Source organism: Bufo gargarizans, chromosome 8 (genome assembly GCF_014858855.1).
Source record: "Bufo gargarizans isolate SCDJY-AF-19 chromosome 8, ASM1485885v1, whole genome shotgun sequence".
Taxonomy (NCBI): Eukaryota; Metazoa; Chordata; class Amphibia; order Anura; family Bufonidae; genus Bufo; species Bufo gargarizans.
In genome coordinates this window covers 46,456,574-46,744,931 of record NC_058087.1, presented here as the reverse complement: position 1 = coordinate 46,744,931, position 288,358 = coordinate 46,456,574, and the positions used below count along the sequence as shown (strand labels likewise).

General features: G+C 43.1%; 2 protein-coding genes across 2 annotated transcripts; both read right to left on the bottom strand.

Annotated features, from left to right (window-relative positions):
• Positions 1-32,544: 32,544 nt before the first annotated feature.
• LOC122945372 lies at positions 32,545-45,984 on the bottom strand. Its single transcript, XM_044304446.1, has 3 exons — positions 45,362-45,984; positions 42,098-42,865; positions 32,545-32,657 (listed from the first exon to the last, which is right to left on the bottom strand). Exons 1-3 carry the CDS (start codon positions 45,849-45,851, stop codon positions 32,545-32,547), a joined length of 1,371 nt encoding a protein of 456 aa, XP_044160381.1. The 5' UTR covers positions 45,852-45,984.
• Positions 45,985-65,415: 19,431 nt separating this feature from the next.
• ZNF804A (zinc finger protein 804A) lies at positions 65,416-240,476 on the bottom strand. Its single transcript, XM_044304445.1, has 4 exons — positions 240,369-240,476; positions 103,857-104,000; positions 84,405-84,535; positions 65,416-68,365 (listed from the first exon to the last, which is right to left on the bottom strand). The coding sequence occupies exons 1-4, from the start codon at positions 240,474-240,476 to the stop codon at positions 65,455-65,457; spliced, it is 3,294 nt and encodes a 1,097-aa protein (XP_044160380.1). The 3' UTR covers positions 65,416-65,454.
• Between the last annotated feature and the right edge of the window lie 47,882 nt (positions 240,477-288,358).

Genomic DNA, 288,358 nt, shown 5'->3' with positions numbered 1-288,358 from the left:
CTTCCAGCTCTTCGTTATGCTCAAATTTACTTTTTCCAGCCTCTTATTGCTACTTGTCCCAACATTTTTGGGATTTGTTGACACCGTGAAATTTTGAATCAACGTATTTTTCCGTTAAAATGATACATTTACTCGGATTAAACGTTTGATCTGTCATCTACGTTCTATTACAAATAAAATATTGACATTTGCCATCTCCACATCATTGCATTCAGTTTTTATTCACGATTTGTATAGTGTCCCAACTTTTTTGGAATCCGGTTTGTACATATTAATTAGATCTCCTCTCAGTCGTCTTTTTTCTAAAGTGAATAACCCTAATTTTGATAATCTTTCAGGGTACTGTAGTTGCCCCATTCCAGTTATTACTTTAGTTGCCCTCCTCTGGACCCTTTCCAGCTCTGCTATGTCTGCCTTGTTTACAGGAGCCCAGAACTGTACACAGTACTCCATGTGTGGTCTGACTAGCGATTTGTAAAATGGTAGGACTATGTTCTTATCACGGGCATCTATACCCCTTCTGATGCAACCCATTATTTTATTGGCCTTGGCAATAGTTGCCTGACACTGTTTTTTGCAGCTTAGTTTGCTGTTTATAAAAATTCCTAGATCCTTTTCCATGTCAGTGTTACCGAGTGTTTTACCATTTAGTATGTACGGGTGACTTGCATTATTCCTTCCCATGTGCATAACTTTTCATTTGTCAGTGTTAAACCTCATCTGCCACTTATCTGCCCAAGTTTCCAAACTATCCAGATCCCTCTGTAGCAGTATACTGTCCTCTTCAGTGTTAATTACTTTACACAGTTTAGTGTCATCTGCGAAAATTGATACTTTACTATGCAAGCCTTCTACAAGATCATTAATAAATATATTGAAGAGAATAGGGCCCAATACTGACCCCCTGAGGTACCCCACTAGTGACAGTGACCCAATATGAGTGTGTATTGTTAATAACCACCCTCTGTTTTCTATCATTGAGCCAGTTACTTACCCACATATAGACGTTTTCTCCTAGTGCAATACTTCTCCTTCACTCTTTGGCCCCCAATGTCAGACTAAGTTCTGCACCTTTTTCACATGTTGCAGTGCTTACAGTTAGGGTCCATTCACACGTCTGTAGTGTATTGCGGATCCGCAATACACCCGGCCGGCACCCCCCCATAGAACTGCCTATTCTTGTCCACAATTGCGGACAAGAATAGGACATGTTCTATTTTTTGCGGAGCTGCGGACCGGACGTTCGGTGCCGAAGCCCGGAAGTTCGGGGCTGCGGCACGAAAATGCAAATGCGGACAGCACATTGTGTGCTGTCTGCATTTTTTCTGTCCCCATAGACAATGAATGGGTCCGCACCCATTCCGCAAAATTGCGGAACGGATGCGGACCCATTTGCGGACGTGTGAATGGAGCCTAAAAGGTACTACAGATTTCCACAGTGGGATGTAGTATAGTGAGCATATCTGGATTCTTCTTCTGAACAATGTCTGCTATGAAGTCTATAAGTTTCTTTATAATAATTATAGTGGATGGCACTCCTTGTATAGCTGTTGGTGCTCAGTGGAAATAATCAATCTGAAATAGGAAGAGACCACGACACTCGTTTTCAAGTAATCAGAAGTAGTTCATTTATTGTCCATCCCAAAATTGGATGGATTGGCCATTGTTAAAAAGATCCAATTTTGGGATGGACAATAAATGAACAGATGACCCCATGCTGGGTATAATTACCAGATGTTGATTCAGTTACATATTTATTCCCAGAGAATTCTTGTACAGTCACTCAGAATTGAGAAAGCTCGTTGAAAGAACGAGTGAAACGTTTTCAAGAAATCTACAGAACGCCCAGTTGCCTTGATTTATTCTTTACAGATAATAAATGAACTACTTCTGATTACTTGAAAACGAGTGCCGTGGTCTCTTCCTATAAGTTTCTTTAGACAGTTCATCTCCACAGAGTTTATACACACCTCCCCTCAACACTGAAATGCTTTTCAATGTTTTCTCTGTCTCTTTCTCCACATTTCATCTATATATTTGCATCTTGGGCTGGTTTTGTCCCAGGGCTCCGTCCTTCTGCATCTGCTGAATTCACATTCAAGACATCCACTATGTCACACTACGTTCTCTATCTCTATCGCCCATTAACTCCATTAGCAGCATACATAAAGGCAATGCAGATCTCACATTAAAACATTTTTTAACCCCTTCTTGCAGTGTACCACTACCGTAGTAGTAGGATGCTGCACAGGTGCCCGTTGCAGCATGATCTCTCTGCTGTGGCCACTTTGCATACAAGCAGCCAAAGCTAGCAGTAAGTGTTCAATTTGCCTGCAGCACCACCACAGGTGAAATGAAGAATTTCTCATTGTTAACTCAAATGAATGAATTGTCTGTGTGATACAGTACAGGGCAAGTCAACCACAGTGAGGAGGATGTCCGATACCAGTATACTAACAATCTGACAATCTTTATGGGGAAGCTTAGGCACAGTTATATGATGGAGTCATTTTTACTGCAACTAAATATAACTTAGGTAGTCCAAGTAGACACAGACAACAGACAAGCCTCTAAAACTTCCGACAAGTCTCCTCAGGACACTTATTACAACATTGGAAAAGTTGACTAGATTTTTATAATAGTTCTTTTCTTTACTTTTGATCTTTATCCAAGATATTTTCTTTTGATAAATAATGCAGAACTGTTGGGCCATATAAGAAGCAAATACATAATTTCCCAGTTCTATTTCCATTAAAGGTGTTTATACCGATGTTTGGCATGTCATCAAGTTTAGGCCTCAGGGTTTAAATTATTCAAGTGACCTTAATAAAAAGTACTGTAACTTTTAAAGTATGATCAGTCTGCAGATGGTCTAATTAATCAGATAAGTAGATTTGTTGTGTTGAAGATATGCAAGAGACGAGTGCATTTCAGGTTTTTCTTAAAGGGGGTTTCCAGGATTTAAATAATGATTACCCTCTCCTCAGTCTAAAGATGCACCAAATTTATCACAGTGGCTCAGGCTGGATGATACATTTTGTGTATGGCTAATTTAATACCACCTATTGGTTGTCTGACTTTGTGAAATGTTGCATCTTAGCTGCACCCTTTCTGCTATGCCATGCACCCTTGTCTATCTAGTTTCTGTGGACTTTTAAAAATTGCACCAAAAGTGACCCAAAATACGCTAAAGTGCATAAGCATTGGAATGTGTTTTGATAAGGTCTGAACACACTTACATTAGTAAGCAGACCCCAAAGTATATTAGATAATAGTAGGACTTTTCATTTATACAGAGAATAACCTTTATTTACCTAAAACTCTATATTAAACTGGAAACTGCATTTATGGAACTATTATCCTGAAATGAAAAATTAGCTATGCCAATAGAGGCATTTAGCAAACCTACTGAACTGATGAGATACCGGTAACATGTCCAGAAAACTGCGCATCCACTGTCAGACTTAGTGCTTGTCAGGCAACAAGCCTATAAATACAGGGGCCCTGCCTACAGTTGAATAACCACCACAATAAGGGCAATCCCACTCAGGAACCTATCAAGTTAACCCTGAGCAGTTCCTGTGGGTGGTATGAAATTCTTTCTTGCATTCACTGGGTAGCTGCCAGCAGGTGGAGCGGACAGCTCGAATAGTCTTATTAGCAAGGGTCAAAAGCAAAGCTGCCAAACATCAAAGCTAAAGCAGTATCCAACAGCAATAACAGAAAACAAACTGAATCAGAACCAATAGATACAGATGCCCTAAAGGTGGGAGAATGGTTGCAATCTTACAGCAGAAATTAAGAAGAGCACAGATCTAACCGATTGGTGCTCAAGCCAATGTCCCTCCTGCCTCTCTGGTTCATGTCAGAAGCCAGAACAGGTTGGTTTGTCAGAACTCTCCTGGCTCTTTGCCTGACTTCTGGAGCAGAGATTGTTACAGCTACAGGTGTACAACCGAATGGTAATATAATAAGGTAATAATTAGAGATGAGCAGAGTTATCAAAAAATCGATTCGCTGCTTCGTTAAATAAAATAAAAAATAACTTTGCGACAAATTGCTTCTTTGCAAAGCGCATTTCTTGGTAAATAGCGGATGCAATAATGGGGAACGGTGATTGCGCATCCCCCGTTATTGAACCCCTCAGATGCCACGTTCATCATGGTTGCAGCATCTGAGATGAATATTAAGGCCTTTCAGGGGTTGATCAACAACAACAACAACAAAAAGTTTAATCAAACTTAGCTCATCCATTTGAGTGTGAAGTGGCCGCCGTGGCCATCTTGCTTGAAGATCTAGCGAGAAATCTCACACGGCACGTGATGACATCATCATGTCGGCCAGTGTAGTTATGTCATACGTCACTGTGCACAAAATTTTGCGCAAGATCTTCACGCAAGATGGCTGCTGCTGCCTCTTTGTGCTCAAATGGATGAGGTAAGCATGATTTTTGGGGGAAAATTGATTTGCTGCCACGAAGCACGAGGAAATTCGGCTTTGCGGTGAATCCAATTTTTCCTGAAAAACGGATTGAAGTTCACTTCATGAACTTCGATTCGATGAACACTAGTAATAATGAAAAAAGTGTTCGTCTAAATTAATATTACTCTCTGTTTTAAATAACATGAAAACTATTTGTAATTTTTCTTAGTAAATAGAGTTTGGGCACATTGTTATTATAGAGTTGCAGAATTATAGGCATCATAGAGTTGAAGAGACTGCAAGACTATAGAAATGTATAAAGAGGTTCTACACTATGGACTAATGTTAAGAACTGGACAATGGATTGTTCATGAGTTATGGTGTAGGTAGGGATGGACTGTGGGATTTGCTCACATCTAACTGAATACAGATGTGTCTAGACAATGAGCTCTATTCTGTGGTATCCAGGCTCAACCCTCACCTGTTATATCGAATGAAACCTTCTAAACCATCTGTTCATTTAAACATAGGTTAAAGTAGATACTTCCTATTATTTCACACTAAATTTCTTATTTTTTCAATTAGTCCAGTGCTCAAGGGGCCAACATGTAATGCATATTGTTAGAAAATAACATTTTCATATTGCAATGAAATGGAAAATTTTTGAGGTAGTTGCATGAGTATCATATAGCTTATTTGACAACGGACCTTGAAAACCAATCCAAAGCAAATATCCAATTGTAATTACAAATTATATGTCATTATTACATTCAAGCAATGCTAACCTGCCTTTTATTTTTATAGCATTGGCTGTTTGGTCACTGTGTATATGTCCAGAAGTTCCTGGACGATTTAAAAGCTCAGTCTTCTTCTCTTTAGGCTACTTTCACACTAGCGTTCGGATGTCCGCTTGTGAGCTCCGTTTGAAGGGGCTCACAAGCGGACCCGAACGCTTCCGTCCAGCCCTAATGCATTCTGAGTGGACGCGGATCCACTCAGAATGCATCAGTCTGGCGGCGTTCAGCCTCCGCTCCGCTCAGCAGGCGGACACCTGAACGCTGCTTGCAGCGTTCGGGTGTCCGCCTGGCCGTGCGGAGGCGTGCGGATCCGTCCAGACTTACAATGTAAGTCAATGGGGACGGATCCGTTTGAAGATGACACACTATGGCTCAATCTTCAAACGGATCCGTCCACCATTGACTTTCAATGTAAAAGTCTGGACGGATCCGCTCAGGCTACTTTCACACTTAGAAAATTGTATACAATATAATGCAGAGGGATCCGTTCTGAACGGAGCCACCGTCTGCATTATATGAGCGGATCCGTTCAGAACGGATCCGCTCTGAACGCAAGTGTGAAAGTAGCCTTACTTCTCCTGTGTTTTAGACTGCAGCGCTGTCTATTCATATTGACTGCTATATGTAAGAAAACACTGATAAAAGCTGTACTGGATGTAGTGCATGGATTGATGATTTCTAAACAGTAAGTCAAGACACAATAAGTATTCCATATATATACAGTATCACTGTTTGTGACTGTATTGAAAGGAAACTTAAAGAACATGGTTAAGGAAATTATCATAATTGTAGGAATAGTGATAATAGGTAAGCTAGCCATACACATTTTTTAGCTGTCAGCTGACAGCTATGTCTCTCCACTCCCTCTCAACTCTTCCGTATACATGCACATTTGGTTTTGCTGAGCGTTTATGTGTTGTCGATGCAGAGGCAGAAGCCGCTGTCAGACACTACTTGTGGTGGTTGATCTCCTGGGAGAACAAAAAGATCATGTGAAAATATTTGCTTCAACTAAACCCTTCTCTTCCCCCAAATCATCTGTAAAAGAACAGTCAGCTCCCCATGCACATTAGACATTCAGCTCAACCTGCCATCCTTGGCGGGTTTGGCCAACCATACATTAGTGTGTATAGGGGGCTTTAGATGGGGTAAACATAGTCTTAACCCCTTTAGGACCTCCGCCATATATGTATAGCAGAAGTCCGGGCCCCAAACATGGCGCCCGCTCGCGCGTGCTGCGGGCGCCATGGCCGCAGGGTTTCTGCTATTTTACCCTATTTTACCCTTCAGATGCCGTGGTCAAATGTGACCACAGCATCTGATCAGTCCGAAGTCGCGCTCTTCCGCTCTGGTAACAGCATTCCCCGACTGAGATCGGGGAACCTGTTACATTGCTGAAATACACTGAAGCCTCAAGCATGCTTTGGTGTCTATTTCAGGATTATGGCTCATGCACACGACTGTATGCATTTTGCGGTCCGCAAAAAAACAGATCCGCAAAAAATACAGATGACATCCATATGCATTCCGTATTTTGCGGAATGGAACAGGTGGCCCCTAATAAAACAGTACTATCCTTGTCCGCAATGCGGACAATAATAGGACATGTTCTATATTTTTGTGGAACAGAAATATTGACATACGGAAACGGAATGCACACGGAGTAACTTCAGGTTTTCTTTGCGGACCCATTGAAGTGAATGGTTCCGTATACGGTCAGCAAAAAAACCCTGAACCCCTTATACCAATACGTGCCACTAGGTTGCAGCATTGTATTGGCATAGTGCAAATGAAGTGTTCAATGATGGCTATTTAGCAATCAATAAACACAATGGACAATCTAATGATTGCCAGTTATTGTCACCCAAGGAGACTTAAAAAAAAGTAAAAAAAAAGTTTTTACAAATTTTAAAAATAAATTTAAAAAAACAAAGTTCAACTCACCCCCCTTTCCTTAAAATAAAAATACTTGACCGATGAAAAAATAAAACATCATGGGCATCGCCGCGTGCGAAAATGGCCATGCAATAAAAAAATAACAATATTAATGGCATACGGCAAATGGCGTAACGGGAAAAAAAAAAAAAAACTGCCAATTTGCCATTTTTTGTCACTTCAACTACCCAACAATTGTTTTTTAATAAAAAGTGATCAAAAAGTCACACACACTTCAAATTAGTATTACTGAAAAGAACAGATCATCCTGCAAAAGATGAGCCCTCACACAGCCCCGCACACATAAGTACAAAAAAGTTATAGGGGTCAGAATATGGTTATAAAAAAATAATTTTTTCCTCAAAAGTAAAAAAAAATCAGTATTAAAACGCAAGAAAAATTATACGTAGTGGTATTTTTGTAACCGTACTGACCTGGAGAATAAAGATAACAGGTAAATTTTATCGTATCGTGTACAGTGTAAAAAAAGTTAAAATAAAAACCTTTATCAGAATTGCGTTTTTTTCACCATTCTACCCCATTTGAATTTTCTTTTTCCGCTTCCTAGTACATGGTATGCAACCATGAATGGTGCCATTAGAAAGTGCAACTTGTTCTGCAAAAAATAAGCCCTCATAATAAGGCTAAGTGAATGTAAAAATAAAATTGTTAAAACTATGGGAAGGCGGGCAGAGTGAAAAACGAAAATGCAAAAATGGAAAATCTCAGGGTCCTGAAGGGGTTAAACTGTGCCAGATTTTTCTTTCTGATGTTGGATGATAAAACACCATGTTTTTGACCTGAAAAAAGTGTTCGTCCAAACCTGTATGTGCATCTATTAAAGTGAAGATAATCGCGCAAGTTGCTGCAATTTCATCCACTGGGACAGCACAGACAACAGCCATACATTTACCCATAGCCATGCATGTCACTGTTACTTTGACATTACTAATGATGTCTTGGCTTGAAACGAGTTGCACACAGTCCTAGAAGACCCCAGACTGTCATCCACAACTTGTCAGTGCAATTAGGGCATTTTGGGTTGGGGTCAAATTAATGAGGACCTGAATTGAAGTGGCCATTAATTCTGCTGAATCAAATGCCAATCGAATGTCAGGAAATGTGCTTATCACTAGTTTTAACGTTGAAAAGATGCACATTTAATGTGTAACAATAATCAATTTGTTAGTTTTTTTTACATTGCTTGTTTAGCTGATGCCTGCCGTAATGCTAAATGGTAATGTTTAGGACTTTATGAAAGATACCATCAATGAAAAATGAGCGAGTTCTTGCTGACAGCCACTGAACATATTGACATTGCACAATGATTGGGAACGTTTTCTCGATATAATACATTTTTTACACGATATTCGCCCTGTGTTAAAGGCCTTTAAATTGCACAAAACAAGCTCTTCCTTTCAGGCTTAGCAATCCATTAAACACTTTAGTAAAGGATTTTAAAATTGTAAAAGAGTTCATGAACAAAGGGCCGGTAAGAGACAGCTAGACAGTGGAGCAGGACTGATCAAGGTGCAGTTTCTTGAGGATCAGAGTAATCCATAGAAGAGAGGTAGATGAAATAGCGGCATGAAGACAGGAGGAATAGTGGTAAAAGGCAATGATCTAATCCTCTGTTCCAGGATCAAACAGAGAAGGTACAAGAGAGAGAGAGAGTGTAAGAAGTATAGCCACTTATAGTTCTAAAATTTCTTGGGAAGAGTTAAGATCACAGAAAAAATGCACCACACGGATATGCCACTGACTATACTGGCTAGTCATAAAAGCAGATATTAAAAGCTGAGACTTTTGCCAATATATTCCTGTCAGGAAGATATCGGAGCCCCAAGCACCACGTCACGGTTCTCAGCATGGCAAGGGGTCCTACCACTACGCTACCTATGGTGTGAACAAGGTCTGAAGGTGATGTAATCCAGCTCACAGCCAAGCTTCCACACAACCGCCTAGCAGGACAACTAGTGCAATGTGAACAAAGCCAGACTGTAAGCCACACCCATATCAGACCATGTAATGGAGGCTACCAGGTGCAAAGAGTGTTTGAATGCCAAGTGAAGGCACATACACTACATGTAAAACAAGACAAAAACACAGAAATATAGTGGCAAATCTGGGGGAGCTGCTCAACCCCTAACACTGTAGCGTGTTTTTCATTGGGGGAGCAGCCCCACCGCATGTGGACCGCAGCAAACGACTATCCCCAGCAAAAAATATTTTGCATACGGTGGAGGATGTCGGCGCGGTCCACATGCACCACAAAGGCATCCTACACAAAACGGAGCATTGTGCGGATGAAAATATAATCATAAATCACAGAAAAAATGCACCACACGGATATGCCACTGACTATACTGGCTAGTCATAAAAGCAGATATTAAAAGCTGAGACTTTTGCCAATATATTCCTGTCAGGAAGATATCGGAGCCCCAAGCACCACGTCACGGTTCTCAGCATGGCAAGGGGTCCTACCACTACGCTACCTATGGTGTGAACAAGGTCTGAAGGTGATGTAATCCAGCTCACAGCCAAGCTTCCACACAACCGCCTAGCAGGACAACTAGTGCAATGTGAACAAAGCCAGACTGTAAGCCACACCCATATCAGACCATGTAATGGAGGCTACCAGGTGCAAAGAGTGTTTGAATGCCAAGTGAAGGCACATACACTACATGTAAAACAAGACAAAAACACAGAAATATAGTGGCAAATCTGGGGGAGCTGCTCAACCCCTAACACTGTAGCGTGTTTTTCATTGGGGGAGCAGCCCCGCCGCATGTGGACCGCAGCAAACGACTATCCCCAGCAAAAAATATTTTGCATACGGTGGAGGATGTCGGCGCGGTCCACATGCACCACAAAGGCATCCTACACAAAACGGAGCATTGTGCGGATGAAAATATAATCATAAATCACAGAAAAAATGCACCACACGGATATGCCACTGACTATACTGGCTAGTCATAAAAGCAGATATTAAAAGCTGAGACTTTTGCCAATATATTCCTGTCAGGAAGATATCGGAGCCCCAAGCACCACGTCACGGTTCTCAGCATGGCAAGGGGTCCTACCACTACGCTACCTATGGTGTGAACAAGGTCTGAAGGTGATGTAATCCAGCTCACAGCCAAGCTTCCACACAACCGCCTAGCAGGACAACTAGTGCAATGTGAACAAAGCCAGACTGTAAGCCACACCCATATCAGACCATGTAATGGAGGCTACCAGGTGCAAAGAGTGTTTGAATGCCAAGTGAAGGCACATACACTACATGTAAAACAAGACAAAAACACAGAAATATAGTGGCAAATCTGGGGGAGCTGCTCAACCCCTAACACTGTAGCGTGTTTTTCATTGGGGGAGCAGCCCCACCGCATGTGGACCGCAGCAAACGACTATCCCCAGCAAAAAATATTTTGCATACGGTGGAGGATGTCGGCGCGGTCCACATGCACCACAAAGGCATCCTACACAAAACGGAGCATTGTGCGGATGAAAATATAATCATAAATCACAGAAAAAATGCACCACACGGATATGCCACTGACTATACTGGCTAGTCATAAATGCAGATATTAAAAGCTGAGACTTTTGCCAATATATTCCTGTCAGGAAGATATCGGAGCCCCAAGCACCACGTCACGGTTCTCAGCATGGCAAGGGGTCCTACCACTACGCTACCTATGGTGTGAACAAGGTCTGAAGGTGATGTAATCCAGCTCACAGCCAAGCTTCCACACAACCGCCTAGCAGGACAACTAGTGCAATGTGAACAAAGCCAGACTGTAAGCCACACCCATATCAGACCATGTAATGGAGGCTACCAGGTGCAAAGAGTGTTTGAATGCCAAGTGAAGGCACATACACTACATGTAAAACAAGACAAAAACACAGAAATATAGTGGCAAATCTGGGGGAGCTGCTCAACCCCTAACACTGTAGCGTGTTTTTCATTGGGGGAGCAGCCCCGCCGCATGTGGACCGCAGCAAACGACTATCCCCAGCAAAAAATATTTTGCATACGGTGGAGGATGTCGGCGCGGTCCACATGCACCACAAAGGCATCCTACACAAAACGGAGCATTGTGCGGATGAAAATATAATCATAAATCACAGAAAAAATGCACCACACGGATATGCCACTGACTATACTGGCTAGTCATAAAAGCAGATATTAAAAGCTGAGACTTTTGCCAATATATTCCTGTCAGGAAGATATCGGAGCCCCAAGCACCACGTCACGGTTCTCAGCATGGCAAGGGGTCCTACCACTACGCTACCTATGGTGTGAACAAGGTCTGAAGGTGATGTAATCCAGCTCACAGCCAAGCTTCCACACAACCGCCTAGCAGGACAACTAGTGCAATGTGAACAAAGCCAGACTGTAAGCCACACCCATATCAGACCATGTAATGGAGGCTACCAGGTGCAAAGAGTGTTTGAATGCCAAGTGAAGGCACATACACTACATGTAAAACAAGACAAAAACACAGAAATATAGTGGCAAATCTGGGGGAGCTGCTCAACCCCTAACACTGTAGCGTGTTTTTCATTGGGGGAGCAGCCCCACCGCATGTGGACCGCAGCAAACGACTATCCCCAGCAAAAAATATTTTGCATACGGTGGAGGATGTCGGCGCGGTCCACATGCACCACAAAGGCATCCTACACAAAACGGAGCATTGTGCGGATGAAAATATAATCATAAATCACAGAAAAAATGCACCACACGGATATGCCACTGACTATACTGGCTAGTCATAAAAGCAGATATTAAAAGCTGAGACTTTTGCCAATATATTCCTGTCAGGAAGATATCGGAGCCCCAAGCACCACGTCACGGTTCTCAGCATGGCAAGGGGTCCTACCACTACGCTACCTATGGTGTGAACAAGGTCTGAAGGTGATGTAATCCAGCTCACAGCCAAGCTTCCACACAACCGCCTAGCAGGACAACTAGTGCAATGTGAACAAAGCCAGACTGTAAGCCACACCCATATCAGACCATGTAATGGAGGCTACCAGGTGCAAAGAGTGTTTGAATGCCAAATGAAGGCACATACACTACATGTAAAACAAGACAAAAACACAGAAATATAGTGGCAAATCTGGGGGAGCTGCTCAACCCCTAACACTGTAGCGTGTTTTTCATTGGGGGAGCAGCCCCACCGCATGTGGACCGCAGCAAACGACTATCCCCAGCAATAAATATTTTGCATACGGTGGAGGATGTCGGCGCGGTCCACATGCACCACAAAGGCATCCTACACAAAACGGAGCATTGTGCGGATGAAAATATAATCATAAATCACAGAAAAAATGCACCACACGGATATGCCACTGACTATACTGGCTAGTCATAAAAGCAGATATTAAAAGCTGAGACTTTTGCCAATATATTCCTGTCAGGAAGATATCGGAGCCCCAAGCACCACGTCACGGTTCTCAGCATGGCAAGGGGTCCTACCACTACGCTACCTATGGTGTGAACAAGGTCTGAAGGTGATGTAATCCAGCTCACAGCCAAGCTTCCACACAACCGCCTAGCAGGACAACTAGTGCAATGTGAACAAAGCCAGACTGTAAGCCACACCCATATCAGACCATGTAATGGAGGCTACCAGGTGCAAAGAGTGTTTGAATGCCAAGTGAAGGCACATACACTACATGTAAAACAAGACAAAAACACAGAAATATAGTGGCAAATCTGGGGGAGCTGCTCAACCCCTAACACTGTAGCGTGTTTTTCATTGGGGGAGCAGCCCCACCGCATGTGGACCGCAAAGTCTCAGCTTTTAATATCTGCTTTTATGACTAGCCAGTATAGTCAGTGGCATATCCGTGTGGTGCATTTTTTCTGTGATTTATGATTATATTTTCATCCGCACAATGCTCCGTTTTGTGTAGGATGCCTTTGTGGTGCATGTGGACCGCGCCGACATCCTCCACCGTATGCAAAATATTTTTTGCTGGGGATAGTCGTTTGCTGCGGTCCACATGCGGTGGGGCTGCTCCCCCAATGAAAAACACGCTACAGTGTTAGGGGTTGAGCAGCTCCCCCAGATTTGCCACTATATTTCTGTGTTTTTGTCTTGTTTTACATGTAGTGTATGTGCCTTCACTTGGCATTCAAACACTCTTTGCACCTGGTAGCCTCCATTACATGGTCTGATATGGGTGTGGCTTACAGTCTGGCTTTGTTCACATTGCACTAGTTGTCCTGCTAGGCGGTTGTGTGGAAGCTTGGCTGTGAGCTGGATTACATCACCTTCAGACCTTGTTCACACCATAGGTAGCGTAGTGGTAGGACCCCTTGCCATGCTGAGAACCGTGACGTGGTGCTTGGTGCTCCGATATCTTCCTGACAGGAATATATTGGCAAAAGTCTCAGCTTTTAATATCTGCTTTTATGACTAGCCAGTATAGTCAGTGGCATATCCGTGTGGTGCATTTTTTCTGTGATTTATGATTATATTTTCATCCGCACAATGCTCCGTTTTGTGTAGGATGCCTTTGTGGTGCATGTGGACCGCGCCGACATCCTCCACCGTATGCAAAATATTTTTTGCTGGGGATAGTCGTTTGCTGCGGTCCACATGCGGTGGGGCTGCTCCCCCAATGAAAAACACGCTACAGTGTTAGGGGTTGAGCAGCTCCCCCAGATTTGCCACTATATTTCTGTGTTTTTGTCTTGTTTTACATGTAGTGTATGTGCCTTCACTTGGCATTCAAACACTCTTTGCACCTGGTAGCCTCCATTACATGGTCTGATATGGGTGTGGCTTACAGTCTGGCTTTGTTCACATTGCACTAGTTGTCCTGCTAGGCGGTTGTGTGGAAGCTTGGCTGTGAGCTGGATTACATCACCTTCAGACCTTGTTCACACCATAGGTAGCGTAGTGGTAGGACCCCTTGCCATGCTGAGAACCGTGACGTGGTGCTTGGGGCTCCGATATCTTCCTGACAGGAATATATTGGCAAAAGTCTCAGCTTTTAATATCTGCTTTTATGACTAGCCAGTATAGTCAGTGGCATATCCGTGTGGTGCATTTTTTCTGTGATTTATGATTATATTTTCATCCGCACAATGCTCCGTTTTGTGTAGGATGCCTTTGTGGTGCATGTGGACCGCGCCGACATCCTCCACCGTATGCAAAATATTTTTTGCTGGGGATAGTCGTTTGCTGCGGTCCACATGCGGTGGGGCTGCTCCCCCAATGAAAAACACGCTACAGTGTTAGGGGTTGAGCAGCTCCCCCAGATTTGCCACTATATTTCTGTGTTTTTGTCTTGTTTTACATGTAGTGTATGTGCCTTCACTTGGCATTCAAACACTCTTTGCACCTGGTAGCCTCCATTACATGGTCTGATATGGGTGTGGCTTACAGTCTGGCTTTGTTCACATTGCACTAGTTGTCCTGCTAGGCGGTTGTGTGGAAGCTTGGCTGTGAGCTGGATTACATCACCTTCAGACCTTGTTCACACCATAGGTAGCGTAGTGGTAGGACCCCTTGCCATGCTGAGAACCGTGACGTGGTGCTTGGGGCTCCGATATCTTCCTGACAGGAATATATTGGCAAAAGTCTCAGCTTTTAATATCTGCTTTTATGACTAGCCAGTATAGTCAGTGGCATATCCGTGTGGTGCATTTTTTCTGTGATTTATGATTATATTTTCATCCGCACAATGCTCCGTTTTGTGTAGGATGCCTTTGTGGTGCATGTGGACCGCGCCGACATCCTCCACCATATGCAAAATATTTTTTGCTGGGGATAGTCGTTTGCTGCGGTCCACATGCGGTGGGGCTGCTCCCCCAATGAAAAACACGCTACAGTGTTAGGGGTTGAGCAGCTGTCACTACCAGAGCTTTGAGAAGTTCTCACAGCTCTGTGTCTCCACCCCTGCGATGATGTCACTTAGAGCTTGGAGGTGTTCTCACTGTTCTGTTTCTCCGCCCCTGTGATGAGGTCTTTACTCTCAGCTGTTTCTCCTGCAGTTGATTTTCCTGCCTTTAAATCACCCCTCCTCCTGTTGCAGGGCGTGGATTATATTTCTCATTTCAGTTGTAGCTCTGGCTTGAGTAACTTCACTTGTAAGCTATCAGTTCACTGGACCTGGTTTCTGCTGCAGCAAGCAATCCGGATATTGCCAGCTGTCCTTGGATCCGTCTTCTCTGCGGCTGCATCTCCTTCAGCTAAGTGTGCAGATATTGTTGTTTACCTGGTTATTTTCTGACTGGATCTGAGGTGGCCACGGTTCCCTCCATATACTGAGTAGGGCACCGGTGGCCGTGCCCCTTCCACTATTGTAGGGGTTACAGTGGCCATCAGTCTGAGGTACGCGGGCATGCCTCCTTCCACCATTTGGATCCAGGCATGTGCTTTAGCAGCATAGGGAGAGCTTTGAGGGTCTGACAGGGGTCACCCCTTATCTTCCCTAGTTTGGGTCCGGTCAGTAGCTCTTTTCACTGTGTTTGCTCTTGTTACCCTCAAACAGCCGTGACATTATAATCCACCAAAACCGTCCTTTTTTGACATGGATCCGCTTTCTGGCCTGGTTGACCGCATGCAGGGTCTTTCTTTGGAAGTAGCGGATCTCCGTCAATCTATGACTCAGTTACAAGCATTAGGCTCTGCTCCGGCTCATGGAGTCTGTTGCGAGCCAAAGGTCTCACTTCCGGAGACGTTCTCCGGGGGCAGTGAGAATTTTGTTCGCTTCAGAGAGGCATGCAAACTCCATTTTTGCTTGTGTCCCCTTTCCTCTGGTAATGAGGAACAGAGGGTGAGGATTGTCATCTCCCTGCTCAGGGGCAATGCTCAGACTTGGGCTTTTTCGCTGCCATCAGGGGATCCCTCCCTTCGATCCGTGGAAAGATTTTTTGTGGCCCTGGGGCAAATATATGATGACCCGGATCGTGTTGCTCTGGCCGAATCGAACTTACGTGCTTTATGCCAGAACAAACTGTCTGCGGAGCTTTATTGTTCTGAATTTCGGAGATGGGCAGCTGATTCAGGTTGGAATGATGCTGCACTCCGGAGTCAGTTCTGTCATGGTCTCTCAGAGAGATTGAAAGATGCGTTTGCTTTCCATGAGAGACCAACGTCCTTAGAGTCTGCCATGTCATTGGCGGTACGCCTTGACAGACGTCTAAGAGAAAGAAACAAGACCTCTCTGTCCACCCATTGTCAGTCTTGGGGCAATGGTGCGGACTCATTCAGTGTGCGGGGGCCACATCCTGTCTCGCTCCTCTCTGAGGAGGAGCCCATGCAGCTAGGCCGACTTGCCCCTGATAAAAGAGGATTTAGTCCTCAGAATATGGTGTGTTTTTGTTGTGGGGGCATAGGTCATTTGGCAAATGTTTGTCCGTCTAGGAGATTCCTGAACTGTACTAAGAGTGATAAGAAGAGAAAAACCTCAAAAGGCGAATCATCAAGTTCTACTTCATCTGCTACTTTGGGCAAACTTGATGTAGGAATTGATGCTTTTCCTCTGACCTGCAGTTCCCGTTTTCTCCTGTCTGCCAGGGTGGCACTAGAGAGCAAAGTCATTTCTTGTGAGATTTTTGTCGATAGTGGAGCGGCCGTCAATCTTATTGACACTCAATTTGTAGCCATGCATGGTTTTCAGGTTTGCACATTGGAAAAGGATATACCTGTTTTTGCCATTGACTCTGCTCCACTCTCGCAGAGATCTCTGAAAGGCATTGTTCACAATATCCGGCTAGCTGTAGGTGACACTCATGTGGAGGAGATATCTTGTTTTGTCCTTAACGGATTGCCTTCTCCTCTAGTTTTGGGGTTACCCTGGCTCACGAGACATAACCCCACTATTGATTGGCAAGGAAGGCAAATAAATGAGTGGAGTGACTTTTGTAGAGAGAATTGTCTCACAGCGACTTTTGCAGAGGTGTCTACTAAAACTGTGCCATCATTTCTCTCTGATTTCTCGGACGTGTTTTCCGAGAGCGGTGTTCAGGAGCTACCTCCTCACCGGGAGTTTGACTGTCCCATTAACCTCATTCCCGGCGCCAAGCTGCCAAAAGCACGCCTCTACAATCTCTCACAACCGGAAAGAATCGCAATGCGAACCTATATCTCCGAGAGTCTCGATAAGGGGCATATTCGTCCCTCAAAGTCACCTGTTGCCGCGGGTTTTTTTTTTGTTAAAAAAAAAGATGGCTCTCTGAGACCTTGCTTAGATTTTAGGGAGCTGAACCGTATCACGATTCGCGATCCCTATCCCCTTCCTCTGATCCCGGACCTCTTCAACCAAATTGTTGGAGCCAAGGTGTTTTCCAAATTGGATTTGAGAGGCGCGTACAACCTGGTCAGGGTCAGAGAGGGGGATGAATGGAAAACGGCTTTTAATACCCCTAACGGGCATTTCGAGAATCTCGTTATGCCTTTCGGCCTGATGAATGCTCCGGCCGTCTTTCAGCATTTTGTTAATAGTATTTTCTACCACTTAATGGGGAAATTTGTTTTGGTGTATCTTGACGATATTTTGATTTTTTCCCCTGATGTTCAGACCCATCAGGATCATCTTTTTCAGGTTCTGCAGATACTGCGGGAGAATAAACTGTATGCCAAGCTGGAGAAATGTCTTTTTATGGTATCGGAGATTCAATTTCTGGGTTTTCTCCTCTCTGCTTCTGGTTTTCGCATGGATCCTGAGAAGGTCCGTGCCGTGCTGGAGTGGGAGCTTCCTGAAAATCAGAAGGCATTGATGCGCTTTCTGGGTTTTGCTAACTACTACAGAAAGTTCATTTTGAATTATTCCTCTGTTGTCAAACCCCTTACTGACATGACAAAAAAGGGGGCGGATTTTTCCTCTTGGTCGGAGGAGGCGCTTGCAGCCTTTTCTAAGATTAAAGAGAGTTTTGCGTCTGCTCCCATCTTGGTGCATCCCGATGTTTCCTTACCTTTTATTGTTGAGGTGGATGCTTCCGAGGTGGGTGTGGGTGCAGTTTTGTCCCAGGGGCCTTCTCCTGCCAAATGGCGACCCTGTGCCTTTTTCTCTAAAAAACTCTCCCCGGCAGAGAGAAACTATGATGTGGGAGATAGGGAGTTGTTGGCCATCAAGTTGGCTTTCGAGGAATGGCGTCATTGGTTGGAGGGGGCCAGGCACCCTGTCACCGTTTTTACCGACCATAAGAATCTGGCATACTTGGAGTCGGCCAGGCGTATGAATCCGAGACAGGCCAGATGGTCTCTGTTCTTCTCCAGATTCAATTTTGTCGTTACATTCCGCCCTGGGATCAAAAATGTGAAGGCTGATGCTCTCTCTCGCTGTTTTCCGGGAGGAGGAAACTCCGAGGACCCAGGTCCCATTTTGGCGGAGGGGGTAGTTGTTTCTGCTCTTTATTCCGATTTGGAGGCCGAGGTCCAGGCTGCCCAGACTGAGGCACCTGCCCGTTGTCCTTCCGGGAAGTTGTTTGTGCCTCCTGAGCTACGTCACAAACTCTTTAAGGAGCATCATGATACGGTTCTTGCTGGTCACCCCGGGAGTAGAGCCACGGTTGATCTCATTGCTCGGAGATTTTGGTGGCCGGCTCTTCGTAAGTCGGTGGAGGGTTTTGTGGCTGCTTGTGAGACGTGCGCTCGCGCTAAGGTCCCTCGTTCACGACCTTCAGGTTCCCTTCTCCCGTTACCCATACCTTCCCGTCCTTGGACACACCTGTCCATGGACTTTATCACGGATCTTCCTCGTTCCTCGGGGAAGTCGGTGATCCTGGTGGTCGTGGACCGTTTTAGCAAGATGGCTCATTTCGTTCCTTTCCCTGGTTTACCCAATGCTAAAACGTTGGCGCAAGCTTTTATCGACCATATTGTTAAATTGCATGGCATTCCCTCTGATATTGTTTCCGATATAGGCTCGCAGTTTGTGTCCAGGTTCTGGAAGGCTTTCTGTTCTCGCCTGGGGGTTCGGCTGTCCTTCTCTTCTGCTTTTCACCCGCAGTCGAATGGTCAGACTGAGCGCCTCAATCAGAATCTGGAGACATATTTGCGCTGTTTTGGATTGGTGTTCTTTTCTCCCTCTTGCTGAGTTTGCTTTGAACAACCGTCGTCAGGAATCTTCTGATAAGTCACCATTCTTTGGTGCATATGGGTTCCATCCGCAGTTTGGGACATTCTCGGGAGGGGCTCTTTCGGGTTTACCTGAGGAGGAGAGATTTTCCTCGTCTTTGTCTACCATTTGGCAAAAGATTCAGAGTAATCTTAGAAAGATGAGTGAGAAGTATAAGCGTGTGGCTGATAAGAGACGTGTGCCTGGTCCGGACCTGAATGTGGGTGATCTGGTGTGGTTGTCTACTAAAAATATTAAACTGAAGGTTCCCTCCTGGAAATTGGGTCCCAAGTTTATTGGGCCTTATAAAATTTTGTCAGTCATCAATCCGGTTGCCTTCCGTCTTGATCTTCCACGGGTTTGGAAGATACATAATGTATTTCACAGATCTCTCTTAAAACCATATGTCCAGCCCCCGGTACCCTCCTCTTTGCCTCCTCCTCCGATTTTGGTTGATGGCAATCTGGAGTTTGAGGTTTCCAGAATTGTGGACTCTCGCATTGTCCGCGGTTCTCTTCAGTACCTCGTTCATTGGAAGGGTTATGGTCCTGAGGAGAGGATGTGGGTTCCGGTGTCGGACATTAAAGCCACTCGCCTCATCAGGGCATTTCATAGGGCTCATCCTGGGAAGGTGAGTCCTGGGTGTCCGGAGTCCACCCGTAGAGGGGGGGTACTGTCACTACCAGAGCTTTGAGAAGTTCTCACAGCTCTGTGTCTCCACCCCTGCGATGATGTCACTTAGAGCTTGGAGGTGTTCTCACTGTTCTGTTTCTCCGCCCCTGTGATGAGGTCTTTACTCTCAGCTGTTTCTCCTGCAGTTGATTTTCCTGCCTTTAAATCACCCCTCCTCCTGTTGCAGGGCGTGGATTATATTTCTCATTTCAGTTGTAGCTCTGGCTTGAGTAACTTCACTTGTAAGCTATCAGTTCACTGGACCTGGTTTCTGCTGCAGCAAGCAATCCGGATATTGCCAGCTGTCCTTGGATCCGTCTTCTCTGCGGCTGCATCTTCTTCAGCTAAGTGTGCAGATATTGTTGTTTACCTGGTTATTTTCTGACTGGATCTGAGGTGGCCACGGTTCCCTCCATATACTGAGTAGGGCACCGGTGGCCGTGCCCCTTCCACTATTGTAGGGGTTACAGTGGCCATCAGTCTGAGGTACGCGGGCATGCCTCCTTCCACCATTTGGATCCAGGCATGTGCTTTAGCAGCATAGGGAGAGCTTTGAGGGTCTGACAGGGGTCACCCCTTATCTTCCCTAGTTTGGGTCCGGTCAGTAGCTCTTTTCACTGTGTTTGCTCTTGTTACCCTCAAACAGCCGTGACAGCAGCTCCCCCAGATTTGCCACTATATTTCAGTGTTTTTGTCTTGTTTTACATGTAGTGTATGTGCCTTCACTTGGCATTCAAACACTCTTTGCACCTGGTAGCCTCCATTACATGGTCTGATATGGGTGTGGCTTACAGTCTGGCTTTGTTCACATTGCACTAGTTGTCCTGCTAGGCGGTTGTGTGGAAGCTTGGCTGTGAGCTGGATTACATCACCTTCAGACCTTGTTCACACCATAGGTAGCGTAGTGGTAGGACCCCTTGCCATGCTGAGAACCGTGACGTGGTGCTTGGGGCTCCGATATCTTCCTGACAGGAATATATTGGCAAAAGTCTCAGCTTTTAATATCTGCTTTTATGACTAGCCAGTATAGTCAGTGGCATATCCGTGTGGTGCATTTTTTCTGTGATTTATGATTATATTTTCATCCGCACAATGCTCCGTTTTGTGTAGGATGCCTTTGTGGTGCATGTGGACCGCGCCGACATCCTCCACCGTATGCAAAATATTTTTTGCTGGGGATAGTCGTTTGCTGCGGTCCACATGCGGTGGGGCTGCTCCCCCAATGAAAAACACGCTACAGTGTTAGGGGTTGAGCAGCTCCCCCAGATTTGCCACTATATTTCTGTGTTTTTGAAGAGTTAAGATGCTGAAGGACTTCAGACAGAACCATTGTTTAGGTTATTTATAAAATTTCTGAAAAAAGGCAATTAAAAAAATGGATATATTTATGTAAGAGGTGGCGACTTCCTCATCACATTAGAGGGCTCGGCCATGGTAATGAATCCCTAGAGTCACAGGATTGGGGAACATTAGCCATGTGCAGTGTCAGACTGGACCACCAGAGTACCAGAGGATCCTCAGGTGGGCCTAGGGTCTGATATCTTAGTGGACCCCAAAAGTACAGAAGAAAAAAAGCATTTGGAGCTGCCACTGGAGACGATAAATTTCCACTAGGGTCTATTTCTTTGATTCAAATTTTTATTTGACTTTATTATTATATTATTAATAATATGGGGGTTGGGTCTCAACAAAATTCCTATGATGGGCCCAAGGAACCTCAGTCAGACCCTGGCCATATGCTGTCTTCTAGATGGACTTTGAAAAAGGGCACTGTCTCATGAGAGGAGCCCTATAATTACAAAAATTATAAAAAGGATCACAGAAATTAGGAGTCAAAGAAGAGATTAGGATTGATGGAGCACAAAAGTCTATCCCTGAATATTAGTCCAATTCTGGGGAGCATTTTTTTAAAATTGTCATTCAATAACACATTAACATCAATGCAAGTTCCATTCAAAGTGTCCCCCATTTCAAAACTGACTCACAAAGAATTTGCGCATGTACATTTGCCATCAAGGCAGAGGTCATCTGACTGAACTGACAAACACATTTAATTGAGCTCTTCATATAAAAATCTATGTGCCTGTAAATATAAGCTTTTCACTTGTCATCTTCTGTTGCGCCATAAAATTGAAGTCAAGACTATACTAGAAAACGAATGACTGGGCTGAGAGAAGGGAGTGATTGGACGTAGGGAAATTTAGGTAGGGAAGTGAGGGGGGTTGTGGACAGAGTCTCAAAAAAATATTATTGTAAAGTGATCGGTGTATATATATATTATAACATTGTATATAACTATGTACAACTAGTATTAAGGCTGGTTACAGCCTGTATTTGTGGGCGGGGCTGCTGGCTATATCTTCTCACGCGACCTCACCCTGAGGACGGTCGCTTCATGCAGTCTTTCTCGGTCCGTTCCGTCACTTCCGGTTTCACTGCCACGTCACTTCCGGGGCTGCAGTACCATCTGATATCCAGTCTTCCCGTTCAGCCAAGTAGCTGCTCAGCTTCCCGAATTTCTTCAGGTATCACGCACACGTCTTTTTGTCTGTTTTCCATGCTTCTTATCTCGTTCTCACACATCATCCGTAGTCTTCCTCTGTCTTCCTGGATCGCCCAAGCTCTCTCTGTTTCAGTTATCCTGGCTGGCCCAGGCTCGCTCTGTCTCTGTCATACTGGTTTGCCCAGTCTCGCTCTACCTCTGTCACCCAGGATCGCCCTGGCTCGTTCTGTCATCCAGGATCGCCCTGGCTCGTTCTGACATCCAGGATCGCCCTGGCTCATTCTGACATCCAGGATCGCCCTGGCTCGTTCTGACATCCTGGATCGCCCAGGCTCGCTCTGCGCCTGTCATCCTGGATCGCCCAGGCTCGCTCTGCGCCTGTCATCCTGGATCGCCCAGGCTCGCTCTGCCTCTGTCATCCTGGATCGCCCAGGCTCGCTCTGCTCCTGTCATCCTGGATCGCCCAGGCTCGCTCTGCTCCTGTCATCCTGGATCGCCCAGGCTCGCTCTGCTCCTGTCATCCTTGATCGCTCAGGCTCGATCTGCTCCTGTCATCCTGGATCGCCCAGGCTCGCTCTGCTCCTGTCATCCTGGATCGCCCAGGCTCGCTCTGCTCCTGTCATCCTGGATCGCCCAGGCTCGCTCTGCTCCTGTCATCCTGGATCGCCCAGGCTCGCTCTGCTCCTGTCATCCTGGATCGCCCAGGCTCGCTCTGCTCCTGTCATCCTGGATCGCCCAGGCTCGCTCTGCTCCTGTCATCCTGGATCGCCCAGGCTCGCTCTGCTCCTGTCATCCTGGGTCGCCCAGGCTCGCTCTGCTCCTGTCATCCTGGATCGCCCAGGCTCGCTCTGCTCCTGTCATCCTGGGTCGCCCAGGCTCGCTCTGCTCCTGTCATCCTGGATTGCCCAAGCTCGCCCTGTCTCTGTCATCCTGGATCGCCCAGGCTCGTTCGGTCTCTATCATTCGGCATCGCCCAGGCTCACTCTACCTCTGTCATCCTGGTTCGCCCAGGCTCGCTCTGCCTCTGTCATCCAGGATCTCCCAGGCTCGCCCTACCTCTGTCTTCCTGGATCGCCCAGGCTCGCTCTGTTTCGGTTATTCTGGATTGCCCAGGCTCGCTCTGTCTCTGTCATTCTGGATCGCCCAGGCTCGCTCTGTCTCTGTCATTCTGGATCGCCCAGGCTCGCTCTGTCTCTGTCATTCTGGATCGCTAAGGCTCGCTCTGTCTCTGTCATCCTGGATCACCCAGGCTCGCCCTACCTCTGTCTTCCTGGATCGCCCAGGCTCGCTCTGTCTCTGTCATTCTGGATCGCCCAGGCTCGCTCTGTCTCTGTCATTCTGGATCGCCCAGGCTCGCTCTGTCTCTGTCATTCTGGATCGCCCAGGCTCGCTCTGTCTCTGTCATTCTGGATCGCCCAGGCTCGCTCTGTCTCTGTCATTCTGGATCGCCCAGGCTCGCTCTGTCTCTGTCATCCTGGATCACCCAGGCTCGCTCTGCCTCTCTCATCCTGGATTGCCCAGGCCCACGTTGCCTCTCTCATTCCGGATCGCCCAGGCTCGCTCTTCCTCTGTCATCCTGGACCGTCTATTTACTAACTACCCAGTGCCTTCCTGAATCGCTCAGGTCATTTAACAGCCCAGCTCCTGCCTGAATCGCTCAGGCCCTTGTTACCTCCCGTGTCGTTCGGTTCAAATAACTTTTTCCCTCCTAACAGTGTGGGTAGTCTTTTTGCCCACTTATTCAGGCCTACCCCGCACTGGCTCCGGGCACAGTTCAGCCAGATAGATCATGGAGGGTGATAGGCATCCCTCCGAACTCCACGCCAATGTACACCTCAGCCCCTACCACAACTAAAGTATGTATCTTTTCAATAACTTTACTGAAATAAAAATTGTTTTAAAAAATAAATAAAATTAAGGTCAGTCAATTGTGTCATATTTCCGTCAAAGGGGTACTTCAGCACTAGTGTTAAGCGAATTAACTTCGGATGAGGGATCCGAAGTCGATTCGTTCAAACACTTTGGTCTTAATGCTGTCTCCGTACAGCATTAAAATGTATTGCCTCCGTGGAGACAAAATTAGTTTCATCTGAAGTCGCATGAGTTTTGCCTACACGGATCTCTGATCCGAAGTGGATTCGCTCAACACTATTCAGCACCATAAAAGTGTTCAGATATTATGCCCACCTCACTGATCGCCTCCTGCTGCTGCAGTTCTGATGGTGCATGGAGCCCGCTGTGCGCCCATTCCTGCTCCTGTAAGGACACCGCACAAAGTGGCTGGGATTGTCGATCACTTGCTGGAGCAATTTCAGCTGTAATCACAGCAAAAGGTGGTCCTACAAAGTATTCACTACATTTTCCAGATTTTTATTTATTAAAATTTTTTTAAAACCACGTATCATTTCCTTTTCACCCAAACTTGCTACTTTGTGTTGGTCACATAAATCACATAAAATCCCAATATTGTGAATGTAGCTTAAAAAATGTGTAAAAGTTCAAGAGGTACGAATACTGTTTCAAGGCACTGTAATATTGACCTGTAGCTAGAATATGGTTCCCTTGCATATTAAGCTGAAAGATCCACGCTAGGTCGGCACTCACTTAAAGGGGTTGTCCAGGATCAAATGTATTATTATTATTATTTTTAAAGTGTACTCACTATCAACAGCTGATTAAAGTTCCCCCCATATGTTTTTAGGTATTTTCGTTACTTCTACAGGGATCCGACAGTCCCCCACGCATTGTAACATCTATGTTTATCTTTGCCTAACTATCTGCCGCACTGCCCTGTGTGTCCCAGCACAGCGCGGCATCACGTGGTTACAGCTGACTATCATCTCCACCATAATTCCGCCCCCTCATTAATATTCTGCCTCCTTCATTCATTAGAAGGTGCCATGCCCGGTGACATCACCGGAGGGGCGTGGCTTAGCACAATGTCTTCCAGCCAAGTCACCACCCCTCCCTGCGATCTGCATAATTACTAAGGCTGATGGTGACATCACCGGGCTGGAGGAGCGTGGCTCATGCACCTCTGTACTTCCATAACATTTATTACCTTTGACAGTTTTTATTTGATGTAAACTCATCAGGATGTCTGCTATCTGTCTGAGAATAATTAACCCCCTTCAAGAACCTGTCATTTTCCATTCTTGGGTTTTCATTTTTTACTCCCTGTCTTCCGAAAGCCATAACTTTTTTTTTTTTTTTTTTACTTTTTGTTTCTTGTGGGACAAGTTGCACTTTCTAATGGCACAATATAGTTGGAAGCTGAAAAGGGATGGAAATGGAAAAAAAACTAAATTCTATCAGTTTTATACGTTTCGTTTTTACGGCGTCCCCTATGCAATAAAACCGGTTTGTTACCTTCATTCTCCGGATCAGTAGGATTACAGCGATAAAAATAAATACTTTTTTTTTTTTGCATCACATTTTCTGAACCCTATGACTTTTTTTACATTTCTGTTTATAGAGCTTAGAGAAGGCTGCACAGCGATCAGTATTTTTTATTTTATTTTTTGGGGGGTGAAGCAAAATAAAAATACAAGGAATCCGTCATTAAAAAAAAAAAATTCTTCACTGTAGAGGATGTTTATATTTTAATAGTATGACCATTTTGAGATGCTAATAATCTTTTTTTTTTTTATATTGTTGTTTTTAATATGGTGAAAGGGGAGTATTTAGAATTTTTTTAAAATGTATTTTATAGAGCATGGCTCCATAGGAACATCGCTGTGGCAGGCCTTGGATCCTTAAGATGGCCTGAGGCTTCCACAGCAAACAAAGTCCGTCATTGATGTATGGGAGAGATCGGGAAGGGGTTAACCAGGAGAATCATTCTCATCCTCAATGTGGACCAGAATAGGGCATGTTCTGTCTTTTGTGGAACGGACATACAGATGCAGAATGCACACGGAAGACATTGGTCTGCTTTCCGCATCCGTATTGCTCTGCAAAAGATAGAACATCTCCTATTATTGGCTGCAAATGCAGAGGGATCCACTGAAGTCAATGCGTCTGCAAAAATGTGGACGTCACATGGACGGTATCCATGTTTTATGGATCTGCGGTTTGCGGACTGCAAAATACATACGGTCGTATGAATTTACCCTAACCTAGCTATGTAGTGCAATACAAATACGGGTACATACTCTTTCATAGCATTCTAAACAATTAAAAGCCAATTCGGACTTAACTTTTTTTAAGTTAATTTTAATGAAGTGAGCTATGTATTCACATTTCAAGGAGCATTCCATCCTAATCCTAAAAGCTTACACTCTTTGGTTTCCAGTCAGAGCATATTTACAGTAGATGATGAATAGCCATGACACTGAGCCAGGAACTAACTTTTAAATGTATACTTCTGCTGAACTCATTAGTATTAATATTAATGTCTAATGTTATTTTTTGATATTTATATTTAAACGTACAGATATGCAGGTAACTGTGAAGATGTTTCGTTTTACAGAAAATATTTAGCATTTCTTAAATATTTTCTATGTTTGTAACAAATTAATTGATTCTACTAAAATTTTGTTTGCCAATTATGCTGAGAATGTCAGAGATATTTAAGAAAAGAAAGTAGACTTCCAGGTCCGGCGCCGCCATGTGAGGAAGCAATGCTCAGAGCTCCCGATTCCAGCGATCACTTAGTAGCACGGGGAGGCGATTATACCCCCCGAGGGAAGTGTGGCGGACATCACTTACTTACTCCTGGATGCTGATGGAACGATATTTACTCTGGAGTGGCCAGAAACTTACAGGTGCGCAGCAGGCAGCTTCACAGGATGCGGCAAAGATGGCGGATAGCCAGCCGCCGCTGATTCAAGATGAGAGCTCCCAGAATCTCCAGGGAGATATGACTCCCCTGGGTAGCCCTGACCCACAGGATTACAAAAAGCTGGCCATAGAGGTGGCGCTGCGCATTAAGCCGGACATCGAGAAGACACTGGAGACAACTATAATGGCCTCCTTTAACTCCCTGAGAGAGGAGGTGAATCAGACCAGTCTGCAAGTAGGGAACATGGAAAAATAGCTGTGCTCTCTCCAGCAACAAGTTGGGGACTCTGGTTCTGTCATTCAATCGCAGCAGCATGCCCTGGAATACTTGAGCTACAAGGTGGACGACCTAGAGAACAGGTCCCGCCGCAATAATCTGAGGGTGGTGGGTCTGCCCGAATCTATAAAGCAACCTGTGCTTCTGGACTTATGTGAAAGAGAACTACCCTCGGCCAAAAAAAATTCTGCAGGGTGGAACGCGCCCACAGGATAGGCCTGGAAAAAAAAAAACCCGGCCAGGGACTCTGTAGCAGCGGGGATGGAAACTGCGTCAAGTTATCTTTAAGTTGCTGGACTTTAACGATAAGGTGGCCCTGCTCCGTAGCTTTCGCAAGAGACAGCACCAAATCACTATTAGAGGTCACAGAATCTTGCTCTTTGAGGACTTCTCGGCAGATGTCGCGAAAAAACACAATTTTTTTTTGCCCTATTTGCACCAAGCTTTATCATAAGGACATTCACTTTCAGCTCCTTTTTCCGGCGGTGCTAAGGATTCACCGCGCACAAGGAGGTACTGTCACTTTTAGATCCCCCTCAGAGGCGGAGGAGGCTATCGGCGGGATCTTAGATTCGGAGCTGCGGGACGTCACCCTATCTCCTCAGCGGACTACACCGAAGCTGTCGGCAGAACCAACGGCCCGCCGGGGGAATGACCGTTCACGGAACAGCTCGGGAAGGCACTCCAGAAGGGGACGCTAAAATGCATTAGTCTTAAGCGGGACTCACTTTCAGGGACTACCACGCTTGCCCATGAGCTACGGGGGCGGCACCCGGACCTGAGCAGATCTTGCCTTTTTGGCAAGGAGTTTATTTATTTTGTGGGGTCTTGATAATTTAGCCTCACTGGTTGTTATTGCTTAGGCAGAGTATACGGGAGTTCTGCCATAGCGGAAAAAAGAGAACTCAACACCTAGATTCAGGAAAGGCTAATACCATCTAGCCTAGGTGCCTGGCGGATATCATCCGCTATATCTACAGGCAGTGTTATACATTGTTTTTTCATTTTTTAGTGTGTTCTTCCCCCTTTTCCTCCCATCCTTTTCCGCTACCCATCCGCTGCTCTCTCTGTCCGGGGATCAGTGATTATCAGAGCTGAAATGCGAATCATCTTCTGGAATGTCAAGGGGTTACGCTCACCACAGAAGCGCTCCAAAATTTTGCGTCATTTAAAACGTCTTCAGCCTGACATAGTTCTCCTACAGGAGACCCATCTAGAAGACAAGGATTTCTTTTGATTGAAGAAATATTGGGTGGGCTCTGTTTACGGATCCTTGGCCAGGGAGCGCAGGGCAGGAGTGCTTTCACTGCTCCATAAGAATTTATCAGGGACAGTGTTATCAGAATCCCATGATAGCGAGGGCAGATGGCATAGGTTGTTGCTTGAATTTGAGGGGACATCATATAGTATCCACAACGTATATGCCCCGAATGACACTAATGTGCCTTTTTACGCTCTTCTTGAGAACAGACTGCATGCGGATGGAACCCATAACAGAATTGTGGGTGGCGACTTTAACTTGGTTGCATCTGTTCTGGAAGATCGGAAGAGAGCTGAAGGGGTTGTAGGTACACAGAGGCTTTCTGACAAGGTCATACCGCCTCTCTTGGCCTCTACGGGCTTATATGATACCTGGCGCTCTCTACCCTGATGATAGGGAGTACACACACTTTTCCCATGCGCACAATGCTTGGTCTCGTATAGACTATCTCTTTGTATCCTCACATATGTCTTCCAAGGTAGTCTCCTCTGAAATCCATGATTTACTTATTTCTGATGACTCACCCGTTTGCATCTATCTGCAGAATACATACCCTAGTAGAGGGACAGATTTTCTGTGGCGTTTTCCTTCATTCCTGGCCAAGGATGACAACTTCAAGGATACAATACGAGGTTGGTGGTGGGAGTTCCAGGGGGACAATCTTCGAGGTGCATCAGATGTTTCGATCCATTGGGAGACTGCTAAAGCGGTCCTGAGGGGTCGGATACTTAGCTATGTGAGCAACTTGCGCAAAGTGGTGGCTAAACAACATCAGGAAGCTAGCATGGCCCTTCGACTAGCATACACTAGGTTTCTTCAGGTGGCCTTGGCTCAGCACAAAGGTGCCTGGATGGCAGGTAGAAGTAATTTTGAATTGTGGGTGGATAGACGGGAAGCCATGTATAGATCAGAATATCAGTCGGATCTTTTCCGATTTGGGAATAAGTCGGGCAAAATGCTAGCAAATCTAGCTAAGGGAAGGAGGGCTCCCACGGTTATTACGTCATTGAAAGGTGAGGATGGAGCGATTCACACGAACCCTAAGCTGATAAATAAACTGCTAGGAAAGTATTATGAGCGGCTTTATAGGGACACCCCAGGGGAACAGGAGGAGGGCGAAAGTTTTTTATCAGCAATCAAGCTACCATCCCTGAGGGAGGAACAGCGGGGGATCCTGAATGCCGAAATATCGGCTGAGGAAGTCCTACATATTATACGTTCTCTACATAATGGGAAAGCGCCAGGCCCTGACGGGTTTTCAGGGGAATTCTATAAGATGCTACAAGATAACCTCGCCGCCACCCTAGTTGAATACTTCAATCACCTCCTGCACACAGGCAGTTTCCCCGCCCACGTTAATGTGGCCTACATTAAATTGCTACTGAAGCCTAACAAGTACCCGCAGGATCCGGGTTCATATCGCCCGATTTCGCTCATCAATCAGGATCTTAAGATTTTGACTAAAATCATGGCTGATAGACTGAGCTTTCTAATGCCCGCCCTGATAGGCCCCTCACAAGTGGGTTTCATAAAGGGGAGGTCGGGGGTAGCAAAGTGCTGGCAACCTTGGATTGGGTTCGACACCGCCCCCAGCCGGACACAGCCCCTATCTTGTTGTTTTTGGACGCGGAAAAAGCTTTTGATTCGCTACGGTGGGACTGGCTGGGGGTGGTACTAGACAGATTTAAGATATATGGGGATATCTGCACCTTTCCTACAGGGACTCTATACCTAGCCCCGTGGCACGCATCCACACGAGAGGTTTCCTATCCCCCATTTTTCCCCTCAAGAGAGGACCAGGCAGGGGTGCCCGCTCTCCCCCCTCCTTTTTGACCTGGCCATTGAACCTCTAGCTAGATTTTTAGAAGACTCTGAGCTGTACTCGGGAATCACTATAGGCAAAAAGGAGGTCAAGCTGGCTTTATATGCTGATGACCTTTGATCTTTAAGGCTAGGCCTCAGCGACATTTAGGTCCCTTAATGGAGTTTCCTTCGTCTTTTCGGGTCTTTTTCGGGATAAAAATCAATTCTCCAAAAGTGAGGTCCTGGAGTTGCACTCCACGACCCCCCCCCCCCCCCATTTCTGGACTGCCTTCGGGTTTCTCCCTAACAGCTATAAAGCGACATATCACTTACTTGGGGGTGAAGATTGGTAAGCTCCCTGGGTCACTGTATCAGCTAAACTACCCACCCCTCATAGCAAAAATAATATCTGAATTACAGAGATGGCACTCGCTTCCCTTGTCTCTCCTCGGCAGATGTCAGCTCATCAAAATGATGAGCTGCTCTAAATTACTTTACCCCTGCCAAACGCTCCCGATTCTACTGAAACATGCTGATGTTACTGCTTTGAATAGGGCATTTACCACCTTCCTGTGGTCTGGCCGACGACCCCGCATCTCTCTCTCAAAGCTCATGTTATGGAAACCAGAGGGAGGGGTGAAATTCCCGAACATACGGGGATACAATTTATCTTGCCTTCTGAGACATATCTCGGATTGGGTACACAATACCGACCACTTTTCAAATAGAGAGCTGGAACAAAACCTAGTGACCCCTTGGAATCTAGTGGCATGCCTCCATTCCAATCTGGCCTCGCTTCCCAATGATATCAAAACCTCACTCTTATTAAGGGATACGGTGGCAGCTTGGAAGGCGATTAGGAAAACAGCTGGCTTGCCTCATTCGATCTCTAAGTGGATGCCACTGTGGGAACATCCTGAGTTCCTCCAGGGGAATTGCACAGGACTCTCTGAGCTGTGGGTGTCTAGAGGGTTGGTCAGGGCGGAACATCTGATGCACCGAGAGGAGAAACGATGGCTGACCCCTTACGAAATGCCTGATTCCCATTTCCTGCTGATTATGCAGACTCTGGGTTTCTGTACACACAGCTTACGAGACTTGTCAAAGGAGGCGATTAAGAACTCCTTTGACGATATTCTCAGTTTCTCTCCTCAAACAGTATCTCTTTCAAGGTTATATGGGGCACTCTCAGGCAACTTCAGGAAGGCCAAGCCATCCACTCTGTTTAAGAAGTGGGAACGCATCACCATGGATGATGAGATCGGGGGAAAAATTCTGGTGGGTTGGGGCAAGGTCGGCCAGTGTGTGATAAGCGAAACGTTGCGTGAAACATATTTTAAAATGATGCACCATGCAATTTTTGGTTTTAATTTTCCAGCCTCTCCTCAATTCCCGGATTGCATCACTCATTGTCCTAATTGCAGAGTCTCGGCAACTGACTTCTGGCATGGTATATGGACGTGTATCAAGGTTGCAAACTTCTGGGTCACCGTGGTCGCTTATATAAAAAAAACACTGGCTTTTAGATTTGCCTATGGAGCCCAAGGCTCTGATTTTTCACTACATACGTCTTGATGGGGGGCAGTCTGGCTGTCCGACTAAGATCCCGATCATCTTACATTCTATACTGCTGATAGCCAAAAGAGTTCTGCTGCAACGTTGGCTCATAGAAACCATGCCAGACATTTCTGTTGTGATCTCTGAGTCAAAGGTGCTGATGGCTTTTGAAACAATAGAGGCAGTAAGACACAAGGAGTGCTCAAAAATTTTCAGCAAATGGCGAACCTTCATCATTGCCCACTTTAGCCCCGCGGATATTACGGAGCTGGTCAAACCCTTCCAGCATACCTCCTGGTACCTTAAATCCTCTTTATGTGACACATTGGGTCCTCTAGCAGTGTAGCCCTGCCCTTTCCTTTCCCCATGACCCCCTCTCCTTCCCCTTTTCCCTTCCCCGTTTCTTGTTCACTGTTTCATCTATTTAAAAATGCAGTCAGATGTGCATGTGTAAGGCTCATGATCCTTTAAATGCCATTCCGACTCCTTTGTTCTCGTAGTGGGAACATGAGGGATTCATTGTGGTATGATTTGTCTGTACTTGACCCTCGTTCTTGTCATTTTGCTGATCTGCTTTCAATAAACAGAATTTAAAAAAAGAAGAAAATAAAGTATGTGGAAATTTACAATGGCAAAAAATAAATATGCATAGTAAGCCAACAATATATATAGATTTTTTGCATAGTTTTTTTTTCAATTCAAATGGTCCTTTTTCAGTTTTTTTTGAGGCCTTGTTCTTTTAGACTCCCTTTTAGGGTACACAAGTACTACAATCTAAAAGAGATTGTCTGAAATTTTGATATTGATAACCTATCTGACATACAGGTCATCAATATCTATGATCGATGGGGATCTGACTCCCAGCCCCCCCTGCTGGTCAGCTGTTTGAAGCACTACATCCTCTTCCTAGACCAGTGATGTCATATACATCGGTCACATGGTCTATGTGCAGCTTAGTCTCCTTCAAGTGAATGAGCTTGAGCCACAATAGTAAGTACAGCCACTATACAATGCTCTGTGGTCTCGCCAAACAGCTAATCAGCAGAGAGTCACATCCCCTACCAATCAGATATTGATGATGCTATACTGACAACCCCTTCAATTTATATTGTTGGGTTAAAGCATGTATATGGATATATCAAATATTTTTATTTGTTGCAACATGATCTATATGCAATAATATCTGTCCGCAGGATCAATGCTCTTAAACCAGGCATAATGTTTGGTAGGGCTGATCATAGTGTTGGCGCATGCACAGTATTCATCTGTTTCAGTGGGGAAAGCAAAATCAAATGTAGCTGATGCTGGGCTGTACGGCACAGACGTGGGACTACAGGGCTAGACAAGTGGACGATGCTGATGCATGTCCCTATCACCGTCAAGCCAAAGGAGGAGGGAGTGAACAGAGCATAAAAGAGGAGAACCTAAGGTGCATCCAGACCCTGCGGCACACCCCTTGGTTTACTGAAGCCCTTATTTGCATAAACCAGGGGCCTTTCTGCTGCCTGAGGTGAAAACTGAAACGGTGCCCCCCCAATTCCAATTTCTTAACCTAACCCCTTTGCCACAATTAAAGTGCTCATTGCCCATGGCCCTTCCACTGCCCCCCTTTTGCCCCTACCTGGTGCTGCCTGAGGCGATTACATCACCTGGCTTCATTGGTGGTGCACCCCTGGCATAAACAAGCAAATGTTTTTTTTATTGAAAAAAGCACTAAATACAGACCAAGTGCAGACCACCTAAACAGATTCCGACACCAAAGCTCCTAAATACAGACCTTATACTAGACCTCCTAAACTAATGCAAAACCCAGACCAGACCCTAACAGCTTACTGTATTCAGCTCATACTGATTTCCTCTGCACGATTCTCCCCTCTTACTTCAGGACCTGCAGAGATATGGTCATGTGACCATGCGCAGGTCCTTATGCAAGTTTTGTAGTTTATTTGTTGTGGTTTTTGTGTCAATTTGTGACAACTTGATAAAAACACAATGTGCATCAAATCTTTGGGTCAGTGATTATTGCACATAGCAGTTTTACCATGTTTTTTTTTACAACTTGTTGCAAAATTTGCAAATAAACACAATGCATTTAGGCAGCCATGACCCTCCCTGGAGGCTTTGGCTGACGCCTGCTGGCCACCCAAACCACCTACATTATTACTGCAAAGCTGCAGTTGTGTAAGCTGCTTTAGCCTGATGCGTGTCCAATAGTAGGTGTTCTACTTTTTTCAGATGTGTGTAAAAATTTTATAGTACTGTGCCAGTAATAGAAGTGTTAATATTTTATTTTTATCAATTAACAAAATGCAAAGTGAATGATAAACGAGAAATCTAAATCAAATCAATATTTGGTGTGACAACCCTTTGCCTTCACAACAGCATCAATTCTCCTAGGTACATTTGCAGACAGTTTTTTAAAGGAACTTGGAAGGGAGGTTGTTCCAACCATCTACAACTAACCACAGATCTTCTGTGGATATAAGCTTGTTCAAAATCTTCTCTCTTCGTGTAATCCCAGACAGACTCTATGAGGTTGAGATCAGGGCTCTGTGGGGGGCCATATTATCAGTTTCAGGACTCCTTGTTCTTCTTTATTCTGAAAATAGTTCTTAGTGACATTGGCTGTATGTTTGGGGTTATTGTCCGGATGCAGACAAAATTTGGAGCCAATCATATGCCTCCCTAATGGCTTCACATGATGGAAAAGTGTCTGCCTATATTCCTCAGTATCAAATACACCATTAATCCTGACCAAATCCCCAGCTCCATTTGCTGAAATCAGTGGCGTAGCGTGGGGGGAGGGCGGGGCATTTCCCAGGGTGCAAAATTTCAGGGGGCGCTAGCAGGGCTGCACCGCCAATTAGGCAAAGTGAGGCAATTGCCCCAGACGGCACGGCTCTGGTGACAAGTGGGGGGCAGCGGCAGAGCACAGGGAGATTAGCACTTCTATTGTGGAAGCGCTCATCTCCATAGTCATCTGTATCGCTGTCCTCGCAGTTATTTTAGGGCAGTGTGCGCCAATAATTATTGAAGGGGGCATTATCTGTGTGGTACTAGTATTGTCAGGGGGTTTATTGGTTTCTGCAGTATAATATTGGGGAGCACAGCGCAGTGGCGTACACACAATCCATGGGGCCCCGGTGCGAAACTGATCTATGGGGCCCCCTCCCCGTCGCCCCCCCCCCAACCTGCCTCCTAGCCCCCCCCCCCCACTACCTCCCCTACCAGTGGTGTAACTATAGTGTTATGGGCCACAGTGCAAACATTTTTTCAAAGAACCGGCAGATTTTTTTTACTAAGGGCTCTTTCCGTGCGGCTAATCCGCGGCGTGACTGAGTGCCAAGCCCCATTCTAGACAGCAGAGACACGGAGCAGTGACATGATTGACTGTGATCTTTTTACTACAAAATCACGGTGACAACTTTATGTCTCTGTGATTTTGTAGTAAAGAGATCACAGAGAGGCACGGAGCATAATCAGTCATGTTAATGCTCTGTGTCTCTGCTGTCCGGAACGGGGCTTGGCTCTCATTTACGCAGCGGATTCCTCGCACGGGATCCGCTTGTGTTAAAGAGCCCTAAGCCCAATGCATGGCTACACTCACCTAGTCCTAATAAAATCTGGTCCTACCTCATCCAGGGTGTCGCTGGCGTCGGCGTGATGTCCGCTGGATCCAGAACAAGGTCCCTGTGGTGAGAAAAAAAGAATAATCACATAAGGAAGGGATGGTGACTGCCCCTGTGAAATCACCAGCTGGCCTGTAAGACTGAGCCATGCCAATGTGTAGCAGGGTAATCTAGGACATTTCCCCTAAGTGCAACCACACAGTACTAATGCCCACCTTGTGGCCCCTCACAGTAGTTATGCCCACCTTTGTTCCCGTCACAGTAATTATGCCCAGATATGTGCCCCCTCATAGTAGTTATGCCAAATATGTGTCCCCTTACAGTAGTAATGCCAGATTATGTGCCACCTCACAGTATTAATGCCAGACTATGTGCCCCTCACCTAGTAACGCCAGATTATATGCCCCTTACAGTAGTAATGCCAGATTATGTGCCCCTCACAGTATTTATGCCTAGTTATGTGCCCCCTCAAAGTAAATATGCCCACATATGTGCCCCCTCAGAGTGGTTATGCCAGATTACGTGTCCTCTCACAGTAATAATGCCAGATTATGTGCCCCTTCACAGTATTTATGCCCGGTTATGTGCCCCCTCAAAAAAAATTTGCCCAGATATGTGTCCCCTCAGAGTGGTTATGCCAGATTATGTGCCCCTCACATTAGATATGCTCACATATGTGCCCCTCACATTGGTTATGCCAGATTACATGCCCCGTCACAGTAGTTATGCCTTCATATGTGCCCCCTCATAGTTATGCCTTTATATGTGCCCCCTCACAGTAGTTATGCCACATTAGGTGCCCCCTCAAATTAGTTATGGCAGATTAGGTGCCCCTCAGTAGAGATGCCAACTTTTGTGCCCCCTCACTCTAGTTGTTCCCATCAATCCCCCCCCCTCTGCCCCTCTGCCCCTCTGCCCCCTGCCCCTCTGCCCCCTGCCCCTCTGCCTCTCTGCCCCTTTGCCCCCCTGCCCCCAGTCTGCAGCATTAGAAAAAAAAATTCTTACATACTTACCTTCTTCCCTGAGGAGAGTAGGCAGCTTGCCGGGTTTTTAGGTCTCCTCCCACAGTGACAGGCAGCAGCGCGATCTGGGGCCAGCAGGGGGAGCTCCTGAGCTCTGAAGATCAGTGAAGCAGGGAGCAGAGAGGTTTCCCTGCTTCACTATAGAAACGGAACTGCCGGCCCTGTGTGTGTGAGTGCGTGCCCCCCCCCCCCCCTCCCTTACTTGACCCTCCGGCCCCCCCACCCCCCATATTATACATGTAATGGTGGCATGGAGCGCTCTGATGGGGCCCGAAATTGCCACTGTACTTCATGCCGGGCCCCACCAGAGCGCTCCATTACATCTGAGTACAGCGGGAGCCCTGCCAGCAGCCTGGGGGGGGTCCACAGGCGGCCGGGCCCCCTGGAGTGCCGGGCCCGGTCGCAACTGCGACCCCTGCGACCCTGGTATGTACGCCACTGGCACAGCGGCACTGTATTGGGGGTGGTAGGATGATTTGTCCAGAAGATGGGACGATGATGAAAAAGTAGTAAACTAAGATTTTGTTTGTCAAACTGCAGAGACGAGAAATGGCTGAAAAATGGTGGTCTGGTCTGAAGGTCTGAAAAAGGAGACACCACTGGATGTAAGAGATATGGGGCGATGTATTACCCTGTATGTTCTGTAGTGATGGAAGGTTGGATATAAAATTTGGCAGCCTTGCCCAAGACTTCAGGTCACATTGTGCGTGTTCTGAATTCTGGGGTTTCACACCCATCTACTACATTATCTGTACCCAGAGAGTTATCACTGGGTTATCTGTGGTGTTACGTATGACTTCAAGGGATATCTACTACATTATCTGTAAAAAGGGGCGTGGCCACATGTGTGTTTGGGGGGGGGGGGGGGCAATACTTGGCTTGCCCCGGGTGCTGGCAACCCACGCTGCTCCACTGGCTGAAATGCAGCACTAATCTCAACGTCATTGAGTCTGTTTGGGATTACATGAACAGTCAGAAGATTTGAGCAAGCCTACATCCACAGAAAATCTGTGGGTAGCTCTTCAAGGTGTTGGGAACAACCACTCTTCAAAAACTGTGTGCAGTTGTACCTAGAAGAACTGATGCTGTTTTGAAGGTGGTCTCACACCAAATATTGATCTGATTTATATTTGTTTATTCACTTGGCATTTTGTTAATTGATCAAAATAAACTATTAAACGCTTTTAAAACCATTTTTAAAAGCATTTTTACTTTGCAGAATTTTTTCTACACCAACCTAAAACTTTTGCACATTACTGTATGTATGTACAGTATATTACTAGATAGATTGATTTCACAGTGACATTTTGCTGTTGCATATTTGTATAGAGTAGAATAAATATTGATATGTCAGCTCTGAAATTTAGAGTTAAAAAATTCTCATGTTTGTCTAGAGAACTGAAGCTTCTCTTAGTACCACCTCCGCAATCATTATGGTATCTGGAACCATTAGCATAACTTGACAGGTCTCTGGAGGGTAAATCGAGAGAGCACAGTAATGATAAAATATGTTTTCTAAATTATTTTATTGTGGGAGTTTGGGAAGGATACCAGATACTCTACTTAATCTCTCTTACAACTATGCCTGTCAGAGCTCCCCTGAAGAACTCAAATGGTGCATGTTAACAGTTAGAATATTTAAAAACCCATGTATACAGAATATTTGTAAATTGATAGATAGGTAAACAGACAGCTACACCTTTGTCAGATATCTGAAGCTGATAAAAACAATGTTGCTAATAGATAATAGGAAGATCGCGGTTTATAAGTAAGAGTATAAAATATGATCAAAGAGCAGCAGATAACCAAGAACATTGGCTACAATGGAATGGCAGGAAAATAATTTGGCCATGATAATAAAAAAATTTGTATTATACTGTTTTTGCTTATTTAACCCTTTTAAAGGAAATATGTCGTCTCCTGCAAGCCTTATTAAATACATGTATAGATCTGCCATTGACCTGATAAGTAACTTGTATGTTGATACTCACCACCTTCCCTCTGTCTGCGGCTCCAAACTGGCCATGGAATGAATGGAGAGGACTTCTCTTGCAGTCCTCTCCATTATATGCATGAGTCCTCTCGACACATGAGTAAGAGGGCGTGACCCCCTGAAACGTCGCGCTTGAATGTGGTTTACAACTAGGCAAATTCTGAACAAGTGGGCCTGAGAGCCATGCAATACTTTTTAATTGTGAAAAATAAAGTAAAGAAAGAACCAAGAAGGTCTTCTGAAGCATGAGTAGTATCCTTCTCATCTAACAACAAATATTCTAAATGTTATATGGTTGAATTGCATATGAAGTCCTCTCGACACATTCTAGAGATGCTTTGAAGAAAATGGAGGTCACGTTTAAAGGTGCAGTTACACACACTGGATGAGCAGACAATTGTCCGGAAGGAACCATTCCTTCCCGATATTTGTCTGCTCATCAGTGGAGGAAAGACTTGCATTTAAATGCAGCAATCTCCTCCACTTTACAGCGCCGAATTATGGCTACTGCCATCACCTGTCTTCATACAGATTCATTGTTTCTGGGCAGCAGGTCACTATATTTTTTTTCCAAGCTGAACAAACCCTAATTTTAAACCTCTTATTATAAGAGAGACCTTCCATTTCACTTAATAATCTGGTTGCTCACCTCTGAACCCTTTCTATAGCTCTCATATATCCTTTAAAGTATGTGAAGCCTAAAATCAAATCCCATATTTAAGATTAGCCTTAGAAAAGATTTACAGACGGGTAATATTACCCTGGGTTCTCTTTTTATGAACTTTTATTTGCTTTTGCAGCTGCTGCTTGACATTGAGTGCTGCTGCTTAGCTGACTTGTAACCAGAATACCCAAATCCTTCTCTTGTTCTGTTGTCTCCAGTTTTATTCCATTTATTGTATATGTAGTTATATTATTACTGTGGCCTAGATGCATTATAGAAATTGAATAAGCCTTTCAGTATGTTTTTGAAGTGCGTGAGAAATCCCATGCAAACACAAAGACACCATACAAATGCATGCAGATAATACTCTTGCTTAGATTGGAACTTAGGACTTCAGTCCAGCTCTACTGGTTTATAAGTGATTTTATATTTGTAAGTTTAATTGAAGGTTTAGTAAAAACGGTTCTTATAACATTTTCAAACAGGTTTTCTCAGGTAATTTTACAAATAACAGTGTTCTAAATGATAGAATATCCTATATGTTTTCTACAAGACCTTCTTTTTGTCTTGTTAACCAGGTGCTTAGACATGACGGGGTATTGGTTATTACCCGCTCGCCCCTCATGATCAGTCACTTACTAACCCTTGACTCACTTACCACAAGCCCTAACCTTCTAAACTGGCCCCGTCAGAACCCCAATAAGACACGGACACCAAGTTGGATTATATCGGCCACAGCAGCCGTTTATTGAAAACATATACATAAATAATTAACCTTTTTATTTCCCACAAAAACATCCCCATAAGATATAACCAACTTAATTCACCTGAGTAACACGGGGGAGGTCCTGGAAGCCCCAAACCTCGGAATTTTCCCAGTATCCTTTTTGAGCCGACTTGCCCCCAGCCGTTAAGCACCAGCTCGGAGGCACCACTGACGGCTCGCCCAAATTCCGCCACAACCGACCACCAGCCATAGGAGTCCAGCCCCAACCGTGGAGCCCTCCCATCCTCGTCACCTGAATCTCTCCAACTTCAAGGACCTCCCACCGCCACAGCCGCCGTGACAAAATAATTAACATTTTATTTCACTTATACATTACACGATCACCCCACTCCGTCCCCTCCCCATCCCCCACCATCCAACCCAGGCTCTGGAACATGAACAAGGGGTGGGTGGGTGGGAGCTCCGTTCTCTCCACAAAATGGCCTCCTTCATCCCGGGCCCTCACCTATTTAACCCCTCGTTCCACCGCCCCCATAACTTAAACTGACCAATCCCTCCCCAGGGGCTCCCTCAAACCAGCCCCCCGTCATGGTCGCCTCCCCTAAAGGCTGCGCCCCCCAGTCCGGCTCTGTCTTGACGGGGTATTGGTTATTACCCGCTCGCCCCTCATGATCAGTCACTTACTAACCCTTGACTCACTTACCACAAGCCCTAACCTTCTAAACTGGCCCCGTCAGAACCCCAATAAGACACGGACACCAAGTTGGATTATATCGGCCACAGCAGCCGTTTATTGAAAACATATACATAAATAATTAACCTTTTTATTTCCCACAAAAACATCCCCATAAGATATAACCAACTTAATTCACCTGAGTAACACGGGGGAGGTCCTGGAAGCCCCAAACCTCGGAATTTTCCCAGTATCCTTTTTGAGCCGACTTGCCCCCAGCCATTAAGCACCAGCTCGGAGGCACCACTGACGGCTCGCCCAAATTCCGCCACAACCGACCACCAGCCATAGGAGTCCAGCCCCAACCGTGGAGCCCTCCCATCCTCGTCACCTGAATCTCTCCAACTTCAAGGACCTCCCACCGCCATGAACGCACATGCTTGACACCTTAAGCCTGTGCGTCCCTCCACATCCGCAAAGCTGTCTCAATGCCTTCCTGTATTGCCAGACACCACATGTCAATCCCCACTGCATTCAAGTGAACGCCGTCCGACCGCCAAAAAGCTCCAACCCCTTTTTCCAGTTCGGTATGCCGTACTACCACTGCCCCATTCCTTGCCATAAACCGCCCTATGGCCCGGTTAGCCTTTATCCTAGCCTTATTTACCCCTCCACCGAACGCGCCCCCCTCCACACTTTGCGGGGAACAATGTCCGACCAAACGGAAATAAGACCCGGGAACAGCGCCCACAACCGGAGTAGGTCGAATTTAACGTCCTTCACCAATTCCCGCAACGGCCGCGCCCCCAAATCGTTGCCCCCCACGTGCAACACCAACACATCCGGCACTCTATCCAACCTAACAAACTTGTGGACCTCAGGTAACACGCCCCCCCACACCATACCCCTACGCCCCAACCATCTTACCACCGCCACCGACCGGTCAATCCCCAACTGTTGTCCATCCGGCCGAACCGCTGCCCGGATGGCTCCCCAGAAAACATAGGAGTGACCCATTATCCAGATTAGCGCTGGGTCCGAACCTGCAACGAAATAACAATAACAAAAGCATACCGTGCGGGATGAGACAGAATACAATGCAATATCACAACCGATCCAGACGAATATATGATCTAAAGCGAATCGATTCCCACCTTCCTATCCGCATGATAACATCCTGCCCCAATCCACGTCTGGCCGCCTCCGTTGCAGCCCCAATTCTGAAAGAATGGCTAGAGTAACCCCCAAGCGCTAAGCCCAACAGCCCTAAACACCGCTTAAAGACCGCCGTGAACTGGAAACGGGAAAGGAAAGACCCGTCCGCATGCACTAAGAGAGGGGAATTCGTCCCCACCACCGCAACCCCGTACTCCCTCAAGCAAAATACCGGACACATTGCGCAACCCGGGACCGCAAACAAAACAACCTTCCGACCTCTCCCTTCCACATCAGTTTTTGACCGCCTAATACGAAACTCCACCCTGTCCTGAAAAAGGTCTACGTCGTCCCTAAACAAACCACCTTGTCTCTTAACCGACGGAGAAACCAACTCGCCCAAACGCAAGGCCCCAAAAAATGCCAGCGAAAAAGCCAACCGAAACAAACGTAACTCCCACGGCGAGGCACAAACGTCGACTAATTGATCCCCCAGCCTCAACAGCAAAGCAAAGGACACCGGCCTACGGTCATCCTGGCCTGACTGAGAACGCCGCCAACCCTTCAAAGCCCTCACCACCAGAAAAGACTTGGTGACGTCCGGCAGATGTCTAAGACGAAAACCGAACGCCAATCCTGAAACACAACTATTAATCCTAGAGACAGACCACCCCTCCTCCCTACAATGCCCAATGAACAATAGCAAGGGAATCTCAAAGTCATCCGACACAACAGCCAACCTGGTCTTCCAATCCTCCCAGCATTGCCATGCCCTCTCATATGTCTCCCACGTACCGGGTGCAAGTGAAGCCCGTATGAGACCAGCTACGGTGTCTCCAGAAGTTCCCACAGGCCACTCGGGCAGTCCAGCCCGCGCTCCTCTGCCCCCGGGGCCAGCTGGCGGAAACGCTCCCACTGTGAACGAGAGAGAGCGTCAGCGATACAGTTATCAACCCCTGGTACATGCACTGCTACCACCCACGCATTGAGTGACAAGCACTCCAGCACCAGCCTCTGCAACAGACGCACCACCAACGGCGAAGAAGCTGACAACCCGTTAATCGCTTGCACCACCCCCAAGTTGTCACAATGGAAACGAACCTTCTTGTTCCTAAACTCCTCCCCCCATAACATCACCGCCACCACAATGGGGAACAATTCCAGCAACGCTAAATTCTTGACCCAGCCCCTCTCCACCCAGGTATCAGGCCAACCCCCCGCACACCACTGCCCCCCGCAATAGACCCCGAAACCGCCTCCTCCCGCCGCGTCAGAGAAAAGGTCAAAATCAAAGGAGTCTACCGCCTCACCCATAAACAGACCTCTCCCATTATAACACTCCAGAAACGATGCCCAAACTTGCAAATCCGCCCTAAGCTCCTTCCCCAATCTAATAAAATGGTGCGGCGCCGCCACCCCCGCCGTTGCCGCCGCCAAACGCCTACTAAATACCCTACCCATGGGGATAATCCTACAGGCGAAATTCAGCTTCCCCAGGAGTGACTGTAGGCTCCGCAATTGGATTTTCTGCAGTCGCCTTGCCCTGTCGACCTCCCGTTTCAAGTCCTCAACCTTGTCCAAGGGCAGCCTACATTCCATCCTCACTGAGTCAATCACTATGCCTAGGAAACTCAATTCCGTGGTCGGCCCCACCGTTTTTTCTGCCGCCAAGGGAACCCCAAAGGAATCAAACAACGCCTCCATCGTGTGCAACAGTAAAGAGCACACCCTGGATCCCGGGGGGCCAATACATAAGAAATCATCCAGATAGTGAATAAGCGATTCACATCCGGAGGAATCCACCACCGCCCATTCTAGAAAAGAACTGAACTTTTCAAAATACGCGCAGGACAAAGAACACCCCATTGGCAGACAACGATCAACAAAAAACTTACCCTCCCAAAAACATCCCAACAAATGCAGGCTCTCTGGGTGCACCGGCAACAACCTAAAAGCTGACTCAATATCTGTTTTCGCCATCAACGCACCCCTCCCAAACTTCCTAACCCACTTCACTGCCGCATCAAACGAGGTATAAACTACCGAGCACAGCGTCGGGTCAATACCATCGTTGACCGACGATCCCTTAGGAAAGGATAGATGTTGAATCAGGCGAAACGTATTCGCCTCCTTCTTTGGGACCACCCCCAGAGGCGACACACGCAAGTTCTGCAAAGGTGGTTCCAAAAAAGGGCCAGCCATCCTTCCAAGTCTAACTTCCTTCTCTAATTTTGTAGTCACCACATCAGGGTGCTCCCTTGCCGACTGCAAATTCTTCCTATGCAACACAGGCCCCGATGGAACAAAAGGAATTTTAAACCCCCCCGAAAAACCGTCCCGCAACAATTGCGCAGCCCCCTTATCCGGATATCTAGCGAGAAACCGGTCCATCTCTTCCAACCGCACTGGCGTCTCCCCCTTTTCCAGAACTCTCGCCCCCCTTCTGTCTTGCCCCTCTAAAGCAGCGCGTGGCTCCGTGAGACCCGCCACAGGTGGAACATTCGTGCTTAAATTTGCACTTGGCTCCAAATTTACACCCCCCTTCATTGAATAAAAAACACAACCCCTTCGCAGCTGCTGCCGCGAATCCGGATTGCCCCCCCGCCCCTGATTCGCTCCGAAAGGGCTGACCTGACCGAACCGGCGCCGTCACTTTGAGCCACAAAGCGATATCCTTGTGGTCCCATTTGATGCTAGGGCGTACCGCCTTCCGCTGCCTAAACTGTTCGTCGTAACGCAGCCAGGCCATACCCCCATACACCCGGTAAGCTTCCCCAATAGCATCCAGGTAACAAAAAAGCGCGGAGCAGCACTCCGGCGCCTTCTCCCCTATCACACTGGCCAATATCGCGAACGCCTGCAACCAGTTAGGGAACGTCCGCGGTATCAGTCGGTGCCTACGCTTCTCCTCGTCCTCCCGCTTACCCTCATCCTTTCGCGCCCTATCCAAATTGAACCTGTCCAAAGGGAGTAAGGAAAATATATCCACATACTCCCCTTTCCAAATGCGCTCCCTAACCTCCTGCTTCAAATGTGCCCCCAACGGGCCCTCGAAACAAACATAAACTTCCCCTTTAGCCCTATCATCTAACCGCATTCCATCCTCCTGATCAGACCCACCTACCTGCGTCTGAACGGACGCCGAAGTCCCACATGAAACCACCGTGGGTGTATCCGAAGCTGGCGGCCCCCCAGCGACCGCCCCCACACCCCACGCCGGCAATGGCCCTGACGCTACCGCCCCGCCGACGCCACCCCCCAACGGTAACACAGGATTCCCTGCCGCCCCCAAATTTGCTAACAACCCCACCAAACCCCCCAAGAGCTGGCCCAGTCCCTTACTCAAATCCGACTGAGACCCCCCAGCCCCCCCAGACACTAACTGACATAAAGGTCCCCAAGGTGCCTCACCTGGCTGCCTGGGTGCTGTGACCCCATCAGCCGAAGGTCCTGACTCCCGCCGCTCGGTCCTCTGAGACGGTCCTGGCACAGCGAGCTCCCACGGATGTCCCCTGGCCGGGCTGGGGCCAGGGACGTGATCTTCCGGATCCTCTCTGGAAACGACTTGCGAGGCGACGACTCCCTCCCCGACTTGCCTGGCCGACGAGGGCCTGCTGCCAAGGTCCGCAGCAGCCCCGTGCCCTCTGGAAGACTGCTCATGCTGAGGGGCCTCATCCACATCAGGATCCTGGAGAGAGCCCGCCGTTCCCGGTCCCGACCACAAGGTGGCGCTGCTGCACTGCTGATGAGGCCTGCTGAGGCCTGCCCGAGAGCTCCGCCTACTGGCTGGATTCCTTCCACGTCTGGACGCCCGGGAAGGAACTGCACCCGGCGCCTGCAGGCGTGAAGGGTCCTGAGAAGCAGGGCTCCGTCTGCGGCGCTGAGCCCGAGGGGAGGCCATATCTGGGCTGAGGCGCGCCGGCGGCCGGGCCCGCCGCGGCCGGGATGCCCGTGGCTGAGGCGAAACGGGAGCCTCAGCCGCCCCTCTGAGCAGCTGCTGGACCTGCTCCTGGAGCCAGCCGGGTCCCCGAGCAGCTGCTGCCGACCTGAGATCCGCCAGAAGCGACTCTACATCCATGATAGAAGGTAAGTGAGGAGTGCACGTGTACGCAGCTCCGTTCTCTCCACAAAATGGCCTCCTTCATCCCGGGCCCTCACCTATTTAACCCCTCGTTCCACCGCCCCCATAACTTAAACTGACCAATCCCTCCCCAGGGGCTCCCTCAAACCAGCCCCCCGTCATGGTCGCCTCCCCTAAAGGCTGCGCCCCCCAGTCCGGCTCTGTCTAGATGAATGTAGTTGGCTGAAGGGGGCAGGCTAATGTAAAGAGTTTCTCTACTTCAGTCATGGATCGTTTTAGCAGCTAGTAATATTTTTGGATTTCAAATAAATCACACGATAAAGTGGTTATTCCATAAATACAACCAAGGTTTCTTTTGCAGGGAGCAGTCATTTTATCAGATTTGAAAGGGTTTAGCTAACAAAAAACATTCATAAATTGAGGGGGAAGTTCCAGTCTACTGAGGCAGAGAAAGGAGAAGAAAGAGACTTTAGATAGCAGGCGAGTGTGGAAGCACATGTCAGAGCTCCCACTCACAAGAACCATATCTTATTCTCCTGTGAGACCAACACTCCAGAGAGAAACTCGGGGTCCAGATATTCTTCTCCTGTGAGAACAACTTAATCTTGCCTCAAGAAAACATCTCAAAGACAAGACAGCAGAGTGATCGGTAAATTACAGCTTTATAGACACTGCTGCAAGGTGAGGGACAACAGATCAGACACCACCACCTACCTAAACCATCGCTAGGCCAGACTAATATTAAGCCTGTATTACAGTAGACACCTATTTCCACAAGTGCTTACTAGTGCCAACCTATTGACATACATCCAGCTATGATACCTCCTCTTCTAGTGCCAGAGAAACTGCACTTTGTATTTATTGCTGCTAGATGTACACTAAGTAAAGAGAGACTGTTGTATACTTACTTCTGGCCTGTTTCTTTAAACTATCCTATCAGTGCACTTAACCCCCAGGAGCAACAGCCCGAGGGAGTATACCATGACACAATATCTCATCGGGGCCACTACCACTCTCATCCTCTGCACCGACTCCTCAGGGGCTTGCTGTACTTTGGGGGTAATTTACAAAGACCAGCTTTTACACCAGTCTGTGATTCTCCTCTGCACTATTGAAGGATTTGCCTAATTTATGACGATGCCTGGGCCCTGTCATAGATGCCCTGCGCATCTAAGGCAGTCTGTGTGCCTGGAGTGAAAAACTACTCCACTCCCAGACTTGAGTAGTTTTTTTGCCAATATTTACTCCTGTTTTCAGGTAAATGGTGTAGGTCTGCCCACTGCCGTGCCCTTGTCACTCCCAAGTGGCAAAATCAGCATTTAAAAAGTCGCAAAAGGGGTCTTGCAACTTTTTAATGCCAAAAACTTTTGAAAAAATGTTCGTTAATGACCCTCATTATGTCTGTTGAACACATGATTAGGGCTACTTCTTTTCATGATAGGGAGGCCTTGAGAGCAGCAAACTGCTAGGCCCTAGTAAAAAAAAAAAAAAACAGGAACTCTCTATATTCACTCTCTACAGAGGTTATTCACAAAATAATTTATGCTCTCTTTCAAGAAAGAAAATCAATGCTCAACATGACTACTCCCCATGTTCCAGGCCGGGTTTTGCCAGGCATAAAAACCAGCCAGCACTTCCAGGTGGAGAGGATTACCTCTGTCTGACAGTGGAGCTCATACCCTGAGTTCACACCTGAGCGTTTTACAGCGCGTTCAAACGCGCTGTAAAACGCTCAACACGTGAAAACCAATGCTTCCCTATGGCCCTGGTTCACACTTGAGCGTTTTACAGCGCGTTTGAACGTGCTGTAAAACGCCCGACGCATAAACAAGTTCTTGAGCTTTTTTGGGGGCGTTTGTCGCGCGTTTTGGCCCATAGACTCATTGGACAACACTGCAGTCAATCACACAAACGCGCGTCAAACGCGCGTTTACTATTGCAAAAAACGCGCATAAAAACGCGCGACAAATACGCGCGTAAAACGTGCGTCTCAGAAACGCTCAGGTGTGAACCCAGGGATAAGGTCTGTGTGCTGTGATCTGAGAACTGTGTTGGGATCCGCGGCTTGAGCCGGGCTGGAGGGCTCAGACCCCTGTGAGGGTGAACAGGCCGCCTAACGCCTGCCTGTGGACTTGACAAGGCAGAACTTCCAACAGGGTGTGAAGTAACACCCAGGAGAAAAGGTGACTGTTTTGTATATGAGCTTTTCATGTGTGTGAATGATCATCTAGGAACTTGCGGTTTTTGTTTTGATTTCACGTGTGAATAAACACTGATGTTTTGAACCAAGAACTTGTACTTTGCCTCTGTGCTGCACCCGCTTATACTAACTACCAGAGTGAATCCCCACAGGGACCGCAGCAATTTTTTTTATATTCCCCCCTCCCCCCAGCAACTTCTTTGCAACTCCTTCCTCCCATGCAACTCTCGCTCCTTCAGGTAGTCAAGATAGCTCCATCAGACCAGGCTGCTCCATCCATTTCCTACACATATATACTATATGTGATGTCACTGTATATGCTGTCAATCTATATAGTGTCATTGTATAAGGGTGCATTCATAGGGCAGTATGTATTTTGCTGTCCACAAAAAATACAGATGATTTCCGTTTTGCAGCCTTTTTTTGTGTGGACCCATTGTAACAATGCCTCTTGTTTGCAAAATGGACAAGTATAGGAATGTTTTATTTTGTTTGCAGGGCCACGGAACAGGCATACAGATGTGGATGGGCGTAAATGAAAACTGTTCTTACGCTGGGTTCACACCTGAGCGTTCGCGATGGAGCGCTCTGTATGCGCGATTGTACCTGCATTTGCAATCGCGCATACAGAGACAAGCGAACGCCCATTGTCGCGCGTTCCCGAAAGTCTATGTACGGGAACGCGCGACAAGACGCCCCAAAGAAGCTCATGTACTTCTTGGGGCGTCGGGCGTTTTACAGCGCGATCGTACGCTCTGTAAAACGCCCAGGTGGGAACCATGCCGATAGGGAAGCATTGGTTTCTCCTTGTTGAGCGTTTTACAGCGCGTAGGAACGCGCTGTAAAACGCTCAGGTGTGAACCCAGCCTTAGGGTACTTTCACACTTGCGGCAGAGGATTCCAGCAGGCAGTGCCTGAAAAGTCCTGAAAAGTCAAAAAGACTGAACTGAAGACATCCTGATGCATCCTGAACGGATTTCTTTCTATTCAGAATGCATTAGGATAAAACTGATCAGTTCTTTTCCGGTATTGAGCTTCTAGGACGGAACTCTATACCAGAAAAAAATAACGCTAGTGTGAAAGTACCCTTAGTTGCCCATAGCAGACAATCAGATTCCACCTTTCATTTTGTAAAGGAGATCTAAGAAATGAAAGGCGGAATCTGATTTGTTGCTCTAGCCAAATAAGAACAGTTTTCTTTTACTCAGGTTTTGCTAAATCTCCCCCATAGTGTTCACTCTACACAAGACTATGTAACTATTTACTAGACCAGGCATCCTCAAACTGCGGCCCTCCAGCTGTTGCAAAACTACAACTCCCAGCATGCCCGAACAGCCTACAGGTATCAGCCTACAGCAGGGCATTGTGGGAGTTGTAGTTTTACAACAGCTGGAGGGCCGCAGTTTGAGGATGCCTGTACTAGACCTATGTTTTCCAGCCCAGGTTCCTAGTAACGCTGGGGTCCCTTGAATCCTAAGGCATTCCCTAGAACCCAGTGACAGGACCTGTCATTTTTCTAGTCACACTGATTTTATCCTTCTAAAAAGATACTGTGCAGAGCAAATTATAGCACTGGCCAAAAATTATAGAATGCTTTAGCATTTCCAACCCCAGGCTTATCTAAGGCATTGAGGTACCCCAGGAGTGGAAATATTTTCCATGGGTTCTCTTCAGGTGCAGACTGGCCATAGACCTTACAGGGAAATTTCCCGGTGGCCCAATGCCCAGGGGGCCACCCTGGGGCAGCAGTATTTTGGGTCTGCTGGGGCTGTATTTTGTGCTACACTACAGTATTGTTGGCCTGTCATACTTCTGTTGTCCCTGCCCATTAGTATTGCCTTACCTTAAGTCAATCTGGACCCGCCTGCAACATGGGGCCACTTTAAAAAAAATTCCATGGCCACTTTAAGTTCCCAATTCACCCCTGGTTTCCTTGCAGTTATGAGGTTGGGAATCTTTGCACTAGAACAAAGGTTGTAATTCTACAAAAGCCACAGATAAATTATTCTCTAGGCATATGCCTCATAGCATTTCTAGGGCAGAAGGTTACAGTCACCTTGGGTGTGGCTGATTTTTAGTCTTTCACTCCTGAGATGGAAAGACTGTTCAAGGTGTCTGTGATATGAAAATCACCTTAAACTGAAAAAAGCTTTACATTTTAAAAGCTCAGAAAGACCTGGAGGCTAGAGGCCCACGTGTAGACAGAACGAGCTCCAGAGATGAGGTCAGATCTTTGCCTGGACATGCCTAGCTTGAATGTAGGTGATTTTTCAAGCTTTGTATAGTCTGGTTAATGTTGATATGCTAAGCAATCAACACTGCTTGAAATCTATAAAGTCAAATGCAAATATCAGGTTTTTGGGTTGACATGCTACTTTCCTAGACTCCAATTTTTTTTTTTTGGGGGGGGGGGGGGGGTGAGTGAATCGTTGTGTCTCGTTGAATAGACCCTTCTTTACATAACAAAGAGGATTATGGTCAATGACCCTGAGCTGATCCCACAGTGCCAGCTCATTGAGAAAGGACTCTTGGGATTAGCTCAACTAATATTAAAGTCCATCCTGGGATCCCACACACACTTTAAACCTTCTTGGGGTATTTCCTGGTCTACTTGAAGATGTCAAACTTCAGAGAAAGAAGACTAAGACTATACGCCATTAAGAGCTCTTCACAAAAATCCTGACGCTCTGCAATACAGAATATTTATTAGTATTTCTTCTATCCCAGTGCTTTTATATTCATTTGTGATGTTTTCCATCTTTTTAATCTAATGTATCTCCTATGTTATATATCACTGCCGAAATGTCTTATTTTTTGATACTTGCCTGTCTCATGACTGTACAGGCAACTGAGGACCTCACATAGTCTCTTTTGTCAGGCATGCCCTGCTGATTCCTTATTGTCTCTGTTATTTTGGACTGAGTGGACACCCACACAGAGCTACATTATATATGTATAGCGTAAAGAGGACCTGTCACCACTCCTGACATGTCTGTTTTAGTAACTACCTGCATTCCCCATGTAATAACAATTCTGGAACAACTTTTCATATACAGCTATGTTGAGCCATTGCTCAATCATTGCTACTAGAAGTTTCTTAAAGGGTTTATCCAATGACTAGTGTAAAAATGAAAATCAGACATCATATAGTACATGACAATCTCTTTCTAACAAAGCTAGAACCAGCCCTGTACCTGACATGGATCCAGAGATCTCCCCATTCATTGCTCTGCTAGATTTATATCAAGCTGGCAGCTCAGGGGAGTGTCTTTTCTGCTGTAGCTTAGGGGGTGTGTCCTTTATGCTTCAGCTCTCCCTATCACAGCTCAGGAGGCAGTTGAAGGATGAAACTGAGCATGTGCGGCCATCTCAGTGAGCTGGATAATGAAATAAGAAAAAAAAAACAGCAGGTGGCGCTATACAGATACATTTTATTAAATAACTCAGCGGCTTCTCTAAATGTTTAATGACATGCAATTACAAAAGGATTCCGATCCAGTTGCTGGTTGGAAAACTGTAGATTATTATTTATGGGACAATCCCTTTAATGTTCGGCTTTTTGGTGTTATCAGTTGGGGATGTGTCCCTTCACAGTTGGGGATGTGTCCCTTCACATTCAGACACTGTCCAATCAGTGTTGCCAGTGTTGGACAGTGCAAGGAAACACTCTCAATTGGTAACACCCAGTTGTACATTAAACTACTAGCAGGAATAATAGAGGAATTGACTGGTACACAGGGGTAGAGGACTTTGCCCGCAAGAGTTTACAATCTATTAAGCAAAACAGATATACCCCGAGTGGTGATAGTATATCTTTAAAGGACTTTTCCAGCCTTATTCCCCTTTTTTAAGGTCTAGGACCATGTTTTACCTGAAGTATGAAATGCACTCATCTGCATCATACCACTGGGATCAGAGGCTTCTTTCAAGATCCTTCCAGTCCATGGCCTGTAAACTGTTGGATGAGGTTATATGCACCACTGCAACCATTCACTGGTCTCAGTGGTGATATGTCCCTAAGTGGCACATGACCCAGCAGTGACTTGACATTTAGGGACATGTCCCTGCTGAGGCCAGTGAATAGCAGCGCTTACTTCAGGTAGTACATGGTCCTGGGCCAAACTCAAAAGGGGTGTAAGGTTCGAAAACCATTTTAATGTCTCCATACACATTAGTGAATTTCCGGACGAATCTGCCATTTTTGGTTGTGACTGCCCAATAAATATGGGAAGTTCTCGAATCTCCCCTGACATAATTTGAAAGGAGAAAAGGATTGGGCATGTTGAATTTCAACACCAGATCTTTTTGTTCTCCAAAGAGATGAGAGGTGTCTGACAGCAGCAGTCTGGAGGAAGAGTACGGCTACATGGTCAGGTTTGGAAACCAAAATCAGGAGTGTAGCATAAAAAGAGGCAACGTATAAGGCCCCTTTCACACGAGTGAGGGTGCAATGATTGATGCGAACGCATAGCACCCGCACTGAATCCGGACCCATTCATTTCAATGGGTCTGTGTACATGAGCGTTGGTTTTCACGCATCACTTGTGCGTTGCATGAAAATCGCAGCATGTTATATATTTTGCGTTTTTCACGCAATGCAGACCCCATAGAAGTAAATAGGGGCGACGTGAAAATCGCATCGCATCTGGAAGCAGGTGCAGATTTGATGCGTTTTTCACGGATGGTTGCTAAGAGATGTTGTTTGTATACCTTCAGGTTTTTATCATGCGCGTGCAAAATGCATTAAATCGCATTGCACCCGCGCAATAAAAACTGAACAACTGAACGCGATCGCATACAAAACTGAATGAACTTGCTTGCGAAAGCACACATTTTTTACTGAACGCATTCGCAATGCATCAGGACCTATTCTTCTCATGCTTGTCTGCAAGGGGTCTAAAAGACAGATATGACCTCTCCTCTTTTTTGAATTCACTCGTGGTTTTGACTTCCAAAACTGCATGCAGAAACCTGACCATGTGGCCATACCTGAATAGCTGTTAAACCACCTTATGGGGTGGACCGTATAGTCCAATTAATTTCAATTTAAAAAAAAACAGAGTTTGCCATTCCTCCTCACCCACATGAGTGCAGTGAGGAAGAATGTGAATAGCGTCTGGGACAAGCATGAATGCTGCAGCTCCATTCAGACTCCTTCTCACCACGGCAGGTGAGGAGAAGCAGGGAACCTAGAGCCCTATGTAAGGTCCCTGAATTAGGAGTTCCAATGATCATACATGTATCACCTAACTTGTGGACTGGTGATGACTGTATTCCTTCTGAAAAAAAGTCAAATTAGGATTATGATAAATGTACATACAAATTACTTTTATAACGTTTCCAACTGATTCCTTAAAGGGGTTCTGCACTTTGTTTTAACTGATGATCTATCCTCTGGATAGATCATCAGCATCTGATCGGCTGGGGTCCGACACCCGGGACCTCCACGATCAGCTGCTTGGGAAGGCAGCGGCGCTCCAGAAGCGCCACAGCCTTCTCACTGTTTACCGCAGGCCCAGTGACGTCACAACTAGTATCACTGGCCTGGGCGGGGCTAAGCTCCGTTCACTTGAATAGAGCTTAGCCCCGCCCAGGCCAGTGATACTAGTTGTGACGTCACTCGGCCAGTGGTAAACAGTGAGAAGGCCGCGGTGCTCCTGGAGCGCCTCTGCCTTCTCAAACAGCTGATCAGCGGGGTCCCGGCGGTCGAGATAGATCATCACTTGTAACAAAGTGCAGAACCCCTTTAACCATGGTAATGATAAAAATGAGGAACAGGATTGAGAACGCTGCCTGTTGCTGCTGGATGGAGATGCAAAGATTAAGAAATTAGCTGGAAGGAGAGAAAAGTAAGAATAAGCTTAAAGGAAAGGGGATGGGTATTTGGAGAATATTAACCTTGGCCTTAGGTACTATAAATGTTAGGAATGCCCCTCCAGCTAATAACATTTAAGACATAGTTAAAGGTTTTGCAGGCGTGCACAAGAGCTGAAGACATGTGAGGTGAAATGGTAATATGGGTAAATTGTAAGCATCATATTATCCAACTGCAACATCATTGTACTAAATAAGGTCAATACCAGGAGTGAAATCGGGCAGTGACCTATGAGCCAGACAGTACACAGACTGTTGCTGATCACTTCTGAAACATATTTACCAGCATGTCTGACGAGGAGAACTGAGCTGTATTGTATTCAGTGAGTGAAGCTAGCTTTATATACACAGCTCGGACGTCTTCAGTATTTCAAAGTGACCTTCCCGAGTTCTGTTCTGAGAAATATCTGCTATAGTAAATGACATATGTGGCATCATATATGGTCAGTGACAATAGGAAATATTGTTTTAGAGTACTTCTAGTGAATTTTCATGCCGTCTACTGCATTGACTGGCCAGAACTTTAAAGGGGTTCTCAGGTTTCATAATTACATATTTTTTTATCTGCCCAGAATACCTCAAACATTGCATATTTTCCCCAAATGCCTGTTTTCCATGTCTGCACTTTCTTTCCCCTGTTCTCGGCATCACTGCATCCTGGCAGGATGTTTACATGGCTTATTTCCTGTTTTTACCAGTTTCTGCTGTGCTTTCTAACCAAACCCAGAATTCTTTGCTCTGTAATATTTCACATTTGCGTCACCTAGCTAACATGAAGAAGGGGTGGTGTAGGGAGTGCAGAGAGAGCAGTGTGGCAGGCACAGCAAGTCTAGAGAAACTTCACAGAGCAAAGCATGCTGGGAGAGGTTAGAAAACCCAACAGGAAGCTGATGGAAGCAGAAAGTTGTGATTGTAAACATCCTGCCAGAATGCAGTGAGGCTGAGAAATGGGAAGGGGCAGATAAAAATTGACTATAAAACTGTAAAATCCATTTAAAGAGAGCCAGTCTCATCCTCCAACAACAGCAGCCAACTTTATCTTCCTGTGGCCATTGGTCCAAAGATTCCTTAACAGTACCCCCATGCAGTGCTTGCCACAGTTGCCCCTAGAGTGGCTGCCATTAATGCCCTCAAATGTCACAATATAGCTGTTGTGGTGATCAAAGTAGCAGAAAGAATTCTAAAGTAGCAGAGACCCTTTTGTCTGAAATGACTTAGCAGTTTAGCTATTCTAGAGAGGGCAAAGGAGCTTTGTAGCAATTCTTCATCTTACTTTGCAATATTAATTCATTTTTTCTAAAAAGGAGGGTTCTTTTTTAGAGTATGTGAATTTATTTATGTTGCACATTTATATGGCACTGCTATATTCTGCAGCACTTTACAGACATTAGCATTGGGCTGTCCCCAATGGGGCTCACAATCTAAGTTCCCTATCCGTATGTCTTTGGAGTGAAGGAGGAAACTGGAGTAAACCCACACAAACAAGGGGAGAACATACAAACTCCATGAAGATGTTGTCCTTGGTCAGATTCAAACCTAGGACTCCATTGCTGCAAGGCACCAGTGCTAACCACTGAGCCACCGTGCTTGGAGTAATAACAAAATAAACAGTATACTATTCACTAATATAATATGCTCAAGTACCGAGCATGCATGTGTGAGTGGAGAGAGCTCCCTGAGAATGATTGTATCTGTCAGTTGAAATCGTCGGTGACTGGCTCCCCTTACGTCAGGACAAATGGTCATATGATGCAAGAGGATCTGGTCTCTGCTGTGGACAGTGATTCGCTGCGGTGATATCAAACAAGATGTTTACATTGAGGGAGCCCAGCAGAATATCGCAAGGGAAGGTCCAGTAAAATGGGGTGTTTTGCTGAAACCACACCCATTCTTGCACAACCCCTTTAAAGGCTGTCCCTTGCAAAGTTAGACTCCTGTTTTTCTACAACTTTAGGCTTTATGCACAAGGCTGTGTCCATATTTTGGTTCGCAAACAACAGATCCCAAAAATACAAATATGTTTATTTTTCTCACTCCCATCAATAGGAGGGAGTATTCCCATCTGCAATATAAACTATTAGACTTGATTACTTCACCGGAGGAAAAAAAAAACCCCATCAAGATACGTAAATTGAGGACAGACTGCCATCTAGAGGCTTCCTTTTGTAATGGAGGAAACTAGAAATGAGGAATGAACTTTAAAGGGGTTGCCCATGATTGACATGTTTTATTTTAAATACCACCCCCTCCCTTTCAGACCTGTAAAGGGAAACATACTTACCTGCCCCCTGCTGCTTGGTTCTAGCTCCGGTTATGGTTCTTACATATAAACCTATGGCACGGACAAGCTCGCTTCCCCCTCAGAGCCGGTCTAAGGTACTGTTATGCGGCCGCACTGGTCGCATGACATCTGTTGGATATTTTGCGACTCACACTGCAATCCCATTAATTTCTATGAGATCACAGCTACTCTGTCACGCGACCAGTGCCGCCATCTACCGTACCTTTAGTGATCTCACAGAGAATCCTTCATTCCTACTTCTATTTTCATAGAGATATACAGCTATAGCTCTGTGTAGACAGTGGAGAAGGAAATTATTGGGGCATTACATGCCATACATATCTCTGGAACAATATATCAGGGAATATTTTGTATGCAGGGGAGGAAGGGGTTAACAAGAACTAATTGCAATGCATCCTGGAAGATATTGGTGCTTGATAAGCTGCTGGATAGATCATCAGCATCTGATCGGCGGACCCCCACTGATCAGCTTTCTTGGAAAGAAAGTCCTCCGGATAAGCAGATAACTGAGATTTTTTTTTTTTACATTTTGTGGGTTAACCCCTTTAAAGACAGCAGCCATGGTGGTATTGTGAACAGACTGAGGTGTAATGTGAAGCTCCTGGGTCCCTTTGCAAAATCTTCAGCAGAGCCTCCACCTGTTATGTGTAATTTTTCATACTGGTGTCTTTTTACATGGCAGAGGGGGCTTTCAGTGTACATAGATACCAGGATCTAGATGGGATTGCTACCTCAGTGCTCCCTATTAGTGATGAGCGGCAGGGGCAATATTCGAATTTGCAATATTTCGCGAATATGTGGTAGAATATTCGTCATATATTCGCGAATATTCGTATTCGAGATTATTTTCGTGATTCCGAAAAAATCTTCAATGTAAAAATCGCGTAATGCGAAGTAGGTCAAAAACAAATATATAGCACTATAGAATATAGTGCTATATATTCGTTTTTTAGAATATTCGTCATTTTTTTCCATCTGAAGTGAGCAGTCATTGGCCCACAAGCAACTTAAGCAGGGGGGAATCATGACTTCAGATGGAAAAAAATTACGAATATTCTAAAAAACGAATATACAGCACTATAGAATACAAAGCTATATATTAGTTTTTAGAATATTCGTCATAATTTTTTATCTGAAAAATTATTCCTCCCTGCTTCTTGCTTGTGAGCCAACGAGTCATTGGCCCACAAGCAACTTAAAGGGGTTCTGCAGTTTATTTAAACTGATGATCTATCCTCTGGATAGATCATCAGCATCTGATCGGCGGGGGTCCGACACCCGGGACCCCCGACGATCAGCTGTTTAAGAAGGCAGCGGCGCCCCAGGCGCACCGCGGCCTTCTCACTGTTTACCGCAGTCCCAGTGACGTCACTACTAGTATCAACTGGCCTGGGTGCGGCTAAGCTCTGTTCACTTGAATGGAGCTTAGCCGCGCCCAGGCCAGTTGATACTAGTCGTGACATCACTGGGCCTGTGGTAAACAGTGAGAAGGCCGCGGCTCTCCTGGAGCGCCGCTGCCTTCTCAAACAGCTGTTCGGTGGGGGTCCCAGGTGTCGGACCCCCGCCGATCAGATGCTGACGATCTATCCAGAGGATAGATCATCAGTTTAAACAAACTGCAGAACCCCTTTAAGCAGGGAGGAATCCTTACTTCAGATGGAAAAAAATGACGAATATTCTAAAAAACAAATATATAGCACTATATTGAATACTATATATATGTTTTTTAGAATATTCGTCATTTTTTTCCATCTGAAGTCTTGATACCTCCCTGCTTAAGTTGCTTGTGGGCTAATGGCTCATTGGCCCACAAGCAAGAAGCAGGGAGGAATCATGTTTTCAGGCGGAAAAAAATGACGAATATTTGATATAACGAATATATAGCACTATATTCGAAATATTAGCGAATTCTCAAATTTGTGATATTCGCAATAAATATTCGTAATTCGAATATTCGCACTCAACACTACTCCCTATATCTACAGCCATGTGAACTGAGCTTAGAGTTGCAAACCAAATATAGTTGAGTTATACCTTAGCACACGAGTAGGAATGACTTAATAATTAGAATTGGTCATGGAGTTTAATATGATTAGTGTTGGAAAACAAAAAATATTATACTTACCTGATCCATCTGCTCGCAACAATCCAGCCGCCGCCATCTTGCTTCAAGATCTCGCACAGAATCCCATGCACGGTAACATATGACGTCACCACGCCAGTCGGCTTGATGATATCATCACGGGCCGGCCGAGATTTCGCGCCAGATTTTCAAGCAAGATGGAGGCCATCGGCCAGTTGTCAGCAAATGGATCAGGCAAGTATAATTTATTATAATTTTTTTTTATTTGACACCCTGTTATTTATATCACATCATGTATGGATGCGGCATCTAAGGGGTACCCCTGTCATTGCACCCACTACTTACAAAGAAATTCGCTTTGCAACGAAGCAATTCGTCACAAAGCAAATTTTTTTGTAAAATTTGGCGAAGTAGCCAAATCAAACTTTTGAATAATTCGCTCATCACTAATTATCACAAAGAAAACCTATTTATTTATTTTTACCCAAATGTTCCATTTATTAGTAACTAAAACCACATGTTTAACAAATAGCGTTTCCTTTTATATCTAAAAGGGTATTGCCCTTTGGAAATGTGTACAAGTATGTAAGGTTCACACAATTCATAAATGAATACAAGCCTCTCAGATTTGCTATTAACAAAATACCTTCTGTATAACATGGTAGTTGTGACATTCCTTACATTCCAATCTCTTTTTTCCCTTGGGAATGAATGACAATGCTTCTCATTTTCATTCCAGGAGAGAGTTAAGTTATATCAGTAATTAGTACCCTGAGCTTCCTGAGCTGTTCCCATATATTTAGCCCTGACATCTGAGATTGTAAAATACTCCTATATTATTTCTATGATTAGTACTTGAAGGGGGGATGACATGATGAATAGTTTATACTACTGACTGTGCAAAAAAGATCCCTGCTTCTGTGCTTTGTGCTTGGTGGAAATCTTTCTTGATTGGTAACAAGTTTTTTCTTTATAAATCGGCGGCAGAAACACATTTATGTTTTTCTTTATAGAGCTGTGAAAGTTCGGTGCCTCCATAGGAATGTAAAATACACATGAACATCATAAATCAAAAAGTGTCTACTCTTTTTCTAATTTGCCTCATTTTCCAGTAACTACCTCCCCATTTAGGGCACGGCATTGGAGAAAACATCAATATTTCAGCTGTTTGTCAGAGCAGGATCTATTGTAAGCTTTGAAGTATTGGGTTTAATGCATACCTGTGTCTCAACAGGTTCACAAAGGCATAACAGGCACAGACAGGGGAGAGCGCGCAAGATTTAAGGGGCTTGACAGGTGAGAGGATTGGGAAGAAAGGAGGATTTCTTTCCTTCTTGGTTGCTGCAATGAGCTGCTTTTTATGTGGGACATCTCCATATAGGGCGGTAATGGCTGCCTGTGGTGGTCAGTAGGCTTGAACGACTCGAGCTTCTGATCATAGATCCGAAGTCGATTTGTTCAAACACTTTGTTTTCTCCGTACAGCAATTAATGTATTGTCTCCATGTAGGCAAGATTCGGTGAATGAATTCGATATCCATTTCTGCATCTTTAAAAACATTTAAAATTCGGAATACGAAGTCGGGTTTGGTACCGGCTAGTACCTCGTTACCAAACCCGACTTCGAATTCCAAATTTTAAATGTTTTTTAAATATGAAGAAATGATTACCGAAGTCATTTACCGAAGTCTCGCGCGACTTTAGCCGAAACGACAATTACCTCCAAGGAGGCAATACATTTTAATGCTGTACAGAGACAGGGACAACGAAGTGTTAGAACAAATCGACTTCAGATCTATGAACCGAAGCTCGATTCGCTCAACACTAGTGGTCAGCTTTGAATGTCATTGTAAGTAGGAATATAATAAACCCCTATTTAAAAAAAAACTGCAGAATTTATATTAAACAGACAGACAGAGATATGTCACCGCCAGACATCTGAGAAGCTCTGTCAGATGCCTTTCAGAACCTCCTCCTTGAGCTTCCTTTGTTTTGCTTTCAGTTCCTCATCTCGTTAGCCTCTCTCAGCTGTCATGTAGTTGTACTGATTGCATACCTTTAAATCCCTCCCCATAGTGCATCAGTTTGCGGTTTATATTACTTCCTGGAGTGTGTGTGCATGCTGATCCTACTTCCCATTCTTCTACAAGATAAGTGTTGTGCATTCATTTGTGTTTTTCTGTTTGCTGGATCCCAGGTGACCCTGACTCCCTCTGTATCTAGTGTAGGGAGCCGGTGGTCGTGTCCCCTCACTATTATAGGGTTTTCAGGTGTTATACAGTCGAGGTACGAGGATATGCGATCATCTACCATTGGGATTTTTGCATAGGCTGAGCAGTCAGGGAGAGTGCCAGGTCTGATGCAGGGGTCTCCCTTTTTGTTCCTTAGTTTTGGATCCAGTGAGTCGTATATTCATTTTGTGTTGTCTTGTTTCATGTACACCTTCCGTGACAATATATTAGACATACGGGAAAGAAAGTCAGTATATAAATTGCAAACATTCATTTTTTTTTTTTACTGCCGGGGTAAGGTCTCTTTCACGTGTCAGTCAACCACGGATGTGTGCGTACACCTATACATTGACACATGTATCCATAGACTTTAATGTAAGTGTTCACACATCAGTGGTTTTCCATGGGTCATGGGTGACACAACGGAACCATACTCTCCATTTTGTCTGTGATTATGGATCCTTCACCCACATTATAGTCTATGGGTCCCTGAAAACCACAGACATAACAGATGTCATCCGTGTTTGGTATGTAGTTTTCACGGACCAGTGGAAGGAGATGCTCTGGAAAATAATCTTCAGACTATCAGTGTCTAGGGAATACAGATGACACGCGGAGAGCAAAAAAAATAAACACATGAACTAAACACAGATTCTTCACAGGCACTTTCACGGATGAACCGCTGACCATCTTGTGGATGTCATCACGGATTAGTGAATGAGGCCTAAATAGAGATAACACAGTGAACTTGATTTTGACAAAGCAACATTTTTGTAAATGAATTGACAACCTCTAGTAAGCCATATGAATGTCCCAGAGGGGAATTCATAGCAAAAGTGAAGAGCCATCGAGCAAGAATGGCGATACTTCTCCGGCAATGTATGGCATGGACCACCTATCCATTTGTATGGGTGTCATAAAATACTACATGCAGCAAAATGGGGAATCTTCCTCTGGCAGAGTGGTTTCCATTAGCTAGACCTGTGGTGATCAGCTGACGTTTTAAAGACAATAATATTACAATTATTAATATTCCAAATCCATTCATTTATTTGGTGACATATTTGAATACTTAACACAGAGAATTGCAGGATGTCTTAGCAATAACTTTACAACTTTATAAGAACATTGTACAAAATGCAGTGCAATTTGAAAGCACAAAATAAGTGCACATTTTGTTAATAAATCAAAGGCATACAGTATTTATAAAATAATAACATTTCCTATAAACATTATTAAATATCACACGCTGATAGATACTTGAAATATAACCAGTATTGAGTTCAAAGCCTAAATTAATACAGATAAACATAACGAAAACGTAGGTAGACAGGAAACCAGGGAAAAAACGCTAAAATCACAGGTTTAGTTTTACAGCTCTGTTAGGCTTTTTTCACAGTAGTGCTAAAATCTTCCTGCAGAGGAACATCCTGTCGGGGTTCAGCACATCCGGCATAGCCAGAAACTATCTCTTCCTGCCGGAGCCCATTAACTATAAAGGGACTCGGCGAGGATCCAGGCTGTTTCCGACCTTAGTGCAGGGATTTTGCAAAAAAATGACTAAAACGCTGCTTGCCAGATCCCTGCCGGGTCCTATTATAGTCAATGGAGCCTGGCGGTGCTATGGCAGTTTCCCGCAATGACGAATGCAATGAAGTCTGGCAGACTGTTCTTCTGCCTGAACAGCCTGCCGAAACATTTTAGTGCTAGTGTGAAACTAGCCTTACCTTCAAATATCTTTGTAGCTATCAGTACATTTTTCAGGATTTGGAGTGAACTGTCTCACGTCAGAACGATTTCATTACTGACAGTAGTGCACAATGCAGTCAGGAAATGGATTTATACGAGAGCTGCTTCAATGTGATATTTTTTCAGTAATAAAAGAAGCCACAACCCCTATTGTTTAGTGAGGTGTAGAGAATGGTGTCACAATTCTAATGTGCGATACGGACCAGAATAGGACATGTTCTATTATTTGCGGAACAGACATATGTATACGGACAGCGGACATCTGCACAAATTGTCAATGTTTTTTCAGTCATGTCACAATTCCAGACAATGAAAGAACTCACTGTACATTATTTGTAAATTAAATGCAATTATAAAAGTATTAAGATCCAGGTACTGGTTTGAAAAATGTAGAATAGTAGAATAGTTTTCATGGCGCAACCTCTTTAAGCAAGCAAAGGTTACTTTCCTAAGTTATTTTTAATATAGGGTTAATGACTGAGTTTAAAGGGGTTGTTCCACAAAAAAATATTTGATATTTTTCAGTCCAACATCTGGATCTGAATACTTTTGTAGTTGCATGTAGTTAAAATATAGTATAGACACTGAGCTATTCAATCAAATGTATCTGTATAGTGCCACCTGCTGTTTGTTCTACTCCTTATTTCTCTGTTCACCTCAGTGACATTGCTGAGGTGGACGCACATGTTCAGTTCCATCCTTCAACTGCCACCAGCCTGATCTACTGTTAGAAGTAGTAACAGTTACAAGGAGAAAGCTGCAGCAGAAAGGATACACCCCCTGAGCTGCCAGCTTGAAATAAATAAGTGGGCAGATCTCTGGATCCATGTGAGGTACAGGGCTGGTTCTTATTTTTTTTACATGAGATAACTCCTTTAATTGTAAGCAATATTCTATTAAATGCTATATAAACAACAGGAAACAGGTCACATGTATGTGACATTATCACAGAGAGAAACTAAAATGCTACTAAAAGGCAAAATAATAAACTAGAACATTAGGTGAGACTTATTACATATGATTTAGTAAAAATGATTGTTCTATAACTAAGAATTGCCTTAAAGGGGTTGTCCGGGTTCAGAGCTGAACCCGGACATACCCATAATTTCACCCAGGCAGCCCCACTGATGTTAGCATTTCATGCTCCGATGCTCTCCCTTGCCCTGCGCTGGATCGCGCAGGTCAAGGGCTCTTTTATTTACCATAACACACTGCCGAGCGGAGGCTTCTGCCCAGCAATGTGTTCGGTGACGTCACCGGCTCTGATAGACAGGCTTTAGCGCTGCCCTAGCCGTTTTACAGGTTAGGGCAGCACTAAAGCCCGCCCATCAGTGCCGGTGACGTCACCGGGCTCACTGCTGGGCGGAAGCCTCCGCCTGGCAGCCCTATGGAGAGCCCGGTACGTCACCGGAACTCCAGAAAATGTCTTTGCCCTGCTCGATTTAGCGCAGGACAAAGGAGAGCATCGGAGCATGAACTGCTCCAATGCTCAAGTCAGAAGGGCTGCCTGGGTGAAAATGGGGATATGTTTAGCTCTGAACCTGGATAACCCCTTTAAAGACATGTGTACGTCCATTTGACCTCGATTTTCTAATATAGTGTAGTGTTGTACTCACAGTTTTGCTGGTTGCCAGTGGAAAAAGTTGAGAAACTTGTCAGCTTCATTAAGCCTTTTTAACTTATTCTCTTAACTGGATATACTATTACATCCTAATAGCCATGTTATAACTGCAGCAGGACTTAATAGTATGTCTACTGGATGACATGAGCTGTGCCTGTGCCATCAGCAGCGGGTACTAGCTGTTGTACACAGCCAAGATCCTCATGTAATGGTTAGGATCAGAGTTATCTCGATCCTGGATATTTAGGAGTTTAAAATATTTTATTTTTTGGAAGAAAATAGTAATATATATACACACCACACACACACAAAAAATAGCAGCACTAAATCCGCCCAAAAAATGACAAGTGTAGACACTATCCAAACCTTGATCAAAAGTCAACGTAACGAAAATAGCAGCATTCCAAAAATAGATGAAAAATAGAAGAATAGAGCTTTTCTAGGTGGGAACTCAAAGGTTGCTATGGAGACAGGTGAATAAAGTGCTGTGACCGTTTCTTTCATAAAATCTCTCTCTCTCTATATATATATATATATGTGTGTGTGTGTATATATATATAGATATATATATATATATGTATATGTATATATACAGGCGAAACTCGAAAAATTTGAATATCGTGCAAAAGTCCATTTATTTCAGTTATGCAAATTAAAAGGAATTGCATTAATGCAGCTTAAAATTAGAATTTTGTGAAAAGGTTCAATATTCTAGGCTCAAAGTGTCACACTCCAGTCAGCTAATTAGTCCATACCCCCTGAGCAAAGGGTACCTCAAAATTGTGACTTTGGGGTTTCATAAGCTGTAAGCCATAATCATCCAAATTATAACAAATAAAGTCTTGAAATATCTCGCTTTGCCTGTAATGAGTCTCATATGTTAGTTTCACCTTTTAAGTTGCATTACTGAAATAAATGAACTTTGCACGATATTCAAATTTTTGGAGTTTCACCTGTATATATAAATTATTTCTAATTGCAATGTGCATGACGTAAAAAAAAGAAAAATTATTGATAGAGTTGCATCTGAAAACAGCTGGGTGGCCATCAACATTTACAGAGTAAAAAAATGGAATTTTGAATTTTCTTTGTAATCGGTTTTGTATTTTCAGGTATAAGAGCTAAACCACACATTTCCATTAATACGATTGTATTATACTATTTAAAAAGAATCTAAGATGGACACTGTAAATAAGGACTTCTTTTAGATGCACATAGTGGGTTAAACGGATAGGCGCTAGCAGAGTTGTACACAGTTTTGTATCCAGTCCCCAACCGACAATAAAACTGGCTCTCCCTGTGTCTTTGATCTTGCAAACCTATCACCCATGATGCTTATGCTTTACCTAAAGACATAACATTTTTCAGAAAAGAGAATGTAGAGGAATGAGATTTGGCAAGTGGGAGTGGATCGGTGTAAAAACTGCTGCATGTGGAGGCTGTGGAAGAGGCACAGGGATGTGACAAAGCACAGTATTTGTAATAATGGGGATTTGTGGTGAAGAACCAAAGGCATCCCTAGTACACAAGTTGGGCTCCATTGTCATATGGTAGAATGGAGTTCTGGAAATACCTTCACTTTGTGGACACAGAAATTGCTGCTGAGGAGCTACAAGTTTGACACAGTCAACAGAGGCAGCTGGAAAGGGAGCGGTTAGGTGCTGAGGTAAGGCAGCTAAAGAAGAGGGACATAATGGTGTCTCTAATAGAACTGGATATACTGTGGTACAAGTTTGAATCGCTCCTGCTGGAAATATTAATTTAAACCTGGTGGGAAATGGTTGAGGCTGCAATGTTGGGCCATGCCTGGCACACTGATGATACTTAAGTTTCTTAGAGTATGTTCCTTGAAGATGAGTTTGTTGGTAAGGGATAGTGACATGTGACAATAGTTGTTCTGTCATATTTTTTTTAGCAGTCACACGTGTTTCATCCATGGGCATTCCTTGACTTTTTCTATTCTTTAGTTTATCTTGTCCATCGTTGTTCCTTACACCATTACAAGCTTTTATGGCCCAAGGAGCTGACTGTCCACCGTGACACTGTGGTAGGTCACTGCTGAACAAAAGTTGATCTCCATTTTGTTTATTGTGTTTTTTTACTGACGGTAATATATCTTTTTCAGCTTCCATACCAAGGTCTTTAATGGACGAGGAAAGGAGAGGTTTATTATTGTGTTTGAAAGCAAGCAAATTCTTACATAACTGATCCAGCTTGTTTTCTACAACTTTTTTTATTTTAACTATTTTCTTAAGAAACTCCTTTGCTCTGAGGGATTCTTTTGCTATTTTGTAGCAGTTTTGACGAACAAATGTCTTGGCTTTTTGGAAAGCCATGTTATTTTTGATTAGTTTACAGTTTTTGTTGCTGCTTGTGTTATTAGTCCTCTTGTTAAGACGTTCTGCACTTTTGAAATATATAGGTTTACACAAAATAGAAAGGTTTTTCTCTGGGAAGAAGGCAGGCTGGGAAGCTGAGATGGGTCTGCAGAGTCTGGGTCTTTTAAAAGACAATTCTATTTCATCTATGGCAGTTCTTCGGGTTCTTTTGAACGTATAACTATGGTTTAAGAAGTTTTCATGATTTCCATGATTAGACCTTATTTTGTTAGAGCTCCAGCTACAAAATGTGTTAGAATAAGCTAGATTTTGAGAGCAGTGATCAAGTTGCAAGATTTGTGATTGGTAGTTGAAAGAGCCTGTGTTCTTGCCAACTTCATTTTCTGTTTGATTGGCAAAACCTCTTTTCTGATCTACGTTCCAAACTTCACACTCATGTTTGATCTTTAGTGTTGGTCTTTTTAACAATTCTCTTTCTGTGTGATCACTCTCAGCACATGGCAATGGATGAGAAAATGTTATATTTTTTAATGAGCAAATTGAGTCTGTTGATCCGACATGTTGTTGGTTTAAATTTTTAAATCCACTCTGGATATCTTCATTTAGGTGACATTTTTGTCTATATCTTATTCTAGGTTCATGGACCTTACATTTTCGTCTTCTTTCTTTTCGACTTGTGTGAAGAAAGTTTCTACTGCTCTTTCTCTTTCTAAAGTCAAAATCATCATTCAGAAGATACTTTGAGATATTGTGCTTTTGATCTTCTTTAATGCTGCAAATTAAGCTATAACATTTCAGTTTACCTGAAGACTGTGACATATTGTGACATGTGTTTATTGTATTATTATTGTCTTCTGAGACAACTGTTTCACAATTTAGTTTGAGCATGGTATTTCGATCATTTTCTGAGAAAGCACTGTCTTGGCAAAAAGGTTTATGTTTTTGATTTATTGCTTTTGATGACCGAAAGTCGAAATGTAGTGGGTTGCAACTGTAGGAAAGTGATGGTTGTGTGCGGGTATACCTTATCATTTCAGAAGGCCATTGAAGAACTTTTGATCCATCTCTGTTTTGGACTGGATGAAAAGCGTTATTTAACCTCTTACTTGGCTCCTCAATTTTTTTAATTATTTTTCTGTGTTTGTTGACTGATAAATTTGACATGTCTGTGGCACTGTCATCAGTTTTATTGCTAGTTCTTGATTCTCTATTTTGTAATACAGGTTGGTCATCATGAATGTCACTGTTTGTTGTTTCTGGGCAAGGCATCTTCAATTTTAGGCATCCTATGGCCAGTTTATTGTAATCAGTTTTGTGGTCACCTAAATGTTGTTTTGAGTGAATAAGGGTATCTGAGTTCACATGTGCTTGGACCTCAAATTCTAAAGGCACTTCTAAATTACAAATATCTGAGGTTAAGAAACTAGTCAACTCTTCTTCAGGTAGTTGTTTCTGATCTGCATCTTGGGCAGTGTCTCCCCTCCTAGGCAAAGGTTTTTCAGAACTTGAGATAGATTTTCCTTCCTCATCATTTAGGCATGACACTGTATCTATTGGCACAGATGATTGAACACTGAAAGACCCTGGTAAAAATCTCCTTCTTTTCTTGAACCCATGACCACTTGAAATGTCTTCATTGATTTCATAGAAAACTGCAGCTGAAGCTTCAAGCTTAACTGGGGTCTTTTTTGGAAAAGAGAAAGAGAAGCTTATTTTATGTTCGCCATCTTTTTGAATCTTGTTATCATTTTGTGAACTCTCTGGACTTGGTAAAAGTATGGATGCTCTATTTGTGCTGTTATGATGATTTGCGATAGATGCAAGCTGTGGTGTTTCTCTTTCCGCAGTGTGGACAATAGTACTTTGAAGACTTCCATGAATATGATCGTGAACGGTCACTGTTGTTGATTTGAACATTGGCCCACTTCCTGGAGCACTTGGAACAAAAAAAAGAAAAAAGAAATGCGATATGTAAAATAGTATTCAATTAAGATCTATTATTTCAATGTAAATATATCTATTTTATATTAAAGCTAACTAAAACTGTCAAGGTGTGATCTGATGTAGATTTACGCTAATTGCCAGGCCACATTTCTACTTGATATTGTTTCAAGTAGCAAGTACAGGTACAGCCTGACAGTTAGCGGTAATCCACTTGCTGATCATCCAGCTGGACCACATCATGTTCTGGCACCCTAACATAAAGCATGTTCTTGCTCTGTGCCAACAGTATGATAAGATTAAAGCTGCAAGCATTAAAGATTTTCCTCTGATTTGGCAATGGGATTTAAGGATTAGGTACAAACAGATAGAAATTAAAAGGGTTTTCCAAGACGTTATAACCGATGACCTATCCTCTGAATAGGTGTCACGGTAAGTAGCGATAAGAGGAACACCAAGTAAACAAACAGCAACAGGTTAACAGACTAGGCCCCAAAGCTAGGGAGGAAGGAATGGTAACCTCCTAAAAATCCCTGAGCCTCTACCTGACTGCTGACAGTATGGTGATGGTGAATGAACTCATACGCTGCAACCTAAACCCTGCTGACACTGAAGCAAACCCTAACTTAGGGAGCGAAGAATAAGAAAGCCAGTACCTTCCACCGTTAAGGGACCAGCATCTCCCTGAGACCTAGAAGCAACACACGCACCAAGGGGAGAACAGGGGGACTTAGCTGAGATGAGCGGGAAGTAGATGATCCTCAAACAACCCGTATAGAATTCCAGAAGGAAAATTACCACAAAGTCATTAGTAAGAGGTGGACTTAAATAGAGCCTCTAAAACAGCTAACGAGCAGAACCTGTGGAGAGGGTGGGATCCTGCCGACAACAACAAACAGAAGGGAAACACAGAAAGACCTGTCAGATAGACTCACGTGTTGCAAGTCTATCCGATTTTCTCAGATCTCTCGCAGGGCAGGCAGTGACAATAGGTCATCAGTATCTAATCATCTGGGCCCCCCCAGATCAGCTGTTTGAGAAGGCACTGGAGCTCACAGGAGCGCCACGGCTTTCTCACAGCTTACCTGTCACGACCATGGTCATGGTCGTGACTCAGGATCCGCATGCAGTTGCCTGGGGTTTGGTTTTATTGTCAACCACATGGTGAGGGCTGCTGTTGGTTGCCTCACGTGTGGTTGCCGCAGGTAACATGGTTGTACTTGGCAGTATAGCAGCCTTAGCTGTTGCTGGGCAGCTTGCTGTCAAGTGCATGCAGTAACTCCTGGTTGGGTGTGTGTGTATGTTATGCACTTTGTATGTCTGGTGTGCACTAGGTGTTATGTTAGGTGTGCACTGTGACACTTCCCTTCACTGTGGCTGCCCGTGGCAACGTTTGGTATGGTGTACATGTGGTGGCAGTGTCTCGGCCTTCTGGCTGACTCCCAGGACATGGTTGCCACGCATGTCGTTGCCTGCGGTAACAGCTGCAGTGTGATGTTCATTTGGACACTTCCCCTTTAAGTGGTTTCACTTCCCTGGTTAGTGTTGGAAGGGTTAATTCCCTCTCCTGTGTGTGTCTGTGTGGGTGTGGCCACTTTGGGCTATAAAGCCTCTTTGGAGATCTGAAGCTGAGGGGTTCTTCAGCCATGCTTTGCTGGAGACATCCTCCTGGTAATTCCATCTGCCAGTGGGGGCCACCCTTGTGGTCATAAATTGTTATAAATTGTTATATATTGTTATACACGATGTTATGAGGATGTGTTTGTGTGTCATGTCTATTTATTGCAGCGTATGGTTTCCTGGCGTCCTGTGTGGTGTGTGTGCTCTGTCTATTGTGTTGTTGTGGACAGCAGCACTTATACTTGGGTCCCAGGCTCTGTGTCTGTGGCAGGTAGGTGTTAGTACTAGTGGCACTTACCTGCCATTGCCATATGACTGTTCCTGTTCCCCTTTCTTTATAGTTTGGCCGTCTTTAGACTCCTATTTCTCCATGTCCAGGAGGAACAGGTAGTCTACCCAGCTCCTAGCTTAGGGACCTGCGGAGGGTTAGTAGGGACCCGAGGTTCCAGAGCATGAGTCCTCCTACCTTCAAGGTCGGCTCATGTCACTAGGAGTTAGGGTCAGATTAGGGAAGCAATAGGAGGTGACCTGCTCCCTAATTCTGTCTTCCTGGCCGTGACATTACCAAGCACAGTGTCGACCATTATATAGAGGTTGTGCTTAGAATCGTGCTCAGCCCTATTCACTTCTATGGGCCTGAGCTGTGCCTAGGCTATGTGACCAAAGAACATGTCGTTACTGGTTTAGGGAAAGCTAAGAGAAGGCCAGATGATCAGCAGTGGTCCCGGGGGTCAGACTCCAACCAATTAGCTACTTAGGATTTATCCTGATGATAGGTCATCAGTTACAAAGTCTCGAAAAACCTCTTCAATTTTAAAGAAAATAGGAAGGATAATTTCTCTAACTTTTATCTGCAATTTTACGTTCAAAGGAAAAAAAATCTGAAATGACCAAAACCAGCCAGCTAATCTCATTAATGTTACAGCTCTGTACTAGCAAGGGTCAGAAATTTAAAAACAGATGTCTACAGGTGGATCTCCTTATATAATGATTCAGGTGTGAAATAACAAGATTTTTAACCCGGCTAATTGAAGTGTTGATAAGCCAGAATACCTCCACCATGATGCACACATTGTCTCATCATTACTGGGAAACTTGGCTATTAATGAGTCATCTGCTTGTCCTTCTGCTAGTGTCTCAAGTCCAGCAGGGGTCTGCTTGTCCTTTTTTGCTTCATCAAATAATCACGCAGAGAATTTGAAACAAGTCCATTCTGACCAGCAGGCAGGAAGCCATGGCCATTGCTATTTATTTAAACATTTCCAACAAATGTAGTTATATAAGAATATGTTTAAAAAACTACTTTAGCCTGCAAAATTTGCCTTGGAAAATAAGCTACTATGCAAGTAAATCTAGGTTCTGCAGCTGGTACAAGTACCATCTCCCTAGCTGATGGAATATGTTCACACATGCCCCATTCATCGTAGATTTTTTTTTATGTGGATTTTTCTTCCCGTACAAGGCACAACAAAAATATCTGAGATCATGATGTGGGTTTTTGATAAACCTAGCCTAAAACAGATCTACAAAAAAATGTGGGTTGACACATAAAGATTGGAGTTTAAAAGTTCTCTGCCAGGCCCTCTTTAGATTCTTTAAATCTGTTCTCTTTTATATCTTTTGAAGAAAAAAAAGGAAGATCTGATTGCAACATAAAGAAAAGTAGAAACATTCCCCATCATGTTTCCCTCTTCCTTAGGCCTCCTGCACACGACCGATGTTTGGGTCCGCACCCGAACCGCATTTTTTGCAACTCAGATTTAGACCCATTCACTTCAACGGGTCCGCTAAAGATGGAGGTTTTTTTCATTTTGCGTTTGCATTTTTCTCTCTCTGCCTTTCTGGGGCCATACCTTTTTTTTTTTTCGTTCACTTAGGCTTATGAGCGCCATTTAGACTTTTTTTCGTTTCACCATTTTCCATATGAGATAAATATTTGTATATTTTAATAGTATGGGCATTTTTGCACATGGCTATGCCAATGACATATTTTATTTTATTTTTCATTTTGGGGAAAACGGTTGATTTAAATGTTAATTTTTTTTATATATTTATTTATTTATTTTTTATACTTTTTTTTTTTTAGTTCCCATAGGGAACTATAACAAGTAATCTTTCATAGACTCTAACACATTAGCACTGTAGTCTATGGGGATTATGCTATGTTCCTATAGAGCCCTGCCACAGGCAGGGGCCCTATGGAAACTAATGTGCAGAAGATTCCTGTTATACAGGAGGACAGGAGCTGCCTCACACACACTACGGCTCCCCCAATCCCCACCGGCATCTGAAGGGTTAAAAGTCTCCGATTGGCATTACTGCTAGAGAAGAGCGAATCGAAGTTAATGAAGTGGAATTCTATCCGAATTTCAGGAAAAATTCGATTTGCACTAAATTCGAATTTCATCACGCTTCGTGGTAACAAATCACATTTTTCCTAATATGGCTGTTGCATGTGTTAGGACATGGAGAAAGGAACTCTGGGAACAAGGGATCACCCACAATGCCATGCATGCAGCCAATCAGCAGCGAGCTAGCCCTTTGATGTGACAGCCCTATAAATTGCCTCAGCCATCTTGGATTCTGCCATTTTCCAGTGTACTTAGTGCAGGGAGCACAGCAGGTGCTAGGGACAGTGGTAGAAAAGACTTTAAAACTTTTATTTTGCTGTATAGAAGTTCAGGAAAAGGATAGGGAGGAATCATTCCAAAGTATTGAAGCAGAACAGGGTTCAGTAGGGGAGTTTACAGACTGGGTAATAGGAACAATCCTATTACACCTTGCTGCACTGACTGGGGATCTAAATTGCCATTATACAGCTCTGTAATTCCAGCAAACCGTTCTTGTTATTGCGGTGAAAGTGCTGTTTGATACAGCTATTAACAGGTTTATTACAAGGAAATATTTCTACGTCTTATTTACCCTTGTGCGGTGCAGTTATATGTTCTAAAGCATTTTTTGGCTTTTATTGGTGGGAAAAAAGGGGCTTATTAGCTGTTGTGTAGTGAAGTGAGAAAAATACAGTCCTTTTTGACGTGTATTAGTGGCAAAAAAATATATATATTTGGCGTTCAGCAGTGCAGTTATATGCTCTAAAACCCTTTTTGGCGTTTATTAGTGGCACAAAATATATATTATTTGCTGTTCAGCGGTGCAGTTATATATTCTAAAGCCTTTTGTGGCATGTATAAGTGGAAAAAAGTAAGGGCCTATTTGCCATTCGGCATGTAGTTATATGTTCTAAAGCCTTCTTTGGCATGAATTAGTGGAAATAAAAGGGCTTATTAGAAAATTATAAAACACTTTTTTGGGGTGTTTTTTTTATTTCCTTTTTATTTATTTGATCTAACAGTATGTCAGACAGAGAAGTGCCAGACCCTTCACAGGGGAGTGGCAGAGGCCTAAATGTTTCTGGCCCAGGTACAGGTCGAAGCAGAGTAAGGGGGCGTGGCAGCAGGAGTCGCAGAGAGAGGCCTGAGCTCCCGGTGTCATCTAGCGGTCGTGTCTTGACCAGCAACCCAGCGGTTCTTGAATGGTTGACTTGGTCACTCACTTCGTCCCAAGTGACATCAGACACCCCCAGCCAAGAGTCGGTGGGTTCGTCAGACACAACCCTTAGTTGGCATGGCCTGTGAGCAGGCCCTGTGCCCTCACCTGTCCTCAACCTGCCTCTGTCGTTTTTTGTTCCCTCAGCCAGACAAGTGTTATAGGCTGTGGGCTCAGCTCCACTATACAGCGAGGACGAGCTACTAGAGGACAGTCAGCAGCTACTGGACAGCCAAGATGTGGAGACATCTTCCACATCCTTCGGTAGGCAGGCAAGTAGTGATGAGGAGAGTGATGTGGGAGCGGGTGTTGCGAGCTGTCAGGCTCTTGATCCAGAGACTGTTGAGGAGGACATCAGTTATGTACAGACAGCATTCAATGATGATGATGTAGCTGATCGCACTTTGGAGCTGGGTGAATTAGGGGCTTTATCATCATCGGGAGAAGGGGGTGGCAGCTTGCCCGTGAGGCAGCGGCGGAGCCAGCAAGTCGCTAGCGTGACCGGTATTCAGCAAGGTGGCAGTAGTGGGAGGTCGGGAGCCAAACGTGCCCGGGGTAGACGACCTGCTTCGCAGGAGCCTACCTGCCCGGAAAGTAGTGGTGCAGGGGTAACGGAAGCAGAGGCGGTAGCAGTCAGTCAGTGCGGAGTGTTGGGGGTAAAATCACCTACTAGGCGGTGTGGCAGTTTTTTGTTAAGCCGCCGGAGGAGGTGAACATGGCCCTTTGTAGAATCTGTGGGCAGAAGATGAAGCATGACCAGTGTGCCAATGTTGACACCACAATATACAGATGACTGGATCTCAGATTGGCGCAAAACAAAATCTTCTTCTTTATTGCATATTCTTTTTGCCAAATAAAAACAACGCGTTTCAGGGGTCTAGAGCCCCCTTCATCAGGTTAGAAAGGCTTAATAAACAAGAGAACATGTATAACAGGTATTTAAAAGCAAAAAACCCGCCAAAAGGAACTTCCCTTGGCGGTCCAGTGGGGGTGGTGCTGTCCCTGGGTGTTTCCTCATTAGCATATAATTACAAGTATATTAGCATCAGAAATAAATAATCACCCCTATCTATGTGGATGAGGATGCATAGTAATATTGATTATTTATTTATTTCTGATGCTAATATACTTTTAATTATATGCTAATGAGGAAACACCCAGTGACAGCACCACTCCCACTGGACCTTCTAGGGAAGTTCCTTTTGGTGGGTTTTTTGGTTTTAAATACCTGTCATACATGTTCTCTTGTTTATTAAGCCTTTTTAACCTGATGAAGGGGACTCTAGACCCCTGAAACCCATTGTTTTTACTTGGCAAAAAGAATATGCAATAAAGAAGAAGATTTTTTACTCTTCACACGAGTGTCATGAGGAGGTGTGTTTTGCGTGAATCTGAGATCTAGTCATCTGTATATTGCAAGTTCCTTTGGAGAAGGCTGGACCCCATCTCTTGAAGCTTCTGGATACAACGGCAGCATACCCTTTCATCGGACACATTTTATCTACATACGCACGGTAGAGTTGTGCCTATTTATAGCACAACTCTATAATGTGATCCTCCCCTTTTTACCTTTTTAATATGCTCCATTAATTTGGAACCTACTACCCTATGTTGCTCTTTCTGTTTTTGCTTTCCTATCAAAATTCACCCGATTATAGAAATGTTGACACCACGGCCCTGCGTCACTATATGCAGTGTCACCATAAAGTGTGCTGGGAGAACTGTGGCTCCGATGTGGTGGTCCAGCATGCCGCAGCAACCACTGCATCATCCAGTGGCACGCACCCGATTTCAGGCAGTCAAGGCTCCACCACCTCAGCCGAAGGAAGCTGTCTGTCCTTTCCATCATCTGATGCTCCTGCTCCTCCTCCTACCCCTTGTCATTCATTCTGTCAGCAATCAATCACAAAGCGATTGCCAAAAGACAACAGTATGCATGCACTCATCCAACGGCGCAGAAGCTGAATGTGCTCCTGGCCAAGTTGCTGGTGCTGAAGTCCCTCCCTTTCCAAATGGTGGACTCTGCACCTTTCAGAGAACTGATGGCTTGTGCCGAGCCGAGGTGGAGAGTCCCAAGCAGTCATTTCTTTGCCAAAAAAGCAGTACCAGCCCTGCACACATATGTAGAACAGAAGGTGGGCCAGTCCTTGAGCCTGTCGGTGTCTGCCAAAGTGCACGGCAGCGCCGACGTGTGGAGCTGTAACTACGGTCAGGGACAATACATGACTTTGACAGCCTACTGGGTGAATGTGGTTCCTGCACAGCTACACCAGCAACTTGGCCAGGTGACGCCGCTTCTGCCTTCACGTTCTCATGCTGTTAGTCCTGCGACAATGTCCGCCTCTGCCTCCTCATCCTCCACCATGTCCTCAGCTTCCACTACAGGGACAATTCACAGTGCCCCTCCAGCATACCATATGTGCAGAGCACGGTGGTGTCATGCTGTTCTGCACCTCGTTTGCCTGGGTGAACTGAGTCACACAGGGGAGGAACTGCTCCGTTTCCTGGCTTTCTCCAAGACAACTTAAAATTGGAACCATAGTGACCAACAATGGGAAGAAAATGGTGTCGGCGCTGCGTCAAGGAGGGCTGAGCCATTCGCCCTGCTTGGCACACGTGTTCAATCTGGTTGTAAAGCGGTTCCTGAAGTCTCCCACCCATTTGCAAGACATCCTAAAAATGGGCAGGAAACTTTGCATGCACTTTAGCCACTCGTACACCGCAAAGCACACCCTCCTTGAGTTGCAGCGGCAGAACGGCATCCCCCAACATAGGCTGATATGCGACGTTTCCACACGTTGGAATTCCATCCTCCATATTTTGGACCAACTATATGAACAGAGAAAGGCCATAAACGATTTCTTGATTATGCAAGCGGACAGAAGTACTCCCCTGTGTAACTTTGATGTCAGCCAGTGGCAGATCATGCGTGACACCTGCCGTTTGCTCAAGCCCTTTGAGGAGGCCACGGTATTTGCCAGTCGCCAGGACTACGGGATGAACAATGTCATTCAACTGCTTCATGTCCTGGAAAAGATGCTGGTAAATCTGGCTGGTCAGGGGACTGGAGACGTGACGCCTAGATCTCATGGCCACAGGGGGCTGAACTGGAGGAGGAGGACATTGGAACACAAACAATGTGTAGCGTAATGGGTGGTTTTTATACACAGGTGACAGGAGATCAGAAGCAGCCAGAGGAGCTACAGGGCGATGAGGAAAACAGAGGACCCAGACACACCATGGTAGTATGCAGTCGAGATGGAGGCAGGGAGTACCTCCAAGTCACTTGCACAAATGGCCCGATGCATGCTCACTTGCTTGAGTAGTCACAGCCGAATTGTCAGCATTCAGCAGAGGGATGACTTCTGGCTCTCCACCTTGTTGGACCCTCGCTACCGATCCAAAATGGGGGCCTTTTTTACACCCACTGAGAGGGAGGACAAACTGAACTACTATAGAGAAATCCTATGTAGTCAGTTGGCCACTGTCTATCTGCGCCATCGTCCATCCTCTCACAGGTCTGACTGGGGGGCCCTCTGCGCTCCCGTTCCTCTGCCATGGCTGCTGTGGCAGGATGGGTGGGTTGGAGCAGTTCCAGCTCCATCAGCAGCAACTTAAGTTTAGAGTCGCTGATGAGCAGCTTTCTTCACCTGCCTAGTGAAGAAACTACTCACCAGCAGCAGCTAGACCTGGAGGAGGACCTGAACCAGCAGGTGGTGGCATACGTGGACAGCACCCTGCCATCCCACATTGAAGATCCGCTGGACTACTGGGCAGCCAAACTGTATTTGTGGCCGCAACTCGCAGAGTTTGCTCTGGAAAAGCTGTCCTGCCTGGCCAGTAGTGTGGCATCAGAGCAGGTGTTTAGTGCAGCTAGGGCCATAGTTGCCCCAAGGAGAACTCGGCTGTCTACCCAAAATGTGGAGAGACTGACCTTTGTCAAGATGAATCAGGCGTGGATCAGCCAGGATTTCCACCCTTCAATGCCTAATGCATCAGACTAGATCATCCATGGTGCCACACCAACACTTTGACAAAAGACACCAGTTTCTTCTGGCTACCTGCCTCAGCCAGTGGCGTTGCGAGGGGGGTGCGGGGGGTGCGGGCCGCACCGGGTGACACCAGTCTGATGGGGTGTCACCCGCCGGCCGCCGGAGTTCTCCTTAACTAACTAACTTTAGGCAGGGCCGGCGCTTCCATAGAGGCAGGGGGGGGCTCTCTCCCTCCCCCTGTGCTGCTGCTGCCGCTGCCTCCGCCAGTGAGAAGAGGGATGGGAGGAGGAGGGGAGGGGCTGTGGCCACTGCGCCACCAATGAAGAAAACTGACCTGTAATACAAATACAGGAGGCGGGTGCCGGAATCAAATAGCCGGCACCCGCCCTCTATGACAGGGAGCGGCACCTGAGGGGTTAACTGCCACTGATCGCAGCCCCCTATCATAGAGGTCGGGTGCCGGCTATTTCATTCCGGCCCCCGCCTCCTGTATTTGTATTAACATTGAGTGCGCCCCCCCCCCCAGTATAATAAACATTTTGTGCACCCCCCCAGTATAATAAACATTGGTGGCGCAGTGGGAAGTGCCAATGAGGGTTAAAAAAATAAATAAAAAATGAACTCACCTCCTCCAGTTGATCGCATAGCTGCCGGTCTCCTGTTCTATCTTCAGGATCTGTGGTGACATCACTGAGCTAATCACATGGTCCATTACCATGGTGATGGATCATATGATGTACCATGTGATGACCACAGTGTTGTCACCACAGGTCCTTTCACAGGTCCTGAAGAAAGAACAGGAGACCGGCAGCTGCGCGATCAATTGGTGGAGGTGAGTTAATTTTTATTTATTTTTTTAACCCTCGTTGGCACTTCCCACTGCGCCACCAATGTTTATTATACTGGGAGGGGGCTGCACTCAATGTATATTATACTGGGGGGGGGGGCGCACTCAATGTATATTATACTGGGGGGGGGGCGCTCTCAAAGTATATTATACTGGGGGGGGCGCTCTCAATGTTTATTATACTGGGGGGGTGGCTGCACTCAATGTTTATTATACTGGGGGGGGCGCTCTCAATGTTTATTATACTGGGGGGGTGGCTGCACTCAATGTTTATTATACTGGGGGGGGCGCTCTCAATGTATATTATACTGGGGGGGTGGCCGCACTCAATGTTTATTATACTGGGGGGGGGCGCTCTCAATGTATATTATACTGGGGGGGGTGGCCGCACTCAATGTTTATTATACTGGGGGGGGGCTCTCTCAAAGTATATTATACTGGGGGGGGCGCCCTCAATGTTTATTATACTGGGGGGGTGGCTGCACTCAATGTTTATTATACTGGGGGGGGGGCGCTCTCAATGTATATTATACTGGGGGGGTGGCCGCACTCAATGTTTATTATACTGGGGGGGGGGGCGCTCTCAATGTATATTATACTGGGGGGGTGGCCGCACTCAATGTTTATTATACTGGGGGGGCGCTCTCAATGTATATTATACTGGGGGGGGCGCTCTCAATGTATATTATACTGGGGGGGCGCTCTCAATGTTTGATATACTGGGGGGGGCGCTCTCAATGTTTGATATACTGGGGGGGGCGCTCTCAATGTATATTATACTGGGGGGGTGGCCGCACTCAATGTTTATTATACTGTGGGGGGGGCGCTCTCAATGTATATTATACTGGGGGGGCGCTCTCAATGTTTGATATACTGGGGGGGGTGGCCGCACTCAATGTTTATTATACTGGGGGGGCGCTCTCAATGTATATTATACTGGGGGGGGCGCTCTCAATGTTTGATATACTGGGGGGGGGGCGCTCTCAATGTTTGATATACTGGGGGGGGCGCTCTCAATGTATATTATACTGGGGGGGTGGCCGCACTCAATGTTTATTATACTGTGGGGGGGGCGCTCTCAATGTATATTATACTGGGGGGGGGCGCTCTCAATGTTTGATATACTGGGGGGGGCGCTCTCAATGTATATTATACTGGGGGGGGGGCGCTCTCAATGTTTGATATACTGGGGGGGCACTCTCAATGTTTATTATACTGGGGGGGGCGCTCTCAATGTTTATTATACTGGGGGGGGCGCTCTCAATGTTTATTATACTGGGGGGGCGCTCTCAATGTTTATTATACTGGGGGGGCGCTCTCAATGTTTATTATACTGGGGGGGCGCTCTCAATGTTTATTATACTGGGGGGGGGTGCTCTCAATGTTTATTATACTGGGGGGGGGCGCTCTCAATGTATATTATACTGGGGGGGGTGGCCGCACTCAATGTATATTATACTGGGGGGGCCGCACTCAATGTATATTATACTGGGGGGGGGGTGGCCGCACTCAATGTTTATTATACTGGGGGGGGCGCTCTCAAAGTATATTATACTGGGGGGGGGGCGCTCTCAATGTTTATTATACTGGGGGGGTGGCTGCACTCAATGTTTATTATACTGGGGGGGGGGGGCGCTCTCAATGTATATTATACTGGGGGGGTGGCCGCACTCAATGTTTATTATACTGGGGGGGGGGGGGGCGCTCTCAATGTATATTATACTGGGGGGGTGGCCGCACTCAATGTTATTATACTGGGGGGGGCGCTCTCAATGTATATTATACTGGGGGGGGCGCTCTCAATGTTTGATATACTGGGGGGGGGGCGCTCTCAATGTTTGATATACTGGGGGGGGGCGCTCTCAATGTATATTATACTGGGGGGGTGGCCGCACTCAATGTTTATTATACTGTGGGGGGGGCGCTCTCAATGTATATTATACTGGGGGGGCGCTCTCAATGTTTGATATACTGGGGGGGTGGCCGCACTCAATGTTTATTATACTGGGGGGGCGCTCTCAATGTATATTATACTGGGGGGGGGGCGCTCTCAATGTTTGATATACTGGGGGGGGGGCGCTCTCAATGTTTGATATACTGGGGGGGGCGCTCTCAATGTTTATTATACTGGGGGGGGCGCTCTCAATGTTTATTATACTGGGGAGGGGCGCTCTCAATGTTTATTATACTGGGGGGCGCTCTCAATGTTTATTATACTGGGGGGGCGCTCTCAATGTTTATTATACTGGGGGGGCGCTCTCAATGTTTATTATACTGGGGGGGGTGCTCTCAATGTTTATTATACTGGGGGGGGCGCTCTCAATGTTTATTATATTGACCTTCTACTAAGCATTCTGTATTCAGAATGCTATTATTTTCCCTTATAACCATGTTATAAGGGAAAATAACACAGTGAATAGACTTTCATCTTAGCAACCAAGCGTGAAAATCGCACCGCATCCACACTTGCTTGCGGATACAATGCGATTTTCACGCAGCCCCATTAACTTCTATGGGGCCTGCGTTGCATGAAAACGCACAACATAAAGCATGTTGCGATTTTCACGCAGCGCACAAGTGATGCGTGAAAATCACCGCTCATCTGCACAGCCCCATAGAAGTGAATGGGTCCGGATTCAGTGCGGGTGCAATGCGTTCACCTCACGCATTGTACCCGCGCAGAAATCTCACCCATGTGAAAGGGGCCTAAGGGTGAATAGGACAAGGGTTCCAGCCCCTAAGGGGGCTAATAGTAAGTGAAAATAAAACACAAACACTAAGGCTACTTTCACACTTGCGGTAGTGTGATGCGGCAAGCAGTTCCGTTGTCAGAACTGCCTGCCAGTAGTGATGAGCGGGAGGTGCCATATTCGATTTCGCGATATTTCGCGAATATTCGAATGAATATTCGTGTTATATTCGTCGAAATCGAATATTCGTAATTATTCCAATTATCGCGAATAATATACGAATTTTTTTTCGCGTATTGCGATTATTTATCTTGATAGTATAAGGCAACGTTCCTATGCTAATTGACTATGGCTAGGCTAATATGTGTATTTTACGAAATTTCGTGATTTGCTCTAACTTCGTCTCTTAGAATATTACGAATATTCTAAAAGACGAAGTTAGAGCAATATTACGAAATTTCGTAAAATACACATATAGATTGTAATTTAGCTAATATACTGCTATAATCCCTTTTTTTGCCTCTAATTTTTTTTTTGCCTCTTCTGAACTTAAGTTTTGTAAATTATGTACACTATTAAAAAATAATACTATAGCAGTATATTAGCTTAAATACAATCTATGTGTATTTTACGAAATTTCGTAATATTGCTCTAACTTCGTCTTTTAGAATATTCGTAATATTCTAAAAGACGAAGTTAGAGCAATATTAAGAACATTTGCAAAAGCCGAAATTGCGATGCGAGTAATATAATACGAAATAATCGCATGAAGATTTCAACTTAGCACTGCTATATTCCATATTCTAGCCTAATATGGAATATAGCTGTGCTAAGTTAGCACTGCTATATTCCATACTAGGCTAGAATATGGAATATAGCAGTGCTAAGTTGAAATCTTCATGCGATTATTTCGTATTATATTACTCGCATCGCAATTTCGGCTTTTGCAAATGTTCTTAATATTGCTCTAACTTCGTCTTTTAGAATATTACGAATATTCTAAAAGACGAAGTTAGAGCAATATTACGAAATTTCTAAAAGACGAAGTTAGAGCAATATTACGAAATTTCGTAAAATACACATAGATTGTATTTAAGCTAATATACTGCTATAGTAATATTTTTTAACAGTGTACATATTTTACAAAACTTAAGTTCAGAAGAGGCAAAAAAAATTAGAGGAAAAAAAAGGGATTATAGCACTATATAAGCTAAATTACAATCTATATGTGTATTTTACGAAATTTCGTAATATTGCTCTAACTTCGTCTTTTAGAATATTCGTAATATTCTAAAAGACGAAGTTAGAGCAATATTAAGAACATTTGCAAATTTCGCAAGTTGCGATGCGAGTAATATAACACGAAATAATCGCATGAAGATTTCAACTTAGCACTGCTATATTCCATATTCTAGCCTAGTATGGAATACAGCAGTGCTAACTTAGCACAGCTATATTCCATATTAGGCTAGAATATGGAATATAGCAGTGCTAAATTGAAATCTTCATGCGATTATTTCGTGTTATATTACTCGCATCGCAACTTGCGAAATTTCGTAAAATACACATATAGATTAGATTGTAATTTAGCTAATATGGAATATAGCAGTAAGTTGAAAACGCCACTGACTGGAGCAGCCAGGAAGCCAGGAATCCAAAGGACAGGTAAGAACAACTTTAGAGAAGTGGGAAAGAAAAAAAATATTATAATAAAAAAAAAAAAATACGAATATTCGAATTCGCGAATATATAGAACGATATTCTAAATATTCGCGAAATCTCGAAATTGCGATATTCGAGAAAAAAATTCGTAATTCGAATATTCGCGCTCAACACTACCTGCCAGATCCGCCGATCTTGATGTGACTGAAAGCATTTATGAGATGCATCCGGATGCGGATCCATCTCACAAATGCATTGCAAGAATTAATCCATGTCTCCGCTTGTCATGCAGACAGACGGATCCGTCTTGTATCTTTTTACACATTTTTACCGGCATGCGCAGACCGAAAGGACGGATCCTGCATGCCGGTATTTTGAATGCCGGATCTGGCACTAATACGTTCCTATGGGAAAAAATGCCAGATCCGGCATTCAGGCAAGTCTTCAGTTTTTTTCGCCGGAGATAAAACCGTAGCACGCTGCGGTTTTATCTTTTGCCTGATCAGTCAAAATGACTGAACTGAAGACATCCTGATGCATCCTGAACGGATTACTCCATTCAGAATGCGATGGGGATATGACGGATCAGTTCTTTTCCAGTATTGAGCCCCTGTGACGGAACTCTATGCCGAAAAAGAAAAACGCTAGTGTGAAAGTACTCTAAAATATTAAGTTTAAATCCCCCCTTTCCCTTATTGTAGGAAGAAAACCGATTATGAACCAGTGTAAGTATAAGCGTTTAATAGAACAGGTTCTGTAGAAATCTATGTGGAATCAGAGAATTGGTGTAAAAGGAGTGCACTCTTTCACGCTATAGTAGGATCTTGGGCCTTTGCACGGTTCTTTATACCTGGCGCTAACATTGACCTGTAAGGCTAAGTTCATTCTTGAGTTATTTGATCAGTTTTGGCCCTTTAAGTGCCCAAATAAGTGAAGTGTGCAGTGATTCTTAGAGCAACGCCTGTCATCTACATGTTATACTGACTCACAGTATTGTTTCCCTACCACAGCAGACTTCCTATGCGTGTTACTGCAAGGCACAGTGTTCTACACCACTATAAAGGCTCTCTGCAAACAGGAAATAGCAGTTTTTTAACGCTATTCACCACCAAAAAATTCGGATCGAACCACATTTTTTCAGAAAATTTGGCGAACCGGCAAAATCAAATTTTGGAGAAATTCGCTCATCTCTAATTACTGCGTTGTCTAGTTATAAAGGACTTTCCCAGCACGGCCATTAAAGAGTTAAAGTGATACTTTCATTCGCTTTTGTAGCTGTTTTTATTCATTTGCATGTAGTACAGAGTTGTGTCCACCAGAGGAGGCTGTGCATCTACAAAGTGCATTGCAATTTTCTAGTTTTGAGCCTACTGGTAAGTGACAGAGTGCTGTGGCAATGTGCTTTGCTGTCTGAATGCAGTTCCCCTCTGTGACGGTCAGGGTTGACAACTGTCCTCACATTCCTGCAAAGTCCGTAAAAATAAATAACTTTTTTGAAGTGTCCATCGAACAAATTGAAGTATCATGGGTGATCCATATACTCAGGACTGTCGCCTGTTCAGCTAGCTTTGTCCTTTTTAAAGATTGGCACTGTCATGTATGTTTAATAGCTAAATCTTAAAATTTGGGGTTTTATCTATCATTTTATAGCACACACTTTGATGCCTCGTTGCTCACCAAGTTGGTTCTCTCTTATCTTCAGCCAGTTTGTGGACCCTTTGAAGATACTTTTTTTGTTTTCTTTCATTCCTTCTTAATTTTGATGCCACATTCCTGGAGAATTCCCTCTGTTTCAGCTCTTTGAGCCGCTGTCGAAAATGAAAGAACACATGACAATAAGTGCATCTGAGTATAAAATACCAGTCTTAGATTTGGACACACTTACACATAGAAAAGGGTTTTTGTTATTTTCCTTTTTTACACATTTTAGAATAACCCACCAGAAGTACTGTATATAGTGAAGAAGAAAAAAGGGAATACAATTCAAAACTCTCTTAGCTTCTACAATATAGCCACCCTTTTATCTTGCTAACAGCCTGGCACTCTCGTGGCATTCTTTCAACTAACGTCTTGAAGGTGTTCTCATGTATGGCAGGCATTTGACTGCTCCTTGATTTCTTTTTCTTGGCTTAGAGGAGCTGTGTTTGACCTATTGTTGATTGCTGCCAATATTTAAGTGCCACCCTGCCTTGTTGACTAGAACTCCAGAAAAAAAATATCCAAACGTGAGAAAAAAATAAAATTTTCTTCTTCAATCCCCTGCCGATCCAGCACAAAAGCTTCAACGGTCTGCCTGGTATTTGCTTAAAGGGGTTCTGGTTATAGAAAGTTATCCCCTATCCACTCTAAATTTCCAGTGCCTGGTTCTGGTGCTGGAACTTCTGAAAATAGTGGATCAGACGGTTTGCTGAAAGTCTGAACCCCGCCGTCAGACATCCTCCTCCACCCGAACGAAGCCGAGTGTTTCCTCTTCCAGGTAGAGGATCAGAGGATCAGAGGATTGAACATAGGCTGGTTGAGGTGCTGTACATTGAATATATGTATGTAGTACAGTCTTCTATGTTATGTGCCACTCGTGCAGGGGTGGGAGACTAGGGGCCCACCTTGCTCACGGGCCCACCGGGAGATTCCCCTGTACCCCTGTGGGCCAGTATGAGCCTGTACAGGATGTAACATTGGCACATGAGCAGTAGTCATCTGCAATGCATGGGAAGCACATCTACTGCAGATGCACTATTTGTGTACTCTACAGCACAGGCATTAAAGTACAGGGCCAAACTAGCTGCCTCGCCCTGTCAATCGAGGCACATGGGGGTGACAATGAGTGGAGAGTGGAGGAGCTCTCAGGGAAAGTGCCTGCCCCTCAGTTCACAGATGACCTCATTGACACACTTACAAAAAGTGATATAAGGCTCTGCATAATTGAGATATTGTTTACTCAGCAGGATCTAGCTTACCAGGTATTGTTCCTGAATCCTAATTTAATAGGGTTGATCCTGCCAACAGATCGATTTTAGTCCATAAGCCTATAGATCACAATGTTTCTAAATCAAGCAAACCCAACATTCAGTCTTGTGCGTCCAAACTTTTGGCTGTTCTGTATATGTACCATACTGCATATACTGTCCATCATACAGGTGGAGCTTTTTGTTCCATAATATCAAGCTTTGCTTTTACCATGAGTTTATTAATGGGAGAGCCTAAGGGTGTATACAATTTTAGAAGCCCAAATCAGTATTATAAAATGTATAAAGGACAGATCTGACTTCTCTTTTCAATTCAGTCTTGGTTTTGGCTCCCAAAACTGCATGCAGAAACCTGACCGTGTCGCCATACCCTTAAGTATAAGGCATTTTGTGTCTACAATTGTAAACACAGTAGAAGACTTATCAGTTTTTTTGTTTTTGTTTTTAGATAAGCAATTCTCTACGGGGAAGTTATATCCCTGAAACGCGTTGTATCTGATCCCTTTTTTCAAACTAGATTAATAAAGGAAGATTTCCTATACACTTTGGGCCATGAGGATTTTTGCGCAATATCCCAATACAATATTATAAGTTATCCTCCTGGAAGAAGGGCATTTCCTGTGCGGAGATTCCTCTGCGGCTGCATATACAAAGGACCAAAACGATTACATGTAAACACCTACAATAGCGTTGTGCCTATACATAGCACATAGCACAACCCAATAAGGTAAGCCTCCATTTGGAAACCATAGAAACAATAACCAATTTGAACATACTACCCTATGGTGCTCCTTTACAGCACATTGCCTAAATATAACGCAGCAAAGGTTTTTGGAAGACTTGTGTTTCAGTCTGTGTTCCTGAAGTTTAGCTTTCAGTGCAAGTTCTCCAAGTCTGTCCACCCTGTCTGCAGGGCCGGTTTTATGCACAAACACACTCTCGTGCGGAGAAACTGCAGCGTCATACAGAACCAGCAAGGTCTATAAGATTAGACAAATCTCATGTACATTTTGCTTCTTTGTTGCTTCTGCAATATGACCTGCCATATGGATTTAGAAATCTGCAGAATGTCCTGTATATATAGTAATTTTCAAATAATACTACTTTACCAGGACCAATTGTTACCACTATAATTGATGAAATATAAATGAATTAGTTGTGTAGTTGATAGGATTGAAAAATAAGGTTTATCTAGTCCAACATTCACACTAAAAATGAACAAAACAAACTGTACAAAGGCCAGTATAACCAATAATACCACTATATGGGGCATCATAACCACTACCATACCATTAAAACTACTGAATAGTATAAGCAAGGGGGTGCAGAGGATCAACACTCTTTAATGCTCTGACACCTCTGGGCACAAACACGACCACAATAGGATGGAATAGATTTTTCTTTATTGGTAACAAAATAAAAAATAGGAAAAATCTATTCCATCCTATTGTGGTCTTGTTTGCACCCAGAGGTGTCAGAGCATTGCACAGTGTCGACCGTTTGCAGCCCCTTGCTTATACTATTCACTTTCCTCCGGAGGGTTGGCTAGCCCTTGTGTTGGGGACCTAACGACACTGGCAGCACCGACCAATTGCACCGACATACCTTTCACTAGTGTTGTGCCTATGATTGCACAACACCTAAAGGTGAGCATAATCATCTAGTTTTTATCCTAATTTATCATACATATCACCCTATAAGTGCCTTTCCCCTTTTTATTTTGCCACAGTTTACATTACCACTAGTAACTGAATAATATTACTGTAGTCTTACTGAATAAAAATCACTACACAAAGACCAATATTACCACCATACAGTGACCATAAAGTGTAGATACTAGTTCTACACAGGAGCTCAGAAGAACAACGTGTTATCTGGGGATTCAATATTGATGGTCTATCTTTAGGATAGGTAATCAATATCAGATCGGCTGGCGTCCTTCTCCCGGGACACTTGCCGATCAACTGTTGGGAGGCCAGTGATGTCACCGTATATCAGTCACATGGCCTAGTTGCAGTTCAGTCCCATTCAAGTGAAAGGACATGAGCTGCAATACCAAGCACGTCTGCTGTCTGGTGTACGGCGCTGGGCTTGGTAAGCTATAAAGGGGCCGCAGGGCTCACCGAAGCTCTGGTGAGTGCCGTGGCCTCTTCAAACACCTGATCAGCGGGAGTGTCAGGAGTCAGATCCCCACTGATCTGATACTGTGACCTATGCTGAGGATAGACCATCCATATCAAATTCCCAGGTAAACCTTTTAAGTGAAAAAACAAGAAGCAGGTTGGAAAGACAAACGTAACTCTCCTCCAATTTTGGAAATCAGGGTATTGAGATCCTGCTTGAACAAGAAGGCAGAAATGCTCAGCCTTGTACTGTCCCTCCTCACTAACAAAAGACCGGATCACAGACTTTCTATAAGACCTCATGCACATGACAGTATCTATGGTCTGCATGCATTCCACATTTTTAGCAGTTCGTATGCGGACACTTTCATTTAAAAGGGGCCACAAAATATGCGGACAGCACACTGTGTACTGTCCGCATCCGTACTTCCGTTCTATGGCCTCACATAAAAACAGAACTGGGAAAAAAAGATGGCATGCTCATGGCCAAGATCCGTGTTTTGCAGACGGCTAAGCACATTGGTTGTGTGCATGAGACCTTACTAAGTCTTCAGCTAGCGAGGAGGGACAACACCTGACTGAGCACTTCTGCCTCCTTGTTTTATCAGACTGCAGGCAGCGTTTTGGTGTCCATCTCCAGAGTGGAATGGGGACTGAACTGATGCAAACTGAGCGGATCCTTTTCCATTCAGAATGCATTACAATGCAAACTGATCCGTTTTGGATTGCTTCTGAGAGCCCTGAAAAGGATCTCACAAACAGAAAGCCAAAACGCAAGTGTGAAAGTAGACTAGGGCAGACTTATTCCGGTTCACCTCTGCTCCCGACTCCAGAGCCTCATAGCATTGTTTTCTGTAAAGATAGGAGGAAGACCACCTGGAGGGGGCTCCTTTGGTGATAGGGGCCCAGAGCAATTGTCCATTCTCCCCCCCCTAACGCCGATCACTGCCATGATGTCATTGCGTGCCTGTGTCGGGATGCAGCACAGTGACGTGTGCACGCCTACCATCGCGCGCCTGGACATAGGTGAGTATTTAGCTTTCTGTTTTTTTTTTTTGTTTTGTTTTTTATGTTATGTGCCAACTTTGAAGGACGTGGGGAGAGGACACAGGAGGACATATTAGTGAAGGGACAGTACATCGGGGGCAAATCACTATATTGGGGCTGGCTGTGTGGGGGCAAATTACTATGTGTGGGAAAATTATTATAAGGGAATTACTATGTGGGGGCAAATTGCTATATTGGGGCAGCGTGGCGGAAATTACTGTGTGGGGGCAAATAACTATATGGGGCTGTGTGGGGGAAAATTAATATATGGGGGAAGTGTGGCGGAAATTACTATGTGGGGGCAGTGTGGGACAAATTACTGTATGGGGAAATTACTGTGTAGGGGGAAATTACTATATGGGGCAGTGTGGTGGAAATTACTATGTGGTAAAAATTACTGTGTGGGGCAAATTACTCTGTGGAGGCAGTGTAGTGGAAATTTCAGTGTGGGGCAGTGTGGGACAAATTACTATATGGGGAAATTACTGTGTGGGGACAAATTACTATATGGGGTAGTGTGGGACAAATTACTGTGTGGGTGTAGTGTGGTGGAAATTTCAGTGTGGGGCATTGTGGAGCAAATTACTATATGGGGAAATTACTGTGTGGGGGCAAATTACTATAGGGGATTACTATGTGGGGCAGTGCAGGGGAAATTGCTGTATGGGGCAGCATGAGGGGCATTGCTATTAGGGAGGCACTTTAGGGGCAATTCTATTATTTTTGGGGACACTATACAGGGATTATTACCTGGAGCACTTTATAGGGTGTTGTTATTATTACTGGGGGCACTCTAGGGGACATTACAACTGCTGTAGACACTATAGGGACATTTGGGGTAATTTATAAAACTGGATTAAAGTAGAACTGGCTTAGTTGCCCATGGCAATCAATCAGATTCCACCTTTCATGTTTGATAGCTCCTTTGGAAATCCAGTTCTACTTTACACTAGTTTGATAAATGACCCCAATTATGTCTATTAGGGTCACTATTTTTTCTGTAGTATAGTACCTGGGGCATTGGGGAGCACAACGAGCACAGTATTGGGAGTGGCAGCAGGATGACACTGTCAGGGCACCAGGATGGGGCGGTTGATGGACCTGTTAAAATGTGAAGTTGCACATATTGCGCCAGAATATTTGCATCATTAGTGCCGATTTCGCAATCGCGAATATATTGGAGCACTCTATCTGCATATAAAGCTATTGTAATGTTTTTACATACCAACCATTTTCTCCAGTCTCAGGAAACTTCTAGCAGGAAACTTCTAGCAATATTCGCAAATTCGAATTTTGCCCCTGCCACTCATCACTAATTGACAGTATGTTAGTGACATGAGTGGTTATTTTATTTCCTGTCTGCCCCTTGCTTTATTTTGCTACATACACTGCATCTTTTGTATGAAGGTAACCAGGTACCCACTTTGAACACAGACCTCTGCTTTATTTTTGCTGAAAACACTTTAAAGGGGTATTCCCATCACATACAATAGGGGAATATCGCTAGGATATGCCCCCATTGTCTGATAGGTGCGGGTCCCACTTCTGGGACCCGCACCTACAGGGAGAACGGAGCAGGGAGAGCTGTGGCTGGAGGACCCCGGGTTTCCCAGAGTCCGTCCACCACCAAGCGCTGCTCCCCGCTGCTCCCATACAAGTGAATTGGAGTGCACCACACACAGACCCTGCTACCATTCATTTCTTTTTTTAACTTTCAGATTTTTTTTCGATATTACAGTACAGACCATTACAACAATCAATGAGATGCTGTTTGAACAGTACATTGACTAGAAGAGAGTAGTCAGCATTCCTATGGTTTGTACAACATTTAGATCATCTACAATCAATCAGCATTGTTAACAGGAGATGAAGTGATCTATGAGAACATAACATACCTAACAATGTGCCTTATAGCACAGTAACTAAGGAACAAAACCTGTGCTCCCATTCATTTCTATGGAAATAGCTGAGCCAGAGCTTGGCTATTTTCGGCGGCCCCATTGAAATGAGTGAAGGGCGGCTGCACATTCACAGTGCTGCCTCCATTCATTTCCCTGCTCCCTTCTTGTTGTAGCCACCTCTGGGACCCGCACCTATCAGACAATGGGGGCATATCCTAGCGATATGTCCCCATTGCATGTGATGGAAAAAACCCTTTAAATTTTGTCCTCAACATTAGCTTTTAATACAATGTTCATATCCGTCTGCCTTGTGAAAAGGGAATATTTTCTAAGGTCACAAATCTAAAAATCAAAGTGCTAGTGAATGTTTCTGGCAGGCTAAAAAAAAAGAACAGTGGTAATACTGTCAAGGATATCATTTTTATCAAAGCCAAGGCTGTTATATAAATGCTCATTTTTTAGGTTACTTTGGATTATGTATACTTAAATAATATAAAGGTGTTCTTCCATTGCATAATCATGTTTTTTAATCTGCTCAAAGTACCCCAAACACTGCATATTTTTCCCAATATACAGTCATGTGAAAAAATTAGGACACCCTTTGAAAGCATGTGGTTTTTTGTAACATTTTTAATAAAAGGTTATTTCATCTCCAGTTTCAACAATACAGAGAGATTAAAGTAATCCAACTAAACAAAGAAAACTGAAGAAAAGTCTTTTCAAGATCTTCTGTAAATGTCATTCTACAAAAATGCCTATTCTAACTGAGGAAAAAGATAGGACACCCTCACATGTATTCCCTCTTAAATTGTCTCAGATCTCACACAGGTATATCACACCAGGTGCACATAATTAGTAGATCGTTACTCTGCATGTTGAATGAGGCTTGCCCTATTTAAACCTCAGACATTTAGTTTGGTGTGCTCCTGACTGTTGAAGTGAGAGTGAGCACCATGGTGAGAGCAAAAGAGCTGTCAGAGGACTTCAGAAAAAAGATTGTAGCAGCCTATGAGTCTGGGAAGGGATTTAAAAAGATCTCAAAAGATTTTGAAATCAGCCATTCCACTGTCCGGAAGATAGTCTACAAGTGGAGGGCTTTCAAAACAACTGCCAACATGCCCAGGACTGGTCGCCCCAGCAAGTTCACCCCAAGAGCAGACCGCAAGATGCTAAAAGAGGTCTCCAAAAACCCTAAAGTGTCATCTCGAGAACTACAGCAGGCTCTGGCTACTGTTGATGTAGAAGTACATGCCTCTACAATCAGAAAGAGACTGTACAAGTTTAACTTGCATGGGAGGTGTGCAAGGAGGAAACCTTTGCTTTCCAAGAGAAACATCGAGGCCAGACTGACATTTGCCAGAGATAAAGTTGACAAAGACCAGGACTTCTGGAATAATGTTCTTTGGACAGATGAGTCCAAAATTGAATTATTTGGACACAACAGCAGAGGACATGTTTGGCGTAAACCAAACACAGCATTCCAAGAAAAGAACCTCATACCAACTGTGAAGCATGGAGGTGGAAGTGTCATGGTTTGGGGCTGCTTTGCTGCAGCAGGACCTGGTCAGCTCACCATCATAGAATCCACGATGAATTCTACTGTGTATCAGAAGGTGCTTGAAGAACATGTGAGACCATCAGTTAGAAAATTAAAGCTGAAGCGGAACTGGACCATGCAACATGACAATGACCCAAAACATACTAGTAAATCAACCAAAGATTGGCTGAAAAAGAAGAAATGGAGAGTCCTGGAATGGCCAAGTCAAAGTCCAGATTTGAATCCCATTGAGATGCTGTGGGGTGACTTGAAAAGGGCTGTACGTGCAAGAAACCCCTCAAACATCTCACAGCTGAAAAAGTTCTGCATTGAGGAGTGGGGTAAAATTTCCTCAGACCGATGTCGAAGACTGGTAGATGGCTACAAGAACCGTCTCACTGCAGTTATTTCAGCCAAAGGAGGTAACACTCGCTATTAGGGGCAAGGGTGTCCTATCTTTTTCCTCAGTTAGAATAGGCATTTTTGTAGAATGACATTTACAGAAGATCTTGAAAAGACTTTTCTTCAGTTTTCTTTGTTTAGTTGGATTACTTTAATCTCTCTGTATTGTTGAAACGGAGATGAAATAACCTTTTATTAAAAATGTTACAAAAAACCACATGCTTTCAAAGGGTGTCCTAATTTTTTCACATGACTGTATCTGTTTTTCATGTTAGCACTTTCCTTCCCCTGTTCTCAGCATCAGTGCATTCTGGCAGGATGTTTACAAGCAGAACCTCCTGTTTTCATCAGCTTCCTGCTGGGTTTTCCAGCCAAACCCATCATTACTTTGCTTTGTAAGGTTTCTCAGGGCTTGCTCCACTGTTCCCTCTGCAGTACCCATGCCCCTACATTTCTCCTCTCTTTGTTAATTAGGTGTATCAAGCCCTATGGGACATTCCAGAGCAAAAAATGTACTAACAAACCCAGCAGGAAGTAGATAAAAACATGAAGTAAACCATGTAAACATCCTGCCACAATGCAGGAATCCTGATAACATGGGAAGGAAAGTGCTGACATGAAAACCAGGTATACGGGTCAAAAATATGCAGTGTTTCAGGGTACTCTGTGTACACAAAAAAATTACATTATAGGACTGTAGGACCCCTTTAATAATGCGGTAATCTAATGTTTTATTAGAGCTTGTGACACACAGCATTACAGGCCTATTGTGTAAGCTGCTGTCTGTTGCATGTGTCAGGCATCATAGTCTCATATGCTTGTAGTGGACAGAATCTTATTCATGTACATTTCTAGGAGAGAATACCTACATAATACAGCAGACTAATGGGCATGTTATTACACATTTGTACTGCACACCAGTTAGGGTCCATTCACACGTCCGCAAAATGGGTCCGCATCCGTTCAGCAATTTTGCCGGAATGTGCTATCCGCATCCGCATTTGCAGATCCGCACTTCCGCATCCGTGCTTCCGTTTCCGCCAAAAAATAGAACATGTCCTATTAGGCATTTTCTATTATAGTGCTGGCGATGTGCGGTCCACAAATTGCGGAATGCCCATTGCCAGTGTCCGTGTATTGCGGATCCGCAGAACACTTACGGACGTGTGAATAGAAGGAACAGAAATATCCTTATCACACTTGCAGTAGCCTTTTCTGGCAGGCTGTTCCGGTGAGGGAGACCACCGTGCCACCGGAAGTCCGCTCCGGCCCCATTCACTATAATGGGAGCAATCCGGAGGTCTGGCCGCAGCACGGCAAACATGCCGAGAGAGGACCGGAATGAAACTATGGCATGCTGCATAACGGAAACCGGACAGATCCGTTATGCAGGCCATAGACTTCTATTATGACAGAATAAATAACAGAATGCCTCTAAAGGCATTCCGTTATACATTCCGTCATGGAATTGTGTTATGGTCCGTGGTAATGGAATCCATAACGCAATTCAGCATATACCACAACCCGGACACAAACTCGAACTTCAAAAAGATTGCTCATCCCTACTCCCTACATAATGCTTCTTACAGCATGTTTTTCTCACGACATTATTCTTACATTATGCTCTTTATTCCATCCTCCTTGGACTATCTCATTTAATTAAACAATGATCATGGAAAGAACAAGCAGTTCTCTAATAATCCCTGTTGTAATTAGAACTATTTGCCATGATAAACAGTTTTAGTTTTTCTAAGAAATTCTGTTGCACCTCACCCAGGGCCGTCTTTAATATTGATTGGACCCTGGGCAAGAATTTACTTGGGCCCCCTGGATCCCACCTTCCCACACCTTAGCAGGCAATCACGCCCTCCACCACAACACACACACACAAAAAATCCACACACCTGGTAGAGCACAGTGAATTACTGTAAATACTTCCAGTTCTGAAGACTCCAGCGGCTCAGGATCAGTGCTCTGGGCAGCTGGGCTCATGGCTGGAAGTGGGGACCTCACTGCAGTCCAGGAAGGAGACCGGGGCTCAGCTCACCCTAGCATTGCAGTGCACCCCAGCACCCCACAGTATGCAGTATAGCACCCTATTGTATACAGCACCCCACAGTATGCAGTATAGCACCCTATAGTATACAGCACCCCACAGTATGCAGTATAGCACCCTATAGTATGCAGCACCCCACAGTATGCAGTATAGCACCCTATAGTATACAGCACCCCACAGTATGCAGTATAGCACCCTATAGTATACAGCACCCCACAGTATGCAATATATAGTATAGCACCCCACAGTATACAATGCCCCACAGTATATAATACCCCACATTATGCAATACATGGTTTAACACCCCACAGTATGCAGTATAGCATCCCATAGCATACAGTATAGCACCTCACAGTAGAGCAGTATAGCACTCCACAACATACGGCAGAGCAGTATAGCACCCAGTATACAGCACTCCACAATATACAGCACCCCACAGTATACAGTAGAGCAGTATAGCACCCCACAGTATACAGTAGAGCAGTATGGCACTCCACAATATACAGCACCCCACAGTATATAGTAGAGCAGTATAGCACCCAACAGTATACAGCACCTCACAGTATACAGCACCCAACAATATACAGTAGAGCAGTATGGCACCCCACACTATACAGTACCCCACACTATACAGTAGCTTAGGGTACTTTCACACTTGCGTTGTTGGATTCCAGCTGGCAGTTCTGTTGCCGGAGCTGCCTGCCGGATCCGGCAATCTGCATGCAAACAGATACCATTTGTAGATGTATCCGGATTCGTCTCGCAAACGCATTGCAATACCGGATCCGTCTCTCCAGTTGTCATGCGGAAAAACTGATCCGGTATTTATCTTTTTGCGCACTTGGGGCCGGATCCAGTATTGATGCATTTCAATGTAAAATAATGCCGGATCCAACAAATGTTCTGGAATTTTGGATGGAAAAAATACCGCAGCATGCTGCGGTATTTTCTCCGTCCAAAAACCGTACTGTGACTGAAGACATCCTGATGCATACTGAACAGATTGCTCTCCGTTCAGAATGCATTAGGATAAAACTGATAAGTTTTTTTCCGGTAATGAGCCCCTAGGACGGAACTCAATACCGGAAAAGTTTAACGCAAGTGTGAAAGTACCCTTACAGTATATTAGTACAACCCCTGTCATCTTTTCCTGATGTAATCTTCACAAAAAAAGCTCCACAATTATGGCAAACTTCTCCTACAGCAACACTCCTGGTAGAGAGAAAGGACCTTTGATTACCTCATAGCCATGTGACCAGTAATATCGCTATGTTACTGGTCACATGGTGATGATGTCATCTAAGGTCCTTTCTCCTAAGAGAATCACACAACTCTCACTCTCTCACAGTTTGCTGCCTGCAGTGCCCGCATACAGGCAGGCATGGCAGCACCCCCCTGTGTAGCTGACAGCCTGACACCCGGGGCGAACCCCCCCAGGCACGCCACTCAATGTCATTGAATTTGTGGGCAGTGACCAGCGAGGATCAAGTGGCAGCTGCCTTGGGCCTCCCAGGAACAACTGGGCCCGGGGCAGCTGCCCCTTTTGCCCCGCATTAAAGACGGCCCTGACCTTACCTGCAGTATGCAATGCTCTCCTGAGATATCTATTCAAAAACAGAGGCTTGCAATGCGGTTGTTCTCTTGTTTCCTTCCACGTCTCTCTGTATAACTTGGGAAGATGCCCTAAGCACTTGACTTCAATACTTTGACTGTTTGAGAGTGCATAAATAAGGATTAAGTATCCATCTATATACATTAGCCTCTTATGCACCATTATGTCAATTATGCGTTCTAGACACTTGAAAAGAGGAATTGGACTCTTTATTCTCCACTTCAAAATAAAAATGAGCTGCACTCCTGAGGGCAATATTATTTAAATTAGTAATTAGAGTTGAGCGGACACCTGGATGTTCGGGTTCGACGGGTCCGAACTTGACCCAAACTTGACCCCGAACCCGAACCCCATTGAAGTCAATTGGGACCCGAACTTTTGAGCACTAAAATGGCTGTAAAAATGTCATGGAAGGGGCTAGAGGGCTGCAACTGGCATCAAAATGTGGTTAAGAGCATGGCAAATGCTCTGCAAACAAATGTGGATAGGGAAATGACTTTAAATAACATAAAATACGTAAAAATTAAAAATAATAATCTTGATCTAGGAGGACGAGGTCCATATGGAGTAGGAGGTTGTGGAGGTGGTGGATGTGGCGGTGTAGGTGGAAGCGGCGGTGGAGGAGGAGGAGGTAGCCTACACTGCTTTTTGGTTTTAAATTTATTTTTATTTTTTTAAATTAGGGCATACTCCAAACGAGTGTGAAATATCCAAAATACAAGAATGAGCAATTGCGCTGTAGTATAACAATGGCTGGCTTAGGCTGATATACATGTCTATTCTGCACAAGGTATGTGGGATCCATGCCTGGTTCATTTTAATGAACATGAGCTTGTCCACATTGGCTGTGGACAGACGGCTGCGCTTGTCTGTGATACCGCCCCCTGCCATGCTAAACACACGTTCAGATAATACACTGGCTGCAGGGCAGGCCAGTATCTCCAAGGCGTAAAGGGCAAGCTCAGGCCATGTGCCCAATTTGGAGACCCAGAAGTTGAAGGGGGCAGACCCGTCATTCAGTACGTGTAGGTGTGTGCACACATACTGCTCCACCATGTTGCTGAAATGCTGCCTCCTGCTAAGACGTTCCTGTATCAGCTGGTGGTGCTGGTTGTTGTGGCGTGCTGACAAAGCTTTTCCACATTTCGACCATGCTAACCCTGCCTTCTGAGGTGCTGGTGGTGCCCCAGCTGCGCTGGCGACCTCTTCCTCCTCCTCTGCCTTCGCCTTGTGCTTCCACTGTGCCCCCGCTGTCAGGTGGGAATGCCACCAGCAGTGCGTCTACCAGCGTGTGCTTGTACTCGCGCATCTTATGATAACGCTCCAGTGAGGGAATTAAGGATGGTACGTTGTCCTTGTAACAGGGATCCAGCAGCATGGCCACCCAGTAATCAGCAAAGTTAGAATGTGGGCAACTCGGCGATCATTGCGGAGACACTGCAGCATGTAATCACTCATGTGTGCGAGGCTGCGAAAAGCTGTCCTCTGTGGGAGATGTATCATCTGTGTCCTCTGTATCCCTCCAGCCACACACCAGTGATGGCCATGAGCTGGTCTGGATGCCACCCTGCTGTGAACATGGTTCCTCCTCCTCCATCTCCTCCTCCTCATCCTCCACCTTGTCATTCTTCAGAACTGTTCCCTGGCTGGAAAATTGTGTACCTGGCGTTTGTGGGTGCAGGAACCCACCCTCGGAGCCACTTGTGAATGACTGGCCAGAAACCCTATGAAATGATCCCTCTTCCTCCTCCTGTGCCACATCCGCTTTCATCATCGCCAGCAGCGATTTTTCAAGGAGGCATAGAAGTGGGATAGTAACGCTGAGAACGGCGTTATTGGCACTGGCCATGTTGGTGGAGTACTCGAAACAGCGCAACAAGGAACACAAGTCTTGCATGGAGGCCCAGTCATTGGTGGTGAAGTAGTGCTGTTCCGCCGAGCGACTCACCCATGCATGCTGCACCTGAAACTCCACTATGGCCTGCTGCTGCTCGCACAGTCTGGCCAGCATGTGCAAGGTGGAGTTCCACCTTGTGGGCACGTTGGATATGAGGCGGTGAGCGGGAAGGCCGAAGTTACGCTGCAGCGCTGACAGGCAAGCAGCAGCAGGGTGAGAACGCCAAAAGCGCGCGGCCTGCACTTTATGCAGCAGCTCTGACATATCGGGTAATTTTTAAGGAATCTCTGCACCACCAAATTCAGCACATGCGCCAGGCAAGGGATGTGCGTCAAACCGGCTAGTGCCAGAGCTGTTATGATATTTTGCCTAATATCGCACACACCACCAGGCCGGGCTTGAGGCTCACTGGCACCAACCACTCATCAGTCTGTTGTTCAAGGCCCATCCACAGCTCCTGCGCGGTGTGGGGTTTGTCCCCCAAACAGATACGTTTTAAAACTGCTGTCGCTTACCCCTAGCTGTGCTGAAGTTGGTGGTGAAGGTGTTACGCTGATGAGGAGGCGGTAGAGAATGAGGAAGCAGAGTAGGATGAGTAGGAGGTCTCAAATTTAAGATCTTGCCCTAAATGGGTGTTTTTTTAATAGCAGAATAGAACGACAGTATCTAAAGGGTGTATCTCACAATGACATATGCAGCAAAGGCCGCAAATTAAGATTTTTTCCCAAAATGGGTGTTTTTCTAATAGCAGCATAGAACAGTATCTAAATGGTGTATCTCACACATACAGATGCAGACTAGGCCGCAATTTAAGATTTATCCCTAAAATGGATGTTTTTCTAATAACAGACTAGAAAAACTGTATCTAAAGGGTGTATCTCACAATGACATATGCAGCAAAGGCTGCAAAATTAAGATTTTTGCCCTAAATGTTGTTTTTCTAATAGCAGAATAGAATGACAGTATCTAAAGGTTGTATCTCACAATGATATATGCAGCAAAGTCTGCAAAATTAAGATTTTTGCCCAAAATGGGTGTTTTTCTAATAGCAGAATAGAACAACAGTGTCTAAAGGGTCTATCTCACAATGACATATGCAGCAAAGGCTGCAATTTAATATTTTTGCCCAAAAAGTTTTTTTTTTATAGCAGAATAGAACGACAGTATCTAAAGGGTGTAGATCACAATGACATATGCAGCAAAGGCTGCAATTTAAGATTTTTCCCCAAAATGGGTGTTTTTTTAATAGCAGAATAGAACAACAGTATGTAAATGGTGTATCACACAATGACAGATGCAGCAAAGGCTGCAAAGTTAAGTATTTAGCCCAAAAAGGGTGTTTTTTTACAAACCGGATTCCAAAAATGTTGGGACACTACACAAATTGTGAATAAAAACTGAATGCAATGATGTGGAGATGGCAAATGTCAATATTTTATTTGTAATAGAACGTAGATGACAGATCAAACGTTTAATCCGAGTAAATTTATCATTTAAAAGGAAAAATACGTTGATTCAAATTTTCACGGTGTCAACAAATCCCCAAAAAGTTGGGACAAGTAGCAATAAGAGGCTGGAAAAAGTAAATTTGAGCATAACGAAGAGCTGGAAGACCAATTAACACTAATTAGGTCAATTGGCAACATGATTGGGTATAAAAAGAGCTTCTCAGAGCGGCAGTGTCTCTCAGAAGCCAAGATGGGTAGAGGATCACCAATTCCCACAATGTTGCGCAGAAAGATAGTGGAGCAATATCAGAAAGGTGTTACCCAGCGAAAAATTGCAAAGACTTTGCATCTATCATCATCAACTGTGCATAACATCATCTGAAGATTCAGAGAATCTGGAACAATGTCTGTGCGTAAGGGTCAAAGCCGTAAAACCATACTGGATGCCAGTGATCTCCGGGCCCTTAAACGACACTGCACCACAAACAGGAATGCTACTGTAAAAGAAATCACAGAATGGGCTCAGGAATACTTCCAGAAACCATTGTCAGTGAACACAATCCACCGTGCCATCCGCCGTTGCCAGCTGAAACTCTACAGTGCAAAGAAGAAGCTATTTCTAAGCAAGATCCACAAGCTCAGGCGTTTTCACTGGGCCAGGGATCATTTAAAATGGAGTGTGGCAAAATGGAAGACTGTTCTGTGGTCAGACGAGTCACGATTCAAAGTTATTTTTGGAAATCTGGGACGCCATGTCATCCAGACCAAAGAGGACAAGGACAACCCAAGTTGTTATCAACGCTCAGTTCAGAAGCCTGCATCTCTGATGGTATGGGGTTGCATGAGTGCATGTGGCATGGGCAGCTTGCATGTCTGGAAAGGCACCATCAATGCAGAAAAATATATTCAGGTTCTAGAACAACATATGCTCCCATCCAGACGTCATCTCTTTCAGGAAAGATAATGCCAGACCACATTCTGCATCAATCACAACATCATGGCTGCGTAGGAGAAGGATCCGGGTACTGAAATGGCCAGTCTGCAGTCCAGATCTTTCACCTATAGAGAACATTTGGCGCATTATAAAGAGGAAGGTGCAACAAAGAAGGCCCAAGACGATTGAACAGTTAGAGGCCTGTATTAGACAAGAATGGGAGAGCATTCCTATTTCTAAACTTGAGAAATTGGTCTCCTCGGTCCCCAGACGTTTGTTGAGTGTTGTAAGAAGGGGAGATGCCACACAGTGGTGAAAATGGCCTTGTCCCAACTTTTTGGAGATTTGTTGACACCATGAAATTCTGATTCAACATATTTTTCCCTTAAAATGGTACATTTTCTCAGTTTAAACTTTTGTTCCGTGATTTATGTTCTATTCTGAATAAAATATTAGAAGTTGGCACCTCTACATCATTGCATTCAGTTTTTATTCACGATTTGTATAGTGTCCCAACTTTTTGGGAATCCGGTTTGTACTAACAGAATATGACAGCAGTGTATAACGCTTGAATTTCACACGTGCAAATGCAGCAAGGGCTGTAAAATTATGCATTTTGCCCAGAAAGGGTGTTTTTTAAAACCCAGAAAATGATAGCTGTATTTCTAGCTTAAATTGCACACTGACTAATGCTGCAAAGGCACCAGATGTAGGATATTGCCAAAAAGGGTGTTTTTTTAAAACCAGATTATTATTGCAGTATTTCAAGCTTGGATTTTAATGTCACAAAAGCACATATGCAGTGCTAGTGCACTGAGCTTGTATAAAATGGCCGCCGCCACCCACCGAACTAACAGATGGATAAAAGTTATTTTTCTTTGTCACTGGGCTCAGGGCAGGGTAAAAAGATTGTGCACTGCATCCACAAAACTAAATCTATGTACAATTGGAGTTCTGATTAAAAATTCAGTCCTATTCTCTCCCTAACAGCAGCAGCATCCTCTCCCTACACTAAGCACAGCAGAGTGACGTGCAGCGCTACGTGACTCCAGCTTATATAGAGGCTGGGTCACATGCTCCACTGGCCAATCACAGCCATGCCATGGCTGTGATGGCTTCTAAGGGCACACAGTTAAACGCTTGTTAATTGGCTGCTCTGCAGCCTTTCCGAAAGCGCCAAGAAATCACCGAACACCAAACTTTTACAGAAATGTTCGGGTCCGGGGTCCAAAAATCCTAAAGTTCGGTACAAACCCGAACTTTACAGTTCAGGTTCGCTCAACCCTATTAGTAATGATTATTTATGAAGTGCTGTGCACAGGGTGTATTTACTCAGATCAGTCAATGTCCCAAGTGGGGCTCGCCCTCTTATATTCCTCAGGCACATATAGAATGGGGCCAGTGTAATAGAAAACATTTAATGTGTGTTTTTTGGATTGTAATTGAGAAAAACTAAGAATCTTGGAAAGCAATACATTCCATGATAAATGCTGTCCTGATTCAGTGCAGATATCATAGGGCCCCATAACAAAATTTTGTATTTTCCCTCCCTCAAGTAAGATTTTGACCGATTTCACTCAGACTGTAGAGACAATTCCACATTGTTCTCCAATGTTTGCAATTAAACTTTACACACTTAATTTTATCACATCCAAGCTTAAATAGGTTATCCAGCCCCTATAATGCTCGGACCCCTCACACAGCTTGTACTTACCTTGCTCCCCGCAACCCGCATTGCTCCTGATGCCCGCACGGCTGCCGCTGCTTCTACCCGACGCGCAGATCAAAACATCTGGCGAGGGGACAGCCAATAGCAGGCCACGATGGGAACAAGCCTCCCTAGTTTCATCTGCGATGCTAGGGAGGCTGGTTCCTGTCGTGGCCTGCCATTGGCTTCCCCAACCAGTCCCCCACCCTTGTCACCAGGTGTTTCTATTCGTGCAACGGGGAGATGCAGCGGTGGCTATGTAGGCATCAGAAGCGACACTGGTGCCAGGGAGCAAGGTAAGTACAATCTATATGAAGGGCTAGGACATTAGAGGGGGCATTATATGGGGTTGGATAACCCCTTTAAGTCATACAGGCAACACAAGAAGGGCCTTCTCAGGAGTATATCTACAATTTAGACAACCTGTATCACATTGTCAGGTAGGTGAACCTGATCTTATATTGTACACAAACTATAGTAATAATCTCAGTGAAGAGATAAAATATACTCTGCAAACAGTGGAGAATCACATATGGTGACTCCAGAAGCATCCCACAGGGGTGTGCAGTACAACTTATTTCATACATGATTTCAGCCAGATTGGTGAATAATTGAATTAGTATGAGGGCCCGACTCTCCTTCAGTTGGAATGACACTGGATCTCAACATGCTAATGCTTCAGTCCTACAAGCTTATTCCACTGCTAGAGGGGTCTGACAGCAGATTGTACCTTTCTTCCCATTGAAATAAGTCAAAGGAAACAGCTCTTTGGCAAATGAGCATATGACCAGTAGTTATTTAAAAGGGGTTGTCTCATCTTAGACATTGGTGGCATATTGCTAGGAAATGTCACCAATGTCCCGTCTCTGGGACCCTCATTTATCACCATGAAAGGACCCCCAAAGTGAGTAGAGAGCAGCATTCATTTCTATGGGACTGCCTAAAATAGTTGAGCACTGGCTCGGTCGCCTCCGCCAATCCCATAGAATTGAATAGAGCGGTGGCATTGCTTATGCAGTGTGCTATTCATTCATTTCTATGGGACTTCAAAAATTACCCAGCAAGATTGCTTGGCTATTTTTGGAACTCCCATAGAAATTAATTTAGAGCATGCTAAGCATGCGTGGCACACTCTCCTTCAGGGGCCTGTTCTGGTAGGTGCGAGTCTCAGACGTGGGACCCTCGCCTACCAGACTTTGATAGCATATCCTAGTCTATCAAAGTCTGAGATGACACAACCCCATTTATGTATGGTAGCCTCTAGAGTCCAGGTAAAGACAATGCTTTTAGGATACAATAGCTGTGTAATACGACATACAATGGATGGACCATGCCACCATTTTTTGTCAAAAATTCCCTATGAAGTGACAAAAAACCTATGCTCCTAGAGGTATAGTATAGTCCCATGGCAGTCTAGACATCGTATTACAAATATGTACTGCATAAGTCTCATTTGGAAAATGTGGTAAAAAATATGAACCACATAAGGAAGTCTCACCTGTTTGTGTGCGTGATCATAGGAATTTATATGGTTATCAAATTCCTGATGTTTGTGATATTGCTTGTTACACAGCTCGCAGTAAAAATTTGCTTTCAGGGATTCCAAAGCATTTCCTCTTGAATTTTCCTTTTCAGACAAGTCCTGTAAGAAAAGAGGTGAGAAAATGATTGATTTGCTTCAGTGATGAACATGGCAACTTGCTAAGTAACAGTAATTAAGCCGATGCTATCAACGTTGGGTTGTTTTTAGCAGTTCTTTTTCACCTGTATTGTGCCTTTTAGTAGGATCAATGCACGATAGCACAGCTATGTAGTAGGGCAAAGTATGCCAACACAAGTACATGGCCAAAAAGTGCACTGATACTAGCTCACTTTAAAGGAGTTGATTACAAAGACTGACTCCTTCAACCCAAACCAAACAAGAAAGCAAAAAGATATATATAGACAGTGCAGAGCAAGAACTAATTAAAGATTAACAGTGGGGTCTTAGCAAGTCCCATGTCTTTCTATAATCTAGATGAAACAACTATCTCTGCTCCTCTCTCAGCAGGAACACCCAGCATAATATCAAGCACCAGTCAACAGCTGAAGGGCATTTAGAGATTCCACTACAGTGTCCAAGCCTTGTCTTCATTTGAAACTTTTTCAATAACAAAATTCAGCCGCCAAACACTTCGGCCATGAAGGAGGGTCACATTTTTTTTATTAATAGGAAGTAAGGGCTCTAGAAAGAAAGGTATTTAAAGTGCCCAAAAGGTCATTTTTGGTAAAAAGATGGCTAGTACGGCTAATGTCAGAACCTTTCAAGATTATGCAGATGTCCAGGTCCATTGCGTTTCTCTGTTCACTCTGCATAACAGAAACTATACAGGAAAGTAGGAGATCCTACGCACAACAGTGCTGTGTTCTTGTCAGTCCGATGTGGTGTCTACTACACAGGAGTTGGGAATGGAGCCTTCCCAATATACTTATAGAGGATAGCTCTGTATATTTAACTTTTATTAGACAATTCCTTTCACCAGGCTTATCTTGGGTCTCAACCCAGTACTTGCTGCATGGGAGGAAGAAACACTAACAGTGAGCAACAGCTCCACTGATGTCTATAAGTGGATTTTCTCAACTAACACCCAGTGTTATTATTCTTCTTCACAGTCACTAGACACAGTCATTAGCAGATGTGTCTACCTAAATGCTAATACATTTTAGGTAGAAAAAAATATATAAAAGTTAAATTTTATTTCTGTATAGCTAAATAATTAATATAATGTAAAAATAATTGCAACCATCACATATGTTTAATACACTTAAATAATTGTCACAAAACAGTAAATAACAGGTAGATACATTTGATATCCCCATAACCGCAGCAACCAGTACAGTATAATAAACACATCATTTATGGTGATTAGAGATAAGCAAAGTTTTGGAAAATTTGATTCCGCTGATTCACTGAATTTCACAAAAAAAACTGCTTTGTGATGAGTAGCGAGTGCAACGACAGGGGGCTGCGATAGCACCGTTTCCCATCATTGTACTCCTCAGATGCCACATTCATAAATGATTACTGCATTTTAGAGTAATAGTACTGTGTAAAATTAACATTAAAAAATCATACTTACCATCTCCATTTGCTCGTGACAGGCCGGCTGACGCCATCTTATTTGAAGATCTTGCACAAAATCTCGCGTGGCACGAGATGATGTCATCACGTTGGATGGCGTGTTGACGTCATACGCCAGCACGCACGGGATTTCGGTCGAGATCTTCAATCAATCAATATCTCAGGTTAAATCAATTTGCTACCACGAAGCACAAGGAAATTCAGCTTAGTGGTGAATCGAATTCATCCTGAAATTCGGATCTAATTCCACTTTGTTGGATTCGATTCACTCGTCTCTAATGGTGATCAGTAAATGTCATAAATCAAAAACGCACAACCGTTGTTTTTTACATTTTACGTGCAATAAATAAATTAGTGCAAAATATGAGTTATGTCTATGGAAGGAAGACGCCTTGAAAAAGTGAAATTTAAAGAGGACCTTTCACTAGAATAAAACTTCTAATCTAACTATACAGGCATGTAGAGCGGCGCCCAGGGATCTCCCTGCACTTACTGTTATACCTGGGCGCCGCTCTGTTCTCCCGGTATAGCCTCCGGTATCTTCATAGTTAGGCTCCACCCAGGGGAACCTGCCGGCGTCTCATTCTCCCATGCTGTAGCACTGGCCAATCGCAGCGCTCAGCTCATGGCCTGAGAGGCTTTTTTTTCTTGATCATCTTTTGCGGTGCAGAGGCACGGATTGGAAGCCCACAGAAGCACTCAGAAGCCCTTTTGTAGGCTTTCAAGTCTGCGCCTCTGCACTGCAAAAGATAGCACATGTCCTTTTGTCATATCTTGCAGATCGCGGACCTATTAAAGTTAATGGGTCTACACCACAATTGGCATGTTTGTCAGGGGATATCTGCAAATTATATATTCCTATTGTTATTTAATGTTATGTATGCCCATCATGACATGGTATGGTTGGCAGGGACAGGGTTAACCACCCTGTTCCTCCCCTCATGGCAGGAGTGAGCTGGTCTGATTTCCTGTCTAGAGGAGGAGGTCTAGTCTAGAGAGTGAGGAGGAAGTAAGCACGTACATGTGCTCCTACTCTGTGAGGATTACTTCTTCTGCTACAGAAAGAGCAAGAGAGAGAAAGAAACACAATAACTTGAAATCTGAATGGCTAAAGTGTAGGAGTCAGCAAAGTAACCTGCATTTTCAGCTTTTACAGACTTTGCTGCTTGTGAGGGACTAAAATTAAGCCACCCATCACACTTAAAGGGGTATTCCCATCTCAGACAATGGGGGCATATTGCCAGGCTATTCCCCCATTGACTGATAGGTGCAGGTCCCACCACTGGGACCCGCACCAAAAGCAAGAGCAAAGCGGGGAGAGCTGTGGCTGGAGGACTCCGGATTTCCTGGGGTCCATCCACCACCAGGCGCTGCTCCCATAGCGGTCACTGTTCCCATTCATTTCTATGGGGCAGGCGCAAATAGCTAAGCTCAGTGCGCCCTCCGCTCATTTCCCCGCACCATTCTCATTGTAGGTATGGATCCCAGCGGTGGGACCCGCATCTATCCGACAATGGGGGAATATCCTAGCGATATGCCCATTGTCTGAGATGGGACAACCCCTCTAACCACGTCCTGGCCAGATGTGCTTCTAAAAACCTATATCCCACAGTAAACACTTCAGCCACAATAGCCAGATTACAGTTGCTAGCCAGAGATTCTAGACAGACAGAGACTTTAGCAAGATAGCATACCAAGAGTGCTATTATTTGCCAGACTCTATACCTTGTCATCTGGGATTAGGATTTGCACGATGTACAGATTATTGTTGGATGTACTACAACATTGCACTCAAGTAAAAATAGATGTTTATTCTTCTACCTCTGGACTAGTTTCCTGACTCCTACCACTCTATAAGCTGGCCATTGCACTACTAGACCTTCTGCCAGACATCCATAACAACCACCATCACCCCAAACCATAAGGCAGGACCCCTAGCTACAGGGAGTGCTGGGAGGGAAGAAAAGGTGCACCCTCCTCTCACCCTAGGAAGCAACGCCTGAGGGAAACTACTGTGACGCATCCTATGGTCAGAGCCACTATTACTCCTATCCTCTGCTCCTGCTCCTCAAGGGCTCACTGCACATAGTTTACTGAGAAGATGAATGAAATTATGGCATAAGAGTGCATTTACATGCTGTAGATTCAGGGTGCACAGTCCCCCTAAATGTGCATCAAATTACAGCACAATACACATGGAAACAAGGTTTCTGCAGATGTTAAAATCCATAGCATGCTCATTATGCTGCAGAAATCTATGGTGAGTGTGCAACAAAACAGCTTTTGAGTGATCGTAAGAAAAAAATGCAGGCACTCTTTGCTGTGTCACTGTATAGTGTCCAGGGCCGGTGCTACCATAAGGCAGACCAAGTGGCTGCCTTAGGGCGCACCCTGGGGGAGGGCGGAAAAATGTGACATGGAGAGCGAGAAATGTGACATGGGGGGCTGATGGCTGACATGGGGGTATGATGGCCTACGTGGGGGCATGATGGATGGGGGCTGATGGCTGACATGGGGGTCTCATCTGAGGTCTGATTAACATTGGGGGTCTGATTGCTGGTCTGACCTGAGGTGTAATGGAAAATATTTTTTTCTTGTTATCCTCCTCTAAAACCTAGGTGTGTCTTAGAGGGTGAAAAATACGGTCCTCAAACCAGCGATTGTCTGAAGCAGAGAGAAGATACCACGACCACACAGAGGAGAAGCCAGCTGCTGCAGACGGGACCAGGGCCAGGTGAGCTGCGAGGGGGGGGGGGGGCACCAAAATGTAGCTTTGCTTGTGTTGGCAAAAATCCTTGCACCGGCCCTGATAGTGTCCCTGCATTCTCACCTCACTGTTTCTAGTAGAAAATACCTGTGTAATACACACATCTTATATTGAGCTGATATAATATATGTTTGTATCTGAAAGAAAACTGCAGGTACACATAAGTACATTATGGTCACTTATAATTTTGTGGCCCTTTTACAGCTTTAAAAGTAACTTTGTAACTTACATTCCAGTTTAGTTAGGGTTTTCAACAGTGACACAAGATCTAATATTGTACATCAGCTGGCTTTATGCCCAAAATACACTCTGTACTACAATTACATTATTCTTTGCCAGCTTTGCAATTTTGATTACAGAATAGATAACTGGCACTTTGCCTTCATACCAAAGGGTGTTTTTTGAGCCAAAGTCCAAAATCTCTATTAAATATTGGCAAATTTTCTCAATAAGGTGATTAAATCTATTATTCAGTGTGGATTAGTTATGCTTTGCAAAGCCAAAGCTATCAATCTATGCATAATAATCTAATTACGAGAATGGAAAGCATAGCGTTGGTAGAATAGTTTATGATTTGACTCCATCACGCTGTGATGGGTGCAACATTTATCATGAAAAGTGGTTTAAAAGAGACTTAGAGAAATTAGAGAAGAAAAATGATAAAACACAGAAAATAGCACGGAAAATAGGGTTGTTCCCGAAACTTACCGTATTAATTCATTCTGGGACTCTATGGAAAACTAGGAATTGGTCACAAGGTGCCCAAAATATCACCCAGAATAAGAAAAAAAAGTAGGATTAAAGAAAACTTCTTCAGTGATCTGTACCATACACAGTATAGTAATAATAAAAGATGCCCTTGACTGATATCCAAAGAAGCAGTAAAGAACAATTTTCCCACTGAAATGCGTGATTGGCTGGATCTTTCAGCCCATCATGTCTGAAGTAGTAAAAATGATAAATGTTAAAAAGCAGGGCACTGCTAATAGGAAACGGCAAAACATGAATTAAATGAATGGTGGACTACCTACTTCCTCAATTGGTAGATCTGGACTGACTGTATGTTGACTATAGTTAAAGACTATTATGTATTGAAAATATTCAAAGCAGAGGCCATTGTAACTTCAGGGGCAACAATATTATTTTAATTAATTTTTAGTTATTTTTCAATCTGTGGCTTTTTTTGTGGCATACTATACAAAGCGTTGGTGTGGCCTCAATTGGAATACGCAGTTTAGTTCTGGGCACCAGTCCATAAAAAGGATGCCCTGGAGTGAGAAAAAGTACAGAGGAGAGTAACTAAACTCATAAAGGGTCTGGAAGATCTTAGTTATGAGCAAAGATTAAATGAACTCAATTTGTTTAGCCTTAAAAAAAATGTCTAAGGGGGGGAAATGATTAGCCTGTACAAATATATAAACGGACCATACAAAAAATATCAAGGGTAGCTATTCTGTGTTAACCCCCCTAAAAAAACAAGGGGCCACTCCCTACGATTGGAGAAAACAAGATTCAGTCATAGGAGGAGACAAGCATTCTGTACAGTAAGATCTGTGAATCTCTGGAATAGCCTGCCGCAGGAGGTGATCACAGCAAACACAGTAGATGGCTTCATAAAAGGTTTAGATTACTTTTTATTTTAAAATAACATTGAGGCTTATGACAATGTATAAAAATCTTGTTCTACACACCCTTTCCCTTTGGCCCAACCCTTTTTTTTAAAGAAATATGGACATTGATTACAGGATTACAGGTTGGACTTGATGGACTTTTGTCTTTTTCCAACCTTAACAACTATAAATAAATAAAAAAACTCTAATTTCCCACAGGCTGCTGTTCCCTGAATTTTGAAACTCAGTCTTTGCTGTGTAGACTAGGACAGGGTCAGCAAAGTCATCTTATTATAATTAGAGAGCAGTGTGTTACATGACACATAATAGCTTTACTGTAGTTCTGGAGGCTTTGATAAGAAATTATAGCAACACATCTAAGGCACTTTTTGTAGTTTCCCTGCCTTCACTGGTCTCTAGAGGAGAAGCTGTGATCCATCTCTTCCTGGAAACTCTATTAGTCATTGACTCCCTTTAATTGCAGCTGCCATAAAGCACACACATCCTGCTGCATGGTCTATCTAGACAATGCAGGACAGAAGTGTGTACCTCCATTGTGGAAGTCCGTAGAAATTTTGTTTTCAAAATGAAAATCGCTACAACATTATACAGAAATACAAAAATTTAAAAAATAGGCGAGGGACATCTTTGCAGAGATTTTTTTTTTTTTTACTTCCTAATAGATAGATAGATAGTAGAACTGAGCGAATCGAATCCAACAAAGTGGAATTCGATCCAAATTTCAGGATACATTTTATTTGTCTTCAGAGCTCTGCTTTTCTAAAAGAAAGTTCCAAATTCCCTGCAGCCACCACTAGAGGGAGCTGACTGCATGCAGTCTAATTGTTGATTTCAACATCTCAGAAAAAGGAGTGCTGAATGGTATAAATATATATTAAGAGAATATATATATATATATATATATATATATATATATGAATATATATATATATTTGTACAGAAGATAACCATGAGTTACATGACATATAAGCTTATAAATTAAAAAGAGCATTTGAATTTAGAGAATCTTAATTGAATAATTTCTGTGATGAAAATCAATATACAATTTAAGCTGACATGATTACTCAGCATATTAAAACACAGAAGAGTCTGATATAGTGTGGTGTGACATAAACCTAATAGACCTACTGACTTTTCGTAATTATTCATAAATCTAAATATCTATCGGTTATGGATTGTGTCCAGGCACTTACTGCAACACTGCAGAATGGAAATTACATTTGGAGAGAACAGCTTCTGACTGCTCATTCATTACATCTATAGAGGGTTTTGCTTTTCCTCAACAGGCATTTTCAATGATGCTGCATAATACTGAACATGAGGGCAATTTTAGCAGTAATTACTAATTTATTAAAGAGGACCTTTCACCGATTATGACATTGTGAACTAAGTATACAGACATGGAGAGCGGCACCCCGGGATCTCACTGCACTTACTATTATCCCTGGGCGCCGCTCCGTTCTCCTGCTATTCCCTCCGGTATCTTCGGTCACAAAGTTATGGTAGGCGGAGTCTGCCCTTGTTCTGCTGTAGCGCTGGCCAATCGCATTGCAGAGCTCACAGCCTGGGAGAAAATAACCTCCCAGGCTGTGAGCTCTGCGATGCGATTGGCCAGCGTTACAGCAGAACAAGGGTAGACTCCGCCTACCTTAACTTAGTGACTGAAATCTCCGCCTACTATAACTTAGTGACCGGAGATACCGGAGGGCATAGCAGGAGAACGGAGCGGCGCCCAGGGATAATAGTAAGTGCAGTGAGATCCCCGGGCGCCGCTCTCCATGTCTGTATACGTAGTTCACATTGTCATAATCGGTGAAAGGTCCTCTTTAAACCCATGTTTCTTTTCCAGACAGCTTCCCGCATGTAATCTTAGAAAGGGATCCAGCAGGTCCGATATACTGTATATTGCAAGAGCTTGTAAGGGCTACACCAAATTGAAGAAGGCGCTGCTTATACTTTATTACAGACTATGTTGGGTAGGACCTAGTGATATACTACATCTCCTAACCAATAGTGTTTGGGTGGGGCCTGTAAATAATTCATCTTGAATGGTAAAATTGGTGTCTTAGGGTGGAATGTATCACGACCGTAGTTTCTAATCCCAGTTGTGTTTACGAGAGGTAATTATACTGGTGCATCTCTGGGAGTTCCACCCGCCAAAACAAGAAAGCTACACCAGCAAGAGACCCGGCATAGATATGTAGTCTACAATTAACCAGGCACACATCTTGAATGAGTCCATCAGCGGGGATCACATCTATGGCCCACCTCCTCTTTCCCACTCCCTACCCACTATTTGTAAAAGTGGTGAGGGGTGGTGTAAAAGGTAAATGAATTTGGTTGTGGGGATTACATGTGTGGTTCCCTTTCCCTTGTCAATGCCTAACCCACTTTTTGTAAAAGTAATGAGGGTAGTGTAAAAGTGCAAAAAGTTTCACTTTGTGGAGCAAAATGTTACATTCCCTCCTTGGTTTTTTGCCTGTTAGCAAGTTCAGGGAGATACTTTTTCTAGGGCTCCAGTGCAATTCGTAACTCAGCCTTCCACTTACCATGTGCCATTTATAACAGAGGGATCTTTCATGCAACTTTAGGCACTAATATGACTCCTACCTTATTGTCCTCTAGTTGTCACAGGGAAAACCATTCTTCCTTTATGGGACAGGACCCAAGGTAATATTTTGTAACTATTTAGTATTTTGCTTTGTATATTTTGCAGATGACAGAATAGCGAGGTATTGTTATTGTCTAAAGGCCATTTTGCATGGGCTGGGGATCTAGGCAATTATTCGCAACAAGCATTCATGTGAATGCTCATTCCTGATAATTGCCCCATGTAAAGATGCTTACGATTACCCAATGACTGAGCAAAGTCTTGTTCGTCAGGTAATCGCATCTTGAATGTGAGCCCTAAAATTGTTTGCCTGCAGCACATCACCCTGTGTAAACTGTAGTGATAGTTCATCCCCCTACAGAGGGGATGATTGCTGCATGTGAATGCAACTCTCCTCTCTGCAAAATGATCAGGCAATTATCGGGTCCATTAAAAATTATTGCCGGTGCATCGACCTTTGTAAAAGAACCCTGGGTTGTTCTGATGTTTCTAGTATCCACTGTAAAAAATAAGAGCCAGAGCTAAATGAACAGTCATATAATATATCAGAGCTTAAAGGGGGTCCTTCTTTTTTAATCTTTTTTATGTTATTGCAGTTCTCCCAAAAGTTCTCCCAAAACTTTTCCCGAAACATGGCTTGCTAAAGGTTCCGTGAGGGGACTGAAACGTTGCTGTGACATGAGTGTAAAAGTAGACTTGTTTTTTCACCGTCCACAGAGGAGTGCCATGGATTTCTTATATATTTATGGACCCAGGATCAAGGGTTGAACACTGGCACCCAGATTGGTACATATAAGGAGCGCTGCCCTATATATATTTTTTTTATATATTCACGTTTTCATGTATTAGTAGGCTAAATGTAAAGGGCTTCTCCGGTTTAGAAAACACATTGTCATAGCAGGGAATTCTGACTGAATAGTGCAGGGTAGAGAGCAGTTACCTGGAGCACCTCTCTCTCTGGAATGAATTAATTGAATGGACACTGTGTAATGCCTAATTTTCACAGCAGTACCAGTGCAGATAAATTAAACACTTAGGCCTGGTTCACATGTCTGTTAGGAGATCCAGCAGGCTGGTCCGACACAGAGCACCCTGCTGGATTTCGCAGGCTCTGGGGTTGCCAGATTCTCCACTTCACCACCAGATTCCCATTGACTGTAATGAGCGGTGATCCGGCTGCTTTCCGCCATAAATGATGGGTTTTGGCCGGACAAAAACCTTTGCACGCAATGTTTTTTTGTCTGGCTGGGATTGTTTGCTGGATTCTCCTTAACGGAGATGTGAATGAAGCCTTAGAGATGTGTTCCTCCAAAGCTTACAACTCATTGCTGAGGGTCCCAGTAGGACACCTTCCAATAATGTCATTGTCAAGGGACTAATCTAACAAGTAGGAATTGTCCAAGATTTAAAGAAGTTGTCAAGGATTAGAAAAAAGTGACTTTTTTCCAGAAATGTCTCCAGACTGTGATTGGCACTGCAGCTAAGCCCTATTCAAGCGCATTGCTTCAAGCTATGCCTCTAGACGTGTACAGACGTAGAGTAGCGCTAGTGTGCATGGGGCCTAAGAAAGTCAACTGGGTATGTGTTGTCTTCCTCTTTTTATGATTTATTGCATGCATAAAATAAATCATAAGCCTTTCTCATGAATTGGATGCGTTTTTTCTTTAAAACAGCGGTCATGAGAATAAAATCTTACATACTGTGAGACTATCTGCTGAACCGCTTAAGGCACAGCACACGAGACTCGATATTATATATGTGCTACCTGAGATAACGCCAGGACAAGATAAATAAGTTAAACTGCCTTCTCCTTGGAATGACAATAGATATTAAATTGTTTCCTAGCTCTTGTCATTTATCACTTCTAAAGTGATTGTAACTGCCTGTTGTTTCCAAGCAGGAAGTCAGAAAAAGATGATACAGACAACAAGCTCAGCGGGGATTTTATATTTCATTTTTCCTATGAATATCTTCTGTGCCTGTATGATTGGAGTACAACGAAATGATCAAAGGGAGCCTGTAGCCTCATGTTGTCAGAGTTGAAAATACACACAATTTTAGAAATCAATAGGGTGACATCTCTGTATTTTTTATAAAAATAAAAAAAAAGTACAAATATTTAAAGCCGCTTTTGATATCCTGTCACTTGCAGCTTAGGACCCATATGAAGAATGGAATCAATATAATACACAGAGCTATAAACACTACCCCTTTGTATATCGTTCTTATTATTGTATATTTGTCACAATGAATGACTTCTGATCTTTTCGTAAATTATTTTATTTTTGTTATTTTAAAGGGGTTGTCCGGGCTTGGAGACATTGCTCTAATAGTACTAGACTGCCTTACACATTACAAACATGCATGTACTACCTTTTGCACATAATTCTCAAGCCCCGTTTTCATCCAGTAAATTCTTGGCCGGAAGTGACTGTTTTCTTGCTCTCAGTGACGTACCGGGTCCCTTGCAGGCGAGCAAAGCCTCCTCTTCCGCTGCGCAGGGAGCCCGGTGATGTCACTGGCATCCTAAGTAATTATGCAGTGTGGATCGAGGGGCGGTAACTAGGCCGGCCGACAACACGCTAAGCCCCGACCCTCCGGTCCACTGATGTCACTGGCATCCTAAGTAATTATGCAGTGTGGATGGAGGGGCGGTAACTAGGCCGGCCGACAACACGCTAAGCCCCGACTCTCCGGTCCAGTGATGTCACCGGGCATGGAGCTTTATAATGAATGGAGGCAGATCACTATGCTGGTTAGCATAGAAACCTCCTCCCATGTAATGTGCATGAGGCATGAATATGTATGGGGGGGGGGGTGCAGGGACGCAATGTTAGAATGTAGAAACCGGGAGATGCCGCGCTGCGCTGGGACCCACAGTGCAGTGCGGCAGGAAGTGATCACACAGATAAACAGATATGTAAACAATCTGTTGGGGACTGTAGGAGCCATGCTGCAGTATAAAAGCTATCTAAAAACATATGAGGGCTTGTTTTTTGTGGGACAAGTTGTACTTTATAATGACACCATCTAATATTGCATATGATGTAGCAGGGAGCAGGATTTTTGGTGGAATTGGATTAAATACAATTCTGCCAGTGCTGTATGGGTTTTGTTTTTGCCAAGATCTCTATGTGGTAAAAATGACCATTACTTTCATTCTTTTATTTTTTTTTTCTTCGCCATATTCTGACCCTTATAACTTTTTGTAAATATGTGTACGGAGCTGTGTAAGGGCTCATTTTTGGAGGGAGGCCTGTACTTTTTAGTGATATTTTGAAGTGTGTGTGACTTTTCAAACAGTTTTTACTCAATTTCTTTGGGGGAGTAAAGTGACAAAATATGGTGAATTGGCCATCCAGAATTTTTCTTCCATTACGTCATTCACCGTATGCTATAGACATTATATTATATATATTATATTTTAATAGTAGGGGCATTTTTTTATGTGGCGATGCCTATGATGTTTTTTTTTATAGTTTTTTTATTTATTTTAGGAAATGGAGTTATTTGAGCTTTCATATTTTTTTACATTTTTAACAGCTTTTTTACCTTTTTTTTGTCACCTTAGGTGACTATAAACAGCAATCATTAGATTGCCAATTGTATTCTATAATGGGTATATATCCATCACAGAACACATCATTCACTGTATTCCAATACAGTGCTGCCACCTGCTGGTCTGTATTGAAATATACCAGTGATAGCTATCGGAACCTGCTTGAGGCTCTGGGCTAACACTATAACATAACCCATGTCTTCACTGCTCAGATGAGGGGTTAAATGTCTGTTATCGGCCTTGTTTGAAACGTCAGAAACCAGGTGGCTATGGCGCCCGCTGCACTCGCAAACAGGCGCCATCTTTAAAGTGCCGTCTTCAGACGTACATTTACAGCAAAGATCGCAAAGTAGTTAAAGGCTATGTGCACATTTATTTATGATTGCATTTTACACAATATTCTCATATATATTATTAGTATGTAATTTTAAAAAATCACTAAATTACATGGAAGTGTCCTTTAAAGGCTATGGACATCTTAGTTTTTTTATTTTTTTATGATTGCACATTACTCATTTTGAGCTAAAAATTATTTTTTTAATAAGTCTTTATTTAAAATGTTCAGCCGTTTCTGAGATAAAGAGTTTAAATTTAATTAGCAGGCTGTCATTTTCTGTTTTCTTTCAATCCTGTCTTCTGACGGCTCATGTGTAGCTCTTATCGCTGATCTCCTTGCTTCAAAAAAAAGTATATAAGGCTAGTTTCACACTAGCAGCAGCCTGCTTGGGCATGCTGTTCCTGCGGGGGATCAGCCTGCCAGATTTATGCTACCGCTAGTGCACATTTTTATAAGAATTGAGCTACACTCACCTAAAGAATTATTAGGAACACCATACTAATACGGTGTTAGACCCCCTTTTGCCTTCAAAACTGCCTTAATTTTACGTGGCATTGATTCAACAAGGTGCTGATAGCATTCTTTAGAAATGTTTGCCCATATTGATAGGATAGCATCTTGCAGTTGATGGAGATTTGAGGGATGCACATCCAGGGCACGAAGCTCCCGTTCCACCACATCCCAAAGATGCTCTATTGGGTTGAGATCTGGTGACTGTGGGGGCCATTTTAGTACAGTGAACTCATTGTCATGTTCAAGAAACCAATTTGAAATTATTCGAGCTTTGTGACATGGTGCATTATCCTGCTGGAAGTAGCCATCAGAGGATGGGTACATGGTGGTCATAAAGGGATGGACATGGTCAGAAACAATGCTCAGGTAGCCGTTGGCATTTAAACGATGGCCAATTGGCACTAAGGGGCCTAAAGTGTGCCCAGAAAACATCCCCACACCATTACACCACCAGCCTGCACAGTGGTAACAAGGCATGATGGATACATGTTCTCATTCTGTTTATGCCAAATTCGGACTCTACCATTTGAATGTCTCAAGAGAAATCGAGACTTATCAGACCAGGCAACATTTTTCAAGTCTTCAACAGTCCAATTTTGGTAAGCTCGTGCAAATTGTAGCCTCTTTTTCCTATTTGTAGTGGAGATGAGTGGTACCCGGTGGGGTCTTCTGCTGTTGTAGCCCACCTTTCTTTCCCATTCTGACATTCAGTTTGGAGTTCAGGAGATTGTCTTGACCAGGACCACAACCCTACATGCATTGAAGCAACTGCCATGTGATTGGTTGACTAGATAATCGCATTAATGAGAAATAGAACAGATGTTCCTAATAATTCTTTAGGTGAGTGTATATTGAGTGTTTATGAGATCAGGAGATCAGAGATGAGCACTACACATAAACTGTCAGGTGACTGTATTCAACGTAAAACATAAAGACAGCCTGCAAATCGAATTTAAACCCTATAGCTCAGAAGACTTGAAAAAATGATTTTCAGCTCAAAATGAGTAAAGTGCAATCATAAAAATATAATTTTCCCAAAGGTGTCCATAGCCTTTAAAGAATACTATGTACCTAGTGTCTCAGGCCCAGATCCAGACAGTTATAGTTGACCCGGCAGGTCAGTACAGCTGCAAACTTAAAGATGGTTCTGCTCGCTCCGCGCCATCCCTGGATGTATTAGAGAAGGGACTAGTCGTCTTCACAGAGCCACTGAAGAAGGCTATAGAAGGGTCAAAGGAGGAGACCCAGAAAGAGACGAGTGAACTGAAGAATCTACTGCCTAATGTCCAGGAGAAGAGTAAAGACTCCAGAAAGACACCAAAAACTACAGTAGACACAGACAAAGTGCTTAAAGAGACCCTGGGTGGTACCCCCACAGGGTGTCCTAAAGAGAATGGGGGTACTCCTACGTCTGCTGCAACAGAGCATAGCAAGGAGCAGCTGGAACAGGAGGCCAAAGAGCGTGGTGCTTCTGACAAGCTGGTGCAAAAATCTGAGAAGAAACTGAAGTTTGACCGGCTCCTGGCTGAAGAGAAATACATCTCGGGCCGATATGCCGAAGAATGTGACCGAGCGGAGGCTGAAGCTCGGGAAAAGGAGACCAAGTCCTCTCTCTGGCTAGGGCCCTTGAAGAAGCACGTGAGGCTCGAGATGAATTGGCGAGGCTGAACAAGCAACTTAGAGCAGAGATGGAGGATCTCGTGAGCTCAAAGGACGACGGCGGGAAAAACGTCTGTGAGTTGGAGACGTCTAAGCGTGCTCTCGAGCAGCAGGTCGAAGAAATGAGGACTAAGCTTGAAGAGTTAGAGGCAAGAGCTTCTCGAGATGACAGGTTGGCTCAATCAAATGAAAATGTGAAACCTGAAGAGAAGAGTCCTCTGAAAGATGCCAAGAAGTCTAAGCCAGAGCTTGTTAAGAAGGGGGCTGGAGATGGTGACGCTGCGGTGCCGACCGAGGCAGAGAAGATGGAATATGTTTCTGCTGAACCTGTTGATGGGGCTGATGTGGATGCAGACACCAAGATACTCATGGCAGTGGGTAGCCAGGACCTGGTCCTGAAAGACGCTCCCTCCGCCTACAAGGCCTTCCAAATAGCCAGAAGCCCTTCTGTGGAAGAAGTACGAGGAGATGGATGACCAGTATGTAGATCCTGTATCCTACTGTGGGATGGCTCTCATGAATCCTGCACAAAGGGAGAGCAATGTCCCAGCTGAACCTCTGGAGGGAATGCCAGAAGACAAGGAGTCTGTTAAAGACCCTGGTGTTCCCCGTACCGCCAACCTTGATAAGAAGGAAAAGGAGGAGTTAAGAGGGCCGGTATATAATACCCTGTCGGAGAAGTATGAAAAGGCTCACAAAGTGAGTGGAGACAACAAAGAGACAACAGCTGAAAGAGCTAAGGCCGATGACTTGGAGTGGGACAGATCCTCAGATGTTGCAGAGATCAAAGAAATGGCTGAAGGAGAATCTGCCGAAGTGGAAAAAGTCACTGAGGAAGCAGAAGACTCTGAAACTGCCGCCAAAGCTGAGGAAACCACTGCTGAAGTAAAGGATGAACTTGAAAGTGGAACTTATGGTCGTTTCAGAGCTAGCAAGTCTAGAAGCAGAAATGCAAAAAAAAACTAGAAAAAAAGGAATGGTGAAAAAGTGGAGGTTCCTGGAAGGGCATGGGCGAGAGCCAAAGAAACAAAGAGAGCGAGACCAGAGAGTAAAACAAAAGTATCGGGCCATTAGATGGGCACTCAAGTCCCTTAGATATTTTCTACTAGGTAGAAAGCCAGTATTAGTGACAAACCAAACTCGGCTGGCCTGGGCAGGGCAGAATAAGGGTAAAAAGGTGACACTGACCACATATTCCAGGGGGAGCATTGAGCCAGAAGGTTGTAGGATAAGGCGGATGCCATGTCGCGAGCATCCGGTGGGTGCAAGTGTTTACCTCCACAGGTTTGAACAAAGGGGGGGGGGAGTGGTTATGTGAACGCTAAAGTGAATAAGGATCCTGGAAGATGGGTATATCTCATGCAGGTTCCTCAACTGGGTGAGATAAGTAAAGTTCCAGAGTGGTGCTGGCTTCAGCAAGGCGCTATTTTGTTTAGTATTTAAGGGCTGGATTTTACTTGGATTAGGAGCTAGGTTGGTAGAGGTAGCTGCCAATCCACCCCTCCCATTCCAGGGCAGGTTTTCCCTAGCATGAGGGATCCCCAGGTGTAATCACCTGGGATCATTACTGGGGGATAAAAGCACATCCCAGACTGTCAGTTCGGAGGGTGGTTTCAAACAGAGGCCAAGGGAGGCTATGGGCTTGTGGTTCCAGCCGGGCTAGGCTAAGAAACCATGAGGCTAGGACATAACCTGGACTTACCGTGTTACAGCCTGGGGGGCTGATATACGCTTGGCTGAGAAAGCCGGACCTGACACTGTGTCTGAATAGCACTCTATAGGTGAGTCAGGGATTTTACCATATGTTTAGTTAGAGAACAGCCGAGCAGGTGTTTGTTTTGTTGAGGTGCCAAATAAAAGCGATGTGTGTGACGAAGATACTTGTTTGAATGACCCCCGGAGATGAGCTAACCCCCCACACTACCTATTATAGTTAGAGGTATTCCGAGCAGTACACTGCTGATGCCACCTGGGTAGATGGGAGTCATAAGTCGTTGCTGCATTGCTACTTGTGACCATTAGTTATTTAAGATGGCTTTGAAGCACTTACTAATACCTTTGTTGATATTCTTCGCCGTTTGCTATTTTTCATGAGCCACACCGCCTTGTTCGGCAAATCTTCTGTGCTGTCCACACAGAGGTCCTGTCTATAAGATGGCTTCTGATGGAGGGTCATGTGTCCAGGCAAATCACCCTCATATGATGTCTTCTTTATTCAAATACACTGCACCTCCACTGAACTCCCAACAGTGCAAGTGCAGATGGCAGGTACAGTGTATTTTAATGGAAGAGACATCACATGGAGGTTATTTGCCTGGTCACATGACCCTCCATCAGCAGCCATTTAATGGAAGAGATCTCTGTGTGGACAACGCAAAAGACATGGGGCATACATTATGATATAGAGAAAATGGTGAAGAATTTCAACAAGGACTATATTAGTAAATTTCATATAGTCATCTTATGAACACATTGTTCTACAGTCACCAGAAAGTGGCCAACCCCTTTAAAGAAAGACCGTCTAGAGCCCTGAAGCAACAGAATTGAAGTGGTAGCAGAGTTGTCAGGTGAGTACAGGATATTCTGTTTTATTCCATTTCTAATCTCGGAAAACCTCTAACTAACTTAGATTAAATTTATGTCTCCTATTTCTCTAATCTCCGCAAACATTTTTTCGCAAACATTTAATCACTTGTAACATCATGCTGGCACCGTTTCTGCCAACGCTTGGAGTGAACTGCTTAATAAATGTGGGCTAATAGGTGTAAAAAGCACCTGTTAATCTACAGCTCTGCTAAAAAGTTGACAGCCCTCCAGATCCAGAGAGCAGAACGTGATACAGCATATAGATGCATTTAAATAATAAGTATGCGTGCATTCATATTCTGGTCCATTCGTGCACACATGCTTTCAAAGAGCACAAAATGCCTCTGATAAAGAAGGAAGGGGGGGGGGAGCTCTTTCAAAGTCTCCAGGAAGCAAATGAACAGACTGAAAATCGATTACATCAAGATAAACTAGACCATGAACAAATGTTCTTCATTTCTAGATAAAACTATTTAGTCATAGGCAATTCATTTTAAACTTCCACCCATTCTAATGTGAATAGTAGAGTAGATGCGAAAGGAACCTAATATTTTTCTCGGAATGTGAAATTAAAAAAAAAGTCAATTTTCCATCGGTACTTCTCTTAGCAGTTAGACGCCTTGCTTAGAATTTATATGGTTTCGTGGACTACTCAGGTAGCTTCCCCCTCCCCCGTTTTGTCAGAGCATCTGTTTTATTAGTTGTTACACTCTTCCTATAAAATAGCAATTTTCAAGATTTACTTCCTCTAAAATGGTATTTTAGAAACTTTACTTCTGCATATTGACATATTTATAGCCACATGCATTTTCACCACCGGAATGATTTAATTCAGACCAAAACTAAATAATATTTATTATTCACGGGCACTAGGCTTTGGAGAATACAAAGCAGCATTCATACTTTCTCGGCAAAGGAAAAAATATTTTCAGGTACGGCCCGGCATGACAAGTGTGATAAAGTGGCACATAAAATAGAAGTCTCATTTGCATTTCTCTGGAAATGCTTACTTAGAAAAAAAAAATATTACATTCTTAGAATTGTGGTAAGTTTTGGTTGCAGAGTAGATTTAAACAGTTTGCTCTGTAAGTAGGGGTGCACCGAAATGAAAATTCTGGTCCGAAACCGAAAATTCAGGATGCCCTTGACCGAAAACCGAAACCGAAACTGTCTTTTTGCCCAAATACTTTTAAAATACTTTTTTTTAAATGATTTTATTAATAATTCTTTTTCATGAATTTAATAAATCATATTATATAACATAGTGCTTCCTCATACACAAGTGATTGTACAAAACAACATGTCACTAAAAAAATGTCACTCTCCCCCCCCCTCCCTCCCTTGTCACTCTCCCCCTCCCTCCTTTGTCACTCTCTTCCCCCCCTCCCTCCCTTGTCACTCTCATTTCCCCCCCTCCCTTGTCACTCTTATTCTACCCCCCTCCCTTGTCACTCTCATTCTACCCCCTCCCTTGTCACTCTCATTCTACCCCCTCCCTTGTCACTCTCATTCTACCCCTCCTTGTCACTCTCATTCTACCCCCCCCCTTGTCACTCTCATTCTACCCCCTCTCCCTTGTCACTCTCATTCTACCCCCTATCCCTTGTCACTCTCATTCTACCCCCTCTCCCTTGTCACTCTCATTCTACCCCCCTCCCTTGTCACTCTCATTTTACACCCCCCCTTGTCACTCTCATTTTACACACCCCCTTGTCACTCTCATTTTACACCCCCCCCTCCCCCTCCCTTGTCACCTCTAGTGTAGCCTGTGTAGCGTGGCCGAGCTCTGTTCGGTCCGCGGTACAGGAGCATTTGTTTCTTGTACCCGGCCGGACTGCAAGGAAGTGCACACTAAGTGAGCACTTCCAGTCAGTCCGGCCGGGTACAGGAAACAAAAGCTCCTGTACCGCGGAACGAACAGAGCTCGGCCACGCTACACTAACAACAGCAGTAGCACAGAGCAGACACAGCAGGCTGCGCAGCACTGAGCCGGAGATTCTTTAGAGCGGCAAGCGTTTATGAGGCAAAACCATAATTTCTGCCGATATGTACCAATATCGGCCGAAATGGATTAGGCCCATTTTCGGCCGATATTTTCGGCCGCCGGAATTTTGGTGCACCCCTATCTGTAAGTCATCGACGCTAATGTCAACCATTTGTTTTTTGTTTTCACTTAATATTGATTCCGGGATACGCTATTATTTTAGCAGTTTTCACTCTGCCTGAAAATCTATAGCAAGCCTCAGCAACCTCCAGCTGTTGTGCAACTACAACTACCAGCATGCACCACTGCTCAAGTGTCCTCTGAACTCTAGAAATAAAAGGAGCATGCTGGGAGTTGTAGTTATTGAAAGTGCAGCACAGCCAAAAGTTTTGTCCCCATTCATTGTCAATGGAATGCACCAGAATGCATTCTGTTCCGTTTCATTGCGTTCCCATGACACACACAAAAGCGCTGTTTTTCAGTGGGTCCTGGGTTGACATAAAAGAAAACTGGTCAGTCCCCCTTTGACTTACAACGATTTTAGAGACGGATCAGTCATGGCTATTTTTTTGAGATAATACAACCAGATCCGTTCATAACGGATACAGCCGGTTGTATCATCATGACAGAAGTGTTTTTGCTGATCCATACCTGATCCAGCAAAAAAGCAGATGTGAAAGTAGCCTAATCTTGAGTAGCCTGAGAGAACAATTTTCTGGTCTCCTTCAGTAGATCTCATCTGACCATGAAATAATCCACTCGTGGGTGATTTAAAAACAACAAATAAAACAATGTATCCCTTGGAAAACCATTGTCCATATCTTCCTCCTGCTTTTTTGCCAGCCTCTGCAATAATTAAACTTTTGCATCATGCAACCATTTAATAGGTACTTTTTAATATGCATTCCATATTCCTTTCTCTGAATCCATTTATCACTAGTATTATCAATAATCATTCACTCTGACAAATGGTTAAGATGTGAAAAGAAGCCTCGATTTTGTGGGAAATTGGGCAATTAAAATTAATAAAAATCTCACTCATTAAACACAGTTTAGAGTTATATTTTACTGTATTTTACTATATATGTCTGTGTAATATTACGGCCTTTATTTAACTTTTTATTATCTGGAGCATCAATGACTGGCTTGTAGGTAATAAACCTATTTCCAATAATATAGGATTTATGTTATACAATGTATCATTGAACTTAAAGGGGTTCTGCACTTTGTTTAAACTGATGATCTATCCTCTGGATAGATCATCAGCATCTGATCGGCGGGGGTCTGATATACGGGACCCCCGCCAATTAGCTATTTGAGAAGGCAGCGGCGCTCTAGCAGCGCCGCGGCCTTCTCACTGTTTACCGCTGGCCGAGTGACGTCACGACTTGTATCAACTGGCTGGGGTTGGGGCTAAGCTCCATTCAAGGGAACCGCTGCCTTCTCAAACAGCTGATCGGCGGGGGTCCCAGATGTCAGACCCCCGCTGGACAGATGCTGATGATCTATCCAGAGGATAGATCATCAGTTTAAACAAAGTGCAGAACCCCTTTAAGTGTACCGGTGAAGGGATCATTACAGTAAGGATCTAAGATATCTTGAACTTGCAAGTTATGTATTTCCATACCTGTCCAGATCTTATTAGATCTTTTAGATCGTATTAGATCTTTTGTATTATTTTTGGTCTGTGCGCTGTGTCTAGTCACCCTCATCCATCAGTAAATCCTCCAGGTCTTGTAAATACAGGTATGTCCAGTTCTCCTTCCTGTGAGCTTGTGCTATCTTGTGATTTTGCCCCATGGTCCTCTTCTGGACTCTCAATGACTATTATCCAGCTGTCCTTATCTTGGCACTGTTGTACATGCCATGGGAAAACTCATTGCCAGTAATCAAATCTCCATATGGCACCCAAAATGCACAAATCTATGACAGCTGTGGATGGTTGCTCATTTTATGCTTGCAAACCTTGAAGTGCATTTGTGTTCCTCTTGCCGATCAGTCATCTTCTCAAAATAAAGTGGATTAATACTGGATTATTGCAGTAAGGAAGTAATTGTTTAGAAGATGATGTTTGCTAGCCTGCATGCAATCACCTTCCCTCGGACCACACTTTAGGTTGTGTATGGGTTTTAAATAAGCAAAACTTTGCAGTGCATTTCTCACATCTCTACAGCCTTCATCTTTTCCTTCTCTGGTCGTTCTTCTCTCACTCCATTGTACTGAGATCACATATAAATTCCACCACCAATCAGTCATAGCATTAAAGGGAGTTTGTCACTTAGATTAAGCCTTATTCACTGCAGTACTACATGGAATAGGGAGTCTGGACTGGATCACTATTTTTTTATTTTCCTGCCGACCTCCATCCCCTCGCTGTGCACCGTCATAGTTCCGCTGTACTACATTGGTGGGACTGGTAAGCTTGCGCTCAGGAGGACCTCTCCATTATGCGTTCAAGCTCAGCAGTCCTGACTGTTGTGCAGCAGAGCTTTGAGGGTGCACTGCAGAGGAACAGGGGATAGTATGAAAATAAAAAGTTGCCAATTTGGACATGTCGACATTCAGCCAAAAACAAAAACACGCAACATTTCTTGTCTCGCCAAAAGTCAGCATATATTCCGGAAAGTGGCCGGATTGCCACCAGATACCATTACAGTGAATGGGGATTCGGTGGTGCACAGTGGTATCCAGCTAAGCTGGAGACGGCGAACTCTGGCAGACTGCTGGAGTTCGCAGATCAGATGTGAACCCAGCCTAACAAGTTGATGGGCGTCCAAGGCTAAATGATGGGCATGGTCAGCAAGGGCTAGCCTGTCTTGTCTGATACTACAAAAGTGCAACTGTAGCGCAAATTTGCTGGATATTACAGAAAAGTGCACGAGCACATAATTCATTGCAACTTGCTGCATATGGGGTTGTGTAGTTGTAGACCAGTCAGAAGGTGCATGTTGACTTCTGTCCATAGCCATGAGCACTTACATTAGGAACATGAGATCAGGGTCAGACTGGGGCTCCTTGGGACAACCAGAGGAAATTATTCTTAAGGCCCAAACCACATATCAACAATAGTATTATGGTACTATTCCCTGTAGGAACAAAACAAGCCGGTGTGTGATAATCTGGGCAATGTTCTGCTGGGGTGCCTTGAGTCTTGGCATTCATGTTGCTACTGCATTGTTGCAGACAAAATACACCTCTTCATGGCAAGGGTATTTCCTAATGGCAGTGGCCACCTTCAGCAGGGTAAGGCATCCTTTCAAAGTGCAAACATTGTTCAGTTGTGGTTATAAGAACATGACAGAAGAGTTCAATCTGATTGAGAATTTATGAAATGTGCTGGAAAAATAAGCCAAATTTATGAGGGAACCACCTCTCAACTTACATAACTTAATGGATCTGCTGCTAATATCTAAATTCCAGATACCACAGGACACCTTCTGAAGTTTTGTGAAGTCTATTGCATGCTCAGCAGGGGCGTAGCTATAGGGGGTGCAGAGCCTGAGGGGGCCCAAAGACCCTTGTGGCACATAAGAAGTATTATAGAAAGTGCATGCTGGTCAAGTTACCACCTCTGGCTGGAGGGAAGGGGTCATTTTTTACTTGGGCAGCATGAAGGCTATGTGCTTTCCTGCCCCTGGCCACAAGCACTGAGTTAAGGGGGCCAAGCTGAACTCTTGCACCAGGGCCCATGAGCCTTTAGCTACACCCCTGATGCTCAGAGATTTTTTAGCAACAGTGGTCAGTGTGTTCATATGTGGTAGATAAATGACTTTCCTCACTATACAGTGGCTCATAGTTCTTCTTTCTTACTGCATGTTCTCTGTTAACGTTTATTAACCTTATCAGTCACCCAACAACGTCTCTATAGTGGGAAACTAGAAAGGGAGGAGGAGGAAGCTAAAATAGTATCTCTGGCTCAGCGTGTGACACTCATGCTGCTGCTGGTGAGGGGGCCCTGTTACAGTCTCAGAATCTGCCTGTGGGGAAGACTATGCTGTGAGGAAGGAGGGTGAGGAATAGGAGACATCAGAGTGAACAGCAATTCTCTCCAACTAACCACAATTGTATGTTTAGAGCAAAGATGAAGATCAGAAGAGAATACCCCTGACTCTACATCTGACTGCCCAAAATCTTAACATTTTCAGCTACTTAAAGAGGGATTACGCTTTTATTTGTATCAAAAGTTGTGTTTTAATTGCATTTGTATTTTCCTGTTTTTCTTGACATCTGTAGGAGGACTGGGTTTATTTTCTTGTATTTTCCTTTCCAATTAACACTTTTAAAGATTGTCTTTTTTCTTTGTTTGCAAAAGGAGAAAAAAGTGACACCAAAAGATCACAGCCTACAATCAGATTTATTTGGAAGAGTAATTAAATAAGTACCAGAAGGCGATGTAACCCTTTATTAGAATTATTATTATTTGATGCATTTCACTTAGAAATAATCAGTCTTGCTTTACAGATGTGCGACAATAATCGTACAGTTTTGATTTTAGATAATAGGGGGGTTATCTATCTATCTATCTATCAATCTCATATCTATCTATCCATCTAATATCTATCTATATATCTCCTATCTATCTATCTAATATCGATCTATCCATCTAATAGCTATCTATATATCTCCTATCTATCTATCTATCTATCTAATATCGATCTATCCATCTAATATCTATCTATATATCTCCTATCTATCTATCTATCTATCTATCTATCAATCTATCTATCTAATATCGATCTATCCATCTAATATCTATCTATATATCTCCTATCTATCTATCTAATATCGATCTATCCATCTAATATCTATCTATATATCTCCTATCTATCTATCTATTTATCAATCTCATATCTATCTGTCTATCTATCTATGTATTTATCATCTATCCATCTCATATCTATCTATCTATCTATCTATCTATCTATCTATCTATCTATCTATCCAGGGGCATAGCTATAGGGGAAGCAGCTGCTTTGGCGCCATAACTCAAAAGGGGCCCACCCAAGAGGACTGAAAGATTGAATTGTCAGGACCCCCTCAACAGTGTTATAAAATGACATCATATACAGAGACTGTATACTGTAGGAAACGGACAGACAGCGGCTGCTGGACCTGGTTTAAGAGAGCGATTTTGACTAGCCACAGGAGTGGGGGTCTGCAAGGGAGGAGGGGGTTGCGAAGAAGTTCCTGGTGGGGTGGCCACATTCACAAATTTGCTGTGGGGCCAAGACATTTGTAGTTACACCACTGTATCTATCTATCTATCTAAAAATAAAAATGAAAAGAATGGCAGCACCAGAAAATAATAGTTCAAGTTAAGGTAGAGGTGCAAGCTTAAAGGACTAGGGCTATAGTCCAAATAATCAAAAAATAACAAAATCAGCAGCACTCTCACAAAGGTAAAAGTAAAAATGAGCAGTTTATTCACCGGTGTGGAGGCGACGTTTCGGCTCAAACACTAGAGCCTTGAGAAATGTCACGTCCTCATCGGTGAATAAACTCCTCATTTTTACTTTTTACTTTATGAGAGTACTGCTGAATTTGTTATTTTTTTAATCTATTATCTTCTATCTATCTATCTATCTATCTATCTATCTATCTCATCTCTTCTGTCTATCCCTTATCGATACCCTTGTTGTAACTGCCTCAATAATTGAGGCATTTGGAAATCTCACCATCAATAACTATTTAAATATTGCAACAACTATCGTATCAGAAATGTATATATTTTTATATATAATAATCACCTTTCAGCATTTTGCATGGGGGGTTTTATGTTTTAAATTAGTGGATAAAGCCGGTAGGGAATGATTAGCTGTGCTGGAGCCGCACAGATGGTCAGTGGAACTTAAAAACAAACATGAAAGCCAGAAAACGTATGTGTTAGACATCAAATGTATGAATGTTTATTTGATACCCTAGAACAGCGGTGGCGAACCTATGGCACGGGGGCCAGAGGCGGTACTCAGAGTCCTACAGTGTACCAATTTGCCTTAGACTATTTATCAGCGCAGGGCGCACTATGAACAGCACAGGCAGTGCACTGAATGTAGCAGGCTATTATAGCTAAATGATAAAGTACTTGGAAGATATACTAATTTGGCCTTTTAACATCTTGTTAAAAAAAAATCCACAGTCTTTACATATACATAAAGAATAAATGATTGGACAGACAAACTAGCTAGCTAGATAAATAGATACATGGATAATAAATAGATCAATAGATAGATCGATACATAGATAGATAGATAGATACATAGATAGATAGATAGATTTTAAAAAAAACATGGAAAAAGAGGCAGTACTCAAAAATAAAGTGAAATTTGGATTTATTTTTTTCACCCAAGCTTGACAAAGGCTCCATTGAGTTGAGCTGAAACATTGCAGATGCATGAGTGAATAAAGACATCCACATTTTTTCACTTTATTTTGGAGTACTGTCTATTTTTCCATTTTTCGTATCAAGTATTAGATCCTGGTCCTTGATCCTGAGGGGAATTGCACCCGTCTTTAAAGTGTGCTGCTTTTCTCTTAAACTGCGGCCCTCCAGCTGTTGTAAAACTACAACTCCCACAATGCCCTGCTGTAGGCTTATACCTGTAGGCTGTTCAGGCATGCTAGGAGTTGTAGTTTTGCAACAGCTGGAGGGCCGCAGTTTGAGGATGCCTGCTGTAGACAGATGCTGTAGATAGATAATATATATTAGATAGAGAAATGGACAGATAGATACATAAAGCATTTCAAAAGCATATAAAGTTGACATTAACACTTCCCATTAGAAATCTGGAGATCTAATAACAATTGTATAGCTCTAACAAATCAACTGAAATCAATAGTGATTGACAAATCCCATGACAGTATTATTAGGCCAGTCATGGAGACTCCTGTGGTCAGATGTGGGGCAGGTAGAACCATGTTTTCCGGTGGCGTAACTAGAACTGATAGGGTCCTACAGCAAATTTTCGAATGAGCACCTCCCCCCAGCAACCCCCTCCTCCTGTGCAACCCTCACTTCTGCAGCTAGTCAAGATAGTTCTCTCACATTAGGCCCGGCAGCCGCTCAGTCCATTTCCTACACGTATATATGTATGCCATGTCACTGTCATTGTGTATAATGTCATCATATAACACTGTTGAGGGGACAATAAAATCTTTCAGTCCTCCTCCTGGCCCCTTCTGAGTTTGGGCCCCGTAGCAGCCCCCCTCCCCCCGACTCCACTATAGCTATGCCCCTGACGTTTTTGCTTTCCACTCTAAAGGGAGCGCCTCCGTTCCTTCATTCTGCCAGGTTCATCCTTCATACATGTACACCACACGCCAGCTCTTTTGTATCCTAAGGAGTGGAGCAGTCCTTGGAAGTCCTGAATTGCAGAGCCTAATAACATTGCAGCCATTCACTTTCCTAAACGCCTTTCAGCGCTGTTGTAGGAATGAAACTTGTAGTTATTTGCTATTTTCTTGTCAGTGAAATGTTTTAAATGACTGATGTGTATTGTTGCAAGCGAGATTTCTGTCTTGGACATATTAACTTGCCATCTTACTTCCGAGCTTGGTAGAAATCCTCTCTTCGATTTGATAGAGGGAGCGAGAATGAAAGAGAATCGGGCAGGCATTTGGAAAAGCTTTTATATGTGCACTGTACGATAAGTGGCAAATGATGCATTGAAATGGAACTAAGACAATGTGTCACAGCGCGTTACGGAAAGCATCACACTTTCATTAAATTCTAAACCTGTTTTCTATTTCCAATGCCAATGTCATTGTTGGACAGCGTTTAATGTGTCTGACAAAGATTGCAGCGGCATTGTTGTTTGCTTCAGATAGATTACAGTGCCACAAACTGTATGATTACACGGAGACAAACTCTAGATGGAAAACTGGGCGCCCATTCCGTTTAATAGGGTTTACTTTATGGTTTGGAAACAAATGATTAAATATTAAGCTGGCGTTTGCAATCATTTTAGATTTTGAATCTATATTTTTCTCTTAAGGAGAAGAGAAAAAAGGCGCAAGCAGAATCGTAAAAAGTGAGTGTATACAGTATACGATGTGAGTCTATTGGCAATACAATTATTTTCTTTAATGATAGGAGGCTCTCTTCTGCATCAGACAGCGGTGGGACCAATTTATTGAAGCTTGTTGTCTGATATGCTTCGCCAGCTCAGCCGTACCAAGCAGCTTATCTGAATTTATTGAGGGGTTTGTGTCTGGTCTGTCTTCCTAGGAAATAGTTATGAATGTGCATGTCTTCTCATGCTGGGGCGTACATATAAAATAGATTACAATATCTATAATGTATCAGCAATATACCTGTAGTTGAAAAGTTATGCTTTTAAAGTATTTAAAGGTGTTTTTAAAGTTTCAATATTGATGGCCTATCCGCGGATTATCAATATCTGATTGGTGGACATCTAACTCTCAGCACTGCCATCAACAGTCCGGCGAGCGCTACGGCTTCCTCACAGCAAACCAAGCCCAGTGCTGTGCATTGTGTAATGGATGCGTTTGGTATTGCAGCCCAGACCCATTAACCTAAATGGGACTGTGCTGCCAATAGGCCATATGACCAATGAATGTAACCAACCACAGTGAGCAATTTTACAGTTTGTTCCCAATAATTGCCTGATCATGGAACAGAGAGGAGTGCTGAATTTACAGGTGCATCTCAATAAATTAGTATATCATCACAAACTTGATTTATTTTGGTACTTTATTTCAAAAAGTGAAACTCATATATTGTACAGATTCAGTACACACAGAGTGATCTATTCCAAGAGTTTATTTCTTTTAATGTTGATGATTATGGCTTACAGCTAATGAAAACCCAAAAGTCAGTATCTCAGAAAATAAGAATATTGTTAAACAGTTCAATATTGTAGATTCATGGTGTCACACTCTAATCAGCTTATCAACACAAAACACCTTCCTAAGCCTTTACATGGCTCCTCATTCTAGTTCAGTAGACTATACAATTGTGGGGAAGACTGCTCACTTGACAGTTGTCCTGAAGACAAACGGTATGAAGATGGCTGTTCGCAGAGTGCTGTACGTAAGCATATTAATGGAATGTTGAGTAGAAGGAAAAAGTGTGGTAGGAGAAGGCGCACAAGCAACAGGGATAATCGCAGCCTTGAAAAAATTGTCAAAAAAAGGTAATTCAGAAATGTGGAGGATATTCCAATAAGTGGACTGTGGCTGGAGTCAGTGCTTCAAGAGCCGCCACCACACAGATGTATCTGGAACATGGGCTACAACTGTCGCATTCCTTGTGTCAAGCCACTCATGACCCAGAGACAATGTCAGAAGCATCTCCTAGTGTTGGTCCCCTGTGTTATATCAAATCCAAACTCTGAGCACCCGTCTACCAGGAAATTTTAGAGCCCTTCATACTTCCCTCTGCTGACAAGCTTTATGGAGATGCTGATTTCATTTTTCAGCAGGACTTGGCACCTTCCCACACTGCCTAAAAGTACCAATCCCTGGTTTAATAACCACAGTATAACTGCGCTTGATTGGCCAGCAACTAAACTCCACAGGGAATCTATGGGGTATTGTCAAGAGAAAGATGAGAGACACCAGACCCAACAATGCAGACGAGCTGAAGGCCGCTATCAAAGCAACCTGGGCTTCCATAAGACCTCAGCAGTGCCACAGACTAATCGTCTCCATGCCACGCTGCATTGATGCAGTAATTCTTACGAAAGGAGCCCCGACCAAGTAATAAGTGCATACATACTTCTCATAGGCCAACATTTCTGTATTAAAAATCTTTTTTTAATTGGTCTTATACAATATGAGTTTCACAATTTGAATTGAATAACTGAAATAAAATAAGTTTTCGATGATATTCTAATTTATTGATATGCACCTGCACATGAAGCACTCCTCCCCTCTGTATGGGGATGAGCGATCAGTACTGTGATCGCTCATGCTCATACAGAATTGTTGATTGTGGGCAGCAGAACTATGTTTACACAAGGCAATGTGCTACCAAGAAACCATGATTTTGGGTGCTGATTGAAGGAAATGTTCACCCCATGAATGTACAGTTGCTAATTTGTTGGGTTTACACTGGGCAATTATCAGAAATGTTATGTTTCATGAAAAAGAGCCTTTAATTAATACCCCAGAGTTAAATTTTTAGACAAAGCTTGCTTAAACCTGGTCATACATTTTCAATAGCTGTCTGACTGACCAGTGTTCCCAACAAGCTCCTCATACACATGTTTGTCTGTTTGTCTGAGCACGTATTTGTTTTCAATGGGGAGGAAGGAATAAGCCAGTGCCAGAAGCCTCTTGCAGCAGTTTAATTTTTTCTAGGACAAAGGATCAGGTATTTTGAAATTCAAAAGGCCCAATCCCAGGAGATTTAGCTCTCCCACAATACAGTAAAACACAGAGCATACGTTTATGACTGGCTCCAGTAGCATCCAGCAGAACTCTTAATTCAGCTCTCATCCATAAAATGGCTGTAACTCAGTAAAGCAATGGGTTTACTAAACTATTAAACTTTTGGAGATGGTTATATTTACATATAAACTATCAGATAATATGTACTGATGAAAAAAGAGCTGTACATTTGAAGCGTAAACCAACTTTTGAGAAAGGACATCAGGGAGATTCCAAAGGACTGGAGATACAAAGCAGCGTGCACCATGGGCTGCACACAATTTTCTATTGTAATGCACCACCAATTTATGTAGAACATGTCCCATCACATGACATTTGAATTACAAATAGTACTGTACATGTGACCCCATTCAGCACATCCCAACATGAATACAAATCTCATATCAAACCCCCTAAACCCAGAAAGACCCCAGACCAGACCTGCTAAACAAATACAGACCCATAAATAAATACAGACTCTTCCAGATCCTCTAAATCAGTGTTTCCCAACCAGTGTGCCTCCAGCTGTTGCAAAACTACAACTCCCAGCATGCCCGCACAGCCAAAGGCTGTCCAGGCATGCTGGGAGTTGTAGTTTTGCAACAGCTGGAGGCACACTGGTTGGGAAACACTGCTCTAAATGAATAGATAGAGCAGAACAGGCTCCAGAAAAAATACAGACCCCAAACCAAATACTCTAAAAAATACTGACCCCAAATCCCTTAAATAGAGACTCCCAGACCAGCCCCTCTAGAAAATACAGACCCCAGATCCCTTGCATAGCCTAGATCAGGCCACTGCCTGTTTACACAATTCAGTCAAGACTCTGCTGTTTACAGACCAGTCCCTTCTGGTCTGGGGTCTGTGGTCTCTATACAGGAAAGTCACACTACCCCTTTAATGACCTCAGTCTTTCCGCTCTGTGTTCCATTTTCCACCGTTCCCCTGAGTGGCGACAGACAAGACGGGAATGGAGACTGATTGCCACCTTGTGTAAATTCAGATCTTGGGAGATATGTTCTGAAAAGAATCATCATTTGTATGTGCATTGTCCTATCATCTTTTATCTGAATACCAGAATATGCTTTCACATAGGCTTCCTTATAATTGTACATTTAACAGCAAATAAGGTAATGACAGTATACAGTACACGACTACTCTTCATAACCTTTCAGTTTTTCTAAAAACCACAAACATAACGCTTCTAAATTATTTTTACCATTGAAAATACAGACTTTAATGTCACGGATCTCATAATGAATATAAAATTTTGCCATCAAAATGAAATTTGTTAGTTCTAGTCATTTGTTAGTAGCCTCTTCCTAAGCCATGCAACATTAACCGCTGAATCAATCAGATGAACGTCGAGATATAATATTGTGTTAAGTATGGTCTTGCCTCGTTTCCACATCACCAGGGTAGCTCTTGTTTTGGTGAGCGAGGCCACATGTTAATCAATTTAAGATGTTATCAGCAAACAAGACCCTTAAGTGAATATTTCTTACTAGGTAAACATATTTTTCAGACTAATTACATTTTGTAACAAAAGGGCTGTCCCGCCGTGAGTGCCACAAGGAGTAATATAGCATCTTTTCATCTGGTGCCCCCCCAATGCCAAAGTTTGTATGTGATCTAACGGAATGTGATGTCAGGTATCCTGGATGTACGAGCTGCACAAAAGGATCTCTTTATATCTGGAGCAAGTTTGGAGCTCCTCATCCCATGCATTTGTATTTAACATCTGTGTATTTTATAAATCCCTGCTGTAATTAGTGGAAACGGCAGAGGACATTCGTCACCTTTCTTGCGTATTTAATAAATGCTCTGTTCATTTGGACATGCTGTCTGCCTTTTGTAATCAAAACAAAATGATTACTAGAGAACTACCTTTGTATTTGTTTCATATTAGTGCAATTTGCTGGAATTCACTGTGGACTTGGATCTTCGTTCCAGCTGTCACATGGTGCACCATTTAACGACAGCAACGATGTATCGGACTGTAAAATGAAATTGTGTTGGCAGATGGTGCTATGAACATGGTAGACTGAGCATGCTTGCACATAAGGGCAGCCTTTTTGAATCATACATTGATTTAATGAATAATAGAGAATTTCTGTTGCAATGGCGGTTCATGACCACCGCCGTCCTGTGTGCACAGGTGCCAGCTTCCTGTGTGTGAATTAGGTCTTGTAATCAGTGTACATTTTCTTCACAACTGCTAGGGTTAATTTTCTCCTGCTCTGTGAGCTGATGCATGGCTGTGCCCAATTGCTAATCAGCTGCTCCTATATACCTGACTGTTTTCTTCAGTCCTTGGACTCTATAGATCTTGCTAGTTCTCTCTGGTTTGCTGAAGCTTGGAAAGAGCTGTAATCCATTTGTCTGCCAGTGTACTGACCTTGCCTGATTCCTTGATCCTGTTCCGCCTACCCTGACCTTTGGATTGTTTTCTGGATTGGCACAAACTCTGCCTGCCCTGTCCTTGGCTTGTTATTGTCTATGTGTATTGCCTGTTCCTTCTGTGCCCAGAACTGGTGTCTCTGGTACCCGTTGGTCAGCAGCCAACCAGACCAGGACTATTTCAAGAGGTAGCAGCCTGGTGGCTCCACTGCAGCAAAGTCTAGAACCCGGTATAGGGGTTAAAGACTGAATACTAAGGGTGCGCCAGAATAATGCCCTTGGGTCTAGCTAAAGTCAAACTGGTTGGTTGGCACAGTGGATCCACAATCATTGTCTATAACAATTTCTACTGCTGCTACCACTGAAAGATGGGACAGATGATGGCTTAGTCAGTGCTGCCGTGACTACATAAAATCTGTAATTTACAGTAAAGTTTTTTTAGTTTGCCATTTTAATTCTGAAAGCTGAGAGTGAAGGAAGGGTTCCAAAATGTTAAAGGGGTTTTCGCAGCATTTAAAAATGTGGCCACCAGGAATTGGGCTAAAATTACAAAAGTGGTTATACTCACCAGTTTAAATTCTCATTGCTTCTCTGGTCCTATCTGCCAGTCTTTGTTTACATGTGACTGCTGCAGCCAATCACATCTTTGGCAGTGTACAGCACAAGGTGATGAGTTCAGTGATTGACTGCAGTGGACAAGCAGAGTACAAATCACAGCTGCGGCCATATAACCCGAAGACTGTCTGGGAAAACCCCAGTGTGGCCCTGGAAGCAGCAGAAACTTAAACTGGTGATTATAGCTTTTTCTATTTTATCACAGATCCTAATGATGGACACATTTTTAAATAACTCAGAAAACACAGATCAAAATCTTTAATATCCATATTAAGAGTCCTGTGGTATAATTATATTAAAATTCGTCTGAAGACCAACTTGACAGCATGAACTAGCGGCTTTATAACATCGCCTTGTGCTTGTAATGCACAGCATGGCATGATCTACTGCATAATGTAATTGCGCTCACTGAGCCACCATAGGGAACCTGCTGTCTTGGAGTCTTTGTGCAGGATCATGGTGAGATGCCAACCATCGCAAGGAAATCTGCATCTGGATAGTCTGGTAACTACATTATCAAGGAGAGCCTGAGGAGGAGAGTGCAGGGCAATTTGGAGAATTGGAGTATGGTCTTGGAGAATGACCATACATGCTAAAGGAAAACCTCAGGTGGGGAACTTTCCCTGAACACAGTTAAATGGGGATGTAGAGGGGGTGAAGGCTGAGGGTGCCTAGATATCTGCTTCTCCCCTCTCTATCCTGCGCATTTTCCTTTAAGTTACAATAGCCAGAGATTCTTAATGGCTGTTGTAACTTGATCCAGATAGCAGCTCTATATGTATGAATGAAGGAGGAGAAGAAAGGCTCTGCTCATCACTCGCTCAGAACATCGCTCTTCACTGCTGGTAGTCGTGACAGCTCAGCTTTTATGTGTGTAACTAAGTGTATGTGCAGATTGTACATGTCTGCAATTTATATGCGTACATAATGTGTGTAATGTGAATGAATATGTATGTAATACAGTACAGACCAAAAGTTTGGACACGCCTTCTCATTCAAAGAGTTTTCTTTATTTTCATGACTATGAAAATTGTAGATTCACACTGAAGGCATCAAAACTATGAATTAACACATGTGGAATTATATACATAACAAAAAAGTGTGAAACAACTGAAAATATGCCATATTCTAGGTTCTTCAAAGTAGCCACCTTTTGCTTTGATTATTGCTTTGCATACTCTTGGCATTCTCTTGATGAGCTTCAAGAGGTAGTCACCTGAAATGGTCTTCCAACAGTCTTGAAGGAGTTCCCAGAGATGCTTAGCACTTGTTGACCCTTTTGCCTTCACTCTGCAGTCCAGCTCACCCCAAACCATCTCGATTGGGTTCAGGTCCGGTGACTGTGGAGGCCAGGTCATCTGGCGCAGCACCCCATCACTCTCCTTCATGGTCAAATAGCCCTTACACAGCCTGGAGGTGTGTTTGGGGTATTTGTCCTGTTGAAAAATAAATGATTGTCCAACTAAACGCAAACCGGATGGAATAGCATGCCGCTGCAAGATGCTGTGGTAGCCATGCTGGTTCAGTATGCCTTAAATTTTGAAAAAATCCCAAACAGTGTCACCAGCAAAGCACCCCCACACCATCACACCTCCTCCTCCATGCTTCACGGTGGGAACCAGGCATGTAGAGTCCATCTGTTCACCTTTTCTGCGTCGCACAAAGACACGGTGGTTGGAACCAAAGATCTCAAATTTGGACTCATCAGACCAAAGCACAGATTTCCACTGGTCTAATGTCCATTCCTTGTGTTCTTTAGCCCAAACAAGTCTCTTCTGCTTGTTGCCTGTCCTTAGCAGTGGTTTCCTAGCAGATATTCTACCATGAAGGCCTGATTCACACAGTCTCCTCTTAACAGTTGTTCTAGAGATGTGTCTGCTGCTAGAACTCTGTGTGGCATTGACCTGGTCTCTAATCTGAGCTGCTGTTAACCTGCGATTTCTGAGGCTGGTGACTCGGTTGAACTTATCCTCCACAGCAGAGGTGACTCTTGGTCTTCCTTTTCTGGGGCAGTCCGCATGTGAGCCAGTTTCTTTGTAGCGCTTGATGGTTTTTGTGACTGCACTTGGTGACACTTTCAAAGTTTTCCCAATTTTTCGGACTGACCGACCTTCATTTCTTAAAGTAATGATGGCCACTCGTTTTTCTTTACTGAGCTGCTTTTTTCTTGCCATAATACAAATTCTAACAGTCTATTCAGTAGGACTATCAGCTGTGTATCCACCTGACTTCTCCACAACGCAACTGATGGTCCCAACCCCATTTATAAGGCAAGAAATCCCACTTATTAAACCTGACAGGGCACACCTGTGAAGTGAAAACCATTTCAGGTGACTACCTCTTGAAGCTCATCAAGAGAATGCCAAGAGTGTGAAAAGCAGTAATCAAAGCAAAAGGTGGCTACTTTGAAGAACCTAGAATATGACATATTTTCAGTTGTTTCACACTTTTTTGTTATGTATATAATTCCACATGTGTTCATTCATAGTTTTGATGCCTTCAGTGTGAATCTACAATTTTCATAGTCATGAAAATAAAGAAAACTCTTTGAATGAGAAGGTGTGTCCAAACTTTTGGTCTGTACTGTATGTATGAATATATGTCTTTGTCATGTGCATTTGTAATGTATATGTGTGCAATTTATATGTATGTGTATAATGTATGCATATATGCAGTGGCGTAGCTAGAAATGAATGTTTACCACAGCTAATTTTTTAATGGGGCCCCCTTACCCCAGAATATTTTTTTGCAACCCATTTCTTTCATGCCGTCCCCATTTTTGTGGCTAGTAAAGATCGCTCTCTCAGACCTGGCCCGGCAGCTGTTCCATCTGTTTTCTACACTGTCTATACTGTCACTATATATATAATTTAATTGTGTAATACTGTTGAGGGGGCCCTGACAAAATCTTTTAGTCCTCCTCCTCCTGGATGGGCCCCTTACAGGTCAGGGCCCCAAACCAGCTGCTTCCCCTGCTTCCCCTATAGCTACGCCCCTGCATATATGTGTGTAATGTGTATGAATGTGTGTGTGTAATACTTATCTATATGTGTATGTGCATGATTATGTGTGTTAAGTGTATATTTTGTATGAATATATGTGTGTTTAGGGTATATATCTGTTTGTAATGTGCATACATGTACGTCTAAATGCATGTATTGTGGGGATTTGCTCTGGTAGGCAGCTTAGCGGGCGCAGTACAGAGGCAACCACAAAGTCTTTAACTTGAACAGTTCAGTGTTTTATTCACACAAAGGGAAAAACTAAAAAGTAACGGTTTGCAGTTTTGGCCTTTGTTTAACCCATAAAAAGTCCACAGAACAAAAACCTTCACCTGGTCAGCAGTTTTCCCACCCGCAGCCCACAGCAGGCTTTAGGGCCTTTTTCCCAGCAGACGTGTCTCAGCCCTTTAGCACGGCACAAGTTCTCAGTTCCAAAAACACACAGCCACACTAAGAACAAACAGTGTCAACCAGCACTAGCTGCCGCTGACACTTAAAACTATTGGCTCTTACCTCACCGAGGCCAGGAATCTCAGTGATACATACCTTCCATCAATGACGGCCCCTTGCACCTTCCTATTTGCATTCTGTGTATGTATTTGTGTATACTATAGTATTACTATATACCTGAGTGATATATTGGCACTATGTTTGTGTGTGGTATAGTAGTTTTATGAATCTGCCCGGTATAATGCATTTTTATGTGAAGCATAGCGGTACTTTGAATATGTGTGGCATAACAGTACTATGTATGTGTGTCATATGTGTGTTACTTTGTACCTTAAGGTGGAGCAGATTTAATTGTGTGTGGAGGGAAGTGCCCCACTGAATCTTTGCCCTCCGTGAAGTGATGTCTAGCTACAGCTTTGCTTGATAATATATCTCTGTGATATTTACATATTGATTTCTAGTTTTAAACCTTTATCTCCAAATGTGTATATAGCTCCACTAATATGTCAAGGTCATTAAAACAGCAAAGCTTTCATGTGTAAGTTACAGCATATTGGTAAAATGCTGTTGGTTTAATGTACCATATTGTGATACACAGAAATGCTGTTGCAGCTATTTGGCAAGGCTCCCATCCTAAGGAATACTCAGCAAGTTATTTGGCAGACCCGGTGAATGTAATAATTCAGTGTATCGAGTGTTGCAGCATTGATAAATCAGTTAAACCTGCCCAGCATAAAAGTGCTAATAAGTCACACTACCATTTGTATTCATCTTGATCCATTGATTTAATCTTCCATTTCCTATGTGTTTTCATCATTTAAACTTAGATGGGTAAAAATATTCAATATTCTTGATGTACAAAAAGGATGAAAAGTTAAACCACTAATGGCAGCATAACCAGGTAAACAAGTACTTGCCATAAAGCCAGGATACTAAAATCTGTCTGACTGTCATGTGAAAGCTAATTTCCCTTGCACTTGAATCGGTCAAGGGTATAATCCTCTGACCTTTTGGTGTTTATTTTATCAGTGACAACTCCATACAAAAGACATTGGGTGAGATTTATCAAAACTGGTGCAAAGGAAAACTACAGTAAGTTGCCTATAGACACCAATCACATTGATCCTTTAATTTTCCAAAGGAGCTCTAAAAAATGAAAGGTAGAATCTTATTGGCTGCTGAGGGTAACTACGCCGGTTTTCTTTTGCAGTGGTTTTGATCAATCTCACCCATTATTCCAGTCTTTATAACAGGAGGGTTAAATGCGTTCTTCAGCAGATATTGCTTACCTATCCTAAGGAGATGTCATCAGTATTAGATCAATGAGGGTTCAACTCCCAGCACCCCCACCGATCCGTTGTTTTGGGCTACTATGGCCCTGGAAACTATACAGTGTATGGAGCTGGAGGCTAAGAGTTCCATATGTTGTGGACTGGAGTGGTCGTGCGGGGGTACTGCAGCTCAGCTCCCATTCAAGTGCATTGGAGCTCAGCCTCAGTATGCCGATTCTGGAAACTACACATTGCATGGAACCTTCTGCTTTAATCCAAAGAAACGGACAGGGGGTATGCCAGGTGTTGGACCCCTACTGATATTGATGACCTATCTTGAGGATAGGACATGAATAACTGTTGTCCAGACAACCCATTTTAAATACTGCTTTAGAATCACAATTCATTTTATTATAGTAATTGATACATTGCTAATTCATTTCTTAAAGGTTTAAATTAAATATTCACTTATTTAACCATGTTCTGGTGCTCCAATTAATAAAAAAAAAAAAAGTAATCATAAAGATAGTAACACATGACTGGGTGATCAGGCTACCCACACCGTTTGTATGCAGTATTTAGCCATGGAGATGCATAGATCTGCAAAAGAGCTGTAAATGCAAAATAATAAAATATTTAATTTCTTGTCCTAGTTGGAGATCTATGTTTTTTATAATGGATCTCCAAATTCATGTTCCCTTGCCTAGACTGGTTGTTCACATAGACAAGATTTGGGTGGCCCATAGCCACCAATAGAGGGGGCGCACTGAAGGTAGATTTATACTGCCCCTATTAAAGTGAAGAAGGTTTTTGATTCCTTTAAAACCTGTAAATTCAGTATGAAATAAATTTTATCAAAATGTAAATTAGCTCCACAGGTAAACTGGGGGGAAAAAAATACAATACGAGGTAGGTCAGGAAAAAAAACTTTGTCCTCCAACCTCAATTATTTCTGAGGTTACACAGCGTACAATTCATTTAGCTTAGAAGGCTTCTCTGACACTAGACATTTACCCTCCTTCAATCTGTAATTTAATTCATCCATGGCTTGGTATGCCAGGCCAATCTGATTCCCTTTATTGCTCCAGCTCTTTGCTGGACATGACCTGCTGCTTGGATCTGACAAAGTTAACTCCCCTGATTCATTTTTTATTTGGCTACTAGGCTATCTTCTCTGTTTGTATTTTCCTTCTAATTTGTTCTTTTGACTCTTACTTCGGGCACTGTCAATCTCTGCAGCTGTTATCGCGGAGCTAAAAAATTATACTGTTTTATTTCAGTTTATTTAAGTGAAATTGTAATTAAAGGGCATCTGTCAGCAGATTTTACAGCTATGATATTGGCTGACCTATTGCATGTTGCATGTGCACTTGGCATCTGTGCTGGTCCCTTGTTCATATGTGCCCACATTGCTGAGAAAAATTATGTTTTAATATATGCAAATGAGTCTTTAGCAGCAATGGGGGCGTTGTCGTTACTCCTAAAGGCTCACTTCTAAACGTCATCACTCCTGGCCCTGTCAATTAAAGAGGAGAGGGCGTGGAAGTTGCAGAGAGAAGGTTTTAGGGATTAAATGTAGACAGTGCACAGCCCTGACATCTGAGTTGAAGAGCAGTTCCAAGTATAGATCCAATATAGAAGTATATCTATAGATATATTTCTTTATATAATAAGATATATGTCTACTGTGGGCAGGGTGAAGGAGGAGAGATCTTCTAGTGATTAGTTGTTGGGAGAGAACTTAAGGTCTCTTTACACTAGATTATTAGGAATAAATACTCATTCCCAATAAGTGGCCCATGTAAAGGTGTCACAGATCACCCGATGAACGAGCTTTTGCTCATTTATTGGGTGAATTCATAGTTTATGCTGACAGCAAAATCATCATCTGTGTGAAAAACAACTATCTACTGCCCAGAAACAATGATTTTGTACAGAGACAAGTGAACGCTCGTCACCATACAGTGGAGGTGAATACTGCACGTAAGTGCAGCTCTCACCTCCTCTGGCGAACAGACAATCATCAGGAAGGAATGGTTCTTTCCCAATCAATGCCTGCTCTATTGGCGCATGTAAATGTGCCATAAGTGAAAAAAACCATGATAGGATCTAAAAACTAAAATGGCTGCAGTATCTTCCATTAAAAATTGGATGCATCCAAAGGTGAATCAGTTTACAAGAGAAAGCACTGTAATAGATTTCATTTTTGACAGGCCCTCCTCTTAAAAGTGACCCTCAGGTTCCAGAAAAAAATTCACAATATGAGGGGGTGTACAATGAGTTATCTACCCCAGCATGTTCTGACTGGACGATCTGTCGAAGCATCTTTAAAGGAAATGTGCTGTAAATTGGAGGCCATGATTTTGGAAGATTGTTGGGTCAAAGTCAGTGTTATAGCTCATGAATCTGACATTTCAGTTGGCACAGTTTCCAGTGTTATTCATGATGTTTTGACGATTTCAGAGGTAAGTTTCCGGTGGGTGCCACAAATCTGGACACCTGAGCAAAAAACTCGACACCAATAATTTAGCCAAGAGAATTTAGATATGCTTACAGAAAAGCCAGGAGACTTCTAGTCTTGAACTATTATGGACCAAACAAGAGTCCAGGCAATGGACGCATAAGGGTCACCAACTCCAAAGAAATTGTGTGTGCAGCAGTTAGCTGGAAAGATCATAGCAACCGTTTTTTGGGATATGGAAGGCATGTTATTACTAGAATTCATGCCACACAAGACAACAATTACTCGAGACACCTATGCTTTAACAATGAAAGCATTGCTTGAAGTAATCAAAGAGAAACGCCTTGGGAAGTTGTCGGCAAGTGTGTTTCTATTTCACAACAATGTGCCAGTCTCGCAAATAACAAGCTGCTATCAAGGAATATATGGCTTCATGGAGCTTAACCATACACCCTACAGTCCAGACCTGGCTCTGAGTGATTACTTTCTCTTTCGAAACCTGAATAAATTTCTGCGTGGGCAACGATTTCTTAATTATAATGCAGTCAAAAAGGTGGTAACAAGGTTCCTGCAGCAGCAGGAAGTCTCCTTCTATTCTGCAGCATCCAATCACTGGAAGTGAAGTGAAATAAGTGTGTTGAAGTCAAGGGGGATTACACTGACAAGTAGTAGGTAGCTATTATGTTTATATATTCAGGTAGATAACTTATTGAACACCCCTCATAACAGGGGACCAAATGGAATGCTTACATGGCGCCCTTTTCATCTTTTTATTTGCAGATCTTCTGCCATCCAAGATGTCTGCACTGCTTCTCAGACTGATGCATGTGGTAACCCACAACATTTCTTACTTGTGCAGCCTTGTTATCGGATTGGCCAGCCTTGTTTATGTGAGCAGTGCTGGCCAATCTAAGGGCAGAGGGAAGTGTCTTGAGCAGCGGGAAGTAAGTTGGGATGGCAGAAGAGGAGCCTGGTCATTGGCTGATGTGCAGCTTGAAAGATGAATAGGAGGGCACCATGTAAGTTTTCTGTTCATTTCCCAGTTAAGGTGAATTTTTTTTTTTTTTTAGAGCTTTAAGTATTTTATCAGAGGTGAGCCTATGCTACCAACTAAAAAATCCCTGGCCATAGCTAGTGCACAGAACATTGTGTTCATTTAATTAAATTTCCCGTTCCCTCTGATGTAATTGTCAGTTATTGCCAGGGTTTTGGGATGTTGATGAGAGATGCATTGTTACTGGGACATGTTCTATTGTGTATAAAATGATGCTAATGTAGAGTACAGTAGTAACACGCAAGCTGTGCTGTTTTGCACATGAAAACAACTGTTATTTTCCAATATCAAGTGAATGCTTTGCAGAATGACACAGTAAATTGTCTTCATTAACATAAGCAATTTCATTTGCATATACCATTTCCTCTACAATTCTATTTAAATGTTCAAATTAAGTGCAATTTAAATAATTGAAAATAAAATGTTGTTATAGCTAATAAAACATGCATTAGAAAAGAAAAGCTTTTAACGTAGAATTGATAAGCTAAAAGTTCTTAATTACCACTGGAGTGCTATACTTCTTCCTCTTATTAGAAGCCGACTATCAGAGTAATTTGGATTTTACTTTTTTTTTTCAAAGGAATTAATACTAAAGAAAATCTGTGATTGCTAAGTGCCATCAAGTTTATGACCACAGACGTGGAACAGGTTTTCAAACTTTCTTGTAGCATTAAATGATAATCTTTTAAACTGCCAGATTGCATTCGCTTAACCAAACTATTCATTTCTACCACAATGTATTTGGCTTTAAAAGCTTCCGCCATTTAAAAAAATAACAGTCATCACCACAAATACTACATTAAGACCTAATTGTTGTACCCATATCAGCCATTAGCGTAAATCTATTTCCATTGATTCTCCAAAATCCTGCAAACTTCATACATGGAAAAATCGATTCTGCTCTTTTGAAATTGAAACTCCAAAAAGGAAAAGTAGTGAAATTATAAAAATCACAGGATTAATAGACATGCTTATGATATGCAAATGATAAAAAAAATGGAAACAAAATATTTCAAATTTTTTTATTATCAAGCATCAGCCCCACACACAGAAATACATGCACTTACACGTCTTGGCATGCTATCAATGAGGTTATTAATGGTAGTCAGAGAAATGTTCTGCTATACTGAATGCACTTGGGGACACAATTCATCAAGATCCACTGCTGGCAGCTCCCTTTGCAATTTCTGACCAATGACCTCCCAGACGTGCTCAATGGGAGACAAGTCCGAAGACGCTGCAGGCCATAGTAGCCTATTTAGGCTACGCAGGCTGCTCTCAGTAGCGCAAACAACATAAAGTCTAGCGATGTCCTAATTCTTTGGAGATATTGCCGTACCACTGGTTCCACGACCAAATCGATGTAACGCCAAGCTGTTAGTGTACCTGAAATGAAGACAAAAGGGGTCCAGAAACCATACAGTCTGCCACCTCACATCATAATCCTGTGAGTAGGGCTGGTATGACATTCCCTCTTTTTATGGTGTTTCCCACATGGTCTCCAGACCAATTTCCAGCTATCATTGCATCCAAGACAAAAGCGTGACTCATTGCTGAACAGGATAGACCTCCATTGCCATCTTGCTGTGCATGATAGCCTTTGAGAGCAGTGGTGTATGGTCAATGGAACACCAGTAGCTGCACATCTGGCTTGTAGCTCAAACTCGTGCACACGCCTTCTGGTGGTTTATGTAGACACTGTTCGCCAGATGGTTTGTGTAGACAATATATGCTATCATAGGCTTTGGATGTGACATTCAATTTGACTTGCAGTACTAATCAAATGTTCTGTCCATGAGGAGGTTCAACTCTGTGCACCTCTTACTGTCATTCTAATTCGTTGTTGTTTTCTCAACTACTGGGACATGCAATGTTGAACAGTGTTGACATCTTAGAACATAGCAATCTGCTAGAGTAATAAATCAAGGTCTCCCAGTTCAAAGAATCTGTCCCTCTCATTTATCGACACGTGGCAATAACTGGCACGTCGATATACAGGAATCATCACACAATCATCCCACACATCTTGATCCAATTTTTGAAGTGTTATGTGGCTAAAACACTTTTTTTTGTGCTTCGCAGTGTTGTAATATTAATGCTGAGGAGTCGATATAAATATACTTTATATATTGGATAAGACAATTTAGCAGTCCAATTGCTGAGATATAAGTAATGTTTTAAATATTCCATCTTTTTGGGCTATAGGATACACTTTTGGCAAGAAAAAATCTTGCTAAAAAGTGACTGCATCTTATAGTTGGCAGTCAGGGTGGTCCAGCAATGGATCAACGTGAGGTGTGTGTCTGCACACTTCTGCAGATCTTGCATATGTGTAACAGCGCGGTATAGGAGGCGGGCACGTCAGGAGCGCGCACGCATCATCAGCGTGTCCAGCGTCGCCCGCGCTCCTGATAATACTATGCACTCCCCCCGCGCGTCTATGTGCATTCATGAGAATGGTTTTAGGGCTGAGTAGTCTGTGTGGAGTCATATGACGCTGGCCATGTCACATGACCCCTCTGGCTCCCTATTTAAATAGGCAGTCTGCTGGCCACAGATTGCCTGTTATTTTGGTTCCACCTGCGACTTTGTCTTTCCTGGCGTAATGACCACATGCTGAATTCCTGACGATCCTCTGCCTGCTCCTTGTGTACTTTGCTGATCTCCTGGTATTCTGACCCCGGCCTCCTCCTGACAATCCTCTGCTGACTCCTTTGGTACTTCACGACTCTCCTTGTATTTATGACCCCGGCTTCTTCTGACTATTCTCTGCTTGCTCCATTTGTACTTCGTAGCTTTCCTGGTATAGACTCGGTCCGTTCACATTCTGTTGTTTGTCTGGTCTGTCCTCCCTGCACTTATTCCAAGCTAGGGATTGCTGTCCAGTTGTCCCCTATCATTAGGACTCGCGAGGCAAGTAGGCAGGGCCAGGGGTGAGGGTGGGTCACTGCCCTCCCCCTGTGTGTGTGTACGCGACTATTACAACATGGCTGTAGTTTTCTGTGCTGGTCTTGTAGAGAAAAAACGCCATAACGAAGATACTCACACAGAGCAAGTGGCAACCAAGCTTGGCCTAGGTCTGGCATGTTTTGAGCCTGTGCCAATAGTATCAGCGGCATCACCATTTCCTGAGCTGACCACAATAGAAGCAGATCTGGTTCTGCCAGTTTATTTGCAGGTTTGGGCCATATGTTGCCTTTGTTCTTTATTTCCAATGCAACCACAATCCTTCTCCTCTGATGTCTCGTCCTCCTTAGCACCCCGATCTGGCTCACATTTCCTGTCCGACACACAATTATCATCATAGTCCTCTCCCTCCCCATTACTTTTTTCAGACGGTGGTATGTCCTAGTGGACTCTTTGTCCCCCCTCCTGATTCCCTGCTCTGTATCTGCATGGAATGCACTGTTACTACCACTGCTCCTACGGCCACCACTGTGTCTATTAGTGCCACTACTACTACCACCTCTGCCTGAACCTCCTCCTCATGGGAGTCCAAATGATAATTCTTCTCACACAAATTTATCAACAGAAAGACTTTCTTGAGTATCTTCCATAGTGCGTAAAAGACAGTGATGATGCAGCTGAAAGGCTTTTCTGGGGCTAAAAGAATAAGGAGCAGTAGGAATGCTGTGACCCTTGGTTCCAACACAATGCACAGTGTCAGACTCAACATCCTCCCGCTGTTAATGAGAGGAGGAATGAGCCATTTATTCGACAATCTCATCCTCTGTCCTCAATAATATTGTGGCGCCTATCGGAAGGCAGGGAGAACTGTGGCCTACTACTACTGGCCAGGTGGCTGTTGCTGCTATTGCTGTTTTCACTGCTACCCGCATTTTGACTCTCAGATGCATTATGCATTCAATTATAATGCACATTTTGTTTTTTTAGGAAAAAAGGGAAAACTGCTCAGCATTTGCAGCAGAATGTAAGATATTAGGGTACTGGCAATAAGGTCATGAACTCATATGAACGTTGCTTCTGCTCAAAATTACCTGGTTGTCATCTCGCTTAAGGAGACAGAGGTGTGTTATTACAACTGGAATGTAAAAAAGTGAATAGGACAAGCAGTTGTCATTGCACACTACAAGCTATACAAGCATGATCAACCTTATTAAACCAGGCATGTTTCCTGGTAGGGTTTATTCATGCTGAGTAAAACCCTATATTTCTTTTGTTTAGATCTTAAATTGGCTATGAGAAATGTTTACTTTTATTTTTATGCAAATTAGGCGGTTGCAGCTCAATACACTCCCCCTCCCCTTTGATTGACAGGGCTAGACAAGATAGCCCTGTTTTCTCATGCCACATTGTATATTGACAGTGTGTTGAAGCAAATCATTCATTCCACTAACTTATATTTGCGCTTCTCTGCTGTGTGTGAAGTCCACGTATAAATCTACCCTGGGGATATTGCTGGCTGCTAGACACACAATAGAGCAGCGAAGCTGCAAGGTGAATCACATGGTAAGTATTCTCTTGCCCCTGCACAGCGCTCTCTCGCTTCTACAGAGACTCCACTGCCACCAATGAGCACAGGTACAGCAAAAATATTTTGCACCTTCAAAGTTAAGACATACTGTGTAAATTAAAAGATACAACACCTTCCCCTCCAAAAATATATTTTAATTCCAGATTTTAATGCAACAAATACAAAAATCAAAGGGGATGAATAATTTTGCAAGACAATGTATATAATAGAGTTGCCAAGGCCTGGTCGACCTATCAGTGAGGAAGGAAGCCAAGCCAATCAGGTTCCTGGATCAGTGTCCAATCACAGAGCTAGGTGGGGTATTTAAAGGGAACCTGTCATGTGGATATTTGATTATAATCTAACTAATTATATACAATCATTAACTACTAAAAAGTGCCTTAGATGTATTCACTTACTGGTGTGACAGATGGTTACCTCATAATATACACACAAAGATGCCGCATGCTAATGAGCTGATTGGAGTCCAGCGTGATGTCATTGAGTCCAGCGTATATTTAATTCAGAACTATAGCCACTCCCCTGCCCACCTGCTGCTGATTCATATGGAAACAAACTGTCATTCAGCAGCAGGTGGGCGGGGAGAGACAGGAGCTCATGAATATTCATGACTCATCATTATCAGCTGGAGCTTTTCAATACAAGATGTTGGCAGATTGACTAAGTCAATTAAAGAAAGTGACCCAGCATTTTGCTAAGTGAATCAGTCACTTTTTAATGTTGCCCTTAGTTAGGACACCATAAAATTGGTGACAGGTTACCTTTAAGTGTGCTAAAGTCATGGCCAGCTGCCGGTGATTGCATACACATTTATCCTGGATCCTGGTTTTGTACCTCTATGCTTTGTACCTGAACTCAAGATCTGCTCATTAACACTCTTTGTACCAACCATGGCTTGTTTTCTGGATTAACCCCTTGTCTTATTAACTGAGTTTTCCTGACTGTCCTTGGCTAGTTTCTGGATTAACTCTTGCCTGCTGTTTGGGCTCTGTCTGTCTCTCCTGGTTCTGACCTTGCTTTTCTACTACTCTTTTCACCCAGTCATTCTGATATGTCTGCTCTAGCGAGCTCACATCTGTTTTCTGCGATATTACTCCACAGATGTAACGTGGGTCCCTAGCAGCCAAGCCCATCTGGCCTTGTGGCAGGCTTTGGTGTAGAACCTAGGCGTAACCTTAGTTTTCTACCAACTGTAGTAGTTAAGGAAGACTGGTAGCAGTTTCTGAGTTTGTTGGCTTTGGTTTCTGGATGACAGCCATAGTATTTCCTTACAGTAGATCTATTATTAAAATATATTTATAATATATTAAAATATAATAATCCACCCTGCTCCAGAAAACTTACTTACAGTGTTGAGTTCTATTTGCTTAATTTCTGCTCTTTATTTAGCACTAAAATATTTTTGCGTGCTGTCCCCAGACTGTATCTACTCACATCAATCTGCATCAATTTTGTTTTAGCCATACACATATTATCAAGAGAGATACAAACTCAATACCCCAGATTTACTAGGCTTAAAGGTCTTTTGTTTTAATTACAAACAACTCCTAAATACAATACCTTTAACTTAATTGAATTGGTTGATTTATATACTTGTACAATTTTTTTGCTCTTTCCTTAAGGCCGGAACCCACTGGGGGTTTAACTGTGTGATTGCCATAGATTGACTGTAATCAGACTATAGTATGGGTAGAGATCCAATCTCCAAGTAGCCAAAATGGCACATAAAAGTATTGTGCCATTATGCTAATAGGAGCTATCACACTGTACACATAGTTTGTGAGTCAATTGTAGTCATGAGTAGAGCACCCCCTCCTGTCTCCCCTGACCTCCCCAAACCAATTGATAGGCTGCGGTGTATGCAGAAACATTGCAGCCAGCTGTCAATCACTATTAGTGCGGTGTGGGGAGAACACTGCTCATGAATACGATGGACTCATAAACTATGTGTCCGGTGTATTCATTGCTCTTATTAGCCTAATGGCACAACAGGAGAGGTGACCTGTCCACATCAATATCTGATGACCGATCTGCTTTAAAATCATATTACGTCTGGGTACTAATATCACAGAGACATGAAGGAAAGGTCCAATATGCAGCATAGTAAAGAATTGAAATAGCCAAATGATTTAATTATAAATAATTGTTATAAGATATTACAGCATACATTCATTGTGCTGCTACTTGGCCTATCCACATACTTAGTTTTAATAGATGTACATTGGTATTCCCTTAATGATAGTCCAAGCATTGCTAAACTCTAAACCTGGGACCTATGTGTACTGTTATTCGCTGTACAGTGTCAAAAATTGCTATGGAGAAAGACCAGTGAGTCAATATCTCAATCACGTAGCTTGGCTGAGAGCGGCTCAGGAGGTCTCCTCATCATCTGTTATTCCAGTTCCTCAACAGAAACATCAATGCACAGACAATATAAGGAATATTTTCCACTATTGTAATTATTCAAATAGAACGTGCAACTCAAAGGGGTTGTCCGGGCTTTTACTATTGATGACCTGTCCTCAGGATAGGTCAGCAATATCAGATTGGTGGGATTCCAACACCCGGCCCCCCGCCAATCAGCTGTATGAAGAAACGGAGGGCGCCTGCCGCCTCCCTTCTCTCTTCCTGTCCGCTGCTTTTGTCTATGGCAAAGACGGACTATATCTATCTATCTATATATCTAATCTCTCTGCCTGCCCAGTATAGTGTGTGTTTTGCTACTGTGCACTTATGGGGTCATGGTAAACCTTGGTAACAGAAGGGCCTCTGTGGCTGGCACATTTAAAGGCACTGTGGCTGGCACTAGTTTGGGGGGCACTGTGGTTGGGGCGCTATTATTAGTTTTGGAGGGCACTGTGGTTGTCACTGTTATGTCAGGACTGAGACTGTGGCTGGCTAGAACTGTTACTGTATTTGTTCAAGGACATTAGGTTGGGGTACTTGGGACATTAGGTTGGGGGTGTTTATAGTTCCATTATAGTATATCAATCAAGAATTTTTTCAAAAGTTGGAAGGCATGCTTTTGCTCACAGATAACAGTCTATGTAATAATAGTAAAACACACGATTGCAGAGAAAAAAAATACGTTGAATACTGTTTTCCATATAAAAATTTTTTTGACAAAGATAGCAAAAACTGAAGAAGAAACAAAAGTAAGTTGTGGAGGTAGGGGCAAGTGAGGTTTTGTTACTGTTCTTCAGAATAGTTTTTTCTATATTTGTACATTGGTTCCTTTGTTGAAGAGCTGGATTGCAGTGAAATCGTATTTTATTGTTTATTTGATTATTACATGTAAAATTAAGAAACTTTTTATATAGGCTTCATTAACAATTTCCCACCATTTTGCTGTTGGAGAGCATGTGTAGCTCCTTCACATAGCTAATTGTGTCGCTGCTGCATCTGACATATATCTCACAGCTCCTGGTTGAGTTGGCTCTCTGTACTATGACGTGCTATGACGTTGTACATGTCAGATTAGGTTCTGGGGAGGAAGAAAAGCAGAATAGTCCTCAGGTAAAGTCGGATCACACGAGCCGTACTAAATCAGATTATAGATAGGTAACAGAGCATATAGAAGGCAGTCTGCAGGGGCAAGGTGTAAATTACACTGGCCGTGTATCTGTTCAGAGAAAGAAGAGATAATGCAGTGCAGATTCTGCAAGGAGAGGAGAAAGATCACACATCAGTCTGTCAGCACAATAAAGGGAAAGTGGAAAATGAAACTGTGCTATTAAATAAGGGCTAGTGAAGACAGAAGCATCCTAGGTTCAAAGAACAGGCATCCAGCATATCTCTCTAGGAGGGATATGTCTACAGTACATGAGAAAAGTTTGAAACTGGAGATGGTTGCAAAGTTCATATCAGGGAGCTGGAAATGAATAATGGAACAAAGACTGCAGACTGAAACAGATGCAACTTTTTAAACACTAGGTAACCATGAACATATGTCAATTTTTTTTTTTTTTCTTTGTGAATTCTATCCATAGCCTTTAAGAAGCATTGATGTATTCTAGGATGTTAAGTAAGTGCAAGAATGGGCTAAATAACAGACAATGCAATAAAATACTAAAAACATAATATAGAATGCTATTAAGGAATCCCCTTTCAATTAATATGAGTCTGCTCTCAACTTCATATGAATCATTATGTTCCATACCTTTGAATAGGTATTTATGTATATTCTTCACTCAAAACCTTAGTGACCGTCAACTATTTTATTCCTTATGAGTTATTGGTGAGCCAAGTGTTTAAATGATCACAAACTTTTGCATAAATCAATGGTACAATCAACCATAAGAAACTCTTATAAATTATAATTAAGATATATCTAGTTCTCCTGTTATCAGCTCTTTACACCCCTCGCGCATGCTAAAAGCTTTTCTCTTTCAAATATGTCTTGAATCTGTCCAGGACAATCAGTTGAGGTTTCAGAGTACAAATATCAATACAAGCCTATAGAGAGGGTAGCTGAGCTGAGTGAGACAAGACTCCAGGAGAGACAACAAAGAGATTGCTGCAGATAAATAGGATGTTTTATCTCAGCCCAAGTGCTTTATTCACAACTATACAGGTCAGTACTTTTTTATAATGTCCTCTATGATCCTGGGGCTGCTTCTGAGTGAATAATGGTCAGAAATAATTTTATTCCTCATCTTCACACATTGTAATAGTGATTAATGCAAAGTTTGTTGAAAAGTTGAAATGTATACTTTAAAGTGATTTTTATAAAGTGATATATTTTAATATTTAGTAACATCTGTTTTGGTCCCCCACTCACAATGGATGAGATATCACTAAAGGGGCAAATCATTGGCTTCCATGGTCTTCTGACATATCATTTTAATGGACTGTATGTAATCAATCTGACTTGTACATTGAATGGTAAGAAAATGGACAGTGACATGAAAAAGGTACATAAACAGTAAGGGAAATATATTAGTAAGGCTGCATTCACAACTGCGTTGGAGGCTCTGTTCAGGGCCTTCGTCACAGAGTTTGTAAAAAATAGCAGACAGAAAAATCCTGCATACTGGACTTTTTTTTTCAGCTAAAAAAAATGTTCTCCTGAACGGAAACCTAACAGATCCCATTATATTTTATAACAAAACTTATATAACTGATAGTAAATTCAAGTCTTTATGGCCTGACAATAGAGTTTGGTAGTATGATGATGGTCTTTGTAGTCTTAGGTTATATTGGAAGGGCAAAAACAAATCAAGATTTTCTGCAATATTGCTTACATATAGGTATTTCATGTCTCCAAAGACACAACAGCAAGCAAGTTGTGAGAAGCATTAATATACATTTCTGTAAAGCCGGTGGTAATTTTCAAAGCCTTTGCTTTTAATTTTTACTTCAGCTGACATTCTTTATGTTTGAAGTTGGAAGGAGAAGCTGTAGAACATCCCAGACCAAAAAGATTTACTGCAAATAAACTAAAAAACACTGGCCAATAAGGTCAATAAGGAGACCAGAAAGTGCTGCAGACTGGTAATTGTTTTCTGGTATAATGATTAGTTTGGCCTGGGGTTTCTCAAACCAGATGTGCTACAACAATTAGGAGGATCTGTAGCAGGAAATAACATGAACTTCTAAACTAGAAAATATCTTTGTAGAAGGATCATCCACAACATAAAATGTTTCAAAAGTAACCACCGGAACCCAGGTATGCCATTAACACATTTACTACTCTAGACCACTGAGGATATTTTATTTATCCGTGACTAGCTTCAATCCAGAGACGCAATATCCTGAATACCCTTTTGTCCGTGAATTGTACTTTAATGAACCCTTTCACTGCCCATGACCACCAGAGCTACTGTAATTAACCCCCTGACTGTACTAGATCGCCAAATATACAGATGCTAACTGCTTCACCACCTTAGACCGACAGGGATGAAGACATCCTTTACTGTGCTAGATTTGGGTTGCTGTTTAATATTATTTTCCTTGATGCGTTGTGGCCCTGTACATCTGCCTAGGCAATATTTAGAGTGCTGCATGTTAACTTTTATTTCTTGTGGTTCTGTTTCACCCAGCTTAGAGCGAGCAGCACCCAGGTCCCAAACTACCCTTATTACTAGATGCAGAAGGTTTGGAGGGAACAATGCTGGTCTGCAGAACTAAGGAGACCCTACATTTTTGATCCAGGGGCAGCAACTTCCATAGGAATATATCTATGCCTAGTTCTCCGACTCAGTCTATTCGAGTAGTGTGGGTAGGGATGAGTTGCAGCACCGGGCACAGTCACACCTGTAAATAGGTCACTGTACCTTATTAAACAATGTAGTCAGACCCTCTACTGATAACGAATTGGACCATTATTTTCATTGGGCCATCATTTTAAAATGGGGACGTCCATTTATTACTTTATCACGTCCTCTTTTTATAGAAGTGAATACTTTATCAGTTATGAAATACTGACCAATTATAAGATAAAACAGGTGAACTGACAATCTCTGTACTTGTCATTGACTGTAGACTCCGCTGAGGCCCCTACAGAAACAAATCGAAGTTAAGATACTTTATAGGCATAGGCATAGTTTTTTTGTTGGGCTGAGTTCATTCAATTAGTTGAGCGTACACTAATAATAATGGGGGATCCAGCTTGCTCAGTACAGTGAATAGACAAGACTTTGCTTTTATGTTATGCCAGTTCCGTCCCCTGTTGAGCAGTGGATGGAGGCGTGTGTCACCTCTTATCAGCATACTACTTCATTGTCTGCTTATTATTTTTAACCTGCTGCTTCATTGTCTGCTTATATTTTTAACCTGTGATGAATGCGCAGTAGCCTCTGAAAATACCCCTGGGGGGTCCTATTGTATCACGTGTGTAGCTTACATCTGTTTCATTCTGCTTAATTGTAACTTAAATGGAATGTGTCATCAGAAAATGACCTATTGTTTAAATCTTGTTTTTATATTAGACCTATTTTTAAAGAATTTCTGGTGGTTATTTTTAATTTTCCATGTTAATATATATTTTTTTTTTTAATCCTAAAATCCTGCAGTTTTAGCACTGGCCACAAAGCCTAACAATAGGCTCCACTTCTTTCTCTAAACAGATCACTTTACTGCAGTTATCTGCTTATCATTACAGGCAGGATTAGATATCACCTAGATACAGATAACACATGATTCCCCTCATTCTTGACCTCTGCACATGCCTAGAAAGTCAGCTCCAGCCAATTGTGTTTATGGCCCATGATGACTGATGTAAAGCATATCTCTAAATGCCGTTAAGAAAAGCTCAGCCCATATAATCATGTTCAGGAAATAGATTTTTAAAAATTTGCAATCGGAAAAAAAATAAAAAAGATTACAAAAAAGGATATGTGACGCTATGTGGTTTTAAACCTAATGTATTTTGAATGATTCAAATAAAATCTTAGATTATATTCTCTGTGTCTCTTTTACCTGAGGAGGCCTCAAGATTCAGTAATGTCAATTTCTGGCATGACACTGACAGCTATAAAGTAACAGCAGGGCATCCTGAATGTGTAACAATTCAGATTGACCTTTATTATCCATTCTTCAAATTTTATGGTTTCTTTTAAGCGTTTGCAAAAATGCAACTTGATCTTAAAGTGATATTTTCACTTTTTATTAGGAATTTGTTTTTTAGGTAAAAAATTCATGCATTCCTTAATATTTCCTTATAATAGCCACAGCTCCATTTTTCTGTTGCAGAGCTCCAGATCTTCTGCATAGAAATTGATTTAAAACATACCATTCTGGCTACTTGCAGCTGCCACATGAAGATTGCTAGGTTACTACTGGGTTATAGAGTTGAATGTATAATCAGTATGCAGCAAGCTCCTTAGCTCCCTCTAGTGGTGACTGAAATCAACCTGCATTTTAAATTTTGAATCAGGATTTGGAGCTGAAAAAAACAAAAGAGCTGCCTCATCCTTATCTCTGATCTACCTGTCGGGGATTATGATCCAGAATACAGATGATAAGATCTTTAGCTGAATCTCTGTTGGAATTGAGTTCATGAGCAGATGTGGCTAATGAGCAGCAACACTTTTGTGCAGTCTCCATTACCACAGGCTGTCCTGTCCATCTTCTCTGTACTTCATGTCTTTTCATGAACTCCATTCCCACAAAGTTTTAGCTAAAAATCATATTAAACTGTATTCAGGATCATAATCCCTGAAAAGTAGAAGAGGAGGATGAAGCAGCTCTTTAGCTCACTGTTCTGAAGCGATTTACCAGTAAATGTATGTGGATACTGCAGAACCTTTCAGTAAAGCACTGATTGATGGTTCTGTTTAGCAGCTGGTGCAGCATCTGCTTCCACCGATTTTGACTGTGGATCCTTGCCTTGCAACTAATCACAAACCCCAAAACCAAAGGCACCCCACCTTATATCAACAGGATAACCCTCTTGCTAGGGTGTACCCTGGGGAATATGATGCTCTACCTCCTCACTGTGCACGCGGTCCTAAGGGAGCGCTGGAGCCGGATTCTTGGTGACAGACTCCCTTTAAGACTACCATTTCATATGGCAGTTAAAAAAAGACTGTTGAAGTAAATTGCAGCCAAATAATTTTTTTATACCTTTGGTTCATTCTGGATTGTCAGAACAAAATAAATCTATCCCTGCAAGGCTTTTTTTTGCCAAAATGTGCATTATTTTCTAACTTTAGTATTAATAAATATGTCAATAAGTTTTAGGCTATGCCCCATTCTGGTAAATTTTGTCTACCACAGAGTAAAATGTGAGAAATGTTCGCAATTTGTGACTCTTTGTAAAATATTTTTATGCAGATTCCAATTATTTAAAACCAAAAAACTGCCACAAAGTGGTTGATAAATTCTACCTGTGTGGTGGACATTCACAGAGGGAATCAAAAGTACACCAGGGGGCGCCATAACAAATATGTAACAGCGATATGTAGACACAAAGATTTTTTAAAAAAAAATCCAATTAAAAACTGATTATGTTTTCTGTGATCTAGTAGTGCATATTTATTAGTGGGACAACTTCTTTAAGGTCTCATATAGTGTCAATATTAAGTGATCCAGATATGATGAACTGAGCATATAAGCAGGGGCACGGTAAAAGACACTGAAATATTAATAGCTTAATGTGTTTCATTTCTGTATGTTCATATGAATATTTAACATACTACAGAAACGGGTCTGGGATTTTCATAAAGTGTAAAATTAGTTACACAACTGATAAGTAGGAAAATACAAGGTCTCAAAAAAGAAAATATCAGAACCTGGTTCTAAATGGAAAGTGCCATTAGATAATCACTGGATTTGTTACTCTGTATATAAAATAAGACACTCTATCATTCCACTTATAAATACAACTTGTGCCAAGTGCTAGTAACGTGTTTGGAAGGTCTGCAAAGCTTGGAAAGGAGAAACTTTCTTCCAGCCATTGTGATGTTCTCTAATGAGACGATGGTCCAGAAACAAAGGGGTTCATTAACAAACAGATATACACCACACTTTTCCAAATATCTGTTGCGGATTGCGGCGCAAAGGTTATTTGCCTCACAATCTGGAACTTTTCCTCACTCACGTCTTGAAAAAGTGAGCGTGGCCTGGACGGTGAAGGGGGTGGGCCAGCAGGCCCGTCTCAATTATCATTTTCTAGACCTGTTTTAGGTGTAGAAAATGGTCTAAATCTACGCCAACAAAGGAGACAGGCAGTGGATACATACACCTAAGCTATGTAGAGGCAGGTGCCTCTACATAAACTCGGAGCATCCACTGCCTGCTAAAGGGGTATTAAGACCAGCATCTAAAATGCCAGTCTTAATAAATGACCACCAAAGTTTGTGTAGGCAGCCAGTGGATCCGGGACAGGCAGGTAAGTGATCACCAAAAACCAAGGAGAGAAACAAAAAGAAAACACCTGACACCAAAGCCTAGGGCGGTATAGTAATAGATACTAAGGAGTTGGGAAGACATATTGTTTAACACTGCTTTGGGCACCGAATGAGCTGACAACACATATGACCGCAGCAAGAAAGTTATACAATGCAACTAACTTTATGCACATCTGACACTGCAGTACACAAGTATGAATGTTGTTATTTTTTTAAAAAATTCTATAGCGAATAATTACATATTAATATAGACATATGGAAACATATGGACATGCGCTCACATGGAATTGGACCACTTGTCTATCCTGGAAGCTTGTAGCATATGAGATGAGTGCTGCATGTGCGTTTCATCTTCTGTATAAGATGCCCAATAAGAGCAACATTTACTATTTTACTTGTATGTGAAACTGTAAACAGTCATATTATTATTAGCCATATTTTGGCCGATTGAAATATTGTGTCTGCTGTCCCTTTAAGACATATTTAAGAATGTCATTAACGGAATGTGAAGAGTCAGTAACTTTATCCATTAAATCTGGTGATTCAAAATATTTATGAGCCAAAAGTGAAAAGCTGTTGAACCAGGTCAAGCATCCTAATGATTTAAGTCGGTTTAAATGTCAAACCCTTACTTACTGTGCAGGGAATTTTTATTCCTTCCTCTGCCAAATGAATTAGTTATGATGCACAGTAGCCTTAAAACTGTAAAGATGAATATAGTATCAACATTTCTCTACATTTGTACTCATCAATGGTAAAGAGTCGGGAACATGCACATTGCCTTCTGCATATAACGAGCTACCAGCTTTGCGGAAGCTTAAAACCTATTTCACACGGTCAGTATTTGGCCAGTATTTTGCATCAGTACTTGTAAGCCAAAACCAGTAGTGGAATTTACAGAAAAAAGGGTTTATTAGAAATATTTGTGCCTTTTCTGTGTTTTGGACCCACTCCAGGTTTGGACTTACAAATAGGGTTGGGCGAGCATGCTCGGCCAACCACTTTTTTATTCGAGCATTGCGATGTTCGGCACATCGCACACAGTGTTCGGCCGAACACCGCGTGTGCTCGAGCGCCATGTTCGAGTCTCCTCCCCGCACGTTTGTTGGCTGCTACGCAGCCAATAAACGTACACGAGGGTACTAGCATTCACTGTAATGCCATAGCCATGTTGGCTACTGGCATTACAGTGATTGGCTGGCTGGAGCTCGTCATCAGGTGCTATATAGCACCCAATGACACGTGGTTCGGCTTAGTCTTAGTCAGGGAGAGCTGCAGTAGATGGGACAGATAGTGTAGGGACAGGAATTGGTTTGTTTGTTAGACAGATTTTACTGGTGAAAGATGTTAGAGACCCAAAAGTCCTTTTAAGGACTATTGTTTTATCTGGCTGCCATATATATTATTAGCGCAACCTGCACTCAATTGAGTGCAATTGTTTGGCCACTGCTGACAGTGATACAACCTCTGCTTGCTACATCAGTTGTGTTACATTTGTGAAATTCAGCGCAATTATTTGGCCGCTGATGACAGCGACATTACCTGTGCTACATCTCCTGTATAACGTTTGCCCATCCTAAATATCAGCGACATTCAGTAAAAAATTTTTGCTGCTCGTGGCAGCGACATTACCTGCGCTACATCTCCCTATAGTGTTTCCCCATTCTAAATATCAGTGACATTCAGTGTAATTTTTTCGCTGCTGGTGGCAGCAACATTACCTGTGCGACCTTCAGTGTCATTTATTTGTGCATACACTTACAAAACCTGCGCTACTGTACGTGTGACATACTTGCAAGCATATATAGCATTTAATATGCTCAAGGCGAGCAGTAAGGGGATGGGGATGTGGCCGTGCTGCAGATAGTGCACGCGGAAGCCGTGGCCCTGTGCGCTGTGAAACTGTGCCTGCTGCTAGAGCACAAGAAACACACTCATCCACGATACCTAGCATCATGTCCCAGTTTGCAGGGCGGCGCAGGACACCACTCTGGACGTCACACCAGTGCGACCAGGTGGTCGGTTGGATTACAGCAGATAATGCTTTCAGTCGGTTAAGCACCACCCTGTCTTCCACAAAGTCCAGTCTCAGTAGCCAAGAGTCTGGTCAACAGAATCCTCACCCTGATCCTCCTTCCTCCCTCCAAGGAGAGTCTTGCCAAACAAGTGATCCCACTCTCAGATATTCCGAGGAGCTCTTTTCATCGCCATTCCTTGATTTGTCCCTCTCTCCAAGTCTGCTTGAAGAGGGACATGAGGAGAGCTTGTGCACTGATTCCCAAACTCTTGAGCATTCACATGAAAAAGATGACGGTGGGGAACGGAAATTAGTGTTTCACGAGGTGTATGATGATGATGATGAGACACAGTTGCCAATAAGTCAACCGCAATTAGTTTCTCAATAAGTTGTCAATAAGTGAGGTTCTTGTTAGGTCAACAAGTCAGGAGGATGAGCAGAGTGAGGAAGTGGAAGAGGAGGTGGTGGACGATGAAATCACTGACCCAACCTGGGAAGGTGGCAAGCCGAACGAGGACAGCAGTACAGAGGGGGAGGGATCCGCAGCACCGCAACATGCTGGAAGAGGCAGTGGGGTGGCAAAAGGGAGAAGGCGGGCCACACCAAACAACTGTTCCACGGAGCACTCCCTTGCGGCAATCACCCTTGCCAAGGGGTAGGTGTTCCGCAGTCTGGCGCTTTTTTGAGGAAAGTGTGGATTATAAAAGAAATTGTCATTTGCAACCTGTGTCATTTGCAAATGAGCAGGGGCATGAACACTAGTAACCTCACCACCACCAGCATGATCTGGCACATGGCATCTAAGCACCCTAATAGGTGGGCCGAATACCTGGGTCCACAATCGGTGTCTGCGGGTCACACCACTGCCTCCTCTTCCTCTGTGTTACATGCTGGCCAATCCCCTGTCCAAGATGCAGGCCCAGATGCCTCCCGCCCTGCACCTGGACCTTTGCAAGCATCTACCACATCCACTTCTGTGTCCCAGTGCGGCGTACAGATGTCCATACCCCAGGCCTTTGAACGAAAGGCCAAATACCCAGCCTCCCACCCACAAGCAATAGCACTAAATGCGCACCTTTCCAAATTTCTGGCCCTGGAAATGTTGCCATTAGCTTAGGTTTGTGGACACTGAGGCTTTCCACAGCCTGATAGCGGTGGCTGTCCCTCGTTACTCAGTCCCCAGCCGCCATTTTTCCCGGTGTGCCGTCTCTGCCTTACACCAGCATGTGTTCCATAACATCACCCGTGACCTGACCAATGCAGTTATTGGAAAGGTCTACTTAACATCTGACACAAGGGCAAGTGCTTGTGGCCAGGGACGCTGCATTTTCCTGACGGCACACTGGGTGAACATTGTCGAAGGACGGGAGCGAGTCATACCCTGGGATGGCACAGGTGCTACAGATGCCAAGGATTGCGGGCCCTACTTCCATCAGGATTTCTGCCACCACCTATATTAGTGGGTTTAACCCCCCCCCCCCCTCCTTCTCCTCCTCCACTTCCACCTCTGAATTCTCATGTTGCAGCACCAGTCAGCCATCTGTCAGTAGCTGAAGCAGTGTAGCACTGCAGTGGGGAAGCGGCAACAGGCCCTGCTGAAACTTATTTGCTTAGGTGACCACTAGCACACCGCCGCAGTGCTGTGGCAGGGTATAAGGGATCAGACTGAGCTGTTGCTCTCGTCACTCAACCTACGATCAGGCATGGTTGTGTCTGATAATGGCCGTAACTTGGTGGCAGCTTTGGAGCTCAGCAACTCACACACATACCATGCCTAGCCCACATGTTCAACTGGTTTCTCAAAACCTACCCAAATTTTCCTGAGCTACTGGTGAAGGTGCGCCACGTGTGTGTCCATTTCAGAAAGTCATTTACAACTGCCGCCGGTCTGGTAACGCTGCAGCAGCACTTGCATTTGCCAGCTCACCGACTGTTGTGCGACGTGAGCAATGTTCACATGTTGGCAAGGCTTTGTGAGCAGCAGAGGGCAGTAGTGGAATACCAGCTGCAACATGGTCATCGCCTTTCCAGTCAGCTTTCGCTCTTTACAAGCGACAAGTGGGCATTGATGTCTGACCTCTGTGAGGTTTTACGCAACTTTGAGGATTCAACACAGATGGTGAGCAGCGATGCCTCTATTATCAGTGTAACCATCCCACTTCTGTGTCGACTAAAACGCTCGCTGCTCACAATGAAGGCGGACGCTTTGCATGTGGAAGAGGTGGAAATGGGGGGAAGACAGTACACGGGGTGATAGCCAGACCACCCTCAGTTCAACTTCTCAGTGCAAATTGGATGATGAGGAGGAGAAGCAAGAGACGGTTGCCTCTGCTACAGAGGGTAGTACCCACAGCAGGTTTACTCCATCTGTTTAGAGTGAATGGGCCGAAGAGGAGGAAGAGGATGAGGAGATTGAGAGTCATCCTCCTGATGAGGACAGCAAAGTCTTGTTTGTTGGGACTCTGGGACACATGGCTGACTTTATGTTATTCCAATAAAAAGCAAAGTCTCTGTAAAGGATATTTGTCCCCTCAAGCGCTGCAAATCCTAGAACAATGTGGGTAAAAAAGTCTGCTAAATATAAATGATAAAAAGGGGGATTGCGATGCAGGAGAAGATTCTTTTCTTGACTTTATGTTATGCTGCCTTTCCCGTGATCCTCGCGTTATACGCATTTTGGCCAACACCAATTACTGGTTGTTCACCCTTCTCGACCCCCGCTACAAAGAGAACTTCTCATCTCTCATTCCTGTGGTGGAGAGGACTAGCAAAATGGTGCAATACCAGAAGGTCCTTGTGGAGAAATTGCGCCAAAAATTTCCAGCTGACAACACTGGCGGCAGAGTACGTAATTCCTTGAGCAACCGAGGAGGGGAGATGAGGGGAACACATTGCAGTTCCAACAGAGGCAAGGCAACACTCTCCAAGGCCCGAGACAGTTTCATGACACCCTGCGAGCACCCTCACCCTGATGCGCGGCCTAGTGCCGCAAGGAGAGAAAAATTTGGGAAGCAGGTGAAGGAATACGTAGCAGACCGTGTCAGCGTCCTCAATGATCCCTCTGTTCCTTACAACTATTGGGTGTCCAAGCTGGACATGTGGCATGACCTGGAGCTCTACGCCTTGGAGGTGCTGGCCTGCCATGCCGCCAGCGTTTTGTCAGAGCGGGTATTTAGTGCTGCTGGGGATATAATAACTGATAAGCACATGTGACTGTCAACTGAAAATGCTGACAGGTTAACTCTCCCTTTAAAATAAACAAGGCCTGGATTGCCCCGACTTCTCTACTCCACCAGAGAAAAGCGGCTCAACATAAAGGCACTTTAAATGTGGCTTTTATGATGTATTGAATACACTGTATTCCCATGCACCCCTTCCACTATAAAAAAAGGTTATATGGTTCAATCTTCCTTTTCTCGTCCTCCTCCTCCATCATATCAACATGCTTATTAGGCTTCCCTCGCTCCTAATGTTTTTGAGGGTCAGCTCAGCAGCAGACCCTCACCTCTAATGTTTTAGAGGGTCACCAGCAGGCCCTCGCCCCTAATGTTTTAGATGGTTAGCTCAGCAGCAGACCCTCAACCCTAATGTTTTAGAAGGTCAGCTTAGCAGCAGACCCTGACCCCTAATGTTTTAGAAGGTCAGATCAGCAGCAGACCCCCACCCCTAATTGTTTAGATGGTCAGATCAGCAGCAGACCCTCATCACAAATTTTTTAGATGGTCAGCTCAGCAGCAGACCCTCACCCCTAATGTTTTAGAGGATCACCAGCAGGCCCTTGCTTCTAATGTTTTTGAGGGTCACCAGCAGGCCATCATGTATGATGCTCTCTTTTATGTGTAATAATGGGTGTATTGGAGTGCCGCTTCCTTGTAATTTTTGGCAGCCCTTTCACTTAGTGCATAGACTTCATGAGTGTAGGAGTCTCACTACCTGAACAATTGTACCACAATGTGAATGAGGCCCTCCATTATGTGATATACAGGTTGTATCGGAGTGCCTCTTCCATGTAATTTTTGGCAGCACTTACACTTTATATACAAGTAAATATACAGGAAGGAATATTTCCTAACAATTTTTCCTCTAAAATCGATTTTATCTTCGGTTTGGTGCGTCTATTTGTCAGTCTGTAAAAGTGGCGTACTACTCAGACAACATCCTTCCCAGCAGCGACCTGGGAGTCCAAGATGCATCCAGACATCCTCCCCATGCTGTTCCCGAACCATTTCAGTGGTGTTTCCATCAATTTCTGACCTTTTCCTATGAACCAGACACCCTCCCCTCTTCAGAGCAGGGGGTGCCTGGTTTAATGCTTGGGTTCTCTCATTGACTTCCATTGTGCTCGGGTGCTCTGCTGAACACCCGAGCATCCCAAAGTGTTCTACTCGAGCACCCGAGCACCTTAGAACTTTGGTGCTTGATCAATGCTACTTGAAAATACTAATGCAAAAATACTGACCAAATACTGACCACGTGAAAGAGGCCTCAGGCTGCATTCACATCTCCAGTGAATGTTTCCAGAAGGCTTTTCCGGCAGAGAACAGCCTGCTGGCTTTTACCGGACCCAGTATTGCCAGATTCAACAGATCACCACCAGATTCCCTATTGACTATAATAAATGCCTTTTTATTTAGTCCAGCTGACAGCCAGCATTTATGCCGCATCATCTCTAATGGAGATGTGAACGCAGCCTACAGAGAACCCATCACCACTCCTGACTTTTCAAAGGGCTGTGTTCCTGCACAGTCTGACACTGTCAACACTGACTGGATTGTGGGGAATGTGCCCCCCAACTGGTAACTCTCAGTTTTAAATCTGTTCATAAGTTTATAGGAGGAAGCACACAACACAGAGTTCTAAAAACATTGCGCCAAGATTGTTGTTTTATAGGGAATACAATTATTAACCATGAATTCAGACAGGTGTCGGTAGAGGTGACAGATTATTTTTTAGTTCTTAGAGGTTGATATATTTTATTGTATAAAGAATGGAATATAAATGAAGGTTTATAAATAAGTAAAATATCAGACTTTCCATTCAACCCTCTTACTAATGTGTAAAGTGAAATTCCCTGGTTACTTCTGATCCCCCGTGCAATCACAAACTCTGCAGCAATTCCTTGAACGATCCTGACAATGCACAAGGGAATCTCAGGGCTCAGGATTCATTCTTACAGATTAATGTGGGTATATATACCCAATATGATAGGAAAGTGCATGCAAGGATAAGCAATAGCAGAGACCATATATAACATAAAAATACAATTTTTATTAAAAATATCAGAAAGGTAATAAAAACCATAAAAAATGGAAGAGGCAGCTGGCAATCCTGTCTGTGCTTGAACAGCTGAGAAATGGATCAGACATGAACTACAGTTAATTGGCAATTTAAACAAAAATTATGATAGATATAAAGTCAATAAATTACAGCCATTTATAGCAAGAGGCATCGAAAAAAGTATTGATGGCATGACATAAAAGTAAATACAGACTGCAAGCCAGCTGCACGCCCAACTCATTTTGCCGTTGGCTTCCTCAGGGGCATGAGGAGATTTAGATTTGTCAAAGAGCCTCAACTGTGCGCACAATGGTATTGCACCAGAGGGATAATACACACAGTATAGGTAAACACAAAGATGCCACAGAGGTAATAAATCCAGTATTGTGATGACACAGGCTTATAAATACAGCGATGTCACAGTACTGGTATAATAAAATACAGCTGTGATAGTACAGGTATAATAAAGACAATGGCTCATATTTAATAATCCTATAGATGGCGTAAACTTAGGTTGTCTAGATCAGTGTTTCCCAACCAGTGTGCCTCCAGCTGTTGCAAAACTACTACTCCCAGCATGCCCGCACAACCAAAGGCTGTCCAGGCATGCTGGGAATTGTAGTTTTGCAACAGCTGGAGGCACACTAGTTGGGAAACACTGATCTAGATCTGCTCTATATTTTATCACAGTGGTTCAGGCTGGATGATAAATGTGGTGCAGGGATACTCACTTTTCTGACTCTATACCAACTATTGGTTGCCTTACTTTGAGACAGAAGTTTAGACCAGAATTGTGGCACAATTTTAGTGCAAAACGATGCATCTTAGGTCATGCCTCTTTTTCGATTAAACTCTACCTCAATCTGATAAGCCCAACCCTTTACAAACAAGGCTAAAAAGTGTAGAAACCCTAGTTGCACCAAACTAATCTAGAATTGTGCCAGTTTGTGCCACGTTTTAGACAGATTTTAGGCACAAATGCATTAGCACATCTGGGCCAATGTTGTCACAGTAAAAGGATAGCAAACAGTGATGTCACAGTACAGGACTAATAAGTGCAGTGATGTCACAGTACAGGACTAATAAGTGCAGTGATGTCACAGTACAGAACTAATAAGTGCAGTGATGTCACAGTACAGGACTAATAAGTGCAGTGATGTCACAGTACAGGACTAATAAGTGGAGGACTAATAAGTGCAGTAATGTGACAGTACAGGACTAATAAGTGCAGTGATGTCACAGTACAGATATAATAATATAGAGGTGGCAGTACAGGTATAATAAATGCAGTGATGTAACAGGACAGGACTAATAAGTGCAGTGATGTGACAGTACAGATATAATAACATAGAGACAGGACAGTACAGGTATAATAAATGCAGTGATGTAACAGGACAGGACTAATAAATGCAGTGATATCACAGCACAGATATAATAATATAGAGGTGGCAGTACAGGTATAATAAATGCAGTGATGTCACAGTATAGGACTAATAAGTGCAGTGATGTCACAGTGCAGATATAATAATATAGAGGTGGCAGTACAGGTATAATAAATGCAGTGATGTCACAGTATAGGACTAATAAGTGCAGTGATGTCACAGTGCAGATATAAAAGTATAGAGGCAGCAGTACAAGTATAATAAGCACAATGATGTCAGGCACGGTAAAGACAGTCATGTCACAGTACAGGTATAATAAGGGATAAAGACAGAGATGTCACAGCACCATAGCTATAATGGTCACATTGTGTAACATTTAGGAATAATGCACCATGATGCCAAAAACCTAAAATAACAGTGATGTCACAGTATACTGAACAAAAAGTAAAGAGTTTTTATACAAAGATATACTGTACTGATGGACACCAGATAAATGCCAAAAATGATTTTAAAATGTATAATTGCCATCTGTTTTCTTGAAAGCATTTTGACGTATTTTTATATTTTGAGAGTGAGTGGACAGTATGGATCAGTTTTTTGTGGTATATTTCCCAAAATATATTTTTTGCGCCCATGTTTTGAAGAAGTAGTGCATATCCACGGTAATTCATGTCGACGCACTTCCGTTCATTTTCACCAGCAGACATATCTGGACAGATGGATGATCTAGTCAGTCAAACTAATTTCACTTTGGGCTCAATCCAGACTTTTTAGGTTGAGTGATGTTTAACCCTTAATACTAATCCAAACATTAAATCCGCATAATCTCTTTCTGTTCTGGGAAAATTCATGCATCTGTTTCGTACAGGCTTTTTCATTAACATAATATTTGTGCCAAATGCCTCAATTCAGTAAGCACAGCTTTACTTTTGGCTCACCCCCAAATGTGCAGAACATCAATTCAAAAAAGTCTTCATTAAACATTCTTAAAACTATGAAGTTGACAAAACAAAAGCAAATATTTTCGGTAATAGAATTTCTGCTTAAAAGAATATTGTAGATGTTCCTGGAAAAGTAATTCTGTAACAGCAGTGTGCTTAAGTATAACAACTATAATATCATTTATCATTATTATTGCTGTTATAATTAATGCTGCTATTCTGTAGCATGGTAGATGCAAAATTATAGCGAACCAATTATTTATAGGACTTTAATAGAGAAAAGATTTTATTATGATATAATGTTCTGTGACTTACACCATGACTCTGATAAAAACCAAATCCCACCATACAGTAATGGGCTGTTGAGGCTTCTAACATCTATAAAATCTATAGATTTTAAACTCTTGTGAGCATGGCTCTCAATCCTCTTGTTTTAATTGTTGACTTGTAGGCTGCAATGTTATTTATTGCTCTGTTTGTACATGAACCTCCTGATTGTAAAGCGTTGCGGAATATGGTGGCGCTATATACATAAAGATTATTTTCATAGAAATTGTCTCCCTCTCCTGTGTACATCTAATTTCCCAGGCCAATATCCCAAACCTCTTTTTGGATGGGGGTTTAGGATACTGGCATGCTCAACTTGCCCTCCATTTAATTCTGGGGCCTTGCAGGGTACAGGGTCCCCATTCTCATAATTGGTGGGGTCGTAGTGGGGTCCCACTGATCTAAAAGTTATGAGCTTTCCTGTGGAGAGGGGATAACTTCAAATTACCAGTATACCCATTAAAGGCAATAGATATTAGAATGCAGTAAGGACCACCTAAAACCACATTGAACATCTACATGACTGCACTGTTAGGAAGGTGACTTAGGATGCCCATACAATTTACAAAATTTAGTTTTAGTTCATTTGGCTGACATTTATTCCTCATCTGCTAAGGCAGGGTGCTGAATCTCCTTAAAGAGACCATTCCTGCATGGAGACTTACTGGAAGCATTCAATACTATTGGCAAAGCTCCATTCGAAACAAACATGTAAAGAGGTATTTCTCAAAAAAGAGAAACATTTTGCCTGTGTCAAGTGACCCCGTATAAGTCAAGATCCGAATTTCCAACAAGCCTTGGGATTTCACAAGAGAATATAGCCAGACCAGATATCCATCGTTAGACACCCCTCATAAGCACAGACTAGGGTTCTGGCTGGCCCAGTGCGATGCCTTGGAAGCAGCTTAGGCAGGATGCTGAATCTCCATAAAGACATCAGTGCTGTATGGAGACTTACTGGAAGTACGTATTCCATGGTATGGAAACTTATTGGCAATGCTCCATGGCATACGAATATGCAGAGGTATTTCCCAAGAACTAGAACCATCTCATCATCGCCACTTATTATGTGACCACATGTGAGCCCCCAAAATTTCTCCACAAACTGTTGGACACAAAAATTATTTTTACTTAGTAATGTAGCATATTTCATGGGACCCAGCAGCTATTGATTCATGTCTTCACACCCTTCCATCCAGGGGCGTAGCTATAGGGGGTGCAGAGGTATCAGTCGCTACCGGGCCCAGGAGCCTGAGGGGGCCCAAAGACCCTTGTGCCACATAAGACACTGGCATTATAGAATGCTTACTGATCAATTTACACCTCTGGCTGAAGGGAAGGGGTTAGGTTAAGAATTTGGCATGAGGGGGTGCCCTTTCAATGTTTGCCTCTAGCAGCAGGAAGGCTATGTGCTCCCCTGCCCCTTGCCAACAAGCACTGAGGGACGGGGGCCCAAGCTGAACTTTTGCACCAGGGCCCATGAGCTTTTAGCTACGCCCCTGCTTCCATGCCTGGACAGGAGGACCCAAATATTGTTGTCTCCTTCTCACCCATCATAGCAGAGAGGAATAAATATGTCTGTTTCTCTCTTAATGCTGTGATTGTGGAGAGGAAGAGCCCTGTTCAAATTCCCACCCCACTGAAAGGGTGATAGGACAAGTCACAGCCCACCATTTCTCATGTGACCCATAGCAGCTTCACGGGAAATGTCATACTCATGTTCTTTGGGTCTACTAGAGGAGAGAAGACTGAGGTTGTACCCTCCATCTTTATAGAAAATGTGGACATTCTCTGTATTAGAGTCCCATTATTGTGTCAGAGCTTGGGTGGATTTCTTGGTACTCTGGTGGGGAAGTCTGGCCCTGTTCACAAACGCACCCAACCCCTCCATGATATTCCTACACTTTCCTGTTTGAATGACTCCTGTGTATGAGTTGGAAATCACAAATATGATGCAAACCTAGGTATCAAGACAATTGCATAAACATATAGATCAATAAAAAGTCACTGAAAATCAATTTAAATGTCACTGTTTTGTGCAATGCGTTAAAGAGATGAGAAGTATACAGGAAAGCTTGATACCTTTTATCTTTTTTTGCATCCAATGCCAATTTTTGGTTTAAACAATCACATTTGGTAACTGAACCAGAAATGCACTTAGTTAATTCAGTGAAATTAAAATCTCCATAATTATGGAAACGTTTTTAACCCTTTGCATCCAATATACTTTTATATATATATATATATATATGCAGGCCTAAATGTATATGTATCAGGTAGCTAAGACCTATATAAACATCTACCATTTAAAGCCAGACCATACTCTATAGTGAGCTGCAATTAAAATGAATCCGTCACCAGGAAATTCACTGATAAAACAGGCACAATTCCCATGGGGCTAGCTCAGCTAAATGTGCCGATACCCTTTACCTTCCTTTCACTGTTGTTTCATTCTGGAGAAAAGTACTTTTAATTTATATGCAAATGAGCAGTTAAGTGCACTGAGGGCAGGCCTAAGTCACTCTGTGCAACCTTGCTCCTCCTGCCTCCTCTGACAGCCCCTCCCTTTCCTTCTTGATTGACAGGGCCAGGTAGCAGTCATCTTGTCTGGTCATGCCAATCAAGAAGCAAAGGGCAAAGGAAGCAGGAGGGTAAAGGTGCACAGAGTGACTTGGGCCTGCCCTCAGTGCACTTAACTATTCAGTTGCACATGGACTAAAAGTACTTTTCTCCTGAATAAAGTAACAAGTCGCTATGTGAAATGTATCATTATATGCACCTGAGCTAACCCTACAAGGCATTGTGCCTGGTTTTACATTGCATTTTCCAGTGACAGACAGCCTTTGAAGAGAACGGGCCAACAATGTTAGCCTGATCCTGCAGTAGAGACAAAAAAAGTGCTAAGTCTAACAATTAACATGGGTGCATGTACCAGCTAAAAGAAGGGAGACATGCTAGAGGACTACTAGAATATTATAGCACACTAAAGGTTAAATGGTCACTGTACTTCTACAGAACTTTGCATAAATCAATAGTTCAGGCTAAAACAAAAAGACAAGCAAAAACACTTCAAAAGGACAGCATGCTTGTTCTGTATCATAGACGGATGACACCAGTTATATCATCACCTTGCTTAACTGTGCAAAGGACCCACTTGTAATGCACCTATATCAATATGTGGTGTGCTGCAATGTCTGGATATTGATGGAGAAATGTATCAAGAAGACAACATAAAGAATCAAGGCTGTGCTTCACCATGCACGACATGAGGAAGCCTTAATTTATTCAGCAGGGTACATACAGTTCCTTGCAAAAGTATTCACCTGCCTTGACTTTTTTTGTATTTTGGTACATTACAGCCTTAAAGGATAACTGTCACATTTTAGACCCTAATTTCAATTTTCATATATGCAGTTACTAATAACATGATATTCCAAAATCAGTTACTATTAGACTGACTTACCCAATATTTAATAAGATTCAGCCCTTAGCAACCAGTCTGCATAAAACTGCAATTTCACTATTCAGTTAAGATGGCCGCCACTGCCCTCACCCTGAGGCTAATCCCACCTGCACTTACTAGCCAGTAACAATAGCCCCCCAAAAGTGTCAGTAACCAGAGTCCTCCCCCCTAAAGGGTTAATCTCCTGCAGCACAAAGGGGTCCTCTTACTACATGTTGCTTTCATTTATACACTGAGCAGATGGCAGATCTCCCTTCACTGGTCTGCACTGCTTCAACTCTGCCTTCTCCAGCTCTGCTGAGTGAGGGAGCGTCTGCCAAGCGCAGGGACAGGGAGAAGTGCACATGGCCCAGGCACTGTTATCAGCTGCTGGGGAGGACCTGGCTTTAATCATTTACTTACAGTCCCTGGCTGTTAGTAATGTGACCTTGCACGCAGCCTGCTTCTGCGTCCTCCGTCCTTCAACAAATAGACGGACCTGCCTAGCAACCTTATTTTAAGCAGAGGTAAAAGTAGGCAGTACAGGGAACAAAACTGTGGAATTAAGGGGTAATTGAATACACAGTGAAAAGCTGAAATAAGGCCACCAAGGAGATATTAATCACCACAATTCAATACTCAAAAAACAACAACAAAAAAACAGTTATCCTTTAAGTTCAATGTTTTGTTAATCTGAATTTTATGTGATGGATCAGAACACAATAGTCTAAGTTGGTGAAGTGAAATGAGAAAAATATATAAATAAAACTATTGTTTAGAAATAGAAAACAAAAAATTGGCATGTGCGTATGTATTCACCCCCCTTTGTTAGGAAGCCCATAAAAAGCTGTGGGGCAACCAATTACCTTCAAAAGTCACATAATTAGTGAAATTATGTCCACCTGTGTGCAATCTAAGTGTCACATGATCTTTCATTACATATAAACACCTTTTTTGAAAGGCCCCAGAGGCTGCAACACCTAAGCAAGAGGCATCACTAAACAAACACTGCCATGAAGACCAAGGAACTCTCCAAACAAGTAAGGGACAATGTTGTTGAGAAGTACAAGTCAGAGTTAGGTTATAAAAAATATCCAAATCGTTGATGATGCCCAGGAGCACCATCAAATCTATCATAACCAAATGGAAAGAACATGGCACAACAGCAAACCTGCCAAGAGACGGCCGGCCACCAAAACTCACGGACCGGGCAAGGATCGCATTAATCCAAGAGGCAGCACAGAGATCTAAGGTAGCCCTGGAGGAGATGCAGAGTTTCACAGCAGAGACTGGAGTATCTGTACATAGGACGACAATAAGCCGTACGCTCCATAGAGTTGGGCTTTATGGCAGAGTGGCCAGAAGAAAGCCGTATTGGCTTTCAGCTAAAAACAAAAAGGCACGTTGTGAGTTTGCGAAAAAGCATGTGGAAGACTCTCAAAAGGTATGGAGGAAGGTGCTCTGGTCTGATTAGAGTAAAATTGAACTTTTCGGACATAAAAGAAAACGCTATGTCTGGCGCAAACCCAAAACATCACCCAAATAACACCATCCCCACAGTGAAACACGGTGGTGGCAGCATCATGCTGGGGGGACTGGGAAACTGGTCAGAGTGGAAGGAAAGATGGATGGTGCTAAATACAGGGATATTCTTGAGCAAAACCTGTACCACTCTGTGTGTGATTTGAGGCTAGGACGGAGGTTCACCTTCCAGCAGGACAATGACCTCAAACACACTGCTAAAGCAACACCTTGACTGGTTTAAGGAGAAACATGTAAATGTGTTGGAATGGCCTAGTCAAAGCCCAGATCTCAATCCAATAGAAAATCTGTGGTCACACTTAGGATTGCTGTTCACAAGAGCAAACCATCCAACTTGAAAGAGCTAGAGCAGTTTTGCAAGGAGAAATGGGCAAAAATCCCAGTGGCAAGCTCACAGAGACTTATCCAAAAAGACTTGGAGCTGTGATTGCCGCAAAAGGTGGCTCTACAAAGTATTGACTTTAGGGGGGTGATTAGTTATTTACTTTTTCTGTTATTTTGTCCTATTTCTTGTTTGCTTCACAATAAATAAATACAAAATAAAAAACATCTTCAAAGATGTGGGCATGTTCTGTAAATTGCATGATGCAAATCCTGAAACAATCCATGTTAATTTCAGGTTGTGAGGCACCAAAATCCGAAAAAAAAAATCAAGGGGGGTGAATACTTTTGCAAGGCACTGTATATAAAGTGTTCTGAAGTTTTCAACTTCCTCTTCATCAATTAGTAAACCAGGGGTCACCAACTGTTGTATAACTACAACCCCCAGCAACACTTATTCACTTCTATGGGAGCTCCGAGAACAGTTGTAGTTTCACAACAGCTGGAGTGCTGGAGGTTGCTGATCCCCATTGTTAACAGATCTAAAGTGACATGATAGTGCAGGCATGAAATACATACTAATAAAAGCGCCAAAGCCAAGTTGAGAAGCAAGTGAAAGCGGGATGAGGTGAAACGCTGCTGTCATATAATTTATCAATACATGCAGAATAATTCTGTCGCTATAAAATAGCAGTCTGTCTGAGGACTAGAAGAAAAGAGTAAAAGGGACATCTATCAAATTTGCTACGCCAGCTTTGTGGCATAAGAATATTGCAAGTCATGACTGCGTGCGACATCTGGTGCGTATTTTTGCGATATTTGGTCAGATTTCACAACATTTTGTGAGACTCACCACTTTTAGAAGTGGAATTAAGGTAGGTCATGATTCCAGATTAGAACACCTTTAAAGTCTCATTTATGATGTGCAACTTTTTAAAAAGTCTCATCTCAATGCCAGGCAATCATCTAGTGTACATTTACAGACATAGACGTAAACCACATTGCAATTGTGTCAAATATACTATTACTGTGCGCCATTTCATAAATTTGGCAAAAGACAGACTTAAAACTGACCCCAAAACCACCACAAATGATAAATCCTCGCTCCCCCTAAGTGTACATTGTAGTCAAGGACAAAAAAAATAACTGCTCCGGAGTGTTAGCATTTGACAGAAAAAAAAAAGACAGAGTACTGTATGTAGTGACTCTACAGAGGTAAGCAGGGGCGTACATAGAAATCATTGGGCCCCATAGCAAGAATCTGAATTGGGCCCCCCTAACTCTGCCCACTACCCACCCTGGCCCATCCCACCACCTGTCCTGGCTCCTTCCCTGCCACACCCTTATTGTATTCCTACTGACCCAGAGAATGAAGGGCACAGGTCAGTTTTGCCACAAAGGGAACACTGTAGAAACAAATCCCGTAAAACGGTAAAGGAATTGTTTTTGGTTTTTATAAAATTCCACCCCATTTGGAATTTTTTTCCTGCTTCCCACTACATTGTATGCCATATTAAAGTACAACTTGTACCACAAAAAATAAGCCCTCATATGGATATGTGAACAGAAAAATAAAAAAGTTATGGCTCAAGGAAGATAGGGAAGAAAAATGAAAATGCAAAAATGAAAAAAGCTCTGGTATCTTAATGGTTAAAAGGGTTATCCAACCCCTATTATGTCCCCTAAAATGCAACAGTTCTTCACCCTTATGGCCCCAGAATACATGCCCCCTCTCCTCACAGCAATGAGTTCCCCTCACTCACGGAATCTGAGAGTATTAAAAACCAGAAGTGTGGGATTCCTCTTCTGGTGCGCTTTCCCCGAGAGGAGATCGGGGAAAACACCCTGTTCTAAAAAAAAGCCACAGTCTATACTAGGCTTCCAGGCTCATTGTTAGTATATCCCAGTTCAGGCCACTAGATGGCAGGACTGAACTGTGATATAGGGATTTCTATACAGACTAATGGAGCAATTTACATCTGATGATTGTAAGTTGTGGTCCACTTGGGGGACCTAACAAAAAGTTAAAAAAAAAGTTAAAAAAGAGTTTTTAAAAAAAATAAATAAAGTTTAAATCACCCCATTACCCAAAAAATTGCATTATGGGCATCGCCACATGCAAAAACGCCCGTACTATTAAAATATTTTATGAAGTGAGTCCTGTGTATTTAAGTTTTTATTTGGACTCTATTTTTAACACGTTTCTGTGGGGATTTGAACTCACAACCATCTACATTAAAGGCAAGAACCTTGACCACTGGGCTATAGAGCTTAAAGGGAGTCTGTCACCTCCATATGGCCATACACAGTGCTTACATGGCTCTGTAGCAAACCTATACAGGATTGTAACGGTACCTTTGTTCTTTTCTTTAGACTTGCACCAGCAGGGAAAATGAAGCTTAATTCATATGCAAATGAGCACTCGCAAGTGCCCAGGGGCGGCGTTCAGTGTGTAGGTGCCCAGGCTGCTCTGCCTTCTTTTCACTTTACTCCTCCCCAGCCTCTTCCTTTGCCCTATTGATGAGGCAAGAGACTTGGAGGGCGGGCAAAGGCAGAGACTGGGGAGGAGTAAAGTGAAAATAAGGCAGAGCAGCCTGGGCACCTACACACTGAACGCCGCCCCTGGCCACTTGCGAGTGCTCATTTGCATATGAATTAAACTTCTTTTTTCCTGCTGGTGCAAGTCTAAAGAAAAACACGTCATGTAAGCACTGTATATGGCCATATGGAGGTGACAGACTCCCTTTAATGCTAAGTCTTGGCTGAAAAACCTCATAGAAGTTTCTCTTGTATTAAAAACCTCATAGAAGTTTCTCTCGTATTAAAAACCTCATAGAAGTTTCTCTTGTATGACTCAAGAGAAACTTCTATGAGGTTTTTCAGTAATGATTTCTCTATGCTCTATAGCCCAGTGGTTAAGGTTCTTGACTTAAATGTAGATGGTTGTGAGTTCCAATCCTCACAGAAACATTTCAAAAATAGAGTCTAAATTAGACTTGTATACACAGGCTGTCCCCCAAGCATAGTGACCATGCTTGGGAATACCTCTTTCACGGTCTTAACACTGACTCTATATATGGAGTCAGAGCAGGGACTCCTAAGCCGAGAAATTCCCCACTCAGGGCCCCTGACTGAGCATAGGGGAAGCAAGCAGGGCCCGGAACAGAAGAAAAGTGGGCGGGGCCTTCTTTGCGCTACGGGCTCACCTGTGCCACGGGCCCCATAGCAGCTGCTTGGTCTGCCTATATTGGCATTTACGCCACTGGAGGTAAGCATCACAAGTTGTCAGAACAGGAAAGAGGAAATGTCTACAAAGTGTCTAAAATGACAGTCTTAATAAATGTGCCCCTGTGTTTGCAAGTTTCTATTTGCACATTAGGCTGAAATTAGCATATTTTTTTTTTACTTATCTAATCACTTTTGAAAAGTGGCTGGGTTTGGGAAGAGGACAGGGCAACATCAATTGATTGTCCACCAAGATTCACTTGACCACTTTTGTGATCAGGCAAGGTCTTTTAAATCTAGTTATTTCTATTTCTTCTGTATTCTTTTTGAAAAGTACAGCAAAACTATGGAATAGAAATCTTTTTAAACAGCATTTGCTTTGCTTATCACAACTACATGTGAGAAAGACAAATATAGCAGGCTGAAGTGCGGTAATTAGTCGTTTCATTGCAGTAGTTAATGACTGCTAAATAAATGCCAGCAAAACAAGTTTGTAGTGATGGTGTCAGACTACATCCTATTTAAGAAGCAGAGCATCTGCTTTCATTTAATTGCTGAAGTAACGAAAACAATTGGCTTTGCAGTCTGGAACAGTAGACACTAGTTACTGGCTATGGTATTTTGGTTAAACATATAGTAATCTTAGGTGACATTAGACTGCCTTTGAACTGGCATTGATCACAGCAGGAATGCTCGTTCCTGGTCAGTAATGTAATACTTATATTAACCGTTATTTGTCTTGTCTTTGTCATGAAGAAGGACCCCCACTAAAATGGTCCGAAACGCGTAACAATCTTTCCTGTGTGTTCAATTATTTTAACAAAGTCGCTGAAATAAAGATACAATTTTTTACTTTGGCAATTGAAGCTGGACTTTTTCATGTTTGTTGGATCCCTTATATTAACATGATTTTAATGTGGATTATAAATGCCTTTTATATTTTCTTTACTTCTGATTGTAATCTGCAGCCCCAAAACCTAACTATGCAAAGTGAAAGAGAACCATCTTGCTAGTGGCACCTCTTGGAAGCTGCTCCCTATGAGTCAAAACCCAACTTTGTAACAAGACTTGGGATTTGACAAAGCAATATAACAAAGCCAAATATCCATCCATAGACAGCGATTTCGAGGTGCTTGCCCCCTCATCTTTACAGGGTAAATTCTGGATGGCTGGGGTTGATGCCAGGAATGCGGCTTAAGCTATATTCACTTGTCAAAACCAATTCCTGTTGGAAAGTTGGATTTTGATTTGTAGGTAGCCACGTCCCAGAGGTGGCGCTGGCAAAATGGTTCTCTTCCCATGGAGCATTGCCAGGGGCGGATTGGCCATAGACATACAGGGAAATTTCCCAGTGGGCCAATACCCCGGGAGCCGCCTGAGCCCTCCTCACGGCCGGCCAGTGGAAGTTTTTGGGAATATATTTTGTGTTGCTGGTGGCAGTATTTTGTGATGGACTGTGGTATTTGGCTCTGTTGGAGTGGTAATATGGTATTCCTGGCCCTGCCTTCCATCAATTTGGACCAGACTACAAAACAAGGCCACTTTTAGTATTTTTTCCAGGGCCACTTTAAGTTCCCAGTCCACCCCTGAGCATTGCCAGTCTCTCCATACTATAGAGTACTTTCAGTAAGTCTCCATTCAGAACTAATTTATTTAAGGAGATTCAGCACCCTGTCTAATCAACAATCAGTAAATATCCATGACACCCTGTCCTGACTAACTGCTATGACACTCAATTAATATTAAAAGAAATAAAAAAAATACACGTTTATGAGTTATTATTATGATTTCTATGGTCACTGTGGTTCTAATGGCTATAGGAAGTCCTACTGATGTCATCTAGGAGCTTGGCTCAAGCGGGCTGGTGGGACATGTGCCCCAGGTGCTGGGACAAACCAAACCAGTCACTTTGTCTTGGCCACAATATTAAGATACAGGTCTAGGAGAGCAAACTGAATCTTTGCTCAGGTTTAGGAAAGCCTAGCTACAAATCTTCGTCACCTCTATCATAAGGGCAAGAAAAGAACCAGAATGGTACAACTTCTGTCAGAGCATTACAAGTAGAACAGTCATCAAAGACCCAGCAAAATGAGTGACTCATATGCTACCACACAGTTAAATGATGTTATTCTGGAGGACAGCAGTCACTATTCGGTTAGCTCCAACCTCACCCTTGATTTCCATATTTCATTCACACTCTACTCTAAAGCCAATTGCTTACCAAGGTGGAAAATGCCCCTGACTATTCTACAGTATGAGAGTCAATAATTTCTGATGGTGGCCCTGAAATTACATTCTGATGGTGACCCTGAAATATCTAATTCATACAAGTAAAATGGTTAAATGTTAGGAGCCTCCATCATAGAGTAAGGCAAAAAGGCACGATAAAATACTGCTGCATGCAATGGTATTTTGTCCATCAAAATAATAGAAGCCATAACAGAAAACCCAACAAACCCAAAAAGGTCAATGGGGTCCATCAGGTTCCATTGATGTCCGTCATATGCTGGATCCAGAAAATGCTGAATATGCTAAAAACAGAAAATGTGCCACAGATGTGAAGCTGTTTACCAGATTATGTAACATTTGGTGACTCAATGGAGCAGATTTACTAATATCATCTAAATAAAGACAGTGTAAACCTACAGACAGGCAGACAGCATGTAGTGATTGGATTATGCCAAGTGGTATGTGGCTACCTTGCTACACTACTCTTTTGGCTCTGTTTGTGTTCTGCAGTCTGCATATACAGGTCATTCTCAAAAAATTAGCATATTGTGATAAAGTTCATTATTTTCTGTAATGTACTGATAAACATTAGACTTTCATATATCTTAGATTCATTACACACCAACTGAAGTAGTTCAAGCCTTTTATTGTTTTAATATTGATGATTTTGGCATGCAGCTCATGAAAACCCAAATTTCCTATCTCAAAAAATTAGCATATTTCATCCGACCAATAAAATAAAAGTGTTTTTAATACAAAAAAAAGTCAACCTTCAAATAATTATGTTCAGTTATTCACTCAATACTTGGTCGGGAATCCTTTTGCAGAAATGACTGCTTCAATGCGGCGTGGCATGGAGGCAATCAGCCTGTGGCACTGCTGAGGTGTTATGGAGGCCCAGGATGCTTCGATAGCGGCCTTAAGCTCATCCAGAGTGTTGGGTCTTGCGTCTCTCAACTTTCTCTTCCCAATATCCCACAGATTCTCTATGGGGTTCAGGTCAGGAGAGTTGGCAGGCCAATTGAGCACAGTAATACCATGGTCAGTAAACCAGTTACCAGTGGTGTTGGCGCTGTGAGCAGGTGCCAGGTCGTGCTGAAAAATGAAATCTTCATCTCCATAAAGGTTTTCAGCAGATGGAAGCATAAAGTGCTCCAAAATCTCCTGATAGCTAGCTGCATTGACCCTGCCCTTGATAAAACACAGTGGACCAACACCAGCAGCTGCCATGGCACCCCAGACCATCACTGACTGTGGGTACTTGACACTGGACTTCAGGCATTTTGGCATTTCCCTCTCCCCAGTCTTCCTCTAGACTCTGGCACCTTGATTTCCGAATGACATGCAACAGTCCAGTGCTGCTTCTCTGTAGCCCAGGTCAGGCGCTTCTGCCACTGTTTCTGGTTCAAAAGTGGCTTGACCTGGGGAATGCGGCACCTGTAGCCCATTTCCTGCACACGCCTGTACACGGTGGCTCTGGATGTTTCTACTCCAGACTCAGTCCACTGCTTCCGCAGGTCCCCAAGGTCTGGAATCGGTCCTTCTCCACAATCTTCCTCAGGGTCCGGTCACCTTTTCTCGTTGTGCAGCGTTTTCTGCCACACTTTTTCCTTCCCACAGACTTCCCACTGAGGTGCCTTGATACAGCGCTCTGGGAACAGCCTATTCATTCAGAAATTTCTTTCTGTGTCTTACCCTCTTGCTTGAGGGTGTCAATGATGGCCTTCTGGACAGCAGTCAGGTCGGCAGTCTTACCCATGATTGCGGTTTGGAGTAATGAACCAGGCTGGGAGTTTTTAAAAGCCTCAGGAATCTTTTGCAGGTGTTTAGAGTTAATTAGTTGATTCAGATGATTAGGTTAATAGCTCGTTTAGAGAACCTTTTCATGATATGCTAATTTTTTGAGATAGGAATTTTGGGTTTTCATGAGCTGTATGCCAAAATCATCAATATTAAAACAATAAAAGGCTTGAACTACCTCAGTTGGTGTGTAATGAATCTAAGATATATGAAAGTCTAATGTTTATCAGTACATTACTGAAAATAATGAACTTTATCACAATATGCTAATTTTTTTAGAAGGTCCTGTATTCTCCTGTTCATTGTCAAGTCTGTCGGACAAGCTCCCTGATGGCTCAGTCTGTAGCCTCTCTGCTCTCCTGAACAAAGATCTAAGATGACATCTTTACATTACAACCAAACAAAACAAACTTAAATCAAAAAAGGATTTTTAAGGTTTATGAGCATTTAGGAGAACAGAGTGGAGGTCTACAGACCAAGCCCTCATAGAGCTCATCTGATGGATTTCACATTAAAGGAGGCTGAGCATCCTGCAATGGATGAAAATTCATGAAGGCTGCAGAAGACAAAAAGCAAAATAAAAAAAAGCCTATTGTAAATAGGTTTTAGCCTATAATGCAATAAAAAAGCACCCAAAAGTGTATATTACTAAGGCTACTTTCACACTAGCGTTCGGGGCTCCGCTTGTGAGTTCCGTTTAAAGGCTCTCACAAGCGGCCCCGAACGGATCCGTCCAGCCCTAAGGCTAGTTTCACACTAGCGTTCGTCGGTCCGCTCGTGAGCTCCGTTTGAAGGAGCTCACGAGCGGACCCGAACGCCTCCGTCCAGCCCTGATGCAGTCTGAATGAAGCGGATCCGCTCAGACTGCATCAGTCTGGCGGCGTTCAGCCTCCGCTCCGCTCGCCTCCGCACGGACAGGCGGACAGCTGAACGCTGCTTGCAGCGTTCGGGTGTCCGCCTGGCCGTGCGGAGGCGTGCGGATCCGTCCAGACTTACAATGTAAGTCAATGGGAACGGATCCGCTTGAAGAGGTCACCATATGGCTCAATCTTCAAGCGGATCCGTCCCCCATTGACTTTACATTGAAAGTCTGAACGGATCCGCTCAGGCATCTTGCGCACTTAGAAAATTTTCTAAGTTGTTAATGCAGACGGATCCGTACTGAACGGAGCCTCCGTCTGCATTAATATGATCGGATCCGTTCAGAACGGATCCGATCAAGCGCTAGTGTGAAAGTAGCCTAATGCATTCTGAGTGGATGCGGATCCGCTCAGAATGCATCAGTATGGCTCCGTCTGTCCTCCGCTCCGCTCAGCAGGCGGACACCTGAATGCTGCTTGCAGCGTTCGGGTGTCCGCCTGGCTGTGCGGAGGCAAACGGATCCGTCTAGACTTACAATGGAAGTCAATGGGGACGGATCCGTTTGAATTTGACACTATATGGCTCAATTTTCAAACGGATCCGTCCCCCATTGACTTTCAATGTAAAGTCAAAACGGATCCGTTTGCATTACCATGAAGAAAAAAAAAAGAAAATTTTTTTTTTTTTTTTTTTTTTGTTCATGGTAATGCAAACGGATACGTTCTGAACGGATCTAAGCGTTTGCATTATAGGTGCGGATCCGTCTGTGCAGATACCAGACGGATCCGCTCCGAACGCAAGTGTGAAAGTAGCCTAAGCAGTGCATAGAATTTATCTGTGGAAGCTGCATTCTCTGAATTAATTTAATGGAGTCCAGTATGGTACCAGCGAAAGTAGTATTTAGTGTAGGTTCCTGTCCTAAAGAGATCGCTTTGCCGGTGGCGGACAGCCACAAATAATTTTGTACAAAATGTATTTGCCAAGAATCTCACATTTATAACGTAGCATTAGCATTGGTACATTTTCTAACTCATTCTTTTATTTACTTTATTATTTGTGTTTGCAGAGTGGTGTTACATTGCTTGCTTTTGCACTTTCAGCCATGGTGACGTGCACCTGCGCACGGGGATGTGCTGACTAACCCGATTAATTTATTTGCAGTGGAATTTATCTCGTCCACTCTGCATATGTTAAGCTCTTGCTCAAGGGGGACAACTGAGTCACTAAGATTTCACTGGGTAGTATAGTGAAGTGAACTAAGCTATTGTGCTCATTGAAATGTGTGGAAATCGGAAGAAATGGAACGTAACAAAAGCAAACTAACACCACAAAAATACCATTGAAGTCAAGATGGACATCAAAGGGGTTTTCTGTAATTATCCAAAAATTATGGAATCACCACACTTTTAGGGGATGCTAACCTATTCTAGCATTTTTACCTGATGGTTATTAGGCAAAAAATGCTACATTGAGTGATAGTTGATTTTAGGCAGGAAATGAGGACCTGTGCCGTACTGTCTTAGGGTCAGCTATGATTTTTTTTTTTATAAAACATAGTTTAAAGAGAGTCTGTCACCTCGATTGTGGACAATTATCTACAGTAATACATTAGCTGTACTGCCGATATGGAGTCCAAATCATATTTTTTAAATTTTCCTACTGTCCCCTGTTCTCCTGCTGTCAGCATTCAGAGCTGCATTTAAATACTTTGTCAGGACTGCCGTGCATGCACACATGAGTCATCTCCATTATGCTAGAGCAGCACAGCAGTCCTGGCTGTGTATTTCAGTGCAACTTTTAGTGCTGACAGTGGGGGAACCTGGGGCAGTTGGGAAATAAAAAGTAGTGATCCGCGCTCCTTATCTGCAGCAATTTGCATGTGTACCTGTAGATGACAGTCCAAAATCAGGGTGACAGATTCCCTTTACGACACTATTATTACACAAACTAACCCAATCTGATAAACAAATGAAATCCAGCTTGGCAGCAATGTATCAAATTAACACAATTTACACTCTGATAAAGTTTATGTTTCTTAAAACAATATCTAAATTGGACTGGTTGCTCTTTAAATGCATGGATTAACAATTGTGCTGACGCTGCAGCGAGACGCGTGTACCTACAGGTCATCTTTACCAGCTCATGCTCCATATGCTATGTACGGTAAGATGCCACATTTGCATGTTATATTTATAAACATATTTGCATATCAAATACCCTTTCAAACTCAGTTTATTGATTTCCAAAGGTTATCTTTACAAAGGATATTGCTGCAGTAGCCGGATCTAACATTTCATTATACAGCTAAATGTATTCATAGTCCATGTGCAACATCTGTGTTCCTGCCAAGGTTAAAGGCAGCGTATGTTCACCTTTGAAGATCATTTCACAGATTTGATACGCATATAAATAGAATCTATAGTACAAGTTGAGAAAAGTTGCAGTTACATTACTTCACTATCCTGTCCAGTCTCATCTACTTGAAGTATGCTGGTGTCTGAGCGAATATCTCCCAGCATTTGGAGCTGTTCCCTTTAGTGCCCTATGGTATAAACATGTAGAAAAATGAAATGTAGAAAATTCTCATTTTCCCAAAATTCAGTGCAGTACAAGGTTTTATAAGGGCTCACACTAGGCTTTGTTTAAAAGTATATCAAAGATTCAGTTTCTGATGATTCTCTGATGGATCCATTCTTTAGATGAGTTGTCCCTTTGTGACAAACTATTCCCTATCCACAGGGTGGCGGATTAGTATCTGATAGGCAGAGGTCTGACTAATGGGGCCCCCGCCAATAGAGAATGGGGGCCTGGGCTCCCAATCTCATCAATTCGTGTCTACTAACCATTCAACTCTATAGGACTTCCGGAGATAGCCAAGTACAAGCACTCTGCTACCTCATAGTGGAGCAGCAGTCCGCATGAGTGACCACAGCTCCATTCAAATGAAGGAGCATGGACCCCCCTTCTGATGATCGGCCGGCCCTCAGCAATTGGACCCACATCAATCAGACACTTATCTTCTATCATGTGGATAGAGATAAGTTGTGTAAAAGGGCATCTGTCAGTAGATTTGTACCTCTGAAATTGGCTGATCTGTTAGTTACATGTGCGCTTGGCAGCTGAAGGCATCTGTGTTGATCCCATGATTATATGTGTCCGCATTGCTGAGAAAATGTTTTAATATATGTAAATGGACCCCTAGGAGCAACGGGGACGTTGACGCTACACCTAGAGGCTCTGCTCTCTCTGCAACTTCTGCTCTCTGTGCACTTTAACCACTTCAGCCCCGCTAGCTGAAACCCCCTTCATGACCAGGCCACTTTTTACACTTCGGCACTACACTACTTTCATCGTTTATCGCTCGGTCATGCAACTTACCACCCAAATGAATTTTACCTCCTTTTCTTCTCACTAATGGAGCTTTCATTTGGTGGTATTTTATTGCTGCTGACATTTTTACTTTTTTTGTTATTAATCAAAATGTAACGATTTTTTTGCAAAAAAATGACATTTTTCACTTTCAGCTGTAAAATTTTGCAAAAAAAACGACATCCATATATAAATTTTTCGCCAAATTTATTGTTCTACATGTCTTTGATAAAAAAAAAATGTTTGGGCAAAAAAAAATGGTTTGGGTAAAAGTTATAGCGTTTACAAACTATGGTACAAAAATGTGAATTTCCGCTTTTTGAAACAGCTCTGATTTTCTGAGCACCTGTCATGTTTCCTGAGGTTCTACAATGCCCAAACAGTAGAAAAAACCCACAAATGACCCCATTTCGGAAAGTAGACACCCTAAGGTATTCGCTGATGGGCATAGTGAGTTAATAGAACTTTTTATTTTTTGTCACAAGTTAGCGGAAAATGATGATGATTTTATATTTTTTTTTTTCCTTACAAAGTCTCATATTCCACTAACTTGCGACAAAAAATAAAAAATTCTAGGAACTCGCCATGCCCCTCACAGAATACCTTGGGGTGTCTTCTTTCCAAAATGGGGTCACTTGTCGGGTAGTTATACTGCCCTGGCAATTTAGGGGCTCATATGTGTGAGAAGTACTTTGCAATCAAAATCTGTAAAAAAATGACCAGTGAAATCCGAAAGGTGCACTTTGGAATATGGGTCCCTTTGCCCACCTTGGCATCAAAAAAGTGTCACACATCTGGTATCACCGTACTCAGGAGAAGTTGGGGAATGTGTTTTGGGGTGTAATTTTACATATACCCATGCTGGGTGAGGGAAATATCTTGGCAAAAGACAACTTTTCCCATTTTTTTATACAAAGTTGGCATTTGACCAAGATATTTATCTCACCCAGCATGGGTATATGTAAAATGACATCCCAAAACACATTCCCCAACTGCTCCTGAGTACGGCGATACCACATGTGTGACACTTTATTGCAGCCAAGGTGGGCAAAGGGGCACATATTCCAAAGTGCACCTTTCGGATTTTGCAGGCCATTTTTTACACATTTTGATTGCAAGGTACTTCTCACACATTTGGGCCCCTAAATTGCCAGGGCAGTATAACTACGCCACAAGTGACCCCATTTTGGAAAGAAGACACCCCAAGGTATTTCGTGAGGAGCACTGCGAGTTCCTAGAATTTTTTTTTATTGTCACAAGTTAGCGGAAAATGATGATTTTTTTTTTCTCTTTTTTCCTTACAAAGTCTCATATTCCACTAACTTGCGACAAAAAATAAAAAATTCTAGGAACTCGCCATGCCCCTCACGGAATACCTTGGGGTGTCTTCTTTCCAAAATGGGGTCATTTGTGGGGTAGTTATACTGCCCTGGCAATTTAGGGGCCCATATGTGTGAGAAGTACTTTGCAATCAAAATGTGTAAAAAATGGCCTGCAAAATCCGAAAGGTGCACTTTGGAATATGCGCCCCTTTGCCCACCTTGGCATCAAAAAAGTGTCACACATCTGGTATCACCGTACTCAGGAGAAGTTGGGGAATGTGTTTTGGGGTGCCATTTTACATATACCCATGCTGGGTGAGAGAAATATCTTGGCAAAAGACAACTTTTCCCATTTTTTTATACAAAGTTGGCATTTGACCAAGATATTTATCTCACCCAGCATGGGTATATGTAAAATGACACCCCAAAACACATTCCCCAACTTCTCCTGAGTACGGCGACACCACATGTGTGACACTTTTTTGCAGCCTAGATGCGCAAAGGTGCCCAAATTCCTTTTAGGAGGGCATTTTTAGACATTTGGATCCCAGACTTCTTCTCACGCTTTAGGGCCCCTAAAAAGCCAGGGCAGTATAAATACCCCACATGTGACCCCACTTTGGAAAGAAGACACCCCAAGGTATCCAATGAGGGGCCTGGCAAGTTCATAGAAATTTTTATTTTTTCGCAAAAGTTAGCGGAAATTGATTTTTATTTATTTTTTCTCACAAAGTCTCACTTTCCGCTAACTTAGGACAAAAATTTCAATCTTTCATGGACTCAATATGCCCCTCAGCAAATACCTTGGGGTGTCTTCTTTCCAAAATGGGGTCAGTTGTGGGGTGTTTGTACTGCCCTGGCATTTGAGGGTCTCCGCAATCATTACATGTATGGCCAGCATTAGGAGTTTCTGCTATTCTCCTTATATTGAGCATACAGGTAATGAGATTTTTTTTTCCGTTCAGCCTCTGGGCTGAAAGAAAAAAATGAACGGCACAGATTTCTTCATTCGCATCGATCAATGTGGATGAAAAAATCTCTGCCAAAAAAAAAAAATGGAGGGGAAAGGCGTCTGCCAGGACATAGGAGCTCCGCCCTACATCCATACCCACTTAGCTCGTATGCCCTGGCAAACCAGATTTCTTCATTCGCATCAATCGATGTGGATGAATAAATCATTGCCGGGATTTTTTTTTTTTTTTTTTTTATATATATACAAAGTGTTTGCCAAAGCATAGGAACGCCGCCTCCTCCTCAGCTCGTATGCCTTGGCAAACGTATCTGTCACTGCAGAGGAGAAAATCCCGTCTTGCAGCGCCGCATACACCGACTTGCGTGTAATCTGACAGCAGCGCAATGCTTCTGTCAGAATGCACATCGGTGCTGCAGCTAGTAGATCGGTTGGTCCACCTGGAAGGTAAAAAGACAAAAAAAAAAAAAAAGAAAAAACCAGGCCACAACGCAATAATTTTATTAACTTTGGAACAGAACATGTAACTTTAACTTTTTGAACTAAACATTAACGTGTTTGCTTACTGGTGTTTTTTTTTTTTTTTTTTTTTACCTTTATAGAACAAACCTCTCCTTCCCCATGGGTCAATGTGCAAAGCGCAAATCGCCCAAAGATGCACTTTGTCCCATGTAAAAGGAGACGTTTGCAGCAGCTGTGAGTGAATGGGCCCTAATAGCCCTGTGTGCCTATCCTGGTGAGATGATCCCTATGCTAGGTGTACCTGTGTGTGGTACTTTCGGAAACACTCCCCTAAGCATAGGGCAGGGTGGTCAGGACAGTCAGGACAGAAATAGCGGGTGTCACGCCTTATTCCACTCCTGCTACAGACACGACATCTTTTTCGGGGTGACGGGTGGGTTGAGGTACCAGCAACGACATTGGGGAAATGTCGCTCGTGTAGATGGCTAACTACACTGGTGGATGGGGCCACGGAACCTCCTGGATACAGGAGGTTCTCGATGATCTCTTCCTGAAATTTGAGGAAGGATCCAGTTCTCCCAGCCTTACTGTAGAGAATAAAACTATTGTACAGAGCCAATTGAATTAAATATACAGACACCTTCTTATACCAGCATCTGGTTCTGCGGGAAACTAAATACGGAGACAACATCTGGTCATTGAAGTCCACCCCTCCCATGTGGAGGTTATAGTCGTGGACTGAGAGGGGCTTTTCAATGACACGGGTTGCTCACTCAATTTGTATTGTCGTGTCTGCGTGAATGGAGGAGAGCATGTAAACGTCACGCTTGTCTCTCCATTTCACCGCGAGCAGTTCTTCGTTACACAGTGCGGCCCTCTGCCCCCTTGCAAGACGGGTGCTAACGAGCCATTGGGGGAAGCCCGCGCGACTAGTTCGCGCGGTACCACAGGCGCCAATCCGTTCTAGAAACAAATGCCTAAAGAGGGCCACACTTGTGTAAAAATTGTCCACATAAAGATGGTACCCCTTGCCGAATAAGGGTGACACCAAGTCCCAGACTATCTTCCCACTGCTCCCCAGGTAGTCAGGGCAACCGACCGGCTCCAGGGTCTGATCTTTTCCCTCATAGACACAAAATTTGTGTGTATAGCCTGTGGCCCTTTCACAGAGCTTATACAATTTGACCCCATACCGGGCGCGCTTGCTTGGGATGTATTGTTTGAAGCCAAGGCGCCCGGTAAAATGTATAAGGGACTCGTCTACGCAGATGTTTTGCTCTGGGGTATAAATATCTGCAAATTTCAGGTTGAAATGGTCTATGAGGGGCCGAATTTTGTGGAGCCGGTCAAAAGCAGGGTGGCCTCTGGGACGGGAGGTGCTGTTATCACTAAAGTGCAGGAAACGCAGGATGGTCTCAAATCGTGTCCTGGACATAGCAGCAGAGAACATGGGCATGTGATGAATCGGGTTCGTGGACCAATATGACCGCAATTCATGCTTTTTTGTCAGGCCCATGTTGAGGAGGAGGCCCAGAAAAGTTTTAATTTCGGAAACTTGGACTGGTTTCCACCGAAAAGGCTGGGCATAAAAGCTTCCCGGGTTAGCGGTTATAAATTGTGTGGCATACCGGTTTGTCTCTGCCACAACTAAGTCTAAGAGCTCCGCAGTCAAGAACAGCTCAAAAAATCCCAGGGCCGAACCGATCTGAGCTGTCTCAACCCGAACTCCAGACTGGGCGGTGAAAGGGGGAACTACAGGTGCGGCTGAAGTTGGGGACTGCCAATCAGGGTTTGCCAGCACCTCTGGGATTCTAGGGGCTCTACGGGCACGTCTTTGCGGTGGCTGCGACGGGGTCACTACTGCTCGTGCCACCGTACCAGCTTCAACTGCCCTTCTGGTGCTCGCTACTTCACCATGTTCTACGGCAGTGCTGGTACTAGGTCCAGGAAGGGCTGGGCTGCTGGTGTATGCCTCACCACGTAATCCGACAGCCCCACTCTGCTGCTCTTGAAGCGGATCCTGCGCAACCTGCGGTCTAGCGACACGGGGCCGGGTACGCCTGCTGCTATCAGGGACCTCAGCCTCCTCGTCCGAACTTTGGGTCAGAGAGCCACTGCTTTCTACAGGTTCGTATTCTGACCCCCTGGATTCATCAGATGAGGGTTCCCACTCCTCATCCGACTGGGTCAGAAGCCTGTAGGCCTCTTCAGAAGAATACCCCCTGTTAGACATGTGGGCAACTCAATTTAGGGGTATTCCCTGAGACTACCCAAGAAAAAAAAACCAAGCCTGTCTTACAAATGGGAGGCTAGCGAAGTACCGGAGGCCGCTGCGGTTGATAAAAAATATCAAAACTGATTTTTTTATCGCCGCAGTGCGTGTAAAGTGAATGTGCAGCGATCAAAAAAACATTTTTTTTTGTCACTGCGGTGGGGCGGGCGTGGGCGAACGCACGTGTGGGCGACCGATCAGGCCTGATCGGGCAAACACTGCGTTTTGGGTGGAGGTTGAACTAAAGTGACACTAGTACTATTATAGATCTGACCGTGATCAGTTTTGATCACTTCCAGATACTATAAAAGTACAAATGCTGATTAGCGATACGCTAATCAGCGAATAACGGACTGCGGTGCGGTGGGCTGGGCGCTAACCGATCCCTAAACTACCTAACCAAGGGGCCTAAACTATACTGAAACCTAACGGTCAATACCAGTGAAAAAAAAAAGTGACAGTTTGCACTGATCACTTTTTTCCTTTCACTAGTGATTGACAGGGGCGATCAAAGGGGTGATCAAAGGGTTAATTGGGGTGATCTGGGGCTAGTATGTGGTGTAGTGGGTACTCACAGTGATGTGTGCTCCTCTGCTCCTCTGCTGGAACCAACCGACCAAAAGAAGGAGCAGAGGAGCACAGCAGCCATATAACCCCATCATATTTACTAATATGTGGGGTTAAATGGCTGCTGATTGGATTTTTTAAAAATCAGCAACCTGCCAGCCAATGATCGTGGCCGGCAGGCTGCTGACGAAATACTGTGCTGCGAAAAGCCGGCCCACGATGCGCATGCGCGGGCCGGCTGTGACGTAATCTCGCGTCTCGCGAGATGACGCGCCGATGCGTCCAGGAGGAACAAATCAACCACCTCCCGGACGCATCGGTGCGTTAGGCGGTCGGGAGGTGGTTAATTAACAGGGCCAGGCAGGTGTGATGACGCTTTCACTGCCTGGAGCTGTCAATCAAAGTGCAGAGGGCGCAGCAGTTGTAGAGAGAGCAGAGCCTCTAGGTGTAACAGCAACGCACCTGTTGCTCCTAGAGGCTCATCTGCATATATTAAAAACATCCCTTTTCTCAGCAATGCGGACTCATATGAACATGGGACCAACACAGATGTCTTCAGCTGCCAAGTGCACATGTAACAGGTCAGCCAGTGTCATAGGTACAAATCTACTGACAGAAGCCCTTTAATGGGACAACCCCTTTAATTAGACCATTGAATTCTACCTCACATATTCACTTTTGCAAATACTTGTATTCTCCATAAAATAAAAATGTGGTGCATTTTCTTTAAAGGGAACCTGTCCCATTGAAAATGCAGTCCTGTCTGTAAACAGCATGTCCTACAGCAGGAGAAGCACAGTATAATTTATGTGTAGATTTGTAAGACAAAAATCAGAAAATGTTATTTATTGATCTAAATCCTGGTCATTCTGGACTTCAGAGTCCAGTGGGTAGTGATACTCAATGATTGACAGCATCCATGTGTGAGTGTTCATACAGGGATAATGGTAAGGGCTCATGAACATGTGCGGCCCATATAGCGGCCACCGAACAGCGGGTTCGCAATATACGGGCATTGGCCTCACAATATACAGGCATTGGCCATGTTCTGCCCAGCAGGGTTAGAAAATGATTCTAGTTCATTCTGCCAGTCTTGGTATTTCTCAAGTGGTTAGTGTGGTTATAGCAACATCTAGCGGTGTTAAGTTGTATTACACTTTGCTTTTCCTGTTACAATACTACTGCATTGTGGGTGGTGCACTGCATTGTGGGAGTGCAAAGCATCCTGGGAAAGAGAAGTCTCCAGTCTCCAGGACACATCAGCAGAGCTGTCCTTTTGCATATCTCCTTCTCAAATTCCACCATCCTTGTAAAAGCATATGTGGTGAGAGATCTACTTTTGTTTTAGGGACATGATATTATACAGAGCTGTTCAGCTAGTCGTAATTGTTACTCAGGGAGTTGTTACTACTGTTAGCTAGACATGTAATCTTATGTACAGGCAGCCATTTTACCATATGCTTCAGTGTTAATGCAAATGTTGTAGTAAATGCTATCTATGCTTTATACTTATACATGCTATTTGTATTCTTGTAGTTTTACCAATCAATCTTGTTTTGCCAATCAACAACCTGGTTGACCAATAAACAAGTTAGACTGCAAAGACCAGTCCTCTTATTTGGAAGACAGGAATGGTTTATGCTAAATGTCAGACTGCACACTATGTGAACATGTATGAAGACAGGAGAGGCCATGTGCGCACCGTACACGGATGCAGACCCATTCACTTGGATACGGAGTGGTGGCACAGAGCAGAAGCCCACAGAAGCATTACGGAGCGCTTCTGTGGGATTTTGGTCCGTGCCTCCGCACTGCAAAAAAAAAATAGAACATGTTCTATTTTTTTGCAGTGCGGACCAAATGTTGCGGATTGCGGACCAATTCAAGTGAATGGGTCTGCATCCGGAAACAGCAAACACATGGCCCATGCATTGCGGACCACTATTTGTGGTTGGCAGCATGGGCCGCACACATTCGAGTGCATGAGCCCTAGGTCTCTGATTAGGACCACACACTAGACTCCTAAGGCCAGAATGAGCAGGGTTTAGATCAGGGGGTGCAGACATTTTTCTGGTGCAGGGGCCACATCGTCAGACTGAACCACTCCCAAGGGCCACAATAAAGCTTTAAGGGGTAGTTCCAATTACATATTTGATTACATATTTGATACATATGTGACATATTTGAAAATATATGCCATAATGACTGGTAGCTGCATTTTCCACTTACAGGACTCCCACCTATTAGGGGAATGGGTTCTGATTCTCCCCTTTTGCCCTATATGAAAGAAAGAGACCGTGGGGGAGATTTATCAAAACTGGTGGAAAGGAAAACTGGCTAAGTTACCCATAGCAACCAATCAGATTCTACCTTACATTGCTCAGTGCTGCTTTGGAAAATGAAAGATGGAATCTGATTGGTTGCTATAGGCAACTAAGCCAGTTCTACTTTACACCAGTTTTGAGAAATATCCCCCAGTGTATTTTATTTTATCTGAATTGCAGAAACATCCAAATGTTTCACTATTCCTATAAACTACTGCTGTACACATGGATGGCCACCTCTCCAGCTCATCTTCTCCTTTCTGGAGTACCATACGGGGGTCAGGGGACCAGCATTCTACCACAATATGGGGTCCACAACACAGCAGGCAAGCATGTATATGACCTGATGGATGAGTGGCAGACCACCGGTTGTGCACCCCTGATATAGAGAAATAAATGAAATTATAAGAGATGTTAAATACTTACAATACATCGATCTGCACAGCATCTCCAGTTTTATACCATGCTGATTGCAGATAGACCTGCCTGTTCAGATGCCCTGCATTGTTATTTTGTGGAGAATTCAAGTATTGTGCCATTCCTCTTTAATTCCTCTTGTAAATATAGGGATGCATGTATAACTGGGAGTTATAATATCCCCTTGTCAGTCAGGTGTCCTTACACAGTCTGGATCTTGCTCTTTAAATACTGATTTGATAGTGTCAGTGTGTATAGGGACACCCCTGTTTTTGTGCATTGCATATTGGATATTCTATATTTTCTTTCACCGAGAGTAGCATAGGTAAAAGTGCCAAAAATATCTTACTGTCAGTCTATTCTTTATATAATGGGGTTATTTATCAAACTGGTATAAAGTAGAACTGGCTTAGTTGCCCATAGCAACCAATCAGATTTCACATTAAATTTTCCAAAGGAGTTGTCAAAAATGAAAGGTGGACTCTGATTGGTTGCTATGGGCAACTAAGCCAGTTCTACTTTACACCAGTTTGATAAATAACCCCTATTGACATATACAATGATATAAAGAAAATACTGACAGAAAACCTTACATTATGCACAGCTCATTTGGAAAATGAAAGCTGGAATCTAGTTGCTATGGGGAACTTAGGCTACTTTCACACCAGTGTTTTTGCTGGATCCATCATGAATCAGCAAAAACACTTCCGTTCTGATAATACAACTATCTGCATCCGTTATGAACTGATCCAGTTTTATTATGTTTAAAGGGATTCTGTCATGCCATTTTAGGCCTATAACCTAAACATATGACCAGGTCCGTCCAAATAACATGAATCCGAAACTGTCCTTATTAAATGCGCCTGTGGCTGTATTAGCACATAAAACAGGTTTTTATAACCTGTCATTCACCTGCCTAAGGTGCCCAAGGGGACGTCGCTTCATACAGGGTGCCCGGCTCCAGCCATCTCCGTCTGGTGCCCAGCGCTGCCTTCCCACTAGAAATCGCCGCCCTCCCTGTCTATAGTGCCGCCTTCCTCACCTCAACCCCGCCTCCGCAATCGTCCGGTCCCTCAGGTTATGCCTAGTGCGCATGCGCGGGATCTGGCAGAGGAACCGGGCGATTGCGGAGGCGGGGCTGAGGTGAGGAAGGCGGCGATTTCAACTGGGAAGGCGGCGCTGGGCACCAGACGGAGATGGCTGCAGCCGGGTACACTGTATGAAGCGACGTCCCCTTGGGCACCTTAGGTAGGTGAATGACAGGTTATAAAAACCTGTTTTATGTGCTAATAGAGCCACAGGCAGATTTAATAATGACAGTTTCGGATTTAGGTTATTAGTACGGACCTGGCCATATGTTTAGGTCATAGGCCTAAAATGTCATGACAGAATCCCTTTAAAGTCAATGGGGGACAGATCTGTTTTCTATTGTGTCAGATTGTGTAAGAGAAAACAGATCTGTCCCCATTAACTTACATTGTGTGTCAGGACGGATCCGTCTTGCTCCGCACCACATCGTGGACAGAAAAACGCTGCTTCAGCATTATTCTGTCCGCGATGTGGACGCAACCAAACGAAACAGAATGCATTCTGGTGCATTTTGTTCCCTTCAGTTCAGTTTTGTTCCCATTGACAATGAAAGGGGACAAAATGGAAGCGTTTTCCCCGGCTATTGAGATCCTATGACGGATCTCAATAGCGGAAAGGGAAAACGCAGATGTGAAAGTATCCTAAGCCAGTTCTACTTTACAGCAGTTTGATAAATGACCCCACAAATCTTTATACTAAAGCTGGTCATAGACTTGCACATTTTGTCAGTAGTTCGGACACATTGGATTGTAACCCATCTGATCCCGTTTTGTTTCCCAAAGTAAGCAGCACCAGAAGTAGCAGCCATTTATTCTGAGAGTCATTTCCACCAGGTTCTGTCATAGGACTTTTATGCCCAGTTTTACATAAAAAAAAAAGCTTCTTTCCCAAACATAAAAGATGACTTCATTAGTTTCCACATCATCTGACCACCAGTGTCCTTTCTTCTTTTATAGGGTTGTCAAGGAATAAAAAAAAAGTCTGCTATTTTCTGAGTAAGGGTACGGCCACATTGTCAGGTTTCTGCATGCAGTTTTGGAAGCCAAAATCAAGAGTGGATCATAAACGGACATGATCAAGGTATTGGTTGATATACCGGGTCTTACCCCACCTCTTTACCCCTCCAAACCTCATACCCGTCCACCCACCATCATCCCTCAAATAACCACACCACTCCTCAAATGGATTTAATTGGCCACAGCAGCCGTTTATTATTAACATAAATACATAACATATATAACATAACCACAGACGAAGGAGGTCCTGGAAGCCCCCAAATGGTCCACCTACACAACCACATGGCAAATCCACCTTGCCTCCAGCCGCAGTATACTAGCTCGGAGACACGCCTCGCCAAACCGAACAGGTAAGACCCACCGTGATAGTGCAGCCCCCACCATAAGGGGCCCTCTCAACCTCAAATCCCGATCCATAGTCCCAGCTTCCAGTACCTCCTGCCGCCTCGACTGCCATGACATACACTTCCTCCCACCAACAACAATCATCCCCTATATCCGCTTCTTATTGTTATTTTTTATTTTTTATTTTTATATAGAAACCAACACTGACCATCACAAAGCACATACTCCATCCACTACCCTACCTCCACCTCCCCCCCCCCCCCACTTCCTGCAACACACGGGAGGGTGGGTGGGAGTTTTTCTTTCACACAAAATGGCACCCCTCAAGCTAAACCACCCCCATATATAGCCCCCCCAGACTCCTCCCTACCTGCACAACGCCCCCCTTCCCAGCATCAATTTCAAATCCCTTAACCCCTAACCTCCCAGACCCTCACAACCAAACCTAATCATGCTGGCCTACCCTTAGCTGCGCCCTAGTCCGGCCATACTGAAAGTGTAAAGGACAAATATGACTTTAAAAAAAAATGTATTCACTCTTGATTGCGTGGCTGTACCCTAACATTGGTTTGTGGACTGTAGTTGAGATTTCGGCTCATCCCCATTCTAGTGACTACTGTACCAGCCAAAACCCATGGAGATGTGGCTATTTTTGAAAAATAGCAGATCCTTTCTTCTCGTCCAGGAAAACCCTTTAATTGGCAGTATATATTTTTTCTTTGGTCTACTAACAGTTAACATTTATTTTTTAAATCCCTCTCCTCTTTATTTCAATGATAATGACTGATCCCTTAAACAATGGAGCTGATGAGGACTGACTGATCCGTCAACTGATCTATCAGGATCAGATCAGATTTTCTTGCTGTATATCGTAAAACAACCGCATTGTGAACCCAGCATTTATCTGTCATTCTTAAATTGACATCAGTTTAGCAATTTCTCTTTAGACAGAATTTTATATGGAACTTGTTAGCTTGATGCCAATTTATAAAATCAAATTACATAAAAAAAAGTTTTTGAAAAAAATAAAGATCCATTAAGAAATGGAGAGTCTCCAAGTTTTTTTTTAATGTTTTCAGACATGACATATTTCCAATAATTAAGCTTGGTGCCTGTCCAAAGCCTGTAGCCTGTTGTCAGCAGATTTACTCACTTGACCAGTGAACGCTACACAATGCACAATGCTCAAGTATTAAAAGTTTGTTCTGGGAGTTTGTGAAATTTTCCTGCGAGTAGGGAATGGTATACAATTTAACATAACAAGTATACAACCTATAAATCACCTGACCACACCAACACCACCATATTTTTGATGGTTCCTGCAGTGATGTCATGTAGATCAATCACATGACCACTGCAGCCACTCACTGGCTTCAGCAGTGACACTTGCATGTGCAACAACTGAGACCAGTGATTGGTTGCTGCAGTCACAAGATCGATGTACTGTATGTAACATCCTTGCTGCAGACCCAGCATGGACCACCAGACTGGCGCTGCTGGCACGGCAGGTGATTTAACAGATGAGTACTAAAGTAGTACTATTCCCCATTTGCAGTATCATTCCCCATTTGTATGCAAACTTCATAAAGTCCCAGACAAACTCTCTAACCCCTTGACGACATGTGCCATACATGTACGGCGCATGTCATCTCTTTAAAGATGGTGTCCACCATGGAGCAGAGCAGGCACCATCGCCACTGGGGGCCTGCTGTTTCACACGCCAAACACCCAGGGCTAATGTCTGCAATCGGCAATAATGCCAAGTGCATACATTTAACCCCTCGGATACCATGGTCAATTGTGACCGACCACGGCATCTGGGGCAGTATACAATAATTATTGGGTCAATAATGGCATCTGAGAATGTAGATTTAGTGGCTGTTACGGAGACATGGTTTAATGAAAGAAATGACTGGGACATAACCATACCAGGGTACTCTTTATACAGAAGAGACAGAGAAGGCAAGAAAGGAGGAGGAGTGGCCCTGTATGTGAAAGATAGCATTAAATCTAACCTAATACAAGTTGGTGAGGCCAACATAGAGTCAGTTTGGGTTACGTTGCAGTTTGCTAATCATGCAGTAACTCGTGTAGGTGTGATATATAGACCACCTGATCAAGTTAAAGAACTAGATGATCTACTAGTTGAAGAAATAGCTAAAATGACAATGAAAGGAGAAGTTATCATTATGGGAGATTTCAATCTTCCAGATATAAACTGGAAAACCAAAATAGCAAGTTCTACCAGGAGTACAGATATTCTAAATTCCCTACTGGGGTTATCCCTACAACAAATTGTTGAGGAGCCAACCCGGAGGGAGGCCATTTTGGATTTGATATTCACAAATGGGGATTCGGTATATGATGTCATTGTCGGCGAAACCTTGGGATCTAGTGATCACCAGTCAGTGTGGTTTAATATAAGAACTGTGAAAGAGTCCCACCACACAAAAACAAAAGTTTTAGATTTTAGAAAAACAGACTTTTCAAAAATGAAATTAGTCATAAATGAGTCCTTATCAGACTGGAACGGATTACATGGAGTCCAGGAGAAATGGGACTACTTAAAAGGTGCATTATTGAAGGCAACAGAAAATTGCATTAGACTTGTCAGTAAAAGCAAAAAAAGGAAGAGACCACTGTGGTACTCAGCAGAAGTGGCCCAAATCATTAAAAATAAAAAGCTAGCATTTTGTAATTATAAAAAAACCCAGAGCAATGAAGATAAGGAAATCTACAAGATTAGGCAGAAAGAGGCCAAGCAAGTTATAAGAACTTCTAAAGCTCAGGCAGAAGAAAAACTAGCTCAGTCTATGAAAAAAGGGGATAAGACATTCTTCAGATATATAAATGAAAAAAGGAAATTAAAACAAGGAATAACTAAATTAAAAATAAAGGACGGAAGGTATGTAGAAGAGAATAAAGGGCTAGCCAACTGCCTTAATGAATACTTCTGTTCAGTTTTTACAAAAGAAAAAGAAGGAGAAGGACCTCCACTAGAAAGGATGACTATTAAATCGTTTGATGCATGTGTCTTTACAGAGGAAGATGTTCTAAGTTTGCTGTCTAGAGTGAAGACAAATAAGTCACAGGGGCCTGATGAGATACACCCAAAATTATTAAAAGAGCTTAGTGGTGAGCTGGCAATACCGTTAACAGATTTATTTAACCAATCATTAGTAACAGGAGTCGTCCCGGAAGATTGGAAATTGGCAAATGTCGTGCCCATTCACAAGAAAGGTAGTAAGGAGGAATCAAGCAACTATAGACCAGTGAGTCTGACATCAATAGTAGGCAAATTAATGGAAACCCTATTAAAGGATAGGATTGTGGAACATCTAAAATCCCATGGATTGCAAGATGAAAAACAGCATGGGTTTACTTCAGGGAGATCATGTCAAACAAATCTTATAGATTTTTTTGACTGGGTGACTAAAATAATAGACGGTGGAGGTGCAGTAGACATCGCATATCTAGATTTTAGTAAGGCTTTTGACACTGTCCCACATAGAAGACTTATAAATAAACTGCAGTCATTGAGCATGGACTCCCATATTGTTGAGTGGATTAGGCAGTGGCTGAGTGACAGACAACAGAGGGTTGTAGTCAATGGAGAACATTCAAAACAAGGTCATGTTACCAGTGGGATTCCACAGGGATCTGTACTGGGACCAATTTTGTTTAATATCTTCATAAGTGATATTGCAAAAGGCCTCGATGGTAAGGTTTGTCTTTTTGCTGATGACACAAAGATATGTAACAGGGTTGATGTTCCTGGAGGGAAACGCCAAATGGAAAAGGATTTAGGAAAACTAGAAGAATGGTCAGAACTCTGGCAACTGAAATTTAATGTGGATAAGTGCAAGATAATGCACCTGGGGCGTAAAAACCCAAGGGCAGAATATAGAATATTTGACACAGTCCTGACCTCAGTATCTGAGGAAAGGGATTTAGGAGTAATTATTTCAGAAGACTTAAAGGTGGGAAGACAATGTAATAAAGCAGCACGAAATGCCAGCAGAATGCTTGGATGTATAGGGAGAGGTATAAGCAGTAGAAAGAGTGAAGTGCTTATGCCGCTGTACAGATCACTGGTGAGACCTCACTTGGAGTATTGTGCGCAGTACTGGAGGCCATATCTCCAGAAGGATATAGATACTGTAGAGAGAGTTCAGAGAAGAGCTACTAAACTGGTCCATGGATTGCAGGATAAAACTTACCAGGAAAGGTTAAAAGACCTTAATATGTATAGCTTGGAAGAAAGAAGAGACCGAGGGGATATGATAGAAACTTTTAAATACATAAAGGGAATCAACTCGGTAAAGGAGGAGAGCATATTTAAAAGAAGAAAAACTACCACAAGAGGACACAGTTTTAAATTAGAGGGGCAAAGGTTTAAAAGTAATATAAGGAAGTATTACTTTACTGAGAGAGTAGTGGATGCATGGAATAGCCATCCTGCAGAAGTGGTAGCGGCAAATACAGTGAAGGAGTTTAAGCATGCATGGGATAGGCATAAGGCTATCCTTCATATAAGATAGGGCCAGGGACTATTCATAGGATTCAGATATATTGGGCAGACTAGATGGGCCAAATGGTTCTTATCTGCCGACACATTTTATGTTTCTATGTTTCTAATTATACTGATTGATTTGATATAAATTTGTAAAAAGCATCAAACATACAATCTGCTTAGTGAACTGTAAATTTAAATATTTGGCCTTGTCTCATTGCTGTAAAACTGAAAGTGTAAAAGTATCTTTGCCAGATACATTTATAAGAATCCAAATATTAAGCGATTTTCCTGTCTCCCTTTACGGGAATAAAAGGAGATTATTTAAGAGCCTTTAAAGATTTGCCAGCATCAGCATATGCTACATTGCATTCGTTATATAATACATCCTTCACAAAGCTTAATTTCTTAATTGAGAATCTGGAATGAGAGATGTGTCCATTTTCATTATTTATATTTTAATAAGGCTTTTTTTCTACGACCATTCATTTTATGCCATCAACAGCAACAATAATTAGCTCTCCAGTGTGCTCTATACAAACACTATTTCCAATGTAAAATGCTAATGCACTTTGCCTGTAACCATGAAAATGCATCAAACTTCAAAACAGTCTTTGAGATTTTTTAGCTTAATTACAAATACACACAAGATTTTTTTAAATCTGTAAATATTTTTTTAAAGGGAACATGTCATCAACTTTATGCTGCCTATACAAACGGCAGCATAAAGTAGAGACAGGTGAATTGATTTCAGTGGTCTGTCATTTATAAGAAAAAGTAAGTGGTTGCCGAAAACCAAAATCACAATCATGGCAGACAGGGTCTGGAAAAAAGTCACAAACACCTGAGAAGAGTCACGGTTATTCATAAATTCCTGCTCTTCCTGCCCACCTGCTGATGACTGACAGTCTTCTACCTAGTTATCTCCCTTTCTCTCTAGGAGAGAACTGCCAATTAGTGTTGATCGAGCACCAAAGTGCTCAGTTGCTCGAGTAGAACACTTTGGGATGCTCGGGTGCACAATGGAAGTCAATAGGAGAACCTGAGCATTAAACCAGGCACCTCCTGCTCTTGGGTCTATGCAGAAGATCGCTGTACATAGGGGGAATCCCCCAGAGTGAGTCCCTGCTCTGACTCCTTATATAGCTATGTCCATATATGGAGTCAGTGCTTGGAGACACCCAGTGTATTTATGTAGTGGTTAAGGTTCTTGGCTAATGTAGGTTGTGAGTTCAAATCCTGGCAGAAACATTTCAGAAATAGAGATTTATATATATATATATATATATATATATGTAGGTTTTTAGCCATACTGTATTTACATATATTATTATATATTTAGAATATGTAATATATTATATTATGACTAAAAACATCAGTAGTAGTTTCCCACATATTATGCATTCATATATATCAGAAGTATGATTTTATCTATATATATATATATATATATATATATATATATATAATTATTTATTTTTATAGTTTTTTATATATAAATTTAATTTAGCCTCTATTTCTGAAATGTTTCTGCTGGGATTTGAACTCAAAACCTTCTACATTAAAGCCAAGAACCTTAACCGCTACGTTATAGAGCTGCATTTTAACCTGCAGTTAAATATAAAATGATACTTCTGCTGTATTGGAATATTTACTACATGAGAAAGTACTATGAAGTTTTTATGACACAGTTTATCAGACATAGTTTATCAGACACAGTTTATCATGTAGCTTTATAGCTGAGTGGTTAAGGGTCTTGCCTATAATGTAGCAGGTTATGAGTTCAAATCCCAGCAGAAACTTTTCAAAAATAGAGGCTAAATTAGATTTAAATACACTAACTCGAGCACACGCGGTGTTCGGTGCCAAAATGGTGTTAGGTCGAGCATGCTTGATCAACACTAGTGCCAATTATCATCAGTTGCTGGTTCTCAGCAACCACTTACTTTTAGCTAATGAGTGACACACCGTTGAAATCAGCATTTCTGTCACTATTTTATGCTGCCCTCAGTGAGGTCAGCATAAAGTTGATGACAAGTTCCCTTTAATGTTTATGTTTTTGCTTTTGTTTTATAAAGGACCAGATTCTTCAATGCATCTAATACACTGAATTTGCCAGTGTATATCCCGTAAAGTGGACCTTTCACCACTCCTGACATGTCCATTTTTTTAAAACTCCTTAGGCTCAGTAAGGTTCTAGGAGGCTGTCACAGGTATCTGGAGACATGCCGATTCCAGTGGATCCTACGACTGCAAGAGAGTGCACAGGGCGGGATCCATAGAGCGAATACAATGATCAAGGTGGTCCTTTAGATGTTCAGTTTTAGGGGGCCAGGGTAGTACTTGAACCAGAACTGAGTGGCGGGAAGCAGGGATAATATACTGCCCTTCACAGGTTCTTCTGAGTGGGGGGATAAAAAAAAAACCATAACAATAAAGCAATAGATGTTACGCCGCTCAATATTACGTTCCACATAATCAAATTCAACCAAATCTACACTGATGCACACAAAACTGTAAGTACAGCATCAAGTGGTGAGGTTCACAAAATGGTTTTATGCCAGCTGAACACCAGAGAATTTCATATCAGGTCTGTGCATTTTGCCACTGGCAGATTCTGCAAACAATTGACAGGAAAACAGGAAACTTTGCTCCAGACTTGATCATTACAGCAGAGCCTAAGAGAAGACTGATGTGGATAGAGGATAAGAATCAATTGCATTCCAGGATTTGAACACTGAGAGTTGTATATGTGTCCTTAACACTGAGATAAATACAGAGTCTACTGCAAATACAGACAGCTCACCGAGAACATTTCTGAACATCTTGACATGTCCACATGAAAAAAAAAAATTAACAATATATTTTAAAACTTGTGCAGCCGCACAGCTGTGCCTTATTTGTGCCCTCTGTGGGCAGTAGTGTCATCAGCTCTATTCTGGGGTGTAACTATAGGGGGTGCAGAGGTAGCAGTCGCTACCAGGCCCAGGAGCCTGAAGGGGCCCAAAGACCCTTGTGCCACATTAAAAGACACTGGCATTATAGAAAGTGCATGCTGGTCAAGTTACCCCTCTAGCTGGAGGGAAGGGGTTAGGCCAAAACTTTGGCATGGCGGGGGTGGGGGTGAGGTTTTTGTCTCAGGCAGCACAAAGGCTGTGTGCTTCCCTGCCCCTGGCCACAAAGCACTGAGGGAAGGGGGGGCCCAAGCTGAACTCTAGCACCAGGGCCCATGAGCTCATAGCTACACCCCTGGCTCTATTGCACATGCACCAGAAGGCGTGCAACCTGGAATTTTCTCGCCAAAATGCTGAAACACGAACAATAAAGAATCTTTTGGATTTTCCCCGGTTGGCGTCTGTGCCTTCTTTTTCCTATAAAGAGGTTATCCCATCTCAAACAAGTGAACCTGGAAGAGTAATGTTGAGCGAACCCAAACTGTAAAGTTCGGGTTCAAACCGAACTTTACGGTGTTCGGCACCCGAACCCGAACCCGGACATTTCAGTAAAAGTTCGGGTTCGGTGTTCGGGTAATATTAATATACCATCGGATCAGAGTTTTCTCCAATCCGATGGTATATTTTAACTTGAAGCGTCCCCATCACCATGGGAACGCCTCTATGTTAGAATATGCCATCGGATTTGAGTTAGATCGTGAAAACTCAGATCCGACAGTATATTCTAACACAGAGGCGTTCCCATAGTGATGGGGACGCTTGAAGTTAGAATATACTGAGAACTGTGGACATAACAGCCCCCTGCTGCCTTGCAGCACCTGATCTCTTACAGGGGGCTGTGATCCGCACAATTAACCCCTCAGGTGCCACACCTGAGGGGTTAATTGTGCGGATCACAGCCCCCTGTAAGAGATCAGGTGCTTCCAGGCAGCAGGGGGCCAGACCCCCCTCCCTCCTCAGTATTAAAATCATTGGTGGCCAGTGCGGGCCCCCCCTCCCTCCCTCCCCAGTATAAAAATCATTGGTGGCCAGTGCGGCCCAGCCCTCTCTCCCTATTAAAATCATCGGTGGCTAGTGCGACCCCCCAAACCCAATAAAATCATTGGTGGCTAGTGCGGCCCCCCACCCCCACCCACCCCGTATTAAAATCATTGGTGTCCAGTGCGGCCTCCCCGCCCATCATGGGTCGCAGCGGAGCGGCAGTTCCGATCGGAGTCCCAGTTTATCCGCTGGGGCTCGATCAGTTACCATGGCAACCAGGACGCTACTGCATTCCTGGCTGCCATGGTTACTTAGCACTTTTAGCAGCATGATACTTACATGCTCTGTCTATGGCCGGCCGGCGCTCCTCCTACTGGTAAGTGAATGGTCTCCGCTGCCACCATTGATGGGGGAAGAGGGGGGTTGTTAACCAATTATTTTAATTAGGGGGGAGATGGGAGGCCACACTGGACACCAATGATTTTAATAGGGGCGGGGGCGCACTAATCACCAATGATTTTAATAGGGGGTGGGGGCCGGCACTAGCCACCAATGATTTTAATACTGGGGAGGGAGGGGGGGCACACTGGCCACCAATGATTTTAACACTAGGGAGGGAGGGGGGTCTGGCCCCTGCTGCCTGGCAGCACCTGATCTCTTACAGGGGGCTGAGAAGATCCGCACAATTAACTCCTCAGGTGCGGCACCTGAGGGGTTAATTGTGCGGATCACAGCCCCCTGTAAGAGATTGGGGGCTGCGAGGCAGCAGGGGGCAGTTATGTACACAGTTCTTAGTATATTCTAACTTGAAGCGTCCCCATCACCATAGGAACGCCTCTGTGTTAGAATATACTATCGGATCTGAGTTTTCACAGAAGGAGTCAAGGAGATGATGTCAGATGGATCAGAAGTAGGGGGCGGCGGGCGTTACTGATTCGGACTCCAGTGTACCGGGACCTTACTGCAGGTGCGACCAGTGAGCCCTCGGCCCAGTTCATCCTCACCATCAGGGGCTCTGTGAAGAACGGTTTTTCGCCTCTGGTCTAACAGCGCACTTGGTTCTGTGGTAGTGCGACTGCTATTGCTTAACCTGCTATACTGTCATGTTTTTTTATTACATGTGTAATAAAGTACTCTGTTAATCCCTGGTCTGTTTCTGCCTGTGTCCTGTTTGCAAGATGTCCCAGAGGTCTGCCTTGGGCCTCCGGCACGTGACACAAGTATCACAGTGCAGCACAAAATACTGGTGGTGACCGCGGCCAAGAACATAAGTACCTGATACTCCTATTATTAATTAATGTTGAGGGCATTGGCCCACTGGGAAATTTCTCTCTAGAGTCTATGGGCAGTCCACCCCCAATCACTGTTGGTTTGAGTAGTAAGAGTTACTTCTGTCTATACTTATGTGTGAGAAGTCAGCACCAACTGGAGTCTGAATGATAATACTTTTTGACTGCAGCACTCCTTTAAAGAGGAGTTGTCACCTCTCCTGACATGTCTGTTTTAGCAACTACTTGCATCCCCCATGTATAACCATTCTGGAGCATCTATAATTATCAGTGTTCACCCCTTCATGGCAATGCTATTCCCTAATGGCAGTGGCCTCTTTCAGTAGGATAATGCACCTAAGCAAAAATTGTACAAAAAAAAAGAACAATGTTTGGGGAACATGACAAGGATTTCAAGGTATTGATTTGTCTTCCAATCTCCTCAGATCTAGTCCTCTTCCATAGAGTTGAGCGAACACCTAGATGTTCGGGTTCAGGGAGTTTGGCCTCTGATGTGTAAGGTCGTGAGTTCAAATCCCAGGAGAAACTTTTCTGAAAGTGTTTTTTTTTTTTTTATACCGGACTGTTACTTTACTTTTTAAAAGGGGCGGGTAAAGGGGTGTGGTCAATGGGCAGAGTCAAGGGGGTGGCAAAATTAGCTTTTGGCAAAAATCCTTGCACCAGCCCTGCTGATAAGCCACACCCATGCCCAGACCAGGGAATGTTAACCCCATCAGAACCAGGATTAACAAGAAGCACAGAACATACAATCACAAGTGAATCCAAACTCAGTCCCTGTTCACACAAGGCCACAGGCAGCACGCATTGCAGAACCAGTATTCATGGAAACACCCACAGCCAGTACACAAAGCGCATGCAGCCAGCCTGCACAGCAACAGTGACAGGACCCACAGTGAAACAGACACAGGAAGCCACATACACAGGCCACAGTTCACACACCGCAGCCAGCACGCAGTCCGAAGCAACCAGCATACGCAGGTGTCAGCCTGCAGCCAGTACGCGAGAGAGCTTGCAGCAGGCCTACACGGCAACAGTGACAAGAACTGCACAGAGATTCAGACACGGGGAGTATACACACTCACAGGCAGCAGTACACACACAAAACCGCAACCAGCACGCAGCCCCAAGCAACCAGCATACACTGGAGGCAGCCTGCAGCCAGTACGTGAGAGGGCATGCAGCCAGTCTACACTGTCACAGTGAACCGCACCGTGACAATTTGGTACTGCTGGGGTGGTATTTTGTGCTGCACTGTAATATTAGGTTCTTCTGGGGTGGTATTTTGTGCTGCATTACAGTATTGCTGGATCATCTGCTATCCCCGCTTACTTGTGTTTTGCAACACTCTTTCAATTTGGACCCGCCTACATGTGGCCACTTTTGTTTTTCTTTTCCAGGGCTTTATGTTCTCGTTCCGACCCTGACATTAATGTTAACCTATCACTTCCTTTCGCTGTAGGTAGTGTGTCCAGTCAGAGCCCCCAACAACCATTTACAATAATGTCTTCTTATCTGGGCCTCCTAAGAAACCGGGGTGGTATTCCATTCTCCTATACCAGTAGGACCTACAGTAGGAGGAATATTTTAGTCTTATCTTTACCAGTAACTGGCTAGATCAGGCCAAACCTTATGCTAGCTACTAGAACAAGCAAAACTGGTCACTACACAAGCCGCCCTGCAGTAACTCCAAATTTGCAAAACTCACTTTGGAAATACCCCAAGCAAGGATTCTGGGTGAAAATACATAAATGTGCACAAAGCTTCATGTGGCATTATGTTTTTTTTATCATTTGAACAAGAAATCATGTGAAGGATGTGATAACATTATGATTAGAGATGAGCGAATCGAATCCCACAAAGTGGAATTCGATCCGAATGTCAGGATAAATTCGATCCGCCTAGAAGCCGAATTTCCTCTCGCTTCGTGTCAGTGAATCGATTTGACCTGAAATAGTATAAAAAACAAAAAAATTCTAACTTACCGTCTCCATTTGCTCTAGCTTGAAGATCTCAGCTGAAATCCTGTGCGGCGTGAGAATACATCATCACATCATAGTGTGATGGCGTAATCTCGCACCGTATAGGATTTCAGCCGAGATCTTCAAGCAAGATGACTGCGGCCGGCCCATCGCGAGCAAATGGAGGCGGTAAGTTTTATTTATTTATTTATTTATTATTAATTTTACACTCAGATGCCACGATCATGTATAAACGTGGCATCTGAGGGGTACAATGACGAGGACGGCGCTATCTCAGCCCCTTGTCATTGCACCCACTACTTTTGTAGTAGTAATTCGCCACAAAGGAAAAAAAATAAAAAAAATTGGCGAATCAGCTGAATTTAACTTTTAGGAAATTCGCTTGTCTCTAATTATGATCATGTAAGATACTGATATTTCAAAAAAGTAAAGTTTGCTAAAGAAGGCTCCAGCACACTGAATACATTGTACTGCATCTGTGTAATCTGCTTTATGGTTTAGACAGATTATTTCTTTACTGTATAGCAATCTGGCACCCTATGTCATTTCCATAAAGTCTCCAGATTAGTCCTGCATTAGGGTAATATGTCCACAAAGGACTAGAAGACTATGGATGGTTTAAAGCCAAGAATATAATCTTAATATTACAAAGATGTACAATAAAACCAGTAGGTAGATAGATAGATATTATTATTAATATTATTATTTACAATAGATAGATAGAGAGATATTATTATTAATATTATTATTTACGATAGATAGATATTATTCATATTATTATTTATGATAGATAGATAGATAGATAGATAGATATGGGATAGATATGAGATAGATGGATAGCTATATAGATAGATAGATAGATAGATAGATAGATAGATATAGGATAGATAGATATGAGATAGATAGATAGATAGATAGATAGATAGATAGATAGATCGTATAAGACAGATATATTAGATAAAGAGCAGGGCCGGTGCTACCATAAGGCAGACCAAGCGGCCGCCTTAGGGCGCACCCTGGGGGAGGGCGGAAAAATGTGACATGGAGGGGGAGAAATGTGACATGGAGGGCTGATGTGACATGGAGGGCTGATGTGACCTAGGGGGGTGATTTGACATGGAGGGGGAGAAATGTGACATGGGGGCATAATGGCTGACATGGGGGCATGATGGCTTACATGGGGGGCTGATGTCTGACATGGGGGTCTGATCTGAGGTCTGATTAACATTGGGGGTCTGATCGCTGGTCTGACCTGAGGTGTAATGGAAAATATTTTTTTCTTATTATCCTCCTCTAAAACCTAGATGTGTCTTAGAGGGCGAAAAATACGGTCCTCAAACTAGCGTTTTTATGAAGCAGAGAGAAGATACCAGGACCACACAGAGGAGAAGCCAGCTGCTGCAGACGGGACCAGGGCCTGGTGAGCTGAGGGGGGGGGGGGGGCGCCAAAATGTAGCTTCGCTTGTGTTGTCAAAAATCCTTGCACCGGCCCTGATAAAGAGATAGATATAACATGGCTCTCGGGGGAACATGGCAAAACTGTCAGATTCTTTATATATCCATGAAAATAAGCCCTGTCTTGGGGACAGTAGGGCTCCATAGACTGCCATGTGTTCTATATTTTGAGTGCCAGATCATTAATATCATCTTTGGGGTCATTTATCCAAACTGGTGTAAAGTAGAACTGACTTTGTTGCCCATAGAAACCAATCAGATTCCACCTTTTATTGTGGGCAACTAAGTCAGTTCTCTTTTACACCAGTTTTGATAAATCTCCCTCTACGTCAGGCATGTCCAAACTGCGGCCCTCCAGCTGTTGCAAAACTACAACTCTCAGCATGCCCTAATAGCTGTAATCTATCCAGGCATGCTGGGAGTTGTAGTTTTGGAACAGCTGGAGGGCCGCAGTTTGGACATGCCTGCTCTACGTTTTCCATTTTTATACTGAAAGGATTGTCAATGTAACTAATGGTTTAATACGGTGGCCTTCATTATATGCAGTACTTACCTTTATAGCTTATAAAGTCAGGCAACCTATTTTTCTGTCAGCGGCCATGTACATCTGTTATTGTATTGCATCAAAATAAAAATTGTCTAGAATGAAAAACACAGTGTCACGCTATAATATAGCTACAACCACTTTTATACAAAACCAATATTATCCTGACACCTGCTTCATACTAGAATATGGAGAAAATTGTGTAGCGATCCCACAACCCTTCCTTTTCGTGTGGATAAGAGACAGTCCCTGGAATCAAGAATCATGGGGTTGTCAGTGTTTTTGACAGCAGTCTCAGGAAATGCCAGGGGCATTGACATTTAGAAACTCTGACTAGCCGGTCTGAAATGTATAAATCATGGAAAGTATTAGCTGCTATAAGACTCTCAATATTGTATCCTAAAAATGAGGTGATATCGTTCACCAGAATACTTATGTGATTGTGTGTGTTATCAAAGGGGTTATCCCATGAATAATATAAAAAATGAAAATCAGACATCCTATAGTATAGGATGTATATATTGTTAGCATCCAATGGGTGAGGTCATAGATGGCAGGTATGTATCACTGAGGCTAAGTCACTAAGTCCCGGAGGTCGGTTGTGACCAGTGACACTAGATCACTGAGTGTGCGGTAGCAGGAGTTTGGGTCTGGGATTTAGGAGTGACTGAAGAACTTGGGTGGGAAGGTCTCTCCCATACTCCATCCTGGGGGTTCCTACCTCAAACAGGTACACGCTGCCAGAGAGCAGTGTATGTGTGCTGGTTTGCGAGGAAGACCCATGGACAAGACCACTATGCAAGCTGGTGAGAAGCCTATATCACCGCATTTTTTGTTATTTCCATCAACTGTTATTTTGTTTGCTGAAGCAAGCCTGTATAGTTTTGCTGTGTATGCCCAATAAACCCTGGGAAAAGAGACTGTCTGAATGATCTCATCTCACATATGGTGGAGGATGCGGGCACAGTTGGTTGCTAGAAGCAACAGCATGAATACCTGTTATTGGTGAATGTCTTTGTGTTAAAGCAGCAGCATGGTGTCATAGACCCCAAGCTTGTACCCATCAAAATTTATGAAACGCTAAATAATTAACCACGCTTAAATAATTAAATCTGTTTTTATTGTTGGAAAATAAATGGCCACGGTGCTTAATGTTACCTAATAAATATACCATTAATTAAACCCAATTAATAAATACCAACATAACTAAATACCCAATAAAGAAATCCAACTAGTCCACTCAGCGAGTGACTATTACCCTATTCTTTACACCGTGACATTTTAATTATAAAAGGGGTTGGGGGAGGGGGATTCTTCACTGCCACTTATGTGAGTGCGCAGCAACTGACATCTCCCTTCTTTTATAGGTTTCTCCACGCGACCAGCCGTTGATCTATCTTCCAATCAAAATGCTCCAGATGACTTCAGCCTGCACCAAGTACAGCTGTTACCAGGTAAGTCATATATCACACACACATCCTTTGTGCATGCAAATAACTGGGGGCATGACACCATGTACCTGCTATTTGCATCCGCAAATATGGTTTCCTCATGGTGTCATAGACCCCAATCTTGTATCCATCAAAATTTATGAAACGCTAAATAATTAACCATGCTTAAATTATTAAGTCTGTTTTTATTGTTGAAAAATAATTGGCCACTGTGCTTAATGTTAACTAATAAATATACCATTAATTAAACCCAAATAATAAATACCAACATAACTAAATACCGAATAAATAAATCCAACTAGTCCACTCCAACCGCCAAACTATTACCCCAACCACCATAGAGCGAAGCTAAATGGCTTAACCAGCACCGCAGCTTATTTCGATCATATTCTGTAACCCAACTTTAAAAATGTAAAAAAAAATATACGATAATGCTTGTTTTGAATGGTTGTATAGTCCAGCCATAAATCCTTCTAACTATATATTTGTAAGACATTTCTTGAATACTAGCCATGAATTTCACCATTCTTTTGCTTATTCAAATTCTACTTTTGTCCATAAAGTAAAATGTATTTGAACTCCTTTCCAATCTGGGTACTATTTCTGAATCTTAGATTTTGGGAATTGATTATGTACTTCTAACATACTGTCAGTTAATTATTTTATTAATTCATGAGTACGAATCCTACCCATGTCGGATGTTCCAATGTGAAATATTATCATATTAGGTTCTGGCCACAATTTTGTGGCCGATACACATATTGAATGAATGCTTTTTATTCTTAGATTAACTATCCCTCGCCAATAAATGGATACCTTATTATCTAAATCTAAATTCTCAGATTTCAATTTAATAACTGCTCTTTTTCTGGCTGAATAAATGAGATCGTCTCCAAGTATCCAAATAATCTTCTGTTCTGGAAAAGATTATAACAGCAATTCAGGTCTAATGTACAGTTTATACCTGTTTGAATTCATTCTACCTATTTTCTTTATGGTACTTTTTGTAAGACCCATTTCATATACATATGTTGCGGCTCCAATTCTAAAGAATTAGCTGAGATTTTTTGTACCCTGTAAGTGTTTTTTACATTTTGACAAAATGTGATTGAATTGGAACTTGGTTAATGGGGATCCATCAACATGCATGAAAAGAGGGCCTGGTGTACATGACCTAGAAACTAAACCAATTTTTTAAAAGCCTGAACCGAACTGATTGTAGATGACCATAATTATTTCAGGATTACCCAGGTTCCTTTACCTTGCTGGTCAGTTTTAGATCTTTTTATGTATAATTTGATTTTTACTTTATGAATAACCAGGTCGTTGATTTGTAATGGTGCTTCTGTTGTTCTATTCGCAACTGTAATTTCACTGATGCGAAGGGCACCGAAAAAGGAAAGCGAAAATGCAGCTTTGAATAAACAAGACTTATACTGCGATGAGCAAGTAAACTGTAAGTAATTCATAAATTGTTTTAAAAGCTCAAGAGATAATGGTTTAGTTCTTTTCTTGATACGATTTTTTCTTTTTAAATCTTTAATTAGCTGTTTAATACAGTTTTTATGTGAATGGGGTTCTGTTGCAATTTTTTGGGAAAAAAGAAATGCCAGATAGGATTTTTTTTTTATGTAGTCCCCTTTATAGTCCTTTTTTTATAAGATTCAAAATGAATAGGATAACATGTAACATGTTGTCATCCCATACAATGAAATTATTGGCAAAATGTTCTCCAATTATTCCATGCGGCTGTGTAGGCAGCCCATATAGCAGCGGCTAGTGAATTGCTAATCAAACCTTTGATCAATTCCAAATTGTCTTCCACAATTTTGATGGTCATGGGATTCCCTTTTCTTCTGCTTCTGGGACCAGCTATCTGAAATAGGAGAAGTTCTGCCGAGACAAAGAATCTGCGATTATATTTGACCTGCCTACAATATATTTAGCTTTTATCCAGATATTGTATTGTAAACAAGTTAGGACGATTTGTCTCAATATGTTGACTACAACCTCTGAAATTATCATGCCAAATTAATAGAGCTACCAATACCGGAAAAAGTTAAAGGAAAATTATGTTTTTATATATGGTTCAACTAGGCAATTCTTTGCCCATTTTTATGCAGACCATTGGTTTCTAAAAATTGCTCCATAACCCACTGATGCAGCAGCATCAGTGAACAACTGAAGTGAATCAGAATCTATAAATTCTTGCTGCCACATAGTTCTTTCATGATAATCTTCCAGGAAACTTAGCCAAATTTGAATATCGTCTTTTATTTGTTTTGTAAGATGAATATGCTCAAATGGGCGGATTTTCCCGACGGTGGCAGATTACAATCGTCTAGAGAAAACTCTTCCCATTAATATCACTCTGGTTATGAAATGTAACGAACCTAGAGCTGATTGCAAAAGTTTCAATGTAGTTTTCTTAGATCTTAGCAAATTGTTTAATAAAATCCTTAAGGAAGAGATTTTTTCCTCTGGGATTTTAAATTACATTTTTTCCGTACTGATTGAGATACCCAAAAAATTAAATCATTTGTTGGGTATACCATCTTCTCTTCCGCTAATGGACTTTGGAAGTAATCTGCAATATTTCTGAAAGTATTTTACAAATTATCGCAATCATTGGATTTTTCTTTACCAATGAACAGAAGATCATCCAAGTAATGGATCACGTAACCACCACTTGAATTACTTTCTAGCATCCACTGTAGAAAAATTGAAAATGCTTCGAAATGAAAACAGAATAGAGAAAAACCCATAGGAAGTGCTTTATCATAATAAAATTTACCTTCAAATTGAAAGCCCAAAGAATTATACCCAGATGGGTTAATAGGCAGTAACCTGAAGGCAGATTTTATATCCGTTTTTGCCATCAACGCATTCCTCCCTGCTTTTTTAAGCAAGGATAATGCTTGATCAAAGGATGCATAGTGTACAGATGTCAATTTTTTATCAATTAAATCATTCACAGAATTTTTTGGGGGGTATAACAAGTGATGAATGAGGCGATAACTCTTAGCTTCTTTTTTAGGAACTAAACCTAATGGAGACACGGTTACATTTTTGGAAGGAGGTTGCTGAAAAGGTCCAGCAACTCTGTTTTCTGAAATTTCTTTATCTATTTCTTCTTGAACAGCCTATTTTTTTTAATTTACAGATTTTAGGTTTTTAACAATAGAACATCCTGGACTTGAACAAGTAGGTACATAAAAACCATCCGAAAAACCTTCAATTAATATTAGAGCCATCGGTTTGTTTGGGTATATTTTTAAATAGTGAATGAGCCTTTGAAGGCTCAATGGGGTCACCTCCTCTATTGGATTCTTTACTGTATGATAAGTGTTGACCATGCTTTTTAAAATGCTGGATGGTTTCCTGTGCAAAAAGTACACTCGTGTTTATATTTGCATTAGCTTTCCATCTACATACCGACTTGTTAAAGGCGAAGCAAACTCCTTTTTTGGGAATTTGTTGACGAAAAAGGTTAGACCTTTGGGGCAACATAAGGTTGATGCAAAGACCCACATCCTTTGATCCCCATTTTAAATCCAGGTATACTGCTAGTTTTTGACGAAAAGATTCATCATAATTACACCATGCAGTACCTCTGAAGTTTTTATAAGCTTCCAGGATACTGTCCAGATGATGAAATAATCCGCTACAATGTATCGGAAGTTTTTCACCCAATACTGCTGCATAAATGCAAAATGCTTGCATCCAGTAAATGTCTTCTGCTGATTTCTTTTATTCTTCTCTTCCTCTTTTTTGTCTAATTTTAGCATTTCTTTAGACGAAGGGAGGAGAGAAAAAACATCGATGTATTCCTTATTACAAATTTTTTCCTTGGTTTGTTTGGATAGATGGAATCCCAAAGGGGAAATCTGTCAGGGCATTGTTTCCTTTAATGATGTTTCTTTTATTCCACTGCCTGTTTCCAGAGATGGGATTAAACATATATATTTTTTTAGATTAAGGATTCCAGAATTATCTAATGTGTAGATGTTATTGGATGTATTAAAATTTTCTTTCAGACAATCCGAATCCAAGTTTCTACCTGGAGAAGGCCAGACAGAATTTGGATTCAGTTTTTTCTCTTTATTAGACATGAAATAAATACATTCCTTGAATAACTGCTCCTCTAAATTGGTGTCAGTATTTATATTCCAAAATAAGGATTATTTTTTGTGTTAGTGCTCTGCATAAAGCAGTCACTATTTTCTGTGTGTGTAAATAAATTCTCATCCTCTTGAATGTTGATAAGTGTAATTTCTTTCTCAGGTACATACTCAGATGTCCTGGCTGTTGGGACTGGAGACCTTTGGTAAGTATGTGAGCGTTTTTTATCTTTGCTCCTCGCGCTGTGTGACACAGGAAAATTTGTATTTCTGCGTCTCACAGTATCTTCTGGTGGTGAATAACTTCTCTTTTCTTGTCCTCTTCTTAGGTGGGGGAGAAAGCGGAGCATCGCTGCGGCTGTGCGCAGCGATGATGTCATCCATCGTTTCCGGCTCTGCGCTTCTGCCTGAAGTGGATGCACAGACCGGATGAATTGATTGAAGATCGCGATCTCTGGCGCTGGAATCCATCTGAAGCCATCTTCTGAGCCAGTCCTCGCCTCCCTAAGTTTCTGCCTTCTTGATTAACTGTTTAAGTAATTCTTCCATTTCTCTTTTTCAGGTGCAGGTCCGGATTCTTCACTGCCACTTATGTGAGTGCGCAGCAACTGACATCTCTCTTCCTTTATAGGTTTCTCCATGCGACCTGCCGTTGATCCAGTCTCCAATCAAGATGCTCAAGAGGACTTCAGCCTGCACCAAATACAGCTAATACCAGGTAAGTTATAAATCACACACACATCTTTTGCGCATGCAAATAACTGGGGGCATGACACCATGTCCCCCCCTATTTGCATCCGCAAATATGGTTTCCTCAGAATTGTAACAAGAGTCTGACAGAGACTACTGACAGAGCAAATTGCGGCTCTAAGAGACGCTGTGACAGCGCAACAAGTGCATGTGGCTGGGCAAAGTTCTGGTGGTGGTGTGGGGAAAACTGTGCAGTCTGCCTCACAAAGAATGATAACTGAGGATGATGTGGAGGCTTATTTGACTGTCTGTGAGCGTATTACAGACAGAGAAAAAGTGCCTGTAGATCAGTGGGCTGAAGTGCTGGCTCTATATTTGACTGGAGAGCCGCAGAAGGCTTTGGGTCCATTCACACATCCGCAAAATGGGTCCGCATCCGTTCTGCGCGCAGACCCACTCACTTTCAATGGGGCCAGAAAAGATGCGGACAGCACACAGCGTGCTGTCCGCATCAGCACTTCCGTTCCACAGCCCCACAAAAAATAGAACATGTCCTATTTTTGTCCACAGACACGGACAAGAAAGGCATTTCTATTATAGTGCCGGCCATGTGTGGTCCGCAAAATGCGGAACGCACATGGCCAGTGTCCGTGTTTTGCAGGTCCGCAATTTGCGGACCATAAAACACTTGCGGATGTGTGAATGGACTCTTAGGCTACATTCACACGTCAGTATTTTTCTATACCCCGAATTTCGGTCCGTTCGGCCCCTTGACTGCACTACTAGACTCGGGAAGCCTGGCAATGCTTCTCCGAGAAAATCTTTCTCCTGTGTTGCCGGCACCTGGACAGGTCATGGGGGCGATGTGTGTACATGGGGATTAAGGATGAGCGAATCAACTTCGGATGAAATATCCGAAGTCGATTTGCATAATACTTTGTTCGAATATTGTACGGAGTGAGGGCTCCCTACAGTATTAGAATGTATTGGCTTGTAAGAAGCAAAGTTATCACTTCGCGAAGTCCCTCGAGACTTTGCATAATAACTTCATAAATCAATTTCTACTGTAAAAAAAACATTTACCGAACTCGGGTTCGGTTTCAAGGTGCCACTTGGTACAGTATTCAAACAAAGTATTATGCAAATTGACTTCGGATATTTTATCCGAAGTCAATTCGCTCATCCCTAATGGGGATGTTAAAGACTATCCCATTGCTCAAGTCGTCACCATAACCACTGAATGTGGGACAGTGTCACATAAGGTTGGCGTGGTAATTACTTATTGCATGCAATGATAATAGGGCAGGATCTTCCATTGTTTTGGGAACTGTGGGGTAAAATGTCACCCAAGCATATAAATGTTACCCCTGCTTATGATGTGTCTCCTTGGGACGATGATGGGAGCGAAATTCGCCCCCAGTTTTGCTAATATTTTTATGGCCGCCTGGGAAACAGAGAAAATCAGTCCCAATTTGCACAGAAGCACGGATTTAGGTAAATTAACATTATGGCAAAGATATATAGATGATTCCCTATTGGTTTGGGAAGGAGAAAAAATAGGATTAGAAAATTTTCTAGAGTCCCTAAATAATAATGATTGGAATATTAAATTTACCAGTTTTATTAGTAACACCTCTGTTGATTTTTTAGATTTAACCATCTATATAGAAGGGGAATATTTTAAAACCAAAACCTTCTTCAAAAGTACGGACGTTAATGGTTATATTGATACCAATAATTGTCACTACAGACCTTGGTTAGAGAACATCCCAAAGGGATAACTAAAACTAATTAGACGTAATTGTTCGGAGGTAGCAATATATAGAGAACAGTCGTATCATACAGGATCAATTTAAAGAGAAAGGGTATGATGAGCAACAATTGATTAAATGTAGCCCAGAAGTAGAGGAAGTGAAAACAGAAAAGATAGAGAAAATGGCACAAAAAAGAAGGATTTTCAATTTTCCTTCTTGACACAGTACTCTGCGCAAGCAGGATTAATAAAAAATGCGGCAAAAAAAAAACTGGGCAACGTTAAAGAATGATCCAGTTATAGGTAAATTAATACCAGACCGCCCAGATGTGATTTTTAGAAAAGTCCCGAACCTACAGAACCACTTAGTGCATAGTGCGGTAGCACTAAAAGAACGAAAGAATGGCCAAAATAGGTTCCTCTGGTGTGGGTTTTGTTTTCCCTGTAAAAACCGCAGTAAAGAAAAAAAGAAGTGAGACAGGCAAATACCGTACATTCTAATAAAAGAGATACAAATCTAAAGATTGTGGGTGAAATTACGTGTGAGTCCTCGGGTGTAGTGTACGTGCTGGAGTGTCCATGTGGCCTCCAGTACGTCGGGCGCACCATGAGGAAATTAAAAATCAGAATACAAGAACACATCAGAAATATTAAAAAGGGAATAGAAACCCATGAAGTTCCGTTACATTTTAAAATTGCCCATAACAAAAATCCAAAGGGTCTGACTTATATTGGAGTAGAACGAGTGCAGGCAAACTTGCAAATTGGCGATACTATAAAAAAGATTGATCGAACTGAAGTAAAATGGATCTATGAGATGGGTACGTTACAACCGCATGGTCTGAACATGGAGTTGGACCCGAAACCTTGTCTCATAGATTAGAACACACCCAGCCAGCTACATCAACCGAACATTGGGAACACATGTGTGAGAGGAAGAAACTGAATCGGAGTGAGTGCTATAGCTTTTGGTATTGAGTATTATTTGTTTTATCTGCTTTTGAAGAATTTTAATATTTCTTGCCCTGGTCCCAGTTATCTTGAAAAACGAAGGTACATCAGAATGTATCAAAAGAAACTGAGTAGGAGTTTTTAGTAAAGCATTGAGAATAGTGGGTGGAGTGAACTTGGAGATTTAAGGATTGTGGGAATGCTTGGAAGCCACGCCCCTGATGAAGCCAGTTGGAGCGAAACCCGGGTCGGGTAGGACCATTGATCTGTGTTGAATTTATTGTTGCACATTTTATGTCATCTGAATGTGAGTATAATAAACCATATTTATGAATTTTAAAATATGGAGTTTCACTATGGGAGCAATATTGAATCATCTGTAGGAGGCACAACGAGAACAACTGTGCAGAGGACCTACTGGTCGGCTTTCTTTTGAGGCACATATTCTACTTATACACTTGTGAGTATAACATTGAGAGGAGGAACGGCTGGTTGTTGCAGTGCTTCACTATGTGCGTGTCTTCTTTATAATCTCACAGGATGTTAATTGAAAGAAACGCCTAACGAAGCTAGTGTGTGCTTGCTGAAAGTGGGTGGAAGACGCACATCAGTCCTATTGGTTTGGAGTTTTGCGCGGCCCCTTTTTATATATGTACTGTTTTGGTGAGTAAGGATCTACTTCACTTTGGGTTTCGCTGCAATTAGAACCATACAGGCAACGTATTGGAAAAAATTACATTGAACTCTTATATGATGTGTTTCCTCTTGATGAAACTGGGAACCAGGGTATGTCCAGTGAACCCACAGAGGTAGTTAAGCGGTTTCCACTATTATTTTTGGTGGGAGATGAAAGTGAGACAAGAGAATCTGAGAAGACCATACCATATCTTGATATCACGCAAGGTAATTTTATGATGGCTCAGTTGTAAGACCCTACCGTAAAAGGTGCTCTGGCAAACGTGACTGTTCTAAATGGTATTCCCCAAGAGCCGGGTGCTGACAACAGGTATCCGTATTTTGAAGTGCACAACAATCTGTTATATCGGTTTGCCAAAGCTCACAATGAACCCAATAGAAAAAATGGTGCTAGACATGGCTGATTCTCATGTATTGGGGGGGTCACCTTTGGGGGGGGTCACCTAGGTACAGACAAAACCCGGGAACGGATGCCCCTTCCCATTATTGAGGTGCCATTTGAATGGATCGCAATGGACTTAGTGGGATCGTTAGACAAATCGGCTAGGGGACACCAGTATATTTTAGTAGTACTGGATTATGCTGGATACCCAGAGGCAGTGCCTTTAAGAAACTCCTCCGCTAAGTCTATTGCTCGGGAGCTGTTTCATATATGCACTAGAGTGGGACTCCCCAAAGAAATCTTGACTGACCAGGGGACCCCACTTATGTCCAGGGTTATGAACGAGCTATGTAAAATAATGAAGAATAAATAGTTAAAAACTTCAGTATACCATCCACAAACCAATGGCCTTGTAAAAAGGTTCAATAAAACCTTAAAAGCAATGCTGAAAAAGACCATTGAAAAAGATGGTAAGGATTGGGATTGGTTGTTGTCATATTTGTTGTTCTCAGTCCGGGAAGTTCCTCAAGCCTCTACAGCGTTCTCACCTTTTGAGTTGCTCTATGGTAAACACCCCCGGGGTTTGCTTGATGTAGCTAAGGAGACATGGGAGACTGAAGCTACTCCATACAGAAGTGTAATTGATCATGTTGTACAAATGCAGGAAAGATTTGCCAAGGTGATGCCCATAGTCACGGAACATCTAAAGAGGGCCCAAAAATCTCAGAAAAGGGGTTTACAACCGCTCTGCCTGAATTAGAGAGTTCAAGCCAGTGGATTGGGTATTAATTTTGGTACCTACGGTTGAGAGAAAGTTATTGGCTAAATGGCAGGGACCTTTTGAAGGTTGGGGAGTCCATCAGCCAGGTAAAAGGAAACCAGTGCAGATATATCATGTAAACCTGATAAATCCTTGGAGAGAATGGGAGTCATTGCCAGCTACGTTCTTCTCAACTACTGTTTCTGATCCTGAGTTTGAGAAGGTGACAATTGCTAATTCCTTATCTTGTTCCCAAAAGCAGGAAACTAAGGAGTTGTTGCAACATAACAAGGACATATTCTCCAGCTTTCTAAGTTGCATTAATGTTGTGGAACATGATATCATTACTGAGCCCCAGGTAAGGGTTAAAGTAAAACCTTACCGCATACCAGAAGCCAGTAGACAGGCGGTCTCAGAAGAGGTTCAGAGGATGTTAACATTGGGAGTAATTGAAAGGTCCAAAAGTGAATGGTCCAGCCTAATTGTTTTAGTCCCAAAACCAAATGGAAGCTGGCGCTTCTTCAATTATTTTCGGAAACTTAATGAGGTTTCCAAGATGAACGCCTACCCTATGCCCAGGGTGGATGAACTGGTTGAAAGATTGGGTCCAGTCAGATACATAACCACATTAGACCTCACCAAAGGATATTGCCAAATACCATTGTCAAAAGAGGCCAGAGAGAAAACAGCATTTTCTACTTCAGAAGGGTGTTTTCACTATGTTAAAATGCCATTTGGGTTGAAAGGAGCCCCTGACATTTTGGTTCCCCACAGGGAATATGCAGCCGCTTACTTCGATGACATTGTCATCTATAGCCTGGATTGGTAAAGCCATTTAAGTAAAGTCCAGGCTGTCCTAGACTCCCTTAGAAAAGCGTGGTTTACAGTCAACCCAGAAAAGTGTGCCCTAGGTATGGAGAAGGTATAGTTCGGTGGTCCCCTGAGGCAGAAAAGGCATTTGTGAAACTGAAATCCGTTTTGTGTAGACAACCAGTGCTGATAGTGCCAGATTTCTCTAAAGAATTTGTAGTGCAGACAGATGCATCCGAGGTGGGACTAGCGGCTGTCCCAGGGAGTTAATGGAGAAGAGCATCCTGTCATGTATTTAAGTAGAAAACTGAACTCCTGTGAGAGAAATTACTATATTGTGGAACAAGATTGTCTGGCAATAAAATGGGCCCTAGAGTCCCTAAGGTATTACCTGCTGAGTCAAAACAAGGGAAATAATGCTAGGGTTACAAGGTGGTTCCTGGCATTACAGGACTTTGACTAGGTGGTAGAACACAGGCCAGGTAAATTGCATATCAATGCAGATGCCCAGTCAAGAATCCACTAGTTTGTTGCGGAAGGTGCCAAGCCCCCCGACTTTAGGCGGGGGGAGGTTGGGGGGGATATGTAAGCATTCAATGGGTGAGGTCACAGATGGCAAGTATGTATCACTGAGGCTGCTACTCTCAGTGATATAAGTCCTGGAGGTATGTAGGTTGTGACCAGTGATGCTAGATCACTGAGTTTGTGGTAGCTGGAATTTGGGCCCGGGATTTAGGAGTGACTGAAGAGCTTGGGTGAGAAGGTAACTCCCATACTCCATCCCGGGTATTCAGGACCGGGAAAGTGGCGGTGGGCAGGAGAAGTAAGTGAATTTATTTATTTTGGGTCTAATCTGAGGTCTGATGGATTTCTAAAGGGGTCTGAACGGGGGTCTGACATGGAAAGCTAAAGGGGGTCTGATCTGAGGTTTGAAATGGGAGTCTGACAAGGAGGTCTAAAGGGGCCCTTATTTGAGGTCTGAAATTGGGGTCTGACATGGACATCTTAAGGGGGTCTGATGAGGTTTGATATAGGGATCTGATTTTTGGTGTGAAGATGCAAGTGAAGCCACCCTCAATTCACTTTTATGGGAGTTCCTGAAAATAGCCAAGAACTGTCTCGGCTAATTCCAGCTGTATAGATGAATGGAGAGGTGGGCATGCATGCGCAGTGTGCTCTCCATCCACTTCTTTGTGAGCTCCACTATCATCGGAACTCTCACAGAAGTGAAGGGAGAGCACATCACACATGCACGGTGAGCTCTCCTTCACTATTGGGGGCCTGCTCTGGAGATAGGAGCAGGTCACAGAGGTGGGACCCACACCTATCTGACATTGGTGGTATACCCTAGCTATATGTTACCAATATCTGAGATGACACAACCCCTTTAAGCAAACGCAGACTCAATTTCATAAATTCCTCCACTGTATATGAATCCAACCTAACAGTAACCTGCTTCGCATTTTCTTAAAGGAAATGTCTCTTGAGAAAATTACCTATTGTCATGTTTTTATGTTTAACATTTCTTAAGAATTTTGATGATCATTTTAATTTCCCATGCCACTATCTATATTTAAACAAAGACCATAAAATCCTGCAGTTCTTGCACTGGCCACTCAGCCTAATAATAGGCGGCACTTCTTGGTCTGTACAGATCACTTTACTGCCGTTACCTGCTTATCTATACATAGAAGTGATATCTAGAGATGAGCGAATTTCTTAAAAGTTCGATTCGGCTGATCCGCCGAATTTCTCAAAAAAATTTGCTTCGTAACGAATTACTTTGTCACGAAGCGCATTTTTGGGGTAAGTAGCGGGTGCAATGACAGGGAGCTGTGATAGCGCCGCCCCCGTCATTTTAACAAAAAATAAATTTAATCAAACTTACAACCTCCATTTGTTGCGGGTGTTAGGATGTAATCTCGTGCCGCACATGATTTCGGACGAGATCTTCAAGCAAGATGGAGGCTGGCGGCCCGTCGCGAGCAAATAGAGGAGGTAAGTTAGAATTTTTTTGTTTTTTATTGGGATTCGATTCGCTCATCTCTAGTGATATCATTACAGGTAGGATTAGAATGGAAGATAAGACAGGATTCACCTTTCACAGTAGGTTATTGTCAAAGCCTATTTATTCTTGTACAATGACCTCATGTCAGGTCACAGACCATGCATAGAAAACTTTCCCATAGAAGTACATGAGATCCCCTCCTGACCATTGAATACATGGACCATGGGTCTGCCGTAAAGCAATTTTTTTAATGCTGTGTAAATTCTGTTAAGAACAGCTCAGGCAAGATGGCCGCCCCCTATAATCATGTTCAGGAAACAGAATAAATACATTTGCAATCAGAAAATAAAAACAGATTAGAAAAAAATGATGCGTGTCACCCACCGCTGGGACCCGTACCTACACCTCTTAAGGTTGTGGAGGGCACACTGCGCATGCGCAGCAGCCCTCCATTCATTTCTATGGGGCTGCTGAAAATAGCTGCGCGCTGGCAGTGGCTGGGCCCCAGGAAACCTTCCTACTCCGTTCTTGGTGTAGGTGCAGGACCCACACCTATCAGACAATGGAGGCATATGCTAGCGATATGCCCCCATTGTCTGAGATGGAAAAAAACTCTTTAACTTGCAGAAAACATTTTTGGTGACACATTTCCTTTAAAGGGGTTATCCCATAACTACTGTAAAAAAATCAAAATCAGATATTATATAGTACATGACAACCCCTTTCTAACAAAGCTAGAACCAGCCCTGTACCTCACCTGGATGCAGAAATTTCCACATTCATTGATCTGCTAGATTTATATCAAGCTGACAGCTCAAGGGGAGTGTCTTTACTGCTGCAGCTCAGGGGGCGTGTCTCAGCTCTCCCTATCACAGCTCAGGAGGCAGTTGAAGGATGAAACTGAGCAAGTGCGGCCTTCTCAGTGAGCAGGATAAAGAAATAAGAAAAAGTATAAACAGCAGGTGGCGCCATACAGATACATTTTATTGAATAACTCAGTGGCCATGCCAAATTTTAAATTACATGCAATTACAAAAGTATTCAGAAGCAAGTTCTGGTTTTAAAATGTAGAATATTTTTTGTGGGACAACCTCTTTAACTACTGCTTGGGTCACTCAAGGTTACTATTTGGTAGCCTCTAGCTGGTAGAGTGACCTACCTGAAATTAAGAATTTTATACTTTACCCATTTAATAATTACAATAATAGGGAGACACAACAAGGTTGCTAGGTTTCAAATGAACAAGTCACAGGCACAAAAATTGTGTTATCTGTTCAGCTTAATTTTTCTGTTCAGATAGAGCTAGGCAGATCTGCTCATGGGAACAATACAGCCACTACTGGGCAATAAAAGGATATAAGAATTACTATAGTTTATGAAGATTATCTGTCTAGGCTTTGTCCACATCAGAGCTATTTTTGCATTTATTCTGCTCCATTAGGGGAGCAGAATAACGTAAATAACAGAGGTGCCAGGGCATATAACTGACCTGAACACAGCTGACCAGACTCTATTGACTACAATGGAGTCCATTCAGTTTCCGTTTGGAATTCTGTATTTACTGGACGAAACAGTCCTACATGCAGGACTTTTTCGTTTGATCTTTTTCATGGAATCTGCGATGGAGGTCCCGAATGGAGCCTCTCACTTAGATGAGAACCCATGCCTAGGAATGTACATGGACCCAAACATTTTTAACATACTTATATCCTTCGATATCAGAAGTACAGTCCGTACTCTCATAATCCAAGACAATAGAGTTCATAATGTCATGATCCTAGATGACCTGTGATGCAATAAATTTTTCCACCTTATCGAGTTGCCAGAACTCTTGAGCCTCCAGCCACCATGATATTCCATTCTCCCCCACCAATAGGACATAGGAGGGATATACTGGTCTCAACTTTACCGCCAACTGGCTAGATCTCAAAGATACCACTAGATAATGTTTAGCCTAACTTCTTTCTGTTTTTCTCCTCAAAAGGCCATGATTACCCAATGTGCTATTGCTTGGTGGTCACCTATGTTGTTTGTCCCTATTTCTTTTTTAATGTGATCTTATCTTCATTAAGTGTCTAGGCTCATAGGTTTCCAAGATGTATACAATGCTTTTTGTGCAGTGTTAGGCTTTGTACCCATAATTTGAAAGTCCAATCACAAAAATATATCAAACTGGCCAACAGTCTCAACTTCAGTGCCCATGGCTCTGGACAAGGAAATTTGGAAGAATTTTCTTTTTGCTTAAAATAGTAGATGATGAAGCAAATACCTGTCACAATGAGTTTTACTAATTAAACCACAGACGATAATTACATTGGCATTAGTCTGTCCTTGCCTCCATGTAGAAATCAAAATGCAAAGTGGCAGAGCTCGAGGCTCCTGGTCTATGGTGCATTATATATACTTGAAGTTATCATTCTACTCACCAAGGAAGTCATCTAGAGTAATTACATCATTGTGGAATTGGCATGATACATTATAATCCCACCATACTGCCAATTTATAATACTGCTGTTTTCCCAGGCGACCTCTGGAACCCCAATTGATATGCCACTGGTAATACTACTTAAATCTCCATCTAAAAATTCGCAGCTATGCCTGGAAAAACAAGGGCTTGAGCAAAATGACACTCTCTTGAGCAATACAGCTTTTTATTATCTAACACATTGAAAAACATGCTTATGCAATTTTGAAACATGACATGAAAAATAAAATAAAAACCTCATTTCACAATATCCTGTATATCAAATCATTTTCATTTTGCTCCAAATGCAGAGACGTATTTTGCTGCCCAGACAAGCAGTCTAACACATAGCAAGTCAAAGGGTCCCAGCTGAAAACTATGTTAATTTAACAAATGGAACGCTACCAAGGCTTTGACAAGTGTGAAAATTATAAAAGGCTGACGTGTGAAAATCATTCTGGAAAATGTACAGGCATGCATAGCCGAAAATGAAATTCTTCGAATTCCACCTGTGCATTGCCTTTATGCACCTCTCGCATGGATTTTTTTTTCTCCACTATTATAGTATTACTGGATTCAGCAGTGTGATTTGAGCTAATTAGAAAGTCTGCTTATCCAGTAATTAAAATAAAATCTCATTATGAGTAAATTAATGATGCTAAAAACAGCTGGAAAATCATTTTTCTTACACGCCTGTAAAATGAAGTCTCATTTCTGGTTTCTTTGGTGTGCGTGCTATCGAGAGGATTAACAAAGGTATAGATGGAGGTTTATAAAATTAACCAGTGAATGCAACCAATGTAAGTCATCCAGTGACGGGGAAAGGAAGCAGCAATAAATGACATGGCGTATAGAAGCTCATCTTTGCTAAAACACCGTTCTGCGCCTATCATCGATCATGAAATGTCCGGCACTTTGTGGCTTTTTCCAGAAAAATCTACTGTTTGTCTACCAGAAGCAAGGTGGCTGTAATCGGTTAGGGTTCGGCTACACGGCAAATTTGATTAAGAGATAGCTGTCGCGCCCAAGAATCACAGTGTAGCGGTGCTTGCATATGATTCTTGCTGTGGATGGGGTCTTAGCGCGACTGGCACGTGTGCCGTGACTGTGACTCCAGAATTGGCAAAAATCCGACAGGATTGGATTTTTTGCCATTCTAGGGATATCAGCACACATGTGAGTCATGCTGCGACCCCATCCATTTATATGCTAGCACCGCTACACGGCGGTCCTGGGGTGTGACCAGGATCACCATGTAGCCTAACCCTACAATGAGACAAACCCCTTAGGCTTCATTCAAATTTCTGAGTCTGTTTTAAACCCGTGAAAAATATCAGTCCGTGTTACATCCGTGAAGCATCCGTGTTTGGTCTGTGTGTCCGTTTTTTACCCTCCATGTGTCTGCTGCTCAGCTGAAAATTCATTTCCAGAGCATCTCCTACCAATGGTCAGTGAAAAATGGATGCAACACGAATGCCATCCATGTTGTGTCTGTGATTTTCACAGACTCATACAATTCAATGGGCATGGACCAAAGTAGCGCATGTCTCCATGATTTTTTCATTGACCCATGGTCAATGCCTGGTCTTTACGACTGAATTTTAAACATAAAAATTCTAAAAACCAATTAAGAAAATTGCATAGATGAATGGTGCCTCAGTCAGAATACTACTACATAGCAGCTCATACTGTCTTAAAGGGAACCTGTTACCATGCAAATGCAAAATAATCTGCAGGCAGCATGTTATAGGGCAGGGAATGCTGAGAAGATTTATATATAGTTTTATGGGAAAATATTCAGTAAAACCTGCAATTTCTTTATTTGTATCCATGTTAATTCTGGGCCTTGAAGTCAAGGAGGCGGTCCTATCTGTGATTGACAGCTCCCTCTGTATACACAGCCATAGAGGGAAGGCTGTCAATCACTGATAGGACCTCCTCCTGGACTTCAAAGCCCAGAATTAACATGGATACAAATAAAGAAATTGCAGGTTTTACTGAATATTTAAAAACTAAACATCAATCTGCTCTGCATCCCCTGCTCTATAACATGTTGCCTGCAACTCAGACACCATGTTCAACGTGACAGGTTTAGATATTAAACTGTTCTCCTTGATATAAGCTAGTAAAATACCCCTTCAACCTTTTGAAAATAATCTTTTTTTTCAAGATGAGGAAATAAAAAAGGGTTAACCATATTGGGTGAATAATATCTTTGCAGCCTCCCATCTTTTAATATGGTTTATATGTTGATTTACCTCCAGTGTTTTATTTCCCATGTGTTCATTGTATAATTTAAATCAAATAGTCTGCAGAGGAGAGAAACATCGCTCTGTGCTAAAATTCCCTGGATACTAGTAGAACTGTGTTAAAAACACAAATGTTCAAGATTAATTTATTATAACACATGAGCATTCCCTTTGTACATAGCCAGGCAACCATGTTGTTACCAATCTTTATTCTTCAAGTCTCCAGCAGTTTGATTGTTCCTGAAAATAAACCACTGAAATCTTTCAGATCTTGCTCCTGGATTGACTTGAACGGCGTTATAGATGTTGGGGGTTATAACATCTTATAGTTTATGACATGGGGTGTTTGTAATGTTCATTTAAAGGGAACCTGTCACTATGAAAATGCAGGCAGCATGTTATAGAGCAGGAGAAGCTGAGCAGATTCATGTATAGTTTTATGGGAAAAGATTCTGTATAACCTGTAATTTATTATTAATTTAATTCCTGCTCATTCTGGGTTTTGAAGTCCAGGAGGAGGTCCTATCAGCGATTGACAGCCTTCCGTCTATGACCGTGTATACAGAGAGAGCTGTCAATCACTGATAGGACCGCCTCCCTGACTTCAAAGCTCGGAATCAGCAGGAATTTAAATGAATGAAATAAGTTTAAAAACTATGGGGCACATTATTAAGACAGATGTTTTAGATGCTGGTGTTCATAAGCCCCTGTATTGGCCGTGGATCCGCCAAAGTTATGAAGAGGCGCCGGCCTCTGCATAACTTCGGCGCATCCATCGCCATTTCTAAATGTAAGACAGCTTCCTAGACCATTTAGACCATTTTCTACGACTAAAACAAATGTAGAAAATGGTAAATGAGACAGCCTGTCCTCATATTTCTTCATAGAAATATGCTAAATTTAGGTGCATTTCTGTTTAATAAATAACCCCCTATATACCAGTCTGCTCAGTGCCTCCTGCTTTATAACATGCTGCCTTCAGCTCAGGCATCATGTTCAATGTGGCAGGTTCCCTTTAAAAAAAAACTAACATAATGTGTTTCTCACATATTAACAGCCAATGTGTGAATATAATATGTAAATGTTTTTACAAAAAAAAAATGGGGGATAATTTTCTGGATATCATTTTTTTAAGTCACTCCATGTATTCTCCTTCCTGTCTTGTCTCTTTACTTTCCTGTCATGGAAGGGGAGAGTGTGCACAGCCCTGAGCTCAACCCAGACTCAGCCGAGCACCGATCATCATCATCGGCGCTCGGCTCTCCTGCAGCTCGCCTGCTGTCATGGAGACGAGAACGCAGGTTATGTCCCTGTCCTTCTCCTTCCGCAGGGTGCCAGCGGTGCTGCGAAGGAAGCGCGCGTCGCCGGCCCCTCGTTACATTTCCTTCTTAAAGTGGATTTACACCTTGCAATAATCAAGCAGATTATTGATAAGAAACGTGTCCTGATAATGCTCGTTCCTGACAATCTGCCAGTGTAAATGTGCCACTGATCAGTCGACGAACGAGCGAAACGCTCATTCATCAGGTAAACCTGTCTTTAGTGCAGACACCTAAACAAGTGTTTCTGGGCCGTGATGGTCAGTTTGCAGTGTTCGCCAGCGAACACATGCAGGCTGCCATCTTTAGTAAGGTAGACTCACCCGTCCGGTGATGCACAGGTAAGTTCTTACCTGTGCCGGGAGCCGGTCTGAAATCAAACGCAGTCACCGGGAACAGGCAGTTCCGAGAACAGCCCGATGAAGGCCCCCGGCAGCTGTTCTCGGAACTGCCTGCTCCCTGTGACTGCGTTTGATTTCACACCGGCACAGGCACAGGTAAGAACTTACCCGTGCATCGCCGGACGGGTGAGTCTACCTTACTAAAGATGGCAGCCCACATGTGTTCGCTGGCGAACACTATGAACTGACCATTACTGTTTCTGGGCAGTTGTTTGTGCGGTCTAAACAGCGACCTGCTTCCCAGAAACAATGCAGCTGCATGACGACGGGCGATCGCAATAATGACCTCTCGTTCTCATACTGTGGAGGAGATCGCTGCATGTAAAAACAATGGTCTCCTTCACAGAACAAGCAGCTGACTATCAGGAAGGAACGATTCCTCCCCGGCAATCTGCTGCTCATGTAACTACACCTTTATTTTACCCTCGATTGACCATCCCAGACCATCACTATGACCAGAGAGAAAGGGGGATGAGTGACTCAATTAGAGCATTACACATTACACTGTGGACATCTTTACCTAGACCTATCCAGAGAACAATAGAGCTGTCACAATGTTATCCCAATTCTATATCTAGTATTGTACCAGTAGATAATATCTGTATAGGAGTTTTATCTCTCTGTGCTGACTGCTAGAGAAAAACAATATTCTATATTTAATTTTCAATGGTATAGTACTGCCGAACTGAAAAAGAAAAAACAGCCAAAAATTCTATAAACACTTTGCTTTGAAGATTGAGTTAAAAATAATAAAATAAAATAACCTTTTCTGATGGAAACCCTCTGTTCTAATCCCTCTACACGGATGTCTCTCCGACTGCTCAGATAACTTCATTTCATGCCATTGGTCCGAACCTTCAACATTCCAGATATTAAAACACAGCTTGGGATTTTTCCCCCAATAATAATGATGATCAGAATCGCTATAGATTCATTTCAAGTGATGTCATAAAGTTTTGGGACTGCTGCCTTATGGCTGTAGTAATGACTAACAAGATAAGAGGATACATCTTTAGGATAGTTGGATGTTACATGACATACAACATGGAGTGGTTGGCAGTATATGACAAAACTAAAATAAAAAAAATTGAAGAAATGTGGTTTGTTTTAGTTTAGTACGGTGAATGTTGATTCTTCAAAGCCATTTTACTTTTTTACTTTAAACCGTGCCAACTATAAAGATATTCAGGGTAAGGCACAAGTCTGGACGAACCCTTTAACTGGTGTAATATGTAGTAAATTAAAGTGTGAAAGCACTAATTGGGGGGGGCTGCATTATTTGGTGGAGGAAACGCTTTCAGACACCATTTTGAAATCCACCATATTGAATTCAGCTCGGGTTTGTCCAGTGGGAAGAGGGTCATGTGATATATCAGTCTTGCTTAGAATTTACTCAGAAACACACTGGATGTGCCAGTTTTTTAACTTTTTTCGAGTTAATTGAGGTCAAAGTTTCCAGGACATGTTCAATATGTCCACAATTCTGCCCGATGCACATGGTTAAGGCTTTGTTCACACCTCCAGCAGAGAACAGCCTGCCAGTTTACTATTTCCGGTATTGCTGGATCCTACCATTCACAGGGGGTTCAGACCTGAGCGTTCTGAAACGAGCGCTCTGTATGCGCGATTGTACGGGCGTTTACAATCGCGCATACAGAGACTGGCGTGCACACATTGTCGCGCGTTCCCGAATATCTATGTGCGGGAACGCGTGACAAACGCCCAAAGAAAAGCTCAAGTACTTGATTATGCGTCGGGCGTTTTACAGCGCGATCGTACGCGCTGTAAAACGCCCAGGTGAGAACCATTCCCATAGGGAAGCATTGGTTTTCATGTGTTGAGCGTTTTACAGCGCGTTTGAACGCGCTGTAAAACGCTCAGGTGTGAACTTAGGGTCAATGCTGGATCCCTTTGCTCCATTGATTATAATGGGATCCGGTGGTGATCTGGGCGCTTTCTGGCACAAATGCAGAGTTTCGGATGGACAAATACCAAAACAGGGGTTTTTGTCCTGCCGACAGATGGCATTTATACTGGAACAGGCTACTTAAAGAGCTAGCCGAATTTAGAGATGCAACTGTGAACATACCCTAAATATTTAAACAGCACTATAGGATTCGCCATTTCAGGTGAGCCATAGTGATGATATTGGTGATATTCCAGATTCAGCTTTTACTGTTTTGATAGCAACAAGGCATTGAAAATTAATCTCAGTACAATATGAAACTATTTTGTGAAAATCCAGTGTACATATGCATGAATATGTCGAGAGACACAGGCTGGACATGTCACATGCAGCCCTGATTTGAGGCATTGCCTAATTTCTTATGGCCACCATGGTTGCACCACCTCACACTTCAGCAGGACACTTTGATCCATCATGCAAAAAATTTCACCCTTATGGTCACTGACTTTCCCCCATAAACCAAATTTTCATCAGGTCCAGTTTAAGGGAGGGACTCGCTTCACATACTCAGAGATACCTGTAAGCGCACATATACATGAAAATATATAAAGCCCTGCAAAAATACAAACATGATAAATGATCCAGAGTGAACGTTCTTCTAGCGTTTGTTTTTCAAACATGATACACGGAATAAAGCACTTATTCCAGGTTAAAGCATCGTCCTGCTAAAAAGGCTACTTTCACATTAGCGTTTTCAATTCCGCTATTGAGATCCGTCATAGGATCTCAATAGCGGAAAAGAAATGCTTCAGTTTTGTCCCCATTCATTGCCAATCGGGACAAAACTGACCCGAACGAAACGGAATGCACCAAAATGCATTCCGATCCGTTTGGTTGCATCGCCATCGCGGACAGAAAAACGCCGTAGATAACGTTTTTCTGTCCGCGATGTGGTGCGGATGTAAGTCAATGGAGACGGATCAGTTTTCTCTGACACAATAGAAAACGGATCCGTCTCCCATTGACTTTCAATGGTGTTCAAGACGGATCCGTCATGGCTATAGAAGACATAATACAACCGGATCCGTTCATGATGGATGCATGCGGTTGTATTATTGTAACGGAAGGGTTTTTGCAGATCCATGAGGAATCCTAAAAAAAACGCTAATGTGAAAGTAACCTAAAGACAACATATTTCTATACTTCTCCCACAAACAGCTGAACGGCCAGGTTCTCACTCCCTGACTTATGAATAAATCAAGTGGATAATTAACCACAATATCCCACTGACCAACGGCACGGTACTTTTGACAAACATTTGCCTGAAACTAATGCACCACAGCAAGTAATTCCAAGATAAGTAATTTCAAGAGGCAAACAGCACCCGCTAATCCTAATGGTGACATTGTTTAGATTTTAGTGCTAAATGAATGCACACAACACTTTAGCCCTCAGAGAGCAACCCCAAGACACGGCATATGCATTATTTAATAGTCATTAGGGAAACAAGCCAAGAAAGGAAAAAGAAATTGTTAACTCAAAGAGGTTATTTATAAGTAGCAGGTGTGCAACAGGTAAGCGCTTGGCCAGCAGATACATTTAGAATGGCACCTGTCTGACTCCTGTGACCCTTGCCTATTACTAAAGGTGCTAAGAAAGACCATTATGTGTCTTCTGGAAAAGGCCAAGTAGAGCCAACAAGAGACAAAAGGTCCTTTCAGATGGGCCAGTTTCAGCCCAATCGACGCTACAGTTGAGCTGCGCTCATTTAAAGTAAAAAATCTTTAAGACGGACCAATGCAAACTAAAAAGGGGAACAAACAATCATTCACATGATCATTTGTCTGCATTCGGTTTGCATATTGTCAACAGCACATCCTCTCTTTGTAGAAGGAGATGTTCTGCCAACCAGTGAGCATTACTATGCTCACATAAAAGATCCGATCACCTGACAACTGAGCTTTGGCTCATATGTTGACTGATCACTAACCTGGTTATACTGGGCAATGTTTGAGAATTTATTTTCTTAGGGTACAACCACAGGGCGCGGTTGTGCCGTGCTTTCAAAATGGCCACGCTATGGTCAAGCGGCAGTATGGGCTGCAGGGGGCTCCTATTTAATAAACTACAGGAAGATTAAAAAAGTAAACTTTAAAAAAGTTAATGTGATTGAGCAGAGATGGACAACGTATAAACTGCTGCTGGTGCTTTGGCAATGACCCCACAACCCTTTTTTCTGGGTTCTTCAGCAGGGTATAAGCGTGGAACTGTAGTTCAGCCAAGGCAGTTGTTGGCTGGTGTGCATGTGAGATCCATTGCCCCACCCATTCCTAGACGTTCTTGACGTGTGAGAGATCTGGTGATCAAGCTGGCCAGGGGCGCTGCTGGAGACCTTGAAGAGCACTTTGTGTAGCATGGACATTGTGTAGGTGGCGTTATCTTGTTGGAACACCATGCCGCCTAACTGAGTTTTAAAAGGAAGTAGAACTGCTTCTATGATGTCCTGGTCAAAAGTTCTCCGCACGAATACAAGGTGGGAATGGCCATGGTAGGTATAGGCACCCCACATTATGGCACCTATGTTGGTCCTGTGTATCTCCGCACTATGCATAATGGCAGTAGGTGAACTCTGATGCGGCCAGTATTGGTAAGCAATAGGGTTCTGTCATGAAAGCAGGTTCTGCCTTGATACTAACGATGGTCACAACTTGTTCGCAACCGATTATGATCCTTTATTGAGTCCGCCCTGGTGTTTTAAAGTCATCACCCATTATTATACTGTGACATATCCAGCATATGTACCACATAGTACTCACCAATAAAAAGCACTTCAGTAAATCCCATTTAAGGTCTACTAATGATGCAACACAAGTTGGCCTCCTATGTTAATAACACTTAGAAAGCTTCTTTAAGACAATACTATGAACATAAAAAGCATTGTCAGACTCCATTACAGCGATAACTGGAAACCTCTTTCAGCAAGTTCTAAACTGACTTTATAGGCTGAATGACCATTAGATTTGGGGCTGATCACTTTGATGTTCTACAGTGACTTACAGTGCATTTTACTGTATATATAAAGAGATGGGACTTGTATTTCAGGTTAAGGGTCTTCCTACCACACAATTATTTTGGCTCTGACATTTTTTACCTATAAAAAAACCAGAATACGCGCATGCAGTTCTTTTTGGGCCCTGTATTTTGTTTGGCACTTTTTCTGGTGTTTTTTGCCTAGTGTGTCCTACCACTAGCATTTTCTTCATGGTATATTTCCCCTATTGAGAAGGGGAAAAAAGCCGGAAAAATAAAACTTCAGCACGCTGAGTATTTGAAAAGAATTCAGAAAGACAAAAATGCTGTCTAATGAACAAAAAACACTGGTGCAAAAATACCTATGTGTGAAATAAGCCTTACTGTTCCTTTAAAAGAATACTGTGGAGCATTGTTCGCCAACCTGTGGCTGTGCAGCTGTTTCAGAACTATAACTCCCATTAAACAACAGCAGGAAAGTCACAGGTTGGAGATCAAGGCTTTATGGTATACAATACCTTTTCATATAACTGATAAAAAAAAAAAAAATTAAAGTTTTTCCCTATCATTCTGCATTTAGCACCCTATAATGACAAAGTGACAAAATCTTTGCTAATTTATTAAAAAAGAAAAAACTAAAATCTTGCACTGATAAGTATTTAAATCCTTTACTCAGTACTTATTTGAAGCAGATTTCACAAGTACAGCCTCCAGTCTTCTTGGGTATGATGCCACAAGGTTTGCACACCTGGCTTTGGGAAGTTTTTGCCATTCTTCTCTGCATATCCTTTCAAGCTTTGTCAGGTTGGATGGGGACCATCGGTGGACAGCCATATTCAGTTCTCTCCAGAGATGTTTGCTTGTGTACAAGTCAGGACTCTGGCTGGATCACTCAAGGATATTCACAGAGCTGTCCCTAAGCTATTACCATGTTGTCTTGGCTGTGTGCTTAGGTTTGTTGTCTTGTTGAAAGGTAAACCGTTGGCCTTGTCTGAGATCCAAAGCACTCTGGATCAGGTTTTCATTAAGAATATCTCTGTACTTTGCTCAATTCAGTTTTCCTTCAACTCTTCCTGTCCTAGCCTTTCCCGGCAGCATGCCACCATGCTTCAATGCAGGGATGGTATTGGGCAGTGCCTGGTTTCTCCCAGAAATAACCCTTAGAATTTAAACCTAAAACGTCAATCCTGGTTTCATCAGACCAGAGAATCTTTTTTCTGCACTTTTCTTTTTTACTGAGGAGAGGTTTCTTTCTGGCCCCTCTGCTATAAAGAACAGATTGGTGGAGTGCTTCAGTGATGTCTGATCTTTTATGAGTTTCTTTCATCTGGCCACAGGATCTTTAGCGCTCATCCATAATGACCATTGGATTCTTAGTCATCTCTCTTACCAAGAATTGTTTTTTACTGATTACTTAATTTGGTGGGGCAGCCAGTTCTAGGAAGAGTCCTGGTTGTTCCAAACTTCCATTTAAGGATTATGGAGGCCACTGGGCTCTTGCGAACTTTCATTGGAGCAGAAATTTTTGGACCCTTCACCAGTGATGGTCAGTTCGCAGTGTTCGCCAGCGAACACATGCGGGCTGCCATCTTTAGTAAGGTAGACTCACCCGTCCGGCGATGCACAGGTAAGCTCTTACCAGTGCCTGTGCCGGGAGCCGGTCTGAAATCAAATGCAGTCACCGGGAGCAGGCAGTTCCGAGAACAGCCCGATGAAGGCCGCCGACGGCATTTCTCGGAACTGCCTGCTCCCGGTGACTGCATTTGATTTCAGACTGGCTCCTGGCACAGGTAAGGGCTTACCTGTGCATCGCCAGACAGGTGAGTCTACCTTACTAAAGATGGCAGCCCGCATGTGTTTGCTGGCGAACACTGCGAACTGACCATCACTGCCCCTCACCAGATCTGTGCTTCTGTCTCTGGGCTCTACAGGCAGTTCTTTCCTCCTTAGGCCTCTTGCACACGACCCGGTCCGCAAAAAAACGGATCCACAAAAAATACGGATGACATCCGTGTGCATTCCGTATTTTACAGAACGGAACAGCTGGCCCTTTATAGAACAGTACTATCCTTTTCCGTAATGCGGACAATAATAGGACATGTTCTATTTTTTTGCGGAACGGAAATACGGACATACGGAAACGGAATGCACACGGAGTAACTTCAGTTTTTTTTTTGCGGACCCATTGAAGCAAATGGTTCCGCATACAGTCCGCAAAAAAAAAAACGTAACGTACACGGAAATAAAATACGTTCGTGTACAAGAGGCCTTATAATTTGGTTTTGCTCTAAAATGTATTGTCAGTTGTGAGATCCAAATCATGTCCAATCAACAGAATTTACCACAGGTGGACTCCAATCAAGGTGTAGAAACATCTCAAATATGAGGAAATTGGAGGCCCCCATAGGTAAATGTCGAGTTTCCTTTTTAATAAATTAGCAAACATTTATAAAATTCAGTTTTCATTCTTTTTATTAAGGTAGAATGATGAAGGGGGGGCTTTTTTTATTTTAGCACAACATAACAAAATGTGAAAAAAGTTCTGAAGACTTTCAGAATTATATGTATATTGAGTGACAAGAAAAGCACCATAGGTCAATTATTTCTCAATAATAAACAGTGTTCGATCCATAACACTTGACTCTGGTTTCTGCTGCATAGATGGATGCAGTGAAACAATAAATACGATTGATATCCCAATACACTTGTCAAACACAACAAGACAACTGCACAACATACGCATTTTAAAAAATGCTAAGGAAAATGTCCTTTTTTCTAGTTCACCAGATAGGTTCAATTCTTCAAGACGCGCACTGGTATAAGGCAGGGTTCATACAGTGCAGTTATGGTGCTGGCACTGCATGCTTTTGGTTGTAGCGACAACCAGGAGTAGATGTTGAAAAGAGACAAGAAAGCTTTGAACTTCTCTTTTGGATCTAGCACTGAATCCTATGCCCAAGATCAAAAAGCACATTCTTAAAGAGTTTTTTTTCATCTTAACCAGTGATGGCATATTGCTAGGATACGTCCTCACTTGCTGATCAATGGAAATTCAACTGTAAGGACCACCAACAATCACAAGAAGCAAGGGGCTGAAGTCTATACTGCATTATCTCTGCACAGTGCCGCTTCAGTCCGATTTAGCCCCCATTCACATGAAAGTTACAGCACCTAAAAGGGGTATTTCCATATCAGTCATTGATGGCATATCACTAGGGTATGCCATCAACGTCAAATAGCTGCAGGTCCCACATCTGGAACCTGCTCCTATCTCCAGAACAGGGTCTTCCAAAGTGAACATGAGCACATTGCACATGCGCAACATATTCTACATCTGCTACAGGAGTTCCTAAAATAGCTGAGCGAGAGTGCATGGCCATTTTCGGAGATACCATAGTGGTGAATGGAGAGTGCACTGTGCACACACAGCCACTATCAGGGGCGGATTGGGAACTTAAAGTGGCACTGGAAAAAAATACCTAAAAGTGGCCCTATATTGTAGGAGGATCTAAATTGACAGGAGGCAGGCCAACAAAAGTAGGGGGGGTCAGCAAAACCATAGCCCAAAATACCACATACCACAGTGCCGCACAATATATTGCCCCAAAAGCTGTCCCTCTGAGTTGGCCATCAATAGCGTCCATTTTCCATCCTCCTCTTCCAGTTGTCTCTGATTAAGATATGGAGCAGGGCGCTTAGGAGGTGAGATGAGGGACATAGTTGAATTCAGGAGGGCATGTTGCTGGCCGGGTATATGAGTACCTGATTCTCCCAGAGTTAATTACCACTGATAGTTTAATATGTACCCAGCTAGCGGCAGAGATGGGGGCTTGGGGCGGCCCCCTGGGCATCGGCCCAACAGGAAATTTCCCTGTAAGATCTAGGGCCGATCTGCCCCTGACTCTGTTCACTGCTATGGGAGTCCTGGAAATAGCTGGCATTTGTAAAGTTCCGAAATTCTGAATTCCATCCATGACTTTTCCCCCCATAGGAAAATGCTGACAGATGATGGTCGCAGTAATGAACTATTTTACTGGGACTGTTGTGCAGCCAAAAGTCACAATGGAAGTCTAAGCTAATTCTGAATATTAACATCAACTGTATATGAGGAAACAGCTTCCATGGAGATGTAATGTCAGATGTCTTCACTGCAAGTCCTTGACATCCGGTTATATACTGCATTTTCAGGAATGACTACTTATTGAAGTTGCCTAGCTGCGAAAACCCTGAAAATGAGTGCATATCCATAAGGTTCAACCCATCTCAGATGGAAATTAGAAAATGTATCACAGATTTCGTGTCAAATAGAAGAAACTTCAAATACATTTCATATTCACTAAAAAGCATAACAGCTCAGGTAAGCATGACATGATGATGTGACAAGTGAGCGGTAATGGGACAGTGATGAGACATTGAGCACGTATTGTACGGTAGTAGCAATTATGTATAGTAGTAAATATGTGCATTGAGTAACAGTAATTATAAACAGTAGTAAAAAAGTTGAATTTTTATCAATTTCTCCAGTTTTTAAAATGAATTTCCTCTGAAATGACAAAGGTGTCCAGTGATATACCATTGCAAATAACACAGGTGTAGCAGAGCGGAATAAGTCATGTAACTCTATGGCGTTGTGCTGCTTGTGCATTGTGTTAAGACAATGAGATAGGTTTATGTGTGGATATACCAAATATTCCTTGAGTTGTGCCAAATGACAAATTCAGCCGCCTCCGGCAGACTCAGCTCTGCTATCTATGTACATACAGTATAAATGTGAGATGTTAGATTAGAATTCATAGAACACACATTTAATACATCGTGTTCTATAATAATATTCATCGCTACTTTTCTTCTCACTAAAGTAAGCACCCGCTGTAAGCAGAAGGAGCCCCCATGACATAACACCTGTAAGGCGTCCTCCCGTAGCTCCTAAAATTCAATATACAAAATCTACAGGATATCTGGATACAATGTGGAGCTAAAAGGAAGTCAAAAAGCAGAGAAGGCAGACGCTACGAGAACCGTGCTCCTCACCAGAGTTGTGCTGCTGGCATTCAGGGGTCCTCTGAAAACTCCTTTCACGTTACGGAAGTGTCCGTTGCTCAGGTGCGAGGAGCTGATGACAATGTAGTAGCACTCCATCCCTCCATCACATGCGACGCAACGTTCAGTGCGAGCTGCCGGCCAGCGGTGTCCCGGCTAATAACGCAGAGTGAGATGATCTGCTCTGGTGTCTACGGGCAGAGTGGAGGAAAGTGCGTGCAGCTGCCTGAGGATCTCTCGTACGTCTCTGATGGGCTGTGAGCTCCAGTATTACTGCTGCCTGACAAGCACCGTGGTTATTATACGGGAGGGCTACGTTGCTCCATTACACTGAGCCAATGGCAGGGAGGCGCCTCGGCTAAAACACACAGAGCTGCGAGGAGAGAGCTTATGTCACACGCCTCTGTGATCTGCTGTATATTGTCATCCGGCTGCTCCCCTACTGCTGTCTATGCACGGAAGATGTATATCCGCAGCAGTGGCGTGCAGACACGATGTTGTGCATTTTACAGACGCTCATTATCAACTTCTTTTGTTTTAAAGGGTTTCTACCACTTGAATATCACATATTTGGTGTTCAGACACTAGCGATTCGCTAGTGTCTGTTCTTGCCTACAAGCTAATTATCACATTAATCCGGGCTGCCGATACCTCAAAAAAAGCACTTATATCTTTATGCAAATGAGCCTCTAGGTGCTATGCAGGCGTTTTTCTAAGCACCTAGAGGCTCCGTCTACCTTGCATTTTGCCGCCCTGCGCCTCGCTCCAGCACGCCCATCTCTCACTGTAATCGATCCTCCCCCTGCTTCAGCCTTCCGAAATCCCGCGCCTGCGCCGTCCGTCGCGGCATTCGGAGGCATTCGGCGCAGGCGCAGTCAATGTCTGACCGCTTGCTGCTGGGCTTCGTCTGTCCCACGGAGCTCTGTGACGTCATCGGCGCAGGCGCAGTTGAAATGTCTGAGCAGGGAGCGGTCAGACATTGACTGCGCCTGCGCCGAATGCCTCCGAATGCCGCGACGGACGGCGCAGGCGCGGGATTTCGGAAGGCTGAAGCAGGGGGAGGATCGATTACAGTGAGAGATGGGCGTGCTGGAGCGAGGCGCAGGGCGGCAAAATGCAAGGTAGACGGAGCCTCTAGGTGCTTAGAAAAACGCCTGCATAGCACCTAGAGGCTCATTTGCATAAAGATATAAGTGCTTTTTTTGAGGTATCGGCAGCCCGGATTAATGTGATAATTAGCTTGTAGGCAAGAACAGACACTAGCGAATCGCTAGTGTCTGAACACCAAATATGTGATATTCAAGTGGTAGAAACCCTTTAAGGGGTTGGTCCACGAAACACATTTATCACCAAAAGGACAGACAAAAGACACTAGATGTGTATGAATAATAATAACCTTTATTTATATAGCGCCAACATATTCCGTAGCGTTTTACAGTCAGATTGGGTTCGTCTACAAACAGAGTCACAAATAACATAGCAACCAACAAGTCAACCATTAGAACCAGAAAAGCGAGAGTCCTGCTCGCAAGAGCTTACAATCGATGAGGAGATAGGGGGGGGACAAAGAAGGTAAAATGAATAGGAATACATATATAATACACACTGTATACAGGTATTATACGGGGGGAGGCAAAAGTCTGGACATCCTCCTGTAACTGGTGTAATGTGTAGAAAATGGACTTCCAGTCTGTGAAAGTATTAATTGGGGGGAGGCTTCATAAGGCCGGGGACACATGTGACGGAAAATCTAGCGGAAAAAAAAATCCGCTGCAGTTTTTGTTATATTTCTACAGCAAAAAAGAAAACACGTATTAGGCCTCATGCACACGACCGTTGTGTATTTTGCGGTCCGCAAGTGGCGGATCCGTAAAACACAGATCGCGTCCGTGTGCGTTCCGCAATTTGTGGAACGGCACGGACAGCCATTAATATAACTGCCTATTCTTAAACGTGGACAAGAATAGGACAGGTTTTTTTTTTTTGGCGGACCACGGAACAGAGCAACGGATGAGGGACAGCACACGGAGTGCTGTCCGCATCTTTTGCGGCACCATTAAAGTGAATGGGTCTCTATCCGAGCCGCCAAAACTGCGTCTCAGATGCGGACCAAAACAACGGCCGTGTGCATGAGGCCTTACATGCGTTTTTTGCTCCGGAAAAGCCAGCAGATTTGAACTTCTCCATTTCAAAGGGTGAAATCTGCAGATTCACAATACCGCAGCTGTTCTGCAGTTTTTAGTTTTTTTTTTACGCAGTATGTTGATGAGAATTCTGAATTTCTCATCCATTTTGCTGGTACTGTACAATGTTGCGGATTTGCCGGACCGAGAACCGCAACATTAAATCCATCGCTAATCAGTCACATATGACACCGGCCTTATGCTACATGCACATGACATTGAAAATAAAACGTCCGTTAAAAACGGATAAACTGTCAATTTTTAACAGACGTTTTTTTTCACTGATGCCTTTCTAAGAAACGGATGTTAAAAACCTATCCCTTCAATTGTATGGGCGCAGCCCGTCAGCGAAAAACTAACAACATAGAACAATTTTTTTCACTGGCCTGCAAAAAGGCTATCGTGTGAATAAGCCCATAGACGACCATTGGTCTTAGGGTCCTTTCACACGTCCGTAATTCTGTTCCGCATTTTGCGGAACGGAATTGCGGACCCATTCATTTCTATGGAGCCGCACAATGTGCTGCCCGGATCTGGAAATGCGGACCCGCACTTCTGGGTCCGCATTTCCGTTCCCGAAAAAAAAAAAGAACATGTCCTATTCTTGTCCGTAATTGCGGACAAGATTAGGCATATTCTATTACAGTGCCGGCAATGTGCGGTCCGCAAAATGCGGAACGCACATCGCCGGTGTCCGTGTTTTGCGGATCCGCGGATTCGTGGAGCCACAAAACACACACGGATGTGTGAATGGACCCTTAAAACGGACGTGTGACGGCCATTAAAAAAACTTCTGTTTTTCACTGTGGTGTGCATGTAGCCTTAGGGTGGCTGCACACAGTGCGGATTACGCATGGATTTCATGGAGAAAAACTGCAGAGTAAAGGCGCATTGACATGCACCGAGCAGCAGCAGCAGATTGTTGGGAAGGAAGCGTTCCTTCCCAACAGTCGGCTGCTCGCTCAGTGGAGGAGATCACCTGCAGATATAACCTCCACAGTATGAGGCCTCTTGCACACGGCCGTTGTGCTCCCGTGACTGTATTGCGGGCTGCATACGGCGGTTCTGCAATACTGCAGGGCACCGGCCGTGTGCATTCCGAAACACGGATGCGGAACCATTCACTTGAATGGGTCCGCAAAACCGAAGATGCGGTGCGGGACGGAAGCACGGAACTGAACCCCATGGAAGCACTACGGAGTGCTTCCATAGGGTTCCGATCCGTGCTTCCATTCCACAGAAAAATAGTACTTGTTTCAAGGTGAATGGGCCTGGATCCGTCCCGGCTGCCGCACGGATGTTGCCCGTGCATTGGGGAACGCAAATTGCAGTCCCCAATGCACGTAACGGAGCAACAACGGCCGTGTGCAAGAGGCCTGAGGATGAGGGGTCGCTACTGTGATCGCTCGTCCCCATACAGCTGCATTGTTTCTGGGCAGCAGAGCGCTGTTTAGACCGCACGATCTGCTGCCCAGAAGCGATAATTTAGATGCCTGCACAATCGACAGAATCACCCAATGAATGAGCGTTTTGCTTGTTTGTCAACATAAACAGAAAATTCGCACAAAAATCTGCATTAAAAAATGCACCAAAACAGCAATAAATAGTGTGGTTTTGGTGCAGATTTTCTGCACATAAATCTGCACCATGTGCAGCCACCCTAAGGCCACCAGCATACATTGATAAATATGCATGTGCTTATACAGCCTCCCTCCCAATTAACACTTTCACACATTGCAAGTCAATTTTCTACAAATAACACCAGTTAAAAGGGCTTGTCCAGACTTTTGCCTCACCGTATATACAGCGGTGTTCAGAAGTGCCAGTTGTACCCAGCACTCTACCTGGGCAGAGGTATTTAGATACAGGGTAAGGGTGGGTTCACATCTGCGTTCTGGATTCCGGTATGGCTTTCTGTTATACCATGGTTATAACGGAAAATAACGGAATCCATAAGACGGAAGGATGGATCCGTTATGCTGCCCATAGACTTGTATTATGACGGAATGCATTCCGTCTTAATAGAAGTCTATGGGAATCTTAACGGACCAGCCCCGTTTCCGTTATGCAGAACGGAGAAAAAAGTCCTGTCGACTGGACTTTGTTTTCCGTCTTGCATAACGGGAACCAGACAGATCTGTTATGATTCCCATAGACTTCTATTAAGACGGATCAAAACGGAATCCCTTTTAACGGCTTCCGTTTTTACTTCTGTCTTATGGATTCCGTTATTTTCCATTATAACCATGTTATAACGGAAAGCCATATAACGGAATCCAGAACGTAGATGTGAACCCACCCTAAGAGCAGAAAACTAAAGGGAGAAGGTACAAAGACTGACGTTTGACATGTCAGTCTTAATAGCCAACCTTGCAGTCATACTTTGTGCCAGAATTATTGAGAGGTAATAATTCTGGTTCAGTGTCGTGAGTTCCACACACCAGAAAAGGAAATCTTTGTCACCTACGGAGCTGGCATAGATTTCTAGTCTAAGGTGCGCCAATTCCTGCCTCTTACACCCAGAACACATTTTATAAAAATAGCAAGAGAGGTGGTAAAGGGAAAGAATAAACAATAGTGTTCAATGATGGTTGTATCAGAGTTCACAGGAGGGCTGGAGAGCACCTACTGCCATCATGCATGGTGTGTAGACACACAGGAACAACACCAGATCTCATGGTGTAGGGGTGCATAAACTATCATAACCATTCCCATCTGCGATGAGTGGAAGGAACAATGACCAGCCTTGTAGTGTATGTAGTGTTCCAACAAGATAACACCCAAGTACTCATGAGGGTATCCAACAGCTCTCCTAGTCAGCTCGCCAGATCTCTCCCTCATCAGGAAAGTCTGTGACTGGATGGTTCGATAAATCTCCCATGCATAGCTGCCAACAACCACCTTGGCTGAACTATTGGTTCAAGTTCAAAGAGCTTGTAATGACATACCACAGAAGAACATCCAGCATCTGCATGACCATTACCATGCCAGAGTGGCCGCCTGTATCAAAGCAAAGGATTATGCCACCCAGGATTAATATGACCCTGCGTCAATAGCACTACGTTTTCTGGGTGTTCTTTTTCGGACGTGTATATATCAGCATATTTGTAACTGGATCCTATAGCTTAAAGTGGGTGTCTCATGAAATCATCCATTTCTTAGGACCCTTTCAGATGGCCAATCTTCTGTTTAAAACAGGACTGAACACAGACCCATGCAATTGGTTAGGTCGGTATCTTCATGTGAGTGATTTTCTACACTGACCAGTCAGGGTTGCCAACCAGAATTTTTCTGTTTTTTTTCTGTTTTTTTGGATGACTTATCCCAAAATTTAATTACTGCCAAAATTTTTCACAGATAAATTGAAAACCATAATAAATAATAAAGAATATAAGTAATACACATCTATAGCTCAATATTCTGATTACAGCTTATTACCAGCATTTACTGTGCGCTGTAAACTGATGATAATTGCCACCAAAATAATGTAGTCAAGTATTACCAGCCTCCCAAAAAATTACGGACATGTCTATTTTCTTTCACTGACACAGAAAAAAAGTTGCCTATTATTAAGGACTGTTCAGGATTGTCTGGCCAGTTGGCAACCCTGACCTGAGGTCTGTGCCAAGGAAGTCTCAGCATGTACCATCCTTTCCTGATTTTCCCACATAACTCATTTACTCAAGTGAATGAGTCTGTGAGGAAAATAGCCCACACACAGATACCATCCATGTGTGGTCTATTTAAAAACTGTCCATATTCCAGTAGGTGAACATGGATGATTTCCCGTCAGCCATCTGAAAGGACCCTAAGTGAAATCCAGGTTGATGATTAGATAAGCACTGCAGGTCTAGCTTCTCAACCCCATCATGATGAGACGTTATTGCCAATTCTCCTGCAGAAATGTAGTATTACATGATTACATGCCGGTCATGGAAATGAGTGAAAGAGAAGCTTTCTGTATGTGTTTCCATCTAAATTAATAGTATGGCAACCCTTTCCTTTAAGGGTATGTTCACATGGCGAGAATTTGTACTAGGCAAAACAACTATGGATTTTGAAGAAAATGCGTGGCAGAAATCTGTAGCTAAAACTTGCCTTTTAGATGCAGATTTCTTCCTCTGTTCAATTATAATGGATTTTTAGCACAGAATATAGATGATGCTTATAAGATATTAGGTAACTACTCACAGATATGTAGTGCACCAGACCTAGGGGTACTACAATGTTGTATATAATTGTGTATTATTTAATATTGTAATTTTATGTAATTTGTATTGTATTATATGCCTTTTGTTACCATTAGACATGGATGGCAAGGGTTAACAAGAAATAAGGCTAACCACCCTGTTCCTCCTCTCTTGGTAGGAGTGGGCTTTTCCTGCTAATTCAGCCTCAAGTAAACCCTTGAGAAGACAGCAGAGTGCATTGCTAAAACCAGGATTTAAGACACTGCTGAAAGGTGAGAGACTACAGCGAAGACACCCATCACCCAGAATATTGCTAGGACGGTACAATCTAAATGCTAAATTACAGCCATCCAACCGCCCTCCATAATCCTTAGCGTGGCCTGAGAAGTTTGTGTAACACCCCAGAGTTGCGTTACTACACACCTCTACCCCGCTACTGTTTCTAAGAGCTTTTATATTGCCATCTGATGTAATTTACATTATGTCTTAACAAATGTGCATGTAAAACCATGTTAAAGAGGACCTTTCACCGATTATTACACCGTGAACTAAGTATACAGACATGTAGAGCGGCGCCCGGGGATCTCACTGCACTTACTATTATCCCCGTGCGCCGCTCCGTTCTCCTGCTATGCCCTCCGGTATCTCCGCTCACTAAGTTATAGTAGGCGGAGTCTGCCCTTGTTCTGCTGTAGCGCTGGCCAATAGCATCGCAGAGCTATCGCAGAGAAAATAACCTCCCAGGCTGTGAGCTCTGCACTGCGATTGGCCAGCGCTAGAGCAGAACAAGGGCACACTCCGCCTACTATAACTTAGTGACTGAAATATCCGCCTACTATAACTTAGTGGCCGGGGATACCGGAGGGCATAGCGGGAGAACGGAGCGGCACCCAGGGATAATAGTAAGTGCAGTGAGATCCCCGGGCGCCGCTCTCCATGTCTGTATACTTAGTTCACATTGTCATAATCGGTGAAAGGTCCTCTTTAAATACAATTGTTCCTTGTAATTTTACAGGTCCACCAGCAGGTGGCAGCAACATTGGTAGAGAAAGTTTTAATGTTATGGCCGTTCAGAGTGGAACGATCCTGTTCTATTCTGCCCCCCTGCTGAAGAGAAGTGGAGGTTTGTGGCTTCCTGCAGCAAGGGAGAAAAAAAACTGTTAGAACCAGTTCTAGTTTGCCCCTGCATAGGAAAGACAGCAAGAACCAAGTCTCGGTCTGAGACTTGATCAAATTCCCAGTCTGAGCCCTGCAGCTCAGCTGGATGAAAAGATGCAGAAAGCTACAAACAACCTCCAGATTTCCAGGAAGAAAGCATCCCCCGAGAAATCATCTGTGAGGTAAGTCCACAGACCTAGGAGAAGCCATTCCTCCTCAGCTAGTCTGTCCCCATACAGCAGAAGGTACAGAAAAGTGAAGAAGATTAGTTCCTGCCACAGTTACAGAGCTATCAAGCAGACGTCCTATCCTGCAAGCTCCCCACATATCAAGCAGAAGCATTTATTCCTGCCAATGATTGCCAGAACCTGCTTGGACCAGAGACCAAAGCTGTATACTGCTTGGATACAAGTTATCTTCAGTAAAGAAAAGTTTGAACTTCATCTAAAGGTCTGGACATCATTTCTGCTGCAAAATTCCTCTATTACTGCTACTATCACTACACTCAAATTTATTGCAAGTGAGCCAGGAGTCCAGCCGTACCCAGGTAGGAGACACCGTTGACACAATTATCACCACCTATAGAGACATTATAGGCCATTACACTACTCTGGCATTCCTAATCTGGGACGTGCGTTATAACACTTGGAAGGGCCCTGGGGTAGTACCCTACGAACACTGCAATTGGTGTCACGACAAATACAGAACATTAAATACCCGTATCCTGGCCCACTGCATTTACATCTGAAATCTGCTGCTATTGGATGTATGTAAAGTTCTGTGCTATACTCAATTCCCAGCTCATTCTTCAAAACGTCATTTCAACTGCACCGATCCCCAGGGAGAAACAGCCGGAGGGAGTACACTGTGACACAGCACTTTATCAGGGCCACTACCACTCCCATCCTCTGCTCTGGCTCCTTCGTTGCTCACTGCAGATATCTCTACTAATTTAGCTAAAGTGCTTCAATCCCATGCAACGCTTTAGCTGAGCTGCAGTGACTTGGCATGGCTACCACACCGTGAATGGAGCTCCATTCCAAGTGCTAGTTTTGGGCACTGGAGGATGCTTGAATAGCAGAGTGATGAGGGGGTGGGGGTCTCGGACCCCCTCCGATTAGATATTGATGATCTATCCTGAGGATCTTCTGGATCCCAGAAAACCTCTTTAATAAACAAAATTAAAGGTGAGTATTTTTAACACTTTAAAGCAATGAATGTGCAAACATAGATCTTCAGAAGTGCACAGGAACACAGGGAGCTGCAAAAACAGGTGTCAATGTCCTTCAAAGCAGGCATCTAGTCATATTATGTTGAAAGACATTCAAGGACACAAAAGTAATAACGATAGCTCCAGTGTCCACTCAAACCTAAGATTAATCCATAAATTGGTTCTATAAGGATTTCAGAAAGCAAATGGAAAACTTAAAGTCACATCAGGGTGGTCAGAATACAATGGGAAACTGTAATCGCATTCTTTCCAACAGGCATGCACTGTCCCAGTTTGATAGCCATTAGTTCACATTGATTTTTCAGGGGAAACCTACAAAAAGTCATGCCCGAAAAAAGACACAGCTGGGTAAGAAGTTCTCCATGACTGGATTGGGAGTAGATAGCAGGAACGGAAGTCTACAAAGGGTTACTACTTACTAGAGCTTTGAGAGGAAGGGGGATGGGATCATAATATGAAAAGAAGAGAGGAAGGCAGGGGCAGAAAAAAACTTCAGTCTGTTACTTCTTTAAAAGATGAAGGAGAAGGTACGAATGTACTAAAGGCTGACCACTGAAGGTGTACAGGAAGGTAGTGATAACTTGGGACACATGGTCTGTGTTCTTTTATACGAGAGATTTTAGGGGACAATGCGGGATCACTTACATCTCTGAAGCAATGTTGTTTAGAATTTCAATTTCCTTTTACACTTTTTGGGGGGCAATAAAGATAGGTGGTGAATTAGTGTGCCTCTGGGTTAAGGTTCTTCAACAGTCAATTCAATAGGATTGCTCATAATTAACTACATTTTTGTGTCCAGCAATGGTTTGTAGTTATGCAACTTTCGCATTTGATGCTTTTGTCTTCCATTCATTTTGTCTGGATATCTCATGAGGCGTTTAGGGGTGCACTCAGGTGGGTTTCTTGACTCTGTCTAAGGCATTGCTAGCAGGGGGACAAGTGGGGTGGCCACCCAGAGCCCACTGACAAGGTGGGACTTACCAGTCTCAACTGTGTCAGGACTAGAGATGAGCGAATTATTCGAAAATTTGATTCTGCTGCTTCGTGGAATTTAACCCCAAAATTAGCTTTGTGACAAATTACTTTGTCACGAAGAGCATTTCTTTGTGAGTAGTGGGTGCAATGACAGGGAGCGTCGATTGAGCCCCTCAGATGCCACATTCATATGTGATCGCAGCATCTGATATAAGTATAAATATTAATACCACTTTTGCCCCCCAAATAAATAATATTGCCCACTCATGTCCTACAAACAATTGCCACCACAAGAAAAAAAAAAATGTTGCACTCACTTTACATCGACCCCTCGATGAGGGCAGCTAGCATCCCGGCTCTTGTGGTGCAATATAGTGACATCATAGTGCTTCCGTGGGGGTCTGTTCTGTGCTTCCGTTACCTTCTGCACCACATCTCCGGATTTGCAGACCCATTCAAGTGAATGGGTCCGCAGCCGTGATGTGGAATGCACATAGCTGGTGATTTTGATCATTTAAATCAAGGAACATAACTAGAGGAGAGTTAAAGAGGACCTTTCACTTGTATAAACTATGTGAACGGAGTATGCTGCCATATAGAGCGGCGCCCGGGGATCTCACTGCACTTACTATTATCCCCGGGCGCCGCTCCGTTCTCCCGTTATAGGCTCCAGTACCTTTGCTCCTTAAGTTATAGTAGGCGGGTCTTCCCTTGTCCTGTGGGCGTCTCCTTCTCCTAGGCTGCAGCACTGGCCAATCGCAGCGCACAGCTCACAGCCTGGGAGGTTTTTTTCTCCCAGGCTGTGAGCTGTGCGCTGCGATTGGCCAGTGCCGCAGCCTAGGAGAAGGAGACGCCCACAGGACAAGGGAAGACCCGCATACTATAACTTAAGGAGCAAAGGTACTGGAGCCTATAACGGGAGAACGGAGTGGCGCCCGGGGATAATAATAAGTGCAGTGAGATCCCCGGGCGCCACTCTATTTGGCAGCATACTCAGTTCACATAGTTTATACAAGTGAAAGGTCCTCTTTAAAGGGGTTTTCCAGGAGAACAATATTGATGGCCTAGCTTCAGGATAGATGTGGGGCATCCAACTCCCGACACCCAGCCAATCAGCCACAGCGCCGTACACTGTATAGTGGATGTGCTTGGTATTGCAGACCAGGTCCATTAACTTGAATGGGACTGAGCTGCAAATAGGGGTCATGTGACCAACAAACATGACATCATTGGCCTAGGAAAAGGCAACAGCACTCAATGATGATCAAATAGACAATTTGTGGGGGTTTGGGGAGTCAGATCCCCACTGATCTGATCATTAACGTTGTACTTCCGGGAAACCACTTTAAAGGTCACCTGGTACCCCCACCGATTAGCTGTTTGAGAGGATACCAGCCCTCGGAGTAGCACCATGGCCTATTCGCTGCTCACCAAGCACGGCAACATCCATTTGATAGTGGCTGTGCTTCGTATAAAATCTCAGCCGCATTCACTTCAATAGCGCTAAGCTGTACCTAGGTCATGTGAAGAGTGAACGTGACACCACATGGCCTAGGGAATGCTCTGAAAAGACCATGATGCTACTGCAAGTGCCGGTGCCTTCTCAAAAAGCTGATTGGCAGTGGTCCTAGTTGTCAGACCCGCACTGATCAGATATTGAAGACCTATCCAGAGGATAGTGCATCAGTTAAAAAAATCTTGAAAAACCTCTTCAATAATAGGCTGAGGCAAAATTAAGAAACGAAAAGGTCAAAGAGTGGAACAGAATAAAAGTAAACCATCGTCCTTTAAATTTCAGCACCTGCTATCTAATCTGGTTAGTAAGTTCATTGTTTTCACAAAACTGCATTTGAACCTGGTACCCATGTGAACCGCCATAGGCATAGGCCACACAAGCGAGAGAGCTGAAGGCCTGAAGCCATTTGTTGCATCAGGCAGCAAAACAAAGCTAACAAGATGAAAATGCAGCTTGCATCAATGATGGGTTGTCCTCCCTTGCCCCATGGCTATGTAAACGCTGGCAGCCGCTGACGCGGAAGAAGCATGGCGTCTGGCTAAGTCATAGCGTAGATCAGGCTTGACAACTCTAAAGGTGGCTCAGCCATTTCATTATGTAAATTTTTTTTTTTTTATGAGCGATTATTTTAATATTAGTTAGAGCCAATCTAACAATGATGGAGGCCTGATTTCTGCTAAACCCTATAATCCTCCCTATGGTAAATCACAATGCATTTGACATCTGTTATCTGTCTTTTCTGATTTTTAATCTCTCTGTTGCCTTGGCTCAGTATAATCCCCCGAACCTCGCAATCTGATCATAAAACAGCATTAACTGGCTAAACATTACAAGAGATGCTGAAACTACAGAAAATGACTACATAAGAGACGGAAACCACAGGCAAATGATGCTGACTTATTAACTATTTATTACCCGGGGGCGTGTAACATTTCTTATAAACTGTTGTTTAGCTGTATCATATAAAACAAAATAATTTATTTAAAATGTTCAGAAATCAAAGACTATGTTTTATTTAAATATACCATTCACCTACTTTGTATATACAGTATTTTAGCCATAATTGTTTTAATTTTAGTTATATTTATGTATGGGGCAACCAGACAAGCCCCTGAGGTCTAAAAGAACGATCAAGCATATTGGATTTCAATATGCCTGATCCTTCGTTCCCTTAGGAGTTGAACCTCTGCCAGAGGACTAAATCTTATACCCCTTATTTTTTAAGCACCAATTCAGTGGGGCTTAAAAAATTCTGAGGGGCTTACGTAATGGAAACCACCAATAAATGACCCCATTTTAGAAACTACACCGCTCAAATTATTCAAAACTGATGTTACAAACTTTGTTAACCCTTATTCCACAAGAATTAAAGGAAAAAAGAGGTGAAATTTCAAAATTACACTTTTTTGGTAGATTTTTTTTATGTTAATCATTTTTTTCTTACAACACAGCAAGGGTTAACAGCCAAATAAACCTTAATATATTTTCCTCTAATTCTGCAGTTTACAGAAATACCCCATATGTGGCGGTAAACTGCTTTATGGACACTTGGCAGTGGTAAGAAGGAAAGGAGCGCCATATGGATTTTGGAGGCAGATTTCACTAAAATGGTTTTTAGTCACCATTTTGTATTTGAAGAGACCCTAACGTACCCCTACAGGGGAAACCCTCAAAAAGTGACCCTATTTTGGAAACTACACCCCTTAAAGAATATATTAAAGTGAACCTTTCACCTCAATTTCACTTAATAAACTAGCAACAGTACCTTATAGATCATCTTCAGTGTGTTCTTATACATCCTTGTGCCGCTTTCATGCGCTGTATATGCCTGAAAAAAACGTCTTATAAAGTAATAATTTCCTGCTCCAACAGTCACGCTAGAAGTCAAGGGGGTAGCCCTTCCCTCACTTCAGGCTGTACCTCCCCTGCCCTAACCCCGCCTCTATGCACTGTAATTGACAACCGGCTCAGTCGCCGGGACCGCGCTTGTACAGGCTGCGCATGCGCCGTCCTCCTCAGTTACAGGATCGCGCTTGAGTCCGCGCGATAGACGGGATCGCGCGCCTAATGAGGAGGACGGCGCATGCGCAGCCTGTACAAGCGCGATCCCGGCGACTGAGCCGGGTGTCAATTACAGTGCATAGAGGCGGGGTTAGGGCAGCGGAGGTACAGCCTGAAGTGAGGGAAGGGCTACCCCCTTGACTTCTAGCGTGACTGTTGGAGCAGGAAATTATTACTTTATAAGACGATATTTTCAGGCATATACAGCGCATGAAAGCGGCACAAGGATGTATAAGAACACACTGAAGATGATCTATAAGGTACTGTTGCTAGTTTATTAAGTGAAATTGAGGTGAAAGGTTCGCTTTAAGTGGGGTACTATGGCACTTTGACCCCTAAGCGTTTTGTGGAATTTGGAAACACTCAAATCAAAAGTTTAGTTTCTTCCAATAAAATGTTGCTTTAGCCCCAAATTTTTCATTTTCACAAGGGGTAACAGGAGAAAAAGCACCCCATATTTTGTTGCCCATTTTCTACTGAACATAGGAACACCCAATATGTGGTGGTAAACTGCTGTGGGGGCACATGGCAGGACTCAGAACGGACGGAGCGCCATATGGCTTTAGCAGTGCAGATTTTGATGGATAGGTTTATGGGTGACATTGGTTATTATTTTTTAAGTGATTGTCTTATGTGGGTGCTCATTTTTTGCAGGATGAGGTGACGGTTTGATTGGTACCATTTTAGGGTACATAGGACTTCTTGATCACTTGGTATTAAACTTTGTGTGAGGCAAGGTGAAAAAATGGCTGTTTTTTTTTTGGTTTTTTTACAGCATTCACCTGAGGGAGCAAATAATGTGATATTTTTATAGAGCAGATTGTTACGGACACGGCGATACCTAATATGTCTATTTTTATTTTTTGTTAAGTTTTACACAGTGAAATCATTTTTGAACAGAATAAAATCTCGTTTTTGTGTTGCCATTTTCTGAAAGCCCTATTTTTTATTATTTTTTGGGGCGATTGTCTTAGGTAGGAGTTCATTTTTTGCTGTATGAGATGACGGTTTGATTGGTACCAGTTTGGGGTACATAAGAGTTTTAGATCGCTTGGTATTACACTTTTTGTTATGTAAGGTGACAAAAAATGGCTTTTTTGACACTTTTTTTTTAAATATGGTGTTCATCTGAGGGGTTAGGTCATGTGTTTTTTTTTTTAGAGCAGGTTTTTACGGACACAGCGATACCTAATATGTAGCAATTTTTTTATTTTATTTAAGTTTTAATAATATCATTTTCGAAACAAAAAAGTCATGTTTTAATGTGTCTATAGTCTGAGAGCCATATTTTTTTTATTTTTTGCGCGACTGTCTTAGGTAGGGGCTCCTTTTTTGTGGGATGAGGTGACGGTTAGATTGGTACTTATTTGGGGGGCATACACCTTTTTGATCTCTTGGTGTTGCACTTTTAGTAATGTAAGGTGGCAAAAAAAAAATTTTTAACAGTTTTTATTGTATTTTTTTGACGGTGTTCACCTGAGGGGTTAGGTCATGTGATATTTTTATAGATACAGTTGATACGGATTTTTGGACAATTTTTTTTTACTTTATTTTGGGAAAAGGACGCTTTTTTTTTTTTTCTTACTTGAAACTTAAAAAAAAAATTTACTTTATTTTATAACTTCTTTTATCACTTAATTTTTTGTCCCACTCTGGGACTTCAACTTTTGGGGGTCTGATCGCCTTTAAAATGCATTGCAATACTTTTGTATTGTAATGCATTAATACACTTACAGCGTCCTGCCTGTGAGATCCAGGGGGCTGGATCTGACAGGCTGTCACAGAAGGCAGCCACGATGCCTAAGGAAGTCATCGGGCTGCCTTCCCTGCCACCGGTTCCTTGTCACAGCGGAGCGGGGACCCGATAGACACCCGCACCCGGCAGGATCCGGCGATGGTTAACCCGGCGAGGGTTAATGCGCCGGCATCGGTGTTTTCACCGATGCCGGCGCATACAGCATAGGTCTGGCTATCAGTGACTGCTGGACCCCTGCTGCTGATCGGGCACAGCTCCTGCGCCCGCCCGATCAGAGCGTCGTAGCTGTATGGCGCTGGGATTTCAGACCCGGATATCAGCGCCATACATGTACGGCGTTGGTATCCTACAGGTTAATAGAACTCCTTCTACCGGAAAAGGAAAAGTGTGATTATGACATCATCAGAATAGAGCACAAACTTTACAGCTCACAGAGATTATTGTGACATCACTAAAATGGAACAAAGCCTATTAATTATGGCAAACGTTAAGGCATTATTAAAACAGAGCACAGCCTTGGAAAAGACAAACACTATTGTGACAGCATCCCAATAGAACACTGCATAGAAAATGAAGCATTTGTGTGATATCATCATATTAGACTCCTCCTATAAAAGACAAACACTATTGTAACATCATCACAATGAAAGACACAAAGTTAAAAACACATTAGAGACATTATAACAATTAAACACCGCTCTGGAGAAGTCAGATCGTATTGTGACTTTTCCAACACCGGATACAGCCTATGGATGGAGAAAAACATTCAGTATTGTGACATCATCACTGTTCTGCCCAGTAGGGTTAGAAAATGGTTCTAGTTCATTCTGCCAGAGTCTTGGCATTTCTCAAGTGGTTAGTGTGGTTATAGCACCATCTAGCGGTGTTAAGTTGTATGTACAGTCATGTGAAAAAATTAGGACACCCTTTGAAAGCATGTGGTTTTTTGTAACATTTTTAATAAAAGGTTATTTCATCTCCGTTTCAACAATACAGAGAGATTAAAGTAATCCAACTAAACAAAGAAAACTGAAGAAAAGTCTTTTCAAGATCTTCTGTAAATGTCATTCTACAAAAATGCCTATTCTAACTGAGGAAAAAGATAGGACACCCTCACATGTATTCCCTCTTAAATTGGCTCAGATCTCACACAGGTATATCACACCAGGTGCACATAATTAGTAGATCGTTACTCTGCATGTTGAATGAGGCTTGCCCTATTTAAACCTCAGACATTTAGTTTGGTGTGCTCCTGACTGTTGAAGTGAGAGTGAGCACCATGGTGAGAGCAAAAGAGCTGTCAGAGGACTTCAGAAAAAAGATTGTAGCAGCCTATGAGTCTGGGAAGGGATTTAAAAAGATCTCAAAAGATTTTGAAATCAGCCATTCCACTGTCCGGAAGATAGTCTACAAGTGGAGGGCTTTCAAAACAACTGCCAACATGCCCAGGACTGGTCGCCCCAGCAAGTTCACCCCAAGAGCAGACCGCAAGATGCTAAAAGAGGTCTCCAAAAACCCTAAAGTGTCATCTCGAGAACTACAGCAGGCTCTGGCTACTGTTGATGTAGAAGTACATGCCTCTACAATCAGAAAGAGACTGTACAAGTTTAACTTGCATGGGAGGTGTGCAAGGAGGAAACCTTTGCTTTCCAAGAGAAACATCGAGGCCAGACTGACATTTGCCAGAGATAAAGTTGACAAAGACCAGGACTTCTGGAATAATGTTCTTTGGACAGATGAGTCCAAAATTGAATTATTTGGACACAACAGCAGAGGACATGTTTGGCGTAAACCAAACACAGCATTCCAAGAAAAGAACCTCATACCAACTGTGAAGCATGGAGGTGGAAGTGTCATGGTTTGGGGCTGCTTTGCTGCAGCAGGACCTCGTCAGCTCACCATCATAGAATCCACGATGAATTCTACTGTGTATCAGAAGGTGCTTGAAGAACATGTGAGACCATCAGTTAGAAAATTAAAGCTGAAGCGGAACTGGACCATGCAACATGACAATGACCCAAAACATACTAGTAAATTAACCAAAGATTGGCTGAAAAAGAAGAAATGGAGAGTCCTGGAATGGCCAAGTCAAAGTCCAGATTTGAATCCCATTGAGATGCTGTGGGGTGACTTGAAAAGGGCTGTACGTGCAAGAAACCCCTCAAACATCTCACAGCTGAAAAAGTTCTGCATTGAGGAGTGGGGTAAAATTTCCTCAGACCGATGTCGAAGACTGGTAGATGGCTACAAGAACAGTCTCACTGCAGTTATTTCAGCCAAAGGAGGTAACACTCGCTATTAGGGGCAAGGGTGTCCTATCTTTTTCCTCAGTTAGAATAGGCATTTTTGTAGAATGACATTTACAGAAGATCTTGAAAAGACTTTTCTTCAGTTTTCTTTGTTTAGTCGGATTACTTTAATCTCTCTGTATTGTTGAAACGGAGATGAAATAACCTTTTATTAAAAATGTTACAAAAAACCACATGCTTTCAAAGGGTGTCCTAATTTTTTCACATGACTGTATGTAATCTTATGTACAGGCAGCCATTTTACCATGTGCTTCAGTGTTATGCAAATGTTACAGTACATGCTATTATATACGTTATACTTATACATGCTATTAGGATTCTTGGAGTTTTACCAAACAATCCTGTTTTGCCAATCAACAATCCTGTTTTACCAATAAACAAGTTAGACTACAAAGAACAGTCCTCTTATTTGGAAGACAGGAATGGTTTATGCTGAATGTCAGACTGCACACTGTGTAAAATTGTATGAAGACAGAACAATCACAATAGATAAATGCCCTAACACTAGGGCAACAAAATTATCCTTTTCCTGAGCTATTGTATAACAGGGCAAAGTGTATCTTATTGTGGAATGATAAATAGCAACTTTTATTAATTTAGCCAGATTTAAACAATGTAAAAGTCAGCCAAGGTTCTCTATATAAACTATTGTTTTTGTATAACATTCTGCATTCACAGCAGGGACAATAAAACTGAAAAAGGTGTATGGAGGGTGCGCATGCAGTACAAACTACTCCACATTCACTACTACAGAACATGTCCCCACAACATGGTTTGCCATTATATCACCATTTTAGGTTTAACATGGGCAATGGCCATTGTCCCAATACCCCTGAAGAGCCAATTCTTCTCTACTCTGACATCATGTCATGGGGTAGATTCCGAAGGCCCCCATACACATTAGATGGTAGACGGGTGGTGGGTTTGGCCTATATAATTTTAATGTGTTCTGTACTGCCATCTTTAGAGCTATCTTTCAGTCTGTCCAGGGTACATTGCTCGTAGGCATCAAAACAGAAGCATGCTTTCAATTAAGCTGTGCGCTTCAGTATCTGGCACAGGCGCAGTACAGGAAAGAGTTTTCTTCTGTACTGCGAGCCTCTTTCCTGTACTGCGCCTGCGCTGGATACTGAAGTGCACAATGTAGAGCAAGACTTTAGGAGCAGTCAATGATGTATGCATTTTGGTAAATATGGCGCAAATTATGGCAAAGCAGACTCTAAGCAAAACTTAACAAAAACTCCCCCCATAATAAATCCCCTTCTGAATTTTTTCATGGCAGTAAACACAAGACTTCTAAGCAAGAATGACACCATGGCTCAGGCGTGACGAATAATGAGCCAACTGGGTGGATTCCATGCAGATGATTTCCCTCTATCCAACCAACATAGAGAGCATGATGTTTGAAAATGAGCGATCTATACCCTTTATTATTCATTTACTATTATATCACAGGATTTTACTTGGCTTAATTTATTTTAATTTTACATTGCTTTACTTAATCATGAGCATATTTTATTTATTTATAGGCTAATCCATCCACAGTGATGTCGTCGAAGCAACAGTTCATATCAATGATTGCTGTGCATCTTCATGAAATGACTAGAGCAACAAATGACAGACTAAATCTACAAGCAAAAAAACAATAGCTCTGGCATGTGAGGCGATTAAATCCTCCGGATGCTCATTCCATTAGTGACAGTGGGTATTCTCTACAGCAGTTCTCCAGAATGGAAAAGCAGTGTGGTGTAAAGTGAAAGACGGAGAAACATTATTCAGGGAAGCTCCAAGAATAGATATGCTCTAAAACCGAACCGGCCAATGGCAATCAAAATAGTATTCCTTTGCAATTTTATATACGTCTTATATTTTTCTGTTTGTTTGTTACACTTTCTTTTGTGACCTTACTTTACCCAATACAAATTATTTTACCCATTGCATCGGATGGATTAGATTTATATACATTTGTGATAAAAATCTGCCACACAATGAAGTACAATAAGTTGAAAGGCTCTAAGAACAATAGCAAATCAATAAGCTTTTTGCCAAGCCATTGGTTTCACAGTTACTATTATTTTCATTGCTCGCCAAGTAAAGTCCTTACTGCTAGCTACAAACTTAACCCCTATGGTTTTTTTGCTAAATTCCTCCTGGAAACAATCCTGCTTTGAATAAGGAAAATAAAGCAACTATACATGAAAGCACAAGAACTATCAAAAAGCTAATATAATGCGGCATTGCGTGTTATGTATCCCTTGCTGGTTTCTGAAAGCTTCCCCTTGCCTTCCCCGTTGCATGTCCATGTGTGTGGTTACATTACATCCGATATATCCATATATAACATAGAACTCAACTGTTCATTTATAGGGACATAACACCATATAGCACGACTACATTACTGTGCAGTACTAATCATAATAAGTCATTGGGGTAGATTTACTAAGACTAGCGCTTGCTCTGACAGATTTAGTAAAAAGTGCACTGGAGTAAGATGCACCAAACCCAATAAATTTGGCGCATCTTCTGGAAATCCGTGCACCAGAAACTGAATTTTGCACCAACTTGGGGCTGGTGTAGATTTCATCTCAATTGATGCCAGTTTCTGGCTTAAATTATAGTAAATCTGGGGGGCTGCATTAGGGCACACCCCTCCTCACCACTTTAAACCTCCATCACATGGTCTGGTGTGGGTGTGGCTCACGGCCTGGCTTCATTCACAGTGTACAACCGCAGTATTCATGCTGGGCACTTGTGGGGAGCTTGGCTGCGAGCTGAATTACATCACCTTCAGACCGTGTTCACACCACAGTTAGAGCAGCGGTTAGGACCCCTTGCCATGCTGAGAACCGTGACGTGGTGCATGATGGGCTCCGATATCTCCATGACTGGAATATATTGGCAAAAGTCTCAGCTTTTAATACCTTTATTCATGTCTTGCCAGCATAGTCAGTGTTATATCTGTTTGGTGCATTTTCTCTCTCTGTGTTTCACTTAAAAAAAAGTAGTGAGTAACTCAATACATAATAACAAAAAAACAACAACATACCAGCACTCAAAGCACTAAATAGAAAATCTGTCTGTAAACTAATACCACAGTTGATATTATAAGTAAGCATGAGGTTCTTAGCAAATATATTAAATTAAATATCTGTGCCCACCTACCACGGCAAGGCAACCTCAGTCCTCGTGGGAACCTACTCTATTAATATCTAACTCCATGCCATATGGGCATCTGAAGAATAGATCCCACACATATACTGTGTTGCTGCAATTGTTACCTCTGTGTGCCATCAGGCATCAAATGAGAGAAAGAGCAGACTCAGGTATATGTATCACACTAAGTGCATTCAGTCATGGAGGCCATGTACCTCCACTTATCTATTCATCATATCGTGCAGGATGTGTTTATCAAACCCAATAAATAGCAAATTATGGCACAAATAATCTGCATTTTTTTAACCCATTGTTCTGGTATAAAAATATTGACAAATTTCCCCTATGTACTGTGTCTCAGTACATAGAGCACTGCCAGACGGCCCATCTCCTTCATCATTTTCCATGCCAGTTAATGGCGTGGAAAATGGCCTTAAACTACGCCTGCAAGGGAGCTGGCATAGCTTAAAGCATGTCACACGGCCGGCAGCACAGATGGATTAAGACTGGCGTATAAATCACAGGTCTTAATAAATGTCTCCTTATGGATTTTAATGTTGTGCTGGACACCTATTTTTCTGAAGATGTTGCTCCGAGAAGCCAGCCCAGAGATCCCCGCATCTTCCTTGATTGTTGTTGCAGAGTGACTTTAGCTAATCCTTCCCACTACACCTAAGAAATACTGTGTACTAACGTCTGTGCGTGGACTGGGAGAAACTAATGGCATCTTACCATCTGTATTGACTGACTCAAGCCTTGTTTCTTATTGCACCACCTTCCGTTTTGTGGGCACTGTGGGTTGTTTACCTGTGATCACAGCAGCACGTCATAAGAAGCTTTAATTATAGGATTATTTATCCTTCCTTTTTACCAGGGAGCATTGCTTGGCTTTTAAGACTACCTACGACAACTAGGCGGTCTCCAACAGAAGAATCTTACATCCCCCAGAACCATTTTTACAAAATATATTGGGGAAGGTTTACTAATAGTGTCTAACATTTAGACATTCTAAAAATGTGGCAAATGTATCACAGTGGTTCATGCTGGGTAATATATTGGTGCACCTTTGAACTTAGCTTATACATTTGGCACAATATTGGTGCATGCAGTCCAATATTTAGCTCTGCCTCCTGTCCCAAAAAGCAATGCCGTTATCGAAAAAGACATAAAAATTGTCTAAAACACATAATAAATTTGAGTTTGAGAATCTTTTAGCTCAGGAATCAGCAACCTTCAGCACTCCAGCTGTTGTGAAACTACAACTACCAGGCTGTTCTAACTTCCACAGAAGTGAATGAAGCATTCTGGTAGTTGTAGTCCCTGAACAGCTGGAGTGCCGGAGGTTGCCGATTCCTGTTTTAGCTGCTATGGTTGCTTATTTGTTGGCTAGCCCACCTTCTGTGATACCGAGCAAAGGGTGTTGCCCTTTCTTATGGAATGATCACTCTTCCTGGTCTAATTTTATTTTCTTCCTTTTCTTGAATCCCACCCCCTCCTTCCCTAGTTCTCTTTTTCTTTCTATTGCTCTTTCTCTTGGCTCACTTTTTCATTTATTTTGTTGAGGTGTGGTGTATTTGTCAGTCGCCAAGTTACTCTATCAGCTTTGTAATATGCTGTCGACATTCTAATTATTACATGTATACAGTCGGTGGGGCTGATGGACACTAGTGTTCCAAAGTGCTTGTGTGCTCGAGTAGAACACTTAGCAATGCTCGGGTGTTCTACCGAGCACCCGGGCGCAATGGAAATCAATGGGAGAACCCCAGGCAACCCCTGCTCTGCTGGGATTCAAACTCATGACCTTCTGTATTAGAGGCAAGGCACTTAACCACTCTTTTTTTTAAGTAACTGGCTATGCAGCTATTATAGCTGAGTGATTACATGCCTTGCCTCTAATACAGAAGGTTGTGAGTTTGAATCCTGGCAGAAACTTTTCTGATATACAGGCTAAGTTAGATTTAAATACAGTGTGGTGTCCCCAAGCACTGACTCCATATATGGAAATAGCTATATATGGAGTCAGAGCAGGGACTCCTAAGCCGCGGACTCAGGCCTCTTGCACACAAATGTTTTTTTTCCGTATACGGAACCATTAATTTTAATGGATCCGCAAAAAGAAACAGAAGGTACTCCGTATGCCTTCAGTTTCCATTTTTCCGTTCCGTTCAAAGATAACACATAACGGACAAGGATAGTACTGTTCTATCAGGGGCCAGCTGTTCCGTACCGCAAAAAAACGGAATGCACACGGACATCATACGTATTTTTTGCGGATCCGTTTTTTGCGGACTGAAAAATACATACGGTCGTTTGCAAGAGGTCTCACACTGACGGATTCCCTGACTTTACAGCGATCTTCTGCATAGAAATAGAGGCTAAATTAGATTTAAATACACTGACTCGAGCATCGCTATGCTCGAGCACACGTGGTGTTCGGCCGAACTCCCTGATGTGTCGAGCATAGCGTTCGGCTGAGCATGCTTGCTCAGAACTAATGGTCACCTGTCTATTTTTCACCAGGTGTTCCTGGTACTTCATGACCTATGTCATTGCTCTTTTTTGCCCAGTGTGCATCCACTATTTGTAATAAATTCTATTTTATATACCAGGGATGCCCAACCTGCGGCCCTCTAGCTGTTACAAAACTACAACTTCCAGCATGCCTTGATAGCTGTAGGCTATCTAGGCATGATAGAAGTTGTAGTTTTTCAATAACTGGAGGGCCGCAGGTTGGGCATCCCTGGTATATACCAATGATCCTGCCTGTTTTAAATTTTGTAAATTGTTTCTATTTTTCAAAATAAAAACATATCACACCTAAAACACATGATAAATGTGCACGGTCTGGCCACCAGTTTTTGATACGAATTAAGCCAAAATTCTGGCACATTTAGCTTAGTAGATTTCCTCCATAATTTTTTTTTTATTGGAATCATTTTATGAAAATTATCCTTGATTGTACAATAATAAAATGTTATAAAATGTTAAAAGTTTTAAAGGAAAAAAAATGATTTCCTGCTTTATTATGTAATAAATATAAATTGAAAAAAATGTAATCGCTGTAGCTGCATCGATAACAAACCAAAGCATAAAGTAATCATTTCATCTAATCGGCACAATGCCAGAATTTCTTTCTATCCATCTCCTGAAACAAAAAAAGGAAAAAGGCTATTTAAAAGATACATAGCTCCATGGAGGGAGAATAAAAATATTATGGGGATCTCTGAATGCAGTGTTTTATTGTGCAAAAGCAGTAAAGCATAAAAACTATACATTTACAAAAAAGGAAAAAATTGATGTGTGGACATGGGACAATCCTTTTAAGGATGGGTTGTGCATTTATGTCAGCTCCATATACAAACAGGTCTCTATCAATGAAGTACAAAAACAAAGGAAGAAAAGAATGTCCATACGCTGCATATACAGTGTGTACATTCATGAGCCCACTTGTGTACCACATCTGCTTTGTTACGAGGATCCCTTGGGTCCACCAGACAAAATGATTCCAAGGAATGACATCCCATCTATGTAAAACATGTGCACCTCAGCATCATGACCTATGTCAATAAGGTCTAATGGATTATTTGAGAATTACCTATGGGGTTGTATTCAGCTGGACCATTTTAAGGTCCTCTGGTCTCTGGTGGGCCGACTATACATCATACACCTCAAGCACAGGAACTGCACATGCTAGGAGGTAAGGTGTTAACGGCTCATGCCTGAACAGTCCATTAATCCTACACTAAAAACCAGGCTTACAGTATAGGTAAGTCAGTATGGGATTACCTGACTATTCCCACATGATCAGCTAACATCTCACTTTCTGGCATGCACAGGAATGTTCCTGGGCTTGCTTTGTATCAGGGACCTAGCTATAGGGGAAACAGGGGAAGCCGCTGCTGTGGTGCCCGAAATTCAACAGTACTCAACAGTATTATAAATTGACATTATATACAGTGACACTGTAGGAAATGGACATAGCGTCGGCTGCTGGGCCTGGACTGAGACAGCGATCTTGACTAGCCACAAAAGTGGGGGTAGCATGGGAGGAGGGGGTTGTGAAGAAGTTGCTGGGGTGGGGGTGTCCCGTTCAAATATTTGCTGTGGGGCCCAGTAATTTCTAGTTACGACACTGCTTTGATTGGTGTGAAATGTGCAGTAATGCTCTGAGAGTGCTAGGTCCCACATGTCATTAATTCTGCCCCACACAGCAGACGCCTGATTCCAGCCCACAGTTCCCATGAGGCCCAAGCTCAAGCTTTGTAAAACAGTGATTGGGTAATGTGTTGTCCCTCTTTATTCATGCTGTTGCTATAGGGTCACTTATGTTAATTGCCAGATGTAATTTAAAGAGGAGCTGTCACCTCCTCTGACATTTCTGTTTTAGTAACTATTTGCATCCCCCATGTAATAACAATACTCAAACATCTATTCTTATGACTCTACATTGTGCCAATCCTTTATTATTCCATCTAGAAGTTTATAAATGAATTTTCAGTCATTCTCAATAAAAGTCTAACTGGGTGTTACTAGTTGGGGTGTGTTCACCCCTATCATCAGACACACCCGAGGCTGCTAACACCCAGCAGTACCTTTACTGCAGACTGCTGGCAATTTATTTGTAGACTTCTAGCAGGAATAATATAGGAATGGCACAACATAAGAATAGTCATAAGAAAAGATGCTCCAGAATTGTTCTTACATAGGAAATGCAAGTAGTTACTAAGGGCTCATGCACACGACCGTATGACATACGGTCTGTGAGCGGGCCATATGTCCCAGAGCGGCATACATCGTGCGCACAGGAGCGCACAGCATCATAGGTTACTATGATGCTGTGCGCATTGGGCCACCCACGGGACTATTGTCCCGCAGTCATATTATCTTTTGAGTGCGGGACAATAGCCCAGCAGGCGCCCCGATGCACACAGCATCATAGTAACCTATGATGCTGTGCGCTCCTGTGCGCACGATGTATGCCGCTCTGGGACATATGGCCCACTCACGGACCGTATGTCTCGGAGGGCATACGGTCATGTGCATGAGCCCTAAAACTGAGGAGAGAGGACTTTAATTTGAAGCCGAATCATATGATAGTAAAAATAAAACCTTGGGTTCTGCATTCTACTTTTTTGAAGACTTCTTGAGGGGTGTGAGCTAACCCTGAGGGACTGTTGCATCTTCACCAGCTGCTCTTAGTCTGCAAGTGTCATATTGTGCTGCTATCACTCCCTCCCTTTAAATGTGATGGATATGTTTTTTTATTATTATTTATTTCTATGTAGCTACTGTAGAGAACTCAAAAGAAGAGAATAAATAAAGAGGCTATAACATGAATCATGTATATAACACAAGTCTAAAAGACATTTGCAGTCTAAAAGTAATTTCTAGAATAACAAATACCTTTGTCATCATCATTTTTGTTTCCACATATTCCCCGGGGCTACTGCTAATCTGTGCTGCTGTGGTTGGGCTCTGGACTGAATCACTATCCTCCCCCCTCTGGCAGCTTGTAATGCAAAGCAGGAAGTGCTGAGACCAGAGCCACTTTGCTTGAGGAAGGAAAGTCAGCATGCTTACTGTAAGGAAAGAGTTAACTAAGTATTTAAGTCTTTTTGTCACCCCATCACCTGTAACTTATAAGTTGACAATATAGTCCCTTCTTACTTCGCCTGGAGCTGGAGTCTTCTCAGCTATACTGCCATGCCACCATAGAGATTTTGGTCCTTACCCATCAAGAAGGGCAAAATGTTATTTTTATAGGTTATTCTGCAGTGAAGACAGGATCACTATGTAGAGAACTGTGTCCATCACCCTTCACTACATTGGAGTGCTGCCTTGTTATTTGCAATTTTGGGATATCACTTATGGATTTTTTTTTTGCCTGAAATCCCTGAGGAATTACACCCCCTTACACTACTGCTGTGCTGCTGTTGGTATTTGACTGTTGTATGTAGAGAACTGGCTATGGGAAGAGTAACTGAGCATGTGTGTCCACCAGCACTCAGCTCAGTAGGTGGACATGCACATTCCTATTTACTATGAACACCAGATGGAGCTATACTATGTAAGTAAATGTCATACTGGATCACTTTTTAACAGCATGTAAATGGCAAACAATTTTCATTTGTGTTATCCATACCATGAACATATTTAATGGTAGGACATCCCCTTTAAAACCTAAATGGGGTCTACTCCCTGAAGAACCTATCGCCGGGCGTTTTCAAAAGAACAAACTGGACAAAGTCCCCCCCAAGTGGGAACCAGCTTGACTCTCCAATACATACTCTCCTGATATACCTTCGGATGGATGATGCCGAGTTGTGTAAGAACTCTCTACCTGCTCGTTCTCACCCCTTCTCCAAAAGTCTGCTTGATTGGAAAAGAGGTGGCCTCACTACCTCTAAGCAGACTCCCTCTAATTTGTATGCTTTTCATCTGTGAATGCTGATAGCATTTTCACAATTTCTTTATGTTGTACGTTATGGTTTGACCTTTAATTTATGTTGGTTAATGTACATTGACGGTGTCCTACTCCCACTTATAGTACACAGTGATACATGTCTAAGATTTCATATATCAATGACCGCCGAGGGGCTACCTATGGCAGGTTTGCACGCTCTTCATATGTACCCTTATGGCTGAGTTAAAGTTCTACTCTAACAATGTTAGAGGTCTGAATTCCCAATTCAGACGCTCTCAACTATGGCTTGATCTACTTCGCACTAAGTGTGATGTGGCCTAAACGCATTTATTGGAGGTAGATCAGCACAGGTGCACTCACCGCCTTTTTCCTCACATTTTTCACTCCCCAGCCGTTAAAAGACGTAGAGCTGGTACCTTTATTTGTGTCAAGGTGTCAGTAACTTTTGCGCTACATCAATCCATGATAAATTGGGTAGGTATGTTATCTTAATATGCTCCCTTGAAGGAAGAACATACACCATTGTTTCTGCGTATGCACCCAATTCTAGACAAAAGTACTACTTCAAAAGAGTATGTAAAAAAAATTCAAAAAGTGGCAAAAGGTACCATCATAATGGGAGGGGACTTTAATATTCTGATAGATGTGAGGATGGATTGCTCCTCTCATGCTGGGGCCCTAAGCGATGATCTGAATCAGCCTCTTAAAATCTCTGGATTGCATGATATCTGGCGCTACCAGCACGGGGAGAACGTGATTATACGCATATTTCATCCTTTCATCGGTCGCAATCCCGCATTGACTACTTTCTAGTACCTAGGGACCTTCTGCAAAATGTAGTTAGATCCGATATCATGACAGCCGCCTGGTCAGACCATGCCCCAATATCTGTACTAATAAATACGGGCCTACCTAAGCAACCCCTCCCACTATGGAAACTTAACCAGTACTTACTCAAATGCCCCAAGCGCTTGCAGGAACTTGGATCTCATCTATCTGAGTACTTTGCAATTAATGAAACACCAGAAATCTCACCTCCCACCTTGTGGCAAGCCCACAAGGCCTACATGAGAGGTATCCTCCTCCAATACACCTCTCGAATGAAAAAATTAAGAGACCAGCAGCTCAAAGATGCCCTGCCACGGTTAGAAACAGCAAATCAATGTTATAAAAATAATCCCACCCCGAGTTGCAACATCATCAGTCGCATCTTCGTTCAAATGAAACACAGAGAATGCACCAAACAGATATACCACTGACTATACTGGCAAGTCATAAATGCAGGTATTAGAAGCTGAGACTTTCGCCAATATATTCCTATCAGGAAAATACCGGAGCCCATCATGCACCACGTCACGGTCACTCAGCATGGCAGAGGGTCCTAACCGCTGCTCTAACTATGGTGTGAACACGGTCTGAAGGTGATATAATTCAGCTCACAGCAAAGCTTCCCACAAACGCCCAGCATGAATACTGTGGTAGTACAATGTGAATGAAGCCAGGCCGCGAGCCACACCCACACCAGACCATGTGATGGAGGTTACCAGGTGCAAAGGAGTGTTAGAATGCCAGGTAAAGGCACACACACTCAAATCTAACAAGACAAAAACACAGAAATATAGTGGCAATTCTGGAGGAGCTGCTCAGCCCCAGACACTGTGGCGTGTCTATCATTGGGGGAGCAGCCCGACCGCATGTGGACCGCAGTAATCGACTAACCCCAGCAAAATATGCATACAATGGAGGATGTCGGCGCGGTCCATATGCACCACAAGAGCAAACTACACAGAATGTAGCAAATAATCATATTAAACACAGAGAGAGAATGCACCAAACAGATATACCACTGACTATACTGGCAAGTCATAAATGCAGGTATTAGAAGCTGAGACTTTCGCCAATATATTCCTATCAGGAAAATACCGGAGCCCATCATGCACCACGTCACGGTCACTCAGCATGGCAGAGGGTCCTAACCGCTGCTCTAACTATGGTGTGAACACGGTCTGAAGGTGATATAATTCAGCTCACAGCCAAGCTTCCACACAAACGCCTAGCATGAATACTGTGGTAGTACAATGTGAATGAAGCCAGACTGTGAGCCACACCCACACCAGACCATGTGATGGAGGTTACCCGGTGCAAAGGAGTGTTAGAATGCCAGGTAAAGGCACACACACTCAAACCTAACAAGACAAAAACACAGAAATATAGTGGCAATTCTGGAGGAGCTGCTTAGCCCCAGACACTGTGGCGTGTCTATCATTGGGGGAGCAGCCCGACCGCATTTGGACCGCAGTAATCGACTAACCCCAGCAAAATTCGTTCAATCCTACTATATAACCATGAAAAATCGCTGCGCAGGTTGAGGACCACATATTACCATATGGGAGATCGAGCTGGATCCCTCTTAGCGAATAGATTGAAGAAAAGGGCCGTAAATTCTAAGATTGAAAAGCTACACTATGAAGGCAACACTATCACACATCCGCAAGAAATATCAAATGTGTTAGCCTCATACTACGCAAAACTGTATAATCTTAAAGACGACCCCTTAACTCCTCAACCTGAAATCTCAGATATGTCCTCTTTTCTGAGTACTCTTAACTTGCCTACACTATCGGGCGCCCATTTAGCCTTAATCAACCAACCTATTACTGAAGAAGAAATAACGATAGCTCTCAAATCTACACCTAGCGGTAAAGCTCCAGGGCCTGACGGTTATATAATTAATTATGATAAGGCATTTCAGTCTCAGCTTCTCCCCCATTTATGCTCTCTATACAACCACTTCTTTACAGCAGGAACAATTCCCTCAGAAATGCTCTCTGCCATAGTTGTTACTCTTCCAAAACCGGGCAAAACTCCTGACACCCCTGCCAATTTCCGCCCCATTTCCCTACTTAATTCGGATTTAAAACTATACGCGAAAGTCTTAGCTACTCGCATTAACAGATATCTCCCGTCCCTTGTAGATCTAGATCAAGTAGAGTTCGTCCCTGGAAGGCAGTGTAGAGATGGTACTAGGTGCATGCTCAATCTGGTGCAGCTAGCAGCTGGATTCAGGAATCCCACAATGCTTCGCAGAAAAAGCCTTAGACAGGGTACATTGGGGGTTGCTGGGCCAGAGGCTCCAAAAATTTGGACTGTGTGGGTCCAGAAAACTGTATTGGGCTTGTATACAAATCCAACCGCCAAAGTACTAGCTTCGGGTTTTATATCCGACTCATTTGGGATCACTAATGGAACTCGGCAGGTGTGTCCACTGTCACCGCTAATTTTTGCACTAATAATGGAGCCTCTGGCGGCCACAATCAGAACCTGCTCCCAAATAGAGGGAATTAAAATAGGTAGGTCGTCCTACGTGATCGGACTTAACGAATCCAGAGAGCTCTTTGGCTGCCTTGACGAGCGCGCTGAACGAGTTTTCAAAGTGATCATACTATAAGCTTAATGTTACTAAAACTAAAGTTTTGGATTTCTTTATCCCAAAATACACTGTGAGCGAGCTAAAACAACGCTATCCCTTCCAATGGGAAGATAGATCTGTCACATGCCTAGGGGTAGAACTCGCTTGTAGTGTAGCGGAGACGATTTCCATCAACTTCAAAAAGTTACGGGCGGAGCTTCAGGCTGATTATTCCCGAATGGCTCAAGTTCAGCTTTCTTGGATGGCGCGCATCAACACTGCTAAAATGCTCTCCTTGCCAAAAGTATTATATTTTTTCGGGTGTCTCCCGATACAGATACCTAAAAAACTTATCAATCAACTCTAAACCGACCTATCTAAGTTCATTTGGCAAAACAAGCGCCCTAGAATCCCAAAAGCCTCCCTCTTCCCTTCCAGTAAAATGGGCGGTTTGGGGGTCCCCTTCTTTTATAAATACTATTTATCCAATCTTGCAGAACAAGCACTGGAATGGTGGTCCCCGTCCGCGCCTCAAAAGTGGTTACAAATAGAAGAGACATATACTAGACAACAGTCCCTACCTGCTCTCCTAGCTGCTTATAGCTTGAAACGAATCTGGTTTAGTGTTCCCCTCTCCACAATGCAAGCAATGTTATTTATATAAATGGTAAAATAAGATTCAGGGTTAGGTGGCACTACGACAAACTTTCGCTTCACCACTGGTCACATGGAGAAAACAGGGGCCACAGTCTCACAGTCTGGTGGTGCACAGCTTGTCAAGTGCAAAAATGATTCCACAAATAGAAATAAATAAGGGGCACTCACCATTCGATGCGAATATTTATTTTACTAGGTGCAGAGAGGGGGATGACAAAAACAGTGCAATCCCAGAAACATGGCGATGGCCGTTTCGCGTATCACCGCTTCATCTGGCCAATACTGACAAACAAAAACTTTATTTATATGTGTTAAGGGGGAATATTAATCACCAATATTTATGCAAATATCAATAATTAATATTCATAAATAGGCGTGAGTCGTCTAGTGATGACTCTGCCTATTTATGCCTTAATCAATTATATAAATATTTAACTAGCTAGGTTATGTTAACTAGCTAACTACCTCTGTTACCTATACACTCCACTGAACTACACTACGGCTATTGCTGCGGCACCTACTACTTCAAAAGACTACACACTGTGCTTAAATAAAAGGTATTTATTAATACACTATACGTAACAGTCTAATATTTGCTTATAATTATATATATCTATATCAATGGAATAGATAGATATATTTATAGCAGCACACAGCAATATTACTAAACACACTATAACAACACACTAATACGGTTCTAATTACACTAACACAGTCCCAAGTCCTCCCCAGAATCTAACTACAATTAAAATAATACACATACATACACTTTACCAGTAGCCCACCCAATCCTGTCAATCTACTATCCCTACGGGGCATAACAAGGGGTAATTACGGACACTGCTGCTGCTGGGGTAAGCAGGGCAGACGTGAAGGGGTATCAGGGGTAGAAGCACAGGGGTAATACCAGGGTAGCAGGGGATATGAGGGATCCTGGGGGAACACAGGGGATTTAGGAGTATAGGGGCAATCAGGGCAGGGCAAGGTAAGGGTTACCAAGGGTTCTAGGAGGATTATGGGTTTGGATATATAAGGATTAAATAGGGGGGAAATCGTTGGTGGGATAGCGGATCAGGGGTTTAAGGGTTAATATAATATCGTTGGTGGGACAGGGGTTAATACAGGAGGTGATACTTAAGGTATAGTTGCTCGTTCGTCCAGGGGTTTGCTCGTTCGTCCAGGGGTGGTCTCCTTGTGGGGGGTGGCACGGCTCTTCCCTCAGAGCGCCGGCTACGCTCTCCTTCAGGGGGGGGCCGGTAGGGGTCTCTCCAGCCGGGGGGGGGGCGCTCCCTCTGTCGGTGGTAATCGCTCTGCTGGAATGCGCATAATAGAAGGAGGGGAGGTTTCTTGTCCGGTCATTCTGATGCAATCAGCCAGATTGCATCAGGGTGAATGCTTGGGGCACATTCACACCGATGCACCAGGTTTCAGATATTGGGGCCTATGGATATGGGGGGATATCTGTATAATATACATGTGTATGGATGCTTGGGGCACATCCATACACATGTATACACTGATACTGGGGTATATAGGGGTCTATACACCTATCAGGGGGATACATATGTTATATTATAAGGTGGATTATCTTCCAGGGACCATATATTTCCCACAGGGGCCAATATGAGCCCCTGTGGACCACCAAGGGCAGACGTGCGCAGATGCTGGGCACATCTGCGCACCTCATCCCCTGATATGATGGTCAATGTATGCATATATACCATACATGCATGCACATGTTTGCATGCATGCATGGATATTTATGCATACGTCTCAACCCTTCCTCAACAATATGGTCGCACCTCACGGCCTACATGATAATAACTCCCTCGCGCACTCTTAATTCTACCAATTCCTCAGAGTTAGACATCTGTTAAACAGCCTCTCGCAACCAGGCTTTCAGGCTGGTACTAAGATCTGTCAAGCATATTTTTCAGCTACCACACCTTGCCGCCTTAGGTTATCGTCTTTGTACTCGGGGATTTTTTGTAGTCAAGCCGGCACTAAACAATAATACATGCTTAGATGGGAACAAGAGCTAAATGTCAGTTTCACAGTTACACAATGGAAGGCTGCAATGTATTGGTCCTTTAAAAGTTCTAAATGTTTAAATCATGTTGAGCAAGCCAGAAGGATCCAACTGAGATGGTATCTAACCCCTAATGGGTTGGCATACTGCTCACCAGGATACTCGCCTCTTTGCTGGAGAAAAATATTGAAGTATGGGAACTCCCCTGCATATGTGGTGGTCGTGCCCATATACCCGCTTATTTTGGTGTAAAATAGAGACCCTGATTCACCAAGTCACTGATTTCAAAATTACCCTCACTCCAGCCCTTTCCATTCTCGGGTTGGGCCATTCTCGGGTTGGGCCTGGAGGATGTCGCTCCAAAAATACTCTGGGTAGTGGCACATATCTTGTCTGCTGCTCGCAATGTCATAGCCCGCCAATGGAAACAGGCATGCTCCCCTGAAATCACGGATGTAATTCAAACAATTAACCACCATATGCACTGTGAAATGGTTTTTGGGCCCTCATCTGCTGCCCGCATCCGTTCTCAAACCACTGGGTTCCTTGGTTATCTAGCAGTTTCACAACTGAATTACCTGAATGTTTGAAGTAATCTATTCCCCTTCCCTTTACTCACATCTAGACCCCCTTTCCCCCCTCCTTTTTCCTGATGGCACTTAAACGAAAGGGATACTATTTCCCTATTCTTAGATATTCATCTGTTTCACGGTAGCAGCACTCAACTCTCACCCCTTTGCATTGGAATAGTCATTGAAACTATCAGACCTTACTGTGTATATCATATGTACAATGTACTGCACTGTCATTTAATGTACATTTCACTGTTTTCTTCTTTTGAAAATCTCAATAAAAACTTATTGAACATTAAAACCTATCTCTAGTCCTATATATAGGGATTACACCGTGTTTACTGTTCCACACTGAAAGAAAAATACAGCGTTAACAGTAATAATAAAAAAACATATTTTTCACAAAGCTTTTTATTTAAACAGGGTCATGACATTTCTTTTCATGGAAGGCCGATAATGGATTTCGCCAGTGTATTTATTTCCGATGACAGACTATTTTGACCTCAGACATAATGATGTGAAATTGAGGTTAAAAGATGCTAAAATCGACCTTTGTGATAATAATTATTAATATGCCAGAGGATGGTATTAAAGATTCTTTCCTGGACTACAATTCAGATAACATTTTAAGTACATTAGAATAAAAGTGGTACCGTGTTGGATTAGTGCTCAAGACAAAAGGAAGTCCACAGTGAGCTCTAGTTGAGGACTTCTATTGTTTCTGCTCTTCAAAGGAACATTGAGGTGTTCAGGTCAGCAGTGTCTAATTTTCTCAAAGCTATTCACATTTTTAGAACTTCCTAGGCTAAAAGGCGAAGCCTTTTAATATTCTAGTTAACCATTTTTGAGTTATCCTGGTGTCCAAAGATGAAAATCACAAATGGCCGTCATTAGAGGAGACTCTTAGATAATGGTATAGGAGAAACGTGAAGCTCCTGGGCTCAGATGTAGAATCTGTTCACTCCCTGGGATTTCCCCATCACCAACACTGCTTTTTTGGGGGTTAATAGGTGAAAACCATAAACCACTGGTGAGGTATGTCTGTTCTTATTCTTTGGCATCTCAAAAAGCACCAAATATATTAAGCGGCATGCACCTTTTAATAAATTTGCTGCAAGTCTAAGTTAATATCTCCTTAATGGCTCATTCAGTCGGCCGTATGCTGTCCGCAAAAATGCGGATCCGTTTTTTTGCGGACAGTTCAGCATGTACCCAAAAAAACTGATTGCATTCCGTTGTTTTGCTGATCCATAGACTTCAATAGGGCCATGCCCTGATTTTCACTGACAAGTATAGGACATGTTTCATTTTTTTGCTGAGCTGTGCAATGGAAGAAAAGGGCCCCATAGAAGTGAATGGGACAGCATCTAATCTGCAAAAAAACGTATCCGCATTTTTGCGGGCAGCATACGGCCGTCTGAATGAGCCCTTACTGGTGTAAAATATGCCAGCCCTAATTAATGTGGGCCAGAGTGTCACAGCATTGATTTTGACATACTGTATCATGACATTATTAAAACTACAGTCATGTTAGCATTACGTTAAACGCACATGTAGCAGAATTTCAGCAGAATTTCCCTGTGAAGGAAAATCTGCGGAGGATTAACGAACAGTATGTGTGAATAAGAGTTAAATAAATCTCATTTACATGTTGCGAGTGAGGCTGAAGTGGAGATGAAGCCTAGAGGCCCTCCATTACTCTGATCACCCCCACTGAAGAACGTATGACTCTGCACTACTCACAGCCAGCCCCTATACCCTCCATTAATTTGGAGCTACTGACCTACCTGTAGCTCTATGAAGTAGTAGTACATTGAGACCTTGAGTATGTGGCCCATATACTAGCAAAACACCCAAGATGCAAAAGTTTTTTGGGCATATCAGCATCTCTTACTACAAATGTAGATAATGAAATGATATGTGGTTCATCACTATGGAGATAGTTCCTTTATGATGAGACATGTCACAAGTTTTAAAGGGGTTTTCCAGGAGTTTTACACTGATGCCCTATGCTCTGGATAGGTCATCAGTATCTGATCAGCGGGGGGGGGGGGGGTGATACCTGGGACCCCCGCCCATCAGCTGCTTGAAAAGGCACAATCTTCTCCAGCTTTCCCTAGGCTATGTGACATCACGTTCATTGGTCACATGGCCTAGGCACAGCTGAGCCCCATTGAAGTGAATGGGGCTGAGATGCGACACCAAGCACAGCCACTATATAATGTACAGCGCTATGCTTGGTAAGCTGAGAGAAGTCCTTTTCAAACAGCTGATCGGCGGCAGTCCCAGGTATCTGACCCCTACTGATCAGATACTGATGACCTATCCAGAGGATAGGGCATCAGTGTAAAACTCCCTGGATAACCCCTTTTAGGGCTCATGCACACAAACACATTTTTTTCTCCAAATTCTTTCCATTTTTTATTTTTATTTTTGCAGCTCATATGCAGAACCATTCACTTCAATGGAGCCGCAAAAAAATGGAAATGACTCCATGTGCATTCCATTTCCATATGTCCACATGGCTGTTCTGCAAAAAAATAAAACATGTTCTAATATTGTCCGCATTATGGACAAGGATTGGACTGTTCAATTAGGGTTGGCCCTTCCGTTCCGCAAAATGCGGACTGCACACAGCCGGTATCTGTGTTTTGCGGATCTGCAGTTTGTGGACTGCAAAACATCCAACGGTTGTGCTCATGAGCCCTTAATCATGGAGTCTAGTTGCTGTGACCCCCGATGATCACTAGAACAAAGGGATAGTATTGCTAGGTTGAGACCAGAGCCCCTTCCATTTCTTAAACTGAATATGGGCTAAGACACATATAACACACATATAATATGTGCTCAGGCAACCCCACTTCTCCAAAGAAGAATGTGGAAACTGCATGTCACATTTTGACATTACTATGAAATAATACTGTACATATTTCTTTTAAAAAATCTGAACGAGGGTGTGTGGCCTGCACGCTGATGGCACCAGCCGCATAACCTGCTTGCTCCGCTCCAAGCATCCGAAGCGGCCCACATAAGACGCATATGAGAAGGGTTAGAGACCCCCTAAAGTTTTACTAGTGACTCCTGAGATGGGTAAGCTGCAAAAGAGGCAAGCGCCGAAAAAACTCACTGAGTTCTTTGCAAGACCAGCGACTGGCAGCCCCAGTGCCTCTGATTCTCTCGCCTCAGCTCACCTGCCTGTCGTCTCTCCCACTTCATCTCTGGGGAACTTGCCGGGCGCAGAACATCTTATGCCCTCGGGATCTCCCTCCATCCATCTGACTGAAGGCGCCATGCGCTCCATGATGGACTCGCTACGTTCCTCCCTCAAGGATGACATCATGGGTCTCCTAAGGGAATTTAGGTGCGAAATGTAAAGCCTAGGCGAACGCACCTCACATGTGGAAGGAAAGATGACGGAGTTTGCCATATCCCACAACGCTCTTATTGATGCCCATGAGGCACTTGAAGAAGATCTGGCAGCTGTTAAGAGCAAGATGCAAGATATAGAAGACCGCCATAGGCGAAACAATGTGAAAATACACGGAGTTCCAGAGTTGGTTGACTCCGAGGCCTTGGAGCCTCTCCTTAAAGGCCTTCTTAAAGTAGCTGTGCCTAATGTGACCAAAAGGGATCTGCTTATAGACCGTATTCACCGCATCCCAAAACCCAAAAACCTGGACCCTTCATTACCACGCAATGTTGTGGCACGAATCCACTTCTACCAAGTAAAGGAACAATTCCTGAAAGCCCTGAGGCTGAACCCTACCCCCACAGCTTTATTTAAAGGCATCTCTGTTTATCCCGACCTGTCTGCAGCCACTTTGGCCAAGAGAAGGGAATTTGCCCAAGTTACCAAAGTTCTACGTGATCAACATATCCATTACCACTGGGGTTTTCCCGCCAAACTCCTGATCAAGCATGAAGAAAAACAGCACGTCTGCATCTCTCCTCAAAAGGCAGCACAAAGGCTGCATAGCTGGGGTATGCTCCCAAATCCTCTTCAACCGAACAAGGAAGCCATTCCCAGACCTGATAAGATCACCCCGGACTGGGAGAATGTCTGAGTTTAGTAATGTTCTCTAAAGCCCTGTAGGATGCTTGTCGGGTCATGTAAGTGACTTTAATCTGATATACTTCCCCCCACATAGTCAGCTCTGCTTTCTGGAGGTGATACCCCACCGAGCAGACATCTTGATACACCCGACCCTCTACTTTACACTATGTTGGTCCCTGATCGTTGCGTTTTTGTGCATCGTGATAATTTTTTGGACCCCAAAAGTTTTTTTTTATATGTTCCACTTTCTATGCAGGTATCTTTGGGCCTAAAAATTCTGAGTATTTATCTGACTATAGTACTTTACTGTGTCAACACGCTACACATGCTTACAGCAGTTTGTATTTAATATGTCTTCTTCTCTCTCAATATGGGGTTAAAGATTTATTCCAATAATGTGAGAGGTTTGAACTCGCCGTTCAGACAGTCTCAACTGTGGTCTGACTTGCTGAGGTCTGGATGCGATATACCCCTGATACAGGAGTCCCATCTGCTAGAATCTGACCAGCACAGGTGTGTACACCGCCGCTTCCCAAACATTTTTCACTCTCCATCTGTTAAAAAGCGGAAAGCTGGGACATTTATATGTGTTAGGTCCTCAGTAGCATTTACTCTTCAGCAATGTCTCACGGATTCTGCAGGGCGTTATGTTATTTAATTATGCTTAATTGAGGGGGCTCAATTTACTATTGTCTCTGTGTACGCACCCATTGTCCGACAAAAAACCATCTTTCACAAACTCTTTATGAAAATTCAGAAGGTGGCGAAAGGAGCTGTGGTAGTGGGCGGAGATTTTAATATCCCAGTAAATGCAGATTTAGACTGCCACACGGGTACAAACTCTCGCCGTGAAGACTTACAGAACTCGCTTAAAAATACATCCTTATACGACATATGGAGATATCAACACGGCGGTGAACGAGATTATACTCATATTTCATCTTCACAGTCCCGCATCGACTACTTTTTTGTTTCTAGAGAAATCTTACATAAGGTGGTCAAGTCGGACAATGGGTGTGCTACTTGGTCTGACCATGCGCATATTTCACTTGAAATTGATAATGGTCTTCCTAACCAGTTTCCGTCACAATGGAGGCTTAATCCATATTTGCTTAAGAGTGCAAAGAGAGTGGAGGAGTATTGTACCCGTCTGCGTGAGTTCTTTAGCTTTAACGATACCCCGGAGGTGTCCCCCTCCACCTTGTGGCTCGCACACAAGGCATATATGAGAGGAATCCTGCTGCAATCAGCTGCACGCCTTAAGAAAAACAGAGAACAAGAACCGTCAGAAATTCTCAGAAAACTTGAAGAAGCCAATACCATATATAGGTCCCACCCCTCCCCATCCCATTTAGCAGAACTTCAGCGGTTACGACTGCATTTAAGGTCCCTTCTTTTGTATAAACATGAAAGAGTACTAAGCCGACTTTTAACATATGGGAGATAGAGCAGCTTGCGCGCAGACTCAAGCGCAGGGCAGCAGAATCTAGAATAGAGAAACTTCTTTACAATGGTTTAGTGATCACCCACCCACAAGAGATAGCAAACACGTTCGCCTCCTATTATGCTAGCGTATATAATCTTTGAGATGATGCCACCACCCCTCAACCCACTCAAGAGGGCCCACTTATTCTCCCCTCCTTGACTAGGGAACAATTAGAATCATTAAACGCACGAATAACTGAAGGTGGGATCCTTTTAGCACTCAAAGCCACACCATAAGGCAAAGCCCCAGGCCCAGATGGCTTCATCTCCAACTATTATGAAACCTTCCATACACCATTAGCCCCTCATTTGTCGCTCTGTATAAGGGCTGTTTCACACGAGCGAGTCCATTGCGGGAATCATGCTCCGTGTGATCCTCCGCTCTAGACTTGCAGGAGCGCACGGCATTATACTGATTTATAATACTATGTGCCTCTGCTTGACCTTATTTCTACAGAATCATACTGACAGCTTTATGTCACTATGATTCTGTGGAAAAAAGGCCATGCAGAGACACATAGCATTATAATTCATGATAATGCCGTGCGCTCCTTAAGTCTAGAGCGGAGGATCACACGGAGCATGATTCCCGCAATGGACTCGCTCGTGTGAAACAGCCCTAACAGTTTTCTTTCCTCAGGATTATGCAGATATGTTAATGGCTACTGTTATCACACTCCCAAAACCAGGTAAACCACCTGTTGAACCCGCAAACTTCCGTCCTATATCACTATTAAACACGGACTTAAATCTATATGCCAACATTTTGGCCTCTCGCATTAATGTTTTTCTGCCCTCTTTAGTAGATTTTGACCAAGTTGGTTTTGTCCCTGGAAGACAGTGTAGGGATGGTACTAGGCGCATGGTCTACCTTATTCAACTAGCGGATAGATCCAGGGTCCCCACAGTGTTTATTCCCTGGATGCCGAAAAAACATTTCACAGGGTGCACTGGGGGTTCCTGGATCAGGTTCTTCAAAAGTTTGGCTTTTGTGGTCCCATACTCTCAGCTATTATAGGTTTATACACCAAACCTTCTGCTAGAGTGTTGGCCTCTGGTTATCTCTCGGACTCCTTCCAAATCACAAATGGCACTCGGCAGGGCTGCCCGCTGTCACCTCTAATCTTTGCACTGGTCATGGAGCCCTTAGCAGTAATGATTAAGACCTGCCCACGGATTACGGGGATTTCTCGCATGTCATTGCCTCTATGCTGATGATGTAATCCTTGTACTGACTAACCCAGAGGAATTCTTAACTCATATTCACACTGCTCATAATATATGCTAAATGTTAAAAAATAAAATAAAGGTTTTAGCATTTTATGTGTCAGAAGATGCCAGAGGCCGAATACAACAGAAACACTCATTCCAATGGGCTGAATCTTCTATTACTTATTTAGGGACAAAACTAGCTCATTCTGTAGCGGAAACCATGTCTATAAATCGGAATAATCTAAAGGCTGAATGAAAACGGGATTATGCTAAAATGTCTCAAGTAGGGATGAGCGAACTCGAACTGTATAGTTCGGGTTCGTACCGAATTTTGGGGTGTCCGTGACACGGACCCGAACCCGGACATTTTCGTAAAAGTCCGGGTTCGGGTTCGGTGTTCGTCGCTTTCTTGGCGCTTTTGTGACGCTTTCTTGGCGCTTTTTGAAAGGCTGCAAAGCAGCCAATCAACAAGCGTCATACTACTTGCCCCAAGAGGCCATCACAGCCATGCCTACTATTGGCATGGCTGTGATTGGCCAGAGCACCATGTGACCCAGCCTCTATTTAAGCTGGAGTCACATAGCGCCGCCCGTCACTCTGCTCTGATTAGCGTAGGGAGAGGTTGCGGCTGCGACAGTAGGGCGAGATTAGGCAGATTAACTCCTCCAAAGGACTTGATTAACTGATCGATCTGCAGCTGTGGATCATTGAGCTGCTGATCCTCAATTGCTCACTGTTTTTAGGCTGCACAGACCGTTTGTCAGTCTCATTTTTCTGGGGTGATCGGCGGCCATTTTGTGTCTTGTGGTGCGCCAGCACAAGCTGCGACCAAGTGCATTTAACCCTCAATGGTGTGGTTGTTTTTTGGCTAAAGCCTACATCAGGGTGAAGCTGTCACACCAAGTGCATTTAACCAGCAATAGTCTGTTCATTTTTTGGCCATATACAAAATCAGGGGCAAGCTGCGCCTGTCACCAAGTGCATTTAACCCTCAATGGTGTGGTTGTTTTTTGGCTAAAGCCTACATCAGGGTGAAGCTGTGACACCAAGTGCATTTAACCAGCAATAGTCTGTTCATTTTTTGGCCATATACAAAATCAGGGGCAAGCTGCGCCTGTCACCAAGTGCATTTAACCCTCAATGGTGTGGTTGTTTTTTGGCTAAAGCCTACATCAGGGTGAAGCTGTCACACCAAGTGCATTTAACCAGCAATAGTCTGTTCATTTTTTGGCCATATACAAAATCAGGGGCAAGCTGCGCCTGTCACCAAGTGCATTTAACCCTCAATGGTGTGGTTGTTTTTTGGCTAAAGCCTACATCAGGGTGAAGCTGTCACACCAAGTGCATTTAACCAGCAATAGTCTGTTTATTTTTTGGCCATATCCCAGTCTAATTCTGTCACTAAATCCATACCGGTCACCCAGCGCCTAAATACTAGGCCTCAAATTTATATCCAGCTAAATCTGTCCCTAGTGCTGTAGCTGGGCGAGTTATTTAGTGTCCGTTCAAGCACATTTCTTGTTCTGGGTTGAAATACAATTCCCAATTTAGCAATTTCATAATTTAGTGGTTCCTGCTATATCAGAGCTATTTGAAATCTATCCCAAAAAGGGTATATAATATTGAAGGTGCACATTGGGTCATTCAGAATAACTTCACACACACCCGCTACTGTGTATTTCCAAGTCTAATTCTGTCACTAAACCCATACCTGTCACCCAGCGCCTAAATACTAGGCCTCAAATTTAAATCCCTCTAAATCTCTCGTTACCGCTGTACTGTTGTTGCTGGGCAAGATATTTAGTGTCCGTCAAAGCACATTTTTTGTTCTGGGTTGAAGTACAATTCCCAATTTAGCAATTTCATAATTTAGTGGTTCCTGCTATATCAGAGCTATTTGGAATCTATCCCTAAAAGGGTATATAATATTGAAGGTGCACATTGGGTCATTCAGAATAACTTCACACACACCCGCTACTGTGTATTTCCAAGTCTAATTCTGTCACTAAACCCATACCTGTCACCCAGCGCCTAAATACTAGGCCTCAAATTTAAATCCCTCTAAATCTCTCGTTACCGCTGTACTGTTGTTGCTGGGCAAGATATTTAGTGTCCGTCAAAGCACATTTTTTGTTCTGGGTTGAAGTACAATTCCCAATTTAGCAATTTCATAATTTAGTGGTTTCTGCTATATCAGAGCTATTTGAAATCTATCCCTAAAAGGGTATATAATATTGAAGGTGCACATTGGGTCATTCAGAATAACTTCACACACACGCTTCTGTGCATTTCCAAGTCTAATTCTGTCACTAAATCCATACCGGTGACCCAGCGCCTAAATACTAGGCCTCAAATTTAAATCCCTCTAAATCTCTCGTTACCCACCGCTGTACTGTTGTTGCTGGGCAAGATATTTAGTGTCCGTCAAAGCACATTTTTTGTTCTGGGTTGAAGTACAATTCCCAATTTAGCAATTTCATAATTTAGTGGTTTCTGCTATATCAGAGCTATTTGAAATCTATCCCTAAAAGGGTATATAATATTGAAGGTGCACATAGGGTCATTCAGAATAACTTCACACACACGCTTCTGTGCATTTCCAAGTCTAATTCTGTCACTAAATCCATACCGGTGACCCAGCGCCTAAATACTAGGCCTCAAATTTAAATCCCTCTAAATCTCTCGTTACCCACCGCTGTACTGTTGTTGCTGGGCAAGATATTTAGTGTCCGTCAAAGCACATTTTTTGTTCTGGGTTGAAGTACAATTCCCAATTTAGCAATTTCATAATTTAGTGGTTTCTGCTATATCAGAGCTATTTGAAATCTATCCCTAAAAGGGTATATAATATTGAAGGTGCACATAGGGTCATTCAGAATAACTTCACACACACGCTTCTGTGCATTTCCAAGTCTAATTCTGTCACTAAATCCATACCGGTGACCCAGCGCCTAAATACTAGGCCTCAAATTTATATCCCGCTAAATCTCTCGTTACCGCTGTACTGTTGTTGCTGGGCAAGATATTTAGTGTCCGTCAAAGCACATTTTTTGTTCTGGGTTGAAGTACAATTCCCAATTTAGCAATTTCATAATTTAGTGGTTTCTGCTATATCAGAGCTATTTGAAATCTATCCCTAAAAGGGTATATAATATTGAAGGTGCACATAGGGTCATTCAGAATAACTTCACACACACGCTTCTGTGCATTTCCAAGTCTAATTCTGTCACTAAATCCATACCGGTGACCCAGCGCCTAAATACTAGGCCTCAAATTTAAATCACTCTAAATCTCTCGTTACCCACCGCTGTACTGTTGTTGCTGGGCAAGATATTTAGTGTCCGTCAAAGCACATTTTTTGTTCTGGGTTGAAGTACAATTCCCAATTTAGCAATTTCATAATTTAGTGGTTTCTGCTATATCAGAGCTATTTGAAATCTATCCCTAAAAGGGTATATAATATTGAAGGTGCACATAGGGTCATTCAGAATAACTTCACACACACGCTTCTGTGCATTTCCAAGTCTAATTCTGTCACTAAATCCATACCGGTGACCCAGCGCCTAAATACTAGGCCTCAAATTTATATCCCGCTAAATCTCTCGTTACCGCTGTACTGTTGTTGCTGGGCAAGATATTTAGTGTCCGTCAAAGCACATTTTTTGTTCTGGGTTGAAGTACAATTCCCAATTTAGCAATTTCATAATTTAGTGGTTCCTGCTATATCAGAGCTATTTGAAATCTATCCCAAAAAGGGTATATAATATTGAAGGTGCACATTGGGTCATTCAGAATAACTTCACACACACCCGCTACTGTGTATTTCCAAGTCTAATTCTGTCACTAAACCCATACCTGTCACCCAGCGCCTAAATACTAGGCCTCAAATTTAAATCCCTCTAAATCTCTCGTTACCGCTGTACTGTTGTTGCTGGGCAAGATATTTAGTGTCCGTCAAAGCACATTTTTTGTTCTGGGTTGAAGTACAATTCCCAATTTAGCAATTTCATAATTTAGTGGTTTCTGCTATATCAGAGCTATTTGAAATCTATCCCTAAAAGGGTATATAATATTGAAGGTGCACATTGGGTCATTCAGAATAACTTCACACACACGCTTCTGTGCATTTCCAAGTCTAATTCTGTCACTAAACCCATACCTGTCACCCAGCGCCTAAATACTAGGCCTCAAATTTAAATCCCTCTAAATCTCTCGTTACCGCTGTACTGTTGTTGCTGGGCAAGATATTTAGTGTCCGTCAAAGCACATTTTTTGTTCTGGGTTGAAGTACAATTCCCAATTTAGCAATTTCATAATTTAGTGGTTTCTGCTATATCAGAGCTATATGAAATCTATCCCTAAAAGGGTATATAATATTGAAGGTGCACATTGGGTCATTCAGAATAACTTCACACACACGCTTCTGTGCATTTCCAAGTCTAATTCTGTCACTAAACCCATACCTGTCACCCAGCGCCTAAATACTAGGCCTCAAATTTAAATCCCTCTAAATCTCTCGTTACCCACCGCTGTACTGTTGTTGCTGGGCAAGATATTTAGTGTCCGTCAAAGCACATTTTTTGTTCTGGGTTGAAGTACAATTCCCAATTTAGCAATTTCATAATTTAGTGGTTTCTGCTATATCAGAGCTATTTGAAATCTATCCCTAAAAGGGTATATAATATTGAAGGTGCACATAGGGTCATTCAGAATAACTTCACACACACGCTTCTGTGCATTTCCAAGTCTAATTCTGTCACTAAATCCATACCGGTGACCCAGCGCCTAAATACTAGGCCTCAAATTTAAATCCCTCTAAATCTCTCGTTACCCACCGCTGTACTGTTGTTGCTGGGCAAGATATTTAGTGTCCGTCAAAGCACATTTTTTGTTCTGGGTTGAAGTACAATTCCCAATTTAGCAATTTCATAATTTAGTGGTTTCTGCTATATCAGAGCTATTTGAAATCTATCCCTAAAAGGGTATATAATATTGAAGGTGCACATAGGGTCATTCAGAATAACTTCACACACACGCTTCTGTGCATTTCCAAGTCTAATTCTGTCACTAAATCCATACCGGTGACCCAGCGCCTAAATACTAGGCCTCAAATTTAAATCCCTCTAAATCTCTCGTTACCCGCTGTCCTGTTGTAGCTGGGAAAGTTATTTAGTGCCCGTCAAAGCACATTTTTTGTTCTGGGTTGAAGTACAATTCCCAATTTAGCAATTTCATAATTTAGTGGTTCCTGCTATATCAGAGCTATTTGAAATCTATCCCAAAAAGGGTATATAATATTCAAGGTGCACATTGGGTCATTCAGAATAACTTCACACACACGCTTCTGTGCATTTCCAAGTCTAATTCTGTCACTAAATCCATACCGGTCACCCAGCGCCTAAATACTAGGCCTCAAATTTAAATCCCTCTAAATCTCTCGTTACCCACCGCTGTACTGTTGTTGCTGGGCAAGATATTTAGTGTCCGTCAAAGCACATTTTTTGTTCTGGGTTGAAGTACAATTCCCAATTTAGCAATTTCATAATTTAGTGGTTTCTGCTATATCAGAGCTATTTGAAATCTATCCCTAAAAGGGTATATAATATTGAAGGTGCACATAGGGTCATTCAGAATAACTTCACACACACGCTTCTGTGCATTTCCAAGTCTAATTCTGTCACTAAATCCATACCGGTGACCCAGCGCCTAAATACTAGGCCTCAAATTTAAATCCCTCTAAATCTCTCGTTACCGCTGTCCTGTTGTAGCTGGGAAAGTTATTTAGTGCCCGTCAAAGCACATTTTTTGTTCTGGGTTGAAGTACAATTCCCAATTTAGCAATTTCATAATTTAGTGGTTCCTGCTATATCAGAGCTATTTGAAATCTATCCCAAAAAGGGTATATAATATTCAAGGTGCACATTGGGTCATTCAGAATAACTTCACACACACGCTTCTGTGCATTTCCAAGTCTAATTCTGTCACTAAATCCATACCGGTCACCCAGCGCCTAAATACTAGGCCTCAAATTTAAATCCCTCTAAATCTCTCGTTACCCACCGCTGTACTGTTGTTGCTGGGCAAGATATTTAGTGTCCGTCAAAGCACATTTTTTGTTCTGGGTTGAAGTACAATTCCCAATTTAGCAATTTCATAATTTAGTGGTTTCTGCTATATCAGAGCTATTTGAAATCTATCCCTAAAAGGGTATATAATATTGAAGGTGCACATAGGGTCATTCAGAATAACTTCACACACACGCTTCTGTGCATTTCCAAGTCTAATTCTGTCACTAAATCCATACCGGTGACCCAGCGCCTAAATACTAGGCCTCAAATTTAAATCCCTCTAAATCTCTCGTTACCGCTGTCCTGTTGTAGCTGGGAAAGTTATTTAGTGCCCGTCAAAGCACATTTTTTGTTCTGGGTTGAAGTACAATTCCCAATTTAGCAATTTCATAATTTAGTGGTTCCTGCTATATCAGAGCTATTTGAAATCTATCCCAAAAAGGGTATATAATATTCAAGGTGCACATTGGGTCATTCAGAATAACTTCACACACACGCTTCTGTGCATTTCCAAGTCTAATTCTGTCACTAAATCCATACCGGTCACCCAGCGCCTAAATACTAGGCCTCAAATTTATATCCCGCTGAATTTGAATACAATACATTGGGCCAAATAATATATTTGTTGTTGTGGTGAACCATAACAATGAGAAAAACATCTAGTAAGGGACGCGGACGTGGACATGGTCGTGGTGGTGTTAGTGGACCCTCTGGTGCTGGGAGAGGACGTGGCCGTTCTGCCACATCCACACGTCCTAGTGTACCAACTACCTCAGGTCCCAGTAGCCGCCAGAATTTACAGCGATATATGGTGGGGCCCAATGCCGTTCTAAGGATGGTAAGGCCTGAGCAGGTACAGGCATTAGTCAATTGGGTGGCCGACAGTGGATCCAGCACGTTCACATTATCTCCCACCCAGTCTTCTGCAGAAAGCGCACAGATGGCGCCTGAAAACCAACCCCATCAGTCTGTCACATCACCCCCATGCATACCAGGGAAACTGTCTCAGCCTCAAGTTATGCAGCAGTCTCTTATGCTGTTTGAAGACTCCGCTGGCAGGGTTTCCCAAGGGCATCCACCTAGCCCTTCCCCAGCGGTGAAAGACATAGAATGCACTGACGCACAACCACTTATGTTTCCTGATGATGAGGACATGGGAATACCACCTCAGCATGTCTCTGATGATGACGAAACACAGGTGCCAACTGCTGCGTCTTTCTGCAGTGTGCAGACTGAACAGGAGGTCAGGGATCAAGACTGGGTGGAAGACGATGCAGGGGACGATGAGGTCCTAGACCCCACATGGAATGAAGGTCGTGCCACTGACTTTCACAGTTCGGAGGAAGAGGCAGTGGTGAGACCGAGCCAACAGCGTAGCAAAAGAGGGAGCAGTGGGCAAAAGCAGAACACCCGCCGCCAAGAGACTCCGCCTGCTACTGACCGCCGCCATCTGGGACCGAGCACCCCAAAGGCAGCTTCAAGGAGTTCCCTGGCATGGCACTTCTTCAAACAATGTGCTGACGACAAGACCCGAGTGGT

Excerpts from the sequence above, each read along its gene's own strand:
- LOC122945372 (XM_044304446.1), bottom strand. The coding sequence starts at position 45,851 with ATGGCCTCCCCTCGGGCTCAGCGCCGCAGACGGAGCCCTGCTTCTCAG. Across the intron at positions 42,866-45,361 it reads CACAGCACCCAGGCAGCCAG|TGGGAGCGTTTCCGCCAGCT; the intron begins GTGAGGCACCTT and ends TCTCGTTCACAG. Across the intron at positions 32,658-42,097 it reads GGACGGGTCTTTCCTTTCCC|ATCAGCAAAATGACAAGAAC; the intron begins GTTTCCAGTTCA and ends TATTGAAAGCAG.
- ZNF804A (XM_044304445.1), bottom strand. The coding sequence starts at position 240,476 with ATGGAGTGCTACTACATTGTCATCAGCTCCTCGCACCTGAGCAACGGA. Across the intron at positions 104,001-240,368 it reads ATGCCAGCAGCACAACTCTG|GACTTGTCTGAAAAGGAAAA; the intron begins GTGAGGAGCACG and ends CTTTTCTTACAG. Across the intron at positions 84,536-103,856 it reads ATGATCACGCACACAAACAG|CGGCTCAAAGAGCTGAAACA; the intron begins GTGAGACTTCCT and ends CATTTTCGACAG.